This window comes from Pleurodeles waltl, chromosome 4_2, assembly GCF_031143425.1.
Source record: "Pleurodeles waltl isolate 20211129_DDA chromosome 4_2, aPleWal1.hap1.20221129, whole genome shotgun sequence".
NCBI classification, from domain to species: domain Eukaryota; kingdom Metazoa; phylum Chordata; class Amphibia; order Caudata; family Salamandridae; genus Pleurodeles; species Pleurodeles waltl.
The window spans coordinates 929,771,684-930,060,041 of NC_090443.1; the positions used below are offsets into that span (position 1 = coordinate 929,771,684).

General features: G+C 43.7%; 1 protein-coding gene across 1 annotated transcript; it reads right to left on the reverse strand.

The window, feature by feature from the left end:
• Window positions 1-68,504: 68,504 nt before the first annotated feature.
• On the reverse strand, window positions 68,505-207,100 carry LOC138293483 (cytochrome P450 4B1-like). Its single transcript, XM_069232722.1, has 12 exons — window positions 206,863-207,100; window positions 197,034-197,178; window positions 149,302-149,346; window positions 129,337-129,464; window positions 121,979-122,103; window positions 120,714-120,865; window positions 120,518-120,624; window positions 104,144-104,334; window positions 102,778-102,911; window positions 100,147-100,211; window positions 93,810-93,892; window positions 68,505-69,026 (listed from the first exon to the last, which is right to left on the reverse strand). The coding sequence occupies exons 1-12, from the start codon at window positions 207,064-207,066 to the stop codon at window positions 68,861-68,863; spliced, it is 1,545 nt and encodes a 514-aa protein (XP_069088823.1). The 5' UTR covers window positions 207,067-207,100; the 3' UTR covers window positions 68,505-68,860.
• Between the last annotated feature and the right edge of the window lie 81,258 nt (window positions 207,101-288,358).

A 288,358-nucleotide genomic window follows, 5' to 3' on the forward strand; every position in this document is an offset into this window, starting at 1 on the left:
TGGGCAAAATTACAGCAATTGGGGCTGCCATCAAACCTACTGAATGCCATAATTATTCTCTACTGTAACACCTGGGTAAAAATCAAACTTGGGGACGGTTCCTACTTATCCAGGCCCATCAAGACTACAACCAGCCTGAAGTAGGGTAGCTCCACTTCTCTTCAACCTGTAAATAGCAGATCTATCTCCAGTTTTAGATAATCAACCAGACCACCCTCCAACCCTTGGTGGTCGCCAAATATCCAACCTCCTTTATGCAGACGATCTGTTAGGGATCTCTAGATAACTCTAGAGTAGGCTTACAGAAACTCCTGAATAGCTTAGGAGGGTTTGTGCAGGCCAATGACCTGGAAATAAATCAAGGTAAAACTAAAATAGTCACCCTTAATCGTAAACCTACCGTACATCGTGAACGGTATCTGAGCGGGCAGTGTATTGAGGAAGTGGCAACATACACATACCTGGTGGCCGGGATTGACTCAAAAGGTACATTTGCAGGTCATAGGGAAGTGATAAGGGAGAAGGCACAAGCTCTAAATCGTGCGTTTGGAAATCTAGCAAAGTCAATCTTTGGGCACCCTCTTAAGCCAATGACCATGGTAATGAGAGCTAAATTAATCGAGACACTTTCTTATGGTACAGAAATAATGAGGGGGCGGAGAAGGTCTTGTTAGATAAGCTAATGGTTAAATCGTATAAACAAGTTTTTCTGTTACCTAATTCGGCCTCTCCTGCCCAAGTTAGACTAGAATTTTCCTTAGTAAAGCAATCACTGGCAGGCCAGCAGCATTTATCAAGGGTTGTTTCAAAATTACTTCTTGCCACTAAAGGGACTCTAGCCAATATAGTATGGCAGGAAATCAATCTTGAGAGGGGCAACACTAGCTTTAAGGAGCACTTGGAGAAAAACATAGCACAGCTGAAGCTGAGTGACCTATGGGGTAATACATTGCCTGTCCCAGTCTTTAGAAAAGCAGTAAATAAATCAGTTAAACTTCTAAGCTGGTTAGAGATATGGAAGAGTGATCCAAACGGTCACACGGATGGTTACTTTTAAATTCATATAAACTAGGTAAGGAATCACCCATCCTGTCTGCTCCTCTATCCCTGAAAACCAAGCAGAGCCTTTTACGGCTAAGATTGGGAGACATTCCAACCCTTGATTTCCTACCCAAATGGAAAAAGGATGCTGTGACAGAGTCCCAGGAATGCAGGCTATGCCATCAGACTAGGGAGATGCTGACCCATGTGGTCAGTATATGTCCAGTCCTGGCCAGCCAGAGGAGAAGGGAATTACTGAGAAGGGAATTCAGTGCCCTAGGAGTCCAATCCTGTAGGCCAGCTGTCATGACAGCACTTGACCCAAGCAATGAAATGTTAAACATTAGACTAGTCCAGTTTCTGAGAATTTTTGCCTCCTTGGTTGCCCCATCCCGCTCCCTTTAATGAAGGAGAAGGGGTTGTTCGGACAGATAATTTAATCTCAGCTTTAAAGGTAAATGGAATAGGAGATGTGTTCCTGCCCAACAAACCATTTATATGTCAAGGAAAGCAGGGGCCATAGATGTTTTTTAAGATAAAGTTGGGAAACTATCCTATCTAACATCTGTCCCCAGCCCTTTAGGCATCATGAAGTAATTAAGTTATTACTAGGACGTATTTTACATTAGTGCTGCACCGGGGCATCGTCCATTTTTATTATGATTGTGCTTTTATTATAATTGATGATTTAGGGCCTGATTACAACTTTGGAGGAGGTGTTAATCCGTCCCAAAAGTGACGGTAAAGTGACGGATATACCACCAGCCGTTTTACGAGTTCCATAGGATATAATGGACTCGTAATACGGCTGGTGGTATATCCGTCATTTTAACGGCACTTTTGGGACGGTTTAACACCTCCTCCAAAGTTGTAATCAGGCTCTTATTGTCTTAGTATTGGGTGTTTGCTTGACACCTTCGTACTGCACTTTATTAATGTCAGCATAACAGCCTTGTAAGCCAACTGTGAGGATTTAAAGATCGAAATCGGCGGTCTAATGGGCAAGAATACTTATGGTCCTAACAAACAGGTCTGCCTCTTCTCTAATAAAACTAGATAAAATTTGGAAAGTATCCTATTTAACGTTTGTCCATAGCCTATCAGGCATGGTGAAGTAATAATGTGGTGGCCAGGAGGACCTCTACATAAGTATTGTCTCCAGGTACCGGGCATTCTTACCATGATGTGTTTTTTATCATGACTGCATTTTATTGCTTTAGTAAATGGGTGTTTCTTTGACACTTTTGCATTGCCCTTTATCTAGTACAATAGTTTTGCATGTCAATTGCGAGGACTTAAAGATGGTTATGGGGGGGCGAATGGGCAAGAATACTTTTGGTATTGGTAAACAGGTCTGCCCTTTCTCGGAATGATGTACTATGGTCAGATGTTTTATGGTTTTGATTAACTAATAAAATATTTCTTAACCGAACCAGAGTCACAAAATCAATGACCATATTAATTTCCATTTTCCACAGACAAACTTCTAACCATTAAATTGCTTGCATCGAGGGCCAGAAATCATTCTTTCAGCATATGAGTAAATTCCCACTCCCAATTTAGGGGTGTAAAAGTAAAAATACAGGGCCAATTTCTGAAAGATTGTGCTGCAAATGTAACTTGCTCTTGTATTTCTGTCTTACTACTGTGTACCAAGTCAAGAGTACTAATCAATTACTCATTGAGTCCAAGGGTACGTCACAACAACTTCAAAAAACATACCTAGAGCAAATATCTCCTTGTGATTGCCTCCAGCATCTTCATTACAGTTCAACATGAGGGTTTTTCCTGACCACAGCACTCAGTGACTCTACATACAGGCCAATATGCAAATAATACAGCTTAACACATTTATACACTGTCTATCTGGCAGTTGCTACAGCAACTGAAGGCACATATCAAGATGGTATCAAGAGTCATCAAGCTGACATGTTCAAAAAGTTAAATTGACTTGTTTTTGGTGATGAGTTGCTCCCACTTTTCCTAATAATGCAGAGAGAGATATTCTAAATCATGGTGCATAGATCAATAGGCGTGCATAATGTCCAACAGTCGCAGTGAACCGTATACCTCCATGCATGCATTCCAGCTACAGTCTACATATGATGAAGTTATAGTACGAGCAGAGGACAGATTGTGATGTTTATGTCTGCTAGGGTTGAGCAGGTGAACATAGCATGAGTATTTGTAGAAGTGTAGTAAAGGCATATATGGCGGTGGCACTGAGTCAGTACCTACCGAATAAATAAGCAATTATGAGTTGAGCCTGAGTTATGAGAGTAGATGTGTGTCATCTGAATAATTTTTAATGTTCCTTCAAAAGGCATTTGGGGGTATTTTGTGATATAGTGGATAAATGTAAATGAACTAAATGGTAGATTACTGGATACACAATGTATTTGTATATTCTGATTTTAGAAATGATTTGTGTAATGACTTAATAGAGTATGTACGTAAAAATGTTTGTATGTAGGTATACATGTGGGATCTGTACAGTGCATACCTAACCAAAAAGCAGAGGATTGTTGTACTGAGTCAAAGTCAAGCATACAGTCAACAAGTGATAAGAGACATAGCAGGGTTCTGGGAGCAGAAGTGGACTGTTCTGCATTGGGATGTAGAGGCCTTTAAAGAGATGCGTCACCAACTCTTCACTAAATTGGAAGAGCTCCGGAGTCACCCTTATGGAAAGTATACACAAAGGAAATTATATAAATTGCTATTTGTTCACCCATCAGTTCAATTCTGATTAAAATAACAATGAAGAGCCATTCAAAGATGTATTGGAGAGATCAGGTAGTAATGGGATAGAGAGAGGTACTGTGACTATAAATCTGATCATATTGACTGTGGGCCTTGAAGGAGACCTATATGGTGCTAGTCAAAACACAACACTGTCCAGAAGAATATTGTTCTTCTTCTTACTTAAAACAGTGTTGTCGTTTGTTCATGTACTCAATTTCAGCCCTTGCCCTAGCCCTATTTCTGTTTCTTGCAACCTCTCCTAAAGCTTCTGTTGTTTCCTCTTTGTTCTTTACTGATCCTGAATTATTCCAATCTCTTGCTATTAGGGTTTGATTTAGAGTTTGGTGGAAATGTTACTCTGTCACAAACATGACGGATATCCATCAGCCATATTATGATTCCTGTAGGATATAATGGGGTTGTAATACGGCAGACTGGCTATCCGTCACATTTGGAGTAAGCCCATCCGCCAAACTCTAAATCAGGGCCGAAACCTCTATCACTCTGTGCATTAACCCTATGGTTGCCAGGTCTTTTCCCCTCAAGTGGCGGGCCTTTTTTTGGCTATTTGTGGCACTTTGAGCTTAGAGCCTCAACTTTTTGTCCACATAAGCTACCCAGGCCAAATTTGCGTCCTTTTTTTCAACATCCTAGGGATTCTAGAGGCACCCAGAGTTTGTAGGTTCCCTTGAAGGTAGGTTGACCAGACGTCCCGGATTTCCCCGGACAGTCCTGGTTTTTATAGTACTGTCCCGGTGTCCCGACACTTCTCTTAATTTTAAACAAATATCCCGGTTTTTGGGACAAAGGTCAAATTATAACATAAATGTCCTGGTTTTTGGGACAAAGGTCTGATTATCTAGGAAAGCATAAATTCATGTTATGCTCTCCTTTAACAGACGCCTACAGAGTATGCAATAATTAAAGTAATTTATCTGTTACTGTCAGGCAACACAGTCTCCTGTCTGCTCCCAGTGAAGGGCAGAGAGAGGTGGGTGGGGGTGGGTTGGGGATGCAGGGTGGGAGGTCAAGCTATAGCTAATTTTATATGTATAGTCTTGTAAATGTGCATGTGTGTGTGTGTGTGTGTGTATATATATATATATATATACATATATATATATATATATAAATATAAACACACACATGTATATGCACACATTCACAAAGCTACACAAAAAAACGGGACAGGCCAGATATAAAAGGGAGTGAAAAGTCGTTGGTCCTTCTTTTATGTCTGACCTGTCCCGGTTTTTGATCCTCAAAATCTGGTCACCCTACCTGAAGGAGACTAAGAAATTTTCCAAAATACAGTGAAAATATGTTAAAAAAAAAGAAACAATGGGAAAAAAGGACTGCAGAACAAAACTTGTGTTTTTTCCCTGAACATTGCAGCAACAAAGGGTTTGCAGTGCTAAAATCACCATCTTCCCGGTTTTCAGGAACAGGCAGACTTGAATCAGAAAAACACATTTTTCAACACAATTTTGGCATTTTATTGGGACATTCCCCATTTTTACTATTTTTTGTGCTTTTAGCCTCCTTCCAGTTAGTGACAGAAATGGGTGTGAAACCAATGCTGGATCCTGGAAAGTGAAACAGTTCTGAAAAGTAGACAACATTCTGAATTTTGCAAGTGGTCATTTGTGTAGATTCTACAAGGTTTTCCTACAGAAAATAACAGCTGAAATAAAAGAATATTGAAATGGAGGTGAAAAAACACCAATTTTTCTCCACGTTTTATTCTGTAACTTTTTCCTGCAATGTCAATTTTTTTAAAGCAATATACCGTTACATCTGCTGGACTCTTCTGGTTGCGGGGATATGTAGGGCTTGTAGGTTCATCAAGAACCCTAGGTACCCAGAGCCAATAAATGAGCTGCCCCTTGCAATGGGTTTTCATTCTATACCAGGTATATAGCAATTCATTTGCTGAAATATAAAGAGTTAAAAATAGATATCAAGAAAACCTTTGTATTTTCAAAATGGGCACAAGATAAAGTGTTGAGAAGCAGTGGTTATTTGCACATCTCTGAATTCTGGGGTGCCCACACAAGCATGTGAATTACAGGGTATTTCTCAAATAGACGTCCTTTTTCCACACTATCTTACATTTGGAAGAAGAAAATGTAGCGAAAGACAATGGACAATATCACTTGCTCTGCTATTCTGTGTTCCCCCAAGTCTCCCGATAAAAATGGTATCTCACTTGCATGGGCAGTCATAATGCCCGCAACAGGAAACGCAACATGGACACATCACATTTTTACATTGAAAACTGGTGTGTTTTTTTGGAAAGTGCCTACCTGTGGATTTTGATCTCTAGCTCAGCCGGCACCTAGGAAAACCTACCAAATCTGTGGATTTTTGAAAACTAGACACCTAGGGAACTCCAACATGGGGTGACTTGTGGGGCTCTCACCAGGTTATGTTACCCAGAATCCTTTGAAACCTCTAAATTTGGCAAAAATAACACTTTTTCCTCACATTTCGGTGACAGAAAGTTCTGGAATATGCAAGGAGCCACAAACTTCCTTCCACTCAGCATTCCCCCCAGTCTCCCAATAAAAATGGTACCTCACTTGTGTGGGTAGGCCTAGTGCCTGCGAAAGAAAATGCCCCAAAACTCTATGTGGACACATCAAAATGATCAAATACACAACTACCTGTTTTTGAGGGGGGAGTCACCTGTGTTTTTAGTCTTGGGCTCAGCAGCTGTATAGGGAAACCTACCAAACCCAAACATTTCTGAAAACTAGATACCTGAGGGAGTCCAGGGAGGTGTGACTTGTGTGAATCCCCCAGTGTTTTCCTACCCAGAATCCTCAGCAAACCCCAAACTTAGCTAAAAAATCAAATGTTTCCCACTTTCTGTGTGGGATCACCACCCTGGGACAAATTTCCTTCCACCCAACGTTCCCCTCAGTCTCCCAGTAAAAATAATACCTCACTTGTGTAGGTGGGCCAAGTGCCTGTGATAGTGAAGAGCCAAAAACATGTTGATATTGAGAGGGAACCAAAGTGGGTCCAAAAGGGCAGTTTGAAAAAAAACATTTCTAGGCTGACAAGTAGGGCAGAATTTGTATTGGTATAGCTGAAACAATGATGGGTGGTAGGAATTTTGTGGATTCCTGCAGATTCCGGAAGGTTCCATCACAAAAATGTGGGAAAAATTTATGATTTCCAGCAAAGTTGGAGGTTTGCAGGGCATTATGGGCAAGGACAATTGTGCAGGGTGCATGTGAAGCACACCACCCTGGACTCACCCAGATGTTTAGTTTTCAGATGTGTCTAGGAGTTGTGGATATTTCTACATGGCAGCATCCCAAAGTCCAAAAAGTGCAGCCCTCACCATTCCAAGTAGGATAATTTTGAGAGTTAGCCAAGCTCTCATGGTCCAAATGTAAAACCAAAACCCAAAATGATCAAATGTACTCTTGCTTGCCGTGGGATAAGATGTTTTAGTGTGCATGGGTAGAGATGAAAGACTGTTACCCCCTTCAGTTGGTGTGGAGGCATAACCATGCCCATACTGGTTGGTAGCCACCACCCCACTATTTTAATTTTTTTAAATTCCCTGGCATCTAGTAGGTTTTCTGCACCCTCAGGGAGTGAATCAGGGGTAATTGCCCCATCTGGCCACCGGTGGGCAGAAAAACTTTGGCCCCATTTATTCTTTTTAAAAAAAACAAAATTCTTCCCTGGTCTTTGGTGGGCTTTCTGCCCCCCATTGGTGCAGATGGGCCTTCCAAAAGTAGGCTGATCTGCCCAAAAAGGGGGCAGATATGGCCAACAGTAATGTGCCCCCATGGGGAGCGACTCTTGCTCAAGGGGTTGCCCCCCCAAACAAAACACACACATACACACACACCAATCCCTGGTACTAATAGAAATAAGCTGATCTGCCCCCAGGTGAATGACCCTTGCCTAAGGGGTCGCTCCCCTCACGTATAACAAAAAATCCCTGGTGTCTAGTGGTTTCTGCCCCCCTTGGGGGTAGATTGGCCTAATACAAATAGGCCGATCTGCCCCCAAGGGGGGCAGAAATGGCCTAAAGTTAGTTTTGTCCCTAGGGGAGCGACCCTTGCCTATGGGGTCCCTCCCCACATATAAAAAAATAAAAGAAACAAAAGAAAAAAGAATCCCTGGTGTCTAGTGGTTTCCGCCCCCCTAGGGAGCAGCCCTTGCCCAAGGTGCTGCTTCCCTTATGCAATAACAAAAAAAATAGCAAACTCCCTGGTGTCTAGTGGCATTTCTGCTGACAGATCACGCTGCGATTGGGCCTTTCCTCTCCTTTCATGCCTCTCTCACCCCCTCCATGTGATTGGAGGAGAAATACTTTTGCATTTCTCCTCCGATAACAGTGTATTAGCTGAGCTTCCAGTGTGGAGGGGTAGGCCTCTGATGAGGTCAGCGCTCGATCGCGCACTGACGTCATCAGATGCCACAAGGGTGTCAGGAGCAAGGGTGGAAGGGGAAGCGATTCCCCTTCCATCCCTGCCCAGGAGATGTGAGGCCCCTGAGGGGAGCGCTAGCGCTTCCCTCGAGGGCCCCTACCTGGAGTGTAAAGGTTACGTCCTGGGCACCCAAGGGGTTAAAGACGAATGTTGCTGAAAATGTTTTAATGAAACACGACCATTTGAGATAATGACATGAGTTTTAACTTGTAAATACACACAGCAGGCACTTTAGAAGATATATGCAAAATGCACACATTAATTCTAACTCTTGTTTTCAGAACGATTTTACTTTGATGAAATGCAAAAAAGATGTGAGGTGGCACTCTACAGTTGGTACCTGGCACGATGAGTCTTAATTTAGAATAGTGCAGTTACGCTTTGAGAAAAAGCTCTGACTGGCCAGTGCAATAAAGACTAAAATGTACCCAGTGTTACCAATTAGTAATCACACCACTCTAATTTCATTCACAACTGTTCCAAAGAACTCACTATTCTCATACGCCACACAACCATTAATCTGGTAAGTCAAACTACTAGCCAGTTTGCAATCCTATTTGTCTCCAAGATCAGTGCAAACAGAAGTCTCACTGCTTCACTTCTCAGTGCACTTAACCAAAGTGACATTCTTTGCTTCCCATCATGTAGCTGGGGAAGTCATAATGATCAGTGTCCATCACATGCATTGACTATGGCTACTCTGCACACTTACTATGCCTACGAATCAACTAAGACACAGTAGGGGCATATGTGGTCCTGCACATATGCCCTCACATGTAATATAGTGAACGCTACCTTTAGGGCTGTAAAGTCTGCCAAAGGGGTGACAACTGTATTGTATGCAGTGTTTGGGGACAGAGCCCTCTTCGTGAGTGCCAGGTCGAGTTTGAAATTTAGGGTTACACCTTTTCATGCACTTGCAGAAACAGTCTGCATGAGGCTGGTGTGGGGTCTTTCAGATTGGCACAATTGCTACTTCAACTATGTGGGACCCTCTCCAGTACCCATGCCCTAGGTACCCGGGGTACCATCTATTAGGGGCTTACATGGGTGGCTGAAGGGCCAAACATAGTACAATTTGGGGGAAAAAGATTGGAAACTGTTTAGCAGGGACCAAGGACACTTACAGTTCAAAACCAAATAATTTTCCAGGCAAGAAGTGGGGAGCTAACAATGCAAAAAGAGGCCTCTCTCACACTACCCCCACCCCAAAACAAAGAGGATGAAACTACCCTTCCTCTAAGGAGTCTTCATCCTCTAGGTGGAAGAACCTGAAGAAGGCATCTGCATTGGCATGGGCTGTCCCAGGTCTGTGTTCTACTTGAATGTCCATTTCCTGTAGAGATATAGAAAACCTGTTCAGCTTGGGGTTTTCACCTTTCATTTGTTGCAGTCACCTGAGAGGCCTGTGGTCTGTCTGAACTACAAAGTGGGAGCCAAACAAGTAAGACCTCAGCTTCTTCATTCCCTTTTTCTCTCCTTTGGAGTGAGGTTTGGTGACTAAAACTACTGGGGTGGCTCAGGGGCTCTCAGTAGGTTTAATAACAACCAAATCCAGCATCTTTTTGACTTCAGCTTGGATTCTATCTCTGACATGGTCTGACTGCCTATACATTTTGTTTTCGACAGACAAGCAGTCTCTAGTGTCCACATCATGGATACACCAGTTAGTCCTACCTGTGAGGGTGTCTGACAAGACCATTTCATCCACAGAACCATCTTGTGGGTTTCTGGAGAGGAGATCAGGGAGAGGTTCCTATTCTGTAACCATGACCATGGTCACACCAGCTCTGTCAAAATAGGGCTTTGGGCGGTTGACATGTATAATCCTTTTGGGATTTTTGTAACTACCAAGGTCAACCAGGTAGGTGACCTCCCCTTTTCTTACAAGTATGGGGTAGGGCCTAGACCACTTATCTTGGAAAACCCTAGAAGACACAGGCTCCAACACCCAAACCTTCTGCCGTAGTTTGAACTCCATCGTAGCAGCTTTCTGGTCATACCAGTGCTTCTGGAGCTCCTGGCTGGCCTGAAGTTTTTTGCTTGCTTTTTCCATATACTCAGCAAGCCTGGAATGAAGGCTAAGTACATAATCTACAATGTCTTGTTTGTGCTCATTGAGAGGCCTCTCCCAGCCTTCCCTCACACGACTCAGTGGACTCCTAACAGGATGCCCAAGCTAAAGCTCAAAGGGGAAAAACCCTACTCTCAATTTGAAGCATGTCCATGTAAGCAAAAAGCAGACATGGAAGTAAGACATCCCATCTCCTTCTGAGTTTTTCAGGGAGTCCTCCTATCATGCATTTGAATGTCTGGTTAAATCTTTCAACCAGTCCATTGGTCTGTGGGTGGTATGGGGTAGTGAACTTTTAAGTCACTCCACATTCCAGCCACATGTGTTTCAAGTATGCAGACATGAAGTGTGAACCCCTGTCTGATACTACCTCTTTAGGAAAGCCATCCCTAGTAAAAATACCCAGGAGGGCCAGGGGCAGTGATGATCCTCAGAGGAATAGTCTCTGGATATCTAGTGGCATGATCCACTACCACTAGGATATATCTGTTCCTTGAAGCTGTTTGAGGGTCAAGGGGGTAACAATGTCAACCTCTACCCTTTTGAAGGGCACAGCAACCAAAGGTAGTGGGATTAACCCCCTCGGTGCCTTGGACAAGCTGGTCTCGTCCAGGCACACGGTGCTCGTGTGCCCTGGACGAGAACAGCTCGTCCTACACCCGGCCCATGTGGGGAGCACTAGCTCTCCCACCATGGGCCGATAGTCAAGGATGGAAGGGGCATGCCTTCCCCTTCCACCCCGACCCCCCCTCGGAAATCTGATGATGTCAACGCTCTCACAGCGCGCCAACGTCATCAGAAGCTGCTGAGGACGTGCTGGAAGCCATTTGCTTCCAGCGCTAGGGGAGAGAAGACTTAAGAAGGTAAGTCTCTCTCTTTTGGGGGTTTCATGGGGGGGGGGGAACAGACATGGGGCAAAGGAAAGAGTTTTTCCTTTTCCCCTGGGCCTGTTTTCAGTGGATTCCTGATCAGGAATCCCCACTAGGCACCAGGGATTTATTTTCAGGTTTATTTTTGGGAGCGACCCCTTGGGCAAGGGTCGTTCCCATGGGGGGCTATTACTTTTCCTATTTCGGCCCCCCCTGGGGGCAGATCGGCCATTTTTTTGGCTGATCTGCCCTTAGGGGGGTCGAAAACCACTTGACACCAGGGATTGTATTTTTCTTATGTTTTTGGGGAGCGACGCCTTGGGCAAGGGTCGCTCCCCTCGGGGGCCATAACTAATCCTATTTCGGCCCCCTGGGGGGGGTCAAAACCCACTAGGCACCAGGGATTGTGTGGTGTGTTTTGTGTGTTTGGGGGGCACCCCTTGGGCAAGGGTCACACCGGCCAAAGGGGGGGGGGAATTAGAATTGGCCATTTCTGCCCCCCTGGGGGGCAGATGGGCCTATTTTCTTAGGTCCATCTGCCCCCAAGGAGGGCAGAAACCACCAATACGCCAGGATTTATTTTTTGTTCCCCTTTTTTTGTTTTGTGCTGGGGGTGCCCCTTTTTGCCCCCTTTGGCAAGGGTCGCCCTCTAAAGGGGGCACAGAGCTGTTGGCCATTTCTGCCCCCCTTGGGGTCAGATCGGCCAATTTGTTTTACGCCCATCTGCCCTCCAATCCACTTAGGCACCAGGGATGTGTGTTTTGTGTGGGAGGTGGCACCTTTGGCAAGGGTCGCCCCCCCAAAGGGAGCACGTTACTGATGGCCATTTCTGCCCACCTTGGAGGCCTATCAGACTATTTATTTTAGGCCCAACTGCCCGCAAGGCACTAAGATGTCAGAATTTTTTTTTTTTGGGTTCCCTTTGTTTTTTTGTGTGCTGGGGTGCCCCATTTGACAAGGGTTGCCCCCCACCCGAAGGGAGCACAGAGCTGTTGGCCATTTCTGCCTCCTTGGAGGCAGATTCGCCTATTTTTTTTAGGCCTGTCTGCCCTCAAGGGGGGCAGAATCCACTTAGGCACCAGGAATCTTGTGTGTGTGTGTGTTTTGGGTGGGTGGGGGGGAAGCCCCTATGGCAAGCGTCGCTCCCTAAAGGGGGCACATTACTGATGACCATTTCTGCTCCCCTTGGGGGCAGATCGGGCTATTTTTTTAGGCCTATCTGCCCCTAAGGGGGCAGAAGCCACCAAGACATGAGGCGAATTCTTTTTTTATTTGCTCCCCTTCGTTTTTTTGTGCTGGGGGCACCCCAATTCGCCCCCTTTGGCAAGGGTTGCCCCCCCAAACAGGGTACAGAGCTGTTGGCCATTTCTGCCCCCCTTGGGGGCAGATCGGCCTATTTTTTTTAGGCAAGCCACTTAGGCATCAGGGACAATTTCTGAGTTCTTGGTGGCAGGGTGTTTGTCAACTGACAAAGTATTTGTATTTGTGATTATAACAGTTTATTTCTTCTTTTTGTTCTAGTTCAAAGCTTTTGCTTCCTTTGCTGTGGATCCTTGCGGTTTTGGCAGTTGTTGTCCTGTGGTTTGCATAGTTGCATGTTTTAGGTAAGTGAAAGCAATTTACTCCAAAGGAGTATTGTTGACATGCATCAATGACATGTTTGTAGGTGGTGTACTAAATGCAGTATTGTGTGTGAAATTGTCCTTAGATTTGAGCACAATGATATTTGTGTTGTCATATGTCTAATTTGCTTTTTTCTTTTTTCTTTTTAGTGGGATATCATTGGTGATTGCTGTGTCTGTGTTGCTGGTGAGTAACATTTTCAGGCAAGTGAGTGGTATAATTTTTTAGTACATAACTCTTTGTGATAAAGCTACACTTTGTTTATTACTTATTTTGGTGCTGGTTGTTGTTGGCAATCCATTTGCTGTTAGTGAGGATCATGGCTAGCCGCAGAGTGACCGCTCAGCAGGTTGTTGGTATGCTTTTTGAGTCGTCTTCAGACCATGATTACGAGACTGACTCTGCATCTGAGGCAGAGGAGGAAGTGAGAGATTCTGGCAGTGATTTTTTGGTCCGAGAGGATTCTTCTGATGAGGAAGCCACTCTCAGTACAGATGAAGGGCCTGTTTTAAAGGGGGACATTGATGTGCCAAGAGTGCAGCAGCCTGGGGCTGAAGGGTTTCCCATTAGAAGACCTGACACCAGGATTGCCCCAAACATGGAGCAGCCACAGTTACCTGCATTTACTGGTCTCCCAGGGTATGGAGTCAATACGGAAAACCTTTTGCCTGTCAATTTCTTTCACTTGTTTATGGACGATGTATTTTTGGAAGAGATTGTGGAGCAGACTAATGTGTATGCGGAGCAATATTTGAGGGACAACGCTGCCAGACTTAGGCCTCAGTCTAGAGCTACTCAGTGGGTTCCCACATATCTGGAAGAGATGAAAAAGTTTTTAGGTTTGAGTTTTTTGATGGGGTTGATAAGGAAGCAGTCACTGGCTTCTTATTGGTCTACTAATCCCTTAATGGCAACGGCTATATTTCCTGCAACTATGACTCGTAATCGCTATTTGCTTTTTCTTCGTATGCTGCATTTTGTAGACAATGCTTTAGCCTTGCCACGAGATCACCCTGATTGTGACCATCTTTTTAAGATTAGGCCTGTCCTTGATCATTTTGTAGATCGTTTTTCAGAGGTCTATGTTCCAGGCAAAGAGATAAGTGTTGGCGAGTCTTTGGTCCTTTTCAAGGGGCGTTTAGTTTTTAAGCAGTACATTCCTAGTAAGAGGACACGGTATGGGATTAAATTGTATATGCTGTCAGAAAGCAGTACAGGATACGTGTATAATTTCCAGGTCTACACTGGTAGGGATTCCAGTATTGACCCTCCTGGTTGTCCGGCCACTTTTGGAGTTAGCGAAAAAATTGTGTGGGAACTTGGTAGACGACTGTTTAACAAAGGTCACCATTTGTACGTAGATAATTTCTACACTGGAGTGCCGTTGTTCAAGGAATTGTTTAGAGTGGACACTGTTGCTTGTGGCACAATCCATTCTAACTAGAAAGGCTATCCAGCGGAGCTTATCTGTAAAAAACTTGAGAGAGGACAGTGCAGTGCCTTGCGGAATAATGAGCTGCTAGCTCTGAAATTTTTGAGACAGGAGGGATGTGTACATGCTATCTACCACCCATGATGAGAGTACTTCCCCTGTGACTGTTTGGGGTCAGGTTGCCGAAGTGCGCAAACCTGCGTGCATTTTGGACTACAATAGGCACATGGGTGGTGTTGATAGAGTAGATCAGAGGTTGGAACCTTCCACTGCTCTTCGTAAGTCCTACATGTGGTATAAAAAGATGGCCCTACATTTATTTCAATTGGCAACTTTTAATGCTTTTATTGTGTTCAACGATGGTTCACCTGAGTCAAGGATGCCATTTGTTAAATTTCAGGAGTCAGTGATAGAGAGCCTTACTGTGGTGGAACAGGCAAGAGTTCCTAGAGTAGCAGTGGTGGAGGATGTGGCTACATTGAAAGATCGCCACTTTCCAGATCACATTACTCCCACTCCCAAAAAAGACTTACCCACTAAGAAATGTAGAGTATGTGCCCGAAGAGGTATCCGGAGGGAAATCCGGATGTACTGCCCCGATTGCCCTTCAAAGCCTGGGCTGTGTGTGCCCGGCTGTTTCAGAAATTACCACACAGAGAATATTTTTGGGGAAATACCGTGAGCGTAAACTGCCTAATTTATATTTTCATATGTTCAGTTTCACGGTTGGCATTACTGTAATGTATTTAGTTAGAGCTTTTGTGTTTGTAGTTTTGTACTTATTTTATAATTAGTTAGTGGTTTCTTTGTTGTTTATAAACAAAAAAGGTGATGGCGGTGTGCGTGGGGTGGCACTTGGCTGGCGGTGTGTGTGGGGTGGCGCTTGGCTGGCAGTGTGCTTGGGGTGGCGCTTGGCTGGTGGTGTGCGCGGGGTGGCGCTTGGCTAGCGGTGTGCATGGGGTGGTGCTTGGCTGGCGGTGTGCTTGGGGTGGCGCTTGGCTGACGGTGCCAGCCAAACGTCAATCCACACACTCCCATCAGCTAGTGTGACTTCTGTATTAGGTTTGTGGGAGTATGTAAGTGATGGGCTCTTGAGTGGTGCTGTCTGTCGATGCAAGTGTTTTAATGTGCTTGGCCCATGGCTTGCGGCGTGAATGGTCTTGTGCATGTCATGTATGAAAGGTGTGTGAATGGACTGTAAAACGGTTGGTGCCTTGACGCGCCTTTCCAGCTCTCGAGCTGTGAGTCATTGGTTTAGTTTTTTGGCCTTTCAGTTATGAACAGTGCATTTCACTTTTGTGAAATCTCTTGTTAATAAAATTTTATCTACTGAACCATCACTCACCCTCGTGCCAAATCCAACCAGTATGTGCGGTACAAATGTCAAAACCTGCTCCCCTGTAATCAGGCGTCGCAGCACACTTGTGACACGCTAGGTGTCTCAGGTGGGGCCCCGATAATGAAGCATGCCACCAAGTTTTGGTGGGTGAGGGGTCTTTTTCACATAACCTAAGTGCGTTTCTTTTCACAATTTTAGTGTTTGGCACATCACGGATGTACGTGGACACATCAAAATTATATATTGCAAAGCTACCTGTGTTTGGGGGGGTACCTATGTTTTTGGTCGTGGGTGCGGCCTTCAACTAGGGAAACCATACCCAGACATTTATTTAAACTAGACACCCCAAGGAGTCCAGGGAGGTGTGGCTTGCGTGGATCCCCCAACATTTTCTTACTCTGGCTCCTCTGCAAACCTCAAAATTTGCTTAAAAAAGCTTCTTAGTGGGATCACCGCTCCATCACAAAATTCTTACTCCCCAGAATTCCCCTCAGTCTCCCAAATAAAATGACACCTCACTTGTGTGGGTCCCCAAAGCAGAGTCAGCCTAAATATGTATAAAAGAAGAACATGTCCTTATCAACTCGCTATGCTCTCCCCTCTATCTCTACACGTTTTTGGCCTTTTTCTGTTGCAGGCATCTGGCCCACCCACACAAGTGAGGTACCATTTTTATCTGGAGACTTGGGGGAACGCTGGGTGGAAGGAAATTTGTGGCTCCTCTCAGATTCCAGAACTCTCTGTCACTGAAATGTGAGGAAAAAGTGTTTTTTAGCCAAATTTTGAGGTTTACAAAGGATTCTGGGTAACAGAACCTGGTGAGAGCCCCACAAGTCACCCCGTCTTTGATTTCCCTAGGTCTCTAGTTTTAAAAAATGCACAGGTTTGGTAGGTTTTCCTAGGTGCCGGCTGAGCTAGAGGCCAAAAAATCCACAGGTAGGCACTTTGCAAAAAACACCTCTGTTTTCCTTGAGAAAATGTGATGTGTCCACTTTGTGTTTAGGGGCATTTCCTGCCGCGGGCACTAGGCCTACCCACACAAGTGAGGTACCATTTTTATTGGAAGACTTGGGGGAAGGCTGGGTGGAAGGAATTTTTGTGGCTTCTCAGATTCCAGATCTCTCTGTCACCGAAATGTGAGGAAAAAGTGTTTTTTAGCCACATTTTGAGGTTTGCAAAAGATTCAGGGTAACAGAACCTGGTGAGAGTCCCACAAGTCACTCCATCATGGATTCCCCTCGGTCTCTAGTTTTAAAAAATGCACAGGTTTGGTAGGTTTCCCTAGGTGCCGGCTGAGCTAGAGGCCAAAATCCACAGGTAGTCACTTTGCACAATACACCTCTGTTTTCTTTGAGAAAATGTGATGTGTACACTTTGTGTTTTGGGGCATTTCCTGTCACGGGCACTAGGCCTACCCACACAAGTGTGGTACCATTTTTATCGGGAGACTTGGGGTAACGCTGGGTGGAAGGAAATTTGTGGCTCCTCTCAGATTCCAGAGCTCTCTGTCACCAGAATGTGAGGAAAAAGTGTTTTTAGCCAACTTTCGAGGTTTGCAAAGAATTCTGGGTAATAGAACATGGTGAGAGCCCCACAAGTCACCCCGTCTTGGATTCCACTAGGTCTTTAGTTTTTAAAAAATGCACAGGCTTGGTAGGTTTCCCTAGGTGCCGGCTGAGCTACAGGCCAAAATCCACAGGTAGGCACTTTGCAAAAAACACCTCTGTTTTCTTTGAGAAAATGTGATGAGTGCACTTTGTGTTTTGGGGCATTTCCTGTCGCGGGCACTAGGCCCACCTGCACAAGTGAGGTACTACTTTTATCGGGAGACTTGGGAAAACGCTGGATGGAAGGAAATTTGTAGCTCCTCTCAGATTTCAGAACTCTCTGTCACTGGCATGTGAGGAAAAAGTGTTTTTTTAGCCACATTTTGAGGTTTGCAAAGGATTCTGGGTAACAGAACCTGGTGAGAGCCCCACAAGTCACCCCGTCTTGGATTCCCCTAGGTCTCTAGTTTTCAAAAAAGCACAGGTTTGGTAGGTTTCCCTAGGTGCCGGCTGAGCTACAGGCCAAAATCCACAGGTAGGCACTTTGCGAAAAACACCTCTGTTTTCTTTGAGAAAATGTGATGTGTCCACTTTGTGTTTTGGGGCATTTCCTGTCGCGGGCACTAGGCCTACCCACACAAGTGAGGTATCCTTTTTATCAGCAGACTTGGGGGAACGCTGGGTGGAAGGAACTTTGTCGCTCCCCTCATATTCCAGAACTCTCTGTCACCGGAATGTGAGGAAAATGTGTTTTTTTAGCCAAACTTTGAGGTTTGCAAAGAATTCTGGGTAACAGAACCTGGTGAAAGCCCTACAAGTCACCCCGTCTTGGATCCCCATAGGTCTTTAGTTTAAAAGAATGCCCAGGCTTGGTAGGTTTCCCTAGGTGCCGGCTGAGCTAGAGGCCAAAATCCACAGGTAGGCACTTTGCAAAAAACACCTCCGTTTTCTTTGAGAAACGGTGATGTGTCCACTTTGTGTTTTGGGGCATTTCCTGTCGCCGGCACTAGGCCCACCCACACAAGTGAGGTACCACTTTTATCGGGAGACTTGGAGAAACGCTGGATGGAAGGAAATTTGTAGCTCCTCTCAGATTTCAGAACTCTCTGTCACTGTTATGTGAGGAAAAAGTGTTTTTTAAGCCACATTTTTAGGTTTGCAAAGGATTCTGGGTAACAGAACCTGGTGAGAGCCCCACAAGTCACCCCGTCTTGGATTTCCCTAGGTCTCTAGTTTTCAAAAATGCACAGGTTTGGTAGGTTTCTCTAGGTGCCGTCTGAGCTAGAGGCCAAAATACACAGGTAGGCAGATGATGTTGACTCATTTTTGAGGTCCTTGGTTGGTGGCTTCGATGACACTCTTCAAGATCATGCTTACAGCAAATAATTTGATGAATTGACTTGCCATTCCCGATTCCAAATTATGCATTTAAATTAACATTGCTGTGGCACGCTGTGCTTGTCATGGTCGACATTAACATCTCTGTATGTGTTTTAGCAGATTTGTTTTTAATATCTTTTCAACACATTTTAAAGATTTCTTTTAGCTTGTTTTTATGCTTTTAGCTTTTAGTTCAGAGCAATTTTAGCGTTTGGGTTCCTGTACCTTCGTCATACCTGTTACGGCAATGGGGAGGGTGTAGTGAATCCTAGCTTGTTTTAATGGTATAACAGGAGTTAGCTTAGCCTCTGCTTGCAGACTCGTGCCCGTCACCTAGTGACTTTTAACCTACTTAGCTTGCTCTGTCTTAGCCCATTTAATTATTTAATTCTTCTACGATGGCTGCCTTGTTGATAGTTAGGCCACTTGTTGTAAGTTACATTATCAGGGTCACCGCGCCAAGGCGTCAAGATCAAGCAACAAAGACAAACAAACAGTAGGTGTTCACACTTAGGGATTTTCCCTCTCTATACTTTCGAGGGATTGTTTATATTAATTGCCGTCCCAAGCCTGTCTGTTATCTATTGTTTGGGAACACACCTACGTCAGGGGACCTTGTAGATCTGTATAAATATATTGCACTTTAGACAGATAATCAAAGGGATTCCGACCAGAGGGCATCGCCACCATCGCTGATATTGATGCTGCAGTTGTCTTGACGCTGACCCAGTCTTCGTGTCCCTGCGGAGTCTGAGATAGAGACCTCATTCCAAGGTATCAAGGGTTGGGGGCTCCTCTCATGGACATGGCATTGGCAGATTAGGTTTAACAAACCCAGCTCTCCTTTAGGTAGGAGGTTAGGCCTTTCACATTAGGGTATTAGGGCATCTTACATCTCATATTTCTTTCCTATGCATTGCAAGATGGTGGGGGTCTTTGTAATAATGACTCTCATCTTCACAATTCTGTTTCTTGCATTATTCATTATCCTAATCATTGCAGCACATGCAACTTATCGCAAATTGCAGTTATGTTTAAAAAAAACTATTGAAACGTTACTGCATCTCTGTCATTGCCTGTGTTTGTATGAGACATTATATATCTGTGAGAAAGGGTAATCTCCGTTTAACCACGACACTCCCTGAGATGTCTTATTCTCGAGTCCATGCGTAAAGGCTGCCACACATCACCTTTTACTATTGTGTTTCTGGTGAGGTGGTGCTAGTGAGCCGGTAAGGTTGGGACAACAGTTGCGACTTGTTGTAGGAAAGGCATAGTCGCCTACAAACGAAAGTACTGTCATCCTTAAACCAGAAGTCTTGCCCAGAGCAAGAGTCCAAACTACGACACCATTCCCTCTTTCTATAACTCAAACACTCTCACTGTGAGGATCTCTCCAAATTCCCCACTAGCCCTTTCCTTTGCATTAATGAATTTCCCCATGGGTCTTACCTACATCTTTTAGCGTTTCTAACTCATTTCCATTCATTCTTGGAGGTTTCCATTTTCTCTGGGTCCAACCTCTCAAACGTTTGTTAACCTGCTCTTGTGCTCTTTCACGGTGATCTAACATGGCATCTCATGTTAAATGCTTTGATTTTCTAATCGCGCTTGATGGCCCCGACGTTTAACTCTTCTCCAGGCTGGTTTAATACCCACTTGATTTCATTTTCATGCCATTTACTCAAATCCCAGAGACTTCCTATCCATCTTATAAACTCTTTAGAGACTGGACAAAATGTTCCATGACACTGTCACTTGTTTACTGCGCTCCATCTTTTCTGGCATACGTGTACAGGAAGTTAACATCAGTTAAACAGACTATTGCCTGTGTCTTAGCATGACATTAGACTTTCCTTCTCCATATATGTCCCCAACAAATCAGAACCATGTCCCTATCTTGGTTCAATAATCTGCTCTCCTCGCTTAAATGTAACCAGAAATGGGAGGGGCATTGGTAAAGATGTAATAAGGCACCTAGAAAAAAAAAGAATTAAAATTTGACTTGTCCAATTATAAAATATCCATCAAAGGGGCATGTCATCATTATAACTCTACCAGAATTCTGTCTTCTATCTCTAACTAAAAGACAATATTTTACGATTGTTAAAGGTTTCTCAGTGACTGACCGTACTTCCTATCTTAATATTATTTCTCAATCTTTTTAAAAAGAGTTAGCAAACTTTGTTGTCAGTAAAATGTTCACTAATATAGATAGTTTATGCCAAGGAATTACCCTACAGGACATTTCCTACTTCGTACAGTTGCACTCAACCAGCTCTTTATTAGTTAATGTATTAAAACTCTTGTGTGCTGACTGTCAGATCCCTGATTCCTTTAAGATCGCTGATAGTCTCGTGAACATACCTGAACTGGACCCCAACACCACCATTTATGTCTCTTATTGAATCTTACTTGCTGCAGTGAACATGCTGCTGTCCTATGTTGCCAGGAAGCTTTGCTCCTTCCTTAAACAGAATGCAGTTCTGGAAGATGCTCAAACTGGTTTCTGACCAAAGAGAGGTAGTGAAACAGTTACCCTAGTGGATCTTGATGATCTTTTTTGGTGGCCCAAGTATTACTCGATCATTCTACAATATCTGATTCTGTCAACCATTTTACAATGCAGCCCAGTGCATTTTCAGTGCCATTCTATCGCGTTGCTGAGTTCAACACAGTGATGAAGTTTGAGATCCCCTGAAGAAGGGCTATGCCTGAAATGCATTGGGATTAACAAATTGGTACCTAATATTTGCAGCAGAAACACATGTTGGAAATTAATGTTGGAACTCAATGAGATACTGAACATTCAATTACATTTGGAAACTGATTTTTCTTTTTTGAAAATAAAAAATTATGAAGCTCACATGGTAACACTTAATTGTTTGATGAATTATACAGTATATGATTAGTTGTTGGAGATTTGGAGAACTGGAAATAACCCCATGCTGGGGAATCAGTGGTAGTGCACGTAGGGGATGCTATTCCTAGAACAGGTAGGAGCTACTATTCTCTAGATAAGAAATCGCAAATAAGGAATCCTTATTTGCGATTTCTTAAGCACATGTATCAAGCTTTTCCTTAATGCGAGTTGGGCATTAAGGAATCGCAATTACCACCAAGTAAAACTTGGTGGTAACCATGTGCAAATTTTGAAAATGCATTTTTAGAATTGACATGTACCGCACACATTCCCCTTTGGCATGTGTGTGCCTTACATGTCCTGACATTTTTTTTGGGGTGCAGCAGAGGCCCCCAGCACCCTGGGGTTTTGCATTTCCTAAATTGCGAATTCCAGTTAGGAATTCGCAATTTGGGAAATGCAAAACATTTGCAAATATGGGTCCATAGGCCCATAGGTGCGAATGGGCTCAGAATTGCTATTTGCGATTCAGTATTAGCATTTGTGATTTTTAAGAAATCGCTATTACCGAATCGCAAATATGACACATACCATTTTGAGAATCAGAAATAGCAATTTCTTAAAAATCGCTATTAGAGAATCGCAAAGTGGTTTCTTCATACATCTGGCCCTTGGTCTTTATGGAGGACTGCCCTCGCACCCACAACCGCTTGGATGCACTGTCCTCAGAGCACCAATTTCAGCTGTTCCCATTCCACTGATCAGGAGGCAGATGTGCCCCAGTCTGTCTGTCAGGTAGTGGGATAATGTCTCAAGAGTCGTGTCTCGAAATATCAGGTCCTCCAGAATGGCTTGCTGCAATTGTCATGTGGGGACAGTTGAACGTGGTGCTTCACATTTAAGATGTCATTGGTGCGGGTTGTGATCTGAGATTGTTTTCCCTAAGTATTCAGCATTTATGGCTTGTATTTGGGTGGCAGGTGACAGAGTATTCGATCCAGGTGAACATGAAGATCATGTGGGGGTGAATAGAAGGAGTACTCTCCAACATTTGGATTAAGGTTGCGTCTGCTATCAAATAGGAACCAGTGTGTGAGCCATTGGGAGAGGCACACCGTGGCTGCCGCTACAAGAAAGGTTGGCAAAGGAGGATATGAGCAATTTAACTGCACATTTAAGACACAATTAAAAGCTCCCCAATGGTCCAAGGGTTATGTGCCCATCTAGTAAGGATGACAGTGAGGTGTCCCAAAAAGGCTTGCTGTGCTACATTTGGTCCATAAATACAACCTAATAGCAGGGGCATGTCATTTAGCTGTCCCTCTACCAGGACATATCGCCCTTTAGGGTCCATTTCCATGGCTATATATCGAAAGGAAATCACAGGCCTAATCCATATAAGAACTCCCCAGTCTAAGCCTAAATATGTAGTGCTATAGCATTGGCCACACCAGAGTTTTTGCAGGCACATGTCTTCTCCTCTGGCTGTGTGAGTTACTTGCAAGAAGGCTACCTCGCCTTCTGATATATTGCTGTACTGTGTGTTGCTTGCGCGCTGTTCCCAAGCCTCAGACATTCAACGTTAAAATACACAATCTAGTCATAGCACTTTGCATGGGAAAGGAGGGAACTGGGAGGGGGCCATCATGATATTACTCAAGGGTGTCAGCATTCAGGGCAGGCAATACCCTGGGGCCGACAATGCCACACTGTATGACGTTATAAACAAGTAAACAGAACCCCTAACCCAAGGAGGTAAAGGAAACTCCAACTGCCCAAACAAACAACAAACAATCCTATAGGTAGGATTCTCTGGGTTGTGTATTTGTATACAGAACTTCTTCCAAGGAGATTGTCTGGTGGGCAGATAGTATACTGAGGCGAGGTTCAGTTTGACTGAAAAGTGCATAGGCAATGTAAAACTCAAGGGTGGGTTCATCGACCCATTACAACTCAGTGTAATGCAGTAATAGGAGAATTCTGAAGTGGGTCCAACAGAAGATGGGTGCCAGAACCATTCTTGCACAGCCATCCACAAGTTACGGGAAGGGAATGGAAAGGAGGCAGGCAGACACTCACCCCCAATGAATTGCAGGGTCGGTTAGGGCTGGCCCGTGTGTCTTACCTGTAGTCCCCTCACATCAAAGTTTCAGCAGTCTGTGGAGTAATGTCTGGCAGGATTACTGATGTGGCACTGCTCATTGGGTCTTTCAAACCTGTCTCAAAGAGCATGTCCTCAGGAACCTGGGGCAGTGCTCGGCCCACAAGGTGATTGCAGTCAACAGTGCCTGGATTTGTTCTCCTCTGGCCTCTGTTGGGGTTGGAGCGCCATTGACTCTGGGCTCTCCATTTCTATGGTTTCTGCGATTACCCTGCTGCTGAGTTCCATCCATTTGGGATCATGGCATTGACATTGATGGACTCGAGGATTCATAAAGGTGCTATTCCACCCAATCCCAGGCATCTGCCAGTTCAGTGAAAAAAACAGTTGGGCCTGTTTATCATGACCTTCAACTTAGCTGGGAATAACTGCAAGGAGGTCAAGCCTGCTTGTCTCAATCGATTCTTTGCTCCCAGGTAGGAGGTTCTGCACTGTTGCACTGCTCGAGTGTAATCTGTAAATAGGAATATATGTGTGTTTTCATATAGTACTGGCTCTAGCTTCATGTAGGAGGCCCTCCAGGCAACCTGGGTGCTCCCAGAGGTCAGAACAAAGGGCTGAGCCGAGCAGGTCACAACTCCCACCCCTCAGCCGTTCTAGTGAATAGGGCCATCAGGGCGGTGAGCATCATAGGCTGCACACCTCTGACAGCCACCAGCTCTGTCCTTCAGCAAGGAAGTAGCACTTCCCCTGCCCCCAGGCACATTTGCTCATGGTCAGGCTGGAAATTATATACACAGGACTGTGCACACCTCCAGCAGGAGGACCACACCTCTAGTGTGAGTAACCCGGTCTGTGCACTAAATTTTAGATTCTGCCAAAAGTGGCAGAATAGAGGTGTTTCTGGGTAGCTAAAGGTGACGTGTCCCACCAGATATGGTCACCTCAGGGGCTAATTAGCTGTAGAAGCTAGCTGCACATTGGCCACTAATCTTCACTACGCTAAATCCCCTAAATCCAAGATTTAAGGGACACCCCTGACACCAGAACCTCAGATTTGACCAACTTACTTTGAAAAAAGACAAGAAAAAGCTCTGCATCACTGACAACCGGACTCTGCCCAACGCTCCAAAGCAAAAGAAGGAAACTCTGCCCTTGAGGCAACAAACTGGGAACTGTGTGATCGACCTCCGTCCATGGCTTAAACTCGTCACTCCCGACCAGAGGGACAACTGTAGAAGCCAGAAGCACCATCAGTCTCCCTTGGACTAGTGGCACTAGTCCCCTGCAAACTGTAGGTGAAACAACCACTGAATCTGAAGTTGCACCGGGCATCGGGCCCATTGCAGAATAAAAAAAAAAACAGGTGGTCCACTGTCTTCTGGGATTTGTATCCCAGCCTTCCACCAAGTTTCAGGCCGCTACCTCACTCCTTCAGACCCTGGCTACTTCCCAAAGGATTCTGGCACCATTACCATAGTCAAGGCTTGTTGGTCGCCAGCCCAGTGACTAACGCTTTACTCGACACTGCAGGTGAGGGCACTGCGTGCAACCTGCATCTGCAACATCTGATTTTGCATCTCCTTGTCAGCGACATCATTCCAGTGTTAAACCTGTTTTGGTGTGAGCCCCGTTCAGCACCACAGACTGCCAGGACACCTATGCATTTAGACCTCACAGACATGCTTGGCGTGTTAATAGTGTGGCGTAATCCCAGGGCACGCACTACCTTAACCTAGCAAGGCTTCCCTGCAGCTTGACCTACAAGTGGTTGTTTGCTACCAGTGGCATCCCTGCCACTGGCTGTAACGTGAGTCCTATTCAGCACCACAGACAGCCAGAACCACTCTGAAACCAGACTCCACAGGCCAGGTAAAACTGCTCTGACTGTCCTGATCTATTCCCAGGGACTGTACTAAGATAACTCCCACAAGGGTTCCATCCAACTCGTTTATTACGTGTATTTTTGCTATTTATTACATTTTCTCCATTGACTTGAAGGCAACGTTAAATGCCATTTCTGCAGAGATTTTCTATTGCTTCTGAAATTGCTATCTCCTCCCGGACCAATATGTTTGTCTTGGTGTCTAAATTTATTTAAAATAACTTCTATTTTTATAAATTGGTGTCTAATTTCTTTCAAGTCATGTCAATTAATTATTGCCCAAGTTTGTGCTGTGAAATGCTTCACATATGTTCCTCTAAGTAAATCCTGACTGCTCTTTGCCACACTACCAGGACTGAGCTAAGGATTTACTAATGTGAATCCAAAAACCATCCCTGGGGTTTTGTGGGAATATTACGTGGTGAGGACTAACCCCCACACCACATAATACTTAATTTTTCCAGTGCATCTTCCAAGAGGCTCAGCAACTCTGCTCCAAGGCCTCCCAGGCATACAAAAGGTGGGGAGTGTCAGCTCCCATGCAGGTGTCAGGGGTCGGGAAAGCAGCTGCAATCCCTAATAAACTCTCTCAGTGGTTTTCAGGGCTCACCCAGGTATTCCAGACTCCTCACTCACTGTGGGTCAACTAGCATCTAGGCTGCGCAGTCTTGGTCAGTTCAAGGCGTCATGCTGGTTCCTCAGGGGTCTCTCCCACTCGAAGGGCAGCCCTAGAGATTTCACCCCCTCACATCAGGCCTCTCTAATCAAAGCTGAGGAATCTAAGCATTATTATAGAGTGTCGCTCCCTAAGTAGAAGGCTAAGAATGTCAAGGTAGTTGGGTGCAGGAGGCCCCCCCCCAATCTGCATGGAACCACGTGTGCAGTATAGAAGCAATGGCAGCCATGTGGTGTAGACTGCTGTTATGTATCATCGGGGCCCCTACAGGAAAGTAGTTAACAGTTTTGTTGGGGCTCAGTGGCCCAGCCCCAGGGCCTCCAAGGCCTTCAAGGAAGGGAGAGATCCCCGGTACCAATGTCAGAGGGCAGAAGGCGACCACGGTGCAGCAGAAATACATGGAGAAGTCTTCAGGCTCCACCGGGGTTTTGCAGGCTCATCCCGTGCCGCTGGGTGGCTCCGGCCCAAGCCACGTGGTTGCAGTTAGGTCTAAGGTGTAATTCTGAGCAGTCTTCAGGGTCCAACCGGGTCTTGCAGGCTCATCACGTGCCGCTGGGTGGCTCCCGCCCAGGCTGCGTGGTTGCGGTTAGGTCTAAGGTGTAATTCTGAGCTACCAGCATTTTCTCTAGCCTCAGAGGCAGCTTAAAAGATGCTGTTCACTCCCCACACCACGGGCATCACCTGTAAAGCCTATTGGAGTCTGGATTACGTTATATGCTGCCGGTTTGTTGGATCAGTGGCTGGAGTAGTCTCAAAATACAACCACCATCTTCCCGCGGCTAGCAAAGGTCCCCTAACCGTGATTACCCTGTAATTGCCACCAATTTGTGTGGGTGTCCGTTTGCGACCTGCCTCATTTATACTCATAATATAGGTCAGATTGTAACCCACTCCAAATCAGAAATTAGCAAATTTAAATATTAAATTATAGGTTAATTTTATAGTTTATTTACTGGTTGAAAAATTAATGGTTGCAAATTACAACCAGAAATCCTTATTGGCAGGGACGGTTTCTCTATAAGAGAGCTGGGGCCATAGCCCTGCTGTTTTTATTGTCCTATCTAGCCCCTAGACTGCCCCCTTTGGCCCCTTTATTAAGTATAAATAAATAAATATATTTACAAGGTTTTCTGGGGGCTGTGTCATTTTTTACAAGCCAAAGGCAGGGTTGCAGAATCTGAATAACTGAGAGAGCATGAGGGGTAGGGCTTATACTTGATGTCAGAAAGCCATGATTGCAATGCAGGCTCAGGCTTCCCCGGGTCTTCAACACTTACACTCTCAAAGTGCGCATGTCAGTTTGGCTGGCTGCCTTTCTATGACCTGCCTGACATGCGCACCAAAGGCCTTTCACCACTAGCGCAGTTAGTGAGCCACAGCCCTCAGACTCCTACTAAGCACTGGGTTCGCCTGACCAAGCCAATCCTGATGCTGCTCTCATGTTGTTTTGTTAACATATGAAGAGAGCAGCATCTTGATTTGCTCAGGACATGCATTAGGGTTCTAGTCTAGTGGTCTTGCACATAGGGCAGCAAGGGCGTGGGGAGATTCAGGTCCAAGGACCAATGGCCAATTACTGCATTGCTTATTTATGAAGCCATGCAGTGATTGGCCATTTCTGTTTCTTGCTCTTTTCCTCCCTCTTCATGTGCCGTGCCAGTATCGGCATTGCACACCAGGGACAGATAAGTGTACGTTCATATGTCTATTGTTCACTTAGTACATAGGTGCATTTGTACTCGTAGAAGAATCCTCATTAACAGCAGGTCTCAATGAACCATTTCATGCAGGTAGGTTTTCATTCCATATGGAGAAACATGGATGGCTTTGTTATAACAGGCACTCACTCTGTGGTGAATTGATGCCACATGGTTGCTTGCTGGTGGCCGATTATTATCTCCCTCAGAGTTTTTATCTCCTCTCTCGGCATGCAGTGTTTTGGAATTGTCAATATCATGCACCCTTGCACGGATGGAAATCATTGTGCAGCACGTGTCTGGTTCGAGTTATAACCATACCCCAATTTCTGTAGGCCACGTACTGAAAATGTTACGATTCCAAAATGCAGTGTAAAACTCTATGGGCCTGATTCTAACCTTGGCGGACGGCGGAGGCCGTCCGCCAAGGTTCCGCCGCCAAATGACCGCACCGCGGTCACAAGACCGCCGCGGCCATTCTAACATTTCCTCTGGGCCGGCGGGCGCTCTCCAAAAGAGCGCCCGCCGGCCCAGAGGAAATGCCCCTGCAACGAGGACGCCGGCTCAGAATTGAGCCGGCGTAGTTGCAGGGGTGCGACGGGTGCAGTTGCACCCGTCGCGTATTTCAGTGTCTGCATGGCAGACACTGAAATACTTTGCGGGGCCCTCTTATGGGGGCCCCTGCAGTGCCCATGCCATGCCATGGGCATGGGCACTGCAGGGGCCCCCAGGGGCCCCGCAGCACCCCCTACCGCCATCCTGTTCCTGGCGGGAGACCCGCCAGGAACAGGATGGCGGTAGGGGGTGTCCGCAGCCATGGAGGATTCCCCCGAGCAGCGGAAAGTCGGCGGGAGACCGCCGACTTTCCGCTTCTGACCGCGGCGTCAGAATGCTCGTGGGAGCACCGCCAGCCTGTTGGCGGTGCTCCCGTGGTCGGTGGCCCCCTATATGTCCTGCAATGTGTTGTGCCAAGGCACCGCTGTCTTCCTGGATTGAAATGAAGCATTAGTGATTAGCTACACCAGTGGTTCCCAACCTTTTGACTTCTAGGAACCCCCACTTAGTCATTTCTGGAACCCGAGGACCCCCACTGAATCATTGTTGGAATCCAGGGACCCCTAATAGTCATTACTGGAAGCTGGGGACAAGCATTGTTGATGATTTGAACTGTGAAACAATACAAAAAAAGTACAGAAAAAAACATTCAGCAAATACACAAAAGATGACATAATTTGTTTTGTTAAAATCTGCAGATTATTCAGCAGATGATGGATTATATGGAAAGGGCAGCAAATCCACAAGTATGTAAAAATCGCCACAGCTACAGAAGCGCATAATTCCATTGGCCCTGATCATGATGGATGCAAGCAATCATGGTTAGGCTGCTGTTTTGATGCCAAGGAGGCATATTGTCTGTGAGAAAATAATTGCCTTCCTCACAAGACCTCTTTTGGGGTACTGAGACCGTGTTTTCAGCTACAGAGATGAAAGCTCAAGGGTTGTGATAAGGGTTCAGTATTTCAGAAACTTTCTATGGGGAAATGAGTTTGTTATACAAACAGATCATAAACCTTTGATGGATTAACTCATCATAAGTGGGAGCGGTAGTGTTACTGTTCACATGGACAAGGGGCACTATTGATTACAGGGATTTAAATATAATGTTGAATATGAAGCAGGTGTGAGGAATTTTCTGCTTACTGGCTCTCCCAGTTGTTCTTTGAAAGAGATGTTGAGGGTGGTAGAGAAAGTGATGGCACTGAGATTAAATTCAGTGGATTTGGCAATAAATGCAGCATTGCCCAAAGGGTAGTTTGAAGAGGAGTGGAGAACAGAAATGGAGGTTGACAATGACATACAACAAGTCATGAGATTGATATCCAGGTGTTGGTCGAGTTTGAAAGAAGTGTGGGGCATTCTAGTTCCCTATGGGTGTGTGTCCGAGGAGCTATCTATTACTGATGGAGTGTTAAAATGGGGTGTTTTTTGGTTGTTCCGGTAGGGTTTGGGCTAAGGTGTTGAATCTTGTCTTCGACAATCAGATGGGTATAGGGGCCATGATAAAGAAAGTGAGAGACTTCTGGCAGCCTGCTGTGGATAAGGCTGTTGAACATCATGTCAGGAATGATGTGCATGTGCTTTGAGCGATAAGACACAAGTAACCACACCTTTTCAAGTTACCCTATAGAGAAGAAGAGCATACCACTGTGTAAGCTTGTGTTTGGAGTCCTGAGGAGTACTCTTGTTTTAATCAATGACATGTCCAAGTGGGCAGAGGTAAACGTTGTAAGAATGTCAACACAGATGTTGCCAAAGAGCTTTCCCAAGAGGTATTCATAAGGGAAGGGTATCTGGACATGATAGTCAGACATAATGGTACCCAGTTAGTATCATGGGAAATTCTTGAGTGTTTAGATTTGCTGAAATTCATAATGTTAGAATGTAAAAACAGTTTGGTGTAGAGGGTCTATTCTGCACTAAAGCATCAATTGCAGTTGGCATTGGTGAATGCTTTTGAGAAAAGTGACTAAAGATATCCTCTGGGCCATGGGACCTACACCACGTCAGTATGGGTGTTTCGCCTTTTTTTACTTGTTGAGTGGTAGAGTATCTGGTATCATGTTGAACAAGGAATGGATAGCTAGAAAGTTGGTGAACTTGGATATGATGGTATGATTGACAGATATATGAAGGGCGGTGCAAGAAATTTATGGTGTGTCTGGAAAAACATATAGGAAGTTGGCAGACAAATTTGGGGATTGGGTTAGAGTCAAAAGCCATTTCACATGCAAAAAGGAATTTAATTTTTTCTGTATCTGCCCTAGTTAGAGATCAAGAATCACATAGTGATACTTGATAACTTTAAAGTGTAAAATAAAAGCATGGTGTCAATGATGCCTGAATCTAAATCTGAAAATGTGTGAGAAATGGGTTGTTCGTTTACTGGGATGTGAGCCCTAGTCAAGCAACAGCCATAATCCCTTCCAGGGTGAACCACAAAAAATACAGTAATTTAAGCTGTGCTTAACCCTGGGTAGCTTGGCACAAAAAGCAGTCAGGCTAAACTTAGAGGCATTGTGTTAAGTATTTATGCAGTACACAAACAGAAACACAGTGAAAAAACAACAAAATAACAATCCCAAACCAATTTAGAGAAATAGAGAACATTTTAATAAATTATTTGACATCAACACCATGAAAATCCAATTAGTAGAAACAGAGTTCTGATTTATTAAAGTTTAAGGTTCAAAATAGCAAGTCCTTTGTTTTGGAAATTGGCCACTTGGGCACCTTTAGCACCACAACCACGGGTCCAGGAAAGGATGGAGACCTCTTGGGGGTTCAAGACTCACTCCGGCTGGGTCCAGGTACAGATTTAAGATGGTGGAAGCCTGTTATGTCCCTGTGGCTCACAACAGGAGACCAGCTAAACCAGCCCTTCAAGTCACTTCAGAGGTCCTGGGTGCAGGTGGTGATGCATGGCTCTACAGCAGGGCTGGCCTCTGAAGGTTACAAGAAGGCTCCACGCAGCAAAGCAGTCCTTCTAGGTACAGCAGCAGTCTGGCAGAGTGCACAGCAAGTCACAGTGGAGGCAATCCTCTGAGAGTGCTTCCGTAGGTATAGTAGTGAACTGAAGAGTGGGTCTGAGAGCCCTATTTTTATACCCTGGTCCTAGAAGTTGTGAGAACTTTCCAGAAGGGTTCTCTGAAGTTCCAGGAATTTCCTATCTCCCCTGCCCTGACTCCTAGCTGTGCGCTGGCAGAGCCCAGACTACTCAGTTGCAAGTATGGCTGTACTTAGCTCCACCCCCCATCAAGTCTGTTAAAGGCCCATTCAAGCTCTGCTTATCCTTCTACTGTGAAACTGTCTAAGGTGAGTTCACAGAGTCTCAACTGTCAGTTACGAAAGGCAGAAAAATGCCAACTTTTTAAAAATTGCATTTTCAAACTTGTGATGTTAATCTGTTGTTACCATTAAAGAGGGTTCATCATTACAAGTTCATAGGTAGCAAACATGACATATCTACAATCTCTGGTTTAGGAATTGCTTCTTATCGATTTTAATAAGGAATCCCCAATGTTACCTTATGGAAGGGTTAGGCCTCTCAGTTACGATCAAAAGAATTGGGGAGTTTGTCACTACTAGGACTTGTAGGGATGACTTATATGTATTAAAAGGGAAGTTTAAGGCTTGGCAAGGAATTTTAAATGCCAGTGTGACATGGCAGTGGGATGCAATGGTGAGCCTGGGGCAAGTTTTAAGGTACTACTTAAGTGGGTGGCACAATAAGTGCTGGAGGCCCACTGGTAGCAATTAATTTACAGGCCCCGGGTATATGGTATACCATTCTACAAGGGACTTACATGTAAATGAAATATGCAAATCAGGTATATACCAATCAAATCATGTTTTAGGGAGAGAACACAAGCACTTTAGCACTGGTTTGCAGTGTTACAGTGCACAGAGTCTTAAGGCCAACCAGCAGAAATCCACCAAAAAGTAAGAGGAGGATGGCAAAATGTTTGCGGGTGACCTTGTAGAGAATACCATTTCCAACAACATGTATGAAAAAGATATGATGTGAATTGAGGAAAAAACATGAAGCTAAGCACTGAGGTAAGGTGGTCTGCCAGCACAATCTGAAGTGATCAAGTTGTTGCAGTTGTTGAGTAAACAGACAAAGGATTGTGTGATGTAGCTGGTCTCTGCTGTGATGCCATTTCCAGACCAGCAATAATGTCAATCTCAGGGTGGTCTAGTTTGCATAATGTTTCATTTCAGAGGGTGTGTATTCATCGCATAGGGTTACTAGAAATTTTATATGCATGCGCCAAACAACCTGAAGTATTTTGTTATATTCTGTATTCGTTTTTGTTTGATTTTGTTGATGTTATTGAAGGAAAGGGTTGTCTTCAAGTCTTAGGCTTGTAAAATATTGCATCACAAATATGGATCTCAACTGAGCACAGGTTCCATGATGTGGCAGCTGGTGCCTGGACTATGGTTGACTGACAGTGATGGTGTGCTGAATAAAGGGCTTTGAGGATACTTATCTATTCAACTTCCATTCAATTAAGCATGCGCCTTTGTTAGAAATCCTTACAAGAGCACATTGCTGTCATTAGTTACGGAATGTTTTCTTTTCATCCATCCAACCTCATGTAAGCAATTGCACTGGCACATGCAGCATATTTCCTATATCCCAAATGTCACTGGCTACTTTACTGGTTACTCACACATAAATTATTTTTCCTTATGTCCACCTTCCTGCATTGTGGATTTTAGGTTAGGAGCATAATTGTCTTTGAGAAGCAAGCAATGACAAACAAAGTACATTAATTGAAACATCACAATTTAAGTATAGTCACTTCTGCTTTATCAGAATCTGAATGTGAGCTGGGGAAAATGAAAACATTGACAAAGAAGTTAGGTTTCATTGTATATATGTATTTTCCTCTTTTCTTGTGGATGACATGCTTGACTACAACCTAAGTATGATGCATTTATTTCTCAAGCTTTATTTTTACTGGGCAAATGTTATTCTGCACTATTTTGGGATGGTTCCATGAAGTGTACCGAATATAGGGCCTGATTTAGATTGAAACAAACGGGTTACTCTGTCACAACCATGATAGATATACTATCCACCATATTACAAGTACATATCCAATGGCACTTGTTTGTTTTGGATATAAATATATATATATATATATATATATGTGTGGTCAGTTTGTTTGTAGCAACTCGCACTTAGCATAAAAATGTGAAAATAAAAAAAAGCAAATAGCTCCTACCGGCTTGTGCTGTCTCCTGGATCTGCCCGGGTGAATGGATGCAGACATTCTCATGAAAGATGATCATATATATATATATATATATATATATATATATATATATACATTGCACATATAAATATATGTATTAATATATACATAAATATATGTATATAAAAAAACCATAGAAATTCAGTAGTTATACTTAGAGTTATTTGAAGTAACTTTAACTCACGCCCTAAGGAAACTTTAACTTTCCCCCTTGCCATGCACAGTTTTCTCAACAATAATTCTATTTTAAATGTTGCAGTGATAATATCAAAGATGCCATAGAAGATGTCATGAGTGATATATAGGTGGAGTAATTAGCTGTGCAAAGCGAAGGCGCGAGTTATGGTTACTTGAAATAACTCTAACTATAACTGCTGAATTTCTATGTAAGAAGTAGTAGGGAGGAAATATATATATATATATATATATATATATATATATATATTATTTCTTCAACAGATGGACTGATAGCCATCTGACGGCTGCACCGATCCCATCACGTATCTCCCAAGTGTCGAAGTCAATTGAGTCCAAAGCGCTCGTATTTAGTTCATAAATTTATTTAGCTTATACAGGTAATTCAGAGTCCCGAATGAGATGTCTGTCAACGCGTTTCGGCAAAACGCCTTCTACTGGAGGTACACCTAGGGTCTACCTTAGGAGTGCCTTACATGTAAGAAAAGGGAAGGCTTTTTTATTCATAACTTGACTTGTGTATTGTGGATTTTTGTCGTTTTGGTCTTGTTTTGTGTAGATAAATATTTTGTATTTTTCTAAACCTGTGTTGTGTCATTTTGTTGTGTTTTCATTGAATTACAGTGTGTGTTGGTACAAATACTTTACACCTAGCACTCTGAAGTTAAGCCTACTGCTCGTGCCAAGCTACCAAGGGGGTGAGCGGGGGTTAGCTGAGGGTGATTCTCTTTTACCCTGACTAGAGTGAGGGTCCTTGCTTGGACAGGGGATAACCTGACCGCCATCCAAAGACCCCATTTCTAACAGTGGTGATCAGCGGATGGGATTGGACTTGTATTTGTACTTGACATACAGTAATTAAGTGTACACTACTGTTTTGAGTTCAGACCACTACGTGACCCCATACTACTTGTCTTGTGATTTTTGCTTTTCTCTTTGGGACTTCTTTTTGTTCTATTTCTCGCTGATCCCTTGACTGACCTATTTTTGAAACTTCATTGGGAACTTGTTTTTCTGCCTTTGGAACTTTGCACTTGTTTTTGACTCTTCATCATGTCTCAATCTGGAGATGCATCAGCTAGAGCTGCTTTTGACATAGAGACATTGGAGAACTATGCAGTGGCTCAGCTGAAGTAGCTCCGTAAGGATCTGGCTTCCCCATTAAGAGCTCATCCAAGAAGAAGGAGCTGCAGAAGGCGCTCAGGGCCTGGGTGGCAGCCAAAGAAGCTGAGGGGCACACTGAGGAGGAAGAGGAGGGTAAGGAGGAGGAGAAGGTGCAATCAACACATAATGGTGGGCCTGTTACGTCCAAGGGGAGAGTCTCCAGGGCAGGTAGCAGTGTGTCCTCCAAGGGTCTGACTTATGAAGAGTTACAGGACAGACAGGCAGAGAGAGAGTACCAATTGGAGCTGGAGAAGCTCAAGCTCAAGATGGAGAGGGAAAGGGAAAGGGAGGACAAGAGGATGGCCATTGAGGAAAGGAAGATACTACTGGCTCATGAACTTAGCTTAAAGGAGTTAGATCAGAAGAGCCAGTCTAGTAGAGATGCTGGCAGCAGCAGCACAGTGCAGCCTTAAAGAAGAGTACACATCCCAAAAGAGCTATTAAAGGATTATAAGAGGGAGGATGACATATACGTGCGGTTCAAGGGGTATGAGTCTGCTCTCCACATGAATCTGGTCCCTTAAGCTCATTGGTGGGGGTGTCTGTGAAAGCACTTTGAGGTAGAGTGGAGGGATACACTGACAGCCTTAGGGGATGCTCAGAGTCTCACCTGCACTATCATGAAGGATACCCTACTCACAAGCTCTGGTCTTACCCCTGAGCATTATAAAAATAAGTTTAGGTCCTATAATAAGAAGGAATCCCAAACATGGTTGGAATGTGTTGATTCTTATTGCAGGTCACTGGATGGTTGGGTGAAGGGCAGTAAAGTAACTACGTATGAGGGGCTTTACAGTCTGATTACTTGGGAGCACTTGTACAGTTTATGTTTTCCAGAGCTCCGCCAGCACCTGATTGTCAGCAAGCTGACTGATCCCAGGAAGCTTGCGCAGGAAGCGGAACGCTGGGAGAGCACCAGGGTCCAAAAGAGGTATGAAGGAGACCACACCAAGGGTGGGGAGGGTCCCTCTCAGAAGAAAGGGGGGTAAGGGTAAACAGAGGGAGTTCTCTAAAGGGCCCCAAACTGTTTCCCAGGGAAAGGATTCCCAACCCCCCAGTGAGAAGAAGCCATGGTTCTCCAAAGGGAAGCCAGTGGCAGGTGGTCCCCCACTTAAGTGCTATGCATGTGACCTGGTGGGGCATGTGAGGGGGGACCCCAAATGCCCCAAAAGTACACCAGCACCCACTGGTGCGCCGTCCTAGGGTTTGGCCAGTGCAGCGCTCGGGGAGGGGTTGGTTCCAGGTGGGTGGCAGCCAGCTGAGATGACCCTTCTAGGGGACAGTGAGATGGTCCAGAGAACCCTTGTGCCTGAGAACACTAAAAAGTACAGGCAGTGGGTGACCATCTGTCAGGAATAAGGCCAGGTGCGGTCCAGGTGTCGCCCAAAACTCCGCTGCGCAACTCTGCGGTGCTATATGCGCACCACTGGTCATCCCCGCTTGTTCCAAGAATGGGCATCAGTGTTGTCTGCCCTGTGGGAAAGCTCACGTAGCTGCAGGTTCAGGGCATTGGTGGACAAGATGCACTTATCAGTGCTATCCTATGAAAGGATTACATTTCCCATGTTTTTAGAGGCAGCAGCCATCTTGGGGTGTGGCAGGCCTATAAAGCCCAGCCACACCCAAGCACGTTGCTCACTATTTTGAAGACTTCGATGCAGCCAGACCTCGTGGAGGTTTCTCTGGAAGAGTCCAGTTTCTGAATAGCAGAGTATTGTCTAACCAAAGTCCATGGTGCATCCAAAAACGAGTAGGTCATACTCGTAGCGGTAAGGCCTTGCTGAATCCAAGTTTGGAGGAAGTTATTACTTCAAAGAGGTAACGCACTTTGTGCACACGTAATTCAAGGTGTTTCCGTTCACAGATGTAAAGCGCTATTTTGGCTCTGTGATTCAAAGCGTTTCAGTTCACAGAGATAAAACGCTCATTGCACATGTAATTCATGGTGTTTACGTTCACAGATGTAAAGCGCTCTTTTGGCTCTGTGATTCAAATAATTTCACTTCACTGAGATAATGCGCTCATTGCACATGTAATTCATGGTGTTTTCCGTTCACAGATGTAAAGAGCTCTTTTGGCTCTGTGATGCAAAGCGTTTGAGTTCACAGAGATAACGCGCTCAGTGCACATGTAATTCATGGTGTTTCCGTTCACAGATGTAAAGCGCTCTGGGCAGGATAATTCGGGCGCTGCAGTTCCCAGATATAAAGCGCTTCTATTCACAGAAGGAAAAGGTTCTTGGCACAATGACCTAAGTGACTTAGACTACTTGAGTAAAAGTGCTTCCCGGTGTGATTAAGTAAGGCGCTTTAGGTTTTAATGAGTAAAACCTTTTTGACTTTTATTATTATGAATGTGTAAGTATTTTGGAGTTGAACCAATCAGAGTTTTCATTGTTCTTTGAATAGCTTAAGATATGAAAAAACATATTTAGGTCCTTGAGATTTTCTAAGTCATGATCAAAGGTTTATGTTGTGAATACATAAAGGTTACAGGATTTATATTTTGTGTAAAATCATAGTTCAACGTTCTTGCCATCTCTTGAATCTGAGGTTGTGTTTTACAAGGGGCTTCGCCCGCATTTCAGAAGAGGTCTCCACCTGATATCTCGGAGATACATTTAGTCAAGACTCTATAAATGATTTGCGTCTTCTATGAATGAGTAAATGCATATTGTTCTAACCTTTCCTTTTCGGATCTCTCTCCCTGCTGTTCCCTTCCCGAATTCCCTTTTCCCCGACTGGCTTCACCATAACTCTGTGCTATAATAGCTTTCTGAGTTGGTGATGCCAGGAGGTGGACCTTTTGTTCAGCAACGTGCAGATCCAGAGGAAAGTACCCTGTGACACCATCAATGGACAGAGGGTGGAGGCTCTGAGAGACATAGGAGCCAGTGTGACTACAGTGAGGAGTCAACTGGTGTCTGAAGAGCAGATTGATCTCCGGGTACTTCACCAAGTAGCTGCAGTGGACAACTCAGAGCACCTGTGCAGAGTGGCTCAGGTTCCTTTGAATGGGGGGTCCCAGGTTCCTTGAAGGTAGCTGTGAGTCCAACCATGCCTGTTGATTGTTTGCTAGGCAATGACCTGGAGGATTCCCCTTGGAAGGAGGTGGAACACAGGTCTCACATGGAGATGTTGGGGCTAGCTGGGTGGGTATGCGTATCCACCCGGTCAATGGCAGCCCATCAGGGCAGTCAAGAGCCCTTGGAGCCTGAAACAGCGGCCCAGGGGACCACCAGAAGGGAAAGGGCAGGGGGCATGGGAAACCACCCCCAGAAGTTCCCACGGTCCGGGAGGAGGCAGAGCCTGAGGGTGGCGCCCCGGAGCCTACATGGGAACAGGTGGCTGAACTGGGTGAGGTCCCTGAGCTGTTGTAGTGGCAGCAGGAAGGGCATCCTACCAGGGAAGCATTCTGTGCAGCACAGAGAACATGCCCTACTCTGGAGGGTTTGTGGCAGCAGGCTGCAGACCAGGCAGCTGGCAAGGAGCCAGGATCACACCTGATCTATTGGGAGGATGACCTTCTGTAAGACTGGGACAAATTATCTTCGCTCAAACGTGATCTGATTAAAACCATCATGCATGGGACTATTATGACTGAATATTTAAGAGCAAATATTGCACCAAACGGGTTACTAGTTTCCAACATGCCCAGGATTTTCCTGCATGATTTGGCCTTCAGGAAAGACTGGGCCCAGGTGGCATGGAAATGCACCCGTGACTGGTTGGTGTTGATTATCAACACTTCAAAACGACTAGCTGAATCTATTACTATTCAGATTAATTGTGTAGAAAGCTCCATCAAAACCACAGTGACGTTAGCGGCTTTTAAGAGCCGCCTTTCGGAAATTAATGCTGAACTTAGTGATACGAAAGAGTTCCTTACTCAGCAGAAAATTTCCAAACTCCAAAAAGATATAGGCAAGTTTGAACGGGAGAAGGTGTATCCATATATCAAAGATGACTTTGAAACAGATACTCAATCTCGATCATCAGATGAGTCAACAACTTTTAACAAACAGAAACCACGTTACTATAGTAGTAGCTCATCTTCAGACGGATGGAGTACTGATGAAGGTTCGTCTCAACCTTTTTACAACTTTCCTCAGTACCCTCATAACCAACCGATGTTTTGGCAACCTCCGTATCCTTTTTTCCAGCCCCGCCCGATGCCACCATACGGTCCTTTTTTAGGCCGCGGCCCGGGCAGAGGCAGAGGCAGAAGGAGAGGAAGAGGCAGAAGAGTGCATTGGGGACGAGAGGAACCACAGATGATCACGAGAAGCCAGAACAAGACCGCTCCTCCAAAGATTTAGTGGTGAATCTGTCTCATAGGCAATTGTCAGTACACGAAGTAAAAGTCCTGAATAGAGGCTTAGGTTTCGTGCCAACCCCTCAGGAAGATCTCTTCCGTCTAAATTGTGAATTATCTCAATTTTTTAGAAAAGTTCGACTCCACTTTTTCTTTAAAGATCGACCCGAACCTGTGCCCGTCAACGACTCAGGCATAAAAAAACCTTCTACCTTCATGCCCCCAGCACACTCTCTTCCATGTGAAGTTTTGGCTTTCGAAAAAGCTGTCCTTTCTGATCTTGACCAGGTTATGCCTAAACAACCATTTGTGAACTTACCTGGCCCAGAACGTGAAGCTCTTAAAACTCTATCGAGAGACCCATCTATAGTAATTAAGCCAGCTGATAAGGGAGGGGCCATTGTGATTATGGATACAACTGATTATAGACAAGAATGTCTTCGCTTGTTAAGTGATTCCACGTACTACGCACCTCTAAAACGGGACCCTACAGACAATCTACAGTCCCAGATCACACGTATGATTAACGAGGCAAAATCTAACGCTTGGATCACTTCTAAGGAAGCTGATTTTCTGACTACCAGTCACCCCCGGATACCTTACTTCTATTGCTTACCTAAAATCCATAAAGGGATCTTACCCCCGCCTGGTCGCCCCATAGTATCAGGCATTGGCTCACTTCTGGAACCACTCTCCACTTTTTGTGACACATTCTTGCAACCTTTAGTTAAGAGTTCGAGCACCTATCTGAGGGACACCAAAGATGTCCTCAATCTCATAGAGACTATCAATTTATCTACACGGGTCGAGGTTTTGATTACTTTAGACGTTGAATCTCTATACACAAACATCCCCCAGGCAGCAACTCTGCAAGTGGTCGAGTCCGCTCTTCTCCATCAATCCTGGACTTCCCCGACCCCGGTACACTTTATAATGCACTGTGCTGACCTGGCTATGACACAAAACTTCTTCCAATTCGAAGACTTACTCTATCATCAGATAAGAGGTACATCTATGGGTAGCACTTTTGCTCCTAGCCTGGCATGTTTATACATGTTTCAGTTTGAAAAACTCTTCATTTTACCATCTACTAATCCCTTTTATGACAACATCAAGTTATGGCGTCGTTACATAGACGACATTTTGATTATCTGGCAAGGACCCCTACAGGCAGTTGACCCATTTATCAACTGGATCAACACTTTAGATTCTTTTCTAAAGTTCACAGCTCATGTCTCCAGCACACAAGTGTCGTTCCTCGATTTAAGAATTCAAATTGTGGAAGGTAAATTGGTCACCGATACCTTTAACAAAATTACAGATCGGAATAGCCTGTTACTTTATGAGAGCCATCATCCGAGAGCTTTACGTGATAACCTACCTTTTGGCCAGTTTTTGAGACTACGCCGGAATTGCTCTACGATAGAAGCGTTTGAACGACAAGCAGATGAATTAAAAACTAAATTACAGGAACGACACTATCCTATTAAGGTCATTAAGCCGGCCTATAAAAGAGCCCGCAACAACCACCGTGATGCTTTACTGGCACCTGCTACACGGAACGACCTAACACGACTGACCTGTGTATCTACTTATACCCCGCTGTCCAACACCCTTAAAAAACTTATTAATAAACGGTGGACCATTCTACAGAGCGGAGGTGTCCCTCTGGATAAACCATTGTTTTCTTTCAAAAGATCTCGGAATATCAGAGACATGGTGATCCATACACGACCATTTGTATACGATAAACCACATGAGCAGTCCACTCTGTGGAATTTACCTCCTGTCTCCGGACATTATCCATGTGGTTCTTGCAATGTTTGTCCCTTAACTAAAAAGGTAGACATTCTAAATCTGAAACATGTAGGTTCATGGCGATTGACCCAACATACGAATTGTAACACCCGGAACTGCATTTACTTGATAACCTGTCCATGTGATCTACAATACGTAGGTATGACGACTAGACCAGTCAAACTACGTATTAATGAACACCGTAGCAACATTAGATGCTCGAGAATCACTACAAAACTGAGCATACATTTTTTAGAAGCTAATCACGGTCCTAATGACCTTTGGTGGGTTGTTCTACAAGTACCCAGACGTAACGATGGAGATCCCAGATTTCTATTGAGGACTGAACAACGCTGGATTTACAAATTAAAAACAGCTGACACAGGTCTAAATGACGAGATCCCATGGTGCACCCTTTCATCGTAACTGCCTTATGACGGACACTGATGTTCGGTTTAGAAACTCAGTTCTGTACATGTTCTTTCTGAACTGACCTGTTATTTAAGAGACAACTTTAGGAGGTTCTACTAGTGGGATAGTTAAATTTCTGTTTTTGAGAGATCGTTTACCATTTGATATGACGTACAGTTTTGTTCCCATGACCTGTCCGTCTCTCTAGCTCATAACTGTTTGCCAGTGTCTCAGTAATTCAGATCCAAACAATATGGCATCATTTCTAGTAGGGTACAGCTTAATAATAAGTACGAATCATTTTGACAACCCAGAACGAATGTTCAGAATAAAAAAATCTTTTTTTTTTTTTTTTTTTTTTTTTTTTTTAGAACCTTATTTAGTACTGTCAAAATAATCTTTAGATACTCGATTCGGTACTATTTACTAATGGGTCCCGAATAATTATCAGTAAGAGCTAGTTGTTACCTCTAGACCGAATACAACAATTTTATGGTCTGAGCCAGAAATGTTTTTGTGTTTTTTTGAGTCAATAGACTCCACTCTAGATCGCAGCTCGAGACGTCAACTGTGAACATTTTCAAAACCACTCCAATATGGCGGCCGCCATCTTTCATGAGACTTGCTCATATGATTGTATGTCCTTCTTCAGTGTCGGTTGTGAGAGACACTGCCGAGTAAACTAACGAAGCCTTAAAACACACCGGCTTCACGTTACTCCTGTCTTCGAGGACGCGCCCCAGGGTAGGTGCAGTGCTGACCAGCGACCATTCCCAAGTAAGTCAGTGGCGAAGAGGCAGTTGCAGCGGTTTCCGCTTGACTGTTTTCTTTTTTCTTTTTTACTTACCCGCGAATTCGCGAACAAGCGGTCTCGCTAAAAATATAAGGCTAATTCCTTTTTTACTTACACAAACACGCGAGACAGCACATTCCACGATTCGCTTAGCGGTAAAATAAGATTGACATTGCACTCTCACTCCCCGGGCATTGGACATTTGAGATAGACTGGACTTTTCTGTCTATGGCTGGATACTTGCATGTCGACTATCTGTTTTTAAAGACAAGTGTGGGCCATGAGCTCACTTGTAGTTCAAGGTTGGGGTAATGTACCGAATTCCACCTTCATACTACAATTTTTACAAAGTGGTTTTGGACTATGTGACAAGATTAAATGTATGATCAGATCTGTTTAACAATACTTTTGACTTAACTGGTCCCTTGTCTATACTTTGTACCCTTCTTTTACTTACCTTTGATAGAGCGGTTCCGTCTCTGGTCGGGATTTTAGCGTCCTCATGAGGCCCTTTCTCAAAATGGGATGGTAAGCCCCTCTTTTCCATGCTGAATGAATTTGATCACGTTTTTTGAGCGACAATGGATTCATTGAATTTTTATTGTATTGATACTGGGCTTTTTGACTCACCTGTATATATCAATGCATATTTTGCTGTCCTCTATGTCTGTCTGTGTGTCTTTTTTTATTTCAGGGCGACCTAATAGACGACTGACAGCGACTATTTAATGCATACACTGTAAGTGACCTTCCAGCACTTATTGTTATTTGTCTTTAAGGAGAAGTTATCTTTTCTAAGGTCCTGAAGAAACGCCGCTGGATCTTTAACAGACCATTTAGGCGTGAAACATGTCGACCCCTTAATGTTAGGATTGAGCAGTTCTCCTCCTTTCCTCACTTTATGTTAAGGAGTGTGGGGCACATTACTCCCCTTTAGACTCCTTGATTCAATTTTTTAATCTTGGCCTGACTCCTACATATAGTATTAAAGACATTTTGGTGTTCAGAGCCAATTTTAATACACCGTTTACTCTCCTTTCTTATCACCACACATTATCATATTTCACTGACTCTACTTGATCAGTAACATCATTTTCGGTCATAGAGCCTACCACTTTCAACTGGCGGCCCGTCGGATATTGCAGTGACGGTCCGGCGAGGAGTCAACCCGATGATGATGCTCAGCATCGTAATTGATGCTTGAGGGTACTCCTGATGACACTAATTGCCCGTGATGATTAACATAGGCAGACACCCTTGGAACAGTATACTTTTTGTTATATAGGCTTCTGTAAAGTGAGCCTAAGGTTCCTGAGCCTGGGTCAGCCCGCGTGCTGGGGGTACCCCAGTGCTTCAGGGCCTTCCTACTGGGGTTGGCTCATGATGTGCCTTTAGCTGGACATTTGGGGCAGGACAAGACCTTTGAGAGGCTTATCATCCACTTTTACTGGCCGCTAATGCGCAGGCACTCGGATGCACATAGCAGGTTTTGCCAGACTTGTCATTCAAGTGGCAAGAGTGGGGGGAAATGTAAGGCTCTCCTCCAACCTTTACTTGTGGTTAGTACTCCCTTGGAGAGGGTAGAGATTGACACTGTGGGTCCTCTGGATCCCAAGACAGCCATGGGCAACACGTTCATCCTGGTCTTGGTGGACCATGCCACCCGGTACCCAGAAGACATTCCTTTGTGATCAATCACTTCCCCTGTGGTGGGTCGTGCTTTGATGGGTTTTTTATCCGCATGGGGTTCCCCAAGGATGTGGTATCTGATAGGGGTACCACTGCATATCCACGTATATGAAGACTCTGTGGAAAGAGTGTGGGGTAACCTTCAAGTTCACCACCCCTTACCACCCCCAAAGTAATGGTCTGGTTGAGAGATTCAACCGCACCTTGAAAGGCATGATCATGGGCCTGTCAGAGCCCTTGAGGTGGAAGTGGGACGTCCTCTTGCCATGCCTTCTGTTTGCCTACAGGGAGGTGCCTCAAAAGGGACTTGGGTTTAGTCCCTTTGAACTCATCTATAGCCACCTTGTGAGGGGACCTTTAAGTCTGGTCAATGAGGCTTTGGAAAAAGCTCCTACTAAACGCCCCCCAAGGATGTATTCAGTTACATGCTGTCTTTGAGAAACCAGACTGCCCGCTTCAGTAGTCCCGCTCAGGAAAACCTGGAAGCAAGCCAGGAAGACAGGAAACGCTGGTATGACCAGAATGCCACTCTGGTCGAGTTTCAACCTGGACAAAAAGTGTGGGTGATGCCACCAGTGGAGCCTAGGGCGCTCCAGGATAAGTGGATTGGGCCATTTGAGGTTGTGAAGTGCAAGAGTAAAGTCACCTACCTGGTGGACTTGCAAGCTCCAAGGAACCCTTTAAGGGTCCTTTGTTATAAATGGGGTCTTTGTTTGCCAGTCTGGTTACCCCTGTCCAAGCAAGGACCCTAATTCTAGCCAGAGTAAAAGAGAATCACCCTCAGCTAACCCCTGCTTACCCCCCTTGGTAGCTTGGCACGAGCAGTAGGCTTAACTTCAGAGTGCTAGGTGTAAAGTATTTGTACCAACACACACAGTAACTTAATGAAAACACTACAAAATGGCACAACACAGGTTTAGAAAAATAGGAAATATTCGTCTAAACAAAACAAGACCAAAATGACAAAAATCCACAATACACAAGTCAAGTTATCAATCAAAAAACAAAAAGAGTCCTCATGTAAATTTAAACACAATGCTAACGCTTTTAGCGTGAAAATGTACCTTGGAAGTGTCAAAAATAACTCTGCACGGGCGTGTGTGTGTGTCAAAAAGGGCTTGTGATGCGTCGATTTCACTCACGAGCGAGACCTTGCGTCGTTTCTCCTTTAGTCGGGTCGGTGTGCGTTGTTTCTTCTCTCACAGTTACTTTAGGGTGTGAGTTATACTTACTTGAAATAACTGGAACTATAACTGCTGAATTTCTGTGGTTGTGTACAAGTAAATCCAAAACTTAGCTATAACGTCCCTGTAACCTTTGTGTTTTTCAGTGATATATATATATTATCTACTATCTAGGACCATGTTTCCATAGAAAAAGTGTTTTTTGACTTGCCTATATCTTTGGCACTGTTTGATGAATTTTCACAAAATTTCCCATAAGAAGTGGTGCTGGTGATTCTTGTTGCACAATTAAAGTTTCAGGGTGATCCATCAAGTGGGGGCAGAGAAACAAGGGGGCTCCGAAAATATGCCTTTCCCATGTTAATTCCCATAGGAGTTTTGAACATGACCACAGCTCGAACCGCTGGATGGAATTATACCAAATTTGGCAGAAAGGCAGCTTTTGGTATGCTGAATATGCTTTTTGTTATTTGGTGTAAATCTCTTCAAAATTGTTAGAGAAATTTAAGGAAAACCACATTTGTATATCTAGGGCCGCAGATCCTCCCCGACAACTTTGCAAATAATAAGAGCTTGTGCAGAGATCTGCAGAGCTCTGATTGCCTGCCAACACTTCAACCAAGAAGTGTTGGTAACAATCTTGCGACTTGGCTTCAGCTGAGTCCCAAAAAAATTATTGAAGAAAAAGAAAAGGGGCCAGGGTAGGGACACCCTGAGCCCCTGGCTCTGGTGCTGGGGTCCCAGAGGGACCCCATCAGGGCAAAAAATACACTTATTTTCTTTATTGTTTGCAGCAAATTTGTGATGATGTCACAAATTTGTGTCAATTAAAAAAAAAAAAATAAGTGAGGTCTTTCAAGCTTGTTTTAATAAAGGCCCCGGGTGGGCCAGATTCCAGGGGCATATGAAAAATAAAGGTGGGGAGCGCATTGTCCACCCAAAGTGCATTTTATACCCTGGGGACCACCACCACCCGGGGGACTTTAAATATAATTATGTGGGCGTCCTTTTGTGCCCTAGGAACCACTACCTCCCGGGGCAAATTATGAAATTAATGTGGGGAGGCCAGCAGGGCTCTCCTGCAGCCTCAGGGGCTGCCACCTCCTACGAAGCAAAGGATAAAATTAATGAGGGAGGTGCATGCTGACCCCGCCAACAGCCCAGGGGCTTCCACTTCTCTGGGGCAAAGGATGCAATTAACGCAGAGGCCCTCTCAGCCCCCACCACAGCCCCAGAGACTGCAACCTCTGTGGGGCTGAAAAAAGTTAATGAAGGGGATTCGTTGCAGACCCCTGGCCACAGGGACCACACCTCCCTGGGACAACGTTTAATGTTGGATGGGCACCACGCAGCCCCCTCGTGGAGCCACCACCCGCCGGGGCCACGTCCTGCTACGTCCCAGGGTGCCCATCCCTGGGACATAGCTGTTTGCTGTTACTTGGCAAGAGCTTTGACAGCTCCCACTAAGGCAAAGCAATCACTCAGCTCCCAACAAGCAAGAGCTTTCAAACAGCTCTCGCTTGTTGGGAGTGGAGGTTTTGTATGTGACTGCGATGAGTGGGTTCTTTCTTAACCTCTCCTGGCAAAAGCAGAGTCCATGGTTAAATTGCTGCGAGTATGTAAATGTGCAAATCACCTGGAAGCTCCGCCCACTTGGCCCTCCCCTTTCCACCTTAGTAGCATGCAAAGGTCTTCCACCCTTTTGCCAGGATGAAGGACAACTTACCAAAGGGCCCCCCAGAGTGTTTTCTGATGATTTTGGTGGCAGGTTCATGATGCTGAGGAATATGAAGACATCCCCACCAAATAAAGAAGCACTTACGTCAAATAGCGCAGAATTCTAGAGAAAGACGCATGAGAAACAATCACATTGCCAAACGTATACTACGCAGCTGTGGTGTATAAAACATACTGGACATTTACCGAACAAGGTAGCACTTACTAACTAGCCAGTAAAAAAGTAATTCAGTTGGGTAGACATTTTGTGCAAAACAGTGGACTCTTGTTGGATAAACGGGTAGGTGCTGTTCCTTTGTGACTAAGTCACTCACGCAGCTACTGACACACCAACACAGACACTCACACACCCACTCAGAGACGCACTCAGACACTCATGCACCCACTCACATACCCACTCACAGACTCATGTAGTCACTCACAGACCCAGACACTCACACATGCCCTTAGACACTCATACACCCACTCACAGTTCTACTCATTCATGCACCCACTCACAGACCCACTTAGACACTCATGCACCCACTCACAGTTCTACTCAGACACTCACACTGACATGCCCACTCAGACACTCTTGCACCCACTCACAGACCTGCTGAGACACTTATGCACTCACTCACACACTCACTGTCAAAGGTTAGTGGTTACAGTTAGGAAATACAATTTAAAAAACCTTAGAAATTCACTGAAAAGACCAAAGGTTAAAGGGACGTTATAATTAGGCTCACAGTTTACTCGTACAAAACCAGTGAAATTTGGCAGTTAAAGTTACCTGAGCTATAACGTACGCCCCTGCTCTACACTCCTGACGACCTCACATATTGCATCACTCATGACATGGTAAGTGACATCACTGATGAAAAATGAAATGTGTTTGTAGATGTTTCCTGGTGAGTTGGGCACAGGATGGGGTGCCTTTTTCTGGTGTGTTACATAATTAAGTTTACCACCTTTGTTGATCTATCTGTGTGGCTCATTGAATCTTGGATGAGGCTGCCCCCTTATGCATACGTTTAGCAGGGACCTACATATTGTTTAATAAAGTGAACGCTGCAACTTGAAATCACTCTGGCAGCAATATTAATGTTTTGTTCCCCTATTCTGCATTCTCATTTATTTGCCTTGTTTCCCTATTCTACATTCGACTGCCTGGTTTACAAGTAGGCAGTACTGAAAATGCAAGGGCTGGACAATACCTCAAAGCGATGATCATAAAATCAGCAATCAGAGACTGCTTACACCTCCCTCAAATATTAAAGTCCTAAGAACTGCCTTTGGTCATTGTTTATATTTTTAATTTTTCAGCACACTTTTGCAGACTTGAAAGGTCTCTGGGCCATATTTACAAGAAAACTGTGCATCAGCACTGATGCGCCAGTTTTCTTGAGTCACTCTTGGCCCACCTAACCTAACCTAACCATGGGTGCACCGTGTTTACAATACGGCACACCATGGCAGTCATTAGGACAATAACATGAGTATTTTTGATGCTATTGTGGCCCTTTGCTGCACTAGCATCAAAAATGTTGATGCTAGTGCAGCAAAGCGCAAGGAGGCCTATAGGTTACTATGGGTGTGTCATTTTAAGGCCTGTTTTGAGCAGGCATTAAAAATTGTGCCATAATCTGTGCATTGAAATGTTTTAAGTTTCACTGCACCATTTTTGTGGGCCCCTAGTGCCGAAACACCCCCCTTGCATACATCATCCCTGACACAAGCCTAATGGGATGCAAGGGAGTGCAAAGGAATATGCCACTGAACCACTACTACCTAAACAACGCCTACCTAAACAACGACTGCGCAACACCGAAAATACCTAAAAAACTAAAAATTTTACAACGAAGTCTAAACAACGAAAAAAAAGCATAAACTAAATTATTCCTAAACAACGACCACCTATTTAACGAATCCAGGAACCACTAAAGTACAAATATTCCACTGAACCACTACTGCCTAAACAACAACTACCTAAACAACGACTACCTAAACAACGACTCCCCAAATAACTACTACCCAAACAACGACTACCTAAACAACGACTCCCCAAATAACTACAACCCAAACAACGACTACCCAAACAACGACTACCTAAACAACGACTCCCCAAATAACTACTACCAAAACAAACGACTACCCAAACAGTGAATACCCAAATAAATACTACCCAACACCGAAAACGCCTAAACAACTAATCTTTTAATAACGAACTCTAAACAACGAAAAATACGATTAATCTGCATTACACCTAAATATACGATAAAAAGTATTATAAAAATAAAATATAACACTTTACCAAACCAGAAATTTGAAAAAAAAAAAAATATTAAAAACACTGCATAAACATTTTTTACCCAAAAAAAGTTAAAAAATTCATCAGATACTTACCAAAGCAACATCATTAAATAAAATATTAACAATCAACATAAAGACATGAAAACGAAATAAAGGACACTACTAATAAAAAAGAAAAAAATAATTACGAAGGCTGTTACAATGAACCAAATATTTATTCATAAACCAAACAATTGCCTTCCTCAAAAATCCCTAAAAAATATTATCACAAGCAAAAAGACAATTGTTTGCAACTATTAGAAAAGCCGTACAATCATTGTAAACATGAAACACTGCTAAACATTACTTTTCTTTTTTTTTACGATACCACTATCGTACACAAAACTGTATGAAAACAAAAAATTAAACATAAAAAACATTCCAAACATCGAAAATCTTCTACCTACCTTATAACTACCTCCAACAACTATTTCTGTAATAAAAATACCCTAAAACATACTGTAAAAAAAGTATAATCCCACTTACCCGAACGAGGGCTCTGCTTCCGTCCTATCTTGACCGCGACGCTCCTCCGACTGAAAACAGAAGACGTCAAACTACCTAAACATGGAAGAGCACTAAAAATAGAAAACTGACTATTTCACTCATAGACTATAATAGGGAAAAGAAGAAAATACCACAAAAAATAGTTAAATAAATGAAAATAAATTGTAAAAAATTTCAAAAAATCTGTAAATATTAAATAATAAAAACAATTTTTTGGGGGCATTTTTTAAACTTTATCATGTTGAAAATAAAAATTATTAAAAAAAATAAATGGTGTTTTTAATATTTAAAAATAAAATTTGCATAAAAAATGTTATTATTGTGAATGAAAAAAATTCTAACACCTAAAAAATAAAAAATAAAAATATCTATGTATTTTCTAAAAAATGTTTATTAAATAATACATTTAAATAAAATAATATAAATACAATTTAACATATATATAAAAAATTATACATCCAAAAAAGAAATTACAAAAATAAAATCATATTAATTTTATCACACCAGAAAAAAATATTCACACTTTCAAAATAAATTTAAAAAATATTTTATAAAATTTTCAAAATGACAAAAACAAATTTCATTAAATAAAAAATAAAAAATATTTAAAAAAATAAACTTTTACATATTTATAATCAAAATTCTACTCTACCAAATACTATTATGTTAAACATTCAAATATACATTTTTAAACATAACAATTTTCAAACAAAAAAATATATACATCTTTAACAGCAAAAAAAAAAAAAAACAATAAAAAACCTAAAACAAATTAAAAATAAAATAAAATCACCTGTACTAAAAAAAAATACAGTATCAATACATTCCCAAATCATTATCCACCAATAAACAAAATTCCATCCCTAAAAAAAAATTGTACACTAATATAAAAAATACCCAAAGGTATAAAAAAATACCTGATTATAAAAACACTTCCCCACCCTTAGCCCCTACATCCCCTATATCCCACCCCTAATTCTACTCATACTTTTAATAAAAATAAAAAAAAATACCCAAATACATTAAATAATACCTGAGTAGTAATATACTTCCCACCCATAACCCCTAGATCCCAAATATCCCATCCATTATACCACAACTTGTTTTTTTTTTTTATTACAAAATAACCCAAGTCTACAAATTAATACCTAAGTACTAAAACACTTCACCACCCATGGCCCCTCCATTCAATCTATCCCATCCCTTATCCCACAATTTTTTTTTAATAATAATTTTAAAATTACTTAATTGTATAAAAAAATACCCGAGTATTAATATACTTACCACCCATAACACCTACATCCCATATATCCCATCTATTATCCCACAGCTTATTTTTGAAAAAATAAATTAAATATTACCCAAGTGTACCAACTAATACTCAAAGTACTGATACACTTCCCCACCCATAACCCCTACATCCCATATATCCCACCCCTAATCCTACAGCATATAATAAAAAATATATAAAGAATTACTCACCTATATCAATTAATACTTCAGTATTAATAGACTTAACCACCCATAACCCCTGTATCCCACATATCCCACACCTAAGTCCACAGCAAGTTTTCCAAAAAAAAAAAAAATCCAAATTCTACAAATTAATACCTCAGTATTACTAAACTTGCCAAGCCAGAACCCTTACAACCAATTTATCCCATACCTTACCCCATACAATATTTGTAAATATTTAATAAACATTTACCAAATTATTTAAAATAATACCTAACTATTGATAAACTATCCCACCCATCACCCCTCCATCTCATCTATCCAACCCTTATCCCAAAATTAATTTTCCAAAAAACAAATTAAAAATTAACCAACAGCATAAATTAATACCTAAATACTAATACAAGGAGGCGCTAGGGGCGTGTAAATAAGCCTCTCAGTTCGCTGTGTTATTCCGTCTAATGTGTTGTTCCCAATCAGACAGGTTATAAGGGCAGTAAGCCACATCTCAAGAGATCTTGAACTACCTTGCCTCCGGCTCTGAAATACGTGAATATTAATTAACCAGGACATTCATGGTGAAACAGAAGCCAGTTAGACTTAAGATTTTGGCGCTTTCACAGGTTTACATGATTTTGTAAATCTGGGGCAGCATCAGAATCCATGAGTGTTGTGTGGGAAAACCCACTGCAATGGAACTCCTCCCAGGCGCAGAGTAAGACAACGAGGCGACTTGTGCTGTGTTGAATTACTCTATTTGTATGAGGCCATTCAAAGCCAGGCAAAGTGACTTTGCATGGCCTCATTGATATCGGTTAGAGGTTTGCTCTGCCGCTGCATCACAAAAAGTGATGGAATGATGGTGCAAGCCTCTCCTAAATATGCCACTGATTTCTTTGCTCTGGCTGGTTGAAATAAAGATCCTCTCTGAGGATGTGAGACAGTGGTCTGGGGAAAGCCTCACACTTTCTACTGTATGAAGGCCAGGCGGTTTGATTGAAAATCGGCACTGCAATACCTTTTAGTAGTACACTTCAGCACGGCAGAAGCCATCCTGCTAAAATGCCAAACCATTCACAGGTCTACTCATAGTGTCTAAGCCTGATTTGTAGTGTGTCTCCATTTCGCCGAACACAATCAAAATGCATTACAATAAAGCTTTCGAAAACCTCACCAGTAATCTTGTGTATTGCTAATAAAAAAATAAAAAGAACGCCATGAAAATGAAATGTGTTTGGTTAACTTAAGAAATACATATAGAGAAAATGTGCCACTCTTCTTTGCATTATTCAAGAGGAAAAAATGCTCAACCATCTCTGGTACTGAAGAGGACTAAATTTTAAGTGGATTTGCACATGAGCAAGGGCACAATTCCCATTGACATGACTCCTGTCATAGCAAAGACAGGAGTCATGCCCCCTTGCCCAATGGCCATGCCCAGGGGACTTATGTCCCCTGGGCATGGTCATTGGGCATAGTGGCATGTAGGGGGGCCCAAATCAGGCCCCCCTATGCCACTTAAAAAAATTAAAAAGATACTTACCAGAACATACCTTTCCTTCCCTTGGATGGGTTCCTCCATCCTTGGGTGTCCTCCTGGGGTGGGGAAGGGTAGCAGAGGGTGTCCCTGGAGGCATGGGAGGGCACCTCTGGGTTCCTTCCGAGCCCACAGGTCCCTTAACGCCTGCCCTGACCCAGGCGTTAAAAAACAGCGCCCATCAGGCTGGGTGCCATTTTTTAAGGCCCGCCCCCTCCTGTGCGTCAAAATGACGCCAGAGTATAAATAAGGCACACAGGTCTTAATGTCATTTTTTGTAAGGGAACGCCTACCTTGCACATAATTAACGCAAGGTAGGTTCCCCCTTCCAAAAAATGACGCACATGGTGGGATTTTCACGTCCGCGGGGTCGGGCGTCAAAGTATAAATATGGGGCAGGCTTTGCGCCGAATGTGCGTCAAAAATGTTGACGCACATTCGGCGCAAGCAGAGTATAAATATGCCCCAGAGAATCCTAAAACCTTAATGAATATTTTTGAATTTGGAAACTTCAAAAAGTAGGATAAAGAGTTGCAGTGTATGTTTATCAAATTTTGAAAAGCACACTGTGCAATGGAGGTAAAGAAGGAGGTAATACTGAGGCCAATGTAGTATTAAAGAAATGGAGATAGTTAATAGTCCAAAAAAGGTCAAAGTAAGGGGAAGAGTAGGGAGATTTAGTTGTTAATACAGGCCATTAGTGATGATGGAGGTACAAGATGTTCATGCTTATGGGTTATGGTGTCTATCAGTGGGCAGAGTTGTTGTAATTTCTTATTTCCTGCTGATAATTGTTATATATATTTTAGAGGGCCATTAACACATTTTACATACATTCATTAGTAAAACAACCAACTGTAATCCATTCACCACTGTATCCTCTGTTACATTGCAGTATGGGGTGTAACTTCATAAAGCCTTAAATAGTTCCATAGTTCCCATATGGTGCCTTTAGGGTATCATTGACAGAATATCAGAAATAAAAATATTGTGTGGACAGAATTTTGTGTCAAAAATATTGAGGACCAAAATATCGAGAAGATAAGTGCAAATAGGTAAGTATAGATTTACTATTCTTAACTCCACATCTATGTACCTTGAAGATGTGTGTTTGTACGTGTGTGTCTATATATCTCCTCAAGGTACATATATGTGGAGTTATATATAGTAAAGCTTTACTTACCTAGAAATTTACCTTCACAATAATTGTGTCCTTGATACTCTTGACACAATATTTTGTCCCACAATATTTCTGTTTCCGATATTCCGTCCAAACACCCATTCAAGGACTTGTCAGAATTTTTATTATACACAAAGCATTACTCAGCTCTGGTGCATAAATATACTGTATATCATTTTACTATTTATTTATTTGCCAAATAGCAAGAGAGAAGGTTTGTTCCAAAGTGAAGCATTTGGTTCTAGGTATCAAAGGTCTGTGGTTGCTTTTGTCCTCATTGTTTTGACTTTCTAGGTAAACAGAAATCACTATCTATGCCTTGTGGAGGGAACTTGCTAGACGCAACTATTTTTTCCTCTCTGGATCGAGAGTCACCTGGAAACATGAATCATTGTCTTTTAAAGTCTCTGCATGAAAGCTAGCATTTATATTTTACTTTTTTGTTGATGCCTGTTATGCACTTCTAACCATCCTGCGTTGCTCTCAGAGCACTTTTGGGTATGGGTATTGATGTTTCACAGAGAAACAATGAGTTGAAATATAGTACATTTGCAAGGACATAGTTATGGAGACCTAGTCAATTAACCAGAAATGAATGAAAATACCAGTAGGGTCCCGCATTTGATTATGTCCAAAACTTTGAAAAATCCTTAGAGTGAACTCATGTGACACCTGGGTGTAGAAAGTGATGCTATTCTAAGGTATCCAACCAGGTTTTATATGCATCACTTGACTATTTGCAGGAATTACTTAGTGTATTCCCATATCTATGATTGTGCATAGATACTTGACTTCCTCGGACAAACGCTGGATGCTGCAAAAGCTAAAATCTTCCTTGCCTGTTTTTTATAGGGGAAGGCATGACACTTAGCAAAAAAACTCTATTCTGCTACCTGATATTATTCCAAAGCCTGTAGTCAAACATAGTACTGCATGTATTGTTTTCAGCAGACTTTCTATTAACAAAATCATCATGTTTTCAAACCAATGTCTGTGTCTCCTATGCTGTTGCCAGGACGGATAGCTAAGGGTGGTTCCTTTGTGGCTTCAATAATGAGAAATGACAAGAGTTGACAGCAGTATTTATTTCCTGAGCTTGCAGGAAAGGCACAATCTTGGCTCAAAAATGATTTTGCTTCAAGGATGACAAAAAGAGTGGTTACTGCCAGCAATTAATTCAACAGAGCACAAGAAGAACTTACATATGATATTATATGAATCTTATTGAGGAGTTGCCATGTGCTATTTTATAAAAGATACTTTGTCACAAACACTTTCTGATCCTTGTTAAGTATTACCTCTACAAATCTTTTAGGGCTTAACTGTTAAGAAAGGCAGAGTAGTGTCTGTTAGGATGGTGGAAGACATTACCTCCACTGAGGACACTCCACATTACCTCCACTGAGGATACTCGCCCACCAAATTTAGAGATGATCACCTGCCCTGTGGTCCTCTCTTTACACCAGGAGGAACAGCAGTCACAGTGGTTCCCTTCACATAAAGTTTGATGTTTGGCTGCAATCAGTTTGAATGGTTGCAAACCAAATGTTTGACATTTTTTGTGTGTCTAAAACAAACTCTCAAAGTGAAAAGTTGTTTTCAAAAAACAAATGTCCCCACACCAGTGCAGTTTTCTACTAGGGTTTACGAGTCATTATTGTTTTTTTTTCCCTTTCCCTCACTGCCTGGTTTTTCCTAACAGCGATGGACAGGAAAAAAAGGTATTACACCAGTAGAGTGGATGGTGTAATGTCCTTGGCTGTCAGAGAAAGTATTTATTCAGTTGACGGAGCCAACAAGGGTTGCAGTCAACAGAGTACAAAAGGTCTGCTGGTCTCTAAATGAGGCAGGTGGACAGAGACTTGAGTGGCAGGGTACACCATTGTGTTAGTGATGGAGGTACCCTGTCTGTCAAACTCTAAATCAGGCTCTTAGTCTGTTTGTCCAAGTCTTGGTTGATATATTAATGGCATGTTTCAGTAAATATGTTGCTCTGTAACACAAGCGTTTTAGGACCTCTCTGCTTCATTTTGAATGAGCTATAATAGTGTCTGTATTCAACTGATCGAGTAATGATCCATTCTCAATTTTGTAATTAGACATTTAGTGAGACCCTGAAAACCTGCCTTCTTAACTTTTTAAGGAACTCATTGGAGTACCCATCAGAGCTTAGGGCTGTCTCTCATCTCAAGGAGGTTATGACCACATGAATGTCTTGGGGAATCACAGAGCATCTGATTTTTTAGGTCGAGCTTGGCTGCACATAGCGCTGTCTGCAAGACGTGTTGCATAGAATATGGGCTTTAAACCATGCCCATTCTTGCCATTCGTTCTTTGTTGTGATTGTCTTAATCGCTCCCTTTTTATTGGTGCATTTTTCAAAATGCCCCTCCCTTTGTGTGCTCAGTTCCCTCCCAGGCTATTTCAGTAGGAGAACATGTTTGTTGGCCATCACTTTGCTCTGGCTTCCTCAAGTTACAGCGTGTGATGGCTCCTCCTTCATTCCGTCTGGATTCATCTTTCCCTTTAAATTATGCTTCATGAAATTAGTACCCAACAGAGTGTAACATTACCCCTTATGTATTATCTTTTTTATATATAAAATATACATATAGTGAAAAGTGCCCAGTACAATTAGAGCTGTATCATACATTAAGCGGTAATCAGTGTATTGTAAAATGGCTACCACATTTTCATTACTGAAAGAAGCTTTTCCTGCATCTCAACCCTCACTTTCACATCACAGGCGTGTAAATCACGTTTTGTTTCTAGCCACTTGCTGTCTTAGTTATCAGAAACCCTGTGGGAAAAGGGTGGGCTCTTTATCTGAGCATTGGGCACAAAATGTGTGTGGCAGAATTGTGTCAATAAGTGCTAGCTTCTATAAAGAGTGCAGGAAAAGTGGTATAGAGAATACAGGCAATAAAGGCGTGTACAAATCCATTGGACGAATACATAAACATATGATGCAGCACTGTGCAACATCGACTTGTGTGCCTATTAGTAATAGAGTTTTTGTGCACCTCACAAAAACATAGAGTACACTGTTCCAAGAGACAGAACCAGGGAAACCTAAATCTTTAGGAGGAAGAGCCCTCACACTTCCCAACGGATGTCATGCCTACCCATACAAGTGAGGTACCATTTTTATCGGGAGACTTGGGGGAACACAGAATAGCAAAACAAGTGTTATTGCCCCTTGTCTTTCTCTTCATTTTTTCCTTCCAAATTTAAGGCAGTGTGTAAAAAAAGCGTATATTTGAGAAATGCCCTGTAATTCACATGCTAGTATGGGCACCCCGAAATTCAGCGATGTGCAAATAACCACTGCTTCTCAACACCTTATCTTGTGGGCATTTTGGAAATACAAAGGTTTTCTTGATACCTATTTTTCACTTTTTATATTTCAGCAAATGAATTGCTGTATACCCCGTATATAATAAAAACCCATTGCAAGGTGCAGCTCATTTATTGGCTCTGGGTACCTAGAGTTCTTGATGAACCTACAAGCCCTGCAACCCCGCAACCAGACGAGTCCAGCTGACGTAACGGTATATTGCTATGACATCGCAGGAAAAAGTTACAGAGTAAAACGTGGAGAAAAATTGCTGTTTTTTTCACCTCAATTTCAATATTTGTTTATTTCAGCTGTTATTTTCTGTAGGAAACACTTGTATGATGTACACAAATGACCCCTTGCTGAATTCAGAATTGTGTCTACTTTTCAGAAATGTTTAGCTGTCTGGGATCTAGCATTGGTTTCTCACCCATTTTGGTCACTAACTGGAAGGGTGCTGAAAGCACAAAAAATAGTAAAAATGGGGTATGTCCCAGTAAAATGTCAAAATTGTATTGAAAAATTGGGTTTTTCAATTCAAGTCTGCCTGTTCCTGAAAGCTGGGAAGATGGTGATCTTGTCACCGCAAACCCTTTGTTGATGCCATTTTCAGGGGAAAAACCACAAGCTGCCTTCTGCAGCCCTTTTTTCCCATTTTTTTTAGAAAAAAAAATGTTCACTGTATTTTGGCTAATTTATTGGTCTCCTTCAGGGGAACCCACAAAGTCTGGGTACCTCTAGAATCCCTAGGATGTTGGAAAAAAAGGGCGCAAATCTGGCATGGGTAGCTTATGTGAACAAAAAGTTATGAGGGCCTAAGCACAAACTGCCCCAAGTAGCCAAAAAAAGGCTCGGCACAGGAGGGGGAAAAGTCCTGGCAGCGAAGGGGTTAAACCAGAGTCTTCAGGCTGATTATCAGCCGGTTTGTCCTTGAAAAAGAATTGAAAGTTTTTTTTTAAAAAACTGGGAAAGTTCACAGTTAAGTCAGAAACAATCCTCCTCAGGAGTTGGCACAAAGCCTAGGCCTTAGTTGAGAACGTTAGTTTCATCCTCCGTGAGATGCCTGGTGCCCATTTTTCAGAAAGTGACTGAGACATCACTTTCAACTTGTTTTTAACCTTGGCCTACACCTTATACTAGCTGAATACATTGGTGATGTTGTTTGAGGTTTAGAGCCAATTTTAGATGTTCCTTCTCCTGTTGATTTAGTGTCTACAGATAGGCATTGTCCACAGTATATTCGATTACGGCAGTCACTACTAAAGAACTCTGGCAAAGAGCCCTCTTTCGAGGAGCCCATCAGCAATTGCAGTGCAGGTCTGACAAGGAGCATTCCCGATGATGAAGCATGACATCCATTGGGATGTGTGAGGGTTCTTTGCTCCTAAAGATTTAGGTTTCCCTGCTTCTTTCTCTTGGAACAGTGTATTCTATGTTTTTTTGATTAACTTTATTGGGAGATTGTACACTGGACCAATAATCTCCCTGTCCCTTTCTTTGTTGTTTAAGTTTTTGTGCACCTGCCAAGCTTATCTACCTATTTAAGCCTGGTGGCAGTTGAAAAGAGAGTGCCCTGGAGCATTGCCACTGTAAAAATAAATGCATTGGGCAGTCAATCGAAATTCTAGCTGTGTACTTCTGTTTCCTAGCTGTGTTCAAGTAATCACAATTTCTACTCATTTGCTTTGTACTAAATGGCATTTTTTTAAACATAATTTTTTAGCACCATAAATATTCGATGTTACTTTTAGCAAATTAATTGATAATTATTTATCAACTCGACTTGGGAAGGATGAAGGGCTGCATTGATATTTACGCGAATTGAGCTTCTGACGTACAGCTCTCAACTGGTGACAGCAGCCAATTTTTAACTCACTGCAGCAGTGAGCAGGCTGTTGGTTAATAATTCGCCTTGTTTCAGTGTTTCTGAGATATTTCGTCGTGTCAGTGTTCCTACAATTTAGGCTCTGCCTTCAGCCTCATCACTGAACGATTAACACTGACTCCACACGCATCTGCTTACTCATAGTGTGGGCTTATTTGGCTGAGAATGTTAAAGGGAATTGGTTAGGGCCCTGTTTGCTTGCAAATCCAGGGTCTGCAAATTCAACAATTTAATTTATTGTGTTTTATACATCAGTATAAATCAGGCCGGAGGTGCCATGTCGCGTTTTGCCTTGCATTCTTTAGCCATCCTACTGTCTTTCTGACAAGCTGACGGGTAGTTCCATATTTTGTGGAAAAGAAACCCTGCGTAGACTAAATAGTGTGTGAACATTCTTAGTTTTAAACGTAATAATAGCCCAATGTTTATTATAGTCATTTTAGCTGGATATCAGTTGGTCTCACGTTTATACATGTGGGGCAATAGCCTGCATCCCTTCCCAGTGGATATACTCGACAAACATAGGTGCAACTTTAAAGTCTTTCCAATCGGATATGGTGTGTGTTGTACCTGGCTTTTTGACAGGGTCATCCCCAAACTTTTTGCCTCCTTCCTCCTATTTTATCTGACCTGTTGCTGTTGGCTTTTGACCTCAGGGCACTTTACCACTGCTAACCAGTGCTAAAGTGCATATGCTCTCTGTGTAAATTGTACTATTAATTGGTTTATCCATGATTGGCTTTTTAATGTACCTATAAGTCCCTAGTAGAGTGCACTATATGTGCCTAGGGCCTGTAGATTAAATGCTACTAGTGGGCCTGCAGCACTGGTTGTGCCACCCACTTCAGTAGCCCCTTAACCTTGTCTCAGGCCTGCCATTGCAAGGCCTGTGTGTGCAGTTTTACTGCCACTTCGACTTGGCATTTAAAAGTACTTGCCAAGCCTAGAACTCCCCTTTTTCTACATATAAGTCACCCCTAATGTGTGCTATAGGTAACCCCTAGAGCAGGGTGCTGTCTGGGTAAAAGGCAGGACATGTCCCTGTGTAGTTATATGTCCTGGTAGTGTAAAACTCTTAAATTCGTTTTTACACTACTGTGAGGCCTGCTCCCTTCATAGGCTAACATTGGGGCTGCCCTCATACACTGTTGAAGTGGCAGCTGCTGATCTGAAAGGAGCAGGAAGGCCATATTTAGTATGGCCAGAATGGTAATATAAAATCCTGCTGACTGGTGAAGTCGGATTTAATATTACTATTCTAGAAATGCCACTTTTAGAAAGTGAGCATTTCTTTGCACTTAAATCTTTCTGTGTCCTTCAATCCACGTCTGGCTAGGTTTAGTTGACAGCTCCTTGTGCATTCACTCAGACACACCCCAAACACAGGGTAATCAGCCTCACTTGCATACATCTGCATTTTGAATGGGTCTTCCTGGGCTGGGAGGGTGGAGGGCCTGCCGTCACACAAAGGACTGCCACACCCCCTACTGGGACTCTGGCAGACATGATTGAACTGAAAGGGGGCTTGGTGCATTTCTTAGACACTCTTTGAAGTCACCCCCACTTCAAAGGCACAACTTAGTATAAAACAGGGCCTCTGCCCTACCTCATCAGACACTTGCTGGAGAAGAAACTTGAACCAGAAACTACATCCTGCCAAGAAGAACTGCCTGGCTGCTCAAAGGACTCACCTGTCTGCTTTCCTACAAAGGACTGCTGCCTTGCTGTTGGCCTGCTGCCTTGCTGAACTCTTGTCTGGCTGTAAAAGTGCTCTCCAAGGGCTTGGATAGAGCTTGCCTCCTGTTCCCTGAAGTTTCAGGACCAAAAAGGCTTCTCTTTTTCACTTGGACGCTTCGTGCGCCGAAATTTTCGCCGCACAGCTTGTTCCGCGGCGAGAAAAACGCCACACACCGACGCTGATCAACGCGATGCCTTCAGGATGACCGAAACTTTGATGCACGGCCTCGCAAGGACAACTCCGCCCGACTTCCAAGGAGAAATCGACGCAACGCCTGCCGTGAGAGTGAAATTTCAACGCACAGCCCCGCGGAACGACACGCAGCCGGAAAACAAGCAGGAGAATCGACGCACAGACCCGGGACATCTGGTAATCCCTGCGATCCATAGAAAGAGACTGTCCGCGCGCCGGAAAACGACGCACGACTTCCCCGCATGAAAAATAACGACGCAAGTCCGTGTGTGCTGGGGAGAAATCGACGCACACACCATTTTTCCACTTATCTCTTCTTCTGCGGCCCTTTGCGGAGATTTTCCACCAGAAACCAGGTACTTTGTGCTTGAAAGAGACTTTGTTTGCTTTTTAAAGACTTAAGACACTTTATATCACTTTTCAGTGATATCTTTACAAATTCATATTGCATCTTTGATCGTTTTGACCTGCAAATACCCAGATAAATATTATATATTTTTCTAAACACTGTGTGTTGTATTTTTGTGGTGCTATATTATGGTATTGTATGATTTATTGCACAAATGCTTTACACATTGCCTTCTAAGTTAAGCCTGACTGCTCGTGCCAAGCTACCAGAGGGTGGGCACAGGCTAATTTTGGATTGTGTGTGACTTACCCTGACTAGAGTGAGGATTCTTGCTCGGACAGAGGGCAACCTGACTGCCAACCAAAAACCCCATTTCTAACAGTGTGTTGTTTTTGTTTTTTGTAATTTAACAGGATTCAAGCCAGAAATGTCAGATAAACTCCCAGATGATGGCATTAATAACTTGTTTGTGACATGTCTGGAGAATGGAATAGAAAAGTTTGTTTCTAAGGGCTTCTTGGCTCTTTTTCGTCCAGAGGCGAGGAGGCAAACAGGGAGGAATATCCTGCGACCCTAGTGAATTCTATTTTCGCAACATACAATTAAAATCCCTGAAATGGAACATGGAGCAGTTACCAGCTAACAGGGCCTTGGGTACGTGTATGATACTGTGGTAGGCACGGCCGTGTTCACGGGTGCTTTTCACTTGACAACCACCATACTTTCTCAGATACTGGAGTCTTTTAGCAATTTCATTTGTAGACTATTGTATTGTAATGTATTTATATAGCGCTTGCTGCCCCTAACGAGGCGTTAAAGTGCTTTGCACCGGACAGGACGCTGCCCCGCAGCCCAAAATTATTGGTTAGCCCAGTGTTACTGGCTATTGGGAGTATTTGACTAGATTACTGTAGCTATTTACCCTAGATACGTAAACTCCTATTTTTCCCCACTGAGTGAAGGATTGTGGCCAGTGCCTAATTTGTGGTTGTTTCCGGTGCAGAGCACCAGCACTTATTTTTGAGGTCCGGCACTTATTTTTCTGCCTCAAGCATTTACTGCGAGCAAAGACACATATGGGAAAGAGGGAGGAAGAGAACAATGAAAAATGTTTCACAAAGGGAGAAAGCAGAAAGCTTCAAAAGTGAGCTGAAGGGGCAGGGAGTGGCTTTAAATGGATTGAAGAGGCCCGAGATGGCTTCAGGACTACGCTGTCTCAGTATTCCGTGTTTGCACATTTAATTGCAGCAGCCGCATATTTAAGAGGAGGGCTTTGGGCACCGGAAAATTTGTATTTACAAATTAATCATTGGTTGAGGCATATGGGCACGAGAAACTGGTACTATATCTCTGGTACCTGATACTTTTTAAGGACAATTTGCAGTGACTTTATGTCGTATTAGGGAAAAAGCTCCAAAAGTTAAAAATCGCAGTTTATAAAAGAGTATGAAAAACAAAAACATTGAAAACAATTCTTTGAAGAGTTTGAGCAGGCAGTTTAATTTCTTTTCTTCAGGTCCTAGTTCTTAACCCTCTACAGCCTCTGTCCATGGCACCTGGTTGTGGGACTGAACAGAACGTTTATAGCTGTCTGTATGCACAGCTTTATATGCTGAAACCTTCAATCAATCAGTCAACTTGTAGGGCATGACTTGTCACCCTTGTGGGTATCCAAGCGCTGGCAGGGTCCAGGGTCTCAGTCGAAGAACCAGGCTTTTACTCCTATAGAGTAGGGGGATTCCTGAAGTGCAGGGGAGACCGTTCCAGGTTTTCGCTGTAAGGTAAAAGAAGTGTCCTCCTGCCCTTCAGCGTTGTATGTGGGGGTGTGGCCAGCCTGAGGGAAGTGGAGCAGAGGCGTCTGGAGTGTTTGTGTAATCTCAAATAATAACCCCTCCCACTGCTCACTGTCTTTTTAAGCATTCTCATAGCTGGAACTTTTGTTTTACAGCTGAGAGTAGTTTGTGTTTTAAGGGAGTTGTTTGTAATATCATTATAGTAGGCCTGCTGGCCTTGAAAATGTGTGCTGCACCATGCCCTCTAGGGGCTAAATATAAGGCTCCACTACATTATTTTATGCCATTCTGTTTTTATGTGTTTATACCCTCTAAGGGCTAACTATATGGTTACATGACCATGTTTCTTAGAAATGCTATTTTATTGTGGTGTCCACCAGGGGCTGTTTTGAGCATTACAGCCAACATACTACAATATTTGTGGTACTCGGAAACTCACCCCATAATGCTTTGCAGGGCATTCCTTTGACAAAACATGTTTGCTTATAAGTCAGCCTATCGTGGTCCTAGGACAATGGGACCACCTTCAAAACATGTTCACCACAACATCCTCTTTATGTCTAGATCATCCCTGGGTCCTTACACTAGGCTAGTGGGGACCCCAGAATAATAACCCATCCAACCATTCAGTGAATTTGTAAGTTTTTTTTTTATGGTTGGAACATTTGTTTTTCTCCTGGGAGTAGTTTGTGTTTTAAGGGCCTTGTTTGAAACAATATTCCAGTGGGTCTATTAACCCTTTAGTGATATACAGGGCCACTGGAATTATGTGGCAGAAATGACCAAAATATTCAGCAAGGTTGATCAATTAATGTAGCACTTATAAATGAACAATGCCAATAGCTCCAACGCAAGTAAATGAGAGACCTGTTGTATTGCAAATGCTTGTTTCTGATAGTTACTATATAATATTTAAATTAGTTTCAACACCATTATGTCAAGATATTTTAGTGCTCCTTTTGAAAGTATTTCACCAATGCCTCATCAATTCCTTTGAGTTCGGTCTTTAACATTTTTGTTTAATCTTATATGTAATGTACAAGTCTACTTTTCTCCAGTTGCTAAGTCCTATAAGCAAGCTGATAATTAACTCCTTTTCCAATCGCCTTGTTTGAGCTGGATGTGTGTGAACTTTCAGCTGTGTTGCATGAGTAATTACCATTAGCCATGTCTGTGGTAATTGTGCAAAACTCAGAGCAAGTGCAATTTATGCTAGATCCGTATGAGATCAAGACATACAATTGGTGCAAGTGCTATTTGCACCCATGTTTTTACTTATTCATGTGTTAAAGTGGCCAGGTAAGGCAGCAGGCAAATTGATACTAAATAAGTTCTGATTAAACCATCACAGCTAATATTGAACTTAGAAAGGAGAAATTGATGAAGTACATCCAAGTAGACAAATACGACAGAAAGAACCAATTACTTTAACTGCTTATGTGCTGGGGGCATAATGGTTACGTCCTGCGGCACAGTGCTCCTGTAGCAAGGACGTAACCATTACGTCTTGGCACCGGAGCTCAGAGGGAGTGCTAGCACTCCCACCGTGGGCTTCCCTCTATCCCCCCATGGCAGGGCTGGAAGGGGAATCACTTACCCTTCCGCCCCAACCCCCCATGACCCCTGTGACGTCTGATGACGTCAGCACGCAATCTCATGCTGACCTCATCGGGGGTCACCTCCCATCGCGCTGGAAGCATGCTTCCAGTGCGATGTGGAAGAGAAATGCTCAGCATTTCTATTCCACTCGGGAGTAGGGGGCAGGCAGAGGCATGAAAGGAAAGGAAAGGAAAGGCCTCATGTCTCTGCAAGCATTTCTGCTGCCCGATCGTGATGCGATCGGGCAGCAGAAATGCCCATTAGACACCAGGGAAATTTGTTTTTCCAGACTTACTCATAAGGGGAGCGGCCCCTTGGGCAAGTGGGCCAAATTATTTTTAGGCCATTTCTGACCCCCATGGGGGCAGATCAGCCTAATATAATTAGGCCTATCTGCCCCCAGGGGGGGCAGAAACCCCCTAGACACCAGGGATAATTTATTTTTTTATATGTGGGGAGCGACCCCTTAGGCAAGGGTCGCTCCGAGGAGCCAAATTATTTTTAGGCCTTTTCTGCCCCCCTTGGGGGCAGATCAGCCTAATATAATTAGGCCTATCAAACCACTACACAGCAGGGAATTTATTTTTTATACTTATGCATAAGGGGAGCGGCCCCTTGGTCATGGGCCACTCCTCAGGGGGGCTAAATATTTTTAGGCCTTTTCCGCTACCCCTGGGGGAAGATCAGCCTATTATAATTAGGCCGATCTGCCCCCCGGGGGGGAAGAAACCCGTAGACACCAGGGATATATATTTTTTTATTTAGTTTATGTTTTTATGTATGGGGAGCGACCCCTTAGGCAAGGGTCGCACCCCTGGGGGGCAAATTGTATTTAGGTCATTTCTCCCCCCCTTGGGGGCAGATTGACCTATTTTGGTTAGGCCAATCTGCCCCCAAGGGGGCTGGAACCATGAGACACCAGGGAGTTTTATTTTGTGTGTGGCAATTTCACGCAAGGGGAGCGACCCCTTAGGCAAGGGTTGTTCCCCTGGGAGCCAAATTTCTTTTAGACCATTTCTGCCCACCATGGGCACAAGGGATTGGCAATTTCCCCCGATCCACACCCCGGGGGGCAGAAAGTGTACTAGATGCCAGGGAATAAAAAAAAAAATAGTGGGGTGGTGGCTAAAAACCAGTATGGGTCTGGTTATGCCCCCACCCCAACTGAAGGGGGTAACAATATTTCAGCTCTCCCCACACTAAAACATCTTTTCCCACGGCAAGCAAGAGGACATTGTATTATTTTGGATTTTGGTTTTACATTTGGGCCATGAGAGCTTGGCTAACTCTCAAAATCGTCCTACTTGGAATGGTGAGGGCTGCACGTTTGGGACTTTGGAACGCTTCCATGTAGAAAAATCCACAAGACCTAGACACATCTGAAAACGAAACATCTGGTTGATTCCAGGGTGGTGTGCTTCACATGCACCCCTCACCATTTTCTTTCCCACAATGCCCTGCAAACCTCCAACTTTGCTGGAAATCACACATTTTTCGCATATTTTTGTGATGGAACCTTCCAGAATCTGCAGGAATCCACAAAATTCCTACCACCCAGCATTGTCTCATCTATACAGATTAAAATTTGTCAGCCTAAAAATGTTTTTTTTCAAACTACCCTTTTGGACCTGCTTTGGTTTCCCCCTCAATTCCGACATGTTTTTGGCTCTTCCCTGTCACAGGCACTTGGCCCATCTACACAAGTGAGGTATTATTTTTACCGGGTGGCTGGGGGGAACATTGGGTGGTAGGAAATTTGTCCCGGTGCGGTGATCCCACACAGAAATGTGTGGAAAATGTGATTTTTTTAGCCAAATTTGAGGTTTGCTGAGGATTCTGGGTAGGAAAACATTAGGGGATCTATGCAAGTTACACCTCCCTGGACTCCCTCAGGTGTCTAGTTTTCAGAAATGTCTGGGTTTGGTAGGTTTCACTAGATGTCTGCTGAGCCCAGGACCAAAAACGCAGGTGCCCCCCTCGCAAAAACAGGAAGTTTTGTATTTGATCATTTTGATGTGTCCAGATAGTGTTTTGGGGCATTTCCTTTCGTGGGCACTAGGCCTACCCACACAAGTAAGATACCATTTTTATTGGGAGACATGGAGGAACACTGGGTGGAAGGAAATTTGTGGCTCCTCTCAGATTCCAAAACTTTCTGTCACCGAAATGTGAGGAAAAGTGTTTTTTTGCCACATTTTGGGGTTTGCAAAGGATTCTGGGTAACAGAACCTGGTGAAAGCCCCACAAGTCACCCCATGTTGAATTCCCCTAGGTGTCTAGTTAAAAAAAATGCACAGGTTTGGTAGGTTTCCCTAGATTCAGGCTGAGCTAGAGGCCAAAATCGACAGCTAGGCACTTTGCAAAAAACATGTGAGATTTCAATGGAAAAATGTGATGTGTCCATGTTGCGTTTCCTGTTGCGAACATTAGCCCTCCCCACAAAAGTGAGGTACCATTTTTATTGGGGGACTTGGGGGAACACAGAATAGCAAATTAAGTGTTATTGCCCCTTGTCTTTCCCTACATTTCTCCTTCCAAATGTAAGACAGTGTGTAAAAAAGACATCTATTTGAGAAATGCCCTGTAATTCACATGCTAGTATGGGCACCCCGGAATTCAAAGATGTGCCACTGATTCTCAACACCTTATCTTGTGCCTAATTTGGAAATACAAAGGTTTTCTTGATACCTATTTTTCACTCTTTATATTTCTGCAAATGAATTGCTGTGTACCCGGTATAGAATGAAAACTCATTGCAAGGTGCAGCTCCTTTATTAGCTCTGGGTACCTAGGGTTCTAGATGAACCTACAAGTCCTATATATCCCTGCAATCAGAAGAGTCCAGCAGACATAACAGTATATTGCTTTCAAAAATCTGACATCACAGGAAAAAGTTACAGAGTAAAATGTGGAGTAAAATGGCAGTTTTTTCCACCTCAATTTCAAATTTTTTTTTTATTTCAGCTGTTATTTTCTGTAGGAAAACATTGTAGAACCTACACAAATGACCCCTTGCTGAATTCAGAATTTGGTTTATTTTACAAAAATGTTTAGCTTTCCGGGATCCAGCATTGGTTTCATACCCATTTCTGTCACTAACTGGAAGGAGGCTAAAAGCACAAACAAATAGTAAAAATGGGGTATGTCCCAGTAAAGTTCCAAAATTGTGTTAAAAATATGGTTTTCTGATTCAGGTCTGCCTGTACCTGAAAGCAAAAAAAGATGGTGATTTTAGCACCGCAAACCCTGTGTTGATGCCATTTTCATGGGAAAAAACACAAGCCTTCTTCTGCAGCCTTTTTCCCATTTAAAAAAAAAAAAAAGAAATGGTTGCTGAATTTTGGCTAATTTCTTGGTCTCCTCTAAGGAAACCCACAAACTCTGGGTACCCATGGAATCCCTAGGATTTTGGAAAAAAAGGATGCAAATTTGGCTTGGATAGCTTATGTGGACAAAAATTTATGAGGGCCGTAGCGCGAACGGCCCCAAATAGCCAATAAATGCTCAGCACAGGAGGGGAAAAGGTCTGGCAGCGAAGGGGTTAATCATATAATTACACATCTAGGAAAACCTGCTGGTTTGTAGAATTGTAAGACTCATTCCATACAACCTCAGATATTGATACACATCTGGAAGGATACATGCAGCAGGTCACTTGCCCGTAGTGGTAGTCAAAGTATGAAGGAAGTTGTGTAGGAATGCTGCACTGTAACCTGGATGTTACATCAAATATCAACACCAACAACTTAAATTACTACTGGAATTTGAATTCAACTCGAAGACCCCACCTTGATCCATTTATTTAGATGTTTCTATATAGATAAAGAGTTCTAATGCCAAGTAATGTCATAAATATTCAAGGGACATTTACATTGATAATCGTGGTCAATTCGAAATATGCACAGTTTCAATATCTTAACATATAGTATTACACTACAGTATTGGTTGTTCTGCTGTTTTATCAATACTTTGCAAATTCAGTTGGTTGGAACATTAAATAAAAGCATTGAAAACCAAAAAGTAGTGTTTATGAACTCTGCTTCTGCCTAAGGTCGTGCAGAAAGTCCATATTGATCAGTTTTTACGTCTCACTTTTCCTATTTACACAACATCTGACAATCATAGTTTCTCCAGCTTCAGGTGAATCCCGTTCTTGGACCGTAGGACGATTTGAGGCACCTTGATGGGATGTTTACTTTCATCTGGAGAAAGCTTGAAGCGGAGCAGAGTCAGCGCCACAGCCACTTTCATCTCATTCATGGCGAAGTTCTGTCCGATGCAGTTCCTGAGGAAAGATGTTGGATTGATCAATGCGGTAAATGCCTCTTGTCTGTTATAACATCTTTGAAACCATTTTGAATACAACAACTCTAACAATACTAACACTTTAACACTACTAGTTAAATTGATGTCATGCTACTAATATAAACGATAATACAATAGCTACCAATAATACGATTAATTATTATTATGATGAAGATGATGATGATGAGAAGGATGATGGTTCTTGCTGTAATGTTGCTGTTATTGTTATTTTCACATAGCCAAAGAAGTGAACATTATTGCCTATGTTGGGATTTGTCCACAGTCAGATATGCTAGTTTTTTGTTTGTTTTTTTATCTTTAGACTATTCTCACTGTCACAGGGGAGGAGATGTGGCCCTTACAACTGGGAAACCAGGTTCAAGTTCTGCGGTGGCTCAGTATTTTGTGATTCTGGGCAAAGCACTTAATCTCCAGTGGCGGCCGGCAGCTTTAGGAGGGAGGGGGGCGGGTGGGAAGCACAGACACACACACACTCATTCTTTCACACACAGACACGCACGCACATCCATCAACAACACTCATACAATTCAAACATGAACGCACGCACCAAACATTCATTTTAAAACATCACACACACTCATTCTTTCGCACACGCACAGCCATTAACACTCATAACATTCAAACATGCATACATGCACCAAACATTAATTTTAAAAGATCACACACACACATTCTTTCACACACATACACACGCACTTCCCTTAACAACACTCATAACACTCAAACATGCACGCGCGCACCAAACATTCAATTTAAAACATCACAAACACACACACTTACCTTCAGCCTCCACGTCCCAGGAGGGTTGGGACTGCTGCCTTCCCTCAGGTCAGCCAATGAGGGAAGGCAGCAGTCCCAGCCTTGTCACAGAGTGGGATGGGGTCACTGAGACTGCTGACCCCACCCCACTCTGTGACAAAGTGTCAATGATTGACACTCACCCTGGGCGCTTCAGGGCTTAAACCTGAAGCGCCCAAACGAGTGTCAATGGGTGACGCTTTCCTCGTCACCCAGGGGAGGGCCTCGAGGCACCTTTGCTGAGACGAGGAGGTCACGCCCATAGGAGCTGTGACCTCCTCAGCCCAGCAAAGTTCAGCTCAGGCAGCCAGGAGTCTGCGCAAATCTCACATGGCTCACTGCTGGCTGTCTGAGCTGAAATGAAGAATGTCTGTCAGGCTGGCCTTTGTTCAGCCTGACAGACACTCTTCAGGAGGGGCAAAGGGTGGGGGGGCATGGCCCCTCCGCCCTAAAGGACGGGCCGCCACTGTTAATCTCCCTGTCCCTAAAATAAAATGAATCTGACCATGTGTAAGGTAATCTCGTGCTCTTGTATAGTGATTTAAATGTCCACATGCAAAGTTCGCGCAATATAAAACTACAAACAAAAAAAAAATAAGTTCACCGACTTTCTTATTTTCTTTTTACAGGTATTAAGATCTTCTGAAACCTGGTTCAGAATATTGTTTTGGAAACGCTCTGTAAAGTCATACGCACAGGGATAGTTCTACGGCAAGACTGATACTAATTCCGACGGTAATGTATCCGAATTTTGGACCAATCGAAGACCAATTAGTTTTGCAGGGTCAAGTTCAGATTAGAGTCAGTGTAGTGGCTGTCCCTTTAAAAGCTCCTACAGCAAGAAGACAATGCGGCAACTACAAAATAGTAGTAGTTTGAAAAAAATGCTCTCTGATATTGACCATCCTAAAAAAGTTTGTAGTTCATGGGCATCATGTAGGAACACTAGTTACTGCCATGTTGCTGCTTGAATATGCAAGGTTTAATTTTGACACTGATATGCCAATTCGTGCTGGAGTGGTAAATCCTGCTTCACAGGTCTGAGGTCTGCTGGCTTTAGAGATAGCACACAGGAGTGCACTTAACAGGAAAGGAACGGGATGCCAAGACAATTCTTATGTATTCACTGTGAGTTGCTGCTTCAAAATGTATTTGGATGTTAGATGTGAGAGGACACTAGAACTACCATGATGTACTCTGCACATACCCCACCACTTCAGAGCCCAGGTTTAGTTTTTCCGAGGTCTTTCACCATCATAAAAATACCCAAAGGGGATAGGGTTGACCCATGGAAATTTTCCCCTATTGGTTAGGGCAAGGGAGTAGCCAGAAAATATAAATGCTGCCAATTTAGAAGCAAAGCTCTTATGGCACCATGCAAGAGCAGCAAGTCATCATGACTCTTTCCAGAAGAGTTTGTTTGTATCTTCCATCCAATCAGCTATCCACTCATCTTTCATCCTTCCATCCTCCCACTGATAATTCACCAGTTGCCCATTATATTCTTTCATCCATTCAGTCTTTTGTCCAATGTTCAGTCTGTCACCATTCTATTAATCCGTCTGCATGCCACATCCAAACCTGTCTATCTATCCTCAAACCTATCATCAAGCATATCTGTCCTTTCACTCACTCATCAATCCTTTCACTTCTCCATCCCCCTTCGACTTATCCATCTATCCATTTACCCTTTCACTTATCATCCATCCTTTCGCTCACTCATCCAGTCATCCACTTTTCACTTATCCACCCTGTCATCCATCCGTTCTTTCAGTTATCAGCCCATTCACCCTTTCATCCAACCTTTCACTCATCCATTCATTCTTTACCTCCATACAGCAGTCCATCCTCCCTTTTACTCATCCATCTATCCACCCTTTCACTCAGCCATCCATCCTTTCACTCATCCATCCCCCCTTTGACTTATCCATCCATCTGTTTACCCTTTCACTTATTTTCCATCCTTTGACTCACTCATCCATTTATCTACCCAATCACTTATTTGTCCATCCATACTCTCTTTCACTCATCCATCGATATTTATCCATCCATCTACCCTCCCTTTCACTCATCTATCTATTTTTTCTCATCTATCCTAACATACATCCTTTCACTCATCCATCATCTACCCTTTCACTCAGTCCATTCATCCACTCATCGATCCATTCAGCTACCCTCTATTTCACTCATTCATCCATTCTTTCACTCATCTGACCTTACATCCATCCTTTCACTCAACCATCCATCCATCCACCCATCCATCCGTCCACCCTTTCAACCGGTTCATCCATCCAGCATTTTACTCCATCCATCCATCAATCCATCCATCCATCCATCCTTTCACTTATTATTCAACCTTTCACTCATTCATCCATCCATCCTTTCTCTCATCTTCCATCCATCTACCCCTTCACACATCCATTCATTAATCAATCCTTCCTCCCTTTCACTCATCCATCTTTCCATCCATTCATCCATGCATCTATCCATCCACTTCTTCCCTCATCCACTCATCCACCATTTAACTCACACATCCATCCCTACATCCACCCATAGATTCACCTTTCTATCCTTCCATCCACTCACCCTCCCATCCTTTTGCATTAAATATGAGTCTTTGTCGATTTGCAGACAGAAGATGCCCATCAAAAAACCCGCTACTGTAGCTGCTAAAGCGGGGGTGGATGATGCCCCTGAGTTAGGACGTGCCTAGGAGTCATTCCCACCCACTAGCTCATGCCAAGCATAAATGTGGCCTCTCCAGGCACCGACTGCATAATACTGCCAGATCTGAATTAAAGAGGATGGAGCACTTCTATACCTGGGAAAGAGCACAGGAGGACAGAACACTTTCTGTACCAGTGAAAGATCAGAAGAAGAATGGACCTGCTATCCGTGACCTGAGAAAGTCCTAAAGGATTGGACCTGCTCCCTTCTGTACAAGATAAAGATGTGAACTCCAAGGATTATAAGGCTGACCTCCTTTGAAGTTACAGGGAAAAAACAAGCTGCAAGAGGCCTTACCTGCAACTGCCCAGTTGACCACTGGTGACTGGACATGGACTGGACCCTGCAGTTGGCCTCTTCTTGAAACTCTGTAAGTATCAAAATGCCTTTCCTGAAGTCTTTGGGTGCTTTAGTTTTGTACCCCTGTGGTTGATTGGGTCTTAAAAGAATAAGGGCCTTATTTAGAGTTTGATGGGGGGGTTTATCAATCACAACAGTGACAGATATACCATCCGCCGAAATATAAATCCCATTTTATCCTATGAGATTTATATTTCGGCAAATGGGATATCCGTCACTGTTGTGACGGAGTAACCCCTTCGCCAAATTCTAAATCAGGCCCTAAATCAGATGACAAAATCTTTGACCAGGACAAACCTAGTTTTTTTGACCCGCCCTCCATTCCAGTCAGCCTCAAATTGTGACTAGTTTCTGCTTTACTGCAACCATTGACTTTCATTGCCGCTTTGTGCCAATATTTCTACTTATGACTTTAAAAAATCATGTCTCTGATTTCCTGTGTTGGACTTTGTCATTTTGGTGACTTTTTTTTTTTTTTAATTTTATTCTAGATTTTTAATCTTATTTGGGCATTTGTACTTCATTACCTGACAAGGGTTGTGATTATTCTTTGAGGCGGGTAGTTACTCATCTCAAATATTAGTCCAATGTCTTACAAATGTTGATCAACCAGTGTAGAGTTATAGAATTTCAAGATCGAAAAATGTCCATATAACCCCTCTCCATTTGTAGGAAGGCACAGATATTACAGTATCCATCTTAAACAGCTCCTCTTCTCCTAGGATCAGTTGCATGTCTATTGTTTTTGACTTTGATTCTTCCCCACTTAAAACTCATAAGAAGAATTCTGATAAGATGTAACACTGGGTTAGTCGGAATCTCATACACCCACAAAGATAAACATATACATACTGTGGCATCAAACACAACAGAGGCCAAGGAATGGAGCAAAGGTGACTAAGTGATAACTAATGGTTCTGTGTTAGTGTAAAAGCAAGTATGGAAAGGAACAATAAACAATTATGTTTACTGAATGCAATTGTTGTATCTTTTGACAGGGCCAGGAGCAATAAGTGTCTCTGAAAGCATTTGGGAAAAACTGGAAATAGAAATATTAGAAAGTTAAAATATGGAAGAGATGCTCTTCAAAGAGCTTTAAAAAAATGCATATTGTCAGACAGTGAATAGTAATAGCCCAAATAACAGCAGTTGACCTTGGACTTATTTTAATGTTACTGAGTTAATAGTGGTAATGGTGGTGTAGATCACACTTGTGAGGGAATGGATGTGTGGCCTGGAAGGAGGATGGACAACAGTAAGGGGTTTGGGCACCCCCAGGGGATGGGCACAGGTGTGTTGGGCATATGTTTAACTTTAAATATGATTTATAAAAATACAGAAATCCATTGAAAGAAAACAAATGTTAAAGTGACCTAATTGTTAGGCATAGTTACACAAATTAGCTTATCCTAAAAAACACATATATTCATTGAAATACCAAGGGATAAAGTGGCATTATAGATAGGTGTTGAAATGTGATAAGGATTAACATTTAAAAACCAGAAAAAACATTGAAATTCACCTGTACCTATAACTTGTATCCTGCTGTGCATTGTTTATGACCTCACATGTTATATCACTCATGGCATGTTAAATGACATCATTGATTACATCACTTATGACACTGCAAAACAACATCACAGATGACATCATTGATGGCCTCACCCAGGGGATATGGCAGTTTGCTATAACCTTTCCATACTGGAAGGTATTCAGCCAGGTACATGCAGACTCAGTTTCCCATAACCTCTGACATACTAGTGGAGTTAACTCTTCGCAATAACAGAGAAAGTAGAGTATGAAGATTTACATAAGAAATGTCATGCCACTGTAGACATTAATGAGACCAGAAACATGCTAACCCCTGAATACCATTCAAAAACAGTGTTTTTTCATTATTTACCCTGATGAGATATGTCATTATGTTGTATGTTTAATGCATAAAAGTACCCTCCACATATTTCTGAAATGAGCTGAATGGCGTACACTATTTTAACAATGCTTACCATCATCTGACTTGATCAGTCTGTGAGCCACCCATGGGTTATACGTTCTACAACAATGTATAATGTCTCAGAATTGTCATTAAACTTATGGAAATAAATATCTGAACTTTACAAATCTACATATACATTTTGTTCATAGCACTACATCGTTAGTATGTGAACAGAAATCCACAGATAAATAATACATTGTAAGGAGAACCGTTCATTTTTTGCACGTTTTGCAACAAGCCTTTAAACTAATCCATAACTTATTCGTACTCAGTTCCATATTTTTGAGCTTTTGACACAGGACAGAGCAGCAAGTCACCTTGCTGCGCTGACCTGTGACAAAGGGGAAGGGCAGGATTGCACAATTTTTATGCAAAACGGTGCATTCCTGTCCTTTCCACCTGCATTGGCACTGTTATGGCTGCCTAGTGGCAGCACAGTCACCCTTGCACCATGGTGCAAGGGTGTCTGCATTGTAGGCAGCATTGTTTTAGTGCAGGAAGGGCACCTTCGTGCACGAAAACTATTTTGTGAGGCTTTTCTCTCTTTCCATGGGTGCTGCAGAGGGAAAAATGAGGAGAAATAAAGACATTACTCCTCGTGTGCCTCCCCTGAAGAGGCATAAGGTCGTGGTGCATCTCCAGGTTTTCAAACTCTTGTAAATCTGGTGATGTAAATCTGGGGATGCATCAAAATCAATGGATGTTGTGTGGGAACATCCCCGGCAACACCCATGGAATGCCTTACTTGCGCTGAGTAAGGTGACACAGCAATTTTCGCAGCTTTGCCTTACTCCATATCCACGGTGCTATTCAAATGCCAGGCAAAGTGGCTTTGCGTGGCCTCATAGATATGAGACCAAGGTTTGTGCCATCATTTGTCACAAAAAGTGACCCCCTTAGTGTCTACCAGGTTTAAATGAAGTACTGCTTGCCCTTAAGTATTCTCTGATAGCAAAACTTTGCACCACCTAACTTTTACCATACTGAATCAGACATGTTTCCAGTACTACATTGTTTCTACTTGAAACATATACAAAAACTCAATCTATATTTTATACATTCATGGGCCAGTTATTACCTACTTTGTTTCTGTAAAATGATCAAGCAGTTTATAGATCAATTTGAGGACCAATATGTTGGATGATGTCATCAATGATGTCATCAATTATGTTATTTGAGATATCAGTGATATCCTAAATGATGGCATGAGTGATGTATTATGTGAAGTCATAAGCGGTGAATGGCAGGGGCACAAATTATAGTTTGCTCAGTAGACTATAAATGATGAATTTGCAATGGCTTTTTGATTTTTTAAATGTTAGTGTTTATATTATTTCAAGTATAATTTCAGTTTAACCTTAGTTTTTTAGCAAATGACTATTTGTTTTTAAGGTAAGCTAAAATCTTATTACCTTACCTTATATAATGTCACTTTAACCTTTTATTGTTCATTTCTGAGGTTTTTGTTTTGTGTACGGTACGATCTTAGAAGCATATCTAACTATAATGTCACCTTAACCTTTGTTTTTTTTTCAGTGGAAAAAATATATATAAAAATTATAGGAAATTGAGTTGTTTGTTGAGAGGGTGGAAGCCCCACCCAAATAATAAACACAATCCTTGTAAGGGTGACCCACAAAAGTCACTAAATAAACCTGTTCTTAACCTTCTGGTAGCTTGGCACAATAGCAGTCATGCTTAATTTACTTAATTTAGAGGTAATGTGTAAAGCATTTATACAGTACATGAACGGTGATAAAGTAAGAGCAGAACCCAAGAAAAATGCCTAACCAATTTATAAAAATAGAGTAATATTTAATAAATAACATGCCATAAAACAAAAATCCAGTCAATCAAACCAAAGTTAAGAATTCTTAAAATTGTAGGTTAAACTCATGCCAAAAACCACTAAGCGCCACTCGCAAGTATGTGGTCTCTATGGACCGGGTCAAAGTCACAGGTGCAGGCTGACTGTGATGGAGCATATTTCAAATACAATACAGGCACCAGGTTTCTCCTGGTGATGAGTTTACCTTCTCACAGTCCAAGTCCACACGGGGAGCCTCAGGTGGAGTTTCATGCTGGGGAATGCTGCGAAGAGTCGATTGTCGAAGCGAGTAGCAGGTTCACGTTGGCCGTTGCTGTTTGGAATGAAGAGCAGCTCATCACTGGAGCTTTCCATTGACAGGAGACGGGGTGGTCATTGCTGATGCAAATGGTAGTAGCTGATGCGAAGAGCAGGTCATCACTAGAGGTCTGCATTGGTGGGCATCGCAGACAGTCACTTCTTGGCTTGATGAGTCTGCTTGCAGGCTCATAGAGCCCAAGCTTCTGGATTTTTATCTGGAGTTCTGTTTTGAGGAAGTAGTAGTACACTCTGGTGCCAGCCAGGCAACTCTTGGGGATTATGGCTCACTACAGCAGAGGCCAGCAGCAGGACTTAGGCCGGTCGAGGTAGTGCTGGTCAGCTGTGCAGTTTCAGAGGGGCCTCTGTAAGCTTGTTACATTCCTGTAGCTTACATTCCTGTAGCTCAAACAACAGGGCAGTCAACTCACCCTTTGAGTCACTTCAAGGGATCCTTAGTTCAAGGCAAGAAGAACCAGTCTTCTATCTTCAGAAAGAAGGGCAGTCCATCTTCTGAATCTTCCACAGGTCCAGGAGAGTTTTCTTGAGAGCTTCTGGATGTGTTATTCTTATATCCAGTGACCGCCTGTGGATGGGCGATGACACCTATGTCTGGCTTTCCCTCTTTCCTGGCTTTGGTTTGAATTTTTCTAGGGTACCAAAGGGTAGGCAGGCCTAGGTGTGTCCTGCATTTGTCAGTGACAGAGTCAGCACCATCTGAAGACAGGAGGTGAATGGGCACAGTTCTCGCATCAATTCTTTACATTTCAGGAAGGCTGAGTACAACTGCCCCAGAACATCCTGTTCAGGTGAGAAACAGTCTGCACCACACACAAGTCCCTTTTGTCCTCATGTCTGGAAGGAATATGAAACACACCACAGGAGAGCCATTCACAGTCATGTGACCCTGCACACTGACAGAAAGTTACATTTGGTTTAGGCAAAAAACGCCAGTTTTCTATAAGGGGTATTTTAAGAATATTAACTTAAAATCCAACTTTTCAATTAAAGAGGTCTTTAAATTACAATTCAAATTAGTGGAAGAAGCATTTCTCTATCTACCCCCAAACTGAAATGATCATTTCTTAGTGTAATAAGGTAACCCACTGTTAGTCTATGGGAGAGATAACCTTCCTACAGTGAAAAGAGACTTTGTGAGTTTTTCACTGTCAGGAATTGTAAAACGTAAACACACATGCCCTACTTTTTAAGAACCATGCACCCTGCCCTTGAAGCCTAGGGTCTACTTAAGGGACGACGTATAAGAATTGAAAATGTGGTTTTAAGCCTAGCAAAACTTTTATTTTTCCAGGTCAACATGGCAGTTTGAAACTGCATCACAAAGAGCGATCACCCAGGAAACCCAGCCAACTACAGTCTAATTGCCTTGATAGAAATATAGTCATAATTATTTGCCTCGCTTTTATCAAAGCAACCACAGTCATGGGTGGAGCAATTCAATCTTATACATAAAATCAGACGGGCGTCCAAAAACAGAAGTGGTTTAAGTCCAAATTTGTCTGTACTAGCCAACCTGAAGTAAGTTTTGTCTTCCTCTCTACACCTGTTTTGTAGAGTTAAAATCTGCCTTTGTTGAGGTCTCAAGACACAGACTGTGGGAGAAGCTTAAATGGTGAAACATCTCAACAACACTTCTCTGGACAATGGAAATGCTATACACAGATGGGTCATTGTTAAGATGGATGATGAACATAAACTAACTGAAAAGATTCCGATCAGTGGTTGTCTTAAAAGGGATGCATGTTGACTCCAATTTTATGTATTCCATACATTACTGACTCTAATTACTCACTTGCAGAACCCATCTTCTGTCCTCCTCAACTAAACGTTCATCCAATTTCAAGTCCTCAATATGTAAATGATATTGTTCTGTTAAGCAAAACCTCATTTACTCTTAAGAAAATGCTAATTGCTTTTGCAGCGTTTACCAAAACAAATAAAATGGAGATTAGCATCAAAAAGACCAAAGTTTTGACTTTTGGAAGTTGTTTTAAAAAGTCTTAAACTTCTTATTTAGAAGAGATGTTGGAAACTGTCATGAAATATACTTATTTAGGTATTGCATTTGATAATCTGGGTTCCTTTCACATGCAAGCAATCAGCTAAAGTCCAGATCCTTGTTCTCTGCATTTGCATCTTTGCAAAAAACGTAAACTGCCTAGCAAAGGAGGAGGCTGCTGTTTGTGAGTGGGACCAGGACTATTGTGCCTAGGATGGGACTTCATCCCCCAGCCTGTACTGCTTCAGATGCCCTGACGCTGTAAAAGCACACCCGCTTTACTGCAGCGTGGGACGTGCTTGCAAAGGACGAGACTCCAGTTTGTTAGTGGGACTAGTATTCATGTGGCTGGGGTGGGACTTTGTCCTCCGGCCTGCACTTCTCCAGAAGCCCAGATGCCCTAACACACTGATGCTGTAAAAGCGTTTTTGCTTTACTGCAGCGCGGGATGCATTTGCAATGGAGGAGACTGCTGTTTGTGAGTTGGACCAAGACTCTTGCGATTGGGGAGCGACTTCGTACCCCATCCTGTATTGTTCCAAAAGCCCTGAAGCCCTGATGTGCTGACACTGTAAAAGCACGGCCACTTTACCGCAGTCCAGGATGTGCCTGAACGAAGACAGGGCGAAGACGGTCCCGTCTTAGCCCTTCATAACCCGGAAGAGCCCCTGCCGGGCCCCTCCACTTTGCAGAGGGTTCGGAAAATCTTGTTTAATTTTCATGCTGAAAGGAAGGTATTTATTGGCCTATTCTTTACAAATGTGACGAAGTGCGGCTCGATTTCATACCTTTGGGACAGATCGAGATCCATTATAGGGCAGTTGTTGAAAGTTGCCAGCCCTTGACTTGTTATAGACTTTATTCTTTCCATTTAAATCATTAGCATATTCTGATAAATGGGTAGATGAAAACAAATCGTAGGGGGGGTGGCTGGGGGCAGTGGGTGGAGTGGACCACCACACTAAACAACCCCCCTCAACTATTGACAATTTCTTGGTAAGGGCGGTGGACTTGGTGATGAATGAAATTAAACTGGCAGAGCACCACCAACAAAGGGAGCCCCCTCCCTCTGGCTCACCCTTGCATATTATTTCCCCTACGGTGCCGAAGCTATCATGTTTGGATGAAGTAGTAGATTTGTCATGGGCTACAACTTCTTTACATTAATCTCAGGGACCTAGCTTTGAGAGAGGCGGTTTACTTATCCATCCCCAGCATGAAGCCAGTTCTGTTCAAGAAGGCAGTAATTCTATGATTGACCTGCATGTTGCTCATATTGTTAGCCCATGTGAGAAGGGGAAACCAGCTAAACAAAGGAAAAGAGTTTTAAATACAAGGGCAGTATTGGAACAAGCTGGACTAAATGTTTCAACTCAAACTTCATCTACAATAGATGATTCCTGGGACCAGATAAGATTGGTCATTTGTGATTTGCTGGAAAGGAAATTGGCCCCTATTTTGGAATGCCTGGTAGCTACAGATGCCAGTTTAACATAGCTATCTTCATTTAAAAATCCATAGGAAAATGGCGGAACTCATGGAGACGAGCTTACACTGCCAAAGACTGCCTCATTGTCTGCAATTGAATCATCTGGATCTGCTCTTTGTTCTGTCTCAGTGCCAATAGCATTAGTTGCATCTCACCTACCAGAACGAGTGGCCATCCAACCCTGGTTACATAATGAGATGGTTTGAAATGGATCAGTCTGTAATGTTGCAAGTAATAGCACGTCTGGAGTGGTCTTGTCTACTAACTTGTGCCCTATAAGTTCAGGAAGTGCTCCACCTCCCTTACCCCCTTCTCAGAGAAGTAGACTATTGATACCTGTAGCTAATGATCTAAATCAGAGAGAGGCCCCTAATAGAAAAAAAGCTCTTTAGCCGCCATCGATCTCCCACAGCATCAGCCCCCCTTGTGATAGTAATGGCAAATGTGCCTCATTTAGCTGAAAGCATCTATGAAACCATAACTTTTCTTAAGAATAGAGTTATGTGCTGGTTCAAGAATAATATAATACATGAATGGGACATAGAACAGGAAATAATTATGGTGAGGAGGGTGGCAGAAATAGGTCACTTGGGTAAAAAGTATGAAGAGGGGACACTTCCAAAATCCCATGATACCAGGATATATCCTATCACAAGTACAGGCCAGTATAATCAACTGCAGACCCTTGAAGTTATTGCCTTTGGGCTTCTTTTATAGGTACTTATATCCGGTTGCACTGAGGGAGAAGGGCGGAAGGTACAACCAAAATGCACCATCATCGCCCTTTCTACTCCCATTGGAAAACCGCTTTTTTGCACTGTCGGGCCCAGACTCAATTGGGGACTTTTTTTTAGATGACTATGAAGATTCTGCTCCTTTCCTGGTGCAAAACTAACTCAGTGGGGGGGGTCAAAGCAATTCCTTCTCATGACTCTCCTGAAGTATTAATAACCCAAAAGGTCTCACAAGTGTTGTCATTGCTTTCCTGGAATGTGGTGCGTCTTCGAAATAAGCTACAAAACATGGATTGGTTGTCCTTCATTGAGACATAGGATGTAATCTGTTGCCAAGAGAACCTTGAATTTCGATACAGTTGTTATAAATGGATATAAGTCATATTTTATCATTGCAAACCCTTCTGCAGCTGGAGGAGGGAAGGGAGGTTTAGCTACCTTTGGCACTAACCACATTGGGAATCTTGAAGTTAGGACAGTAGACTCAAGGCCTTGTTATGAAATCTTAAACTTGTGTGCCCTCAGACAGTTTAATATCCTTCTGATTAATTTTTATTTTAATTTTTTGATGTCGCTTCCTATTGGAGTTATAGAAGAGTGGGCTGGGCAACCGGGGAATAGGTGACAAAACGAATATCCCAAGTGCTATCATCTGGGCTCGGCTTTTTAATATCTGTAAATGCCCACATGGGGATGTTATATGTGGATTTGAGGATGAACAAGCTTTGAATATTGGGCATTTTATACATACCCCATATGGCAAAGCTTTGCATGGATTTGTGTTGTCACTGAATCCTAATCTTTCCATTGCAATAAAAGTAGAGAGAATCAAAATTTACCCACATTTACATTTACTGGTCTGGGACAGAGTTCTATCATTGATTTTATTTTGATCTCGAGTGATATGGCCGAGCGATCAGATGACTACAGAATTCAGTCCCTTCCATTTAGTGATCACAATCCCATTTAAGAATCAACTATCTTAATATTGCTGACCATTCCCAACATTAGATTCCCGGGCTATTACAATTGCAAAAAAAGGGTGTGTCTTTGGTGGGAAGCTATTGACCCAAAATAATTTTCAGGAAGCCTGTTCATAAATAAGTACAGGGAACTTTTGGTTTGCCTTTCAGTGTCGCCTAACCCTGCAAACATTTTATTTAATTTTAAAGTTCTATGTTGACCTCAAATAAACCCCCTAAGATCCATCAGAGTCATTCTTGGTTCTCCAAAGAATGTACAGCTGCACTGCAAGTGCTAAAACTAGCCACTAATGCAATGCCACTTGAAGGTTTAAAAATTAGGCTGGCAAGATCTAATTATAGACAGGGCCTCTATCAGAAGAAGCAAGAACTTAGAACAGGAGCATGGGAGGTTTGTCAGAAGGCTTCACGGTTGAAAGATTCCTCCCTCTTTTGGAGCATAGTAAATTGCCCTTTTTTAGGGGAAAGTTCACCTGATGAGATTATATGCAACATCAGAGAAGAAAAATGGGTCAATCATTTAACCAAGGTATTCAAACCAGAACAAAAAGTGAGCTCGAAAGAGCCTGAAAAGGGTTTTTCCTTTGATGAAGACTGGGTTGCAGACTTAGAGCTTACAGCAGTAGCAAATGCTATCAACAGTGCTTCTAGCAGCAAAGCCCCAGGGACGGATGGGGTGCCAGCTGATTTGTCTAAATTTTATTTGGATTTTGGGGCCCCTTTGATTAAGAATGTGTAATGGTCTGCGATACAGGGGGGCTTGGTCCCCTCCTGGAAAGAGTCAGTAATTGTCCCAAATTTTAAAAAGGGAGATAGGTTTTCACCTGCCTGTTACCACCCAATCTCGTTGATTGATTTAACTGTAAAAATTCTGGGCCGAGTTATTTTTGGGAAGCTAGAGTCGTGGGAGGAAAAAAATAAACTTTTGAACCCCATGCAATATGGATTTTGTCCCGGTCTGAGGACATCTGAAAAGGCACTCAAACTTATGTTCATGCTTGATAAATATGTGACGGCCAGGAGAGGGGCCTCACATATGGCTTTCATGGACTTCTCCTGTGCCTTTGACAGAGGAGTTAGGGACCGTTTGTGGGGCCTGATAGAACAGGCAGGTATAGATACTCAATTGATGGCTTTTATTAGACAACTACATCAGGGCACATTCACAAGAGTGCACTTTTCTGTGAAAGGGGACTGTTCGGCTCCAATCAGGGTGGTTAAAGGAGTACGCCAATGTTGTATTGTGGCACCTTTTCTTTTTTTTAAATAAACTCCTTATATTCCACTTTAATAAAGTACAGTGAAGATGTCCCAAAGATTGGCACCCTTTTGGTGCCAGTCCTTTTATATGCGGATGACGCAGGCGTGGACAGCAACGGCTTCCAGAAACTCCTACATGGCTTCAATGAGTTTATGCTGGGTCTCAAGCTATAAGTTAAACAGCAGAAGTTGTTATGTCTTGTGGCCTTAAAAGTATTAAGTCGAGATCCTTTTATCTAGGAGGTATGTTGATTGAAAAAACTCCACTTTTATTTATTCAGGGTTTTTATTTAATAAAATAGGAAATGCAATAGGCTTACAACTGTCAGAGCACAAAAAATGGTGGCGGTAGTGGCAGCAGTCTTTAAGTTTTCCTCTAAATTGGGGCATGAGCCAGTACAGTAACTCATCCAGACTTATAATAGTAAATGCATAGCCTTAAGTAGTTATGGTGCAGGAGTTTGGGGTTATCCTCCATCAGAGAAGCTGTGGAAAACACAATTCTGTACAGGAATAAAAAAACTTAAGCGGCCCCTCTCTGTGCTCATCTTTAGCATAATGAATTGCAAACTTCTTTCCAGGTTGAAATACAGATCACAAATCTGTAGAGGGAAGGATGTAACATTATTACACTATATATAGAAGTCTCCACTTACAAGCAACTGTTTGGTCTGCCTAAGAACAATATGCAAGCTCAAGTATGCCTGGAGTTCAGCCTCGCGTCCCTATAGTATGGGAAGCCTTTCATGTCAAAATTACAGCTCTCCATATTGGATACCTCCTGAAATGCATAGAGTGCTGCAAAATTAATATGACACACACTAGAATGAATGTACTGTGTGTCAAAATAATTATGATACCTGGCAGATTGAATCTGAATTGAACCAAAACAAATATGAAACCTGGCAGAATGAATATGCTACTTAGTGATTAATATGAATAACACACACACCAAATTGAATAAGAAATATATATAAATCATACTGAAATTAATATGGCCCTCACTGTAAACAATAAAGCAATCACTGAAACGGGTAAAATATTCACCAAAAAGAATGGGGCATTTTTTGAAATGATTGACTTATGCCAAAAGAAATATGACATACATTGAAATTAATATAGCAGATTGAAAATAATATAAAGTATTGAAATGAATATATTATATTCTGAAAAGAAAACAATGGACATTGAAACTAATACAATGTACATTGAAATGAACATTAAACATGTTGCAATGAATCTGAGTTGTGTTGAAATGAATATTACCGAGATGGCAATTACTATGAGACACACAGAAATGAACAGGAGATGATTGAAAATTAATATGGCTTGTGTTAATGCAACCCCATTGAATTGAAGTTGACATGTCTTCAAATGAGTATGACCACAGATGAAATTCACATGAGATTTGTTAAAATGAATATGGCACGCCTTGAAATTAATATGATACATATTCAAACTAATATGATACATATTCAAATTAATATGATATATTTTAAAATTGATAAGTTGCATCTTAAAATTAATATGACAAGTGTTAATATGAATATGACATCCATTGAAATAAACTTAACATTGATTGAAAAGAATATAACACATGTTAAAATGAATATGACCTACGTTGAAATGAATTTGACATGTTTTAAAATTAATACGAGTATCGTTAAAATGATCATGACATTTATCACAATGAATATGGCTTGCATTGAAAGTGATATCATATAAATTGACATGATTACAATATATGTTGCAATGGATATGATTCATGTTAAAATTAAGATGTGTTAATATGAATGAAGCATCCATTGAAAGATATATGACACATGCTAAGATGAATATGACATGCATTGAAACAAATATGAGCTCCACCAAAATGAATTCAACATGTCTTAAACTGAATATGACCAATGCTGAAATTAAAATGAAACTTGTCAAAATGAATATGTTGTGCTTTGAAATTGATATGATATTGATATGATACACAGCAAAATAAATATTACATATATTGAAATTAATATGACCTATGTTAAAAAGTATATGACCCTTGTTAAAATTATTATGACATGTGTTAAGGTGAATATGACATCCATTGAAATGAATGACATTCATAGAAAGGAATATGACACATGTTAAGATGAATATGAGCCACTTTGAAAATTAATATGACACCTGATGAAATTAATATGGCCCGCATCAAAAGTTGTATGACATTCAGTAACATGAATATCACACTTTCTGAATTGAAAATGAAACTGTGAGATAAATGTAACATGCTTTGAAATGAATTAGGTAAATATTTAAATGAACACAAGCCATGTTTAAATGAATATGACTGCTGTTTAAATGAATATGGCTTGCTCTGAACTTATGTGGATTTGCTTTAAAATTAATATTACATATTGAAATTAATGTTACATATTCTCAAAGAGTCGCATTACAAGTTTGACGGTTTGTGCACCACCATGGCGGCGGTGTGACCGCCATCTGCTTGGCAGTCAGACCACAGTATTACGATGCTGGCAGTCCCATAGGGAAAGACTGCCGCAGTCCCGCCAGCACCACCAGGCAGTGCAGACCACCGCAGTGGCGAGGCAGGCCAAAAAGGGCGACGGAGCCGGTGTTTCGGATGGAAACATTATGATGTTGCCTACCGCCAGCGTGACCGTGGCAGTCCAACCACCACATCCCAGCAGGTGGAAACGGAAAGCATAAAGGAAGCAACTCACCTGCAGGCCGTGTTACATGACCTGTGCCGCCATGGAGCCCATCACAAGCACGTCCTGCCACAGGTGCTGCTCATCGATGGACCCACACAGCACCCACATTGCAACACAATGGAAGGTCAATGGGATGCACAATAGGTTGTAAAACGAATATCCAAAGCTCACAATGCAAATAATACCTGCATAATAGTGATGGCGACATCAGGAGCATTCATGGACACATTTCACTTTGCACATGCCCCTAAAACAGCATTTGCATAGTCACAATATTTGAGCCAAGTGATATGCCTAGCTGCCAAATGTGTAAGTGCAAGTCAAGAAAGCACATACAACGGCAACAGCATGGTTCAGACATCTAGATGATGTAGCTGTAAGGTACACTCATCAAAGTGGACACGTGGTCAGTCAAATCCAAAGGAAGCTACCACAATTTAACACCCTCCATGTGTGGACAAACAAAACTCTAGCTCCGGCACATGAGATGAAAGTACAATCTAGATCAGGGGACAAATCTACACCATACATGCTGCCATTGGCCAACACAAGATAAAATACTTACCCTAGCAAGTGGGTGACCTTCCCACAAATGCAGATATTAAAAAACAACAGCAAATGTGGTTGATGTGTCTGTGGGTGTTGTGGTGGTGTCTGGGGGTATGGTGACTGAGGTGTGTGGGGCTGTGGGTTGTGAGCTGTTGTAGGAGGCTGGCCTGGCTTGTAGTGGGTACCTTAGGTACTTACACCTTATACCAGGTCCAGTTATCCCTTACTAGTGCAATGTAGTAGTGTTCTAGCAGCTTAGGCTGATAGAAGTAGCTGTAGCAGAGCAGCTTAGGCTGAACTAGGAGACATGCAAAGTTCCTGCAATACCACTTATAGTTACACAGTACGTATACACAATAAAAGACAATACTCAGTGTTACCAAAAATAAAGGTACTTTATTTTAGTGACACAAGACCAAAATTATCTTAGAGGCAATACTCCTTCTGGAGATAAGTATTATACACAATGTATACACTAGACACCAAAATCAGGTAAGTAAATAGTCATAGGATAGTGCAAACAATAGAAAATACCATAGAATGCAATAGGAAGTAAATGGCCTTGGGGCAACACAAACCATATACTAAGAAAGTGGAATGCGAATCACAAATTCCCCCCTAGGCAAGTGTAGTGTGTAGAGGGGCACTGGGAGTGTAAGAAAACCACAAAGGTTGGTAAAATACCCCACCCCAGAGCCCAGGAAAGTAGGAGTAAAGTACTGCAAGTTTCCTTAGGACACACTAAAAGTCGTGAATAGAGTTATTGCAAGAACCACGCAAGACTGCAAGCAACAAATGGTGGATTCCTGGACCTGAAGACCTGTAAAAAGAGGAGACCAAGTCCAGAAGTTGCAGAAGATTCCAGGAAGGACAGGAGCCCCTGCCAGCCTATAAGATGGTGCAAAAGCGGATTCTCCGGTTGGAAGAAGTCTGCAGAAGAGCACCAAAGAAGATGGCTGTGGGTTCCTGCATGATGCAAAGGATGTCCTACATGGAGATGTTGGATGCAAGCGAGTTGTAGCACTGGATTAGTCCAACAAGCCTTGGTTCAAGCAATGTCGCAGATTGTGTCAAAATGGCGCTGCCTGGGCCCAGGAGGGACCTGGGGGCCTCAACTCATAATGAGGAGGCAGAAGGGGCTCCCAACACTGGAGGGAACCCATAGATGACCAGGCCGCACCCACAGAGGTCCCAGGACACAGGGACAAAGAAGGTGCAAATTCTGGTTGCTGCAGCACTACAAAAGAAGGTCCCACTCCGCCGGAGAACAACTCAGCGAGTTGAGTGTCACAGGATAGAGTGCTGGGGACGTGGTCCAGGTTGTGCAGGAACGATTCTTGCACATAGTGCACAGAGGCCTCAGGAGGTGAAGATGACGTGGTGCACAGGGATACTGTCACAAATGGGAAAGGCAAGCTCTTACCTCCTCCAAATTTGGACAGCTGGAACTTAGGACAGTCTGTGTCAACGGGGTCTACCACCTGTGTTCCAAGGAGCACGCTCGTCATCAGGAGAAGAGTCCCAGAGAACCTGTTGTCGTCTTAGAAGGTGCCTGCTGGAGCAGGGAAGTGACTTTGTCACTCCACGGGAGATTTCTTTGGTCCTTCTGTTGCAGGGTGAAGATAGGGAGTCCCCAGAGTGTGCACACCATGGAAACTGTTGCAGTTGCCGGCTGGGACTGAAGTTGTGGAGTCGCAGTAGCCTTTCTGGATACTTTGTTGCAGTTACAGCGGTTCCTGGAGCAGTCTGCATTTGATCCGAGGTCAGAGGATGAAGCAGGAGTTGCAGTGGATTCCTGGTGGAAACTTGCAAGCCAAATCTGAAGAGCAACCCACAGGAGAGACCCTAAGTAGCCCTGAGAGGGGTATTGGCTACCTACCCAGGTATGCACCTATCAGGAGGGGTCTCTGAGATCACCTGTTGTCACTGACCACTCAGAGATCTCCAGAGTGTCCCCACACCTTGGAAAACAAGATGGCTAATGCAAGGGACACAATGCAGGAGCTCTGGGCACCACACCTGGAGTGGTGATTGACAGGGGAGTGGTCACTCCCCTTCCCATTGCCCAGTTTCGCGCCAGAGCAGGGACATGGGGTCCCTAAACCGGTGTAGACTGGCTCATGCAAGGAGGGCACCATCTGTGCCCTGTAAAGCATTTCCAGAGGCTCTGGAAGGCTACCCCTCCCAAGCCTGTAACACCTATTTCCAAAGGAAGAGGGCGTAACACTCTCCTCTCAAAGGAAATGCTCTGTTCTGCCTTCCTGGGACTGGGCTTTTCAGACCCCAGGAGGGCAGAACCCTGTCTGTGAGATGGCAGCAGGTGTAGCTGCAGTGCAAGCCCCAGACAGCTGGTTTGGCAGTACTAGGGTCCATGGTGGAGCCCACAGGATGCATGGGATTGGCCCCCCAAAACCAGATTTGGGATGGGGGAACTATTCTATGATCCTAGACACCTTACATGGCCATATTCGGAGTTACCGTTGTGAAGCTACATATAGGTATTGACCTATATGTCGTGCATGTGTGTAATGGTGGCCCCGCACTCACGAAGTCTGGGGATTTGGCTCTGGACTGGGTGGGGGCACCTTTGGTAGTGCAAGTGAAAATTGCTGTGAAATAGTGTTTGCACTGTTTCACGCAGGCTGCAATCGCAGGCATGTGCAAGGGTTTCTCTGAGCTCCCTATGGGTGGCAAAAGAAATGCTGCAGCCCATATGTATCTCCGGGAACCCCAATGCACTGGGTACCTAGGTACCATATACTAGGGACTTATAAGGGGGGTCCAGTGTGCCAATTGAAACTGGTAAATGAAGTCACTAGCCTACAGTGACAAAGTTAAAAGCAGAGAGAGCATAAGCACTGAGGTTCTGATTAGCAGAGCCTCAGTGACACAGTCAAGCACTATACAGACACACACATTAGGCCATAAACTATGAGCACTGTGGTCCTGACCAGCAGGATCCCAGTGAGACAGGCAAAAACATACAGACATACAGGTACAAATGGGGGTAACATGCCAAGGAAGATGGTACTTTCCTACAGCAGAATTTCATTATCAGGACATGTAAAATACCCCAGTATATGTCCTACCTTTATAATACACAGCACCCTGCCCAGGGGGCTGCCTTGGGCCTATCTTAGGGGTACCTTAAAGGGAAGGTTCGGGCCTAGCAAGTGGGTGCACTTGCCAGGTTGAAATGGCAGTTTAAAACTGCACACACAGACACTGCAGTAGCAGGTCTGAAACATGTTTACAGGGCTACTCATGTGGGTGGCACAATCAGTGCTGCAGGCCCAATAGTAGCATTTCATTTACAGGTCCTGGGAACACATGTTGCACTATACTAGGGACTTACAGGTAAAACAACTATGCCAATCATGGATAAACCAATCATCAGGTCAATTTAGACAGAGAGCACTTGAACTTTAGCACTGGTCAGCAGTGGTAAAGTGCTCAGAGTCCAAAAGCCGGCAAAAACTAAATGTAGCACATAGACGAAAACATATATTTATTTTAGTTAATTAATTTGTGTTCATATGATATCCTTTCAGAATATCTAATATTAATTTCAATATGTATTGTTAATTTTAAAGCAAATCAACATCGATTCAAGGCAAGCCATATTTAAACAGTGAGCATTTTAATTTACACATGGCTTGTGTTCATTTTGATATGTGCTTTATTCATTTCAAAGCATGCTATATTTATCTCATATAGTTGCATATCCATTTCAATAAGTGTCATATTAATTTAAATGAATGTCATATTAATTTTGATATGGGTCATATAAACTTCATCAGATATCATATTCATTTGAAAAAGGTTCATATAAATCTTAACATGTGTCATATTGCTTTAAATGAATGACATATTCGTGTCAGTGGATGTCATATTCATCTTAACACCTGACATTATAATTTTAATATGGGTCATATCCAGTTCAACATAGGTCAAATTCATTTCAATATATGCAATATTCATGTTGCTGTGTATCATATTGATTTCAAAGCATAACATTCATTTTGACAAGTTTTATTTTAATGTCAGCATGGGTCATATTCAGTTTAAGGCATGTTCAATTAATTTGAAAAGGGCTCATATTAATTTCATGTCATATTCATCTTAGCATGTGTCATATTCCTTTCAATAGATGTCTCATTCATATTAACGCATGATATTGATTTTAACATGACTCATACCAATTGCAACACATATTATAATTATGTCAACGTGTATCATATTAATTTCAATGCAAATCATATTAATTTTTTTATAAAAGTAATGTTCATTGCACATTTATATCCTTTCAGAATAATTCATTTTTATTTCAGTACCTTATATTCATTTCAAGCTGTCATATTCATTCCAATGTGTGTCATATTCCTCTTGGCATATGTCAGCCATTTCAAGAAATGTCTCATTCTTTTTGACAAATATTGTATGTGTTTCAGTGATTGCTTTATTATTGACAGTGAGGGCCATATTTATTTCAGTATGATTGATATATATTTCAGTATATCTCTTATTCAATTCTGAGTGTGCGTTATTCATAATAATCACTAAGTGGCATATTCACTTTGCCTGGTTTCATATTTGTTTAGGTTCAAGTCAGATTCACTCTGCCAGGTATCATATTTATTTTGACACATAGTACATTCATTCTTGTGTATGTCATATTCATTTTGCAACACGCTATGCATTCCATGAGGTGTCCTATATAGGGAGCTGTAATTTTGACATGGACGGCTTCCCATACCAATAGCTAGCTCGGGAATATGTTGAATTACCATTTATGGCAAACAATTTGCACTTTAGATCTAATAATTTGTGGCAGAAATACCTACAATCTTCACTAAGTCAACTGGTCATTAATGATTTGTGAACTTCAACAATTTTTACTGTGTTTGTTTGATGCAACGTTAACAAAAGTATACAAATAATTTTGCAGCTGAGCTACAAGGAAACCAGTGTCTAAATATCACATGATTGAATTGTTTTAAATTCGTATGTTTTTTTTCAGTGCCAACAATATCTTAAAAGTAACTCTTCTCTTTATGTGAAGCTGACGTTCCTTTTAGACAGAATAGGCAACTTTACTACGAAAATCGGAAAACAACATAGATTGATGTAATTTGCAGACTTTGTGGTTTTATAGCAGAGATTATGTTGCGCATTATGTTTCAAATTTACAAGAACTGACGCATCGCTGCGCTAAGGCAGCAATGCATCAGAAAAACTTGTACTTCGTTATGACACTTCCAAACACCTTGGATGCATTGTATTTATGAGACAACGTACCATGACATAAGGGCCCAATGTGCGTCAGAAATTTGGATGCATCTGTGGGAAGGATGCTGCAACACATCTGCCCCAAAAAGTACCACAGTGCTGAAGTTGGATTTACGACAAGCGCAAATTCAGCAATGCTTCACAAAACAGAGCCAATGCTTCGGTGCTGACTGATGCAACTGGCCAAATGTTTGGAGACTAATGTAAAATGATGGAAAACTCACCTTGGACACTATTCCATTGATCCTGTATATAAAGCATACAAGTATGAAGTATGGCTATGTGTCACATTACAGTGGACATAGGCTACATATGTGTACAAAGATACCCAAGTATGCGTGACATATTGAGTGAAACTTTAAAGTGAATGGATACAAGTAATTAATGTAACGTAAAATGACAATTCCTGTGTCACCTACATTATGTGTGTACTTAGCTTTTGTGGTTTAGAGTTGGCTTGGCTGGACTTGGGGACCTATTCCTATATGTAGCAATCCTGGCCTGTCTCTTACATGGAGTACACAGCGTTGCACTGCATTGCTGCAGTGGAAGATAATAAAATGTGAGACATGGTCCCAGGTTGCGCAAGGGGTCTGCAACATGATTTATACAGGTGTAGGTCCACTACTAGTTGAGGGGATTTGATTTACTTACTTATTACAGTTTTTTAAGTAACTTCAGTTGGTCAGATTTCTATGCCACATCCACTGCGTCATTTCCTATGCCTGGGATATCGAGGCGTAGGAATTTTGAAGCATTACAGGCATAGCACAATGCATTTAAAAGATGAGTCACTGCATCAGTTGTACGTCAGATTTTATGAAGGAACGCCTGCCCTACCTGCATTAAAATCTGCGTGGCACAGCCGCTTCTAATGCAGGCAGCGCATGACGGGGGCACAAGTTGTAGTTAGCGCTGCTAACTATAATTAGTGAATGTGTTTTTTTAGTTCAAAATGTTAATGTTGTCAATAACAAATTCACAGAATAGAATCTTATGTTAACCTTAGGTTTTGTCAGTGAATATATATGTATGTATATATATATATATTTTTTTTCTTCTAAAAGCAAAGCGCAGCACTCCAAAAGACTTCGTATAATTCCTTAATGTATTCCAAACAACCCATCATCACCACCAACCCGTTTCGACTATTCGACCAGCTGTGGAGCGCTGTGATAGGACTGTTTTGTTTATATATATATATATATACATCTATGTATGTATATATATATATATATCTACTTATGTATATATAGCATAGTTATAGCTTTCTTTTTAAGGTTTTATTCTCTTACTCTCTTTCTAACTGTGCTGCAGAAGGCAGCACACTTAGTAAGAGGAAACTGCTAGGAGAAATAAAGATATTTCTCTGTTGTGCCTCTCCCGGGAATGCTCAGCATTTTGATACATTCCCAGGTTTACTAGTCTTAGCAAATCTGGAAAAGCACCAACATACATTGGTGGATACGTGGGAGCACCCATTCTCCACATATGTAATCCCTTCCTGCCTCAGATGGCAATGCGTGGCATAGTAAATCTCACTTAAGGGCTTGTATTGCCCTTCTGTTAACTTGTGTGACACAAGGGCAATGCAAGCACTTCCTAAATCTGGCCCCAACTCTCAGTGACTGAGATCCGCTGTTACATACAACTTTATTTGTATCAGATATAGAATAAAGTCTTAAATGTACATACCTTGCTCCTGCTGCAAATGGTACGAAGGCATGTGAGTGCCTTTTGGCCGAATTCTCTTTTGAAAATCTTAATGGATCATACCGCTGAAACATGAAAATTCAATTAATTAATTAGGACACTGGAAAATGCAGTCACTCTACAGTATATCACCAGTGATCTAGTGAATTATGAAATACATTTGTTATAATATGTGTGTGCTTATGAACCGGTTTGTCAAGGGTAACTCACTGATATATAAATAAGCTCTGAGGATCTATCTGAGGAAATTCAATATGAAGTCCCAAAAGATCATGCATAAATTCATAAGTGCAGCACTTATCGGCAGTGTGAGTGAATGAAATGTTCGTAAGGGTAAATTTTCAACAATGATTTCTATCTGAGTGAATGTTATTCACTCAAGAGTGAAGTGTCTGCTATTTTGTAATGCTGCTCAGTTGGTGAATTGGTGGACATTCCCAATGTGTGAGTTTTCACAAATTAATGCAGCTTTTAAAGAGTTTATCCATGTCTGCCACTTGTTCAGCATGTGGAAAATGTATTATAATTCCCCAACATTTGCCAAAATTCTCCATTTAATATTTTGTCCAACTCATCATGAAATTTTACAAAATTATTCAATTGTATATTTTTATCAACTGTTCTAGTCCCAAATGTTCACAAAATAGACAATGTTAACTCACTCATGAAATAAACTGTTCATAAACTACTTCCAAACAAATGTATTTAGGAGAAGTTTAAGCACCAACCACTTTAGGTCTTTACCTCCTCTCTATTCCTGCAGTGCTTCCGTCTAATGGTTACATTTCTTGTGAATCTGATGGGATTTATAAAGTTTTTGTCACAGAGTGAGAATAGCATCAACCTGCTAATGTAGAGTATAGCAAGGACTATAATTTCATAGTTAAGTGTAGTTTGGTATACATGTCCCTACATTCCCCAGTAATGGCAAGGGTCATTCTGATTACGACCTAGGCAGAAGTATATGTTGCATCATTTCGACCAAGGGACTCATGAACCTTTTGGTCTGTGATGTGACCGAGGGCCACATTGATGTCAACATGGTGGTTTTGGAGGTTTAAGAGGTACTAGCTGTGAAGTAGGGAAGCAAAGCATAGAGCTCGGGCACATTTTTGATAGTCTTGAGCTGCTGCAGCGTTACTTTGCCTGATGCTCCGGTGGCACAAACCTCACAACCATATCCAGGAGGCCACACAAAGCCACTTTAAATGGCCTCTTAGATATGAAGTAAGGCAAAGCAGCACAAGGTGCTTTGTTGCCTTATTCTGTACCAGGAAGGGGTTCCATGGGCACTGCAGTGGGTGTTCCCATGCAACATGTGTGGATCTTTATACATTCCCAGATTTACATGAACTTGTAAACATAAGAACTTGTAAATCTGGGGATGCACCACAACCTTACGCTTCCCCAGAGCAGGCGTAACAATGAGAAATATTTTTATTTTTCCTCTTTCCATTCATGATGCATTATGCAGCACACATGGAAAGAGGAAAACTTCTCTTGGGATTGCTTTTGTGCAGGAAGGTGCCCCTTTCTACACAAAAACAATCCTGCATGCAACACAGACACCCTTGCACCATGGTGCATGAGTGCCTGTGTTGGCGCTAGGCAGCCCATTGTGGGTCAGCACAGGGGGAAAGGACAGGAATGAATCATATTTTATAAATACAGTACATTCCTGACCTTTTACATTAGCATAGGCCAGTGCAAAAATAAAACTTGTGGCACTGCCCTACGCCAAATCCCCACAAATAAGCCCCCTAGTGTCTTGGATGTGAGTTGTATTTAATCAGGACCAGGGTATTCTTAACAAAGGTGCTGCCTCAGCTTCCTGCATAAATCCATCATGCAAATGGGAATATCTACAGACTCTGTTCACATTGTTCTTAATTGCACCTTCTCATGGAACATTCTGACAATCAGTATAAAAGACCGATAAGCTGAGAAATAAATAACCTATTTTTAGGCTACAATGATCACAGAATTCACAGTCAGCCAAGATTAGTCCACATTTTAATACACAGTGGGAGAGGTCAATGATCTCCATGACTTCTCTCATAGTAAGGACTTTTTATTTCTATTTCCTCCCCTTAGAAAACAAAGTATAGTATTTTCCACTTCCTTACGAAATATCAGAACGTTTTAAGGATGGCTAGCTTGAGGTATCTGAGGCTGGGCAGTTCATTTGTAAGTCACTTTGCGTATGGTCTTATCCACCTCCTCCCCCACATCCACTACCTGCTTCTGTTAATTCTTTTGATCAGTATTCCAAGAACATTGGTGGAGCAGACCCCATTCAGAGCCTGTGGTGAGGGTGCAGCACAATGGCCACCTCTTCGTAGAGAACCTCAACACTTGGGAAACCTGTGGTGCTCTAGAGAGACTCCACAGACCACACAAATCCTTATGCCTTGGTCTCACATCCAACACCACTCACCTGTGGTCAATTGGCGGTACTAACCGTTATCACAGGGAATATTTAGGTAATGCTAGGGGTGCACCGGAAGGCAGGTGAACCCCTGGGGGGCAATGGCATCACAAAGTATTATGGCACTTGCTCAGAGCACATAACCTCACCAGCAGTTTATTCTGTTCTCTCTTCATTTCTAAAAGGCAGAATACTATTAAGCCTCAAAAATAAATTAACACTACTAGATGATTTCAAAACTACTGTGCATGAACCACAACTTCTCACTACAGCATGATGCGTCTTTGAACATTAAGCACTACTAATATCAGAATGCTATGGAAGGCTATACACACAGACTCACACAGAGTCCTAGGCCAACTCGTAACGAGGGCTTAGGACTCCGTGTCATTTGCAAGCCCCTTCTTACTTGTCTGCACTAGGCTGGTGGGTTGATTCCCACAGTCTACGGTGTCCCTTAGGTCTTCCTGACCTTTCTGTCTTTCCTTAACTCAGACTTTTCAACCATGAAAAAGTCTGAACCAAAGTGTGTCTTGATTTAGGGTCTGATTTAGATGTTGACAAATGGGTTACTCTGTCACAATGGTGACAGATAGCCCGTCTGCCGAAATATAAATCCCACTATATCGTCTGCCTTATGTTACAGTGAGGACTTTCTATGTCTATTCCCTTCCCTTAGAAAACAAAATATAGTACTTTCCATTTCCATACAAAATATCAGAATGTTTTGAGGATGGCTTGTTTGAGGTATCTGAGTCTGGGATCCTCTCTGTCGAAATCTAAATCCCATCGGAAATAATGATATTTAGATTTGGGCGGGCGGGATATCCGTCACCATTGCAACAGAGTAATCCGTCTGCCAACATGAAAATCAGGGCCTTAGTCCTATCCCAAGAAAATGAACTTTAATACAATCTAAAAATGACACTTTACCTACTCAAGTGTTCATACATCCCAGCACTTTACCAAATTAGGGATTAGGGTCACTATTTTAAGGATTGTCTCACAAACTCTGTAATGTAAACACCCTCTGGGTCCTCCATCTTTTGTTCCTGTCTAGTATTAAAGTGAAACTGATAAAATGAACAGCACATTTGGAACCCACACCTTGAGTATTCTTCTCCACTAAATGCCAAAATACATGAAATATACATGCAATTTTTGCCAGTGCTTGCTAAACAGAATTTGGCTGTAAAATTAGTTAGTTAAAACTACTACAGGATATGTTAGAAATGGGGTCTTTGGTTGGCAGCCAGGTTACCCCCTTTCCAAGCAAGGACCCTCAATCTAGTCAGGGTAAAGGAGAATCACTCTTGGTTAACCCCCGCTCACCCCCTTGGTAGCTTGGCACGAGCAGTCAGGCTTTACTTCAGAGACCAGGTGTAAAGTATTTGTACAAACACACACAGTAATATAGTAAAACACCTCAAAATGTCTCAACACAGGTTTAGAAACATGGCCAATATCTATCTAAACAAAACAAGACCAAAACGACAAACATCTGACATCCACAAGTCAAGTTATGAATTTTTAAAGATAAAACTCAAACATAGCATTTAGAAAAACAAAATGCTTCAATCAGGTGATAACACAGCGTTGTGGCGGAGTCGTTCTCAAAAATCCGACGCCAAAGGCGCCAGGCACGGAGTTGCGCAGATCCCCAGGTACAGTACCTTAGTAAAGTGTGTAAACAAGCTTGTGTGCAAAGTCGTGGATCGCAGTGTCTCTGGATCCGAGGCAGTGTCGGTTCCGGTGCTGCAGGGCAAAGGAGCTGAGGCATCACGAAGAGGCATCGGGTCATTGCTGCGGATTGGTGGAGGTGAGGCGGCATCGGTGTGAAGCACTGAATCCGCGCACTTAGGGCGGTGTCGGTCACGACGTGGTGCGGCAACTTCCACAGAGTCACGGACTTCGGCTGGGCTGCAGCGGTGTCGGGCCTGCAAGGGTCATCGCACTCCAGCGAGGACCACGGAGTTGTTTGCAGGCAGCGTCATGGGATTCAGCAGCGGCGTCGGTCCAGAGTCGTCCGAAGTTGGTTTTCCTGGATTTTCACCAGCTTCTCCTTTCAAGGGCCCAGGGACTGGATAGGGCGCCACTTGTCAGGGCAGGAGTCTCAATAGAGAATCCAGGTGCTGGTAGGAGAAGTCTTTGATGGCCCTGAGACTTCAGAGCAGGGGACAAGCTCAGACCAAGCCCTTGGAGATTCTTCTCAAGCAGGAATGCACAACAAAGTCCAGTATTTGTCCCCTTTCACAGGCAGAAGCAGCAACTGCAGGATAGCTCCACAAAGCACAGTCAGAGGCAGGGCAGACCTCGTCCTCAGCTATTCAGCTCTTCTCCTTGGCAGAAGTTCCTCGTGATTCCAGAAGTGATCTAATTTTCAGGAGTTTTGGGGGCTCTTCTTATACCCCTTTCTGCCTTTGAAGTAGGCCTACTTCAAAGGAAAGTCTCTCTTGTTTGTGAAATCCTGCCTTGTCCAGGGCAGGTCTCAGACACACACCAGTGGGTGGGAGACTGCATTGCATGAGGGCAGGTACAACCCTTTCAGGTGTGAGTGACCACTCCTCCCCTCCCTCCTAGCACAGATAGCTCATCAGGAAATGCAGGCTACGCCCCAGCTCCCTTTGTGTCACTGTCTAGAGAGAGGTGCAAACAACCCAACTGTCAAACTGAAACAGACAGGGGGTCCACAAACAGGCAGATTCACAGAATGGTTTAAGCAAAAAGGCATACTTTCTAAAAGTGGCATTTTCAAACACACAATCTAAAAACCAACTTCAATAAAAGATGTATTTTTAAATTTTGAGCTCAGATACCCTAACTCCATATTTCTTTCTTCTCCCTAAGGGAATCTACAGTTTAATAATATTTAAAGGCAGTCCCAATGTTAACCTATGAGAGAGATAGGCCTTGCAATAGTTTAAAACAAATTTGGCAGTATTTCACTGTTAGGACATGTAAAACACAGAAGTACATGTCTCACCTTTAACATACATTGCACCATGCCCATGGGGCTACCAGGGCCTACCTTAGGGGTGCTTTACATGTATGAAAAGGGAAGATTTAGGCCTGGCAAGCGGGTACTCAAGTCTAATTGGCAGTTTAAAACTGCACACACAGACACTGCAGTGGCAGGTCTGAGCCATGTTTACAGGGCTACTCATGTAGGTGGCACAACTAGTGCTGCAGGCCCACTAGTAGCATTTGATTTACAGGCCCTGGGCACCTCTAGTGCTCTTTAAAAGGGACTTACTAGTAAATCAGATATGCCAATCATGGAAAGTCAAAAACACATATATTTTACATATGAGCACTTGCACTTTAGCACTGGATAGCAGTGGTAAAGTGCCCAGAGTAACAAAAACTGTAAAAACAGAGTCCAGCACACATCAAAGACCTGGTGAACAGAGCCAAAACGTTAGGGGAGACCACGCCAAGGATGGCAAGTCTAACAGGATACAACACCTTAGGAGCACCGAACTCAATTTTTACCTTGAAAACTACAAGTTCTCGAATTCCTTAGAAGGTGAGAAACCCTGCTTGATAAAAGATACATGCAAATATGTTAGCATGTGCGTCCACATTGTTTAAGGCTTTTGTCGCTAAATGTCCAGTCTTCCAATCCCTACAAAATTGTGGTTAGTTGATGCTGTTTCAGTCGGTGTCACAGCCATCACAACGGGCTTTCCCACAGTAATGTGGTAATTTTCCACCAGAGGGTTCCAAGTGAAATAACAGACAAATCAACCTTTGTTCTCTTGTCTTTGATGCCCTGGGAACCCCTGGCTGTGGTGAGTGCATGAAGAACTTGGGTTGAAGTGCAATCTGCATAAACTGTCTTTTGCCAGCATCCCTTGTAGTTTATCCCAAGAAGTAAATGCAAAAGTATACCTCTGGATCTTCCCATATACTCGGGTTCCTGTGAATTCCATAAATATTGAATGCAACAATAGAACCTGAAAAAAGAAAAAAAAGGAGATTATGTTACAAGGACAAGCCAACCACCCTATAAAATGTGTTTGTTGTTTACTTCAGAATTTTAGGACCACAGAAGCTGTTGACAGGTAAAGACTATGCCAAATACACAAAGGGGCAGATTTAAGAAAGGTGGTGCTGCACACAGGGCAGCACCACTTTTCTTGCCCCCCTTAGCGCCCCCCTACTGCCACCAAGTGTGCGCTGTATTTAAAATATGGCACACCAGGGCGCAGGGTAGGGGGCATTACCATCAAAGTTTTTTACTATATTGATGTACTGTTCAGGGTTAGCGGCAAGATGTTGCCACTAACCCTGAACAGTACATAGGGGCCCATTGTCACCAATGGTGTGCCCCACTTTAATGCTGCTCTGAGCGGGTATTAAATATGCTTATGAGTAGAGACAGGAGGCCATGTGACAGCATGATCATTAGGGGAGTTTCTCTCAGCATCCCACTTCTGAGTTTTATGAAAAGAGCCTGCCTACTTCAAAATGCATTCAAGTGGATGGACCACTGTTGCTTGTTTTTGTGTGACAAACATAAGGCTTGTAAGTTCATCCTATTCAACTTATTTTGTTTAACTGTTAACACTCACTCACATTTAGACATACACAGATCTCTATTTTGGCAATTGATTTTCTAGACAGGGTGCACTCTCCTTGAATGAAGATAAAAAGAGCTCCTTCATGCTAAAGTTAAACCTTTCATACCTGTACAAGGCCCACCTCCTCTTCTCAATCAACTAAATCTATTTGTTAATATAAAAGGCATGCTAATATAGTCTCAGCGAATTCACATATCACTTGATTTACCACAATTTTCCAAACACGTAAGTCTCTGTGAATGTTTAAATCATCCTCTTAATCAATCATCTTGAATCTGTATATTTCCCTGAGCAAAAGACCTGCTAAATTTACAAATCCTTATAATAATATATGTTGTTTTCAATGTATACATCTCACTGAACTCAGAGATTTATTTGAACACAGCCACTTATTTGCTTCTGTCATACTTTTTAATTAAAGTAGGTCCTGATGTAATAAAAAATGTCCTCATAGCTCTGAAGAACAGGACATTCAGTAACATTGGGTCCCTTCGCTCCTGTAAATAACTACACTATTTACTCAACCATACCCATTTCCCATTCCATCATCTCAAAATGTGTCACTTTACTTGCTAGCTAGCTTGGAAAATCTTCTCAGGGGAACACTAGGGGCTGTGATACTCTTCCCTGTAAAATACCAGCCATTACAAAGGCAAAAAACTTAAGCAATCCAAGGTGTGGAATGACATGACATTGGTCATTAGAACTACCACATCCTGTTAATTGTCTGTCACTATAGCACCATCTGTAAAGGAAGTAGCTGAGTTCAGGGAACATGTAAGTAATGGGTTGCTTGCTTTTCCTGTTAGGGAACTAGCCAAGTTCAGCACAAGTGTAGGTAACAGAGGTTACTTGCTCTCAACAAGGACAAGGGAATTCAGGAGAAGAGGTTTAACATATACAACTATAACACATAAGATAACAAATGAAACAATAGACAACCTATCTTACAAAATCGTTTGTATGCTAGTAGAATAGTGATATCTCGGTGGGGGAGGGGAGCATATAAAAAGCTCTTACAAGAGGGAAAGGAACAGATTGTTCTCACAGTGTTCAGGAACACACAGAGAAAAATAAAAAAAAGTGCAGGGTGGGTCTCTGTGTCAGAAGCTCAAGTCTCAGAGTCTAACTGGCACCCTTGGTAGCAATGATAATCAAGATTATAGCACAAACGCAACATACAAGGAACAGAGAAGAAAAACACATACACAAGAAATTAGCTCATTGTAAAACAGGACTGAAACCAAGATCAGGAAGAGGGCTAGATTCAAGATAGGGAACAGGACTGGAATACTCTAAATTCTAAATAAATGAAACAACTGGAAATCTGCACACTAGATTGGACAAGACAGTGCTATGCAGCTACGACAGGAACACAGTACACAAGGCAAGGAATCTGCATTTTCAGGAATAGTGTGGTCAGTCAGAACTAAGAACGAGGCCATTCATGTACAAAGGGATAGGATGAAAAAGAAAAATGACACATTAGCCAAATACAAATAACTAGCAAGACAGAAAAATGGGATCACATAACAATGGAAACAGAAATCAAAGAGCAAGCATGGAAATATACTGACAGAATTGTGACTGAGCACAAGGAGACTCAGCAGCAAGCTAATTTGTGAGCCCCCACACACTGAGCTCATGGAGTTGAAATAGTTTGAAGCTCAGGAGTGAAGCACGGGTGCAGAGAGACACCCAGGTGCAAGGAGTAAACCAGGTTCATGGAATCAAAGAACCGCCAATGAAGGGAAGGCTGAACTGAGACTTGGAAAGGGGTTCACCAAGAAAACCAGGAGGCACTAAACTCTTTGTACCTACTTAGACTGTATATCTACCTGATGATATGAACTGTAGGATCTGAAAAAATCAAATCATATGGCTGAATATCTGGGAAGCTGAGATAAGTTAGTTTAAATTTTAGGAGCATAAAAATGACCTTCTGGTAAAGTCCGTCCATCAACAAATGTGATTGGCTTGCTGAGCTGCCGACCCACTCTAGGTACCGGTGGGTACAGGCGAAGGCTTTCCTTAATACACATTGTTGTGTATGTCATCTGACCAAGGTCATCCCTGTAAGAAACAAAGTGTAGATGTTATAAATATGCGGCTAGTGCAGATGTAGACATTTAATTATTGATTGTCATCCTTTGTCCATATCGGAATGATGAACATGGCACCCTGCAATAAATCAGTGTATATTACTGGCGTGGTCAGCAGTGCCCTGCAATATTTTGAAGTGATAACAGTAATATCAAAAGGTTTTCACCTTGCCTGCTGTATGGGGAAGCAGTGACACAGTTTTCACGCCACCTGTTGGGGTAGGCTCATAAGGGAAAAGCAGTCTTGCTCCTAAGTAAATCTCCTGTACCAACTTTTGTATGGTAGCAGGACAGACAGCTAACTGTTAAGACATTTGTATTGTGTGCAAACTAATATTAAACAAGTGAAAATCCAATTCAAATTGTAATTAAAAGAGTAAATACATATTAATTTCAACGAAATAAAATAAGTAATGTAAAGAGAATATACCATGGAGGGATACAATAGATTTTAGGTTTGTCTGTAGTGACACTTGGCGGCATTGGAAATTCAAATTTGTGTAAGGTTATTTTATTAAGCAAGCATAGACTTGTGGAATTGCCAGTTTTCTCTCAATGGTGTCAGATGACAAATTGTAAGCATTTTGTATGCATTTTGCATATTTAGGACTTTTATTTGTAAGTGAGTGGACTGTTGACACTCATAGAATAATGTTACAGGGGGCCATTATATCCAAGTACTGATGCCGAAATTGGAGCCTACACAATAAAAAAAACTTTGTGATACTCCACATGAAAGGTCGCCTTTGATGAACCATTGAACCTAGCATATTGTCTATAGTGTGCACAAGAAATAAATGTAAGTTTTAAGGAAACAAATTGCCATTTTGAAAACCCTTGGAAATTCATCAGCTGCAAATATTCTCCACTGAATTTGTTTGCCTATCATATTGGACAATATAGGGCAACACTGCTACCAGTTCCAAGAAGCACCTGAAATAAATTCTAATTGTATTTTTACCATTTAAGTAGATGTCCAGCAGCAGCCAGATGCAACAGGAACCACTTGCAACAGGAATTTCAGCAGGACAACCTATTATGGTGGTATTCCAAATCCTGTGCAATAAAATGTCCACACTAACAGTTGTAGTACAGACCTGTCATTTGCCCTGTCTTGCTCAAGCCTTGCCATCAGCATCAATGCTTAGCACGATAAATCTGAAATTCTCTATTAGAAAAAGTCCAATAGCTTTAAGTTCTCACCATTCAATTGTGTCTCGGTCACCCATGATCCCTTTAAGCTCTTCTCTGCATTTCTCTTGGTGTTCTGGGTACTTGGCCATGCAGTATAAAATCCAGGAGATACCACTGGATGTTGTATCGTGGCCTTCAAACATGAAAGTATCCACCTCTGCACGTAGATCCTCGTCTGGTAACGATTCCCCATTTTCATCCTGGGAATGTGAAAATGTCATCAAATGTTGGCCATGCAACAATAGTAACATATATACTTGTCCAATCATATATAAGTTAAACATAATTGTTCACTCAAAAGAGCTCCAATCGGCATAAAGGCTTCCTGGTGCTAGATAAATAATGTACACAAAAGCCTGTGGGCATTCCACCACAACACCCATTGCTTTTGACGCTGCCTCAGACTTACGAGTTGTCATAAACCTGAGGCAGCTCCAAAACCTAATGCTGCATTCCACCACAACACCCATTGCTTTTGACGCTGCCTCTGATTTCTGAGTTGTCACAAACCTGAGACAGCTCCAAAAACTAATGCCACACCAGGGATGGCGTTAGTACTGAAAAATGAGGAGGAATGCTTTTACTCCTCCTCGTTTTTTGCTTTTTCCATGTGTGCTGCAGATACATAGAGGAAGCAAAATGCCATGGATGGTGCCAAGGTGTCCCTTCCTGCACCTAAACAATCTTATCGAAATGATGTTTTGGTACTTTTATGTGTGCTGCATTTTGCAACCCACAAAGAAGTGCCAAATCATTGATTGCTTATGTGCAGGAAGGGTCTATCCTATCAAAGCAGACAACCTTGCACTATGGTGCAAGGATGCCTGTGTTGCCGCAGGCAGCTTAAATTAGCGTCGGTGCAGGGGGAAATGGAGGGCAACTCCGTATTACTGTGAATCTGCCATATCCCTACATTTGAGGCGCAGCACCACTCTGCTCCATTTTGGCTTAAATCAGGACCTGCACTCATTCTTCCACAGTTTCTAGCGCCCCACAAGAGTGATTTGACTCCAGTGTGTTGAAGTAGTTCTGCTTTTGCCTTTTAGATAGCTATATTGAATGTCATAAATCATAGGTGTTGAGCATGGATCCAGGACTGCCACATTTTTATGATACCAATCTAAGATAAAACTGCACACAATGTGACCTATTCACAAACTGCACTTTGTAGTATGTAAAGTAGTATTGCAGTAGTGCTACTCATGTACTACAAAAATCGATTAACACATCTATTTATTTAACCTATTTAAAAAAAAACATGAAATTACTATTATTAAACAGTAAAAATAAATTAACAGTACCTACAATTGTTAATTTATTTTTATTTATTTTATTTTAAGAGTTTTCTATAGCGCTAGCAAGACCGAGAGGGTAACAGAGCGCTTTACAGCATGACAGGAAGTAAACATAAGAATAAACATGATAAACATAAGAATAAACATAAGAAACACAACAAGACAAGAGTCATTTTGTACAATGGGGGTACAAGTGGGTTCTCACGGATAGAAGGGTGGCAGTTCGGGGAAGGGGGGGTGGAGAGGGAGGGATCCTTATTACTGAGAGGGGTGGTTTAGGAGGAATTCTTTCAGTAGTTTCTTAAAGGACAGGTGGGAGGTGTTAGATCTGATGTGGATGGGTAAGGAGTTCCATATTCTCGGAGCGTTGTTAGAGAATGAGCATGATCGAGTTTTTTGCTTGTTGGGTTACATTGAATGTATTTAATAATATTAGATATATTATAATATATTAATATTAGAAATACATATAATAATAGGGGGTACTTTTGATCTGATTTTGTAAAACAATTAATATTTAGAAAATACATTTATATAGTATAATAATATAATTATTTAATAAACATTTACCTTGAAGATTTAATGTGCTCTAACATTTTATTTCGTTAGTTTTAGGGTAACAAAATGTATTTTAATTAATTTTGTATTCTTATTTTTTCATAATATTCATGAACTTTATTTATTGCTCAGTAGTTTCCCATAGGGATATCCCCGTCATGGTGGTAAAGATCTTCACCTACATGTGAAAATTTACTAGTAATAACTTTATACTTATAATTCAGTCTTAGATGTCTTTCCACATGAACTGAGGGTGTCTGGACATGCACATCTACAGCCAGAATTGGTGTACAGGGAAAAGTTGTAGGCTTGCACCTTAGGTGCGGAAGAATATTTAAACACAAGTGCATCTACATCTGTAAACATATCTTTGTGAATAGAACCCAATGAATTTGAATGAAACCTATGTGCATAGCATTTGGTAATCCTGAAAATCTGGTTTGGACCAGCCATCCTTACTATACTGGATACACCTGTCCTATATCTTCTCTAATCTACTGAGTGCTATGTAAAATTTCTTGCCTGCCTCACCTTAAACATACAACATTGTGAGCCAGTAATACATCATAGCACATTACAGACATACATTTTAGATTGTATCTGAATGCTAAAAATGGAGATGATGCTAAAATATTGATTACTGGATTTGGGGGTATCAAGTGCATTTTGAAGTATTCAATATCAAGATATTCTGCATACTCAGCAGCCATAGTTTTCTCACTTTTGCACACAGAATTTAAACATGTTCATTTCTAGTGATATGCAGAATAGGTAGACACGATGTTACTCATCTTACTGACACTATTACACCTTCCCATTATTCTAATATTTTGTGCTTCAAACTAAAATAAACATGTTTATCATTTCTTCAAAGACGTGCACAACTTTGTTCTGACTTTCACATTACTGTCACATTTCCTAGAACTCAATGCAATTTCTCTGGAATGACCCTATCTTCCTTTTGTCTCCTAACGGTAGATATATATATATGTGCATATAGTTTGTAATACAAGTACTGAGCAATACTAATATATCAAAAGTGTTCAGCGATTACATGATTTGAAGCACCAGTCTAAAGTTAAACTCAATGCTGAGTCTAAAGACAGAAATGTTTGAATATTTTCACACAATTAATTGATAGTTCTGACTGATCCCTTACCATTGAACTGATTTGGCTTGACCAGTGGTTTACAATTTATTATTTCTGCTTAATTGACACTGCTTCCATCACATAAACATCTTCACTAGCGCCCTCGCCATGCACAGTTTTTTCGTCAAAACTTTTACAGCAAATATTACACTGACATTTTCAAAGACGTTATCAGAGATGTCATGAGTGCTGTAATTTGTGGAGTAATTAACAGTGCATAGTGAGGGAGTGAATCATAGTTACTTAGGGCACGTGTTATAGTTACTTGGGATAACTCTAACTATAACAAGTGAATTTCTGGTTGAATGGTTTTGTACATTTAAAATGTGAGTCTAACTATAACATACCTGTAACATTTGTTTTTTTAAGTGAATTTTTATGTTTAAAAAAAATTCTATTTCCTAACTATAAAATCCCTGAAACCTTTGGTTTTATCAGTGACTTTCTACATTTTTTTAATGCAAAGTAATTTTAATTACTATATGTTAATTCAACCTCGGCTGCGCACGGCCTTCAGCTGTACATGGCAGGGGTTGGCTGCCATCTGGCCAACCCCTTATAACCACCCAATCCCACATCATAAACGGGCAGGTTTGGTCTCAGCAGAAGTTGACAAGAAAGAATCCTTTCATCTCATTCACTACATGAGATATTGCGCTTGAAAAAGGCAATGGTGCAAACACCTAAATCAAGGATTACAGAGAATGCAGAGAAAACACACTTGCTTTGCCTTGGTTATGCGGACTAAGTTAGGATGATTAGTGCTTTAAAGAAGTGAAACTTCAAAGTGGACACCTGCTTTGTTTATATCTGTAAGTGCTTCCCGTTGAGGTTTAATCTCCGTGAGATGAGAATAGTGCAAGAATGTATCCTGCCATGCATAATTTGTGTAAAATGTCTACCCAACTGGAATACTTTCTACTGTCTAGTAAGTGCTACCTTGTTGGGTAAATGTATAGTGCATCTCCTAAACTACAGCTGCATAAAGGACATCAATCAAGTATCTCCAGTACCTTGTGTATCTGTTACTTTGCCTATGTGATTGTTCCTCGAGCACCTTCATCAGATAATTTTCAAGGTGGACCCTGCAGTCCCAGCCAGCTCCCTTCTCCTGCAGGAGCTGGCATTGATCCTGCAAGCAGGGAGCTGATTTAAAAAGCAGGTCCCTATTTGCAGGAGCAGTGTTTTCATCTCTTTCCCTGCTTTCACATTTGCGTGCAGGGAAAGGGATGAAAACTCTGCTTTCAGCAAGCGGGAGCTTTTGGACAACTCCTGCTAGCTGAAAGCATAGTTATGTTTGCTTTTGCTTGGTGAGAGCTGTCGGAGGTTACAGGAGCCAACATTTATATTAGCCCCAGGGAGGTGGTGGTCCCCGGGGCGCAGGTAGGCTGAGTGGGCTTGTCCACTTAGATACCTTGCAGTGCCCTGGGGAGAAGGCGGTACCCAGGGCGGCAGGGGGGTAAGGCAGGCCCACTTCATTCATTTAAGAACTTTCGCCCTAGGGAGGTGGCGGTCCCCGCATTTGGGGGTCCACAACAAACCCCCATCATTTTTTTATTAGAGCCCTGGTGGTGGCGGTTCCTAGGGTGCAGGGGCACGTGGCCCCCCATACATGATACTGATTGCCCCGGAGATTTGGTAGTTCCCAAAGCCCGGAGGGCCATGCAGGCCCCTTCGTACATACCACTTTATTGCCCCCGGGAGGTGGTGGTTTCTGGGGCCAGGGGTCTGTATTGGACCCCCTACATTATTTTGTTTGAGCCCTAGGGAGGTGGTGGCCTTGAGGCTGCAGGGGCTGGGCTACAAGGGACCCCCATATTCAATTGATAACTTTTTACCCAGGCAGGTGGCAGTCCTGGGGCGCAGGTGGGCTGAGCGTGCCTGCCTGCATACATAATTTGCAGGGCCCCTGGGAGGTGGTGGTCCCCAGGGCTGCAGGGGGCCACGCAGGCCCCCATGCATTCATCTAAGAACTTTTTCCCTGGGGAGGTGGTGGTCCCCAATGTGTGGGCAGGCCGAGCTGGCCCGCCGACATACATAATTACGAGTGCCCCAGGGAGGTGGTGGATCCTGGGGCGTGGGCAGACCGAGTGGGCCCGCTCACATACATAATTACTAGTGCCACATGGGGGCAGCGGTCCCTGGGGCTTTATGATAAGCCCTAGGATGGGGGCCCTGCGCCTCCTCCTATATTTCGGCAATATCCCCGGGACCTTGCCTACCGGGGGCAAAACGAAAAGCAAGCGAGGGAGACAGTACTTGTCTTATTTTTTTTAAATCACTGCGAAATTCACGAATAGACGTGAATTTTGCTGGGATATTTTCTTTAAAGAAAAAAATGCTTCTTAGCCATCAGGGATCCGTGAGGGACCCCTGGACCAAGGCTATGGGGTAAGGTAAAGGTACCCTGCCCCCTTTTCGTTTTTTTTAACATTTAGGGGGTTATTCTAACTTTGGAGGAGGTGTTAATCCGTCCCAAAAGTGACGGAAAAGTGACGGATTTACCACCAGCCGTATTACGAGTCCATTATATCCTATGGAACTCGTAATACGGCTGGTGGTATATCCGTCACTTTACCGTCACTTTTGGGACGGATTAACACTCCTCCAAAGTTAGAATAACCCCCTTAGTTTTGAGAATCGGCTGAAGCCTGATTCCTGGTTGAAGTGTTGGCAGCCAATCAGATCTCTGCATGAGATCGGGAGTATTTTCAAATTCAACGCGACCCTATATATACGAATTTAGATTTCCTTTAGTTTCTAATAAACTGATCTACACCAAAAAAAAGGGCACATCTGCTGACTAAAAGCTACCTTTCTGTCAGATTTGGTGTAATTCCCTTCAGCAGTTCGGGTTGCAGGTGCGTCTAAAGAGTCTATGAGAATTAACATGGAAAAAACATGTTTTTCAACCCCCCTTGACAAACATCCCGAAACTTTCCATGCACAACACGATTCTAGAGGGCAGTTTTTGCAAAAGTTTGTGAAGAATTATCAAATGGTGCCAAAGATATAGGCAAGTCAAAAATGCTTTTTCTAAGGAAACTAGGTCCTAACTTGTGACTGCCAGTAGGCAATGTGGAATATCTTAAAAAGTGGGGACCTGTGGATGGTCACACCTTAGATATTGAAACTCTTCATAATCCAAGATGCCCCTTTCTCTCCTGTCCTCTAAAAGCACGTGGAACATTTTAATGCTGTAGAGATAATCCTTCCTACTGATGGGTTCATAACAACTTCTGTCTCCCAATTGTCATATGACTTCACCCTCACTCACAGTATTCTCTGGTTAATAGGATAATATTTCTCGCTCCTATCTGATGGTTTGATGACCACATAGAGTCGTTCTTCAATGTTACACCCCTAGGTTTTCGTCCACTTCTCAATTTGTTTAGTTCTTTGCTCACCATTTCATGAAAGGTATTCACCGAATCATGCAGGGTTTTAGGGACAAAGTGTGATTTGACCTTAAATTTGCTAGACCCACTGCTTTGGTGGATTCCTGACTCCTCCAGCATACCACAGATATTTCCTGCCTCTCTCCTCTCACCCATATGACGTTCAAAAAGGGGGCATTAAATAGGAATACTGAGTTTGATTAAGATTGACAGTAACTATGGTTTAATTCAAGAAAATGTGGATTGCAATATAGGAATATATGTGGGGGGCATTGAACACTATAATCCTATGTATTTAATGAACAGTTCTCAAATTCCCCAAATCGGTGTTTTGAACCCTTTCTCTCTTTTTTCGCCCGTTTTCTGCATTTATTTCCCAATTTCTTGGTTGCAATCTTTTTGATTTAAGAAATGTAGTATATAACGACAGAGATATTTCCAGGGGAATATGAAATATTTTCTTGGCTTGCAATTCTAGCACATTTTGTAGAAAGTGAGGCAGTAACTGTCCCGAGTAAATGAATGAGTTGGCAAAACACATATGGAGGGAATGGATTAATGTATTTAGTGATTAAAATATGTATTTGAAGACAGTTTAAAGTGGCCACCACCTAATAATGATATCAAGTCCTCATTTTATGTTTGCAATTGTTAGAGTCATGGGGGTTTCTTAAGTGATGATGCTTGTGTGTAATTTCATTGACATCGAAAAAGGGCAGGTGCCAAAACAACGTCTGTCATAACTAATAAATATGAATTTAATGTCCCGTAAGTGGCCATTTTTGTTTCTTGATGGAGAAAGTGGATTTGTATCTATATATATATATATATATATATATATATATATATTACCCAGTAGCTGGGGGAAAAAAGGGGGTCCCAAAACATGTTTTCCCCATTCATTTTTCCATGGGGATTTTGAACAGCACTAGCGCTGAAACTACTGGACTGAATTACACCAAATTTGGCACAAAGGTAGGTCCTGGGCCAGAAAGTGACCTTTTTTTGTTTAAGTGAAATTCCGTTCAGTAGTTTTATTGAAATTAAAGAACATACAAATTTGTATATATAGGGACCCAAGGGATTTGCATGTCCTCCTGATCTCATGCTGAGATCTGATTGGCTGATAACACTTCGAAAACAGAAGCTGTTGAAGTATTGTCAGTCATCTTGAAAAATATTAACGTAAAAACAAGTTAGAAAACAAAGAAAGTCACCAGGGTACGAACAGCCTGACTCCCTAGCTCTGGTGATGGGGGCCGAAAAGAGACCCCCCTAAGGGCTAAACATATATTTTATATTTTTTTATTTTACAAATGGAGTTGTGGTGGATCCACAGAGCCACCGTAAAATACATTTTAAAAAAAGGAAGCGTGGGCTCCCGCGCTTCGTTATTATAAAGCCCCCAGTGGGTCAAGTCCCAGGGGCATATGACCGCCTCCTACTGCCTCCGGAACCACCACCTCCCTGGGGCTTATGGTTGGGTCCCACGCTGCCCTGTGGACCACAACATTCCCAGGACTTTGATTAAATATGGGGGTCGGGCTGCGTGCTCCCCTGCTGCCCTGGCGACCACCACCTCCCCACGGCATTATTATAATAATATGTGGGGGCTGGGTGGCCCCCGCTGCCTGCTCCTGCTATGTCCCAGGATGCCCACCCCGGGACACTGCTGTTTGCTGTGGCTTGGCTGTAGCGCTGAAGCTGCAGCCAGCCCACATCGAACACTTCAGTTTGTCAAACAGGTCCCGCTGTCAAAAACTAAAGGTTTCATCTCTGTCCCCTGCACACTTTCATGGGACAGAGATGACATGATTCAGCAAGCACAGAGCTGCTGTCAAAGCAGCTCCGTGCTTGCTGAAGTAATGGGACTGCAGGGTGCCAGATAACCCATGGGGGAATTTTTGTAAAATAAAAAAATAAATAAATACATATGGAGGGACCATAAAGGGCTGAAAAAATAAAAACCAATAGCTCAATGTGAAGGTCACAGACCTTCACACTGAGCACTCAGGGTTCGAGTCTAGCCAGGCATGTTTCCTTTTATTTTATTTTTTTAAGTTACAAATTATTGTAATTTATAAAAATGAAAGATACATTTTTTCACACACGCACTCAGATCCTTACACTCCGACTCACAGACCCATTCAGGCACTCACGCACCCACTCACAGACCCATTCCGTTCTTTATTCGCACACACACATCCCCAGTCAGACCCTCGCACACCCACTTACAGACCCACTCAGACTATCACACACCCACTCACAGAGCAACTGAAAGCCTCATGCACCCACTCACAGACCCATGCACACACTGACAGACTCACTAAAACACTAACTAACACACATGTACACACTCACACACCCAGACAGACACAATCACCCCAAAAGAGGCCGCAGCCAACTTCCGCTGCTGACGGCTAAAGGGTTGTGCACAGCCTGGGATTGGGTTATTAGGGGTGTTGGCCAAAGGGTCTGGCTGCATGCCAGGTATTACAGACAACCTCGGCTGTGCAAAGGCGAAGGTCATGCATGGTGCAAGGTTGGGTACTCATAGGGGTCCCGTGCACAGCAGTGGTTTGGATAAACATGTAGTAATTAAATTTACTATACGTTAAAAAACCATAGGAAATTTGCTGGAAAAAACAACGGTTACAGGGTCGCTATAGTTAGGAAATAGAATTTTTTTTAAAACATGGAAATTCACTTAAAACACCAAGAGTTACAGGGACGTTATAGTTAGGCTCACATTTTAAACGTACAAAACCACAGAAATTCACCAGTTATAGTTACAGTTACCTCAAGTAACTATAACTCGTGCCCTAATGTAACTGTAACTCGCGCCCTCGCCATGCACTGATAATTACCCACAAATTACAGCACTTATGACATATTTGATAATATCATTGATAATATCAATGTATTATATGCTGTAAAAATATTTACAAAAAACTGTGCATGGCGGGGGTGTTGAGTTATAGTTTCCGTAGGGGATGAATTATAGTTACATGGTATTTTGGTAAACAACTTTTTTGACACAATATTCATGTGACACAATATTTGTGTTTACAATATCTTGCCATACAACAGGCAATGGGTCAGATCCTGTGGTGATGTCAGTTCTGGATGACTGTGGTGTTGGGGATGCTGATATTGTTAGACCTGTCAGCTGGCCACTATTAATTTCCAGATTCTTCTGAATTGTCTTCATGAAATTTATTTAAGGGGAGGAGCGGAGCACTAGATTACATCCTTTCCATTGGAGAGCAATAAAGCAGTTGAAATACAGACTTCACCTCCTTACCTAGACCTCGGTAGTAGGGAGTACCACAGACTCCATTTTATATCACCTGTTCTTCAGCTCCATGTGTGACCTCTTGTTCATTTGCTGCAAGACTTAGGGCCTGATTTATATTTTGGCAGATGAATGACTCCATCACAATGGAGACAGATATCCCGTCCGCCGAAATCTAAATCTCATAGTATATAATGGAACTTGTATTTCGGAGGATGGGATAGTCGTCACAGTTGTGATGAAGTTACTCGTCCACTGAAATATTAATCTGGCGTCTTAGGCTTCTTCATGCGTGCAGATGACAGCCAAATACATTTGAACCTGGGAAGGTGAAATTGTACATTTTAAATGGGCCCCACATCTGCTCCGGACCCTGTGTGCAGTTGGATAAAGAAAAATTGCTCTCTTATTTCCCAATGCTTTGTAAAACGCCATTTAAACAAAAATTCTACCCACCAAAGTTCCTTTGGAAGGATAACTTCAAGTCTTTGGCCTGCATCTAAATGACAATCTCCTTTTCACTCAGAATTATTACAATGTGGGGATACTGGTGGAATAAAAAGTTTCTTTGACTTTCCAAATTGCAGCAGTGCCCCTAGCCTGCTTTTGTTGTCTTTGAGTGTTGAGATGAGGATCAGAGTTTTTGAATATTTAAAAATATATGAAAAGGAGGAGGTGAGGGTTATTCAATGAGGCATGTACCACCAATTAGCAGGCATTATATGCAAAAGTAGGCCTTGTCGCACTCAACAAAAGGATCAGGTGCCCTATCATATATCTCAACCTAGTCTATCTACCACAGAGACCAAGACATATCAATAACCATGATGGTCAGTCAAACTATTGAAATCGACTCACAAACCACCATCATCCATACCTTGGTGTAAGCCGGTTGTCTGTCTGGATTGTATCTTGATTCACTAAGTTATCGGGAGAGTTTGCATGTCAGAATTTCAAGACCAAAAATATTGTTGGGCAAAATTACTGAGGTCTAAATACAGAGGATCAAAATATTGTGACGGAAAGTGCATATTGGTAAGTATATATTTACTATAATTAAGTCCACAGCTACGTACATAATAAATAGGTAACCCATACTTGTATATATATACTTGCTTTCAAGATATTCTGGCCCTCAATATTGAGGCCTCAACATTTGATCCCCATGATATTTTGTCGTCACAATTCTGCTGGACTACCTTTTGGGGTACATTTTCTTTTTAAGTTATGCTGAATAGATGAGATTGCTTGTGAGGTGCTTTCCATGGTTTTAGTGAGAAGAATAGTTGTAAACATGGGAAACTCTCTATGATACCTAGGATACTCTAAACACATGAAATGGCCCTTGGCTTCCTTGTTAAACGCAGCAAGACATTCTTTATTATAAAACTTTTAATCTTTCCTAAAACTTCATGGTGATGAATGCCTTCATTCATTCCGGTCTTGACTTTTGTTATTCAGTCAATTCAGGACTCCATTCAGTCAAATGACTAGGGTATATGCAGAAATATTTTGTTAGACTTCCTTTTGGGATGATTCATCACGTTTCTAGCTACTTTACATCACAAACACATACAGAGACAATGAGTCATACGTGTGTAAATCAGTGTATAGATAAAGTCATATAAGACGAAGGGGACAAGAAGGTGTAGGAGTCCCATGTCACCCATACTGGTAGGCATTTTTTAAGAGTGCTTGATCTAGGAATGCATAAACTCAGGATTCAGAACCTAACACAGTGGTTAGGGTTGACCTTACTATTAACAATTCATTTTTACTCAAACAAACCCTGTTTAGCAAAATTAGGATAATCAAAAACTGGGAAAAACATAACTTTCTAACCTGTGGCATGCAGTTTGCATGCAGCAGTTTGATGGCATTCATAGCTCACTGTGCTAGATTATGATTATAACTTATGAACTGCACAGTAAAAAAATTATCTCTATGACAAAAGTAGTACCCCACTGAGGTATGCACATAAAATACTGTTCAGTAATCTGCATTGTACATATTCTTTGCAGCAGGCATATCAGCCCTCTGCACTGCCTTAGATGAGTCAAAAATGCCACTAAACAAAACTCTGATCTCTCTCCAGTAGGTACATTAATCACCAGAGTTATCTTGGTCTTTTATTGTTGCCAAAAAACTGTTGGATACATAAGGAACTCTGTAGTGCTTTTAAAACTGCTGCACCTCTACAAAAACGCCCCCAGTAACCAAAGCCGCCCCTCCACCTTTCCAGCCTCCCAGGGAGACGCTAAATGCCCGGTACAGCCAGTTCAGCCCTGAAAATGGGTCTGGCCACTCCCGCGTTGACTAACTTAACTCTGAGTGATGGTATACTACTCTTTCACAAGAGCACATGCACACACAAAGTATTTGCCTTCAGTGCTAGGTACTACTATTGGAATGGGTTATTTCTGAGACCACAAACATGCTTTGGGTTTCAGCCTTTTTAAAAAAATATTGGCTAGGACCCAGAAGGTCCTCGAACAATAACGTTTTTAAAAAAACAATCCAAAACAAAATATGTTTTGACAAAGCCATAAGGTTGTAGGCCAACTCTGGACCTACTGTCTTTGGCAATGCTTGTTTTTGTTAGTTAATAAGTTCAAAAAGTATATTCTAAGTAGAGGTGGGCAAAATTGCATATGTACACTGTTTCAAAAACGTACAAGAAACTATGCATATTACAAGAAAAACACTTGGCTGGAATCTTGCATGAACAATGATGTGTATGAAGGTATTCAAGATACTGCCAGGACACTTTTTGAATATAAAATGTTTTGCAGCTGCAACACATATCTATTTTACAGTTCATGCAAAACATCTTCTAATTGAATCATTATGCAGAAAAGCATAACCAATAAATAATCCTGCAAAATACACAAAATAATAAACAGAGAATTGACAAGATTACACAATCAGAATACCACACTCACATCACACTACATCTGAAGGTGCTCCACTGGCTACCCATACAGAAACAAGAAAAATGCAAACACTTGACCCTCGCTTTCAAGGCAACACATAATACTGGCCAAGCATAACTCAAAAATCACATCTACTTTCACAAATCTTGAAGACACCACCATTCGTCAGGACTCCTAATTGCACACATTCCACACATAAGGAAAACCAGATCCAGTGGTCAAGCCCTTTCCTTCATCATTCCTAAAGTATGGAACAACCTGCCACTACATAAACAAGCCTCCTCCTCTTTCCTTGAATTATGTGGGACGTGGCTTTTTGAGTAGTAGGTTTGGCTAGACTCACACCTGTCCAGCACCAGGATACCCACCCAGAAGAAAGTGCACTCCACAAATCTGCATAATATAACATGATATAACATAACACTTGCAAAATAAAAAAACTGCCCAAGCATAATTCTGAGACTACAGGTACACTCTTCCTCACACAAACTTTTTCAGATTCCCTCCTTTACAATATCCAGATTGAGGAACAGATCTTACAATTAGTAAGACAGTGTGGAAGCCTCTTCCATGTGAATTTTGTCTCGTTTTAGTTTTCAGAAAAAAGCACTGGAAATATTTTTACTCTAGTTGTTATGTTTCACTCTTACATTCACTTTCACTGCCAAGAGAAGCTTACCTATTGCCACATACCCTCTGGTAAAGGTGTAGATAAGTGATCTGTAAATATCCATATAGTAGAACAGCTAGACCTGCCAGACCTAGGGTGGTCTTCCCCCAAACCTTTTGCCGTTGTTCTCCACTTTTTGCTAAAAATTGTTATTGTTGGTGTTAGGACTCTGTGCACTTTACCACTGGTAACCAGTACTAAAGTGTGTGTGTCCTCACCACTAAACATGGTAAAATTGGCTTACCCATGTTTGGCATACTTAAATAGCTTATATATCCATTATAGAGTGGTATACCATATATCCAGGACCGATAAATTAAATGCTACTAGTCTGCATACAGTACTGATTATGCCACCCACTTAAGTAGCCCCTTAAATAATGGCCAGGTCCGTCATTGTAGCCTGAATACAGTTTCAAACTGACAGTTCGACTTGGCAATATAACCCCCTTGCTAAACCCTAAACTCTCCTTCTATTTTATATGTCACCCCCAAGGTAGGCTCAAGGTAGCCCATAGGGCCGGATACAATCAAAAAGTTGGACATATACTTTTAGGTTTTACAAGTTCTGGCACTGAAAAACTCCTGAATTTGTTTATCACTACTGTGAGGCATACCATTTTCCCAAAGAATAACATTGGGTTGCCTTATTACATTTGATAAGTGCTAATGTTTGATTGGGAGCACGTCAGCATTTTGTATTTGGTGTGTGAGAAATTGTAATATAAAGCCTTCTGTAATGGTAAAGTCAGATTTTAAGTTGCAATTTTGAAAATGCCAGTTTTACAAAGTTGGCATTTTCCTGCCCTAACCATTTGGTGCCTGCAGCCTGTCCCTGGGTCACATGATTGGTTGTAGTTGTCAGTTGGACTTTGTTTATTCCTCGCATACAGCCATTCAATAGAGGGATTAAGGCCTCTGAAAGGGGCATCAACTGGCAGGATAGGGGTCAGGGATGGAGCTGGGCACAGCAACACTTAGAACTAAACAGGCTGTGCTCTGCCTTCAAACAAAGGACTTGCACCCTGCATTGTTCATGCAAGCAGCTATGAGCCAGGGCAGGGAATCGGGAAACTTCAACCTCTTCAAGGGGAATTCTCTAGAAACTTCTCTTACTTCAAAGAAGGAATCAGGTATAAAAACAGTACCTTCAGACCCACTCTTCAGTTCACTTTCGAGATCTGCTGAAAGACTCTCAGAAGACTGCCTTCTGCTGTGGTCTGATGTGTACACCATAAGGCTGCTTTGCTGCACCTGGAAGGACTGCTTTACTACCTGGAGCCAGCCTAGAACCCTCAAAGGCCAACCCTGCTGTTTGAGCCCTGTTTCATTACCCAGAGTGTCTCCATGGGTTAGTTGACTGGCTCTCTGATCAGAGCCTCAGGACAGAAAAGGCTCCAACCATCTTGAACCGGCAGATGGACCCAGCCTGAGCGAGTCTTAACCCCTCAAATGGTACCCATCCAGTCCTGGGCCACTTGGTGGTGGTGCTAAAGGTGCCCAAATTGCCTAAAGCCAAAACCTGGGAATGTATGGCTAGAAACAAGAGAAAATCGGGAACAGCCTGCTTGTCTACCTCCCAAAGGTGCATGACCAGTCAGCCTGAGTTCACAACATCTTCTACTACTTTCTTATCAGGAACAGCAAATCCTGGTCAATGGACCTTCGCTAAAGGCGTATCTGGCCTTGTGGAACTCTCGTCGGCTCCAGCCTCCAGCCTTGTCCCACTGGAGATATTCAACTTCCAAAATACAGACTAAGTTTGAACATAAAATTCTTCACAGCAACTACGGCCAGCGGCTTCCTGGAGATGACACCTACTCTTTTGACACCGCCAGCAGCCTTGCCCAGCTGAACTTTACCTTCTCAGAACATTTTCTTCAGAATTTCTCGTAAGCCGAAGGTAAGCTACGACCAGGCCCAATACACTCTCAGATATTCACTGCAACATGGTCAGACATATTTTTCAAATTTGGCTCAGTCATGTGTGTCCAGATGTTCAAAGTTGGCGCTTTGATCCTTTATCTCCTATTTTTTTACCTTAAACTTAAAAAAATCAAAACTTCTTGGACACCGCCAGTAGCCTTGCCCCACTGAACTTTACCTTCTCAGAATATTTTTTTCACAATTTCTTCTAAGCCGAAGGTAAGCCCCGACCAGGCCCAATCCACTCTCAGACATTCCCTGCAACCTGATCAGCCATATGTCCCGAATTTGGCTCAGTCATGCGTGACTAGATGTTCCAAATTTGCACTTTGATCTGTTAAATGCTATTTTGTTACCTTAAACTTTAAAAAGTAAAACTTCCATTCTACTGATTAGATTCTGGTGTTAAATAATGTATTAATATGTACTCTATTTTTCTAAATTGGTGTTGGATTTTTATTGTGTTTTGTATTCACTTTATTACTGTTTGTATGCTGCATAACTACTTTACACATTGACTCTAAATTAAGCCCGACTGCTTTTGTGCCAAGCTACCAGTGGGTTAAGCACAGGTTAATTTAGTGATGTTTGTGCTTCACCATGACAGGGATTGTGGTTGTTACTTGATTAGGGTTAACAACCGCAGTCAACCAACAACCCGATTTCTCACAAGAACCCCAACCAAATGTAAACGTGGAAGGCACCAACTGAGGGAATTGGTGATTGAAATACAGAATTTTAGAACATTATTCCACTGTCAAGAAACCAATCACTCTACATCCCACTTGGAAACAAAAGGCTAACCAGTTGCGTGTGGTGGAATTCTTGCAAAGCATTTGCAGATCAGAGGAAAGTCTGTGAACAAAAACATTGAATGGATACACTAGATAACAGAACTGGCAGAAATTAACCAGACTATAGCAATTACAAAAAAGTCAGTGAAGAGATCTCTGGTTATGTTGGAAGGCTGCCTTGCACCTGTAAACCTGGTTCATGAGTTTTTGAATGGTGTGCAGGTTGATTGATTGATTTGTACAACTACAAATGGATTTATTGGTAGGTCGGTGGATACGGGTACAGATAGATTCTGAATTAAACAGGACGATATGAATGGATCAAAGCATTTGCAGGAGACAAAGAGAAGGACAGAAAGACTTACTTTGGCACTCAGCAGAATATCAAGAAAGTCTAAATGTCTTTTTTGTTGGATTTTCTCAAGCTCCTTTTCATCTTTATATGATGCTTTTCGCTGCTTGATCACTGTATCTATAATAGGAATAGACCAGTTTAGCACCCACTTCCAAGTTAATCAGTAAAGATACAGCTAGTGAAAAGACATGGGAGTTTGTTATTACCTGTGTGGTTGTGTGCTACCTTGCAGGCTTTTCGAAAGCAAGCACCATGAGAACTGAGGTAGTAGACCAGATCATTGTGATATTTGACGGTTCGGATTCGAAGATCGACCTGGTAGGAGAGGTCGAAGATGGCTTGGATATAAGGGCTCTTGCTGCAACATAAATAGACAAAAGGAAGAGAAGCTGCAGAGTCTGCTTCTTGATTTAAGTACATACTAATGAAGCTATACAGCAGCCCCCTGAGTTAAAAGCACGTCCTGTATTGATGAAACTGATGTATGAGGCAGACTGAGGGCCATGGTGAAGGAGTGAACAGGGAATTGTGATAACAACAATGCCTTTGGACCTCTGAGATATGTTTTCTGACTGACCCCAGAATAGATTCTTAGTTTATCTTTCTGCTAAGATTATTACTTTAGCTCTTGTTTTTGTGATGAATGTTTATTGAAGAAATTAATTAGCATAGAATGATGATACACTGTTGTATTCCAATCTATTATAGGGCATTGGTGGAATTCTGATTGAGCTAGGGTAAGGCTTGTTAAAGATAGTACATAAGAGGTGGGATGGAGAGGCCAATGGTGATAGGAGTGTTAGATTGTCCTCCTTAATAAGGATAGTATAATCAGCAATAAACATGGCTGGACGAAATCACATAATTTTTTTCTTGTGAAATTCCAAACAATTTGTGAAATGTGTGAAATTAAGCTTTTGTCATAAAATGTTGCAAAGTTTGTACTTTCAAGAAAATACACAATGTTCATGCTAGCTTTCAGTCTGGCGACAGGGAGGGTGCAATTAAAAACATTTTGCACACCCACCCACCCATTACAAAATTTTAGAATTTAAAACCTTTGGTGTCCAGCATAAACAGGACAGAACCACTCATAATGCTTCTTATCTAGGAACAATTCAAAAAGAGCCTAACAGAGGTCATTCTTGGAACTACGTCCCATCTTCCCTTTGTGCAGTTTGAAATAGGATTATAGGTTCAGTGCTGTGCATAACCAGGACTTGTTAAAATCCTTGAGGTTGGTATCATGAGAGACACAATTTGAATAAAGAAATGAGCTGAGAGCTTCAAGATAAAATAATAGATAGAGATAAATTCTATTTAACAATCCTTGCTCTCAAAATCACCTTGAGGTCTATTTGCCACCAAGCTATACTTCTGCTTCAAAACCAGGAGTATGAAATAGCCCGGGTACCCAAAATGTTAGTGGGGTGAAACATAATATCAAAATAAAATGTTATAAAATACTCACCTCTCTGTCTGACAGTTACTATGGTAACTGAAGGCACATTTCAAAATGGTGTCCAATGTCATCAGACTGATGTGTTCGAAAAGTTCTATTGAGTTGTTTCTCAAGATAAGCTTCTCCCACTTACCCTATTGAAAAATAAACATACTGGTGTAACGGTAGCAGAAAGTTCCCTTTGGTGTTGTAGGATGAAGTCTGTACATGTTAGGCAACATATACATCTCCATTCTGCTTTGTAACATTAGGGAGAGGATGGATCAACTGTATTAGATAGAATACCTTAATTTTACAAAAGTTTATTTTTGCTTTATTAATTGTTTATTTTTGGAGTAGAAAAACTACACAAACTAATTATTACAGTCATAAACAACATTCATAAATATTAAGTACAATTTCGCTTTGCATCATTAGAATTCTATAGCCTGATCCTGCCTAATGGCAGCAGAGTGAATGGTTGCAAAAAAAGGGCTTGTTAAAAGAGGATCTCCACTTGTCCCATCCTTATGCATTCAGGAATAATGATGTTGGCATGAGGGCTAATCTTCACCCAGTTCTGTTTGCATTAGTATGTTTTTGATCTGATATCCACCTGGGCACCAGTATCTGTCGACCTTGCTAAGGGCAACAACTTATGCTGTGCATTCTCGATAGTCGAGGCCTCCAGGTATGTACAAATGAAATCCAGACCTTCTATCTTGGTGTAATGGGCTCATTTAAATGTTAGCTTTACTCATGATCCTGCTACTAAGGCCAGTACAAGAATAAGAACTTGCCCTGATCTGAGCGCATGGAGCTATAGGGAAACTAGTGTAATACAAAGGGGATCCATGGATGTCTCCAAAGTCCAGGCAGTGCTTTTAATGGACACAACAACTTGAGAGCATAAGGTAAACAAACAGAACTGGAAGATCTGAAAGCATACTCAGTATAATGAGCACAACTTAGTTCTGGTTGGAAGTTCTTAGGAAGGCAAGATTCTCCCAGAAATAAGGTCTGTGCCTTTCCCTTAGTTACAGGATACACAAATTGATTACATTTTACAATAAGAAAGTACAATCCAAAACATCACGTTTAATATGAAAAAGCCATGGCAGGATTTGCCCAACATGCAACTCCAAGAGGAGTGAAAAGGAATGAATAGCTAATATGGAATGAAGTCCTCACTCATAAACATGTAATATCAAATAAATACCTCACAATTTATTTCAACAATCTTTTAGCAAGGATTTCTGAGGTCCTCGGAAATCAGTATTTACTGAAATGAATGGGCTCCAACATGCAAATACATGATTTTGTTTCATTTTCTGAGGGCATTGTACTGGCCCTTTGGGTAGGAAGTAGGTCTTATTTTCAGACTCATTGTATCAATATTTAGATATCTGCTACCGCCATCAAAGTTACTGACATCTCCAAGAGCCTGCGGAAGTCCTGCCCATAATACATAAGCTCTCAATAGAATATGGTTATGGACTCAGGAGAAGCCACGGCTAATGCCAATACCACCCAGAGGAATCAGAATGCTTCAAGTCTCACCTGGAGTTGTTGCAACCTCTTCCTTATCTTGGCTCATCTTTCTCTTCTCATAAACCTTTGCTTATGCTTCTGGTAGGTCATCAGATTACAGGTAAATAATAAGTGGGATGACCACTTCTTGTGAAGTGTGGCAAACATCAATGCCAGAAAGCACTAGTCTTACAAAATCCAAGATGGGGAAATTTGCCTCCCATGTCAAGTACAGTGCTGCCATGAAGATCAGCACTCAACAGAGGCAACTGACAGCTGTCAGAATCCAGAACCACACCATAAGCTCTTCACTGTCATGTGGATGACCTGCGTTAGGGGCAATTGTTGGTTCCTAGATCCTCTCTTGCTGTTTAGAGTGGGAGGCCACTACATCTGGTGAAAGACACCCTGTCTTCCACTCTCCCTTCTGTCAGCGCAGGGACAACACCCTCTTGCTGAACAGCTGCCTGACTGTTCAGTACGTCTTTATGGTCAGGTGAAGCCTTACCAGTGCCATTGTTGGGTTTCTCCCTTACTAGGACAGAAGACCCTTGGCTCACTGGAACTCTCTTTAAGAGCGACTTACATGTCCTCTTCTTTTTCCCTTTCTTTTGGACCCCCAGTCTCCTAACTGTAGGTACTGGCTCCCATGATCTTTGAGTGGGGGTGGGAGCCCTGGGTGTCTGCCCCATCTGGGATCAGACCAACCTCTGGAAGGTCATTGCCTGGAATACAATCTAAGGGGAGGTCAAACATGACTATTACCTTATACCACCTAAGGGTACCCTCCTTCTCCAGAGGCACTATGGCTACAGGTTTTGTTGTGACCTCACCTGGGACTACCCTTACCCACTTTGTTTTCCCTGGCACATACTGGTCTGATGACACCAGCATGTCACTCACCATGGTGTGACTGGTAGGTGTTTCTCAGGCCAGTGGTAGGGAACCCATTCACCTAAATGGAATGGAAGTGCCCATCCTTAGGGATTACCAGCTTACCATCTGGACCTGTCTTCCAGGACAATGCTATGAGGGCCTCCTCATTTGAGGAGTTCTATTCTATGGCTACACTGGACACCCCAGTGCTAGCCACCTTCTTTGGACAGGTGGGGGTCACCCCTGAAATGACCTAACGGCTGACAATCAAAATACACCCTGTTGTTCAAGCACTTTTTAAGCTATGGGTCCCCTTGCCTGCTTCTCCTTATCAGAACTGTGGTGAGATCCACTTTCCTGCTTTTTGGGGTTGTGGGGAACCGAGGGAGTCTGTGTGGTAGGCCTACTACCTCCCTCATTAGGTATTTGTGGACCTAACCTCCCTTCTTGGAGTGTCACCTCTGGTGCTGATTGAAAACCCACGTTCTCACCCACTCATCAGCTGTCTCCCCCAGTTCACAGGGACCAGACAACTTTGACTCCACTAGATACTTGTGTAACTTCTCTGGTACACAATGATGTCAGGATGAGCTCTTAAAAAATTAAACTATACAGCCCCTCATAAGTACTCATTTGATGACCTTTAATCCAGCCCTCTTGTGCCTTCACTAATACATCTACAAAGTCCACCCAGGACTATGTGTTTACCTACTGGGTATCCCTGAACTTTACCCTGTACTGTTCTGAGGTGAGACCAATTTGTCTTACTGGTCATTTTCTCCCGTGTTGGTAGTATTTTGCCTCATCCCTCTCTAGGATCAAGAGCCTATGTCTCCCAGACACTGTAATCAACTCCCACAGCAGTCAACCCCACTATTTACAGGTGACATTGACAAATGGCTGATTGCATTTGAAAGGGCCCTGAGGATGAGGATGAGAATGGTCCACTCTAGGTTGACTCCAGTGGGAGTTGATTCCAGTACACTTTCACATGCAGTCAGCCATTTGTCAATGCAACCCCCTCTACATACGTGTGAACTATTTCCTTGGGAAGCCTGTGATCAAATTCACTACCCCTGGGTATCTCAGCATCTTCGTCATTGCTCCTGCCACCCTTCCCTCACTCTTCCTCCCTCGCCCATATCTTTTTGGCTAGTTCCAGGTTCTCTTTCTCCATAGCTAGGGCTACTAACTGGACCTAAAGCTGTATCTCCTCATAGGACATTTCTGGTTCCTCTATATGGGAGCCTCCCTCCCCTAACTGGAAGTATGAACTTGGTACTAGAATTAATGGACAGGTTGTCATCCCAATCCTGTTAGAGGTTGTTGGAGGGGGGTTTATCCTGCCCCTCCCCTGCCCTCTCTGGAGCCGTCTGCACCTAGCCCTTACGGGACCTGATCAATTATGCCTTCCTAATCTTATTAGCAGAAGGTAGCCCTGTGGCTGTACACTGTACCCTAAGTTCAGCCACTGTGAGTTTCGACAGGTCAGCCAGATTCAGCTCCAGCTCTATGGTGTCCCGAGTTTTGGGTCACTACAAAAATGTTGGCACTATTTGAAAACAAGAAAAATCGGAAAAATTTGGTAATTAAAAAATTTGTCTAAATAAAAAATAAAAAAATAAATTGTTCTACATCAATTTAGAGTATTTTTAAAGATCTTAATTACTAGATGGTGTAGTTTAAACCCACATGTATATTGTCGCAGCTGAACAACAAATGTTCAAAAGTGGTTTATTAGTAAGGGTTGGTAGGTGCCACCACTAGTAATAAGGCCACAATCACAATCTAAGATCCGGTCAAGGTCTCAATAAATGAATCCCTTGCTCAACCCTTGGTAGCTGGCAGCAAGCAGGCAGGCTTAACTTAGGATGCAGGTTCTGAAACATTTAAAAACATCAATATATTAGATAAGTAAGACACAACTGTCAACATCAGGACAGTGAGCGCTCTACGGGTGACTAAAATGCAAAAACCCAGTCTTTATGCAAAGGCATAATTCATGCATTATGTTTATATGCAATTTGTTAACCTTTTGCATTGCAGATTTTAACCTTGAAAACCACTATTAATGATGTTTGTAATAACTGTTCATTTGCAACGTATTGCTGCAGGCTTACCGAGTGTGTCAGGGTGTGGTCTCTTTCTAGGACCTTCTAGAAGCTTTCCCTGCCCCATGACTGGGTGTGGTCTGTGAGCTGGGCTTGACTCTATATAAGGGAGTCAGCCCAGCTCCACGTGCTCACTATTCAGAGGTCCCCGGTGCAGAGCAGCTGCAACTTCCTGAGCTCTGGTCCCGGAGGCCTAAAATGATAGTTCCAGGCCTGCCCTCATTATATTGACGATCCTTTAGCAGGGCAGTAAGGCGGAGGTCGGGCTCGGCACCCGACCCCCGTTTTCAAAGACATTCGAGTTTTTGGGCCTAGTTGTGAAACTCCTTGTGTGCGTGATTGTGTTTTCATGACTTTTACATATTCTTGTTCGAATCGGCAAGGTGCGCGATTCATTTCCTGGCATTTAACTTTGACATTCAGATCGGCAACAGTGTGCGCAATCATTTTGTGATATTTGCATTGTGTATTACGACTCGGCAAGGTGCGCAATTCATTTCCTGGCATTTAACTTAGCATTCAGATCGGCAACAGTGTGCGCAATCATTTCGTGATATTTGCATTGTGTATTTCGAATCAGCAAGGTGCGCGATTCATTTCCTGACCTAAAAACTCTTGACATTCAGATCGGCAGTGTGAGCGATCATTTCATGACATTAGTATTGTGAAACTTCTTTTCTGGCAGTAAGCTCTTGATTTTCAGATCGGCTGTGCGCGCGATCTTTTCATGGTATTGAATACTTTGGTGTGCAGTGTTTGCTGAGGTGCACACATTTATCCTGAGTTTTTGGTTTTCTAAAAACTCTTAATTCAAAGTGCGGCATTCTATGTGCTAATTAAGCTCCTAGTACATTTTCTGTTGTTTTTTCATGGAATGTTCAGATAGCCTTTGTCCTCCTGTAAAAATGCAATGTTTATCCTGAAACTATTTTGAAGAAGGTTCTTGTATCCTAGACAGTGTGTGATATTTCCTGTAAAGCTCAAATGAAACATTGAATTAACCCATTCTTTATTTTTTTCAGGTACCTAGATTTCATTAGGGCCTAGTTATAGTCTTGTCCAAGGTTATCATGATTACAGTATAAGAATTCTTAGAACCATAGTCTATTAAAAATCAATGTGTTTATATTTTGACGTTGTGTTGTCTAACCTCTTGCTTCCTACAGGTCTCCTTCCCAGCTGTTCCCTCCCTAATCCTCTTTTCCCCCACTTGGACTCTCTTAGACTCTGTGGTATATATATATTGGAGTCTTGGAGCTGTCTAGTGATGGACATGTTGGGAACATGCGCAGGCCCCGAGGATCTGGTCTCCCTGACAACAACACACAATAAAAATCCAACACCAATTTCTAAAAAGAAGAAATATTTTTATGAACAAATGGACACCAAAACAAAAAAATCCAATGTGGGAAACCAGAGATATGCGTCCTCTTGGGGTGCAGAGCAGGGGTTCAAGCAGGGTAGTCATTCTTCTCTTGATTTTTACAGGCAGGGCTCTGAGTTGCTGGACCACTCTACCATATTATTTCAGTATCCCTGGGATGGCGAGTAGGGGTACAGGGTGCCACCTTCTGAGGTGATCACTACTTGTGAAGAATTGCAACTATCAATCCCAGAAATCACTATTCCTCCAAAATCCAAAATGGGGAAATCTTCTCCTGAATGGTTAGATCAGGCTAAGTCATCCCACTGGTGTGGCTGTTTCTGTAACACTTCCCTTCCAATCCCCTCACTAATCTAATTATTGGGGCTCCTGTTTGGATGGGGGTGCAGGATGTGGGGGTGAGACTGTGTCCTGTCCAAAATGGCATTCCCTCTTTGAAGACCAGTTTGGCACCTCCACCACCTTCCTGCATCTTGCTCTGCACCTTGCAGTTCTCTTCCCACAGGAAATCCTTTGTCTCATTGCAGCCACTTCACACCTCATTAGGAAAGCTTGGCGCTGCCTGGCAGAGGCTGGTCAATCAGAGAAGGGCTTCTGGAAGGCTGGATTTTGGCTCCCAGAAGACAAAGTTCCATAACTTATTTTCTGTAATAGTTATAACAAATTCAACAATGACAAGTTGTTGGATTTAGTCAAATTAACACTTTGAGTCAAAGAAGGACATTTTCAGCTCTTTTCTAGCAATATCTGTACTTTAATAAAATATTCCCATATAAGCATATGGAGCTAATGTACTACAAAGGGGAAAATGAAATTGGCAGTCTTTCCCACACCAGGGCATATAAAACATATTTTATAATGCCCTGCTTATAATTACAAGGCACCCTAGTCCTGGGGCACGTAGGGAAGTTCTTAGGGGTGCTTATATGTAAAAGTAATGTAGTTTGAGATTTTGGAAGTACCTTCAATTCCAAAGTTGAATTTGCATATGCATTTAATTTAAAAGCAGCCTGCAAGACAGGGATGGCTTTTAAAATGATAGCAGGCACCACAGCATTGGCCACATTAGTGCATTTAATATGCTGGGCCTCTGATCCTACATGCCCTACCATATACTATGGACTTACAGGTAGGTTGTTAAGCCAATTATAATTAGACCTAATTTGCATATACTTTTAATCAGAGCACAGGCCATTGGTCTGGTTAGTATTGCCCAGGGCACCCTCAGAGTCAGAAAGCCAGCATCTAGAAGTCAAAAATGTGTGTGTGTGTGTGGGGGGAGGGGGGGAGGGGGGGGCGGCGTGCCGGCTGAAAAAAGGCATGGTTTTTTATGTTGCCTTTTCCTTGTTCAGGGATTTCATTATTCTTGTTGCTTAGGTGACCCTGATCATCATCCTGAGCAAGCTGATCTAATGGACACCCTAGTACATTGTACTGAATTTCTACTTTGTAACAAGAGTATATACGTTTAAGTAAATCTTAATTACCAGCATCACTTTGGTACATTCTGAAGTTAACTTCACATAGGGCTTCAGAACATCGTAATGAAATCCTGGGGTCAACAAGCGTCGATGTTGGAACCATTTTGGTCCAGAGAGAAGCAATAGTCCTTTCCCTGGGGAGCATAGAGAAAGTACAACTGATCAAAAGGAAATCGTAAGTAATCTCTGCATTTACCATTTTCTAGCAAAGATTCATACTACCGAACTTTAAAGGTGAATATTTTTCAAAACTCACCGTAGGCAGCTTTAACTGTTTACAAGATCAATAGTAGGTGCCTTCACCCACTGCTTAAACATAGTCTAATTGATATTTTCGGTCAGGCCAGAAGAGTATTTCTCTCTCATCCTTAGCTGTTGGGATTTGAGTGTGTTAGATCACCTGTTCGAAGAGTGTTTCCCAGTGTAGTGCATGAATGGTGAAGGGAAAAGTCCTTGTGCTGCAATAGGGGTACATTTGTGATCTTACATGTATTTTTGCATTTCGATTCATGTTACTACAATGTAGATTTGGTATCTAGGTGCAATTTTGCACCTAAATGTGATTTGCTCTCCTCAAAGTTCTGTTGAGGTACAACCAAATGATTTTGTACAATAATGCTATTTGCACTTTTATAGATGTTGTGTTTTCCTGCTTATTCTAAATCAAGGTTGCTTTACAACTAGATGTGATTTAGCACCTTAATTTGATGTTGCACATGAACGTGATTTTCTTCTAATTTGATACCACGATAATGCTTACTTTGCACCAATAGTGGTTTTGCACCTAAGCACGTGATCCTACAAGTAAATAATATTTGTGCTCCTAAATGTTTCTGTAACAAATTCATTTTGCACCAAGAATGATTTAAATTACTTTTTCATTTGAATTTTATTTTTGATCCTGAAGTGTTTTCCGACCTGATGATGATGCACCAAGGGTGATTATGGATCTAAATGTGTTTTGATGCAAAATGTGATTTGTGACTTGGAAGTGCTATATATACTGTTGACGTTGGATCAAGAGTGATATTGCCACAAATGTGATTTTTCACATAAACATAACTTTGCAACTAAATTTGATTTACACATGATTATAATAATATTAGCTTCTAAACTTGTTTCCACGCTTCTTCTGATGTGAAAAGATGTCTAATTTTGCAGCTAAATGCAATTAAAACATAAATATGATTTGGACGTATGAATGCGTCTCATATTTGTGCTAAGGTTGCCCAAGGTTGACTGTCCACGTTAATGTGATTTGCATGTAAAGGTGATTTTGCTCTTGAAGGTGAAACTAAAATATTGCTTACTGTGCATGAAGAACCATTTTGCATGTGAAAGTAATTTTCCTTCAAAAAGTGATCTGTGTTCCATTTTATTCCACAGTCATGATGTTTGCACCTCCATGACACTCCTTCCAAGAGGCCCATAATTCCAAAAGGACCTGTATCAGGAGGGATGAACTCCATCAAGAATCCCAAGTGGTAAGGTGCAACTGGACCACGGGCATGTTTTACTGGGGGCATACTTAAAGAACTTTTCACAAGGAAGTTTCAATAAAATTATGTGCAGATTGGTGCTGTAGCACTGATTTCCGCACGCGATTCCCTTTTGTATGTGTGGTGTATAGGCAATCAACTTGTGGTTCCCTAGTAATACTAAAACCCATTAACACAAATTCTCTTGGTGTTGATAACAGTAAGTACTGTATTGCTGTCTTTTTTCCTGGGCCTCTACTAATGACGGCCGTTGTACTATCAGCCAAATGTTATGTTGTAATGATGCACACCTTTTACATCTAATTTGGGATCAGACTATCAGTTTTTCTCTCTCTGTACCAAGTGATTTTGCATCTGCATTTGATACCAGAATCCTAATTTGCACAGGGTGGGTTGGCATATGTGAGTAGTCCGGAATATTCCCATGCCCTACCTTCTCCCACCGTACCCACTATTACTTTTAGTAATACTTCATGATTTTTTCCTCCTCATAAATGGGTTTGTATTGTGCTGAGTGTCAGGTCTTCCTATTAGCTATCTTTTCTCATTCTCTAAAGCGCTGTCTGAGATATCCAGTTGTTGAAAAGATCCACTTCCATACAGGCGTTTGTATTTTTAATATCCTTTTATTGAGTCCATAGTATTTACAGACTGGTCCGCACTGTAGTCATACTAGGTTTCAATAGGCATTTTTATTCATACTAAGTTTGAACAGCCAGCACATGTTTTGTCCCTTACAGTGCCTATGCGGCTGGGGCGTTCTCAAAGGTGAAAATCCAAAATAAAACAAGTTTTTAACAAATAAGTCCCTCAACTATACATCTCACCTCTCGTGTACCGTTTGTGCTCACACTTTTTTAAACAGAGGGTCCTGATGGTGCTCTGGAAATATTAAACCAAAGAAACAATTATGTTGGAAGTGTGGTTTATTAACGTGTGTAACCATAATTTGAATAGACTCCAAAGTTCTATATAGGATGAATCCTCAATAACCAGATTTTAGCAAATGAAGAAAGTAAGATGGTGAGGAAGTAAAATCATAAAATTGCTCATGCACCTTATCAGGTGCTGATTAGTATCCACTGATTTAATGCGAGGACTGTTACCTTTAATGTACACAACTGCCGAAAATAATGTCTTGCGATATCCTAATATGAGTGGTTAGGGTCTCCTGGGTAAATCCCAGAAGTTTAATTAACTGTAGAGAGATCAGAAAAATGGAAGATCCATCTATAGTAATTGAAAATCATACAAAAAGTGTGACAGTATTTTTACCCAAGTAAGACGTGGGGTAACGTTCCCACATTCAAAAGTCCTTCTGTTGGGGGGGACTAGGAGAAACAGTCGGAAGTGGATTCATTAACTAAAAAAAATGAAGAAACCAGTTGGGGTGAAACTACTTTAAAGAACTATGAAATATTGAATAAAGTCATTTATGAATACGAGGAAGCTATAATTAAAGGAACTAATAGGAAATTCTGGAGGGATCAAGTTGATTACCAACTGAGATGAGTATATATGTTTGCCAAAGAATACAATAACATGAAGCTCAACAGGTACTCTGCCAGGTCCTACTAATGCCTCAGACACTTCCTTTACATCAGATGTAGAATCATTAGGATGAGATACAACACCAACTGTAGAAAAAACAAGTGTACATTTTTATGAGGAAGCAGAAGACACAGGGGGTGATTCTAACCGCTAGGGCCGGGGTTGGAGGATGCACCGCCAACAGGCTGGCGGTGCATCAAGGGCAATTCTGACCGCGGCGGTAAAGCCGCGGTCAGAAAAGGGAAACCGGCGGGACCCCTGCCCCTGTGAGTCCTCCACGGCGGCGCTGCAAGCAGCGCCGCCATGGGGATTCCGACCCCCTTCCCGGCAGCCTGGTTCTGGCGGTTTTCACTGCCAGAACCAGGCTGGCGGGAACGGGTGTCGTGGGGCCCCTGGGGGGCCCTGCAGTGCCCATGCCAATGGCATGGGCACTGCAGGGTCCCCCTAACAGGGCCCCACATTGATTTTCAGTGTCTGCCTAGCAGACACTGAAAATCGCGATGGGTGCAACTGCACCCGTCGCACACCAGCAACTCCGCCGGCTCCATTCGGAGCCAGCTTCCTCGTTGCTGGTGCTTTCCCGCTGGGCGGGCGGGCGGCCTTTTGGCGGTCACCAGCCCAGCGGGAAAGTCAGAATGACCGCCGCGGTCTTTTGACCGCGGTACGGTCTTCTGGCGGTTCCCGCTTGGCGGGCGGCGACCGCCGCCCGCCAAAGTAGGAATCATGCCCACAGTCTGGTGAACATAAACGCCCAATTTACAAGAACCCACCCACCAAATACAAGAACAGATTCCCCTTCAACATCAAGGGTAAAAACCAGAGCACAGAAGAGGGTACTAACCAAAAACAAGGATATCCCAACCAACTAGTACACAACTTATCCCATCAGTACCTCACAGACACCCAGATGGTTTTACTCGAGAAGGGTCTGTCCTACTGCCCAACAGCTCACTGGGACAGAAAGACAGCTACAATTGATCTTTTCATATTCATCAGGTGACTCAAACTTAAGGTGTTTCTCTGACAAACAAGGTACAAGACAAACTCACCAAACACAGTCTATCATAAGTGACCTCATGGCACAGGATCTGGAGGACATCCATCTTCTAATAAACCTATCAGATATAAACATCACTAGGCTTACTATGGATTTGTCAGTACTTGTTGTTGAACTGGATATTGATACATCATATACAAAGTAAAATAATATATTTTTCCCAAAATCTACATTCACGCCCATCCTACCTCCAGGCAACACAATAGACCTCTTCTACTCAACAGTTCTTGGGAAACTAGAGAAGGAATACAAGAAATATAAAAAAGTAATAAATACTTACCATCCAACATGAAAGAAGCACAAAAACAGGCTCCTAAAGACCTCAAAGAAAAGCAGGCTTAATTATCAAAGAGACTGTCAAAGGAGACTATATTGTCATCCTAGACAAAGACGACTACCTCAAAATCCGTAGGCAACTCAGGGACCCAATATGTTATTAAAAAAACCTGCACAAAATCCTACCCAAGAAGTACATAAAAAATCTGGTGAAACTTCAGGCACTGTAGAGGGCGAAACACATGTTGGCTGTTCAAACTTAGTATGAATAAAATCGGCTATTCAAACCTAGTATGAATAAAATGTGGACCAGCCTGCAAATACTATGAACTCAATAAAAGGATATTAAAGCATCAAACACCCGTGTGGAAGTGGATCTTTTCAACAACTGGGTTGCTATACATTTCTGTGCACCTAAATATGAATTTATTATTTTGATGTTTTTCCCCTTATTATGTAATAGCACCTAAAAAAAATTCACACTCCTGCTAATGGTGTTCCAAGGTGGATTTTACACCAAAAAAGTGAATTATGCTCCTAAAATGGTTCAATTTGTGTGAGATTAATTTTAATTTTTGTTTGTTGCTAAATGTGATTTGTAATTTAAAAAAAAGTTTCACACCCCTTTTGATGTTGCACCAAGGGTAATTTTGCACCTAAATCTAATTGTGCTCCTAAATGTGATACCACAGCCCCGCTTAGCTTTCTCTAAGAGTGAATGTTTGCCTGAATTTAAATAAAAATGTAAATGTGATTTGTGATCGTAAAAGGTTTCTACAGTAATGATGATTTTGCACAGAGAATTCATTTGCACCATAATAGGCCCTTTTCACAAAGGGTTTCAATGAAGGGTTGGAGATTCATGTGACTGAATTTACAACTGTGAAAGTGATATTAGTAACTTCCCGAGTGTTTCTGCAATAGGTGCTGATATCTCTGTATAGAATGTAATAAAGAAAATTGATAAATATATTTTAAAAATTACACAGTAAAATATACTACTTTAATTAAACAAGTGGATAAAAACATCCTTCGGTACCTACTTCTCACCTAGGGCTGTGACAGGGCACAACATAATAACTCAGTATCTTAACATCCTATTTAATTATATTGTACATTTATGTTTTGTATTTGAATGTTTTTTTAATCAATTTATATTAATTACAGTGTTCATTTTCCCCTCCTTTGGTGTATTGGTTGTAGTGTTTATATTACAAGGTTGGTTGCAAGTCATGGGATTGGCTGTCAAGCAACCCAGAAATAGTGCTGTTACAAACTACAGTTGCCTGTAAAAGGTCAATGACAGACAAAGGAAGTTGGGCTGATTTTACGATGATCTGAAAGTAGCTGAAGGTGGACATCTTATGTATACAATACAATAAATTTATAAAGCCTACGGCTGCCTCTGAGGAAGCGTCCCTGCGCTAGCAGTCATAACTTGTAATTAGGCTACAATGCCACCCAGACGCCTAGTTATCAAACAGACAGCAACCTGGAGAAATGAAAGCAAGGAGTTCATAAGTTTAGCGGTCAAATAGGAGAAGGACCAACCATCTCTTCTGGTCCTACAGATCCTGGGCACTAAGAGAAGTCTTTGTCCGCTGGACCGGAGTGATCTAGCCTGGCAAAAAAGTAGCAGCCATTTCCTTAAAAAAAAACAGGGCCTCTCTTCTCAAAGGCTCTTTACACAAACATGAGGGCCTTTAAATTTAATGCGACTGATGATCAATAACCAGTCAGACTCCATAAAGAGGGTGCTGCCTTAACATGGGCGTGGATCCTCAGGATCAATCAGGCTGCTGCATTTTGAATAATCTGTAGTAGATGGAGGAGATATCGCGGTGAGTCCAAATAGAGGCTGTTAGCATAATCAAATTTTGATGTCATTAATGCATGAATTACAGATTTTCGGCTGTCCGCGGGGATCAGGTGCATCAATTTCCTAATAATTTTCAGCATGAAGAAGCAACTCACAGAAACTGCTTTAATCAGGGGCACAAATGAAAGAGAAAGAGAAGAATCAAATTTACCTCTAGCTGTCTTACCACTGAAGCTGGGAAAGAAGGAGTCCCCAATTCAGATGGCCATCAGTTAATGGCATCTGGATAATAATCTATGGACCTGAAAAAAAACACCTTGGTCTTATCTGAATTCAATCTGAGGCAGTTCACACTCATCCAATCACCAACTGTCCTCAGGCAGTCTTCAAACGTAGCCAAAGTGCCCCCCTCCTTTGCCTTGGAAGCACGCATCAGATTCATATCATCAGCATAGGATACAGTGCTTAGGCCCGATACCTCCACTAATTTGGCCAAGTGGGAAAGATAAATATTGAAAAGGTAGGGCTCAAAGCCGAGCCCTGAGGAACCAAACAAACAAGAGGGTTGGCTGAGGAAGTTAAGGGAGGAACAAAGACCCTTTGAGAGCGGTCCCACAAAAAGGACTTGAGCCATGCCCAAGGAGAACCTTGGATGCCCACTTCCCTGTGTCACTGAAGGAGGATGGGGTAGTAGACCATATAAAAGGCTGCTGGCAGATCAAGAAGGACAACCATGGCCCCCGAGCCTTGGTCCAGGTGACTCTTATGAAGTTAGCTACCTCAAAAAGTGTAGAATCCCTGCTATAGCCCACCCAGAAGCCTCACTAATCTCATGGAGTAGAATATTACTTTCCAAGAAGGTGGAAATTTGGCCATTAACAGTTTAATGGCCACAGGGAGAAGGTAAATCAGGCAAAAATTGCTGAGCACCTGGGGGACAGCAGTGGTTTTCTTCAAACCTTGAAGCAACATTGTCTCCTTCCAAATCTGAGACACTGTAGCTGCCTCGATCAAAGCATTCAGCAGTTTAAGCCGAGCTGGACCAGCTAGAGGTGCTGCTCGCTTCACAATATTAGGCAGACAGAGATCAGTTGGGGACCCTGATTTGCATCTATCCAAAGAAGTGGACACATCAGAGAGCGTAGGAGGAGCAAATCTATCCAATATGGGGCCAGAAGGATGTTCCTTGTCAGTCATCTGACCAGACATCTCATGGGCAGAAAATATATAATAAATTAATAGATTTTTGTTAAGGAAGAACTCTGAAAGTTCTTCACACAATATTTCAGAGGAAGTTATAACATTTTGTAGGGCGCTAGGCGTGACAAAAGTATTCACCACCTTGAAATGTTCATGAGGTTTATCGGTTGCTGTGGTGATAGAATCTGCTATAAATCCTTTTCATGCTTTATGAACTGCACTGCACGGGTTATTAAGATCTGTTTTGTACACAGCTTTTGCCTCTGCATCATAGGATTTCCTCCATCTGCATTTGAGTTTTACTACAGTTAGCTCTTTACAAGCGGCAGAAGGCGTGGCTCTCCTCTGGGACACTTCTCACATAGAGGTAATGCAGTCCAGATCATCAGATAGCCAACTGTCAACCCTAGGCAAGTCAGTGCATACTGTTCTAGTGAGTTCAAGCGGGGTCAAGCGGGGTGCTTCGTAGTGCCTCTAGTAACTGAGAATCCAACAGACGCTTCCAAGCTCTAACACTTTTCTGGATCGAGGGTCGCAAGTTCTTACAACATGCCGCAGCAAGCCTGAAAAGAACTAGAAAATGGTCTGATCATGTAACTTTGATGGTAGGCATCAGCTGGATATTCAATGAGTGAGAAAAGATGAAGTCCACAGTGAGTGAGACCCGCCACATGTTGGAAGATTAAAACCCTCAAGAATTCCAGGAATTGTTTATCCATACCGCAGCTAGATCATCAATATGAAGACTGAAGTCTCCCAACAAGAGGGAATTCGAGTGCAGAATAGATTGCTGACCAATAAGATCCACCAACTGATGGAGAACACCAGACTTACTAATAGGAGGTCTGTAGACTAAAAGCCCTGATACTGAAAAAGAAGGATTGAGGGAAATTGTGGAAGAAAGGCCCTCAATAGCCTCCTAACTAGGAGGTATGAAGCATCCTTCTCACTTTTGTTTACACTGAGACCATCAAAGACTTCATATCTGTCTGCTAGCAGCCTAGGGACCGAAAGCAGATAAGTCGAATGCTCCTTCAGCCATTATGCATGACTATGGGCCTCATTACAACCCTGGCGGTCAAAGATCGCCAGGGCTCTTTTGGCAATTGCACCGCCAACAGGCTGGCGGTGCAATCTTGCCTATTACGACCGCAGCGGTCGCACCACCGGGACCAGCAGTTTACCGCCATGGTTGTCCCGGCGGTTTTAATCCTCCAGGGCAGCGCTGCTCGCAGCGTTGCCCAGGGGATTATGAGTCCCCTTCCCGCGAGCCTGTCCATGGCGGTAGAGACTGCCCTGGAAAGGCTGGTGAACAGGGGAGTCGCAGGGCCCCTAGGGGCCCCTGCACTGCCCATGCACTTGGCATGGGCAGTGCAGGGGCCCCCGGCACAGCTCCACACTGCTTTTCACTGTCTGCACAGCAGACAGTGAAAAGCACGACGGCCGCAACACCGCTGACTCCATTAGGAGCCGGCTCCCATATTGCGGCCGACATCCCCGCTGGGCCGGCGGGGATGTCAAAATGGGGCCGGCGGAAGTGCGGCTGCATTGGCTGCCGAACGGCGGTTAAACCTTGGTGAGCTGCCAGGTTGTAATTGTCTGACTGCCTCCATGTGCTTTTGCTCAGGTTGTTCCCCATTGCTACACTTTGACTCTCTGCTTTTCTGCCTGTTGTTTTGCCTCTGTTCCTTCTGGTTCTGCCTTTGTACCTTCTGGTTGTGACTTTTTGACTTATTGTTTGCCTTTTAGCATTTCTGTTTTGCCTTTATGCCTTCTTGTTTTCCCTCTCTTTTTCCCTTCCACATGCTCCCCTGCAGCAGCTCCCATTATCCTTTTCCACCTCCTGCTAGCCCTACCCATTGCTACCCATTACCCCTCCCACCTGCCAGGACCTACTCAATAGAGACTGCAGCCCCAAAGGGAAGTTTGTCTGCACCCAGCCATGCCTGGAGCGCACCCACTGCCAGGAACCCTGGTCCCCAACCCACCAGCACGTGCAGCAGAAGACCCCGCGAACACTGCTGCCATGCAGCACCACATTCTACAGTAGGATCATTCTCCTGTGCCAGATGTACCTTCAACTGCACCAGCATGACCACCGTCACGCCTCAAAGTACCAAGCTGACCTCTGACAACCTCACACCAGAAGCAGCCCACCGACTCCACTGTCTACTCCTCAACATGCGCTCTTTGTGCAAGCACTCTGAGTTATGGGACCTCATCACCTACCACACAGCGCACTACCACCACCGAAAATAGCACTATCCTGATGGAACACCTCAACATCAAGCTCCACACCGACAACAAGACAACCATAAGAGGCACCCTAGCAAACTAATCCCTGGGTCTGCACTCTAGCTTCTGCAACACTATCCCAGACTTCATTGCACCCCTAACCCTGCACTTTAAGGAGTACATATTTCTCTGTGACCTCAGCTTCCAAACTTCCACATCAAAATCCCCAACAGCAACAACACCGTACACCTCCTCGACAGTACGAGCTGCCTTGGACCAACCCAGATCATTCACAACCCCTCACACACCATAGGATACAGGACACACGCTGGACCCCCATCTTTACCTCCAGCAACTACATAAAAAACAACCACATCACAGAACTCACAGATCACTCCATCATCCACCTCAGCATCTCCAGCCAATGCAATGCCCCCACCAAGATGACCAGCGCACTCCACCGTAGCTGGGGCACATTTTCTGAGAACAGCTGGATGGACACCCTAAACACCTCCTACGCAGCTGCCACCACAGACCTAGAATAGGGAATTAAGAACTTCAACTCCTGTATCACCAACTGCAACAACAGTGTTGCCTCCATCAAGATCAACAATCAGAGAACATCCTTCAAAATTGATAGCTGGCACACCCAGCATATAGCTGGAAAGGAGATGGTGCACCAGAAAGGACACGTCCGACAGGGCAGCCTTCAAGACCTCCCTTAACTTCTACCGCTGCCTGCTGAGGATAACAAAGAAGATAACCCTAGCCATATGCATCAAAACCAGGGCCAACAACAGCAAGGAACTTTACAACATCATTAAGGAATTTTCCAACCTGGCTGTCAACGAAAACCACATCACACCATCACCAGAGCTGCACTACAACCTCGCCGATTTTTTTCCATGACAAGATCGCAACCATATTCAGAAACTTCAAGCCCCAACCTACACCCACAGAATTCCTCGACAGGTATGTCTCAACTGCAACCGACACGAACAGACTACTTGGAAACTCCTCTCCACCCAATAACCACCTCTGTCATGAAATCCATCCACTCGGAAGCTTCCACAGACTCATGCCCATACCACTTCTTCAACCTCAGATACCAAAGGATTGGCCAGGAACTCACCACCCTGCTCAACACCTCAACCACCACCACAACATTTCTTGATGCTTGGGAACACTCTGAAGTCAGACCACTTCTCAAAAAAAACCTCCGCCGGCCCCAGCAATCTTAAAAATTACTGACCTTTCTACCTGTTCCCATTCTCAGCCAAGCTACTGGAAAAGATTATCAACAAGCAACTCACAGCACACATGGAGCAGAACCATCTACTCGACCCCTCCCAATCCAGCATCTGCAGCAATCACAGCACCAAGACAGCCTTGACCACAGCCACTGACAACATCTGCACCCTTCTTGACCCAGGAGAAATAATAGCCCTGCTCCTCCGCAACCTCTCAGCAGCCTTTGACATCCTATCACACCACATGCTGATAGGAAGACTCCACTACATTGACATCCAATGAGGCACACTCAGATAGATTGTCTCCTTCTTCACCGGAAAAACACAGAGGATCTCCTTACCACCTTTTATCTCCGAACCTAAGGACATCTTCTGCAGTGACCCCCAGGGCTCATCCCTCCGCCCCACTCTCTTCAACTTATACATGACCCTGCTTGCCAACATTTGCAAAGCTCATGGTCTCAACATTATATCCTAAGCAGGTGACACAATTCATCCTCTCACTCACCAGTGACCCTACCACCGCCAGGACCAACTTTCATAGACGCTTGACAAGTGTCACAGACTGGATGAAGAACAATTGCGTGAAGCTGAACACGGACAAGACAGAATTACTGATCTTCGGCAACAATAACCACCCATGCAAGACTTCTGGTGGCCATGGCCCTGGAACCCACACCCACATCCTACTACCATGCCAGAAACCCCAGAATCATCATTGACAACAAACTCACCATGAAATCACAGATGAACACCATCTCCTCTGCTTGCTTCTTAACTCTGCGCATGCTACATGAGATTTTCAAATGTCTTCCTCAACACATGAGCTGCACTGTGACACAGGTCCATGTTACCAGTCAACTCGACTACAGCAATGCTCTCTACATAGGAACCGACACACGCATCCTACAGAGATTCCAAGCCATACAGATCGCTGCAGTCACATCCATCTTTGACCTCCCTCAACAAACTTACAATGCACACCATCTCAGGCAACTTCATTGGCTCCTTGTTGAGAAGAGATGCCAATTGAAGCTAGTGACCAATGCACACAAGGCCCTAGACAACCAAGGACCTGGCTACTTCAACCACCACCTGAACTTCCATCAACCTTCAAGGAGACTATGCTCCGCCTCCCTGTCACTAAGCCACATTCCCTGCATCTACCAAAGCAGAGGTGGAGGATGCTTTTTCTCCTACATCTCAGCAAGGACCTGGAATGACCTCCCCTCACAGCTACACACCATCACCTCAATTCTGGAATTCCAAAGTGCTCTCAAGGCTTGGCTGTTCGAATGAGCGCATGGCAAGCGCCTAGATACCTTATTGGGTGATTAGCTGCGCTATATAACTCCTGATTGATTGATTGAGGTTTTATGTTAGTATTATTTTACATTAATTTAATTTAAGTGACCAGGTAAATTAAAATAATTTATTACAAATGTGTACACTTTATATTATAATAAACAACTTTATTTATGAAATATTCTAACACTGAACACTTATTTTAAAATACATTTAATTTAAAATGTAATTTATTTTAAGGTATTTTTCAGTTTTTTTCCATATGTTGTTAGTGTTATTAACTTCTTCCACTAATTTCCATGACCGTATGTTGCAATAACAGTAGCTCAGTTACTGTGGTGCTCATCTTACTCAAAGGGTGGTCGGCTGGAGTACATTTAAGCCTGTTTTTTTTCAATAATACTATTGCAGTATTTTTTTATTGCATTTTGGAGTCCATAAAGTAATACTACCATTCACACACTATAAAGACTTTTTTGAATAGGGACCAATATGTTGCAAGCAAATGTGTGCTTGCAATGATTATTTTTCTTATTCATATTCAGGAAATGTAGTTCTGTTGCTATCCAGCACTGAAACCTTGTGCAATGAAAAATGGGGCACACATATAGGGGACACATAAAGAGATGGTTGCAGACGAGACAAATCACAAACTGTCCTGCATGTGAATGTTTGCGTATGTTAATACAATGAGGCCAGATCTATTGGCTTTACTAAAGGCTGTGTTTTTTTTTTATTCAGCAGGTCATAAATAGTTCAGTTATTGTAAATTACAGGGCTTCATTAACATAGGTGAGGCATGGCTGACTGTGAGAAGATGGCGGACGCAAATTAGGGCAGCACCAGCCCTGACCCATGATCTGTTGTCATCTGCTTGCCTTCTGACCTACAGCCACCCGCACAATACAGTCGGCGAAGTGTGTCTTCCTCAGAGACCCCAGGGATGCCCTCGCAGCCCCAAGGACCCACAGAGAACCGGAGCTTCCTGCCGTTGTTACCTCAGGTGCGGAGGCCTATTTGAGGGTGCCAGGGTGGGGCCTCGCCTGACGATTGGGGGCTTGCTCAGGGCTTGCTGGGCCCGCGGATCCCCCCTGCAGCCCTATGGCTAAGCTGCTTCAGAGGCCGGACAACTGACTGGGCTGTGTGACGGGGGCACAGTTCCAGAGTGGTGCGAGGAGTGGGCCTCTGGTAGCTGGCCCCTACCCGGCAGGCATGATGCTTAATGGAGCTGGGGGCCTTTAGGCCTGTGTCGAGGGGGCCCTCTTACCGACACCTGATCTTTGAGGGGTGGTGGCAGTGAGTACCCCTGGCATACCGACAGTGATGGAATGAGCCCTGGTGTGAGCCAGTTTGCCTGATTCCTTCCCTTGACCCTGATTAACTTCCTCACGAAATGACAACACTGCCTCACAGACCTGGATCACTTGCTGAGCTGTCTGAGTTGGGGAGAGTGCCCGAACTGCTCGTGCCTCTCTGCAGTTTTGATCTTGCTTGACATGGGGGAAGTGAGGCGGGTCCGAAGCCGGCGAGCTGCCCCCACTCTGGTTGCACTTTATAGCAGGGACGACCAAAAGTGACTGGCAGAGTTCCCTACCAGGATGGTAGTCTCTGGAAGCCTCAACATGTGCTAGCTAGGATTAGGGACTGCACGTGCCCCTCTCCACCTCTGCTATTTTTCTGAGGTCATGAGAGATGAGGCGGGTCCCACATGTTGAAGAGCGCTGGCATGCATCATCCTACAGAATCTACAAGGCACTGATCGAATGCAGAGATTAGCGGCAAGCCACCTCTTGTGGCCTACTAATTAACACTTGGACTAGGCATTGCAGAAGTACTCTGAGCTTGGGCAGAGACTCCATGTAGTGCTGGTACTCTGTGCTTCTGTGGTCATCGTTCTGGTGATTGGTGTTGATCCTTGTTTTCGGGATATAGGGAGGACTCCTCCTACCCCCCTGGTTTTTCTCCTTCACTTTCACATGGCCTGTGACAGCATATTGGTGGGTGTGGGTGGAACATGGGTAATCAAAGGGACAAAGGGGACAGATGACACATCTCTTGGGTTAACTGGAGGTGCGAATCGCAGGGCAGAAAATACAGGGGTGTGGAGACTTCCCCACTAGATAAATTGGATAAAATATTATAGGCCATTACAAACAATAGTCAGGACCTGCGTACCAGGGTAGATGATGTGGCGATTGAGGTGGGCCTGCTGCACGAGGACCAAAAAAAGGTGTTGAGAAGTCACCCAGACAGAGTACCCTCCAAGAGCTGCAGCCTTCTGTCACTGACCTAGAAAGCCAAGTGCATACTTTAGTGACCAGGAGTTGGAAGATGTTCTTCCTGAAGGGGCAGAAGGCTGAGACCCGGTTTCTTTCTCCGAGGCATGGCTTGCCCAGGTATTAGCCCCAGTGTCTTTAACTACACACTACCAAGCGGAACAGGCACACAGAGTGCCAGAGAATAGACCGCCTTTGGAATCGCCTCCCCGGCCCGTTGTGATTTGTCTATTAAACTTTAGGAACAAGGAAACCTTCCTCAGAGCTGGTCACACTGCTGACCCTATTCAATATGATAATGCATGCATTTTTCTCCTCCCGCAATTTTGGTGGGCCTCTTTCCTAGGAGTAAAAAAAAATGCAGAGACAAGTAGGACTCACCTACTCCTTGCTGTACCCACTGAAGTTAAAAGTTATAGACAACCCGTTTGGCTACTTTTTCACAGAGCCCACCGATGCCTGGGACTGAGTGGAGTAGTACTGTTATGAATCCTCCTCCCCAAGCATTCCATCACAGTGACCCACCACGGAGAAGAGATTAAGTGGGGGGGCAGCGAAACTGATAGGATGCAGCACTGCATGCGTAAGGGGCTCCCTCCCTGGTACAGAGGCAAGACCAACAACAGTGCATATTGACAAATGTGTTGCACTTAACTACGGAACAACACTTTCCCCCATCGATGCAGCTTACTGAGGACTCGCAATCAGAGACAGGCTCCACTGTCTCGCACAGCAGCCGTTCTTCACTAGTTCTGCTGAATGTTTCCTCACAAACCTCAGATTTTTTGGTTTAATTCTTATCACTGTAACATTGAATCATGCATGGTTGTGTCAAACCCACTGCTGCCGCCCACCTATCGGGGCCTACTATTCACTCATGGTCTTTGGCACACATTCCATACTTCTTTCCACACTGAAAATAGCTGGAGAAGCACGCCTGCCTGTCCTGTCCTACTTGCTTGAGAGGCTGAGTATCGGTTCTAGATATCAGTCTCCCTTTCTTATCTAGTTAGCTGGAAATCTTAATGAGGCTCCACTAATAGAATTCCCATATTATGGGTCTGTTAGTTTACAGTATGAGTACTGGTTGCTTCGCGCGTACCCCAGGTTGGGGATGAAGTTAACCTTGTGCTTTTTCTGTTTGCAGGTCATGCATTACACATTCTCAAGGCAACACGTTGTGTCTGCACCTCACCCCAATAATGAGCCATGACTAAGTTACAAGTACTTACCAGGAATGTACGGGAAATGGGGACAGCACATAAGTGACACTTAGTCCAGCAATACATACTGCAGTGGTGCACCCATATCTCATTTCTTCAGGAGAAGCACATACGGGCGTAAGATGATGCCAGACTACAAAAGCGATGGCGTGGGAAGTGTTATTGCACTACATACTCTAGTTTTGCACGTGAGACCTTAAAATGCATCCTGATGCCCCTTTTAAATGCATTGCTACAGAAATAGAACAAATCTCCATGGAGCCGTCCCTTGGGGTACTAGAAGTGGACTCATGTGCCACCCCATTGGGTTACCACACACTTGCAGATGCCAGGAAACAACAAGCTCAACTAGTTGCTCAACTGAGTTTCTTTGATTTCCGGGCCTATTGGGCAAAAATGCATGCTGAGGGAGACAAGTCTGGCCGACTGCTGGCCTGGCTACTCTGCAGTGCGAGCCCATTTATGCCAATCACACTAATTCTTCGATTCCTGACTTGCATCATCACTAGCCAATCAGACAGCCATAGCACATTTACCTCATTTTATACTGCACTCTATGACCTGCCGGCAGTTGCCCAAGCTGATAGCACACAGGCTTACCTGGAGCCCCTGGAATTGCTTGCTGTGCATAAGGTGGCCCGAGAAGAACTACAACTGATTCTTCCAGATCAGGAACTCCGGGCGTCTATTAGAGGGTCAGCTACTGGGAAAACTCCTGGCCTGGATGGCCTCCCGATAGAGTTTTATGAGGCGTATGAGGATATACCAGTGCCCAAGTTATTAGAGATATATCAGATAACATTGGAGGAAGAGAGATTACCTACATCACTCTGTGAATCCCTTATAGTCTCGCTACTAAAGCCTGACAAGGACCCACTTGAGCTGATATCCTACCGTCCCTTGTCCATGTTAGGCGCAGACTTTATTCCCATCTGCTCCACAACCCTAAATATCTGTAAACTGTACAGAGGGCTGGAATTGGCCCCAACACAATGCTCATACGCTGCTTGTTTTGTGATCGATCTAGAGCATGCATTTGATACGGTAGACTGGGCTTACATGTTCGCAGTGCTTCTAAGGTTTAGCATGCCGGCACACTTGCTGCATCTTTTTAGCTTGTTTTACACAGTGCCCACACCACGAGTTAAGGTTGGCCAACACATCTCAGGTCTGATAGCGCTAAGCTGGGAAATGCAAAAGGGATGCCCACTGTCACCGCTTTTATTTGTGCTAGCAGTTGAGCCATTGGCCCGGCGCTTCCAACACAATGGGGAGAATTGGACTATCCAATTGGGGGATGAGCTCCACACAGTTTCCTTCTACATGGACAATGTCCCCATCTACAAGTGAAATATCAGACAAGGGCTTGGGGTAATCAAGACGGCCCTGAACACATTTTGAGATGCCTCAGGATAGGCCGTGAATTGGGCAAGGATGTGCCTGTTTCCTGTGAACCTTATCTGCCCGCCACACCAATTTTTAGTAGGACCCCACATGGTAAGATTGGAGCCCTGCACATTTCACTTTCTTGGGATCCACATATACCACTCCCCTGGTGACCTGATAGATGGCAATCTCACCCAAGCCATTGCCTCCCTGCGACCACAACTGACATTCTGGAGCACACTCCCACTAACTGTGCATGGTTGAGTCTCCCTGATATAAATGGCTATACTTTCCTGACTACTCTAATATTTCTACAATTAGCTGCTCCACATTCCAGCCTCCACATTCGGTAGGCTTCATCGGAACCTTTATATGGAGCAGAGGGTGAAGGCGTGTAGCACTTTGGAAACTTCAACTGCCGGTTGACTGGGGCGGTCAAGGAGCTCCTAACTTTGAGGACTATTATTTGGTGGTGCCACTGCAATGGCCATCTTGTTGGTTGTCAGGAGGGAACTTACAAGAACTGGGACTTCCCACGCCAGATAAAAGACGCTGACTAATTCATGAGGTATTATTGCTATCACGGAAACTTCCTCCCCATCTAACAAACTCCTAACCAGTGCATATGCCAGCTATACTAGAAGTCTCTGACTCCCCCCAAAACAGAGACTGTACTCTCCTGCAATACAACTTAGGGCCAGATGTAGAAAGCTGTTTGCATGGTGCAAACTGCGAAAATCGCAGTTTGCGCCATGCAAAAAGCCTTTTGCGATGCACATTCACAATTTGCGAGTCGGTACCGACTCGCAAATTGTGAATGCGACTCACAAATAGGAAGGGGTGTTCCCTTCCTATTTGCGACTCGCATCGTAATGCAGAATTGCTTTGTGACCGCGAATGTGGTCGCAAAGCAATTCGCAGTTACCACCAGTGTCACACTGGTGGTAACCCATTCGCAAAACGGAAGGGGTCCCCATGGGACCCCTTCCCCTTTGTGAATGTTGCAAAAAGGGTTTTTCAGAGCAGGCAGTGGTCCAATGGACCACTGGCTACTCTGAAAAAACGAAAACAAAAGGTTTTGTTATTTGTTTAATTTTGCAACTCTTTTTCCTTTAAGGAAAACGGGCTGCAAAATAAAAAAAAAGCTGCTTTATTTAAAAAGCAGTCACAGACATGGAGGTCTGCTGACTTCAGCAGGCCACCATCCCTGTGAGTGCAGGGACTCGCTTTGGGGTTGCAAAATGCGACCCACATCATTAATATTAATGAGGTGGGTCTTTGCGACCCCATAGCGAGTCGAAGACGGTGTCTGTGACACCGTTCTGCATCAGGATTTGCGAATCGCAAATTCTGACATTGCTACATCTGGCCCTTAGTTCCTTAAGTCTCCTTAGGGAAATCCTTGGGAGCGAAGGGATAGAGCTCTGGGAGAGAGAATGAGTAGATACACGAATGGCACTGTTTTGTGTGATATTCTGGTGCCCTTTGACCAACTCAGTGTGGACTATAATCTACCGATGGGCCACTTCCTACCCTATAAGACTTTGCTGGTGGAAATGGACACAGAACCTGACACACACCCTTTGGTTCATACAATACAGGTAATGTGTAGTGAGCATTGCTTGATCACGTGGTTCACATGGGCGTTAGCCCAAATGTCACTTGATAGATTACATTCCCTTGGACAACAATGAGAATATGATATTGGCCACAACCTAATGCAGAAATAATGGGATAGGGTCTTTCTGTACCCAAGTAAAGTGTCACGCAACACAAAATTCCAGTACATTCAATACAAAATATTACATTGGGCATATTTAACACCTGCTCGCTTGCACCAAATACTGTATATGGCAGTACATCAAATTTCCTCAAATGCAGCTCCCAGAATGCTGATATGGCACATATGTTCTGTCCAGAAGCAAAAGCACTATGGCAGGCAATCACAGATGCTCTGGAAACCGTTACGGGGAGGGAGAGCCTGTGCGCCATTGAGATAGGCCTGCTGGGATATTCAAAAGGCCTAAGGCAAGTATTGCAGTTAACACATTTATAGACCTGGCTTTACTTATAACCCGGAGGGTCATTGCTATGAAGTGGAAAAAACTCACCTCCCTATCCTATCTCACTGGTTGGCAGCCACCTTGAAATGCGCCGAAGCAAAGTTTGTGATTCTTCGCAGGGAGGAAGTGCAAGGCCTGTGCAAAATTCCCATTGTCCTGGAATGGGATACAATGCTGCACGAATTGCAGGTGCTTTCAGAAGAGCACTGAGATGACATGTTGAAAGGGTGATCCATGACTGATAGATATATTATATGTCAGACTGGGAATATAGGATAAGGATCCTTCTACCTCCCAGCCAGGATTCCTCCTATCCCCACCCCCGATAAAGTATGTGTTGATTCTGCATTTTGGAGTCTTGGCTGATACATCCCATTAGCTGCTTCCATCCTCCTTTCGGGAAAGAGATTAAGCATATGCATACATAGTAGAAGCTGGACTGATCACTTGTCCCCTCACAACTGATGTTGAAACGATTTTTTCCCTTTCACAGCTTATGTGAGAACATTTTGTCGCCTTGTATATGTAGTGACCTGCCAAATTCACACGTTTGAATTAATGTGTGTTGTTACTGAAAAAACTGAATCGATGTCTCCTGTCCAGAAACCAGGATACTGTCTAACACATGTAGACCCACAGAACTGTAAACATTGATGTCAAAGACACGAAACTGCTCACGTGACTGTAATGTGGTTGTATTATTCATGAATAAAAATAATTTAAAAATTGGTTAAAAAAAATACAATAACATATGTGCCTAAAATAAACCTAATAAAAAATATTTTTTAATTTCACAGTGAAACAGTTTGATTATCATAATATAATACATACCAATCCATGGCACTGCAAATTCCATTGTAAAGGCAACCTTTGGATCTATAATAGAGAAAATTGTATTTCACAATTTGAATACAACATATTGATTTGGAGACCTGTTATACACATTTTCCAAGCAACCTAAAATCTCAATTCTCTTACGTTTCTCTCTGTATGTGTTTTCAACTACAGCAACATATTAACAATTTATTAAATCAAAAAGAATTGTCTTTGACTACTGGTTTGTCTCACTTTACAAGAAAATGCAAGACTTATAGTGTTCATTGCTCTGATATGCCCTGCATGTTCTATCCATTCTGCAATGAGGATAGCATTCATTTGAGTCAATCTGACATGGAAAGTCATCACTATGTATCAAACTCTTAAGTAGTCAACATATTGATCTATCAATATGTTCTGTGCTCCAGTCACAAGAGGAAGAGGAAATTGTTACATCTTGTAGAAGCAAATGCTTGAAGGACTTGTAGTGAGGGTCTTTCAGTTCTTTGCATGTAATATGTGTCTCTAAGATAACCAACACATCACAGTTGTGAGTGACCAATACGTTTTTCAGCAGCACGTTGTATCAGACAAAAATGACAGAGATTATTGGGGTCATTGTGCCTGTCAGCCATGTCAAGAAAGCGTAGGTTGTGTTCGACTTTGAGGCTTTGGATATTATCTGCGTGTTTGATGGTGAAGCTTCTTTGAGAATGACACCCCTGTTGCTGTAAAATGCTGGTTACATTTTTGAGATGTGAGTGGGAGCAAGATGCTAGTCAGGCTAACATTGAGCTGATGGTGATTTGGCTAGGGATCTCTGTTGTGAAACTGCCAACAAGACTTCGAATGGAGGTTACATATTTGTGGCACGATCATTTGAATCAGCTCTTGAAGGTTGTCTTGCGGAGTAGCTGTGGGATGTGGATCCTCCTATGGCACAATCACCTGGACCCCAATGCAAATAGATGCAATTGTACATGCAACAAATAGGGCCTAGGTACATTTTGATCTGCTGGGAGGGGTTTGAGAGAGGGGAACTGGGCTAGGATGGATGTACAAAAGATGGGACACTGGTTGTCGGTGGTCAGGGGCACATTCAGTCGTGCAATTGAAGGAGTTTATGGCCAGATGTACTAAAATGCAATTTTGCGTTTCCTACATAGCGACTTCATAGAAATCACTATTTAGGAAATGCGAAATTCTATATATAGTGATACTGGTTTCCTAATAGCGATTCCTACGAAGTAGGAATCGCTATTAGGAAATTGCAAATATGCTGGTTTTGCATTTCCCAAAGAAGTGTAAAACCAAGGATGGCAATGGACAAAAGGCCTTCCCTTAGTGCACCCCAAAAATAGGGGTTCACATGTAGAGCACACATATGCCCAATCACATACTGCAGTTAAAAAAAAAAACATTTTGGGGGTGCTTTTTTTTTATTGGACATGGTTACCATCGACTTCAAGTCGATGGTCATTGCATTTCCTAAATGCCCATTTCGCATTTAGGAAATGCCATGTACATCAGAATAGGAATTGCAAATAGGTAATACCAATTGGCTGTTTCCTATCCTCAAGATTTCCTAAAGGCCTTTGTACATCAAAAAAGGCCATTTTGCATTTCATAACGGCCCAAAATACCCATTCGGATAATTAAGAAATTAAGAAATGCAAAATGGCTTTGTACACCTGGCCCAGAATGAATAATGTTTACTTCAAGGCCTACCAGTTTAACTATATTAGATCTTACCATTACCTTTTTATTGTTCCAGCAATTAATCTTGATAAAGGAAGGGACAAGGACACCAATCAGTCCAGAAGTGACACATCTGGTAAACACAGGTGCTCTCAGGAGTATCAGAAGGGAAAAGTTGAAGCTCCAATCAGGAAGGTGATTAGCAAAGATGAGAATATCCATTTTTTGTTGTGTTTCTTTTAACAATCCTTAGTAAGATTGGCTGGTATTAAACCCTTCTAAAATATGAAGAATTTGATCAAGTGTTACATTTGATTCTCTACAAAACTGCTTTGAATTTGGACCCAGGCATATGCAAATGAGTCTTTATCCTACTGCCGTTGGGAAAAGTCCAGCCTGAATTACCAGGCCAGGTCCTTCCTGGACTGGAAACAAGCAAAAAGAACACCACACCACCCCATTCTTGTTTCCGGCCCAGGGAGCACCTGGCCTGGCATTTCGGGATGGAATGTTCTCATGGAAAGCAGGGTCAAGACTGATTTGCATATGGCTGGGTCCAAACTGGAATGGCATTGTGAGGAAAGAAATGATGGATTAAACCCTGATCTGTGACTGGAGGTGAATGTTTGATTTCTTCAGAATTCCGTCCCTCATCTGTTTTTATTTTTTGTTTTGGTATTTGTCGCCCTAAGTGGGAGGGGTATGCCCAGACGTAGGTCCCATGCTTGCTCTGCCACCAGATTCAATAATACCTGGCTGATGATGGGTGATACCTATAAATTGGTCCCAAGATGTTTGTTTCTGGTCCAGGGAGGACCTGGCCTGGCAATTCGGACTGGACTGTTCCCTTGGGAAGCATTGTTAAGACTGATTTGCATATGGCTGGGTCCAAACTGTAATGGCATGGCAAAGAAAAAAACTATGGAATAAACCCATATCTGTAAGTGAGGGTGAATGTTTAATTTGTTCAGCATTCCGTTCATCATGTTTTTTTTGCTATTTGAGCTGAGGCAACTGTGCCTGGCCCTTCCATGTTTCACACCTTTAGGTAAGCTCTCCGCACAACTGCCATCATTAGCATAAGGATGAATTCACGTAACTTCATAAATCTGACACCTCCCAGAGTTTCAATGATCGATCTTCATTTTATGCAGAAATCTGCAACTCACATTGCTTACATTTCTAGCATTTATAGGATGAATGTCATTGCATGCTGGTTGTGGGTTGCATTATGGTGAAATATATTTGTAATATCAAGAAGACCAGTGCCTTTGCTCTTAAAGGACAGATTTTTCTTTACGTCTTGTAGTCAACTGCCCTTGTGAGGGTATGGACTTCCTTTCTCGGGCAACACCCTGGGCACTTAAATAGGAGTGGGGGATCATCTATCGCCTATTATTTCTTCCTTGGCAACCGGCCTGTTGCACTCACATTAATATAGTTATCAATTTGTTGCTGAAATAGGGAGTCTTAAGAATACAATGGAACATTTTACTGACATGGTGAAAAGACTGATAGCAGTAGTTGCTCAGGTCAAAAAGATTGGAATATATAGCTGTGGGAAGGGATCCCAGAGGAAACCCTTAAAAGTCAACACCTCTTTAATCCATCCTACAGGGCAAAAAGAATGGATTAGAAGATTAGAAAACAGGTCAGCCCATGGTATCTTGAACTACAAAATCAGGAGAGACTCGTGGAAATCGGTCCGACCAAGACTCCACTTCGCCACAGGTCTAGCTTTGGCCCTTTTAACTTTAAGGGCAGGTTAGTACAAGATAGTATCTATCCTCTGCCAGGTAAAGAAAATCAATATTGAGGCAGACATCCTAGGAGTCTTGAAAACACATAGCCACCAGTGTTAAATCACATGTCAAAAGTTAGAGGGCATATTGCCCCATATGCACACAAAAGGTCCCTACTCTCATTAGGACAGATCTACATGGTATATGTCCCTAAGGTTTAATTTGCATCTAGATATGAGGATGAGGACTCTCTAATAAATATAGTTGCCCACTGGATATGCTATGTAAGAGGATGCAGCTCAGTGACAAGTGAAGACATCTACTGCGCTAGAAGACACCTTGTTAATGGCTCTGATTTTGATTGCATGAAATTGATTTTTGCTGGCAGGAAAGTAGCAAAGAGTGTGGTGGCCTATGATGATATGGCCGGTCCTCCAAATGGCTCTTCTATCCAATTTAAATATTTCTGGGAAGAGGCACATATGATTAATACTAACTAACAATCATGACTCTGTCCTGGGGGGTCTAGATTGACTGCCCTGTGTGCAATACTCATCTTTTATGACCGGATATCTTCTACTTGACAAACAGTGTAAAAGATTTATGACTAATACCCTAAGAATCAGCATCACTCTGGAGCTGACTAGGGACCTGATTTCGATCTGGGTGGAGGGGAATACTCTTTCCAAACATAATGGATATCCCATCCGCCGTATTATGATCCCATTGTATCCTATGGGTATTGTTATATGGCAGACGGGATATCCGTCACTTTTATGACAGATTATTCCATCTGCCAACATCTAAATCAGGCCCTAATTTACCCCTGATTCCACCTATTAGGGGAGTACACCACAGCCTACAATTATCAAGCCACAAACTGCCCAGACATTAAGGGGCATATTTATACTCTGTTTGCGCCGAATGTGCATCAAACTTTTTGACGCACAATCGGCGCAAACCCTGCCCCATATTTATACTTTGACGTCCGACCCCGCGGGCGTCAAAATTCCACCATGTGCGTCATTTTTTGGAAGGGGGAACCAGCCTTGCGGTAATTATATGCAAGGCAAGCGTTCCGTTCCAAAAAATGACTTTAAGGCCTGTGCCCCATATTTATACTCTGACGTCATTTTGACGCACAGGAGGGGGCAGGCCTTAAAAAACGGCGCACAGCCTGATGGGCGCCGTTTTTTAACGCCTGGGTCAGGGCAGGCGTTAAGGGACCTGTGAGCTCAGAAGGAGCCCAGAGGTGCCCTCCCATGCCCCCAGGGACACCCCCTGCCACCCTTGCCCACCCCAGGAGGACACCCAAGGATGGAGGGACCCATCCCAGGGAAGTTGAGATAAGTTGGGGTAAGTATTTTTTTCGTTTTTTTTTTGTGGCATAGGGGGGCCTGATTTGGGCCCCCCTACATGCCAATATGCTCAATGACCATGCCCAGGGGACATAAGTCCCCTGGGCATGGTCATTGGGCAAGGGGGCATGACTCCTGTCTTTGCTAAGACAGGAGTCATATCAATGGAGGTTGGGCGTCAAAAAAAATGGCGCAAATCCGGTTTGAGGCCTGAATTTTGCCTCAGACCTGACTTGCCCCATTTTTTTACGCACAACCCCCATTTTCCCATACGCCGGCGCTGCCTGGTGTGAAGTCATTTTTTTTGATGCACACCAGCCCGCAGCGCCGGCTAACGTCATTCCATAAATAAGGCGCCCGCATGGCGCGTTGGAATGGCGTTAGCTGACGGTAACATTTTTGACGCACAACTGCGTTGGCGCAGTTGTGCGTCAAAAAGTATAAATATGGGCCTAAATGCTTCCACTAATTATTTGGTATTACTCACAGAAACCACTAAGTCAACAAACACGCTAAAAAATAACACAACTGATTCGCTAGCAGTGGTTTCCTGGAACGTGGCAGTTCGAAATTCCAAAATACAATTTCCAGGCTAGAATGATTACACTGAAAAATTTGACATATGCATAGTCCAGGAATCCTGAAGCACAGAATCTGCATTCAGGGCTGGGTATTCCAGTCATTGGATCCTGGCCAAAGCCAACCATTGAAGCCGGCCTTTTGGAGGCCTGTTGATATGGTCTAGAACTTCATTAAACTCAACAAAACATAAGCAGGAAATGAATTCCCTAGATATCAAGGGAATTCCACTTAAGTTAAATAGGGCCTTAGAGTAGTTATTGGTAACATCTACGCTAGAAACATAAAGGGCGATAAAACGTCTGAAACACTCCACATACTAGAGAGGCACTGCGAGAAGATGAAAAACTCACATTATGTCATACAGGCCGTTGATTTCAACACCACGTTTGAACCCCTGAATCGCAGCTTTCTTCCGAAGAAGATGAGCACTGAGCTATAACTTAGCTTGACTTACCACCCCTATAAAAAAGTGGACTCATGCAACATTGCAACTGAAGGCTTTGTCGTTAGAATGTGGATTTAGGGCAACTAATGGCATAACAAAATCAGACAACAGAGGGGCTTTTTCGTGTAACAAACCTAACCATGAGAGCTACATTGACTGCATACTCATTAACATTAGACTCTGGCATCAACTGGGGGATATGGCAGTCAAGGACTGAAAGTGACCATAACCCCCTCTGTCATACCTTGGTGAAAACTGGTTATGGTTCCAACTTCGCAAACTTCAACCAGGGATATTCAGCTAATCAACAACAAGAGCACACTCAACTAGCATCACGTAGCAGTTCGGCCTGACATTCTGGCTATCATTGCCTCAGATCTGACAAGTGCAACCTCAAATCTTGAAGCATTACTGACCAAAAATGTATTCATAAAAGAAGCCACATGTATCCATTCACGCTTTTTTGATTGTTCACCACTCTATTTCACAACCTCCACCTCCCAAGCCCCGGGCAAACTGTGCAATACCAACAATAGCAAAGCAACAATTGGTATAAGAAGTAATGCAGACAGGCCACAAGGCAATTAACGCTGGCTATTAGAGCAAAACACCCAGGGCAGATAAAAAACACAAGAAGAGCATAAACGCAAATGCAACAGAAACCAAAGAGGTAATGGGATGCAAAGAGGTGGCATGATGTGCTTAAATTGTGCATTGACAAAGATCCCTGCAAATGTTGGGCCCTAGTGTAATCGGGGGCAGAGGAGCCATGGAGCAACCAGCAAATCACATCCCTTCACTTGCCTGCTATAATCGACCTAAAGGCACTCTGATGACTTCCAAGATCCCAATAGGCTCACCTTAAGAAAATGTGATGCCCCACTGAACGAATTGGTTTTGATTTAAGTGACATCAGAATTGCCCTAGATGCCATCTCACATGGTGAAGCACCTGGACCCGACAGCATCTCAAGAGATATTTATATCAGTGACAAGGCAATTTGGTCCAAATACATATTAGCACTATCCAATGCAGTCGCAAGGGGAGGCACCCATCCTGAACACTTAAAAAGGAGCTTATGTTGGGCCAATTTACAAAAAAGGAGGCAGAAGCCTGTCAATAAATTATGGACCTATAAGTCTAAGACATAGCACGTAAAAGGTATTTTGCCGGGTGGTATTGGTAAAAACACACAACTGGATTGACTATAACAACACACTCTCCAACTTGCAAGCTGGATTTAGGAAAAAAAGAGGACCCTCGACCAGGCCTTTTGTTTCCTGGCACTGTACTGGAAGACAGGTTTAATCAGCAAGGGTCATTTATATGTGACTGTTAGAAATGGGGTCTTTGGTTGACAGTCAGGTTACCCCCTGTTCAAGCAAGGACCCTCACTCTAGTCAGGGTAAAAGAGAATCACCCTCAGCTAACCCCTGCTTACCCCCTTGGTAGCTTGGCAGAGCAGTAGGCTTAACCTCAGAGTGCTAGGTGTAAAGTATTTGTACCAACACACACAGTAACTTAATGAAAACACTACAAAATGGCACAACACAGGTTTAGAAAAATAGGAAATATATATCTAAACAAAACAAGACCAAAACGACAAAAATCCAACATACACAAGTCAAGAGATTAAACTCAAAAATAGCGCTTAGAAACAAAAATGCTTCGAGGAGATGTTAACACAGCGTTGTGACGGAGTCGTTCCCAACAAGCCGACACCAGCGGCGCCGGACACGGAGTCGTGTAGACCCCCAAGTACAGTACCTGTGGTGAAGAGTGAAAACAAGCCGATGCGCGAAGTCGGGAATCGCGGCGTCTGTGCGAAACGTTGAATCCGTGCACTTCGAGCGGTGTCGGTCACGACGTGGTGCGGCGACTTCCACGGAGTCGCGGGGCTACTGCGGCGTCGGGCCTGCGAAGAGCGTCGTGTTCCAGCGAAGGTCACGGCGTCAGGTGCAGGCGGCGTTACCGGATTCAGCAGCGGCGTCGGTCCGAAGTCGTCCGAAGTCGATTTCCCTGGATTCCACCAGCTTTCCTTTCAAGGGCCCAGGGACTGGATAGGGCACCACTTGTCGGGGCAGGAGTCTCTCCAGAGACTCCAGGTGCTGGCAGAGAGAAGTCTTTGCTGTCCCTGAGACTTCAAACAACAGGAGGCAAGCTCTAACTCAAGCCCTTGGAGATTTCTTCACAAGATGGAAGGCACACAAAGTCCAGTCTTTGCCCTCTTACTCTGGCAGAAGCAGCACTGCAGGAAAGCTCCACAAAGCACAGTCACAGGCAGGGCAGCACTTCTTCCTCAGCTATCAGCTCTTCTTCAGGCAGAGGTTCCTCTTGGTTCCAGAAGTGTTTCTAAAGTCTGTAGATTTGGGTGCCCTTCTTATACCCATTTTAGTCTTTGAAGTCACCTTTCTTCAAAGGGGACTCACACCTACTTGTGAAATCCTGCCTTGCCCAGGCAAGTCATCAGACACACAGCAGGGGGTTGGAGCCGGCATTGTCAGAGGCAGGCACAGTCCTTTCAGATGAGAGTGACCACTCCACCCCTCCCTCCTAGCAGAGATGGCTAATCAGGAAATGCAGGTTACACCCCAGCCCCCTTTGTGTCACTGTCTGGTGTGAGGTGAAAAACAACCCAACTGTCAAACTGACCCAGACAGGGAATCCACAAACACGGCAGAGTCACAGAATGGTTTAAGCATGAAAATGCTCACTTTCTAAAAGTGGCATTTTCAAACGCACAATCTTAAAATCAACTTTACTAAAAGATGTATTTTTAAATTGTGAGTTCAGGGACCCCAAACTCCACATGTCCATCTACTCTCTAGGGGAATCTACACTTTAATCATAGTTAAAGGTAGCCCTCATATTATCCTATGAGAGAGACAGTCCTTGCAACAGTGAAAAACTAATTTAACAATATTTCACTGTCAGGACATATAAACCACATTAATATATGTCCTACCTTTACCATACACTGCACCCTGCCCTTGGGGCTACCTAGGGCCTACCTTAGGGGTGCCTTACATGTAAGAAAAGGGAAGGTTTAGGCCTGGCAAGTGGGTACACTTGCCAAGTCGAATTTATAGAGTAAAAATACACACACAGACACTGCAGTGGCAGGTGTGAGACATGATTACAGGGTTACTTGTGTGGGTGGCACAACCAGTGCTGCAGGCCCACTAGTAACATTTGATTTACAGGCCCTGGGCACCTCTAGTGCACTTTACTAGGGACTTAACAGTAAAACAAATATGCCAATCATGGAGAACCAATTACGTACACATTTTAAACAGGAGCACTTGCACTTTAGCACTGGTTAGCAGTGGTAAAGTGCCCAGAGTAACAAAAACAATAAAATCAGAGTCCAGCACCCATCAACAACCTGGGGAACAGAGGCAAAAAGTTAAGGGAGACCACGCCAAGAATCAAATGTCTAACAGTGACCTTTGTCGATTTGAAATCTTCTTTTGATCTGGTGCCCGATAAAAAGCTATGGCAGCTGCAAAGGGATATTCTTTCCATTCATGTCCATGTACACATGGGCAATTATGGCAGAGTAAAGTGAGGTGATCAGGGACAGCTAACAGACCCATTCTAATCAGCCAGTGTGTTCAACAGGATTGCCTGCTGGCTCCTACCTTGTTCTCCCTATACCTGAAAGAGGCAGTTCATTTTTTGTCTGCATGTCTTAACAACACTCCATTTATGGCCAGAATGAGGATACTAAACTACCCTTTGCTGATGACATTCAATTAGTATCTCAACTCAAACACCCCGTGGACTACAGTGCCTGCTAAACCGATTAAAAGAATTCTGTTCCTTACGAGGGTAGATAGTAAAGACTACTAAAACCAAGAACATGACCTTCAACCAACATAAGTCATTTAAAAGGAGGATAGTACTGGTGGGGAAGAAAATTTGAGAAAGTAGATGCCTTTGACTGCCTAGGAATTAGGCTGTCTTCCAAAATGTTGTGTAAAACAAATATCAAAAAAATGTCCCTTAAACATAAACACATTGTGAGCATCATATTAAAGGAACATTGTGCATCTTTTAGCAAGCCCATTGCTCCATCTCTACAGTTTTATGATGCAAAGGAAATGGGAGATGCCCTTTATTGGGCAGAGCTCTGTGGTTTCCACAATGTGGTAGATATGACCAAAACTGAGAACAAGGTACAGATAAAATCTGTTTATGCTCCACACTAGCTCTCCCAGTATACCCGCTCAAACTAGACATGGGGAGGAGATCGATCATAGATAAAGCAAGAACTAGACCTATCTTGTTTTAGAGGAGGCTGAGAGCTACTCCTGAACTTTCCCCATATGCTGATGCTCTGCAAGAGATAACATAGTTGGAGAGGTTCCACAAAATATAGTGGCTCAATAATATTAAGAAATTGCTGAGTTCTTCAGGCATACATGATCTGTGGGACGTTTCCTCGACTGTCCACTTCCCTTCTAAGGAAAAAAAATAAAAGAATTATATTGGTCTTGGATTTCCCAGAACAATGCCAATAACATAAATAGGGGCACGCTGTCCAACAAATTTGACACATTTAAGACTCATCGTGCATTCAAACCCTATTTGGACTTCATTACTCACCTTATAGATACAACTCTATACATCGAGTTTAGGCTAGGAAAATTGCCTCAACACATTTATGGCTAAAAGGTCTACCTCTGCCTTTCCAGTACTATTCTGCTCAGCCTGCAATTCATTGAATGAAACTGTAGCTAATGTTTTGTTTGCTTGCTCTGCTTCTACCTGCCCCAGACTGTCCTGGATTAAACCATCCTGTTCTTAGGTAAGCACCCAGAGATTTACTGAGGCTCTAAGAATCTTAAGATCGGACTCTAGTCCATTGTATTCTTCTGTTGTAGCTACATTTCTGGAAAAGGCATGGTTCATAAGACAGAAAACTGTGGCAACACAGTCCTATCATCTACAGATTAAGTTTTTGCCAATGTCCTGTAATGAAGGAAATGTTATTATCTAAGCGCATCTACACACGGACTCACATCCGGGTAGATATCATTCATAGGATACATAGTAGACCCGTTAGGGTGTTTTTGTAGAATGAGTGGTAACCCTGAATCCGGATAGACCTCTATCCACCTCACCTTTTGCCCCTGGTCTTAGAACAATTTGATAACAAAGCACCTATAATTTTATTGCCTTTTTCTCTCTGCTTAAGCCTTTAGTAAGTTGAGTATGTTTCACACAATACAGAACGTTATAAGAAGATAAGTGTGTTTGATTCCTGGCCCCATGCGTCCTTGAACTGGAGTGCACAGGTCACTTTTGATTTTATGTATAATGCACACTATATGCCTCATTTACTAGGAAATGTCGGAGTACGGCTCTGCGCCAAATTTGACAGCACTGCATTCCAACATTTCCAAAACATAGGGATGCACTCTATTTAAAAGAATACAGCACAACCCTGTGTTTCCCTCTATGCCGGCGCTAAATTAGTTGCCTAGAGCCAAAGCAGCCACCTTTGTGCCATGAATGTGGGACAGCGTCAAAAGCAATGGGTATTACGGTGGAACAGCCACAGCAACAAGCATTCCACACCCCTCTGCCCCAGAAAACTGCATCGGAGGGGCCCAGGGTGGCTTAGCACCAGCCTGTAAAAATGGAAAGTCGCACAGCACCACGGAGCATCGCAAAAAGTGACCCTCCGGTGGAGCTAGGGGCTCTTAAATGAGCCCCTATGTTTATCATCTTGCATTGACTGCCCTCGCTAAAGACGTGTCCTATGATAATTGTTTGTTTATGAATTCATATATTCCTTTTCCATCCGCTAACTCTTTCAGTTATATGCACGCAACGTTCTTTGTTATCCCACATTTTATTCTGTCTTACAGCATCGTATATATTTGAAAGACTGCCTGTGTTTGTTTGAAATTGTATTCTTGACACAAATTTTTTAAATTGTCTTATCGAGGATCAGAAACTACGTAGGTAATTTTTAATGCATTGTTTTCTCGATGATAATATTTGTAAAATGTTTTCTTGCTCTGTCAGACCTTCAGATTAACACACTTTGTTTCGATAGTGTTCGTACAGCAGTTTTTCTTAATAAGTTTTTTTCTTTTGGATATAAATTTGAAAATATGACTGAGCTTTAAAGGTGAGCTGAGTGCAGTCAGGAACACAGCTTGGGGTTTGTAAGGCTGGAAAGGTGTGATTTCCCAGCTTTTGATTCAGGACTATTCTAACTATCCTACTAAGACCCTCATTATGAGTCAGTCGGCGCTGAATTACCTTATGAAATTCCACGCATCCTGATTGCAAGTGGGCCGGTTTCTCCATTACTAGTTTTTCTCAGTCTAGGAGTACAATCCCCACATCACCCATGTGGTAATACCACAGAGTAAAAGTCGATTGCATGAGGCTTTTAGGGCAACAGCAGCCAAGCCTCACTCCATGTTTTTTCCATACAGGGGTGGGCGTAAGTATTAAAACACTGGAATATTGGGAGTTCCATTGCAGATAATGGAGTGCTCCGGGCTTTTACTGTTTGGTAAAAGCCTGGAGCGTCAACATTTCAATGTTCTTTGTTCACAGCAACAGCTGAGAACAAAGGCCTCACGTAGCCTGAGGGGACTTTTATCCCCGCAGGCTCCGCAAAGACTGTTTTATTTGTTTGAACATTCTGCTCTGTAGTGGCAGAATGTTCTAATAGCCTTATAGCCCTTTGTAGCTGGGCTATACCGGCAACTAAAGGCCTGCAAACTTGTTAAAGGCCCGAGCCTTTGGCTCGGGCCTTTAACATTGGAGCAGGCTTTTAATGGCCGGTAGAACCCACCATGGCGGGCTCTAAGGCTATATTGTGCACCTCGCAATCAAGGCTCTTACCTAACAAATGCAGCTGATTCTTTGAAATGATCAGCGGGATTTAATAGTAAAGACAATTGACTTAAATTGACTTAAATTTGGTTCTACCCGTTAGTCGTAAAAGACACACAAAAAAAAGTGATTTTTAACAAAACTTGGAAAAGTAAAATAAATAATCATAAGATGCGGTGATATAGGTCATGCATTTGAAGATATCTCTTAGCAGCCGGAACAGAACAGTCTAACAGCGTTGAATTGACTTGTAATAAACTAACACTTCCAAACCTCTTTCAGTTCCAGCAGTTCCAAATTGGCATGCCAATGGCCTATGGTATGGTGGACAGGGGACACTCTGCACAGTACTCCCCTCGGTTCTCCACCCAGAGAATCAAAATCCCTTCCTCACTCGGGTTGTTGGATTGGAATAGAGGAGCTACATCGAGCGCATCTTTTCGGGCCGATCCCTTTTTTCACCAGTACTGCATATATGAACATTCTGGTGAGTGAATCAAAGGCCTTCTTTATGCTCAATCATACACAGTTGCTATCAGCATCAGCAGTAGTCTACCTAAAAGGACCCTACCCTTTTTCATATAATTCAGGTTTAAGAATGAAAGGGGTCTATGCAAAGTCTTTCCCAGGTTATCCTTTCCTGGTTTGGGAATTACTTCTGTTAAAGTCTCTTTGGTGGTGCTGGATGGTCTCTAGTTCCATTCTTTTATCATACATCTTCAGTAAGTTTAGGGCACAAACATTATGCAAATGTGTCAGAAAGTCTGAGGACAAATCATAGAAACCTGGAGATTTATTCCTGCCCATCTCATTGATTAATATAGTTAGAACTACTCTTTCAGCATAATAGAAAGGCCTCTAGTATCTAGGTAATCTGTTACCAGAGTAGGAGAGATCATGAATCACTGGACATTAATCCCAGCTTGAGAATGGGCAGTGCCACCATTTGCTGGGATGTTAGTGCAGGTTTGCCCCAGCGAGAATGAAGGCTAGTAATATATGAGCCTTTTCACCTTACAGTGCAATTTGTTAATGTAGACCATGTTATACAAAGCATGTTATTCATTCTAACAAAAACATATTGTTGAGCTTCATTCAATTGATTCTCTAACAAATGGTCGGAGGAACTATCTATTTCCAAATGTTTCCCCTTCAACTTTAGCCATGTATTTCAGGAAGGGGTCCCTAACCTGCTTAGATGTCTTCAGGCATTCACCTCTGATTGCCAACCTAAAGGGGTTTCCACAACGTAGTAGATATGACCAAAAGTGAAAACAAGTTCCTGATAAAATCTAGTTATGCTCCCCACTATCTCTCCCGGTCCAGCTCAAACTAGACAGATTTGTTGTAATTCTGTCCAGTGGCTCGGGCTGTAGTTGTTTCTAAAATCCCAATAGGGAACTGCATGGGAAAAAACACTTTTTGGGACCCCCTCTTTTTCTCACCCCCTGCTTAACGAGTCACTCCAAAACTTTCCCCACAGTATGTAAAAAGACCAGTACACTACTTTTGAAAATTTTGTGACGATTCATGAAATGGCGCCACAGCTATTAGCAAAACAAAAAAACACATTGTCTATGGGAATTAGGTCCTACCTATAACTACCCACTAAACATATATATATATATATATAAATATTACCTACTACAGTCACTAGTGCACCAGCAGGTAGTTATACTTAGGACCTAGTTTCTAAGGAAAAACACTTTCCGTTTTGCTAATAACTTTGATACCATTTGACAAATCTTCACAACATTTTCAAAACTAGTTTGTCACTCATTTCAGCTGCTCTCTGGAAAGTTTCAGGGTGATTCGTCAAGCAGAGCACGGGAGAAAAAAGGGGGCTCCAAAACGCTTTTTCACCATGCATATACCCACAGAGATTTTAGACACACCTACAGCCCAAACCAATGGACGGAATTACACCAAATTTAGCAGGAAGCTAGACCTCAGTGCAAAAAGATCTCTTTTTTGTAATTTGATGTAAATCTGTTCAGTAGTTGTAGAGTTATTAAAGAAAAAAGATTCATGTATTTCTAAGGGATCCCCTCACCAACAACAATGGTGTGATTGGCTGGCCGCCACCTGAGACAAAAGTTGCGACTGCCATTTTGTGAATCAGGACATGATTCCATATATATATATATATATATCACCGCTAGGGTAGGCCCTAAACACCCTTCACTACGTGGTGCATTGTTTTCAAAAAGTTGGACATGTACTTTTAGGTTTTAAATGTCCTGGTAGTGAAAAACTTCTGCATTTGTTTAGGAATTCAGTAGACAAAACAAACTGAGCCACAGACACAATACAAAGATTGATTCCATGCATTACCGATATGAAAAATAACAATATTTGTAATGATATTAATGTATCTTCGTGGAAAAGTGCCTATTCATTGACAAAGGCTATCATTACGACTTTGGCGGTCTTCAGGCAAGACCACCACAGTGGCAGCCGCAAAAAGACCACCATGTATGCGGTATTCCGACTGCCTTATTAAGAGTCACACACTGAAGACTGGCAAAGAACAGCCACAATTCAGAGACCGCCAGGACACTTGAGGACTGGAAAGAGAGCGTTCCACCACCATCACTGCCAGCTCAACAACTTTCCACCCAACAGATTACGACCTACAAATCACAATACCAGTTCCTCCATGGCAGAAAACTATTGGTGGTCCGTACAGCTGCACACAGCATCCCACCTCAGACAGAACACATCACCACCTTGGACAGTTTGAATACCCCACACCTTACACACATCCACACACCAGACACGCCTACTCACTGCACTGTATAATAGCCCCACACAGCTCACAATCCTTTTCAACAAAAATCACAGACAGAGACCCACAAACAAATTACTTAGCACTTTTACACCATAGGTACAAATACAATTCACCCTCAGCACACACCACACAACTGCACGATCAGCACTATACACACATAACTACTGCACACAAACACTACAACCAAGCAGCACACACAACCAAACACCCTCACCCCACCAAGCAACCTACGCTGCACCCTTGCACACACAACACCCACCGCCACCCACAACACAACCACCATGTCCGGTTAAAAGCACCTACTCTTCACAGACAATAAGTTGAGGGTCATGGTCGATTAAATCGTCACAGTCGAACCACAACTGTTTGGAGCACAGGTCCAGCAAACCTCCATAGGAAAAAGGAGTTATGGCAGAGAATTGTCGACAGGGTCAACTCAGTGGGCAACCATCCACGCACAAGGGAGGACATCAGGAAGAGGTGGAGCGACCTACGGGGAAGGTTCGTTCCCTGGCATCACAACACCAAATTGCTGTGCTAAAGACTGGCAATAGGCCTCCACCTCCTCCCCGAGTTTGCATTGTGGGAGGAGAAGGTCTTGGATATTCTGCATCCAGAGGGCCTGACTGGAATAGCCAGAGGACTGGACTCTGGTAAGTAATTACCACTCCCTTGGCACAAATTTGATCTGGTCCAGCATGCTTTCCCACCACCCAATCACTCCCCAATTCACCCTACTTTCCACTACACCTCCCATCTAATCACCTAAAGCCCATCTCCTGCATGCCACAGAACTACCCAGCCCCATTGCCCACCCAGTCCCTGCCAAGTGCACGGATAGCAGTGCCAACCACAATCACTACAATTCCCACAATGCATCTGCCCATCTCCATCAAAACCTGCAATGTGTACATCACACCACATCTCTTACATGTATGACTATTGCACCAGCTACACCAACTGGATGTTTCGACTGAGGACCATTACATGGCAATGACAGCAATGTTCTGGCACAACAAAATGCCAAACAATGCCCAACACAGACACAGCACTGTCACCAAACCTAAGGGCCACTTATCCAGATCAACAATCCTGAAATGGATTGACATTGGCTTGAAACTAAGAAGGTATACTCCATGCACAACATGCACACACAGGACAACCAATCTTGCATACACACTTACACACTTACTCTACTCACACTTGGACACCATGCTGCAATGTACAGTCATACCCACTCACATCAAGCAAGCCTGATTTGCCACCTGCTAACAGGGTACACCTGTCATGTCAACCATCACACAGGAACTGAACCAAACCACTGAGCTAAAGTTACCAAGCCTGATCGACAACACCCTCTATGGAGCATGCAACATATGTCACAATCCACTATCTACAAACTGTGTAAGCAGTGCTGCTCCTGTCATTGCCATTGCTGGGAATCACGTCAAGCCACTGTATGCATCAGACAAAGAGACAACCATTCACACCTTTATCAGTTAACCCTCTCTCACTCAACCCACAGGTACCCCTACCACTGCCACCATGGAGAGAATACCAGAGACTGCCAGCCCTCCTCAGGATTAAGGCCGCAGTGAGGACAACGCCGCTAGATGTCAGGACAGTGATGACCTACCTGGCCCACCCGGGACCCCTGGTAAGTCTACCACTCCCTGCCTCATCCTGCCCACATCAACCCCCCCCCCACCCTGTAGCACCAACATCATAGCCAACCCTTCGTCCCCAAACCTGTGTCCCAAGCACTGTCCTGTTAGACTTGGCCTCCTTGGTGTGGTCTCCCCTAACTTTTTGCCTCTGCTTCCCAGGATGTTTCTGTGTGCTATTTTGTTTGCTCCTGACACTTTACCACTGCTGCCCAGTGCTAAAGTGTAAGCGTTCCCTGTATAAACTACGGCCCTCATTAAAACCCTGGCGGTAAATCCCGCTTACTGCAGTGCTGACGTGTACCGTGGCCGCTACAGGTATTATGACCCACATCTCATAATCCGCCACAATACAGACACCCACACAAGTCTGCCACACCAAAGGTCAGTGATAAACTGGCTATAACAAAACCCACACCGTCACGCCAACAGGAATATGCCCACACTATCACGACCCACAAATCAACGCAGCAGTCATTCAACCACGGTAAACCATTGGTGGTACACACCGCCGCGCTCAAAATACACACACATTTACAATGTACAACCACATTGGACAATTCAAAATACACACACCTGACACACATACACACACCACACCCACACACCCAATCCAATATAAAACACACACCCACATTACTCACAAGCCCATACAACAACATTTTTGGAAGAAGCACAGAGAGAGAGAATAGCAAGCACAACACCAGCATCCACAGGCACACAACACCATCACTCATACAACATCCACGCACCTCAAAGAACACACACCAACACAACAAATCACACAGCACAACAAACATCACCTCACACATCACCCACACCACATTATGGCACCTCAAAGACACCCCGGGTTTATGAGGAGGAGCTCAAGGTCATGGTGGAGGAAATCATCTGGGTAGAGCCACAGCATTCGGACCACAGGTGCAGCAGACCTCCATTGCCAGGAAGATGGAGCTATGGCGGAGAATTGTCAACAGGGTCAATGCAGTGGGACAGCACCCCAGAACACGGGATGACATCAGGAAGAGGTGGAACAATCTACGGGGAAGGTGCGTTCCGTGGTATCCAGACACCAGGTAGCTGTACAGAGGACTGGCGGTGGACCACCACCTCCTCCCCCACAACTAACAACATGGGAGGAGCAAGTCTTGGCAATCATGCATCCTGAGGGCCTTGCAGGCGTAGTAGGAGGACTGGACTCTGGTAAGTCATATCTTTACTATTATATCCCCACACCCTACCTGCATGCCATCACAAATTCCTACCCCTTCCCTCACACCCATCACCCCAACACCCCACAGATACCCCACTATCACAACCCACACATCCCAATAACAAGCCCTGACATCTTGGGGTAACCAGAGTCACCTGCAAATATCGAGGGACATCTGTTAGACATACACCAACCCTTAGGGACTTTCCCATACCCAGACACATATTCAAACTGTGTTGGGACCTTAGGCTCACCTATTAGCCACACACAGTGCCTCTGGAGTTGCCCCATCACATGAGGGATGCTGATATTCCTCAAAATGTAAGTGTCATGCACTGAGCCAGGATACTTGGCATTCACATGGGAGATGTACTGGTCTGCTAAACACACAATCTGCACATTCATGGAATGGCAGCTTTTGCGGTTTCTGTACACCTGTTCATTCCTGCGGGGTGGGACAAATTCCACATGTGTACCATCAATGGCACCAATGATATTGGGGATATGTCCCAGGGCATAGAAGTACCTTTCACTGTGGGAAAATCTTCCACCTGAGGGAAAACGATGTAGCTGCGCATGTGTTTCAGCAGGGCAGACAACACTCTGGACAACACGTTAGAGAACATTTGCTGTGACATCCCTGATGCCATGGCCCCTGTTGTTTGAAAGGACCCACTGGCCAGGAAATGGAGTACTGACAGGACCTGCACTAGAGGAGGGATTCCTGTGGGATGGTGGATAGCTGACATCAGGTCTGGCTCCAACTGTGCACACAGTTCCTGGATTGTGGCACGATCAAGTCTGTAGGTGATAATGATGTGTCTGTCTTTCATTGTTGACAGGTCTACCAGGGGTCTGTATACGGGAGGATGACGCCATCTCATCATCTGCCCCAGCGGATGTGCCCTATTGAGGAGAAGGGTGAGCAGAGGGTCATACACCACATAGCTTGCACAAGGGTGTATTGAAAAATTGTGATGTAATCGGTGTGTGGCGCTGTCTGTCCGTATTCCTGCCCAAAAGTGCTGTGACGCAGTTAGGTGCCCTGCCATGTGGCCCCCTGAAATGGCGGTTGCCTGCCCTATAAGGAGGGACAAGGCGAAATGAGGTAACTGTGCTGGTTTTGTGCAGCGTCGCGGTAGGCGGACGAAGACTGCGGCGCAATTCCGCATTGGTTATCATTGGGCCCTATGGGTTCCAGGAGCCAATGACGATGTATGCCAGCGGTAACAGTACGCACCATCGTGGACGTAACCACCATTTTCTATCTGTTCACTCACTTACCTGACCTTCAACAGGGGAGGACCTACACTGCAAGTGCTGCTGTGACCTGAGTCTGGAAGCGACAATGGCTACAGTGTCTCGGGAAAGGGCCCCTGCCTTCACCGCAGAGGTGTTGGACAACCTGGTGGCTGGGGTCCTCTCCCAGTACACGCTACTCTACTGTCCTCCAGACAAACAGGTGAGTACACCGTGAGCATGATGGATGGGACATGAATGTATGGCGTGGGATGGATGGAAGATACAGGGGGGTGGGCTGAGGCCAGCGTGTGAGGATGGTCAGTGTATGTGTTTCTGAGCCAGGGTGTGAAGTTGTGCCTAATGAGTAAGAAGAACCGGGCGGGGAGTAAATTCCATTCTAACTTCACTTTTTCTGTAGGCCAGCACCCACCAGATGAAGGGTATTTGGCGTGCCATCGCCAAGGAAGTGCGGACCCTGGGGGTCTACCATAGATGGAGCACCCACTGTCGCAAAAGATGGGAGGACCTGCGCCGCTGGACCAAGAAGATGGCGGAGGCCCAGCTGGGGATGGCCTCCCAACGTGGAAGGGGTGCCCATCGCACCATGACCCCCCGATGTACCGGACCCTGGCGGTGGCATACCCTGAGTTGGATGGGTGCTTGATGGCATCACAGCAGCCACAAGGGGGTGAGTGCAGTCACATTCAGCTGACTCTGCACGCTGTATGAGGTGTCTGGGTGGGGGAAGTGGGCTGTGGGCTCCCCTAGGCCAGGGCAAACGTGCAAGGGTAGGTCCATTGTTAGACAGGTTCTGTGGCACTCCAACCCCAAAAGTGGTAGTGGCCATCTACACCTAGTCATGCTCCTGTGGGTTCCGGGTGTGCATCAAATGGGCTTAGGCACAGTCCCCAATGGGGAGGTGATTTTCCCAAGTACAGTTAGTGCATGGCCTAGTGCATAGGGCTTCTCCCTGTGTGTTGGTTCCTCCAACGGTGCTGTTGTTGCTGGCATTGACCATGTGTCTCCTCTGTCTTTCCCCCCTTTTTGTTTTGTCACCCTGTCCTTGTGTGCATTAACATCATCTGGCGGAGGAGCATTGGCACCGGAGCAGGAGGGAGCTGCAACCCACATGGGCCAGGAGGGTGAATGTATGGAGTCTGAAGGTGCCAGTGGGACGGAAGGCGAGGGAAGCTCCATGACAGGGACAGGAGGTGACACCAGCGACAGAGACTCCTCCTCTGATGGGAGCTCCCTTGCGGTGGTGGGTACCTCTGTGCCCACCGCATCAACAGGTACAGCCGCCACGCCCCACCAGCACCGGCCTCCCAGCAGCCACTCAGTGCGTTTCCCGTGCCCGCTCACCCAGGAGGGTAGGCATCTCCTTCGCCCCAGGCACCTCAGGCTCTGCCCCAGTCGGCCCTGCTGCCCTCAGTGAGGAGGCTATTTACCTCCTGAGATCCCTGTTGGGCAGTCAACCATTCTGAATGCCATCCAGGGTGTCGAGAGGCATATGCAGCAAACAAATGCATACCTGGAGGGCATTCGTTCTGGCGTGGCAGCCCAACAGAGAGCATTTCAGGCTCTGGCCTCAGCACTGATGGCAGCCATTGTCCCTGTATCCAGGCTCCCCTCTTCAACTTCCACTATCCAGACCCAATCCCCTCTACCTCAGCCCATCCCACAGGCACTCACACAAGCACCATACCCATGCAGACACACAAACATCCACAGCCTCCACTGTGTCCCCCTCCTCCACGTCCTCCACCTCCCTCCCAGTCTCGTCTCCACTCACAACTGCATGCACTACATCCTCAGCCACTACCTCCATCACCAGCATGCCCATCACCACACACCGCTCACGTGCAATCACCACCCCCACTACCATGCACACGTCCCCTGTGTCCTCTGCCAGTGTGTCTGTGAGCACTCCTCCCAAAGTACACAAATGCAGGACACACCCACTCAACAGTCATCCACCTCACAACAGCCTCCAGCCCATGCACCTTCACCCAAACTCAGCAGATGTACACCTCCTACAACCACTACCTCTTCCTCCACTCCCAAACACCCGTCCTAGTGTGTCAAAGAAACATTTCCTGGCTAACATTGACCTCTTCCCTACACCTCCCCCCCTGTCCTTCCCTAGGGCCAGTATGTCCCGATCCCAGCCCAGCACCTCAGCCACAAAATCCTCGAGCACTGTGGTCCCTGCAAGTCCAGCAACATCGCATGCGGCACCCATCCGGGCTGCCAGTGTGCCACCTAGTGAGGCCAAGGATCACCCTATCCCACCACTTGCCAAGGTGAAGAAGGGGCCCACATGCAATAGGGAAATGCCGCACCAACCACCCAGCAAGGCCTCCTCCAAGACAAAAGAGGACAGTGCCAAGGTCCCAGCAGCGACTTCCAAGGTGGGGAAGGGACACAAGGCCAAAGGGAAGTCAGCTCAGGGCACGGAGCCTCCGGGTGAGGGACTGGTGTCACCAGTTCTGCAAGACAGAACAGCAACCTGAATGGCGGTGGCCACCGCCACCTGCACCGCCACCTTCACGTCTGTTGCCTCTGCTCTAGTCCCCAGCATCATCCCCAGTGGGCAGCCATCCGAGGCTGCAGGAGACGTCCTGCTGTCTCCCTCCACAGGTGCTGAGACCAGCACCACCGGCAGCCTCTCTGCCGCAGACACCGCCACAGACACTGCCATAGACATCGCCGCAGACGCCGCCACCTGCCCCGCGACGTACCCAGCCAGTGTCACCACAGCCGACATCAGCATCATCCCCAGTGGACAGTCGTCCGAGGCTGCAGGAGATGTCCTGGACCCTGCACACACTACATGAGGCACCACAACCAGCACTGGCAGTACCAGTAGTTGGCAGGCTAAGTCGCCGCAGGGAGGAGTGTGTCTCTGCCGCCATAGAGTATCATGCTACCTGTTCACAGAATTTCGTGGCTCAGACACCCAGGTGAGGGAATGGGAACTGCCACACCCCACGTGCAGCACTCTGGGGCACTATGCCCCCTGCCGAACAAGTGGAGAACAGCATCCACTACCCCAGTCCTTGGCAGGATGAAGCACTCTGGGCACCAGGCCCCCTCCAGAACCAGTGGAGAACAGCATCCATTACCACATTCCTTGGCAGGATGAAGCACTCTGGGCACCATGCCCCCTCCGGAACCAGTGGAGAACAGCATCCACTACCCCAGTCCTAGGCAGGAAGAAGCACTCTGGGCACCAGGCCCCCTCCAGAACCAGTGGAGAACAGCATCCACTACCCCAGTCCTTGGCAGGAAGAAGCACTCTGGCACCAGGCCCCCTCCAGAACCAGTGGAGAACAGCATCCACTTGAGAGACTGTGGCTTTGCACTCCCCAGGATAAAGCAGTGGGCAAACCACCCACTTGAGAGACTTGAGAGACTGTGGCTTTGCACTCCCGAGGACCAAGCAGTGGGCATGGAGCCCCCCTCATGGAGCAGTGGCGTCGTCCCATCTTCCGGCTGAGGTGCCTCCCTCCCATTCCCCCTGAGGTCCCTGTGTTTTTTTCGACCTGATGCCCCAGCAGTGTTCTCTCCGTTTTGTGGCAGGTGTCATGTGTGGGCTTTGCCCATGCTTTTTGGGACCACTGGTCCATGGACATGTCATGAAACAGTATCCGGACTTGTGTACATACTGTGAATATTTGTATATACTGATCGTTTAAATTTATGTTAGCCTATCTGAATTATCGATTATTACACTTGTTACAATCATTTCATTTGGTCCTTGCGTTCTTCCAGGGGGTTACGGGGTGTCAATGTAATGTTGCTGCATGTGTTTATGTGTGTGTTGTTGGGGGTGGGGGTGTTGCGTGTGTGTGTCACTCTCTTTTTCCTCCCCTCTCCCCTGTGTGCTAGGTGCAGTACTCACAAATAAGGTATCTCCTTATGTCGCCGCCGTCTTTGATGTTCCTGGTAAAAGAGGAGGTAAACCAACATTGGTAACACCTGTAACTCGGGCTCCATGGCGTCCTGATTCCTCGTTGGGTGTCGAGAGGTGAGTGGTTTCCATTCCAAGTACTTTTTCCGCCGTGCTTTTGATGGAGTTGGTACCCCCCGGAAGAGCTGGCGGATTGGAGTGTCATAATAGAGTGGGCGGTACATTGTCTTCCGCCTGTCTGTTGGCGGTTACCGCCGCGGTGTTTGTTTCTACCTCCGTGGCAGTCGGAGTGTTAAACTGTCTGTCTGTGTTGGTGGTTTCTGCCATGGTCGTGATTCAATTTTTTTTACCGTTAGCCTGTTGGCGGTATTACCGCCGCTTTATCACCAACCGCTAGGGTTCTAATGAGGGCCTATAATTGTAAATTATCTTACCCATCATTGGCATATTTGATTTACCGGTAAGTCCCTAGTAAAGTGCACTAGAGGTGTCCAGGGCCTGTAAATCAAATGCTACTAGTGGGCCTGAGGCACTGGTTGTGCACCCACACTAGTAGCACTGTAAACATGGCCCAGACGTGCCACTGCAGTGTCTGTGTGTGCAGTTTTCAACTGCCAAATCGACTAGGTAAGTGTACCCACTTGCCAGGCTGAAACCTTTCCTTTTTATATATGTGAGGCACCCCTAAGGTGGGCACTAGGTAGCCCCATGGGCAGGGTGCAGGGTATCTGAAAGGTGGGACATGTACTGCTATTTGCTACATGTCCCAACAGTGAAAAACTGCTAAATTCAGTCTTCACTGTTGCAAGGCCTATCTCTCTCATAGGTTAACATGAGGGCTGCCTTTAAATATTATTAAAGTGCAGATTCCCTTTGGGAGCAAACAGAAATGTGGCGTTTAGGGTCTCTGAACTCACAATTTAAAAATACATATTTTAGTGAAGTTGGTTTTTAGATTGTTAGTTTGAAAATGTGACTTTTAGAAAGTAGGCATTTTCTTGCTTAAACCATCCTGTGACCCCGCCTGTTTGTGGATTGCCTGTGTGGGTCAGTTTGACATTTGGGCTATTTGTGAATCCTCTCCAGACAGTGAGACAAAGGGAGCTGGGTTGTAGCCTGCAAATCCTGATGAGCCATCTTTGCTAGAGTGGAGGGAGTAGTGGTCACTTACAACTGACTGGGCTGTGCCTGACCTCTCACAATTCAGTCTCCAACCCCCTGGTGTGTGTCTGGGGCCTGGCCTGGGCAAGGCAGGATCTTGTGAACAACAGAGACTTTCCTTTGAAGTAGGCCTACTTCAAGGGCAGAAAGGAGTATAAGTAGTGGACCCAAAACCCCTTAAAATTAGATTACTTCTGGAACCAAGAGAAACCTCTGCCATGGAGAAGAGCTGAAAAGCTGGAGGAGGAGTACTGCCCCTTTGCTTGTGCCTGTGCTTTGCTGGGTTGGCCTGTAGTAGCTGCCTCTGCCTGGGAGAGGACATAGACTGACTTTTGTGTGACTTCCCACTGGTGAAGAATCTTAAAGGGCTTGAACTGAGCTTACCCCCCTGTTGTTGAAGTCTCAGGGGCATCAACGACTTCTCTCTGCCAGCAGTTGGACTCTGGTGAGACTCCTGCCTGGCCAAGCCGTGTCCTAACCTGTCTCTGGGCCCTTGACAGGTGAAGCTGGTGGAAAAGGACAGAAATCCACATACAGACCACTGTGCGGAGAAACTTTCGATGCACCATCCGCAACATGGCTGATAAACGACACGCCACCCACCTCGCGGCTAAAATCGATGCTCCACCTGCATTGCAGCTGGGAGATCAACGCATCGCAGCTGCTGATAATGACGCAAGCCCCACGCAGCATGGTTTCCTGACACTGTGCAACCGGATTTCGAACCCAACATCGCTGGGCGTGAATGAAAAATCAATGCAAAGCCTGCCTGGCCCGAGGTGCCCGTCGGGAAATTGACGCATTGCTCTCTTGCGGGAGAGAAGAAACAACGCATGCTGACCTGACTGGAGAAGGAACGACACACGGTCTCACTTACGAGTAAGAAATCTTTGCATCGCTGGCCATTTTTTCAACGCATTCTCGCTGTGTGGCTTTATTTTTTATGCTAACCAGGTTTTTTGTGTAACAACAGCATTCTCACAGATTTCTAAGGATTAAGACTCTTATTCTTCTTAAAATTCATATCTTGACTTGTGTATGTTGGATTTTTGTCGTTCTGGTCTTGTTTGATTTAGATAAATATTACCTATGTTTCTAAACTGGTGTGGTGTCCATTTTGTAGTGCTTCACCGTATTACTGTGTGTGTTGGTACAATACTTTATACATTGCTTCTGAAGTTAAGCCTGCCTGCTCGTGCCAAGCTACCAAGGGGGTGAGCAGGGTTAACTGAGGGTGATTCTACTTTACCCTGACTAGAGTGAGGGTCCTTGCTTGGACAGGGGGTAACCTGACTGCCAACCAAAGATCCCATTTCTAACATGCCCCACAGTACAGATGCCAAAGTCGACCCCTCACACCCAAGACAATGATAGTCCTGGTGACACTGGAAGTAGGCACACTGTGCCAGGGGCACAGGCCAAGTCCTGGGAGCATACCAACAATCCCCAGACATGATGGGCCAGATCATTCACATGGGGGAAAATCAAAGGCTGCAAAGGGAATACCACCAGGAGATGTGGCATGTCTGACAAAGCCCTAGCAATTCCTATGCTGCAATGACGAGTAACTGGATATTTAGGTGTACATCTGATGCCCTGTGACTATTACAGCTTGACTTGGTAGTGGCAGTATAGGAGTGGTTTGGCTTTTGCATGACACATGGCATGTTGATATGAATCCATTTTTGGAAACAGTCTCCTCAGGCAGCCTTATGTGCTAGTGGGATGTGCAAATGGTATACAGCCATTGGTGTTTGTCCATATGTGCCTAATGAATGAAAATAGTTTCCCTCTGAGATGTGTGTTGTCTGTGGTCTGTAACGGGTTTTGCCATTTGTGGAATGGTGTGTGTGAGGCTGAAGTTGTCATGGAGCGTAGTCCAACTGGTGTACCTGCATGTGTGGTAGCATTGCAAGTGGTCCATGATGTGATATGTGTGTTCCAGTGCTGCAAGTGTTGTGACACTGCATTCAGAGGATCTGTTTGGATGTGTTATATGTGGTACATGGTTCAATGTCGATGGACTTAGCAGTATGCTGAATAGAGATATATGTGCTCAGCTGCTCAGGCTTTGTAAAAGGGTCTGACTGGTCACATGGCTATACCATAGATTCACATAGTACACATCAGATGTGAACTCTTTGGGTGTCTGACTTGTACTGGCTACATATGAGTTGTCCTCCATAATGACATCAGTGCACTGAGTGGCCAGCCATGTGATGTGACAGGTAGGTGCTGTGTGGTCTATGAGTGGAGCTGTCTTCACTGTAATTGACATGTTACAGTGGACATGGACTAATCAGGTGTTGTTACTGTAGAGGCCTGAAGTGTTGTGTTTAGTCAACTGCACATCCAATGGGTGAAAGGGGTATGGAGAGGTGAGATGTGTATTCAAGAATACTCTTGATGCGGCATCCATGGCATGCTGTGCCAGCTCGAAGGGCTTAGCTTGGCATTATTGGGGTGGTTCTAGAAGTGCTGTCCTACTAAGGTATTGTTGTAGGTGTGAAGGTTGGCATACAGGTGTGGGTAGTAGAGACATGTAATGACATGATGTGGATAATGTGTATTGGCACATGCAATTACCTAGCAATGAAATGTATTGTCACAGATTGACATGTTTAGCTGTGTCTATTGGAGATATATGTTGACCCTATCCCCCATCTGTCTCTTTCTCTCCCTCCCTCTCTTTCTCTTTGTGTGCATCAGCATCATCTAGCGGAGGAGAAGGGGCACAGTCGAGTGGGGAAGCAGCAGCCCACGGGACCCAGGAATCTGCCACCAGAGAGAGCGAGGGACCCAGTGGGGGAGAGGGGAGTGCCTTGGAGGAGACTGGATCTGCCATCTCTTCTTCAGATTCCTCCACCAGTGGATACTTCCTGGGGGTGGCGGACCCATCTGAGACCACCCCAGCACCATCTTTGTCCACCACCCCGTTACTAGCACCGCCCTCCCTCTAACTCCCCGCCCAGTTGCATGTGCCCACTCACCCAGGAGGGTGGGAGTCTCCTTCGTCTCAGGCATCTCTGCCCCTGCCCCAGTCAGCCCTGCTGCCCTCAGTGAGGAGGCTATTGACCTCCTGAGGACCATCTCTGTGGGTCAGTCGACCATCGTGAATGCCATACCAGGACTGGCAGCTCAAGACCAACAGAGCAATGCATTCCTGGAGGGCATTCACAGTGCAATGGCTGGCCCACAAAGATTCATTCAGGCTCTCGCCTCCACTCTGATAGCAGCCAGTCTCCCTTTGTCTCCCCTCCACCTACCTCTTCCCAATCCCAAACCTCTCTCCCGTACCCATCCAAAACACACTTACAAACCGGTATGCATCCACCTCAACAGACAAGGGTAGTTCAGACAAACACAAACACCACAAATCTCATCACGGAATGCATAAAAGCAACACCCACCTGCAGATACACCAACATCCACTCCCTGCACTGACTCGCTCTCCACACCCTCCTGTACAGACAGTACACCAGACACAGATGCAGCCACCACACCATCAATCATGGATCCATCCACCAGTGCCATCTTACCCACAGTCGATAGCAGACCCACAGACATCCATCCCAGTCACCAGATCCGCAGCCACCACAACCACTGACACCCCCACATGCATCACATCTACGTACCTGCAGACACCATCTCAACAGACAGTCACCATTTCACCACAGCATCTCCCAGCACCTCCTCCCCTCCTCCTCCCAAGACACCTAAACGCCCGCACTCACCCACCCAACAGACACCCAGCACTCACAAGCATTCCACACACGCACTTGCGCCCATGATATCCACCAAGACAAATCCCACAACCACTCTCTCTCCCTCCACTCCCACACCTCTCAGAGGTTTCCCTGTTCCCTACCCCTCTCCCACCCCATGATACCCCCAAACGCTCTCTGTCCCTCCCAAAGTCCAGCCCTTCCACCTCCAAGTCTTCCCTTGCCCCCTGGTTGTGCCCAGGCCCCTCCCCCTGCCAAGAAATCTACCCATCCCAAGCCGAGGCCAAGGAACCACCCTCCCAAGCCCAAGCTCGAGGACCCCCTCACAAACCCAAAGCCAAACCTAAGGACCCCCCTACCAAGCCCAAACCCAGGCCTATCGACCACCCTCCCAAGCCCAAACACCTCTCTAACTACCCCCTCATCCCTGAGGTGCCTGTCTGCTCCCTTGATGCCTCTGGAGGTCAATTTGCAGTCAGGAGTCAAGTAGGGGCACAGTGAAGTGAAATTTGTGCCATTGGGACTTTGAACATTGGACTGGTCAATGGCCATAACATGTATATAGTTTTATTATTTGGCATTTCGGCCTTTTAATACATCTGAACCACCATGGTGTTAAATTCAATGGTAACATACTTGTCCTGCCTTTCTTTCTTCATGGCTGTTTGATGTTTGTGGGCTTTGGTTTGTGTGTTCGACATGTGAGTGTGTGAGGGTTGTGCTAGCAGTTGTGCCTAGCCTACATGTGTGTGTGTGGCTCTGTCATTTGTCCTGCTGTCATTGCTGTGTTTTGTGTGTGGGATGTGTTTGTTACATGCATTTATGTATATGAATGGTGTATTGTTTGTGTTGCCATGTGTGACAGTGGTGTTGTGTGGCCTTGTGTGGTTGTTGTGTCAGTGTGTGTGATGGTGGGTATGTCATATGTGTGTGGCATTAGTGTGACCTTTGCTTCATTGTATGGCAGTGTGTTTGTGTAGATTGGTTGTGTGGTGTTGTTACATGTTGTTGTAAGTATGTGTTGTCATGTGGAGGTGTGTAGTGACATAGTTTGACCTAGCGTTTGTGTAGTTGCGGTTGTGATGTCCTGTGTGACTCCGTGGTGTTGTGTATGATTCTATTAGACAGTACCAGTGCTGTGTTTGTGCGGGTTGGGGTGTGTCTTGCATGTGTGTGTTGGCCACGGTGTGTGTAGTGGGGTTATGCATGTGTGTAGTATGTGTTTATGTTCGTGGGTGAGTGATTACGTGTGTGTGTAGCCATCGTAAGCAGTCTGGGCTGTGTATGTTGTGTGTGCTTGGGTACTAATGCCTTTCCCTCCAGTGTCCGGTAGGTGTATGTACTTACGATTGTTGTCTTTGTCACTGGTTCTGGAGTCATTGTGCAAGCAGTGGGAGGACTTCTAGTTCAGGTTCCATGGCAGCTCCAGGAAGGTATGTGACCCTGAAGGTGAGTGTTTCATTTTATAGAGTTGGCTTCTGCCAGGGTTTTGGTGGCGGTGCGACTGCGGCGGAAACCTTGGTGGTGTGCAGCCTCGTAATGTGTCCGGCAGAAACATGGTCCCCTCCGGTCTGAAGGTGCCTACCGCCATCCACGGTGGCTTGGTCTCACTGGCGGTAGTTTTGCTGTGTTCTTTTGGGAAGACTGCCATGGTCATAATTTGGTGGTCTTCACCGTCGGGCCATCAGTGGCATGACCGCCCCCGCCAACATGGCGCTCCTAGGACCGCCAAATTTGTAATGACCACCATAGTCTTGGATGAAAACCAGTGGCGGCTCCTAAACTTTGTTTATGATCATTTTCTGGAAAAGGGGGTGTGGCCACCGGGGTGACGTGCACTGAGGGGGAGTGCTCAGCACTCCCCCTCAGAGCGCATGTGTGTTTGGCCGGCCGTCTCGGGCCGGCCCAACACACATGCTCACAGAGCTCTCTCCAGCCCAGCAACTGTAGCCTGCACAGGCTCCCAGTCTGTGTGGGAGTACCCAGGCTGGACACTTCCAGCCAATCCTGATGCCGCTCTGAGCAGCGTCAGGATTGGCGCTGGGCAGGCTGGGAGCCTGTGCCTTAAGCATCCAGCGACGGAAAGGAGCTGCACAGCTGTGAGGAAAGGTAAGTGTTTTATTGTTTTATTAAATTAAATAAATGTTTATTCCCTCCCTCCCCCTCGTGCGCTGCCCCGCCCTTTGAGCGCCCCGCGAGCTGCTACTGATGCAAATTGCAAACTCAATGGCGACTGCATCAATAACTAACATCCAAGCAGAAAGGTGTACTCCTGAAATGATGATAAGCACGAGCTAAAGTTATTTCCTTTTTGTGTAGCTAATTCCACACAAAATGAGTTTTAAGGTTATATGTCATGAGGAGGGGCAAAAATAAAGACGAAAAACATGGAAACTGTAACTTATGTATATATTTTTATCAATTCCTATAGCACTAACTCCAAACCATTTTCACCTAAAACGCTTTGTATGAGATGTTTAAATTGTTTTGGAACAGCTGACAAAGTAAACAAAGACCGAGGGCCTGATTTACAAACACAACTTACATTTTTGAGCACGTTTACTACTGTTCGCTACTCACAAACTCCAAGTGTAGTTACTACTAAAAAAAAAAAAAGTAGCAAGTCCGTTACTGCACGTGGCCAACCGCTGGTACTACATCACACTCACAAAGAAACTATTGGTATTTGCAGTATCACTGGTTGGCCAAGTGTAGTGCTGGACTTTCTATTAAAGTGTAAGATACCACAAAAGTACAGTTTGTGATTACCGAAAAGTTGTAAACTTACTTAAAAATACAGTTTGTGAATCAGGCCCCATAAGCGAAAATATAAGAATCAGAAGTCATCAAGCCAGATAGGAGAGAGACAGGGTGTAAATATGGTAAACATTATATAGAAAATAATGAAACACTACTTACAATATATGATATAAAAGCTCAGATTGAGTCTCAAACAGTAACTTCAGAACAGAGAGAGAAGATAAGGAAGGTAGATGAAAACTTTCCAAATTCAACAAATGCAGTACTTGAGGACAAGGACACCCACAGACAAACTCTAATTCCCAGGTCAAAAGTCAGGTCAGGCCACAACGCTCAACAACTGCGTGAGCCACCTGCCCCCACCCCTAAAGCAGCAAGCTTAAATAAGAGAGAGGAAACATTACACTATTGGCGATAAGGTTGTGGGAGCAGTCTTCCAGCCAGTGGCTAGGTGACAGCGGGCACTTGAGATCCAATGTAGGTTACCATCATTGACCACAAAAACACGTAAAGCTCCTGCTATCATACAAGCAAGCAAGTCAACACAAGAGCAAGTATTACCAAGTTTGAGCCCCCTAAGCGGAGGTTGTGCTTATGAGGTTACACCTATCATCGTTCACGTCCTTTCTGAAAGGGCGACGCAGATGGTTGGGCTTTCATCCAGTAACTCATTACATCTACCAGTTATCTACAGAGTTCCTCATGGCTTCTCTCTCTCTTCTATGTTATTTATGCCCCTTTCCCCAATGATCAGACCCTTGGATTGTCTTTCAATTTCTTACAATGGAGATACATAGCTAACGGTGTGCTTCATGCATCACTCCCCTCCGCCCACAGTCTACCTGACCACCTCTCTTTCTGATATCTAGTGCTGGATGGCATTTAACCTTCATACATTCTATGCCAGTGGTTTCCAACCTTTTGACTTCTGTGGACCCCCACTTTATCATTCCTGGATCCCTGGGACCCCCAATGAATCATTATTGAAATCCAGGGACCTCCCACTGAGTCATTACTATAAAACTTGGGACCTAATGTGTTAATATTATTTAATTTTCTAAACAATCATGGACCCCCCTGAGGAGGCTTTGCGGACCCCAGGGGACCCTGGACCACAGGTTTAGAACCACTGTTCTATGCCAATGCAGACATCTTTCTAGGTGGTACCACTATCACAGTATCGCAAAACAGCCTTTGACCCATTTCTATAGGAAAAGACACTTCTTGAGAAGCTAAAGTTAAATTGTTAAGCAAAATGCTGTACTCAAACCTCTGTTTTCAAGTTCAGAATAATGCTATGTCACCTACATACTTTGTCTGCCTGAGACTCATAAGGTAAAACCTGCTATTTGTGCCTCATTATTTCCATGCCCATGTGGTATCAGATTGTGTTTTGTCCAGGACCAACTATTGCATCATTCTGAAACATGGCATGTCTGGTTCTTCTCCGAGCTTGCTCCAAAAGGTCTATAAATAGCTGTTCGGCTGGTATGCATCTTGCGAAAATTCAGTGATGCCACCCAGACAAGAATAAATCTTCATTGACTTCTGGTAAAACCAAAAAGTTTCTTCCATATTGCCTTATGCATAGAGTTTTGTATGGTGCAGAACAAACATCCCACTGCCAGCACTTGACCAAACACAACTCCTATGGAAATTTGAGCTCTAATTGACGACATCCACTTTTTTTTCTTCTGTCAAATGCTGTGTGTCGATGGCTGTGCCCTAATAGGCCTGCAGCTCTGCAAGGGGAAACGTCTCCAATTGCATATCAAGTTTTCCATATTATGTGCTTTTCAGACAGGCTATAGAACAATATCTGTTTTGCTGAGCTTGCCCTTCCCCTCTCTGTTTGTATTGTTCTGTTTAATTGTTCCTTGTACCAAGATGCCTCCATGGTGAATGAGCACTCAATTGGCTGTCGTGGTCAATGATGATCTCTGGCACACAGAAAGTGTGCGCAAACATTGGCAAAGCTAATAGGTTTCAGCGATGGGCGACCTTTGCCTTTGGCAATGGGGTGGGGCTGGTGCATGGGAGAGCGGTTGGGGTGGTGAACGAGAGGGTGGGTGTGAGTGTGATAACCTGGCTGCTGCAGTGCTGAGGTTGGAAGAAATTGATATCCTCTTCTATAGAATGAGGTCTATAATAAGGCATTTTTAACAGAAACTCAGTACGTTGTATCACGGTGGTGCCAAAGTGGTACCATAGGTTGCGGAGGACCATGACTAGGGGGAAGTAAGGGCCTGGCTACCAAATGTGTATTACCTCATACTATTGGCTGGCTGATGCAGTCATTTGCCTCCTAAGTAGTGCTTGCACTGCATTGTATGAGTAACCAATATTCATCTAAAAGTCCTCTAACCGATCACCCTTAATTACAGTGTCATACTTGCATTTTATACAGAAAGCAAACTTTTTTTTTACTCCAGCAGGAATATTTTAAAAGCGTGTTTTGTTTATTACATGAGAGGGCCCTGGTGAGATCAAGCAATCATGTTAGGATAAACAAAAAAGAATTTGGAGGTATGTGCATAAGCTGACATTTTTTAAATAAATGGGCACTGAGTCATAACCATTAAGACTACTCTACCACTAGTACCACATCATCACCATTACCATCAAAGCTACCACCAATGTTACCACCGATATCTCTGCCACCAACACAACCACCTGTAACACCTAGCCAACCGGCACCAATACCACCATCAGAATACCATCACAATACCACCAGCACCATAAACAATATCAAACTAAACTGTAACCATCAATATCACATCCAGCAATGCCACTACCACCAATAATATCAATGCCAATAGTACCAATGCCTCAAAAATACAAAAATGTCCCTGGTACAGAGATGGTTCCTGCAAATGGAATCCCAGTTATCAAATAAAAAGATATCTCAAACCTAGAGAAGTCCAATTACATTAAAATATATCCAATGAAAATAGTCAAAATTAAATGTAGTTAATAATGTATATATTCATAAATCCAATGATAATCTAGGAACAATCTATAATCTCTGCATAAGTAAATCATAGGAACACAATCAGCCCCTCTGCTTTGAAGTAAGGAGTATCATTATCTCAGGTTGGTTTCTTAATAGAGAGATATCTTACATAGAGAATGATCTTGGGATCTACGTCTGCAGGACTTCCTATTTTAGACACTCCGCATATTAGGGCAATATATAACCTTAAGCTAGTTTGGATCACCCTTTGGATGACCTAATCTTCTAAAAAAAACTATAAGGAACATGTCAAGAAAAGATATTAGACAAGGAGCCATGTATGATCGGGGATATGTATTTACACTCCTTAGAGAGTGCTGTAGGATACACTTTTTCCCTTTGTTTCGTCCTTGTCACAAAAAAACGTTTTTTAACAAAATCATTTTTTTATGAGTGCATTTGTATGATTGTAGTTATTGTTTTTGGGTTCATATACATTTCCAAGGGTATAGAGAACAATTCCTACCAAGATATTGTGTTCTTAGATTATCATTGGATTTATGAATATATACATTATTTAATACATTTAATTTTGACTATTTTCATTGGATATATTTTAAAGTAATTAGACTTCTCTAGGTTTGAGCCATCTTTTTCTTTGATAATTGGGATTCCATTTGCAGGAACCATCTCTGTACTAGGGGCATTTTTGTATTTTTGATGTGTTTTCCCCAGTCCCAGTTCATAGTTGGGGTGCCCTTATTGTTATTTGAATAGAACCAATACCATCATAATACCACCAACGTTAATAAAAGTACCACCAAATAAACACCAGCACCACATCACTAAGAGCATCAATACCAATATCACCACCAGTACCATTAATAGCACTTCAAGTGCCATCTATTCCAATACCACCAATATCACCACAAAATCAGTAACACCACCACCATCCTCATCATGACTTCTATGTTGGGAGCCAGGTAACAATGCTGCTGCTGGAAGAAGTGAGAGAAATCAAGAAACTACATTGGAGAATGAGCATGACTTTAAAGTCATGCTCATTCTCCAATGTAGTTCCTTGATTTCTCTCACTTCTTCCAGCAGCAGCATTATTACCTGGTTGACACAAAAAAAAGTAGCTCAGGCAAGTTCACCTCAGCTACGGACAAAATATTTCCCCAGAGAATGTCTACGGGACAGAGCAAGAGGACCTTTCTTCGCTCCGGGTCCCAATAATACCTACCAGGGCTTTCAAAAAAGGTTGCATCTTGGATAGTGCCACCTATCCCTTTTGCATAGCCTTGCTAAATGTGCAAAACTAGCAGCCAATCAAAAGACTACATTCTAGAGACTGGTGCTTGTGCCTGTTTGAAATGTACTACACAGCACTAGACACCATCGGGCAATTTATGTTCATCTTTTCTGCCTCTCTTGTAAAATAATGTTAGATAATTTTCAACTTTCTTATAAAGTCGTTCTTTTCATCCAATACATCGAATCTGCATTGAAGAGAATTTGGTACATCAGGATAGTGCAGTCACATGGAAGGGAAACATGGATGTGCAGACACGGCAGTAAATATGCGCAGTAACTGCATTAATATTCCTTTAATAGTTGTTAAGGACTCCTGTTGGCACTTTTTAAAACCACCCATAAGGAAGGGAACGCATAAAGCTTAGCGGCGCACTGCAGGGCATGGCAGTAAAGAATATACGGCATTTATAAAGCATGCGCCTCTTTACGAGTCTCCAGCTATAATTTCATCATAGCACATTCATCGAAAAGTCTGCATAATTTTGGAAGGATGTGTGTTTTAGTTAAGAGGCCAGTATTATTGCTAACTGAACGCCAAGCTTACATTGTAAATGAGAGCAAAATGCAGCTCTTAATTGCAACGTTTTTTCAAGCAAGCACTTTGGGGGTCATTCCGACCCTGGCGGTCATGGAACGCCAGGGCCGGGGACCGCGGATGCACCGCCAACAGACCCCCTTTATGTCTTGACATTATTTTTGGCTACCAGGTTACCCAAATAATGCTTGCCCTGAAAGGTCCATAAATCTTTGCTCTGGTTGTAAGTGGTAAAACGTTGCAGGATAAGTAAGGGTCGGTGTTTCTAAGATGAATGCGCGTCTTGGCAAGGGGTTCTCTTTGGCGTAATCAGGACGGAGAGATATGCTGGTCTGGAGCGCACTGGTGCACAGATGGGCGGTGTAACCCCATATCCTGCAGCCTAACATCAGTAAGCAGAATGATTTTTACCTGGCAGAAACCTCGCAGCAGCGTTCTGATCTGCAACTAAATCCTCTGTTTTCCTTTAATGACCCAGCTCGTGGTTTTTATAAAGTTGTTAATTTTCAACACCTATAAGCCTTCAGGTTATTGTGGTTTTATTGTACTCCAATAAGGATATTAGTCTCTCGCTGCACCCCAGAAGCAGCTGTTTCTGCAGCAGATGAGAACATAAGAGCTCCTGTGGGAATGTAGGTAGCTCTATCTCAGTTGCGAGTGTGTAAAGTCTCCCATAAGTACCACAATCTCAGCACAGTTACAGGTGGGCTCCTCCGCTAGGGGGTGAGCGTCGCCCCCCGCCAGCAGCTGTAAACCTTTTATTAAAAAACAATAATAAACTATGTTATTAGGGGTGGGCCATGGGCTGTGACGAGCACTGAGGGGGAGAAATTGAGCATGTATGTTTGGCTGGCCATCTCGGGCCGGCCAAACACACAAGCGTAGTAGGCTCTCTCCAGTCCGGCACTATGTTGCGGGGCTGGAAAGAGCAGGCACAGGCTCCCAGTCTGCCCTGGCTCCATGCTCCCAGCCAATCCTACCGCTGCTATGAGCTGCATCAGGATTGGCCACAGGGCAGGCTGGGAGCCTGCGCCTGCAGCCTGGCTGCAGCAGAGGAGCAGTGCGATGGTGACGGCAGCAGCGATGATACAGGTACGTTTTCTTTTTTAATTAATTCCCACACCCCTATCCTGCGTACTGCCCCACCCCTGTAAAGCACCACAAGCCGCTCCTGCACAGTTAGCTGTTTGCTTCTATGCTGCAGTAACAGGGCTTAACTAGCAACTAACAAAACAAGTCTGAGATAGAGGAGCGTTCTTTCAACAAACCCTACCCGGAATACGAACTGTCTGCTCTGTGATATTGGACCCCGAGGAGGGAGGCCTACAGTAGGACCTGCCTGCTGGAGACCCGGACATCTCCTTCGACATAGATGGAAATGTAAACAAAGCGCTCTGCAGAGGGCATGGAGTTCAGGGTGCTTCAGCACAGCAGGCAGACTGCGAGGGAAGTGACCCTCTCCGTGAAGCTTTGGAGAGCGGGACCACGCAACACAGAGAGCAAAAACCCAGCACAGCAGTCGGCCTGAGGAAGAACTATAAATAAAATATAAATGAGTCAATGGTGAAGAATAAGAAATCCTACGGTGGGTGGTGGAAGGGCAACATGAAAAGCTACAAGGCAGGTTCAGGATGGGAAGAAAGGGCGTGGCGTTACTGCCAGAGCTGCGGACTATGGAGCTGGAAAACCAGGTTTGAGTCTCAGCGTCGGCACAACATCCTGTGATCTTGGGCAAATCACTTAATTCCCTTGTTCTTGAAAAACAAATGTGTCCTTGTGTAAAGCAACTGGCACTTACATTAAGCACTCTAATAATACAGTCTGGTGGTGTTCGCACTATATAAAACTGTATTAAAAAAAAGACAAAGAACGAGTGACATGAAAACATAAGCGCTGTAAGGAGTGCTTCAAGACAAAGGAAAAAAGTAGTTCCCAAAATAGGTTCTGTGGATGTTTACATGTTCCTGGTGCATGGTCTGGGGGGAGGGTCAAGCACAGGAGAGGCATGACATATTAATGCTATGGACAAATGGAGACAAGGGACTTGAGAGCGAAGATGGAGCAACAAATCGAAAGTCTGTGGGCAGGCTGAAGCCCACAGACTGAACACTACAAATTTATTTGAGACAACTAGCCAAGACCTAAAAAGCAATGCAATAATGCAATGAAAACAAAACTGTGGAGACACTATCAAGCTGCATTGTTGTCCATCTTATTCTCTCTGCCTGCATCTTTGCATATTCAAACAGACACAGATTTGAGGAAGCTGCCTTCATATTCATTGTTTGAAAGCAGCGGTGTAATGAGACACTGCCCCGCCCTCCCCCAGCAAGGCATGATGAGAGCCCTCCCCGCATTCACCATACTGTCTTGTCACCACACCCCACACTCACACACATACACTTCCTGCCTTCAGAGGGGCTTCCAGACCCGGGCTATCCCACATGTTACACAGAGTACATGCTCTGGTTTTAGACTACCACAGATATACTCAGGTGAATAAGAATTTATAAACTCAGAACTCACATCAACCTTAAGGAAGAGTTACTGACTCTTTGGTCTCTTTTGTCTTCTGTGTTCTAAACCACGGTCATCCAGAACTGTTTGAATATCCACCTAAGAAATCTTAAATATCTGATGGATGGAGTTATGTCCACTAGCAAGGGCAGAACAATAGAGTTGAAATGCAGTATTTCTCCGTCTGTGTCCATCCTTGGCTGTAGCGTGCATTGGGCACACATCAACACTCCAATATAGTAGTGGACTGAGAGCTAAAAGCATCCCCGGAAAATGTATTCATAGACACCATTTTGTACTAAGTAAGTGTAGTGAGTGCACATCTTCCTAAGGATTGTTTGTCAGCCTGGATAACAGATGATCCCTTTGTCAACCCATCCTTAAATGTAACACTATAGCTTGCCAAGAATGACCACTATTAAGTGAGGGTAGCATTACACCAGGGATTGGGACCAGCATGCCATGGAACTCCACAGTATACCAAGACTTATTGCCAGTATGAGAGCCAATACTTTCCCATAGAGAACCACCATTCCAAGGATGCCCACATATGACATAAATTATCATTATTATGCAAGATCCAACATTTTACCCCAGGTTGGCAGTGAGTTCAAGATGACTCATGAGGTTTATGCTCAACTTGGACATTCATAGTGATCTCTGAAGATTACAATTTCAAATCTTGGGAAGGTAGACTCGGCTTTGCGATCTTCTGAAGTCAGGAAATTGAGTAAAAGAAAACTTAGCAATAAGAACGTGTTATTTGTACTGCTTAGAACAGTGTATGGGTGTGTTTGTGTACTCAACATTGCACCATCAACATGCATTAATAAGCACTACCTAGCTTGGCAGTTTGGGCTGGGCTGTTCTGATTGGAGCAGGATTGAGGCTGATTTATATATGGCTGTGTCTAATCTGAGGTGACATTGTGAGTAAAATAACAATGGACTGAATAATTACCAGTAGCCAAATCTTCTGGAATTTAATGCAGGGAAAATGCGCAGTAATTACCAGACATAGGGAGATAAACATCAAAATCCACGTTATTCTGCATTAGTGATGAAAATCAGAACTTTGGGTTGTCAGATTAAAATTGGGTGCGATAAAGTCTAGCACCCAGGTCACTTGTACTCAGCACCTAAGTATGATAATAGTGCAGGGCCTTCCACCAGGCTCTGCACTGTTAATCACACTGTGTGACTTACAGTCTGATAGAGGCTTTTGTACGCTGACGTATGCTGGAGTTCTATTAGCTGCAATTTAAAGACTCCTCTGTCTAACTGAATGCAATGCCTTCACATCCTGAACAACACAAACTGGGCAACTCTGAAGGGCTGACGATGGACAGACATCTGTCAGTAGTTTATTTCTGTAACCTCTCTTAGGAGGGGGGTGCTAGACAGCCTGAAGCAAGATGGCCCACAGTAGTGCAACTCTGTGGATCATAGCCAGTTATCCAGCATTAATCCATCTGCATTGTGATGCCTTGAGAGAAATGCATACATCCAAACAACAGCAGGATAAATTGGGGCTGCATGATACCCTAATCTGAGATGGGAGTCCTAGCAGCTGGACAAAATGGTGGTGGTGGCCGAGAGTATGCTCGGGGAGTGATGAGCAGGGGTGGCACCTCTACGAGTGAGAGGCTGTTGGAATACCACCCAGTGGCTGCGGGTCTGTGAGCGGCCGCCAAGCATAATATGTGAGCAGAGAAGAGCTACCTGGAGCCGCAGGAGTCATGGAGCCTGTGAGTGGAGCCGATTGGTGTGCAGACAGGCCCAGTGGCGGCCTGCCAGTGTGGCAAGCAGCAACAGTGGAGTAACCTGAGGGATGTTGCTGGCCTTGGATCACACATCTGGAGAGGGTAAGCAAGAGCTGCATGATCTCTAGGGCCCCAGGATGATGACAAGGTAGACAACACTGGAGGTAACTGCACTCCCCTTGATGTAGTGCTGCAGCTGTCTCCCTCCCCATAATGGCCTACATCCTCTTGGGCCTTAGGTTTTAAGTTCCCTTTGCCCTTGGCAAGTCAACCTTGCGGTGAATTGGGGCATGGAGCAGTGGACCCAATGACTGAGCTGGGTAAACTAGGAGGCCCTTTACTGATTTTGCCTCATATGCCTGAGACGCTGGGTACAAGAGGAGCTGACAAGGCACTTCTGATTGCTGCAATGGGCTCCCATTAACGTTTTGCTTCATTTTGAGAACAGCTGGAAGTGGAGATAGGAGGTGGTCAAATAGTCCACACAGGTGGGATGGGACATAACCGCTAGGGCGGCTGTGATCTGCATATTTGTTGTCTTGCCCGATACACGCAGCAGTGAGTTGGGACCTGATAATAGTAGCAGCCATTAATTGGTAATACAGCTTGCTAACTTTGGCTGGACCTTCTCTGCCACACCATGGGGAAGACTGACAAACTGCAATCGCACCTAACATTTGAAGCAAAACGCACTAGTAAGCCTCTGTGAGATGAGTCTCAAGGCACTGAGCATGAAGAGCAAACTAGAGGAGGCGTATCATTGGAAAATACACTGTTAGCTATGCAGCAAAGTTTGCAGTCAATTTACTGAAAAATGGACTCCCTAATCTTGGCATGGATCAAATGCCAACTAAACTAGACCATCACGGAATGTGCATAACAGAGTTTATCTGTGACAGAAGATATTCTGCAGAGCACACAGGAAACTTGTCTCAATATGGAGTAAGTGATTACCCTTATTCAAGAAAGACGGAAGGCATTGAGGCAAGGTCCCGCAGAAATAACATCTGAATCCCAGAGACTAACAATACCGGGGAAATGGAACTTTATGTTGAGCAGCTACTTAGAGGTGTAGTTTAGCAATGAACATTTATCCAATATGTTGATCACCGAGTGTGCTCACAGATCACTGGGGTAAGGCCTTCTCCTGAAGCACCGCCCAGACCCATAATTGCCAGGCTTCTCAACTATTGGGACTGGGATGTGGTGCTCCGGCTTTCTAGTGAAAGCAAGACAATTCAGCATCAGAGAAATTAAATCAACTTCTTCACAGATTTTACCATGGTGGTCCAAGCGGCGAGACATGAGTTTGCACCTGCGAAGAAACTGCAGCAGGCTGGGTTGGGCTACGCCATGCTATACCCGGCTAGCCTTCGAGTGGACCAGCCACAGGGTCTGAAAATCTTTGCCACGCCACAACCCATCCGGGAGTATATAAGGAAATCAGGGGTGGGGCGCAAGTCCTCCTCAGACAAAGCCATCTGACTGATGTTGTGATTTAGTCTGATATGATTAGTGGGAGACTTAGAGGTTGGGCTTGACCCTAAAGGGCCTGAGGGTTATTTGTATTTTCTATAACTGTTACAGCTTTTCTAGCTCTCATACATGCTCTCAGGGTATGACAATTGCAATGATGGCTCAGTCATCTCTGGACACCTGACCCCCAACTCTCTTCCTGCCCCCTGGGGGGAATGTCCTTCATGCCCTTGGTAGCACTTGCAGTGTGGGAGAGTTATGAGCATTGGAGTTATGTGTGGTTACCACTGATGTTGTTGAGCTTGGGTGGGAATGTGCCTTTAGCAGGTTGGGTTTGCTGAAGTGGGAAATGGGTGTGATGTTTGTAGCGATCTGTTTTGTTCATAAAAATTGTTTATTTGGTACCTTGCCTGGTATATATGATAACTACATGTACCTGGTAATGTTCTGCTGGTATGCGCCTTGCTGACAGTCCCAAAGTGACCTCTCTCAGCTTCATGTCCTCGAAAGTACAGGGGTTAAATAACTTGAAAAAGATGAGACTAGTATTGGCATACTTGGATCGACATCATGTGCATGTTGCTTATCTGCACAAAACACATCTGTCAAGGCATGCCGCGGACATGGTAGGTGTGGAACGGGTGAGTATTTGTTTGGCCTCCCCATACTTCACCTACCTTCGTGAGGTAATTCTCTTATTTTAGAAAGGAGTGCAATTTGATCTGGTGCATTTGGAGATAGATGAGCAAGGTCAATATGTTATAGCTCAAGGCAAATTATGTGGCACCGTGGTCACCTTGGTTTTCTCCTACGATCCGAATGTGGATGACCCAGAATTTTTGTTGCTGTTTGCATGCTTTGCTCTCTCTAACTTTTTCAGCATATGCCTGGACCCGCGATTGGATAGGTTTGCTTCTTCAAGTGGGCAGAATAAGTGTGCCACCAAAGTAATGCGAGAATCCATTTGGGGCGACAGACGTGTGGTGGATACGACACCCAGAGTCAGGGTGGGTATGTATATTTCTTCAGTGCACAGCTCATGGTCATGCCTTGATTATTGGTTGACACTGTGGGAGGCCCAGAGTTGGCTGGGGCAGGCATGCCAATTCAGCTCTGCTCGACCAGATGTTTTGCAGAACGCTCAGAACGGTCCGTGGGTCCTTTGTGGAGTACTTTCTTCTAAATAAAGACGCAATGGAGAGTTCAGGCATCCTCTGGGAGGCATTTAGGGACACTATTAAAGAGATTTGCTTTGGGAATAGGGAAGATATTTGGTCCTGATTGCAAACTATTAAAGACACCCTATCGAGTTTGGAGTGGGACTGTGCCTCCAGCCCTTCACCTGCCATACTGGTGAGTATTCGGGATCAAGTGACCAAGTGACTGACTACAACGAGACTGCAAAACATGAGGTGCGGCATTGTTGAGGAGAAATGTTGCACATGCATCTGGCAAGGTGGGGTGTAGGCCTGAGTGTAACCTGGCTAACACACTTAAAAACTCTAGGGCCCTGGCACACATAGTGAGTATGGTCAACTTGGACAGTGGGAAGAGCTATGACACAAGGTCCATACTAGAATAGTTTTTGCATTCTACACTGCACTGCACGGACATGGAGAAAAAGCTAAAACTGCTGATATAGGGGGCTCCCTGGATGACATAGCATTAGCATGGCTATCATCAGGATCAGGACAAAGAGAATATCTCAGCCAGCCATTCATCATTGATTAAAGAAACCATAAAAAGCTTACCTAATGCCAAGGCTCCAGGATTGGACAGTATACCAGGGGAGTTCTTTAAAGAGTATGGAGATCTACTGGCTCCACACCTCCTGTGAATGTTCTAGGAGGCATACGCAGCACAGCGTCTTCCACCCTCCCTTAGAGAGACGCTCACTGTCACGCTCCTAAAACCTAACAAGCATGTGCACTGTCAATCATATCGCCCATTACCCCTTATCAATATTGATACTAAAATCTTAGCCAAACTGATAGCTACACGTTTGCTGCCGTGGATCGGGCTGGGGTCATCCCCTCCTGATGCACCACTCAAAATCTCCATACTCTATTCGCACTGTTACACCACTTAGATCCATCTCTGAAAGCAGCAACAATCCTCCTTGACGACGCCAAGGCTTTTGACTCTATCGCCTACATGTTCACCATCCTACAGAGGTTTATCAATTGGATATGGATTTTGTACACAGAATTGGTTGCCAGATACGTGTAAACTGAGTCACTTGAAAAGGGTGTACCCTGTCACACTTCTATTTGCCCTGTGTCATTCAGCAGTACTATACCGCAAAGTCCCTTAGATTCCAATTATACCTGTTGGCAATATCACTGTTTGCCGACGATATGGTGCTCTACATGAAGGACCCAGAGCCAAACTCAGCTGTTCTCCTTCGAGAATATGTTCGGACTGTGTATCAACTGGGAGAAGTTAACACTGTGATGTTCTCTACAGAGTTTCCATTGCACTGGTGCACTGATCCAGTGAAGTATTTGAGTGTCTGGGTGCAGAGGGATCTGGAACTAGTGAACCACTATAACTACGTTAGAGCAATCTCTAAATTGGAGGAACGCATACAGTGACGGTCCTGTTTGCCACTGTCCCTGTCTGACCGAGTAGGGTAATGAAAATGATCATCTTACCTCAGTTTTTCTACCTGTTTGCTAACGTTCAGATCCTCCTTAATCAAGCTTTTTTAATACACTGTAGTCCTTGATGATAACACTGGCCTGGGTGGTAAAGCAACCACATACCGTGTGTAGGCAACTCACACACTTCCATTTGAGCGGGGCTACAGACTTCTACCTTTACTACCTGTGTGCACAGGTGCAGTAGGCAAACAGTTGGGTACATACGAACGCTGCACACCACACCTGGCAGTACAGCAGGACGCTGCAGATCCTATATCATTGTCCTCATTACTTTTACATAGACAGGTGGACGTGATTTGTGCAGAATTAGTACTCTTAACTGCATGTTGAGTAGCTGGGAGGCTATTGGCACTCAAATGGGTAGGCGTCCTCTGTACAATCCGGCCCTACCAATAGCATATCATCCTAGTCTGTCATCACACAAGAGCCAAAGGTGCTGACTCTCCTTAAAGATGCAGGTTTTAGGTTGATAGGGACTTATTTCCAGAGGATCGCTTTATCCAATTCTCTACACTGCCACAACAGAATTGTGGCTCACCCCTCATGCATTTTACATATTTATGACTTCAGGCATTTTTGAGAGACCATTATTTGACCCTTCCTCAACCCCCCACCTCCAGAGCTTTTCAACTAGTGCTCACTATCACACAGATCGTATCACTAGCTTATATGATGCTGTGCAGGCTGAGAGGTGCAATTCTGATAATACACCACTGGGCAAGTGGAATGAGACACTTGAGGCCCAGCTCACTGGGTCAGAGTGGTCTTTCTGCTGTGCACTGTCAGGCATACTTACTGCAAATGGGAGCTTACAAATCATTAATTACAGTTCCTGCCACAGATGTAGTACAGGCCAATGCAATGAACCCAGTTTGACCTCCAGCAGGAGGATAGCTGTGACAGATCTGGTGGAGAGGGACGGATTCTTACACCTTGCATGGGGATCTGCTAGGATTTACAAGCACTGGGAATTGGTTACAAGGACACTCACTAAGGTCTTTGATTAATTAGTACAGTCTGAAATCGCAACCCTGCTCATGTCTTCTGGGGTATGTTAAACCTTCACAACCAGCTCACAGCAAGTTGACAGCAGTAGCCCTGTTATTGGCAAAGAGGAAAGTTGCCATCCAGTTGTAGGAGGAAAGCATATCTGACACTGCACAATGGTATTGAGTCATTGCATACTGTAGGGATCAGCTGGAGGCATATGCCAGGGACCCCCCCCAAGACATCTTGCCCTAAGTATTACTGGGCATCTATGTCAGCATACCTAATGACACTATCTGCTGAGGGGTAACTGATCTGTAGTTTTAGGAAAAGTCGACATTTGGCTCGGATGTCACTGCTGTTTTAGGGTACCAGGCCAGATTAATTTTGTAAATGGATAAAATGTAAACACATATGCACCAATATCTGCACTATGGGCATAGGTTTGCATGTTGTCTTACGTGAATGTTCCATTGAAAATGCTTAGTGAAAAAAAACTTCTCTGAGGACTCTCAGAGTGACTCAAGGGCATTGCTGGTGCCTGAAATGCCTTAAGGTCTAAGCTGCCATTGCCTACAGTCCATCATCCCTCTGGCTTTCTTCCTCTCCGTCTAAGTCTCCTCTTCCTTGACAACTTGGTCTTGTGTCTCTCCTAAGTGCCATCCCACACATCAGCTCTGTCCAGTCTCTCTTCTCTGCTCAATTTCTGATTTAATGCCTACCTTTGTCTCTCTTCCTCTCTCGTGCTTCTCTCTCCATCTGCCTCCTACCTCTGATAGTCTTCTGTTTCTTTGTTTTCGATTTTATGTGCCTCCCAATCATTGCTTGTGTTTCATTTCTCTGTCTCTTCAACACCTGTCTCCTCCCCTCTTCAAGCTGCCTCCATTACACCTCACTCTCCACCTTAGCAGTCTCTCTCTAGTGTCCTCTTAACTCTCTTTTGCTGGTTAACTTTCCCCGCTTGCTTTTGTGTCACTGTCTCACTTCTGCTATGTTTCTGTCTTCGTTTTCACTATGTCCACATATACTTATATCTCTGTTTCATACACACATTGTTCCATCTGCGGTGGCCGGTCATTCTCGTCTGCCCTTTTTGTGCCAGACATCTTTCTCTTTATTTTGCTGATCTTTTTCTCACCTCTCTGCTTGTAATATCTCTTTTTCTTACTTTTACTTACCGGGCTCTCTATAGCAGGGCTCGCCAACCTTTTCTGTAAAAAGAGCTACTTATATTCATCTAAACTTATTCTGAGCTACTACGATTAGTAGTGTTGAAATAGTGACCACATCCGTCAATAATACAATAATGGCCAGGCTAAGCAAGAGTGCCAGCAGTGCTCATCTTAGTGCATCAGGCAGAGTATCAGCAGTAATGTAATAAAAAGGTTTCGCCAATTTATAGATAATACATTATAGCCATAGCTGCATTTGTACAGTAATAATACTAATAATTAGTCTCTGCAACGCCACATGATTTATTATTAAATTATTAGGTTTACAAATATTTTGGCATTCAAGCATTTTTCTCCAAATATCATATTTTATGGGTTTTGATGACAAGCACAATTTTTGTATTGAAGACACACTTTTCAGTTTTGGTATAAATCTATTCAGCCAAGTAAAAGCATCTTATTTAGTAGGCTGGGCGGCACACAAGAAGGCTACTCGCAAGTAGCTGGAGAGCTACCAGTAGCACACGAGCCATTCGTTGGAGAAGCCGGCTCTATAAATGTGTCTCTATCTCTCTCTCCCTCTCCAGCTCTCTCTCTATTCCCTCTGATTTTTGTTTCTTTTCTCTCCTCTCTCATATTCAGTTCTTTTCCTCACCTTTCTCTTTCTTACTTACTGAGCTCTTTATAGCTTTCTTCCCTCTGTCTCTCTTTCATTCTGTCTCTCTTGACCTTTCTCTTATGACCTCACTCTCATTCTTTCTCCCTCTTTCTCCTCTCTCTCTCACTCTCTCTGTGATGTTTCACACTAACCCTTCTCTTTATAACTTGTGTTCCACACTCTCCTCCTCGCTCTCTTCATTATCCTCTCTGTCTTTCTCTGGTGGTACTTCTCTAATTCACTATGCATGTATTACAAATTTGTAGCATTCTCCTTTCCACCTAGCAAACATCCCACAGATCAGGCCTTACGGAGAAAGCTGCTGGTCCATCTTTTGACAGGTTTCACTCAAGTGGTGACTGGTTGAGGGGCCCCTTCAGTGTATGTGTCCCTCCCAACAGCGATTGTGGGGGGCCAGCATTATGTCCCTTTTTGAGAGAAGCATTCAATCTGTATTTCATAGATATGTGTTATGCAAAGACCAGCATGTTAAATATTTTTACAGTGTTGGGAAAATCTTCTAAAATGTTATGAATGTATACAACTACATACCTCCTCTGCCGAATACAGCCTTGGCATAGTCTGGGTGGCTCAGAAATAGAAAAGGTGTGAAGTTTCCGAACCAAACAGGGAAGGCATATGGATACTGCTTTGTCCAAGAAGCAAGTTTGTCCAACTCTTTTCCGTCATGCCGAAACTGAAAATAAATATGATGAAAGTCATTCCAAGAAAACCCATAATCAAGAAAATGCAAGGCGATCTCCAGCAATGAGATTGATATTTAAATACTGCAGAACTGTACCAATTCCTGAATTGCTCTAAATATTTACTTACTAAGCTTCATTGTTATGTAGCAACATCTTTTCAACTTTCTTACTCCTTAGGGCGCTTTAATACAACACAACATAAGGAATAGATGTAAAGAGAAGAGCACAAAAATGGGACGTGGCACATCAGCCTAGCAGGTCTTCCACTCCTCTGACGGAGGACCATCACCATGATTAGAGAGCTCTGTTTGGCTTGTGCTTGTGCGGTTCAATAAACCTTCAGATCACCATAGTGCAAGGATGTTTGCATTGTAGGAATGATTTTTTTGTGCAGGAAGGAACACGTTCCTGCACAAAAACAATCACTGAAGGCAATTTCCTCTTACTATGTGCGCTGCAAGATAGAGGAAAAAGCAAGGAGAAATAAGGATACATCTCGTTGCGCCTCCCCTGGGGAGGTATAGGCTTCTGGCGCATGCCCACGTTTACAAAATCTTGTAAATCTGGGAATGCATCAAAATCCGTTGGAGTTGTGTGGGAACACCCACCACAACACCCATGGAATGCCTCTTTGACGCAAAGTAAGGCAACGCAGCGACTTGTGCTGCATTGCCCTACTTTATATCTTCACGGCCCTGAAAAGCCACGCAAAGTGGCTTTGGTTGCACTGTAGATTTGGTCTTGCAGTCCGCGCCACCTGTGCTTCACAAGAAGTGGCGCACTGGCGGCACAAGCCTCTTGTAAATAAGATCCTCAGGTCATGAGGTTGAATGATATCCCTGCATCTATTATATTAAACACAGAGCGCTTCCTCAGTGCTGGAAGGTATCACAGTTTGCTGCACCATCAGCTGCCCCTGTGAATAATGTCCTAGCTGAAATGGTGTGTATGTTGCAGCAAACTTCAGTGAAGGCTTGGGAGAAGACTTGCAACACTTTGCCAAGTGTGGCTTTATTGTAAAAAAACACCTGAAGCTAGCAATTTCGAAATTGCTCAAGTAGCACCCTGGTCGAATTTGGAAGGAACACAGTGACGTACAAAATTTCAGTTCACAAAAAGTAGTCTGGAATTGCACGTCAACGTTTTGCGAATTAAAAATTATTTTGTGAACCAACCTATTTATTAATTGGCCGGGTTACAAAAGTCCAAATCATACTAAGTTGCAATCCAATCTACTCCATCAATATTCATAAACGAGGTCACAATTTGTGACTCACGATGACTGAGTGCTATCATATGAATGGTGGCTTGCTGGAGTCAGCACACCGTCATGTCTGTGATTGCATTTCAATAAAGTTTTTCTTTTTTTTAATGCAGCCCATATTCCTTAAAAGAAACAGGGCTGCATTTAAAAATAAATGTTTCTAATTTGTTTGCATGTTGGCAGTGGTCAAGCAGTAGCCAAGTTCACTATGTCCCTTTCTTCCTCTTCTAATGTTAAAGGTTGCATTTCAGTGGGTAGATACTGGCATCAGTAGTACTCTGTACTACTTAAATGTTGTTGCAAATGGTTCTTATCAGCAAACATGGACTAAGACACCTGGCACCATGAATCTATTCCTCTAAGATCTGTCATCTACAGATCTTTAGTTGTAGCTCAGATCAATGTCTTTGGTATGGTTTCCTTTGGTATGGAGGTCACCTCTGACTAATAAGTGCAGTACACAAGCAATGTTATTCAGGGCCTATAACACATCAGCCGGGTGAAATACCATCAAGGCTCTAGTTTTTACCCTTAGACCAATAGACTTTGGAGCTCAATGATTTCCTAAAAACAATGATTGACTGAAAGATGTGGAATGCAAGATGGCAGTGTGAAAAATATATTCTCTACTTCCTCTTTGCCATTGTAAGGTACCACAGTGACAGTGAAATGCCAGCCACAACTGATTGAAGATGAGCAGAAACAAAATCATGGCCACCCTGGTGAAGGGATATAAATGGATCTATATTTTGACACTGGTTAAGTACAGTGCTGCTTCTCTCTTGTACTCAAAGGGCCTAATAATGTTAATTAATCATGGATCCAGGCATTTTTAGGACTGCGCAGTCTTGCAATAACTATAGGCGCTTGAACAAAACTAATAATGGTGCTACATATCCCTATGTACATATCTGATTGATTAAATCATACAGATCAAGGGAGCCATAGCATAAATTCTAAGACCAAACAACGTAAACAACTGATTATACAAAATTCATGATAGTTAAAAAATTCTAAAATCTAAAACATACATGTAGAGTGTCAAGACTGTAAATCAGAACAATAGCAGCAGACACAGTAAATCAAGGAACAGTAAACATAGCTTTAAATTGTCTTTCTGCATCTTCTGAAGTGGGACACCCAAATATTAGATGTATATGGGGTCCTGGACCCTTGGAAGTGGGCCTGAAGGTGATCTCCTAGCTCAACTGTGATCCCAGCAGAACAGACACATCACAACGCCTCCCTGAAGCTCCCCATCTGAGCCACTGCAAAATTCATCACCTCACTAAACTCAGCATCGGGACCTCTGCATGTCGCATCCCTGGTGCAGGTCTTTGCATCACCACCCACAGCCTTCCAGAATAGCCACTGCATGACGCATTGTTCAAGCTGACCTTCACATTACAAGCCCCTCATTGATGGCACCCTCGATGATGATGCAGGACCCTGTAATGCAGCTTTATAGCTCCTAGGAATCACTGCTGCATCCTTGTTGAAAGACTGCATCACTTCACAACTAGGATTTATGGTACTCTCGTTGGGCATGTTCGTTGGGCTCGATAGCTAGATCGCAATCCATCATGTTTGGCCTGAATTTAGGACTTTGCCCAGATAACCACAGCTGGTGCTTTGTGTTTATTGGTACTATTTTCCCCTAATTCTTTAAAATTGCACATCTCTGGTTCTACTAATTGGATTTTTGTTGTTGTGGTCTTGTTTTATTTATTAAGTTTTACTCTAGTTTGCTAAATTGGGGTAGGAATTTTCTTGTGTTGTGTTTTCACTTTATTACTTTTTGAAGTGCTGCACAAATACTGAATTAAGCCTGATTATTTTTGTTCCTAACTACCATACAGTTAAGCATGAGTTAATGTTGGATTTGCTTGTGCTTCACCTTCACAGAGATTGTGGTTGCTGTCTGGATAGGGTTTTGCCCCTTCAAGAAGTACCCCATTTTCTTACAAGAACAAATGTAATATTGCCATACTAAAGCAAACTTCCCCAGTCCCTTTTCTAGTGTTGGCTGACATGAGATGCCAAAGAATTACTTTTCCTTGTGGTGTTCCGTTCACTGAAATGATGTCTCTGATCAAACTAAAACTTAATATTTGTGTTGTTATTAGGCCTAAGTGTGGCTACCCATTGACTAGCCCTGGTCCTGTTATCCTGCATATGTTGTATTCAGAAATGTTGTCACACCCTTTCCTGACTTGTGTAGGAGAAAGAACAGAGACATTTCAGGGATTGCACAATTTTTCACCATCCTGTTACCAAGCTATCGAAAGAGCCTATCTAGACATAATATTTGCCAAGTTGTCAAAGTATTAGAGCAGGGGGCTAATTCAACTGCTAATGTTCTTGAGCTAATAACTAACCAATTAGTGTCACAGGACCCCTGATTTTACAGACTACATTGGGTATGGATTTTAATCTTAGCTGCCAAGGGTAGCTTTTATGCCACAGTTAACGTGAAGTATTTTATACATATGCCTGACCTTTCTCTAGTGATCCATGAACAGATGTAGAATATATGTGAAAGTGTTAAGAGCTCACATCCATGGATGATATACTGCTGCAGCCTCTGGTCCTGTCTGAAAATCATCCTTAGTCATATGGGATTGTAAACACTTACGGTTATTTTGATTATTGTTGTTCTCCTGCTCACTACAACATTCATGTAGAAGTCGGCAACAAATCAATAGGAAGTCTCACTAAAGGCAAATATACTTCCCCAGTGTATCACTTAACAGCATGAGACGTTGATGACAAGAATTATGATAACTTTCAGGATGGTAACTTTGGAAGTGGACAGGATGATGATGGCAATAATTTTTTGGGATAATGAACATTGAACTTGATAATGTGCTTAGTTGTTCAATGAAAATATCAGAAGGGCTTGTGAAAAAGGTTTAAAGTCATGACTCTGAGTTATTGTAACTTTAACCTGTTGCACCCATGTTTTCTTGCCCCTGCTAACTTAGCGACTGCTTGTACTGGTCCATGACCCATAGATCTATTCTACTCTGGCACCCAAGTTGTGAAAACTTACCAACTTTCTTGCTTAGCAGAAGGTATTTTAATTTTCCTTATTTGGGAAGATCATCTGCTAATTATTCTGACCCAGCTAGACTCATACTTGTTCTGTTGATGAGAATGTATTCATGCCACCAATGTGAAGGTCAGTGTATAATAGGGCACATATTTTGATATTGCTTTCCCCCTCTAGCTCCATTGCTGATGTATAGGAGATCCCTTTGTGATAAGACTTTCTCCTGAATTCATAGATAGTGGTGTCAGTCTCCTAAAATGTAGATCTATGGTGTCCCAGGTGGCTATGAGTCTGCAGCTCTTTACTCATGAGTGGTCTTCGTTGTTGATGAAGGGCATAGATCACTAAGTAGCAGTTGGAGACAGAAAATAGCAAAAGGGGAAGTGTGCATGCATCACTCACCACCACCCCCCTTAAATGTGGAGCCATCACTCAGATCACCTACTCTTTAAAGTAGATGTCTCACCACCCACTGCCAACCATTTCCCTGGTGAGGGGTTGAGATGGCTGTTTTTGATTATTTTCACTCTGATTGCTGAGCAGCAGCAAACCAGCCCAGTAGGCTTTAAGAAGGTGGGCATTTAAGCTTGTTCCTAAAAAAGAGCACATGGGCAGTACTCAGCTCCATTTCATGGAAGCACCATCAGCAGCAAGGTTCATGCAGGTATGGGTCAAGTAGGTGTTCAGTCTAAAGAGAACATCTAGCATATGTCTAGCTTCAGGCAATTGGGCAGTAACACATTACAAAAGAGTGCATACTCCAAAGTCAAAATGTTGTGCAAATCAAGGTTAACAGGGTTTCTTATATTTGTTAAGGTTCTGTGAAAGTCTTGTTCCTAGAAATCACTTCAGTTATCATTGTTAATTGAGAGAGCAAATGTATGTTATGTAGATTAGTGGTTCCCAAACTGTGGGTCGCACCAATGTTTGGTGGGTCATGAAAGTACAAGGAAAAAATAAAGAGCCTTTAGTTTCTGTATTTATCTTGTCACGTTTGCTGAGTTTCAAAAAGAGAGGTAAAATATCAGTCTATGGTCCTGATTTAGATCTTGACAGAGGGGGATACTCCATCACAAATGTGACGGATATCCTGTCTGCCATATTACGATCCCGTTAAATGGTAGGGAGACTGTAATACGGTAGACAGGACATCCGTCACATTTGTGACAGAGTATTCCATCCGACAAGATCTAAATCAGGCCCTATGCCGTCTGACAAGTTGCTGCGCAGGTTTTTAACATGGGGATGGTGTTTAGAAACTCATCTTACTTTGCCGTCATAGAAATAAAAGTAAAGTGAATTGTGTGACAATCTTACTATGGTGCAGGGGGTGTGAAACGAAAGGTTGTAGGGTGTCATGTTCTTGTAGCACACAACAAAAGGTACAGACCTGTAAATGAACTGTACACTTAGGAAAGAAAAAAATACGCACATGTTTTTTGTAATTCTGAAGTGTGATGAAAACAAATGTTTTAATAGGGTCAAAACACTTTACTTGTTGATGCTTTAGTGATAAATATTCACTGAAACCCAAGTTACACACATTACCATTTGTGTGCGGTAAGGTGTTTAGTAAAACTGTATGTCTGTGGAAATGTAGTGGTCATTTCAATTTAAAATCTGCTGTCTGTAAATGATAGTGTGTTACCACACAATGCTTTTGTTACATTAAAAACATCACCTGCCTCATATCCATTAAAGCTAGGGGGGGTCACAAATTTTTGTCGTTCCAAAATTTATATTGTAGTTCTAAAAGGTTTGGGAAGCATTCCTCTGGATCGCTCTCAGACCAGTGGACTGCAAAGAAAGAAGGGGTAAGAAGGGGTAGGAGGAGAGTTGATCCCTTTGAGCAGCATCTTTCCTCCATATTGCAACTGTCATTCTTCCAAAGCTTTGGGTACCCCTAGAGGCAGATACATTTCTAGTGTTTGCAAAACATTTAAGGTTGGGAGAGCAGTGAACATCTCTCATTTCAGGGCACAGCAAAAGGGGTCTTTGAAGAGCACTGATTACTTTTTCTGTTAGCACTACACGGGTGTACTTAGGGTTTATTGTTCTCTCCCCTCCATGCTGCTTTCCTCTTTTTCCCTCTAAAACCCTCACTGCCCGTGTTGATTCCCCAAGCCCCTAGCTCATCCGCTCACCCTCAATTTTGCTTCCCCTAGGTTGCCCTGTCCCAATTCATCTGTTGCTTCACACTCCTCTCCCCATCATGCTTGGAACACTTTTGATTCTCCTCCCTCATCTTCCTATTCCTCTGTTGCTTCCCATCCTTCAACGCTTGGGAACACCATCATCAGTTATTTAGATTTTTTTATCAACTAATGCACGCCAGTCGTGCTATGGTGGGTTTCCATCTTAATTTTTTTTTTGCCCATTGGGGAATGTATGTGGGGCATGTAGGAATTGATTTGTATTATTTCAACAAACCCATTCATAGGTTACAGGGCCCAGAAAGAAGCTCGGGGTCTCGTTTGAAGAAGCACTGGCAACCAAAGAGTCAATCACATGTGTAGTGATCATGGTCTCATATACACTGGAATAAGAAACCCAATCATCGATGTAACTCTTCTGTTTTGCAGCTGGATAATTGTAAACATTGTAAAAAAACAGCAGTTTGCAGGTAACCAATGAGTAAATCATTTTAAATATTGTGGTGTTGTGCCATGTGTTTTTTGTTTTGTTATATGATGTTGTCAGTCGGCCTTTAGGTACCAATTGATGAATTAATTAATAGATTAAATCATTGTGAAATATTGGTTAAGCCATAGTACTTGCTTCATTATAAAAGATGAAATAATTGCAATGTTCTATAGAGAGATCTTCTAGTCATTTTAGGAAATCCTGCAGAAATAATTAAAATATAATTCAATGATTCCCTCGGGGCAGTGTTGTTGCTGTCAATAAGGGCGACATGAAGCACAGAGGAAAAAGTGATATAAATACAGATACTGGTAGCAAAAAAGTGGTTGCAAATGCTGTCCCAGTTTGCTGTGATGTAGGTGGTCCCAGAATGACCTGCCTGATAATTTGAAGTTGAATCTAGTGATTTCTGCAGAACATATTGATATTTATTACACCCATTCCCAGCCTAATAATCGGACCTGTATTTAAAGGCAAAGAAAGTTAAGTGATGAGGGAAGGTGGCGAGGGGCCTCATTATTATCATGGCGACTGCACACCTTCTTCATCATCTAAATATTTATGTCTTCACTCCCAAATTGTCTCTGATTGGCTATGTGCAACACCCCACCCTCCCCATCCTTTTACATGTCTTCCCCTCCTCAGATAAAGCAATTACTATATCACCTGTAACATCTGCCACATGGCTCTGTTTACTTTGTGTTCCTCCTACATTTTCCTCTAGGAGAGTTGGAGGCGCAGCTCTGTCAAATTTTCGCAGCCAATGCTGAGTTTTGTTACACATCCTCTGATGCCCTGCAGTCTCCACAGAGCAGTCAGCAGAGGAACTGGACATGATGTTATGCACAGCATTCACCTCACCTCTTCTTCCCTTGGGTCCATGCAGATCAGAGAATGAACACAAAGGTGGGCAAGGTGAAGCAGCGTCACTCTTTCCACCAGATCCTTTTGGCCTGCATACACCTGGGGAATACAACGCAACTTGGCAAAGGGTGGTACCGCAGCACCTGCCATTGCCTCTCTCCAGTCAGATTCTTGGAGACATTTGAAAAAGGCTAGATTGTGATGACCACAACAGCAGGGGTGAGGGGCATCAATAGAGCTGAAAACAGTTTTGAAGGAAAAGGTTCTGGCCACTGAAAGACACCCATTGTGCAAAACTGAAATGCTACTTAATTAGCACACTTAATGAGGGATTAGTGGAAGGTGGCAAGTAGTATGAGGTGTAATTGTGCATATTGGAGCACTGTTTAACAAATACATGGCTAAAATGTGGAGTCTAGGTTACTGTTCGAAGTTTGTGCTTGGATTAGGAGTCCAACTTGTGTGAAAGTATCACACGTTTTTTCCAGCACAGATGTTCCCAGGTCAAACCTGGCAGAACGTGTTTGTTGAAATACTGCAACTGTAAGAGTTTTGCAGACATAACTTTAAAAAAGCGTTATTGGCATTTTATCTCCCATTCTTTTTGGTGCCTGGGTAGCTAATACCACCAATCAATCAATCAATCAAATACTTTCTTAAGCACACTACTCACCCGGTAGGGTCTTAAGGCGCTGGGAGGCAGGGGGAAGTGCTTTCTGAAGGTTAAGAGGTTCTGGGTCTTGCGTAGGTTGGTGGGGAGGGAGTTCCAGGTCTTGGCAGCAAGGCGGGAGAAGGATCTGCCGCCGGAGGTGGTGCGTTGGATGCGGGGGACTGTAGCGAAGGCGAGGTTGGCGGAGCGGAGCTGGCGAGTTGGTATGTGGCAGTTTACTTGTTCATTGAGGTAGGCCGGTCCAGTGTCGTGGAGGGCTTTGTGAGCGTGGACGAGGACTTTGAAAAATATCCTTTTGTTGATGACGCCTGGTAAATACTACAAGGCAACCCACAACCAGTCAGGGAGTGTCATAATGAGCCCCAATGTGTTTCAATGTTGCTATTATGTTTTTCAAAAACTTGAAAATTAAAGACTGTAAACCACGCAGAATTTTTTAAGTCTATGTGTGCTATAAAACACTGGCATAGTGCAACCTTCTCCTTTCACACTTTCCTGTACCCCAGCAAGTGAGCCACTAGTTTGATATTACAGACTAGCTTTAATTTCGAGTCAAAGAAAGCAAAGTAAACTTTGTGTTAATAGAGCAATCCGCACCTGTTCGGAATAAAGCCATTTGACAGTCTACTTTGAAAAAAAAAACATTGAATAATGCAAGACATGCAGGCAAAGGACTTTTTTATTCTTCATTTCCAGAGTGAATGCCTTCAAGGTTATCCGGGAGTGGTGCAGCACCTCCCACATCCCATAGTTCGAGAACCACGGGTGGTGATGGACATACATTGCAGAACAACAAATCGCTTGTCAACAGCGCAATGATACAAAAGTGCAACAGTTGCCACAAAACTTTATCGGGCATAACTACTTCCTGTGGATGTCATACGCTACACAGAACTTCAAGTCGAGAGAGATAAAAGTAGCAACAACAAATGCCCTACTGCATTCTTAGTAGGAAAAGCAAGTTACGTCTTTTTTTTTGCTTTGCACGTGACTCCACCTTCACTGTTGAACTAAGCACTCCATAAGATGTTATTATGATTTAAATGAGTTTCCATTGGATATTACTGAAGCGATATGCAAAGTTCAGTCCGCACTGCTGCCACGTGGACATCAGCGATTGCTGACAGTTTTCAAAAACTAAGTATTGCCGCCCCCCACCCCCCCATCTTTCCCCGACATACCTCATGAGCGTTTCCATACAGCCAGTGGACGGGAGGCCCAGGGAAACTTTCAAACGCTTTGACCAATTCCTTTCTTTTAAGAAAAAGTTTAACCACTTTCATCAAAACTCCGACCAGGCATATGGAGAAAGTCAGCTGTAAAATCCAAAAGAAATCAAGTTTAAACCCAGTACTTGTTAGCAGCGTCTCTATTGCACTGGCCATGTTGATGTTCTGCAAAGTCTGACATAGCGACAGAGAGCTGTAGCTTATACAAATAAGTGATCTCGCTGGAGGAGAACACGCCTCCCTCACAAACATTAACCAGATAATGGCGTAAACCTTTGTTACCGAAAAACGGAATCCTGTCAGCAGTATTTCACAGAGATAAGAAGGTCAAAGCTTGAGATGTATTAGGTTGGAACATTTCTTGCGAAAATGTTGGCGCAAAAGCCCAAGAATTCATTGGGCCTGAGTCACAAAGCTGTGTAAACTCTTTGTTACTATTCACAAACTACGAGTCAATCGCAAAGTTAGGGCTGCGGAGTTCGGGCGGAGATCTTCGCACCCAAAAAGAGAGACTAGGCCTATATGTTTATGTGCTCAGTTCTCTGCCCCACTGCAGGTTCTCCGCATTGATAAACTGACTAATAACTCCTAGTTTGTGAAGAGCAATTGTGAATAGCAAACAGGTAGTAAACTTATCCATAATGTAAGTTTGCGTTTGTGACTCAGGCCCCTTGTGTTGGACTCCACTGAGAGCAGCTTGAAGTGAGTGGGCCTTTCAAAGCAACAGAGTCGGAAGCCTTGAGTGTGACATTTGATGGCTGTTTTAACTCCTACTGTCACAATGCAACTCTGGGACAATGTGTTTCAAGAACTCCTGGAATAGGCAGTGGTTTCAGAACCCTTGCAACAGCGTTTCAAGCTTTTCTCTAGTAATTGTACCTTTCTAGGCCTGGCTTAAGAGCTGAGTTAGAATATCTACTTTTACTAAAACTTTAACATAAACATAAATTAGGCTTTGCCTTTACACAGAGGAATAGTCCCTCTCACCTCATTCTATTGGTTGTTTCGTGTGGCATTTTGCCGCCTCTGTAGTGTTTGCTTTGTAATGCATGAATTGTGATTGTTTAATCTTAGGGATATAATCTTTTTTATTTTTTTTCACCGCAGCAGCTTTTATAATGTACAAATCAGTCCCAAAACAAGCCAAACCTACTGACTTGTTAACTTGTGGATCTGGCCAGAAAAAGTATTAAACTTAATTGAAGAAACATATCTCCAATTCTGCTGTTTTCAACTTAACTAGATTTTTCAAGGCACCAGTTATCTAGATACATCCCTTTTTATGACACAATATTGGGCGACAGTTTCACAAATTGCTCCAGTAAAGTTTTTAAACAATTGTAATCAATTAACTTTGATTATTTTCAGAGTACAGAACTGTTCACCATTCACTTGATTTTTTAAATATATTGCAATGTCGTCACTACGTCTTTCAACAAGAAAGGAGTTCTGCCGTCTATGAACAAAGGACACAGGCGGTCAAAAGACCGCGGCGGCCATTCTGGCTTTCCCGCTGGGCCGGCGGGCGACCGCCAAAAGGCCGCCCGCCGGCCCAGCGGGAAAGACCTTGCAACAAGGAAGCCGGCTCCGAATGGGTGCGACGGGTGCAGTGGCAAAGCAGACACTGAAAATCTTTATGGGGCCCTGTTAGGGGGCCCCACGACACCCGTTCCTGCCATCCTGTTCCTGGCGGTAAAAACCGCCAGGAACAGGATGGCAGGAAGGGGGTCGGAATCCTCATGGCGGCGCTGCAAGCCAGGGGTAAACCGGCGGGAAACCGCTGGTTCCCCTTTTCTGACCGTGGCTTTACCGCCACGGTCAGAATGGCCCTGGAAGCACCGCCAGCCTGTTGGCGGTGCTTCCCTGGTCCCTGGCCCTGGCGGTCATGGACCGCCAGGGTCGGAATGACCCCCACAATGTTGTCATGACACACATCGCCCACTAGATGGGAGTCTCAAATCATCACTTTAAATGTAGGATTGACTACCGCGTTCCTATTCCTGTTATGCTGTCTATCTGTATCCAAGACTGATGCTCCTGTTTTTAGGTTTTGCTGCTTGCAAAATCTTTTGTCAAGAAAAAAAACTTAAAAGGGGCTTAGAACCCACCCCCTACTCACCTGAATTCAACATTGGCTTAGTCCAACGTTGCCTTAATTTATGTGCTTCTAATTGGCCAGAACGTTGTCTGTTTTGCATCCTGCTCAAGGCTTTGCCGTGTATGCCGTTGTGTGCAGTCGGGACCAAGTACTCCTTCTGGTCACTGGCAATTGCCTACTGGCCAGTGTCACTTAACAAACTTCACAGACTTCTGCAGGTATTATTTCATTTTTAATTACATTTCCCTCTTCATTTCCACCTCCTCCCTCAACATTATCATCCTACCTGCCTCAAATGTCAGTTTTCTGCCCACCCTCCTCCTATATAATATTACATGTCTTCTTAAGGCCAGAGCATGTTTATTAGCACCCCACACCACTCCTCCCTTCTCAACACTCGACTTTTCCCTCCTCTTGCCATTTGTTGCTAAAATCGACTGCCATGCCCTGAGTTCAATGAGCATTTCAACTGTGTTTAATTTGTCCTGACCTTTGCAAAATGGCAGCCTCTAAAGTGCGAGCTCCTAAGACCGGCTGCCTGGAGGTGGGCAGCAGGGGCACCTTGTATTCGGTCATCTCTGCACACTGAGGTCACTGAAGCCCCGAAGCCCCCTCTGAGCTCATTATATCCTACAGTGGGTGGACATCAATGAGCTATGGTCACTCGCCTGCAATGTCCTCTTGTTAAAACCTAGTTCTAGTTATGCTTAAATGATGAAAATACAGTAATAGTATAATTTGCTGGGAAAAACTATTAAGTCTATGCCAGCATACCATCCAGCCTCGGAGTTGGCGGTTAGAAAGGTTCCATAGTGCCGTCATTTTCCCAAAACTCCTTACAAGCCATGACCTAAAAACGTGCTTGGCTAGAATGGAAGGCGTTTTCTCATTAGCTTTTGGAGCTCGAACGGTGACAGTATTGTGCTCCTCAGGTAAGCTAAACATTTGGTTAGACTAATACAATGGCACAAAGTTCATGAATTTGCAAAATTCTAGTTACTGATTTAATAATTCTCATTGTAATCCAATATTTAAGGACCCCCAATGATGAAGGCATCCGGAGTAGGCTTTTCATTTCAGCTTGGGGCTAATGCTGTCAAGCAGTGTCTTCACTAAAGTGAATTCTCTGGAGTCTAACTTCTGTGTATTAGAAATTTCAGTATTTTGTTCCATCAGACAGCCATAATATTTAGAAGTGAAGCCAATGATAACATTAATTGACCTCTGCATCGTGGTAAAGAAATAAAGTGTAATGCTGAATACTCAAACAGTCAATTAATTTTTTTGCTAAGTGTTAACAAGCATTGGCAAAGCCAATTGGTTTCGTCTATTGACTGTGTCATGGCCCTTTTTTTTTTAATTTAAGTTATATTTCACAGCAGCTCAACTGCTTTGCGATATGTAAAAACAACATTGATAAAGTCAATAGAATTTGCATAGGCAAAACCTATTGGCTTCGCCAGTGCTTGTTAATTTTGCACATAGGATCTTCTTCATTCTCCTATTATGTTCAATCCAGTGCTCATGTTTCTTTTTTAGTTTGGTAGTTTATTAATCACTTTCCACTTGGATTGTGTATTATGCAGGTTTCAACCTTTCTGTACCCTTGAACACTGTTGCCTTTCTGTGTTACCTAATTCACCATTGTTTGTGCATTGCTCAGTACTTCACTATGATTCTTCTGTGTTGAGAATTGGGTTATTGGTTGAGGTGGGTGACAACCTACTCAAGCAGCAACCACATTGTCTGTCAGAGTGAAACATAAGCAAACCCCAAATTTATCTGTGCTTAATCCTCTGGTAGCTTGGCCCAGAGCAGTAAGGCTTAACTTAGAGCTAAATTGTAAATTATTTATGTAACACTTCTAACAGTAATAAAATGAAAACACTACACAAGAAAAATCCCATACCTATTTGGAAAAATGGAGTAAAATATAATACATTATTTGAAATCTAAACAACAAAAATCCAGTCAGTAAAACCGAAGATAAGCTATTTTACAGATTTAAGTGAGAAGAGTGTCCAGGAGCACAAAGCACCAACTGTGGCTATCTGGACACACCAGACCAGGACAAAGTCACATATTCAGGCTGACCACAATAGAGTGCAGGCCGAATACACAGACTGGTTTGTGGAGCATTGCAAAAAGAAATGGGTCGGAAGGTACAATATTTATACTTCTTCCCTACCTTGAAGTAGGAGAAGGTTGGATGTTTCCACTCCCGAGGGAGTTTGGAATGTCCTGCCTCCCTTCCCTGGTCTCAGCTTGTCTTGGGGCACAAAAGACTAGTGTCAAACCTTTTGTGAGTGTGGTTATGCAGAAGCTTTGTTATGTGCAATTCTGATAGGTGACAATTCCTCCCCCACAACAATTCAGATATGGTCCATCCTGCCAACATGTATTACTCCTTTGTCTCACTGTCTGGGAGTAACACACAAAGACCAATTGCCAGCTACTCCTAGTCATGTGACCCAGGATCCAGGCAGCAGGCATCACATTTTTGGGATAAGAGAATGGCAACTTTCTAAAAGTGGCATTTTCAGACTTGTGGTTTACAATCCAACTTTACCATTAAAGAGGGTTTTAAAATGCAATTTTTACACACTGAATTTGACATACCTATTTGCTCCCAATTTAAATTGATGACGAATCGCATATAATAAGGTAACCCAATGTTATGCAATGGGAGGTGTAATCTTTGTAGTAATAAAAAACTAATTTAAGAATTTTTCACTATCAAGACATGTAAAAGTTAAAAGTACATGTCCATGTTTTTAAAGACACTGCACTGTGCCTTATGGGCTATTTAGGGCCTACCCTAGGGGTGATTAATATGTATTAAAAAGGAAAGTTTAGGCCTGGCAAAAAATGTCTTTCACCACGTCGAAATGGCAGTTTAAAACTCCATACAAAGGTTACCAAAGTGGGTAAGTCAATGAGTGATGCAGGCCCACTAGGAGTTTTGAATTTAAAGGGCTTGGGTACAACAAACTGAAGCTACACAAACTTAACAGAATATGCAAATCATCAATCAAAAAAAGCTTAAAAAAAAGGTACTACGCAGACAGAATTCAAAATGCTAAATCTACAACCAAGGAATTTTATAAAATTCTCAATGAATTTCGAAAACCTACATGCATGGAAGGAAGTCATCCCACTACTCAAGATTTCACAAACAAATTGGCAACTCACTACACAACCAAGGCAGACACATTGGACTCCTATTTAAAACAGAAGAAAACCATCAGCACCAACCCCTTTCCTAAAATACCCTCTAAGAATAAACCAACCCAGCCTCTATAGTCCTTCCAACAAATATCCCAAGGTGAATGTATGGATTTGGTCAAAGCAAGCAGGCCTTCCGGTTGCCCTTCTGACCCTTGCCCACCACAAATCTTCAAGAATATTCTTCTATCTACGTCTGCTGCCACACCTGTAAGAAGAATCATCAACAACTCTTTAACTACAGGAACTTTGCCTGTAGACCTGAAAAAGGCATACATATGACCGTTATTAAAGAAAACAAACCTAGACCCACAAGACCCCAACAACTACAGACCAATCACAAATGGACCTTTCATGGACAAATTGATAGAAAGAGCAGCATTCGCCCAGATTTCACAATTCATTGAAGACAATTTTATACTTTCAGACTTCCAAACTGGATTACGCCTAGGAAGAGGCACTCATAGCAATCTGGGATGATCTTAAAAACACAGTCGACCGCAATGGAGTTGCTGCACTACTTCTCTTGGACCTCTTGGCTGCCTTTTATATGGTTGACCATGACACCCTAATTTAAACACTGCACAAAGCTGGCATACAAGGGACTGCTCTCAACTGGATTACTTCCTATCTTCAAAAAAGATCTAATATCATCTACTCGCCCCCCTTCTCGTCCAAACCCTACCTCACAAAACCAGGGGTCCCCCAAGGATCAATCATCTCACCTTTGCTTTTCAACATCTACATGATATCATTACCAGAACTGATCAATGATTTCCATCTTACATGCTACAACTATGCAGATGACACACAAGTACTACTTAAATAGAATGCCCCAAAAACATTGAAAACTCAGAAATCTTCAGTTACCTCAGAGCCGTTGATCAGGGAATGACCTGGAGCCATCTCAAACTCAATACCTCCAAAACAGAAATACTCATATGTGGTGTCTGGAAACGTAATGACTCTCTGTGCGTCTGGCCTGATGATCTCGGACCACCTCCTCAGTTATCCAAGGAAGTTAAAAACCTTGGAATCACCATGGATTCCAAGTTAACTATGAATGCCCAAGTGGACAAATTAGCACGAACAAGCTTCATCACCCTGGAGAGTCTACGACACATCTTCCTCCACCTCAGATTTCCCCACAAGGTGCAAGCTACTATCTCACATGTACTATCCAAACTGGATTACGCCAATGGCCTCTACCATTGATCATCTCTCTCTATTATGAAAAAACTACAGCGTATTCAGAACTCCGCAGCCAGGCTACTATTACATGTAAAACCGCAAGCCCACATCTCCCCTGCCTTGAGAGCACCACACTGGTTACTCGTTGCCAGAAGATGCACTTTCAAGCTGCTTTGTATCACCCACAAAGCTATACATGGAACAGGACCGCTTTTTATCAGAAACAAAATAACCAAATACATCCAACAAAGAAACCTCCGCTCAAGATTAACACCCCGCCTTAGAACACCACCATACAAGAACAAGGCTATAGGTAGTACATCCTTCTCCATTCAAGCAGCCAAACTATGGAATTCATTACCCCCGACTATAAGAGACACAGATAACTTTCTTGTCTTCAGAAAACTACTCAAGAGTTGGCTCTTTCCTTCATAACCACCATATTCAAACAGCTATGGACTGCATATGTCTATGTTGATAAATATTTTTTCTGATTATGTGTCTATTTCTAGTTATGTATAGTTCTTTAGAAAATATGTATTGCTACTATGTCATAACAATAAAATACACACACACTCTTTAAACCTGTTTGACTAAGTATATTTACCCATGGTTTTAATTATGTATTGTATGCACATATATGTGTGCATATGTGTATGTCTGTGTGTGTGTGTGTGTGTGTGTGTATGTATATATACATATGTATGTATGTGTGTAAGTTGTCCTGTGCTTGGCATGTTCGTGGGTCATTGCATGGCTCCTGGGTGGGTTGTTATATACTAGATATCTATGAATCCCTGCTCTCATTTTATGACACTTATCTACCCATCATCATATGTCATGCCTCTATCAATCTATCCTCCATTCCCACTCTGACTCACCCAAATCCATTCTACTACTTTCATCTTCTAAATAACTCTGCCTAAGCTTTTCCCTCCGCTTCCACATCTAACTCACCAAACCTCACTCTACTACCATGACCTCCCAAACAACCCTACTAAATTCTCCCTCATTTATCTCACCCTACTACTATGATCTCCCTAACCCTTCCACAGACTCTTTCCTTCTCCATCCCCCTTTACTCATCCCAAGCCTTTGGGATGAGTAAATGAGAAATATACTCCCAATTAACACTTCTGGATTTCTTTCCTCCTCCACCCCTCCATTACTCCAGTCAATCTAACTGACAAACTCTCATATCCGTGGTTCAAATTAACTCATAATAATACTAAAACTGTACTCATATTTCCCGATACTAATCCATCACTAATTCTTGATGGTTTCCAGAGTAGCATGCTACTCTCCGAAAAGCGCTTCAACTCCTCGTCAGGGGTAGTAAGCGCTATATAAATACTATTACAATACAATACAATACAATGTAGTAGCACTTTACTATGGACATACAAGTAAATTAAATTTGCTAATTTGGTGCAGGTCAATATTTCCATGTTTTAGGGAGTGTACACACAACTTTAGCACTGATTAGCAGTGGTACTATGCACAGAGTCCTAAGACAAACAAAAACGAGATCTACAAAATTGGACGGGGAAGGCAAATTGTTTGGGGGAAGATCACCCTAAGGATGGCAGGTTTAAGATTCTGCCAGTTACACTTTTTCACCATGTCCCTGCTTTCCTTCCTAAATGTGCATTCCTCTGGTCGGTTCTGTTTCTAGCTTAGCAGCTTTCTATGCATTAATGATATTTCAATCTTGTCACTTATGTACTTTCCCTATGTAAAATACTCAGTGCCACTCTTTATTTTCTATGTATGGATGTAATTACATTATCATTAACAATTAAAAAAAACTGTAAAATAAAATATACAACAGACTCCATGCTGATCTCATAAATTAGTTTACATTTTTCAGGTATTCTTTAAAATGTTGTGTAGCATCCAATACCATGAGAAAGTCCTAAATGTAATTGTTGGATTCTGATATTTTGTGTGGCTAGTTACTGAGTCACAATGTCCCATGCCCCCCCAATACAGGTCTGCATAATATGGTGTAAAGAGTGATATTTAGACTGCTCTCTGGACCTGCGGGTTGCATTTTGCAATCAATATTAATTAGCCAGTGGACTCCATCATGCCCTTATGTATACATCTACATGCATGTGTGATTCAAATAGTTAACTGACCAAGTGTAAAATAAATAATCACACATTGCCTAATCATTTCCATATGTATATGAAGCACATAGTCCCGTTATACCTATGATCATAAGGGGCTGCTGGGATTTTCTTGGGATCTCAAAGAGGCAGTACAAGATATCTTTTGTAACTTTGATATAACTTGACAGTTTCACCATGAAACCTCTAATTGTTGAATGTTGAGAGTTTTCAGATGTGACAGAAAGGACCTCCCTCCCGCATAAGTATTAGATATTGAAAATTATGCCAAACTGAACATTTTAATCTTCAATAGACTCTTATGAGGATATCTGGTTAGCAACAGCAATATCAACTTCTTTGCACAAAATCCCTATTTACAATAGTATTTATAATGTTATTGTTAGTTTTTTAACTTCTAAAAAAACTCTTTTAAGTATATAGTTTATAATATGAATAAAATATATGTTATTCCTCTGAGAAACATAAATGCACAATAGTGAACATTTCATTCACCAGAGTCAGTGTTTTCAAAGGTATTCTTCCTGACACCCTCTGCAGGGCAATCAAATCAGACATTTCTAAATAAAATGAAACAAATCAGACAGTCCTGAAAACCGTTGTCCAATATCTACTTCATCAGGGATTTCTCACACTGAAATAATATAGTAACATGCACAAGTAGGTTAAAACATTTACAAAAAGGTATCATATGTACAAACCTCAGAATGTACTATTAAACTAATTTCATATATTGGCATGTCTCTTAGATCCACCAAGCCCAAAGGTTAAACAACAAATTTAAAATATTACACCCCTGATTCAATCAATCGATCGATCAATCAACCTTTATTCGGCATTGTAGCAACCATAAAAGCATTAGATGATACACATGAATGCAATTCATAGCATGCACAGATTAAATATAAACCTAAAACCCAATTAAAAAATGATAAGAAACTAATTATTTCAAACAATACACATCAGACCATAATGGTTTTATCTAAATGCCACTCAACCAGGTATTGTTACCAGGGGAGGTTGTATCCCATGTTTTTTTTAAATCTAGGAGAAATTGAATACATTAATTAAAATAAGCTTTTTTCCTTGGTCTGTAGTTATACAGAACCAAATATATATATATATATAAATATATATATATATATATATATATATATATATATATATATATATATATATATATATCATTCATAATAAGCATAAGTCCTCATCACCTACTTCTTGGAATAAAAGTCAAGTTTCATTAGGTTCAAATGAGGTCCATAATTGGCCTTCTTTGTTTAATGAGGACTATCTATTTTTTAACACACAAATCAATGTTTAAGGGCTTGATCTATCACCCTCTCCATGATTTTAACTATATTTCATTATTCACAGTAGTACCTATGTCATAATTTAATGGATCTACTTAAATTAGTGAATCTTATTCTTGGTATATTAAAATGCTCTTCTCTCCAAATGGACGCTGTAGTTTACACAGCAGAATAGTTGTGTTTTATGAAATGTAAAAAGAAATACATTTTCCAGCTATCTTCCCTTGATGAGTCTATAAAAATTTGATATCACACTGATTCATTTGGGCTCCTTCATGCCTAAAATCTCACGTTTATAAAAAAATGTTTCAAATATCCATATTTGTGAAGAAGAATCATTGAAGGGATCCTGGACTAAAAAAATGGTGCACTTTATCCCCATTTAATACAACGCTCCACTCTGAATGGCAATAAATCCATGAATATAGCTTCTTTCATGTGTAGGAATAACGACATATAGGTATCCGCAATTTAGTAGTATTACTATTGCAATAGTATTAAGAAGCCAAACTTTTAAAAAACACATATGTTCAATATTCCAGAACTAGCTACCAACAACAGCCACTTTGAAGCACATTAAAAATACAAAGCCAAATGACTTTCATGATGACAAACTATTTCTGAAAATGATTTCCTTCATCTCACTAATGATAAAACAAAAATACCAGATTCCTAAAATAGGACACATCCCATATGTATCAGCCCTTGTCCAAAGCCAAATAAATCATTAATCTCTTACAACCTTAGCTTTTGCTCTAACAATAATATGAATCTTGCCAATACACAACAGGGCCCATGTATATACCAACTAACAACAGTTTCATCAATCTATATGCCAGTCGTAGACCTCCTAAGTTAAGAACCTCAATGGTGTGTGCTCTGCTTCTGGAGCTAGCCTACTGTTAGTTCCAGAAGGCAAAGTACTGTTAGCTGAAGCCTTGACTACCAGAAAGTTCAACATCTCAGTCAGAGGTCAGGGTGGATAGTTTAAGGTAGGGAGACTTGAAGCTGAAAATAACTCATGTCAGCATTACAAGTGGCTAGCTGGCGAGGACTGAGAAACAGTCTCATGCCGGGACCACTCCTAAGAAGCTTGGAGGACTTGGTGAGGGAAAGTGGTATGATACATTTGGCAATGAAATGCTGATGAGACTGGTTTATATTCAGTAGCTTGCCCACCAGTGAGTGAATGATTAGCAGTGCTGGACAGGGTCCATCACATTTCAGGGACAGATTTAGTAGGAAGTCTGGGCTGGGCCAGAATCAGTCATATGTCATTCTTGCAGGAAAAGAGATGAGATTCAGTCTCATCCCAAGGACCCTCACACATCTCACTCATTCCACCTCAACAACGCTACTTATTATGATACATATTATGAAAGAAATAGTTTTTCAGAAAAATCACCTAAAATACATATATTACTCTTACTTTAGGAAAACAAGATTGTGCAGAGACCTTGTTAGTGAAAAAGCTGCATTGTTAATTGACGTGTGTCTAGTTTAATTTTTTTTTGTTAAGCCATTTGTATGGATATTTCATAGCACATGAACGACTTGTGTTATTGGAAACCATCTCATCAAATATCTATCCATCTCGATATCTACCTGTGCTTGTGTAAACCCTTCTAACTGAACACTTAAGACTGATTGAAACACATCTCTTACATTAACTTTGAATTCCTTATAGCAACTGTGCTCATTTAGTAGTTTCATGATTTCACCTTACTAGAACTGTCTATCTAACAACTATGGGCCTGATTAAGAATTAGGCAGGGGGGTTACTCTATATCGCCGCTGCCTTATAACAAGTAGCATAGGCTAATGCACTACTAATGAGGCAGTTAGGATATTGTGATGAAATGAACCATCTGCCAACCTCTAGATCAGACACTAAGGTTCATATTTATACTCTGTTTGTGCCAAATGTGCGTCAAAAAGTTTGACGCACATTCAGCACAAAGCTTGCCCCATATTTAAACTATGACGCCCGACCCCGCAGACTTCAAAAAACCTCCGTGTGCGTCATTTTTTGGATGCGGGAAACTGCCTTGCGTTAATGACATGCAAGGTAGGCGTTCCCGCCCATAAAATGACTTTAAGGCTTGTGCGCCTTATTTATACTCCTGCATCATTTTGACGCACAGGAGGGGGCAGGCCTTAAAAAAGGCGCACAGCCTGATGTGCGCCGGTTTTTAACGCCTGGGTGAGGGCAGGCGTTAAGGGACCTGAGGGCTCACTTCAATGGTCTCAGACCATGGAAGCAGTCCAGAGGTGCCCTTCCCTGCCCCCAGGGACACCCCCTGCCACCCTCGCCCACCCCAGGAGGACAGCCATGGATGGGGGGATCCATCCCAGGTAAGTACAGGTAAGTTGAGGTAAGTGTTATTTTTTTATTTTTTAAAGTGGCATGGTGGGCCTAATTTGGGACCCCCTACATGCCAATGTGCCCAATGGTCATACCCAGGGGACAGAAGTCCCCTGGGCATGGCCATTGGGCAAGGGGGCATGACTCCTGTCTTTGCTAAGACAGGAGTCATTTCAATGGGGGTTGAGCGTAAAAAAATAGCGCAAGTCTGGTTTGAGCCATGATTTTTTACTCAAACCTGACTTGCACCATTTTTTGACACACAGCCCCCATTTTCCCCTACACCGGCGCTGCCTGGTGTGAGTCTTTTTTTTTACTCTGACCAGCCTGCAGCGCCGGCTAATGTCAATCCTTAAATAAGGTGCCCGCATGGCCTGTAGGAATGCCGTTAGCCGGCCTTAAATGTTTTGACGCAAACCAGCACCCGTGCTGGTTTGTGTCAAAAAGTATAAATATGGCCCTAAGATCCTATAGTTTTGCAGCTTTGTGCCGGCTGTCTAACAAAGCTACAGTCCTCAGGCATTGATTTCATTTGTATCTATTCATCCCATATTAAGTATGAACACATTTTCCTATACTATATGCAAATGTATCATACTTTTGTACATTAACATGTATTTATTTTGGGTATAACTGTGTTTTAAACTTAATTCACTTTCATGTGAAATGTTCGGAAACATCAAAGCTCCCTAACCACACAAACATTGATTTGGCCACTTCCTACTTTCTGGCATAACTTCTATTCAATATACTCCTTAGATCCAGGACTGGTTGATCAGTTACCAGCTTTTATCAGAGTTCAGGTTTCTACCCATTGTGCTGCTTTTCGTTTAAGTCTGATAAACGAATCGTATCATTTTACATATGGGAACATTTTCAATACCTTCCTGTTCCTACTGGGCCAAATATTAATTACTTCTATCTCCAATAACTAAGTTTTAGCTCAGGGCGCTATGTAACTTTGGTGTTCATACACTTTATACGTTTTATGAATATACTAGTATGTGGTAGAAACAAACATTATAGAAACCTGGTGAAAACATGGACATTCCAGTGGATCTTATTCAAGGATCCGTGGAGATGTGAAAAATTAATATTTAAAAGATTATATTGAAAAATATATATAAAAAAATATATATTCGTTGTAATGTTACTGGCATCAAAACTGCTATCGTTCTGTAACAAAAAACAAAATATTAATGTAGCCTCAGGGCTGAACTGGGAACTAAAATCATAAGTAGAAAAATGTTTTATACATGACCCACTGAGATGCACTGATCATTAGGACGGCCCTCCTCCGTCACAATTCTAGAGAAATGGGTGAAAAACCATGAGTTTTATAGGCAACTGCAAAGGGCAACTAATGAACTATTAGAGTACTTCAGATTCTGCCACAGTACCAGGCACACTATTGTCTCACATCAGTGAATGAACCATAAGCCAGTGAGAAGATTGCATTCACATTTCAGTACACAGAGTGCACACCAAGCACATATATCTTTGCCTCAGAAGATACAGTGACTGGCTGATGCACAGTGCCCCACTGCAAACAAAGGCATTCAAAATGTACATGTCAGGAGAATTAACATCAGGGTTTTGCAGCTCCAACAATGCTAAAGCTGGCTTTCAGGGTGCTATGACAGATGTAGGTTAATCATTACCCTAGGTTACTCCTTTTACCAACAGACTGACAGTATTTTAAAGCCTCCATGACAGTTACCACATTGCTCTTATGCTAAGTCAGCAATACCTTCATTCCTGTTCCTCACATTTCAGGTCACTTAATTAACGCAGGGTCAGTCATCAGCATCAAAGTAAATAGATCAGACACCACAAGTTCACACATCATATTTACTTACGCCTTCCACAGTAGAGCTTCAAGTTACTTAGATCTGACAGTGGTACGCATCTGATAGCCAAAAAATCCCTTAGGTTTCCCAGATCTTATAGGACTAGGCACCTATCAAGAGAGCTATCTCACAAACTAAAGAGGCGTTACCTGATAATCAAGGATTGCCAAAGCCAGTACCTTTGCCTTTGTAATGTGAATGCTAATATTTTGACTTTGCCAATGCTTGTTGGTAAAGCAATGTTTAAAAAAAAAGTTAAAAGGAAAAACTAAAATACGGGAGAAAAAGATAACACCTACCTTAAGGTAAATCAAAAATGCACACTGAACAATATTTTCAATCTTATCAGTCACGGATTTTTTTTTTTAATTTTACGCAAGAAAATATAAACAGAATGTAAGACTTGCACACAATTCAGTTTAAAAATTGCATTTAATATAGCTGATTAGCTGCAGGTACTTAAAAGAACATAGCCACTGTCAGAGGAAGTGTCAGAATGTAAAGGAAAATGTAATGTTCACATAACTCCTTACCAGAACAGATTCTTGGCTATTTGGTACAATACTCCCCCAGCACTGCAATCGCGGCCTTTCTGTGCCAACGCTTGAGCTGTCATGCAGCATGTGAAATGCAGGAGAAAAAGGTACAACTAGCTGATGAAGTCTGCTTTTTACACACATCTGGCAAAAATATACCTGCTGCTGTGCTTTGGTAGAGCTGGGAGAGCTGAAAAACAATACAAAGAGCGCAAGGCGGGATTTGGAGCGGGGAAGGATCACATTGGGGCGAGAGCAAGTAAAGAAATGCACTCCTATTGGGCGCTGAAAGAGAAAGAACATGCATTTGCAATGCAATGGGTCTCGCGCTTGCTCGGGTTAGAGCTTTAAGTGTTGTAAATTCCTAACTGGACTTTTCTTGCCACATAAATTCACACAGTTGGCATAAGCGAGCTGATTCAAAGTGCACGGCCGCCATGAGCATGAGTGCAAAGGAGAGACACAAAAGGAAAAAGAGGTTTGCTCGGAGTCAAAGGTATTGGCAAAAGTTAAATTATCCATGTAACAGGATCGATAGCGAAGGCGGTAACAAAACTGCCCCAAGGAGGGACAAACTCAAGCTTTTACCAATGATAACAAAAGATTTTTGAAAGGCAAGCCAATGAATGAGTGATAGTGATGGGTGTGCAGTGGACATGGTTAAAAGCTCACAGATAGATTACAACAGGCCAGAGCGCTTGCACACTCTGCCAAAAAAGTAAAATGATGTGAGTTTTAGAAGAATGCATGTCATCCAATCAAAAGATGGTAAATGAGCTATGCTCCAGGGAAGGGAAAAAACAGGAAGTGAAGGAAAGACATTGAACAAGAAGCAAGCAAAAGAAATTGACAAGATAAACAACCGAAGCCCACTCATCGTATTGTTATTTTACACAATAAGGGGCATATTTATACTTTTTTAGTGCCGCATTTGGACCGCTTTTTGACGCAAAAACGGTGCAAACTTACAAAATATAATTGTATTTTGCAAGTTTGCGCCGTTTTTGCATCAAAAAATGACGCAAATGCAGTGCTAAAAAAGTATAAATATGGGCCTAAGTTTCTGGTGACAGGCTGTTTAGAGCTATGACAGCCCTTCTTTCAAATCCTGTGCAACTGAACAGAGGCACTACATAAATATGTTCTTTACATACTAAATACCATCTACACTACATCTACACTCAAAATGTTCTAGTATGGTAACATTTTGTAGCATACATTGATACAGAACTTTCATCCACTTGCACGGTATGCAAGCCTCCATCCCAGCCAAAACCCAATAGTCTCATACTAATTTCTTGAAAATCAGTATTGTAACCCTGCAGCACAGCCTAGCAGTAAAAATTCATTGTGGATAAATACACCTTTAATACAGCAGGATATAAGCATTTCTTGCAGCCTGCCAGGTCTCCTCTTTCTAGAGGACCTATATTTGAAAATGGGCTGGTGGCTACATGGGTCTTTAAAGGTGTGCAGAACAAGTGCTTACTTTGATCATCCTGTGGGCTGCAGGCTGTCTCAATTGGGAACTGGCCTGCAGTGCCTCAATTTGCAAGCTAGCAATGCCCATTACAGCCACACACTCACTTTGAGCACAGGTTAGACTAGAAGAATTGTTCAGAGGGAATGGCTGTGATGATGCACTCAGCCTTACTCTTTTGCATGACTAATTGAACAGATTTAGTAATTCAGAAATCGAATAATATAGTCAACATCAATAAACCGGAGTGCAAATCTCAGTTAAAGTACGGTGTCAATCAAATAACTTAGTAGAGTTCAGGTCACCAAATCACAAGTATAAAATAGGAAAGCAATCCATCATGGATTGATCTCTTAAGGAGAGTATGATAGGGGACTCCACTCATATCTAAAAAGAGCTCATTTTTAGAGGGTTCTGAACAATGGATTTCATACATTATTACAGTAGTATGTGGTTTCCACAAAATAGACCAATCAGAACTTATTGTGAAAGAGCTGCAATAAATAATTTTAGAAAGTCTCCATAATTATAACATGGAACTTCTGATGAACAGTGGCTGCTCCTCCACTATGGTGGCAGAGTGTTGCCCCCGCCAGCATCAGTAGCTGCAAAGCTTTAACCCCTACGGTGCCTGGGGCGAGGTGGCCTCGTCCTGGCACACGGTTCCCGTGTGCTGGGGAGCAGACCAGCTCATCCTGCACAGGGCCATTTGCTTCCAACGCGTCCATCGGAGAGGACCCTTGTCAGGTGAGTCCTTCTCCTGGGGGGATTTTAGGGGGAAAACCAGACACAGGGAGAAAGCAAAGAGTTTTTCCTTTCCCCCTGTGCCTGTTTTGAGTGGATTCCTGCTCGACCCGCGATCGTGGAGCAAGAATCTATCCACTAGACACCAGGGATTGCTTTTTGTTTATTTTGGGGAGTGACCCCTTGGGCAAGGGTCACTCTCCTGGGGCATAAATATATATATATGCGTGTTTCAGCCCCCCCTGGGGGCAGATCGGCCGTTTCTTTGGACAATCTGCCCCCAGGGGGAGTCAAAACCCACTAGACACCAGGAACTATGTTTGATATAATGTTTTAGGGCAGCGACGCCTTAGGCAAGGGTCGCTGCCCTGGGGGCAATATTTTTTTATATGTTTCGCCCCCCCCCTTGGGACTAGATCGGCCATGTTTTCGGCCAACCTTGCCCCCGGGGGCTCGAAATCTACTAGGCCCCAGGGATTTTGTTGTGTGTGTGTGTTTTTGTGTCTTGTGGGCACCCCTTGGGCAAGGGTCGCCCCCTCCCAAAGGGAGACATTAGTGTTGGCCATTTCTGCCCCCCTTGTGGGCAGATCGGCCTATTTTTTTTAGGCCCATCTGCTAATTCCCAAGACGCCAGGGAACTTTTTTGTGTGCTGGGGGCACCCCCTTTGGCAAGGGTCGCCTCTCAAAGGGGGCACAGAGATCGGCCTATTTTTCAGGCCCATCTGCCCCTAAGGGGGGCAGAATCCACTAAGGCACCAGGGATCTTGTGTGTGTGTTTCGTGGGGGGGTGGCCCATTTGGCAAGGGTCTCCTCCCAAAGGGGGCACATTACTGATGGCCATTTCTGCCCTCCTTGGGGGCAGGTCAGCCTATTTTTTTAGGCTCATCTGCCACACACGGGAAGAAAAGTCACCAAGACACCAGGGAATTTTTTGGGAGGTTTTTGGTTCCACTTTGTTTTTTTTGTGCTGGGGGCACAGAACTGTTGGCCATTTCGGCCTATTTTCTTAGGCCCATCTGTCCCCAAGGGGGGCAGAATCCACTTAGGTACCAGGGATCTTGTGTGTGTGTTTTGTGAGGGGGGCTGCCCCTTTGGCAAGGGTCGCCCCCCCAAAGGGGGCACATTACTGATAGCCATTTCTGCCCCCCTTGGGGGCAGATCAGCCTATTTTTTGCAGAGTCCACTTAGGCACCAGGGAAAATTTGTAAATGCTTGGTGGCAGGGGTGTTTGTCAACTGGTGAAGTATTTGTATTTGTGATTATAACAGTTTATTTCTCCTTTTTGTTCTAGTTCAAAGCTTTTGCTTCCTTTGCTGTGGATCCTTGCGATTTTGGCAGCAGTTGACCTGCGGTTTGCGTAGTTGCATGTTTCAGGTAAGCAATTTACTCCAAAGGAGTATTGTTGACATGCATGATTGACATGTTTGTAGGTGGTGTACTAAATGCAGGAGTGTGTGTGAAATTGTCCTTAGATATGTCCACAATGATATTTGTGTTGTCTTATGTCTAATTTGCTTTTCTTTTTTCTTTTTAGTGGGATATCATTGGTGATTGCTGTGTCTATGCAGAGTAGTTGATGGTAAGTAGCCCTTTCAGGCAAGTGATTGGTATAGTTGTTTAGTACATAACTCTTTATGATAAAGCCACATGTTGTTTATTACTTATTTTAGACAGTGCAGGTTGTTGTTGGCATCCATTTGTTGTTAGAAAGGATCATGGCTAGCCGCAGAGTGACCGCTCAGCAGGTTGTTGGCATGCTTTTTGAGTCATCTTCTGACCATAATTATGAGACTGAATCTGAGGCAGAGGTGGAAGTAAGAGATTATGGCAGTGAGTTTTCTGTCCGAGAGGAATCTTCTGATGAGGAGGCCACTCTGAGTGGAGATGAAGGGCCTGTTTTAGAGGAGGACACTGATGTGCCAATAGTGCAGCAGCCTGGGGCTGAAAGGTTTCCCATTGGAAGACCTGACCCCTGGGTGGCCCCAAACATGGAGTAGCCACAGTTGCCTGCCTTTACTGGTCTCCCAGGGTGTAGAATAAATACGGAAAGCTTTTGCCAGTCAATTTCTTTGAGTTGTTTATGAACAATTTATTTTTAGAAGAGATTGTTGAGCAGTCTAATTTGTATGCATAGCATTATTTGAGGGACAACGCTGCCAGACGTAGGCCTCAGTCTAGAGCTACCCAATGGGTTCCCACAAATCTGGAAGAGATGAAAAAGTTCTTGGGTTTGACTTTTTTGTTGGGGTTGATAAGGAAGTTATCACTGGCTTCTTATTGGTCTACTAGTCCCTTAATGGCAACGGCTATATTTCCTGCAACCATGACTCGTGATTGGTATTTCCTTCTTCTTCAGATGCTGCATTCTGTTGACAATGCTTTAGCCTTGCCACGAGATCACCATGATTGTAACCATCTTTTTAAGATTAGGCCTGTCCTTGACCATTTTGTACATCGGTTTTCAGAGGTGTATGTTCCAGTCAAAGAAATAAGTGTGGATGAGTCTTTGGTCTTGTTCAAGGGGCGTTTGGTTTTTAAGCAGTACATTCCTAGAAAGTAGTGCAGGATATGTGTATAATTTCCCGGTCTATACTGGTAGGGATTCCAGTATTGACCCCCCTGGTTGTCCGCCAGCCTTTGGAGTTAGTGAGAAAATTGTGTGGGAACTTGGTAGACGACTGTTTAACAAAGGTCACCATTTGTACGTAAATAACTTCTACACTGGAGTGCAGTTGTTCAAGGAATTGGTCAGAGTGAACAATGTTGCTTGTGGCACAGTCCGTTCTAACCAGAAAGGCTATCCAAGTGAGCTCGTCTGTAAAAAACTTGAGAGGGGACAGTGCAGTGCCCTGCGGAATTATGAGCTACTAGCTCTGAAATGTTCAGACAGGAGGGATGTGTACATGCTAACTACCATCCATGATGAGAGCACTTCCCCTGTGACTGTTTGGGGTCAGGTTGCCGAAGTATGCAAACGTGCGTGCATTTTGGACTACAATAAGCACATGGGTGGAGTAGATCAGGAGTTGGAACCTTACACTGCTCTTCGTAAGTCTTACGTGTGGTATAAAAAGTTGGCCATCCATTTGTTTCATTTGGAAACTTTTAATGTTTTTATTGTGTTCAAGGATTGTTCCCCCGAGTCAAGGATGAAATTTGTTAAATTTCAGGAGTCAGTGATAGAGAGCCTTATTGTGGTGGAACAGGCAAGAGTTCCTGGCAGTGGTGGAGGATGTGGCTAGATTGAAAGATCACCACTTTCCTGATTACATTCCTCACACTTACAAAAAAGACTTGCCTACTAAGAAATGTAGAGTCTGTACCCGAAGAGTAATCCAGAGGGAATGCCGTATGCACTGCCCCAATTGCCCTTCAAAGTCTGGGCTGTGTGTGGCCGGCTGTTTCAGGAGTTACCACCCCAAAACAAATTCTAGGAAATACAGTGAGCGTAAACTGCCTGTTTTATATTTTCATATTTTCAGTTTCACAGTTGGCATTTCTGTCATGTATTCAGTTAGAGCTCTTGTGTTTGTAGTTTTTATTTATAATTAGTTAGTGGTTTCTTTGTTGTTTAAAAACAAAACAAAAGTGATGGCGGTGTGCATGGAGTGGTGCTTGGCTGGTGGTGTGCGTGGATTGGCACTTGCCTGGCGGTGCCAGCCAAGTGACAATCCACACACTCCCATCAGCTGGTGTGATTGCTGTATCAGGCATGTAGGCGTATGTAAGTGATAGGCCCTTGAGTGGCGCTGTCTGTCGATGTGAGTTTTGTAATGTGCTGGGCTCATGGCTGGCGGCGTGAATGGTCTTGTGCATGTCATGTATGAAAGGTGTGTGAATGGACTGTAAAGTGGTTGGTGCCTTGTCGTGGCTTTACAGCTCACAAATTGTGAGTCATTGGTTCCATTTTTTGGCCTTTCAGTTATTAACAATGCATTTCATTTTTGTGAATTCTCTTGTTAATAAAATTTGATCTACCGAACCATCACTCACCCTCGTGCCAAATCCAACCAGTATGTGTGGTAAAAATGACAGAACCTGCTCCGCTGTACTCAGGCGTCGCAGTACACCCGTGATACGCTAGGTGTCTCGGGTGGGGCCCCCGATGTTGAAGCATGCCACCAACTTGGTTGGTGGGTGAGGGGTCTTTTTAACATAACCTAAGTGCGTTTCTTTTCACAATTTTAGTTTTTGGAACATCACAGAAGTACGTGGACACATCAAAATGATCTATTGTAAAACTATCTTTGTTTGGGGGGACCTATGCTTTTGGTCTTGGGTGCGGCCTTCATCTAGGGAAACCTACCAAACCCATTTTTTAAAACTAGACACCCCAAGGAGTCCAGGTGTGGCTTGCATGGATCTTCCAACATTTTCTTACCTAGACTTCTCTGCAAACCTCAAGATTTGCTTTAAAAAGCATATTTTCCTCACTTTTCTTTGTAGGATCACCGCTCTGGCACAAATTTCCTACCGTACAGATTTCCCATCAGTCTCCCAAGTAAAATGATACCTCACTTGTGTGGGTCCCCAAAGCAGAGTCAGCCTAAAAATGTATAAAATTAAATTATGTGAAAATTATGTGCTTATCAACTCGCTCTGCTATCCCCTCAATCTCTACAGGTTTTTGGCTTTTTTCTGTTACAGGCACCTGGGCCACCTACACAAGTGAGTTATCCTTTTTATCTGGAGACTTGGGGGAATGCTGGGTGGAAGGAAATTTGTGGCTCCTCTCAGGTTCCAGAACTTTCTGTCACCGAAATGTGAGGAAAAAGTGTTTTTTGGCCTAATTTTGAGGTTTGTTGAGGATTCTGAGTAAGAAAACACTAGGAGATCCACGCAAGTCACACCTCCCTGGACTCACGGGGGTGTCTAGTTTTCAGAAATGTTTGGGTTTGCTAGGTTTCCCTATATGGCTGCTGAGGCCAGGACCAAAAACGCAGGCCCCACCCGCAAAAACAAGTCGTTTTGTATTTGATAATTTTGATGTGTCCACATATTGTTTTGGGGCATTTCCATTCGCAGGCACTAAGCTTACCCCCCCAAGTGAGGTACCATTTTTATCATGAGACATGGGGGAACGATGGGTGGAAGGAAACTTGTGGCTCCTCTCAGATTCCAGAACTTTCTGTCACCGAAATGTGAGGAAAAATTAATTTATTTGCAAAGGATTCTGGGTAATAGAACCTGGTGAGAGCTCCACAAGTCACCCCATCTTGGATTTCCCTAGTGTTAAAAAATGCACAGGTTTGGTAGTTTTTCCTAGGTGCCAGCTGAGCTAGAGATCAAAATTCACAGCTAGGCACCTTCCCAAAAACATGTCAGTTTTCAATGTAAAAATGTGATGTTCCATGTGGCGTTTCCTGTTGAAGGCATTAGGCCCACCCACGCAAGTCAGGTACCATTTTCATCGGGAGACTTGGGGGAACACAGAATAGCAGAACAAGTGTTATTGTCCCATTTTTTCCTTCCAAATGTAAGACAGTGTGTAAAAAAGACGTCTATTTGAGAAATGCCCTGTAATTCACATGCTAGAATGGGGAACCTGGAATTCAGAGATGTGTAAATAACTACTGCTTCGCAACACCTTATCTTGTGCCCATTTTGGAAATACAAGGTTTCCTGGATACCTATTTTTCAGTCTTTATATTTCATCAAATGAATTGCTGTATACCCGGTATACCATGAAAACCCATTGCAAGGAGCAGCTCATTTACTGACTCTGGGTACCTAGGGTTCTTGATAAACCTACAAGACATATATATCCCCGCAACCAGAAGAGTCCAGCAGATGTAACGGTATATTGCTTTAAAAAATCTGACATTGCAGGAAAAAGTTACAGAGTAAAACGTGGAGATTTGTTTTTGTTTTTTTACTAACCCGTTAGGGTCTTAAGGCGCTTGTGGGGGGAGTGTAGCATGTACAGGCGAGGTAGATTAAAAAAGCCATGTCTCCAGTTCCTTCGTGAAGCTGGGGAGGGAGGTGGTTTGTCTGGTGTGGATGGGTAGGGCGTTCCAGGCGGTGACTGTGCCATCCCGTTCTGGTTTTCCTTATGCAGGGTACTTCTGCGAGGGAGAGCAGGGCTGAGCATAGGGCCCTGTAGGGTACGTGGAAGTTGAGTGGGTGGTTCAGGTAGGCTTGCCCGGTGTTGTGGAGGGCTTTGTGTGCATGGGTGAGGATCTTGAAAGTGATTTTTCTCTCTATGGGGAGCCAGTGCAGTGTACGTAGGTGTTGCAATATGTGACAAGGTCGGGGTAGGTCAAAGATCAGTCTGGGGGCGGCGTTCTGGATGTTTTGCAACTTGCAGGTGAGTTTTTGTTGATTCCGGCATAGAGTGCGTTGCCGTAGTCCAGTCTGCTGGTGATGAGGGCGTGTGTGACGGTCTTTCTATGCTCGAGGGGGATCCATTTGAAAGTCTTGCGTAGGAGGTGGAGGGTGCAGAAGCAGGTGGAGGTGACTTAGTTGATTTGATGGTTCGTGCTGAGGTCGGGGTCAAGGATGATTCCGAGGTTGCGGGCTTGACTGGCGGTGGTGGGTGGGTTTACGAGGGTGGGTGGCCACCAGGAGTCGCTCCATGCATTGGGTTGAGGGCCCATGATGAGTACTTCTGTCTTGTTTGTGTTGAGTTGAAGGCAGCTGTCTCTTATCCAGTTGGCGACTGCTTTCATTCCGTCCCGGAAGTTGTGTCAGGTTCGTTGGAGAGGGAGAGGATGAGTTGGGTGTCATCGGCGTAGGAGATGATGTTTATTCTGTAGCTTCTGACGAGGGTGGCAAGCGGGGCCATGTAAACATTGAACAGCGTGGGGCTGACGTACAATCCCTGGGGCACTCCACAGGTGGTCGGTGTGGGACCTGCGAGGAAGGGGGCGAGTCTAACTTGTTGGGTTCTGCCGGAGAGGAAGGAATGGAACCAGTTGAGGGCCTTGTCTCTGATACTGGCTTCCTGGAGTCTTGTTATCAGGGTGTGATGGGAGACTGTGTCAAAAGCTGCTGAGAGGTCAAGTAGGATGAGTGCCGCCATCTCTCCCTTGTCCATTAGGGAGCGGATGCCGTCTGTTGCGGCCAGGAGGGCTGTTTCAGTGCTGTGGTTTGACCTGAATCCGGATTGGGAGATGTTGAGGATGTTGTGGTCTTCTACAAATGTGGTGAGTTGGCTGTTGACTACTTTTTCAATGACTTTCGCAGAAAATGAAAGTAGAGAGATGAGCCTGAAGTTTTTGAGGTTGGTGGGGTCTGCCAAGGGTTTCTTGAGGAGGGGATTGATCTCGGCATGTTTCCAGTCATCAGGGAAGGTGGCGGCAGCTAGTGAGCAGTTGATGGTGAGGCAGAGCTTGGGGGCGATGGTGTCTGCAGCTCTGTTGAAGATGTGATGGGGGCATGGGTCCGTGGGGGCCACGGACTGTATGGACTTCATTGTTTTTACCGTCTCTTCAGTGGAGAGGGGTGTCCAGGTGAGATTGTAGGTCTGTTGGTTTCAGGGTATTGAAGGGGAGGTTCAGCGTGAGGATTGTCCTCGTCAAAACTTTCGTAGATGGTCTTAATTTTGCAGTGGAAGTAGGGGTTGAGTCTGTCACATAGGTCCTGTGAGGGTGGGATGTCCTTTGTTTCAATGTTGGGTTGGGCGAACTCCTTAATGATGCTGATGAGTTCCTTGCTGTTGTGTGCTTGTAAGGAGATCCTGTCTTGGATAGCCTTCTTTCTGGTGTTTCTGATGAGTTGGTGGTGTGCGGTGGTGGCATCTTTGGAGTCTTCGGAGTGTGTGTTCAGGCGGAGGTTAGATCTGTGGACGATGAAGATCCCCCCCATCCAGGGCAGCTGTGGCGGTCTTTCGGAGATTTTTGGGGATGTCCTGGCCTGAGGTGTTGTTGGTCCAGGTCTTGGTGAGGAATGCAACATCCGGGGTGGTGCTTCCGAGGAGGTCCCAGATTGCGGTGGCATGATTATGGAGGGAGCGGAAGTTGAGAAGGATGCACTTCAGGGGTTTCGGGTTCAGAAAGTTGTTGCGGGTGGGTTGTGCTGGGTCCCGGGTCTTGGTGGTGGTGCAGGTTTGATGGCAGCGGAGTCAGCTGGAGGGACCGTGTGTGTTGCCTGGAGATGCATGCTTGCAGTTATTGTTGCGTCCTGGGTTGAGCGCGATGGGTTTTGCTGCTGTATAGAGGCTGCGGGTGGCAGGACCAGGGGTCCTGGCCCTGGTTGCGTTTGGGTCGCCGATGGGCGCATACGGGTTGTCTTAGAAATGCCTTCAGTGTGCCAAAATCAAATCAAATCATTAACATTTATAAAGCGCGCTACTCACCTGTGCGGGTCTCAAGGCGCTAGGGGGAAGGGAGTTACTGCTGCTCGAAGAGCCAGGTCTTGAGGAGTCTCTGGAATACGGAGTGGTCCTGGGTGGTCCTGAGGCTGGTAGGGAGGGTGTTCCAAGTCTTGGCCGCCAGGAAGGAGAAAGACCTCCCACCCGCCGTGATGCGAGGGACGGCGGCGGGAGCGAGGCCGGTGGAACGGAGGAGACGGGTGGGGACGTAGAAGCTGAGGCGTCGGTTGAGGTATTCTGGTCCCTTGTCGTGGAGGGCTTTGTGTGCGTGGGTGAGGAGTCGGAAGGTGATCCTTTTGCTGACTGGGAGCCAGTGCAGGTGTCTCAGGTGGGCGGAGATGTGGCTGTTTTGGGGTACATCGAGGATGAGGCGGGTGGAGGCGTTTTGAATACATTGCAGACGTTTTTGGAGTTTAGCGGTGGTCCCAGCATACAGGGTGTTGCCGTAATCCAGGCGGCTAGTGACGAGGGCGTGGGTCACAGTCCTTTTGGTATCAGCGGGGATCCAGCGGAAGATCTTGCGAAGCATGCGGAGGGTGAGGAAGCAGGCGGAGGACACGGCGTTGACCTGTTTGGTCATGGTGAGAAGAGGGTCCAAGATGAAGCCGAGGTTGCGGGCGTGGTCAGAGGGGGTCGGTGCCAAGGGCCGTGGGCCACCAGGAGTCGTCCCATGCTGTCGGGGTGTTGCCGAGGATGAGGACTTACATTTTGTCTGAGTTCAGTTTTAGACGGCTGAGTCTCATCCAATCTGCGACGTCCTTCATTCCATCTTGCAGGTTGGTCTTTGCGCTGGCGGGGTCCTTGGTGAGGGAGAGTATAAGTTGGGTGTCGTCGGCATAGGAGGTGATGATGATGTTGTGCTTGCGTACGATGTCAGCGAGGGGGCTCATGTAGACATTGAAGAGTGTCGGGCTGAGCGAGGAGCCTTGCGGGACGCCGCAGATGATCTCGGAGGGGTCTGAGCGAAAAGGTGGGAGGTAGACACTTTGAGAGCGGTTGGAGAGGCGATCCAGTCCAGGGCCTGGCCTTGGATCCCGGTGGAGCGGAGGCGGGTTAGTAGGGTGCGGTGACAGACGGTGTCGAAGGCAGCCGAGAGGTCGAGGAGGATGAGGGCGACTGTTTCACCGTTGTCCATCAGGGTTCTGATGTCGTCTGTGACTGAGATGAGGGCGGTTTCGGTGCTGTGGTTGGCTCGGAATCCGGATTGTGAGGGGTCGAGAAGGTTGTTGACTTCCAGGAAGTTGGTAAGCTGTTTGTTGACGGTCTTCTCTATTACTTTGGCAGGGAACGGGAGGAGAGAGATGGGGCGGAAGTTCTTCAGGTGGCTTGGGTCAGCCGTAGGTTTCTTTAGTAGGGCGTTGACTTCGGCGTGTTTCCAGCTTTCGGGGAAGGTAGCCGATGAAAAGGAGGAGTTGATGATGGTCTGGAGGTGCGGGGCGATGATGTTGTCGGCTTTATTAAAGATGAAGTGTGGGCAGGGGTCCGAAGGGGCGCCGGAGTGGATTGAGTTCATGGTGGTTTTGGTGTCTTCAGTGTTGATGTGGGTCCAGGCGTTGAGGGTGATGGCTGGGGGTGTGAGTTCCATGTTGTTCCGCTGGGTCTGGTGTCCGAAGCTGTTGTGGAGGTCGGTGATCTTGCGATGGAAGAAGGTGGCGAGGGAGTTGCACAGGTCTTGAGAGGGCGTGATGGCGTTGGGGTTGGGGGTGCCAGCGGCACGTCTGCTATTAAGTAGGGAGGGGGGAGGAGAGGACATCTGGGAGGCAGGAAACGGTGTGAAAAAAGGGGGCGGCCCGCTGGGGCAGCAGCAGCGGGGATAGAGCAGGAGAGAGATGAGGGGACGGGCCACAGAGACAGCAGCGGCGAGGGGAGAGAGAGGGGAGAGCAAAAGTGAAGGGAGAGAGCGGAGTGAGGGGAGAAAAACGAGGAAGAGAGAATAAACGCAGAAAGCGAAAGACACAAGCGGAATAAGGCAAAATAGGAAAAAAGAGAAAAGAGGCAGAGGGCAGCCTAGCAGAAGAGCAGAGCTCTCCCCGCAGGCAGAAGCCTGCAGATGGAGGAGGGCCTCGAACTCCTGACAGAGGTCAGAGTTCAGAGGAAAGAAGGGCTTCACTTGCCGGTAGAGCTACGAGGTGGCAGAGCAGTTCACTGACTAGGTGATGGTGATTTTAGCACCACAAACTCTTTGATGATGCCATTTTCAAGGAAACAACCACAAGCCTTCTTCTGCAGCCCTTTTTTCCCATTTATTTTTTAAAACCCAAACTTTTTGCTGTATTTTGGTTAATTTCTTGGTCTCCTTCTGGGAATCCCTCAAACTCTGGGAACCTCTAGAATCCCTAGGATGTTGAAAAAAAGGATGCAAATTTGGCATGAGTAGCTCATGTGGACAAAAAGTTATGAGGGCCTAAGCGTGAACTGCCCCAAATAGCTAAAAAAAAAGGCCTGGCACCTGACGGGGAAAAGGCCTTGCAGAGAAGGGGTTAAAAATAAAACAATAATAAACAGTGTTTCTTATCATTATATTTTTAAAGGAGCTGGGTCATGGAGGGTGACATGGATTGAGGGGGAGTGCACAGCAATCCCCTCAGTGTGCATGTATGTTTGGCAGGCAGTCTCGGGCCGGCCACACACCTGCGCACTGTGCTCTCTCCAACCCGGCACTGTGTTGCTGGGTTGGAGAGAGCAGGCAGAGGCTCCCAGGCTGCCTCGGAATACCAAGCCAGGATGCTCCGTCCAATCCTAACACTGCTTTCATGCTGCCAGCAGCATGAAAGCAGCATTAGGATTGACCCCGGGGCAGGCTGGGAGCCTGTTCCGGCATTGACAGAGGAAAAAGAAGCGGCACTACAACGAGGCAGGTAAGTTTATATATTTTTTTTAATTTAATGTTTAGTTTGTTTCCCCCACCACATGCCGTTCCGCCCCTTCACCGTACAGCGAGCCACGACTGCTCATGAACACTTCTTATACTAGAACCAATATTATGAGCGATTCAGACAACAACCTTGAACAGAAGCAGTTATACTGAAGCAACATATAATATTCGCATGAACATTGTTGTCTTGTCTCAAAAAAGTTCATTCAACATTCCAGAGAGAGATGAAAATACACGTTTATCTACATGGTACAAAACATTGGCAGTAACCGTCACAAACAAGATGAAGTATGAGGTCTACAGTTTCCATGTTAGCCAGAGTTTGAGTTTCATTAGTGCAAAGCATGAAGTGCACAACTCTTTCATCTACACAGTTGCAGAAGCATAGCTAGAATATGTTGCTGTCTGTCGGTAAACAATGTTTTTCAGAGTGGTGCAACCAGTGTGTGTAACCCTGCTAAGCACACACTGACTCAAGGGCACTGAAATGTATGGACAAGGCGGTGGCAGGTGTAACAGGCCAAGCCTCTCTCCACCCCTCTGTCGTTCACCAGATCAAATGTCTGATCTGTCAAATGGTGTTTACTGCTAAACTGCAGCAGCATATAAAATTGAGGTAATTTGCAGCAGTAGCGCAAAAACATCAAGTAAATGTAATTGCGAAATGTATTAAATGTAGAGTGCCATTTACAAATAAATATAGACAATAGTAGAACAAAGGGATGGGAGAGGAAGGATATACAGGACCCTCCAACTTTCTTTCTCTTTCCTAATCAAGCACGATTCTAAAGTGAACAATCACTGGCAAAGCAAATACGTCTCACCCATGACACGGAGAGCCAAGGCCTTTTGGCTGGCTTTTTTGCCAATGCTTTTTTTTGTTTGAAAGCTTTTAATTAAAGCAAAGGAGAAAACATTGCAAGTAGGCCAACTTGCATGCATATGTATGATGGCCACCTTTAAATGCTTTTTCATTTGCCTAAAAAGCTTTCCAAAATGGCCACACTTCATGCCGTCTTGCATTGCGTTTTCATAAGCCAAACGAAAAGCATTCCAAGAGGGCTACCATGCACAAGCATGCATGTCAGGGCTATTTTATTTTTACTTTAATAAACAAAAATACATTTCCCAAACATGTGCACCATAAGTGGCACCTGCTCTGCATAGTTCAGTTTCTTTAGAGGGGCCTGCATAATATGTTGTGATTGCTTTCAACTGAAAGCTAATAATTTAGGGCCTCATCACGAGTTTGGAGATCATGAGACTGCCAAACATGTGGTGGTAGTTAGACAGCCGTGGCTTTGGTGGTCCAACTACCAAATTACAGCTTTGGCAGTCAGACTACCAAGGGACCGCTGTCCCCACCTGGGCTACAGTCGGGCTTGCAACAAGGCAGGCAGCACTGGACTCAGTGCCTCCAGGCTGATTACAACCCCTCTTTCCACCAGCCTTTCATGGCAGGAATCCCTCCATGAAAGGCTGGTGCAAAGGAAGTGCTGGGGGCCAGATGGAGCCCCTGCATTGCCCACGACAATTCCAAGGGTGCTGGAGTATTAGGACATTGGCCTCGGCTCCCGCCAGTCAGCCCGGTGTGAACACGTATTACAATGTTGCCTCCGGTCAGCCTGGCGGGAACATTGTAATACACACAGTGGGGACATCACTGCCATAGCAGCTGTGTCCTCCCTGTGAGTTTCGGGACCGCCAAACTCATATTTATCCTACTAGACTCAGGGATGAAAAGAAACAGATTGAATAAGATGTGCTGTTCTATCACTTTCACCCACGAACGCCTTCATTCTGAAAACATTTTTTAAGGTAGTTCTTGTTTTAAAAGCGCCTACTCCAGAATTTTTCTTGTGAAAAGATGGCAGCAGTCCCAGTGTTCAGATATGCCCAAACTATAAGAACCACTCCTTTCCTTAACAATGTTAGGTGAAAGGTAAACTGTATTCCTTTGGATTTTAGGTACAATATGAGTATTAAATTAGATGTCTGTTGATGACTACTCTTTTCAACAGACATGTGCCCCCTCACAATAACCCTCAACAACTAAAGCACTGGTTACTATATGTACACTACTGACACCGACATTCCCTTGAAATGTAAGGACCCAGAAAATCATAAAGACGTATTTGGCTACCTTAAAAAGTTAAAATATAGATAATGAACAGTTGGTTGTGACTTAATGACACAAACACAGATCCTGTTTCTGGGTCCAAAGAGACCAGCGACTCTGACCTCTGTCTGGTTGCCAAACCTTCACTATCCCCCGATCCTTTGTAAATCTGCCAGAAACTTGGAAGACGTTGTCTTATACAATGACCTCTCCTTTTCAACTCTCAGCCTTTCCATGAATCTCCCCTTACTGCAAATTCAAGAGTGAATTTCTCTCACTATTGCTGTTGCCCTCTCTTCTCTTTTGCAATATGACCTTCAGACCAAAACCTTCATCATATTTCAAAGAGCCGAAAAGAGCCCAAAAGCTGATGACCTCATCCACAAGAGTTATGATCACCTCGGCTTTGAAGTTCTTCCTCTCTGCCCATTAGATAAATAATTTGATTTTAAACGCTTTGCTGTTTCTAGAATCCCTGCAAGTCTACCTTGCTAAACGTTTTCCTCAGTGCCTACTGACCAGAAGCATAAGTTTGGAATTTCATCATTGTCTTTCAAAACTGAGGCTGTTGTACAAAGGTGTCTGATCCCTCAAGGTCTCTGCCAAGATATCACTTTCTTGATGTTGAGTAAAATCCTGAAAATCAACCTTTTCTTATAAGTGTATAAAACCTAGGGTCTCATTACGAGTTTGGCGGCCCTGTGACCGCCATGTTCGCAGTGGCAGTCAGACCACCAACAGGTGGTTGAAGCAGCCCACCAAATTATGACTTCGGCGGTGATGTAAACGGGCTTCATCCAAAACACCACCAGCACTGCCAATGCAGATGATTGAAGCCACCAACAGTCTGGCGCAGACCATTTTTCCATCAGACTCATTAGGAGGTTAAACACCGCTAAAGGTTCCGCTGCGGGCAGGCCACCACGGAAACGCAGGAGGAAACAACTGTATAAAAGGAGAGACTCACCTCCAGAAAGCCATACTCGTCTGGAGCTGGCATGGAACCACAACTAGACGTGATCCTGTTGCCCCTGCTCTCCTAAAGACAATGGAATAATCGCTGACGAGTATGACAACAACCGTAAGTACACACACCCACCTGTTTCATTTGTATACCGGCAAATTTTGTTTAGTCATATAACATACCATAGTGAGGGGGGGGGAGAGCTAGACACCCACACATACACCGCACAAACTCTGCAGCCAGCACACACACCACACTTCAAGAGCACACAGTGATGCACAGCAACATAGAACAGGACCAGCCTCACACAATCCCATAAAGCATACCAACATGTCACAACAACACCACAACTTCACCTTCATAAACACATTGGCAAGCACTCACAACTGACACTGGCCAGGAACTCATCACACATACAATACAATGCACAACCAACAAGGAGCGCATACACACAATTACACCATTATGCAACTTAGCAATCAACACACAGCACATCGTACTTATCATACCATGCACAATACACGCACACTCACACAGTCAAAGCACACAAAGCCATACACCACAACAACAAAAACATGTCAACAGAAACACGACATAATACCACAACAACATGTCTGCAATGTACACATGCCCAACACACAACACACACCCTATCCCTGATGGGACAAAAGCACTGCACACACCCTCACATACTGCTCAAACTATACAGGAAGCACAAGCAGAACACACAAACAAATACTGACACACAACCAATGTCAGCCAGGAACAATTCAAACCAAGGAAAGAAAATGCAGGACAAAGATGTAACCAGAAAACCAACACTTGGTTGGTTATAGTATATTTAGATAATAAATAAGATTAAAGTCCAAGGCCATTGGCCAGTCCAGAAAAACAATCTTGTGTTGCACGTAAGGAAGAAAATGGTGCCCCAACTTGACTCTTGACTGTCATGTAACCTCCGCAGGTAAGGGCATCAAGGGGACAGGAAGGCACCTCAGGGAGTCTTGGGGGTATTTGGGCTTAGGCTGGGGGGTTGGGCTTAGACTTGGGAGGGGGGTTTGGCTTGAGGGAGAGTTGGGTCTTCTTGGGAGGGGTCGACTTCTTGGTGGGAGGAGGAGCATGTGTACTGGCAGGCAGTGTAGGGGAGGCTTTGGAGGTAAAAGGGATGTCCTTGCGGAGGGAATCATATCTTTTAGGGGTACACGGGGGGAAGATTAGGGAAAAGTTCAAACTCCAAGAGGAAAGCTTTGTTGCACACACAGGGACAGTCAAAACAAAAGGGCTTGGGTGTGGAAGGATAGGGAGTGGTTGTAAGAGGTGTTGGTGAGGATGTCTTGAGTGCATGCTTGTTGGAGGTATGCTTGTGGGTGGTGGGTGTCTGTTGGTTGGATGAGTGAGGGCGTTTATGTGTCTTAGGTTGTGGGTGTGGAGGTGCAGGGGGAGCTGTGGTGGATGACTGTCTGTTGGGGTGGTGACTGCAGGTATGGTGGATGTGCTGCATGTAGGCGTGTCAGTGGTTGTGGTGTCTGCGGGTGTGGTGACTGGGGTGGATGTCTGAGGGTCTGCTGGGGTGGTGTTTGCAGATAGGATAGGTGTGGTGGCAGAGTTGGTGCTGGGGTGGTTCGTGATGTGTCCGCCACCACCAGGGAGTGTCCACTGGAGGAGGATTCTGATGATGATGGACTGGATACAGTTTCCCTTGTAGCAGTTCCCTTGCCCTCCGGGCCACTGGGTCCCTCAGTGTCAGTGTTCTCGTGACTGGAGGTCACATAGCAACAAGCTTCCCCACTCGGCTGTGCCCCATCTCCTTTGCCTGCCAATGCTGATGTTGCAAAACAGTAAAATCATCACATTCTTTTTATACCACTTCCATCACACTTTACACATCAGTAACATTACATGCCGTTGGCCAAAACCCCCAAGTAGTACCAGTTAAGTGCCAACATCATGCCACAACAAGATACAATGTTTGTGCCTCAATAGAAACATTGTCACACACCAGCTAAGATACATATTTCACACCTACAATACCATGATTTCAGTAGACCGATCACACAAACCCTTCCATGACAAGGTGACTTGGCCACATGATACAGGATTCCTATCCACAGCAACATAGTCAAGCAACAATCAAGTTATAGTTTAGAAATGTGACATTGATTTCCACAATTAAAATATACAAATTCAACACATATTAACAATTAAGCCTGATTTCATGTACCAGGCAATGAAACATATTGTATGGTAAACTCAAGACAGCCTGGTGTACACAAGCCATACCCATTTCATGTCACATAGTTCACAAGATGTGCAATGGATATATGCAATCATGCAACTCCTTTAATTGGCATACTTACATTTTTGGAGATGAAAGAGTCTGAGTCACGTCACATACACATGTACGAATATTGATGTGTGAAAGGATTGCAAATACTTTGTGGACCAAGGCATCCAAGGCATTGTCCTCCTGAAAACAAATGTTTATCAGTCATATAAGGGCCCAATAAGCTCAGAGCATTTAGTCACGCACAACAACAGTTAATATATCTACTGTTTTTAGTCAATGGACACCTATCATGTGCATGAAGGTGACAATCAGAATTAACTAATCATTCAATTATTCCATCAATAGCCCAATGACTGGGTGGCAACACCTCTATCCACACATCAGACATGACTAGACTTACATCTGTCTGTGAAAAAATCAGAGAGACAGACCACATCAGAGGCTACCATGACAGGTACACCCACCATGATGCAAGCCAAACGCATGAACGCACATTCCATTCAACTCACATGTGTATGTAAACGACCACACTTGCACCACATTGGTGTCATTGCAAACAATAGGTTTCCATACACCCAGGACTCAGTAAACATTTCCAAAATAGCAACAAAAAGTATGTTAATGACTCTTTACAATGTGGAATCATGACAGAACCTTTCAATTTACACATGACGTTGACAAAAAACTGATAAGATTGTAACTGTGACAAAGATATATTTTCCTATGTATCATGCCTACAACAGTATGGCTAAGGAAAAAATTGTGTAGCCACTTACCACCTAGAGAACATGAATATGGTACCAACACTCATAGCTGTGACACCAATGTATGTGATCCAATAGGAGTCTAGCAAAATCTCCATTGTTACCAACATGTAGGTTGTCCACTCAGATTACACTTTATAAAGGTCTATGTCCATCCCTCACTTACGAAGGGGGATCAACTTGTAACAGGTCTAAATAGGTTTAGCAGGTATGACATGTGCATTGTCAGATGGACATCACAGTCTCATATGATGCTGTCACTCATCAGAAACCCTTTGAAAAGTATGAATGACTTCAAATTGTCGGACTCTGTGTTTCACAGAGACATGGATCAAGAGACATTGTAATGGACAGAGAGCAAGAACCTGGACTACTTATCATCCTGATATGGTAAGTATTCACCTGTAGGTGGGAATGAACAACCACCAGGGTATGAAAAGCCGTATAGTGGTACATATATGACACATGTGCATCATCATATGCTTTTGTACATAGGTAAGTAATATGTCTCTATGCACATTAGAATGTGCACACGTGTACAATTGTTGGAGGCTGTATATCAATGTGTTGCATGGATATCTTTAACCCTTTGCACCTACCACATTGTCAGAGCTAACAATCTGTCACATCAGACACTAACCTGGTAAAAGTTTGAAATTGTGTTATGTATGTACTTACCCCCTTGTGGCTGCTGGGCTGCCCTCAAACACCCATCCAACTCAGGGTAGGCCACCACCAATATGTGGGACATTAACGGGTCAAGGTCCAACGGGCACCCCATCCTTGTTGGGAGGACATCCCCAGCTGGGCCTCTGTGGTCTTCTGGGCCCAGAGTCTCAGGTCCTCCTACCTCTTCCTACAGTGGGTGCTCTGCCTGGCTGTAGACCCCAAGGGTCCGCACTTTCTTGGTGATGGCATACTAAATCCCCTCCTTCTGATGGGCATTGACCTGCATAGATGACACAGACAAGAAAGAGAATGTCACGTCCACATACACCATACCAAAACAAGCAGGGTGAAAAACAAGTTAGTGCAACTAGCCATACACAGACTGTCTTCAACATCCCCTTCAATAAGAGATTATCATATGCAGTCAGGCAACATGTGATGTTGAAACCGGCATGCAACATGCATATCCAGCACCAGGTGTCAGCTTGCTACATATGACCAGACCACAAGCATATCTGTAAACATGGTATTCCTGGCGATATTCGTCATAACACCTTCAGTGATCATGTTTTACAGTCAGGAGTAGGGTCAGGGAACATACATCACGCAATCTCTACAATATCTCAGGACTCAAAATCTATCAAAACACATATGCACATGCCCATCTACCACAACCATTCATTTTCTACATTTCCTGGGTATCATCATACACTCTAGCAATGAACCATTGCTTGTCAAAACAAAGGATAGGTGAGCAACTTTACATATGTGCACAAAGTGCACTTAACTGTTCCTCTGGTGCACCATAGAGTTTTTCATATAGGGGTAGGACCTCCTCCACCAGCTCATGAAGCTCCTCCAGGGATAAGGCAAGGGCTCTATCACCTGTAGGACGTGGCATGATGGCTCCCAGAGGCAGTATACAGCAGCTCAGATCATGGAAGTCTTGGTGGCAGCAGTGTCAGGAGTCAAGTGAGAGAAGAAGTATGAGATGGCAGTCAGGTCTGCCACTATTTGGTTAGGTATGTTCTGTGTACATTGTTTCTACATTTTCATGTGGGTCGTTCAAGCGTTATGTCTGACATATGTATATTAATACTTACAATGGACAGAATGAGTGATACAGATACATCCTGGTTTCATCTCACATAGTTACCCTGCCATAAGAAGAATGAGAGAACCTCCAGTGTGCTGTCAACTAGCAGACCTGCAGACCATGGAGAATCGACATATCATCCAAATCTACCCATTGTCTAAGTCATGTCATTGCTGCACTTCCTGGCCACAGGCTTCTTTCAAAATACAGTGGCCCTAACTGCAGGGATGTCTCAGCCTATGTTCAGTCTAGTTTTGAAGGCTGTACTGTCTGCATTGTTGAAACACCTGGGGGGCTACATCAGGTTTCCACAATATGAAGATTTGGCCCATGTGAAGGCTGTTTTTCATGCTTTTGAACACATCCCACATGTGGTGGGAGCCACTGATGGCATCAATGTAGCCTTGGTTCACCCAAATGCCAATGAATAGGTGTATAGGAACTGGAAAAACTTCCACTCCATTAATGTCCAAGTAGTCTGTTTGGCAGACCTCTATATTTCACAAGTTTGTGCAAGGTGCCTTGGGTCTGTGCATGATGCCTTCATCATGCGGAACAGCAATATACCGCTGCTGATTACTCAACTATATACATAAAGGGCCTGGCTAGTTGTTAAGTCATATATGTCATGTGTGTCTGTCACGGGTATCTGCTACCAAATGTGTGGATGGCCAAGATTTATGTTTGCCTCTTTGTAACTATTTCTTACAGGGAACTCTGGCTACCCAAACCATCCTTGGTTGTTGACACCAGTGAGGTACACAACCACGATAGTTTCAATGAAGCCCACGGAAAGACAAGGTGAGTCATGGAGTGGACTATTGGGCTCCTGAAGGCAAGATTCCGTAGCATAGATAAGTCAGGTGGAGTCCTCCTCTCCTCACCCACCAAAGTATGTCAAATTATTGCGGCCTGCTGCATGCTCCACAACCTCGCCTTGAGACGTCAAATTCTATTTATACCAGGTGAGGGGGAGCCAGCAGTTCCAGAGGGTGAGAATGCATATTTGCCTGGTGAGGATGAGTGTGATGAGGATGAAGCTGTAGATCTCATCAATCAGTACTTCACCTGACTGTAGGTATGTGATGTCTTGTAATTTAATTAACTCAGTGGAGAAGTGTGGCACAATGGTTAGAGCGGCAGACCCTGATACAGAGATCTAGCCTCGGATTAAGGTTCAAGTCCCGCCTCAGCAGGTCTTGGGCTCAATTCCCTTGGACCAGATAATTCTCGCCTTGGTGCCTCATCTAATTAATGGGTCCCACTCTGTAACTCTGGGCAATAGCTTGCTTAATCTCCACAATGACCCCAACAGCGCTTGGATGCCTGGCTTCACCCTGGGGGTGCCCAGGAGTGGGCACCTCACAGGGATAAAGCCAGGAGGGGTTCCATAGCAGTATGCGTACAGTGCCTTGAGACCCTAACGGGTGAGTAATGCGCTATACAAGTGCAAAGTTTACTGGGGGGTTAGGGATGCATGATAAAGATCTTTGTATGACCATCAGACAGGTCATGAGTAGCTTCAAAGCACATAACTCAGAAATGCATGCATAATCCTGCAAGGAGTAGTGTGCAGCTTTTTGATCACCATAGTCTAATTTTGTCACAATGCACAATCAGAGTTACCATTGTATATAGGACATAGCTGTATTATGTTTTATAATCAATCCTGCCTATACCTTGGGTAGGACACTTTTATATTGCAGATTACTTTACAAGGTCTTCCTCATTTGGCAATATCAGACAGTGTCAAAGGCAGGTGGGATTTGCAGACTGACAAGTGAAGTGAACATGGTTTGAACCAGGTACTCTCAGTCATGAGATTTGTGGTGGGTAAGTTCTTTGCCCAGGCTGTCAGGACAATGGGATGGGATGGTAGTGTCCTGTTCCACATTATAGACTCGCTTGCCATGGGAGGTGGGCCCAATGGTGCCATGTGTGTGGCCTTGGTTCCTTACACATGTCATCCTGTGCAATCTATAACCTCAACCTTCTGAATGGTTTGTTTTGGTAGTACCTTATTTGTATGTAGCTGTCAGTGTGTTTCCTCATTTCAGGCCACTGTGCATGGGTATCAAGGCTGACATAGGTGAGCAGCATGCCTACATTCTGACCCTGGCCGAAACACCGTGGTAATACCGCCGACACCGCCACGCCGGAGACGGCCTCCACCCTGGCAGTCCCAGCGGTTGTAATCCGCCAGGGCAGCACTGTCCACCAGATTACGAGTTCCATTCTGCCAGCCTTTTCATGGTGGTTCACACCACCATGGAAAAGCTGGCAGAAAGGGGGTGCCAGGGCCCCCTGGGGGACCCAGCGTTGCCCATGTACTTGGCATGGGCAGTGCAGGGGCCCCCATGCACAGCTCCGTTTGCAGTGAAGTCAGAATACGGCCTGCGGTGTCCAGATGGCACCAGCGGCCTGGTGGTGGGTTGAGTTTGGCAGGCGGTCTCCGTCGCCCTCCAAACTCAGAATGAGCACCTCAGTGCTACAAAGTGGAAGACACCAACAGTGGATTCCTGGACCTGAGGACCTGTGGAAGAAGGGGACCAAGTCCAAGAAACACAGAAGAGTCCAGGGAGAACAGGAGCCCCTGCTTATGTTATGTTATGTTATGTTATCATTACTTATATAGCGCATAAAACTGCCCAGAGGCCTCGTAGCGCTTTAGCTGCAAACGGTTAGTGTCACCCTCTGAATTTGTGTAGAGATTAAGCTTTAAATAGCCAGGTTTTCAAGGCCTGCCTGAAAGGAATCTCTTGTGATGTCGTTCTGATATTAAAAGGAAGGCTATTCCAGAGAATGGCCCCTTGATAGGATAAGGACCTTCCTCCCCATCTTGCCTTTTTTACTGACGGAACTGTGGCCAACATAGCAGAAGAGGATCTCAATGATCTGGTCGGGCTGTAGACAGATGCCAAGGCTTTGAGTATTTCAGGTCCCTGGTTAAATATGGCTCTATGAAAGTGACGCAAAGCCTTGAATTGGATTATTTTATCCACTGGAAGCCAGTGTAGGGATGAAATGGCGGCCCGTATGGAGTGATGTTTGGGGGTATTTAAGAATAGACGTGCTGATGCATTTTGCACCCTCTTCAGCCTCTGGATCACATATCTTGGTGCTCCCACAAACAATGCGTTGCCATAATCAAGACGGGAGCCTATCAGTGCCTGGATAACCAATCTCCTGGCAAGTGGAAGAAGTATTATCAAAACCTTCCTCAGAGTTCTAAGCAAAGCAAAGGAGGTTCCAGCTATTCTGTTGGCGTGTTGTGCCATTAAGAGATGCGGATCTAGCCACACCTCAAGGCTTTTTATGAGACATTTAGGGGGCGGGAGAGTGAGAGTTCCAATTGATGTACTTGGATTGGTTGAGGAAGCTTTTGGTAGCCCGAAAAACATGACTTCTGTCGTATCATCATTGAGTTTCAATTTACTTCCTGATATCCATGTCGCAACTGCTTTCAGGCAGGGACCCAATGCTGTCCCCATGTCTGGATGAGCATTAGAAAAAGAGACAATCAGTTGAGTGTCATCTGCGTAGGACACCAACTTCAGTCCAAAAAATTTGATGATTTCTGCTAGGGGTCGCATATAGACATTAAAAAGTAATGGACTCAAGGCAGACCCCTGTGGAACTCCACAGTTGCTGAGGATACGTCTGGAAGTACATGATCTATTTAGGACCTGGAAGAATCTTCCATGAATAAACGATCAAATCCACTCCAGTGTGACTCCCAAAATGCCACATCCTTGTAGTCTATCTTTAAGAGTAATCAGATCAACAGTGTTGAACGCCACACTCAGATCTAGTAAGATGATGGCAGTTTCCATTCCTTTATCCATTCTCTTTTTTGCTTCTTCTGTGATCGCAACCAAGGCGGTTTCCGTCCCATGTCGTGGTCTAAAACCCATCTGAGTGGGATGTAGGAGCTTTTTTTCTTCCAGAAAAGTGGATAGCTGAATGTGTATATACCTTTCTGTTATTTTGGCCATTATAGGTAACAGGGAAATGGGTCTATAGTTGGACAAGATTTTAGAGTCCAAATTAGTTTTCTTCAGGAGAGGCTTGACAATAGCCACTTTCCAAGAATCGGATACAATGCCCGAGGCTAACGAGGTATTAATAAGATTAGTAACTACCGGGCCTAACACTGGAATTCCTAAACAGAGAATCTGTGGGGGAGCAGGATCAAGTGGGGAGCCAGATTTAGTTAAACCCAATAATCTAGTCACTGTGTCCAGGCCAATTGGGATAAAACTTGTTAAAGCGATTTCCTTCCTGACCTCCAGGTTGGCCTCCACCTGATCTCCAATCTGGGTATCAGGAAAGGAAACATATATGTCCTGAATTTTATTTATGAAAAAACTTGCGAGATCCTCCACATGTTGCTGTGGGGATTCTATAATATCTGGCTCCTCCTTAGGATGAATAAGGTCTTTTAAGGCGTTACAAATTTCCTTAGGGGAGTTAGCTGCGGCTTCGATTTTACTAGAGTAGTAGATTGCCTGAACGTTTTTAATTTCTAAATGATATGCTCGGATCATATTCTTATATTCTTTTTTCAAAGAGTCATTTAGGGTGTGCCTCCATTTTCTTTCTTGCTTCCTGCATTCTCTTTTCATCTCAAGTAAACTTGTGGTATCCAAGGAGCTGATTTCTTTTTCGGCAATTTATTTGTGGTAGAGAGAGGTATGATTTCCTCCAAGCTATCCTCTATCCACTTATTTAGAGAGCTTACCCAGATGAAGGTGCAAAAGAAGAACCACTGGTGAAGAAAAACAGTCAGTACTGCACCCTTGAAGACGGAGTCAGGTTTCTGGTTGGTGCAAGTGATGTCCCACGCCAGATGGAGGATTGCAGTCTGGTTTGCGTCACTGGAGTACACCATCAAGCCTTGGCACAAACAAAGCTTGCGGTTAGTGGAAAATGGTGCTGCCCGGGACCAGGAAGGACCAGGTGGACTCTACCCAGGAGGGGGAACCAAATGGGGCTCTCAGCAACTCAGAGAGCCCACAGAAGACCAGGCAGCATTCACAGAGTTCAACAGCACAGGGATAAAGAAGGTGCAAAAGATGTCCATGCAGCACAACAACAAAGGCGCCCACGCTAAGGAAGAACCACTCAGAAAGCTGTGTGTTGCAGGATAGAGTGTTGGGGCTGGAGCTGCAAGATGCATGAAGAACTTCATGGAGGGATGCCAACAAGCCTTGGCAACTGCAAAACATGCGGTGCACGGGGGTACTGCCGTGCATGGGGAGGCAAGCTCTTACCTCCACCAAAGTTAGACAGTAGGGCGTCAGTACCATCAGAACCACTTCAGTCCACCACCCATGGTGCAGGATCCAAGCAGCTCAGCAGGAGGGGGGATCCACACAGTGGGTCATCATTGCAGTAAGTGCCTGCTGAAGCAGGGGAGTGACTCCTTCACCCCAAGGGAAATTCCTTCTTCTGGTGCAGGCTGAAGACGGGCTGTCCTCAGGGGATGCACGACCTGGAAACAGTTGCAGTTGCTGGCAGGAGCTGAAGATACAATGTTGCAGAGGGTGTTTTGCTTCTTTGTTGCAGTTTGTAGAGTTCCTTGAGGGTCCAGATGCAGTTTCTTTGGTGAGAAGTTGAAGTAGAGGATGCAGAGGATTCCTGCTGGAGTCTTGAAAACCGAATCTGAAGAACCATCCAAAGGAGAGACCCTAAATAGCCCTGAAAGGGGGATTGGTCACATAATCAGGTAAACACCTATCAGGGGAGGGCTCTGACGTCACCTGCTGGCACTGGCCACTCGGATGCTCCCAGAGTTCCCTGCTAACTGGGATTCCAAGATAGAAAACCCTGGGGTAGTGATGGACAGGGGAGTGGTCAGTCTCCTTTCCTTTGTCCAGTTTCACGCCAGAAAAGGGACTAGGGATCCCTGAAATGGTGTAGACTGGATTATGCAAGGAGGGCACTAAATGTGCCCTTCAAAGCATTTCCAGTGGCTGGGGAGGCTACCCCTTTCCCAAAGGAAATCCTTTGCTCTGCCTTCCTTGGCTTGAGCTTTTCAAGCAACAGGAGGGCAGGGACCTGCCTGTGAGGTGGCAGCAGCTGGGGCTGCTTGGAAAACCTCAGAAGGCTGAAAAGGCAGTACTGGGGGTCCTCTAAGGAGCCCCCAGAGTGCATAGGATCATACAACCAATGCTTGCAAAAGCATGAGGGTATGATTCCTACATGTTTGATACCAAACATGCCTATGTTCGGAGTTACCATAATGTAGCTGGACATTGGTAGTGACCTATGTCCAGTACACGCATAAAATGGCATCCCCGCACTCACGAAGTCTGGAAAAATGGTCCTGGAGGTCGTAGGGGCACCTCCGCTAGTGCAGGGAGGCCCTCACACACAGGTACTTTGCACCCTGCTCTCAGGGCTGGAGGGCTTGCTATGGGGTGACTTGTAAGTTACCTTGTGCAGTGTAAATGTCAGAGAAAGGGTGCATGCACCTTTTCACGCAGGCTGCAATGGCAGTCCTGCAAAAGCCTTTGCATGGGTCCCCTATAGGTGGCAAAAGATATGCTGCAGCTCAAAGGGATCTCCTGGAACCCCAATGCCCTGGGTACCTAAGTACCATGTACTAGGAACTTTTAAAGGGGGCACCAGTATGCCAATTGTGGGTGAAATACGGGGTTACCAGTATGCAACAACCAAATTTAGAGGAGAGAGAGCATAGGGCCAGATGTACGAAAAAAGCAATTTGCGACTTGCAAATTGCGAGTCCCTGCGACTCGCAATTTGCAACTCGCAAATTGCTATGCAGTACGGTGTCTCAGACACCGACTGCAACTCGCAATGGGGTCGCAATGACCCACCTCATGAATATTCATGAGGTGGGTCGCAAATTGCGGCCCCATTGCGAGTATAGGCACTTGCTAACATGGAGGCCTGCTGACGTCAGCAGGCCTCCATGTTAGCGACCTGCTTGTCAATAAAGCAGGTTTTTTTTTTTTAAAGTGTAGCCCGTTTTCCCTAAGGGAAAACGAGCTGCACTTTAAAAAAATCCGAAACCTTTAGTTTCGGTTTTTCAGGGCAGGGAGTGGTCCCTTGGACCACTCCCTGCCCTGAAAAATTAATATCTGGTCCAGTCACAAAGGGGAAGGGGTCCCATGGGGACCCCTTCCCGTTTGCGACTGGGTTACCATCCACTTCAAGTGGATGGTAACTGCGAGTCCATTTGCGGCCGCTTTCGCGGCCGCAAATGGAATTGCATACCAGTGCGAGTCGCTAATAGGAAGGGAACACCCCTTCCTATTAGCGAGTCTGAAATGCATTTTGCGAGTCTGATCCGACTCACAAAATGCATTTCTGCATAGCAAACCCACGTTTGCGAGTCGCAAACGGCGATTTTCGCCGTTTGCGACTCGCAAACGGGTTGCTACATCTGGCCCATAATCACTGGGGTCCTAGTTAGCATGATCCCAGTGAACACAGTCAAACACACTGACATCAGACAGAAAATTGGGGTAACCATGGCAAAAAGAGGGTACTTTCCTGAGAGAGCGTAGCTTATACAATCTATATTAACACGAAATGCTTATGATGTATAGTAATACCGCATAGAAACTGTATCAATAAGTTTTGCTAAAACATGCGCTTGAAATGTGCCCAAGGGGAGTGGCCGTCAATATATACGGGGACTAATAAAATTGACTAATGTTGATGAATTCTTATATTAGAAGATAGTTTTGTACTAATTGTTAATGATTATGTCATTAAAGTTTTGCTAATAAATCTTTTAGGCCTTAGTTAGCATGAGTCGAGGCCTAGCTGCCTGGCTCTCATATTAAATGTGTTTTTCTAAAACTTGCAGTGTGCTGACTTGCTAAAGGACATGAACTCTTGTTTTCTTCAAACTAGAAGCTGAATGTAACTATAGTAGATCCGTTCTCATGAAGTTCACCGCGCTTGTAGAAATGTATTAACTGAAAGCAACAGTGTAGACTAATGTTAAACACAAGGTCGCCCAAACCGGTACAGACAATGGAGCTACTGACCGAAGATGCGCAAAGAATTACAAAAGGATGAAATCATACCGGACATTCTACCTCTAGAGACGTCAATCATATGGACCAATAAAATGCCTGAGAACTGATGTGGGGTGAAAGATTCAATGACATAATGTAAATTTAATTGGTTAAAGATAGTGGGGTGCAACCCCTTGTCCAATTAGATTTTAGGGGAATGTACAACGAAAGAGGGATAAAAACCTATGACACGGGGATTTACTGAGATTGGTTAGGGAAATGCTGATGATATGATCCAGAAACGTTGTCACACTGTTTGGTGACTTGCTGATTTTACTTAGAATAATTCTTGTCCTTAGATTGCCCTTTACACTTTACCTCTTTATGAGGGAAGTGCCCCTTTGCCCTTCCTGCCTGAGCTGAGTTCCTGACTGATGGCGAATCAACTGATGTCCTGAAGACAAAGACTGAACCTGAGTGCTGACCCAAACCTTGAAGGGTAACTTTATGACAATGAAATTGTGATTGTCTGTTTGCTTTTCCTTTCTAGGTACCAACTGCTTTTCTTTTGACAGAGAACTTAGCTAGATGGTTTCCAAATTGGTGTTACTAAATTGTTTCGCATGAAGCCCAGCATTCCAATGCTAATTAGAGGTTAGTTGAGAGGGGTTCACCAAACTGACGCAAATAGACAAATGACCGAATGAATGCTTTGTTAACGATATTCTGCTAAGGATAGCTTATGTTCACATTTTGCTATGTTCTGATGTTTGTGATTCTCGCTTTGATGAAATCTTATCAGAGTTGCCATATTGTGACTATGTTATTATGCTTATTGGTTTTGAGGTTAACAAACTTGCTAGTAGTATTGTAACAAATAGGGAATAAATATCACTAAAATTATACTAAACTGGTGTGGTTATTCATGACTGAAAGGTCATGGTGGTGTCCTGAGTCTAACTAAATGTCATTAACTAAAGTGAAATGCATTGTTGTGATAAGTACTGATGATATTATTGACGTATTGATTGACATGTTGATTAGTTATCTCGTCCTAAGGTGTCTCTCAACAGGGTCAAAAGATTCATTGGCCTAAAACGAGTCCTAATGTGTAATGATTTATCATAAAGGGACGCGTTAGCATTCCTACATAGCTGTTACAACATTTGGAGTCTCAAGTCCAGTGTCTCTGTACCATTGGAAATTGGAGATTGGTTGCAGAACAGCCAACAGGGTTGATCAGTGACATACAAGGGGAACCAATCAGTTGAGGCTCACTTCTTGACAGAGGTTGAAGTCTTGGCATCTGCTCCTCCTGGATGTTTAGGAGGATGCCACATTTGTTGGGGGTTCGTCAGCTACAGAGGCAAGAGTGTCTAAGGCATGTCCTTCCCCTGTCAGGGCCTCCATTCCACTGGCTGCCACAGATGTAGAAGGGGCAGATTTCACATTGCTAGTGGAAAGGGCTAGCTGCTGTGGACATACCTTACTCAAGGTGGTATTCATGGCTTTCAGCACCCCTGCAGTGGCAGCCAAATGGGCATTTTGGGCCTCCCACTGCTGCATGACGTTCTGGTGGTTGTCCCACTGCAGCTGCTTCATCTCCCCCATCATGGTAAGTACCTGGCCCATCACGCCTTGAGTTTGTTAGTAAGCTCCCAAGACTTGGGAGATGGCGTCCTGGCCAGTCCTGGCCTAGGAGCCTCCAACCTCTGGCCCACACCATCTCTGCCACACACCCACCCCCATGTGGCTGTGCCCCTGGCACAGTTTGCCCACTCTCACTGGAGCCAGGTCCTTCATTGTCTGGGTTTATGACAGGTGACTAAAGGTACCTGTACTGGGGGTCACATGATGGTTGACACTGTCTTTGCAACACAGGTTTGGGGGCGAATGGATGCCTGAAATGTTGAAGCAACAGGGCTGGGAGGAGTCGATGTAGGTAGGGTGAGGCTGACAGTTGTTGACTGACCAGGTGTGCCAGATGGGCCAGAGTTGTCTTCAATGTCCACACATCCAGGGGTGTTTTCCTCACTGAGGGCTTCATCCAGAGGGTAAGTGGCTGTCTCCGGTTTCATTTCCATTGTCACAATAGCTAGGTTACCTGTAGGAGAAGTGGAACACACAGTTACTGAAAGTAATGCAACAAGTGATATGAAACTTTGACCGGTAGATATGCTATGTGACATGCACACAAAGCCTTTACTTGGTCCCCTGATATGACACTGACACCTGCTTCCAAATCTGGCTTAGAGCTATATAGGAAGCAGAGATCTCCAATATCATACCCCTTGCTACAAGATGTTGGCGTATCTTGGTGGTTAGATATCTGTTCATAGACTCCTATCTTGTCTGCTAAATGACTTTAAATTTTAAAGTTATCTCCAAGTTAGGTGTATTGCATCATTGAGTCAACTAACATCTGCAAAATGTACTATGGAAACAGAGCTGGCCAACAGAATTGGAGTAATCATTATACCTGGGCCTCTGTATGGGTGTACTCCAAGTACATCCAGCTTCCTATATGTACGTGCCCACCAGATGAGTACATTACATTGTTTGAAAGGCGTTTTTAAGGCCAATTTAGAAGGGGACACATCAGTAGCTGGGTGTTGGGTGGTATTGTACTGACAGATGCTCATAGCATTGCTGTCATTGCACAATTGTACAATTGTGGAGAATTCAGGTGGGTTGAATCATTTTAGTTTAACATGCAAGGCAACTTTAATTGTAGTACACTGTTCTGGTTTTCTCAATGGTGGAAGAGTGCCTGCTGGGAGTTGTAGTGCTGCCAGTCCCTGTATTACCCATGCCATACACAGACACTTTGCCCCCAGCTGAATTGAATTGACATGTTGGATGCCAGAGAGGGGGTACTTGGACAGTTGAACAGAGGGGTGGTGAATGAAATGACTGTTAATATGTCAAAAAGTGATTAGTGAGCATGCAAACATTTGAGTGACATTATTGTTGTTGTGACATACCCAACTCCACTTCCCCATGTATTCCTGTCAAGCCCTCAGGATTGAGCATGTCCAAGATCTTGTCCACCATGATGTGAAAGTTGGGGAAGGGGAGGGGCCACCCAGCAGTTATGAAGACCACCAGCTAGTCCCCGGTGTCCATGGAATGTACCTTCCCCCTGGGGTTCGTCCACCTCTTCCTGATGTCCTCCCTTGGGTGTGAATAAGTGCCTACAGCATTCACCTTGTCAACTGTTCTTTGCCACAGCTCCATTTTCCTGGTGATAGATGTTTGCTGGAATTGTGTTCCAAATAGGTGTCGCTCTACTTTGATGATTTCATCCACCATGACCCCCAATTCATCATCTGTGAAACAGGGATGATTTTGTGGGGATATGGTAGTGGTGGAGGAGATGATGAGGAAGAAAAAAAAGGAAAATAAATTGGTGATGAAGTGTGGGTGCTGTGATATGAGTCGATGGCTGGTGGAGTCTAATGTGTGGGATACTAATTTAAGTGTTGGTTGTGTTGTGCAGGTGTATGATGTGTGCTATGTGAAGTGTGTAGGGTTGCCTATTTTATGGTTCCTAATTTCTATGTGCAGCCTCTAACTAGCTATGTGTGGTGTTTTAGATGCAAAGGAATGTGGGGTGTGAAGTGGGGTGCTTTATATTGCAGTGTGTAGGTGTGTCAGGTGTGTGGATGTGTTTCAAGTGTGGGGTTTTCAAACTAACCAGTGTGGTGTATTACTGTGGGACCGCCAACCACCGCAGTTCGTACGGCCATTGGTCTTCAGTCATGGAAGAACTGCTATCGTGATTTGTGGGTCGTAATAGGTTTGGAGGCTTTTTGGCAGGCTGGTGGTGGGACAGCCTCTTTTCCACCCTTCAGTGTCCTGTTGGTTTCTGAATTTTGGCTGGATTTTGGCAGACTTCGCTGTTCAGTGTCCTGTTGGTTTCTGAATTTTGGCTGGATTTTAACAGACTTCGCTGTGTGAGTCGTAATATGGTGTTTGTATTACCACCAACATGATGGTCTTTTGGCAACCGCCACCACAGATGTCTTGCCAAAAGACTGCCAAACTCGTAATGAGGACTCTAAAGTCTTCATTAACTGTGTATTCAAAGCTGCATTCCCATAGCTCTGCAGCGATCTAGTTTCTACTGGTCACGTGAGCACGTTAGAAAAAAATCAATAAAATAAATAAATACATAAATACATTCAATAATTCAGGTAGGACAGATGGATGAGTAAGTGAAAGCCTCTGAGCTGATTTTGCGTATGCTGTATCATCTATTTTAAAAGCTAAGAGCCTTCATGACAATTGAATTCTGAGCCCTATGATTGATTTATTGAGACTAACCATATTTTTGACTTCTGTATTCCACTGTTTAATTAAACTGCCTGGTTTTCCAATTTACTGATCTTGAACCCTGGAACCCTTTTAGAAGTAGAGTCTTTGGTTGGCAGTCAGGCTACCCCCTGTCCAAGCAAGGACCCTCACTCTAGTCAAGGTAAAAGAGAATCACCCTACGCTAACCCCCGCTCACCACCTTGGTAGCTTGGCACGAGCAGGCAGGCTTAACTTCAGAGTGCTCGTTGAAAAGTATTTGTATCAACATACACAGTAACTTAACAAAAACACTACAAAGTGGCACAACACAGTTTTAGAAAAATAGAAAATATTTCTCTAAACAAAACAAGACCAAAACGACAAAAATCCACCATACACAAGTCAAGTTGTTAATTAAAATGCAAAAAGAGTCTTCATGTTCTTTTAAACACAAGGCTAACGCTGTTAGCATGAAAACGTCCCTGGGTTGTGTCAAAATAACCCGCACGGGCGAGTATGCGTTGAAAAAGGCAAGCAGTGCGTCGATTTCTCACCCGCAAGCGAAGTAGTGCGTTGTTTCTCCTTCTCCAGTCCGATCGGCGTGCGCTGTTTCTTTTTCTGCAGGAGAGAAATGCGTCGATCCGGATGAAAGACCTCGGGTCCGGACAGGCTTGCGTTGTTTTTCCGTGCCCAGCGATGTTGCGTCGTTGCAGCCTCCGTCAGCAATGCAGAGCGTCATTTATCCAGCCATGTGCATTGATTTCACAGCCGCGCTGCAAGCCCTGAGTCGATTTCAGACGTGGAGCCGGCAGCGCTTCGTTTCTATAGCCACTCTAGGTTGCGTTGGAAATTTACCCGCACGACGATCTGTGCATGGATTTCCAGCCTTGGTCCACTAGCTTCACCTGTCAAGGCCCCAGGAACTGCATAGGGCACCACTTGGCAGGGCTGGAGTCTCAGCAGAGGCTCCAGGTGCTGGCAGAGAGAAGTCCTTGCTGTCCCTGATACTTCAACAACAGGAGGCAAGCTCAGTTTCAAACCCTTAGAGAGTTCTTCACAAGCAGGAAGGCACACAAATTCCAGTCTTTGTCCTCTTGCACAGGCAGAAGCAGCAACTGCAGGATAGCTCCACAAAGCACAGTCACAGACAGGGCAACTGTTCTTCCTCAGCTCGTCAGCTCTTCTCCAGGCAGAGGTTCCTCTTGGTTTCCAGGAGTGATCTAAAGTCTGTGGTTTTGGGTGCCCTTCTTTTACCCATTTTGCCCTTTGGAGTAGGCTTACTTCAAAGAAAAGTATCTCTTGTTTGATACAAAGGAGTGGTGCAGTTTGGCTCTCTCCATGCATTGGTGCACTTTCAGCATTTGTGTTCCAACACAGACACCCTTGTGCTATAGAACACTGGTGTCATTGTTGTAGTCAGCATTGTGCTTGTGCTGAACATGCAAAGAGGGAAAAACAAGGACCAATACAAATATTATACCTAGTTTCACCAGCCTCAGGGAGGTTTAGGATTTTGGTGCAAATCTATGACTTCAATTCTTTGTATGTATGGATTTGCATAAAAATCCATGGGTGGATGCACAGAAAGCCGTTGCACCACCCATGGAATGTCGGTAAAGAAAAGTAACTGAAGGATGCACATCCTATGTGAGTTCCTAAGTAATTACTGGGATGCAAGTCAATTGAAGTAAGCCAATCTGGCCTGTTGGAAGTCTCAGGGATATCAAATACTTCAGCTTCATTTGCCATAGCACTGGTGTAAGGAAATGCCTCCTTGGCATGGTTGCCCCCTGACTTTTTGCCTTTGCTGATGCTATGTTTACAATTGAAAGTGTGCTGAGGCCTGCTAACCAGGCCCCAGCACCAGTGTTCTTTCCCTAACCTGTACTTTTGTATCCACAATTGGCAGACCCTGGCATCCAGATAAGTCCCTTGTAACTGGTACTTCTAGTACCAAGGGCCCTGATGCCAAGGAAGGTCTCTAAGGGCTGCAGCATGTCTTATGCCACCCTGGAGACCTCTCACTCAGCACAGACACCCTGCTTGCCAGCTTGTGTGTGCTAGTGAAGACAAAACGAGTAAGTCGACATGGCACTCCCCTCAGGGTGCCATGCCAGCCTCTCACTGCCTATGCAGTATAGGTAAGACACCCCTCTAGCAGGCCTTACAGCCCTAAGGCAGGGTGCACTATACCATAGGTGAGGGTACCAGTGCATGAGCATGGTACCCCTACAGTGTCTAAACAAAACCTTAGACATTGTAAGTGCAGGGTAGCCATAAGAGTATATGGTCTGGGAGTTTGTCAAACACGAACTCCACAGCACCATAATGGCTACACTGAAAACTGGGAAGTTTGGTATCAAACTTCTCAGCACAATAAATGCACACTGATGCCAGTGTACATTTTATTGTAAAATACACCCCAGAGGGCCCCTTAGAGGTGCCCCCTGAAACTTAACCGACTATCTGTGTAGGCTGACTAGTTTTAGCAGCCTGCCACAAACCGAGACATGTTGCTGGCCCCATGGGGAGAGTGCCTTTGTCACTCTGAGGCCAGTAACAAAGCCTGCACTGGGTGGAGATGCTAACACCTCCCCCAGGCAGGAATTGTCACACCTGGCGGTGAGCCTCAAAGGCTCACCTCCTTTGTGCCAACCCAGCAGGACACTCCAGCTAGTGGAGTTGCCCGCCCCCTCCGGCCAGGCCCCACTTTTGGCGGCAAGGCCGGAGAAAATAATGAGAAAAACAAGGAGGAGTCACTGGCCAGTCAGGACAGCCCCTAAGGTGTCCTGAGCTGAAGTGACTCTAACTTTTAGAAATCCTCCATCTTGCAGATGGAGGATTCCCCCAATAGGGTTAGGATTGTGACCCCCTCCCCTTGGGAGGAGGCACAAAGAGGGTGTACCCACCCTCAGGGCTAGTAGCCATTGGCTACTAACCCCCCAGACCTAAACACGCCCTTAAATTTAGTATTTAAGGGCTACCCTGAACCCTAGAAAATTAGATTCCTGCAACTACAAGAAGAAGGACTGCCTAGCTGAAAACCCCTGCAGAGGAAGACCAGAAGACGACAACTGCCTTGGCTCCAGAAACTCACCGGCCTGTCTCCTGCCTTCCAAAGATCCTGCTCCAGCGACGCCTTCCAAAGGGACCAGCGACCTCGACATCCTCTGAGGACTGCCCCTGCTTCGAAAAGACAAGAAACTCCCGAGGACAGCGGACCTGCTCCAAGAAAAGCTGCAACTTTGTTTCCAGCAGCTTTAAAGAACCCTGCAAGCTCCCCGCAAGAAGCGTGAGACTTGCAACACTGCACCCGGCGACCCCGACTCGGCTGGTGGTGATCCAACACCTCAGGAGGGACCCCAGGACTACTCTGATACTGTGAGTACCAAAACCTGTCCCCCCTGAGCCCCCACAGCGCCGCCTGCAGAGGGAATCCCGAGGCTTCCCCTGACCGCGACTCTTTGAACCTAAAGTCCCGACGCCTGGGAGAGACCCTGCACCCGCAGCCCCCAGGACCTGAAGGACCGGACTTTCACTGGAGAAGTGACCCCCAGGAGTCCCTCTCCCTTACCCAAGTGGAGGTTTCCCCGAGGAATCCCCCCCTTGCCTGCCTGCAGCGCTGAAGAGATCCCGAGATCTCTCATAGACTAACATTGCGAACCCGACGCCTGTTCCTACACTGCACCCGGCCGCCCCCGCGCTGCTGAGGGTGAAATTTCTGTGTGGACTTGTGTCCCCCCCGGTGCCCTACAAAACCCCCCTGGTCTGCCCTCCGAAGACGCGGGTACTTACCTGCAAGCAGACCGGAACCGGGGCACCCCCTTCTCTCCATTCTAGCCTATGTGTTTTGGGCACCACTTTGAACTCTGCACCTGACCGGCCCTGAGCTGCTGGTGTGGTGACTTTGGGGTTGCTCTGAACCCCCAACGGTGGGCTACCTTGGACCAAGAACTAAGCCCTGTAAGTGTCTTACTTACCTGGTTAACCTAACAAATACTTACCTCCCCTAGGAACTGTGAAAATTGCACTGTGTCCACTTTTAAAACAGCTATTTGTGAATAACTTGAAAAGTATACATGCAATTTTGATGATTTGAAGTTCCTAAAGTACTTACCTGCAATACCTTTCGAATGAGATATTACATGTAGAATTTGAACCTGTGGTTCTTAAAATAAACTAAGAAAAGATATTTTTCTATATAAAAACCTATTGGCTGGATTTGTCTCTGAGTGTGTGTACCTCATTTATTGTCTATGTGTATGTACAACAAATGCTTAACACTACTCCTTGGATAAGCCTACTGCTCGACCACACTACCACAAAATAGAGCATTAGTATTATCTCTTTTTGCCACTATCTTACCTCTAAGGGGAACCCTTGGACTCTGTGCATGCTATTCCTTACTTTGAAATAGCACATACAGAGCCAACTTCCTACATTGGTGGATCAGCGGTGGGGTACAAGACTTTGCATTTGCTGGACTACTCAGCCAATACCTGATCACACGACAAATTCCAAAATTGTCATTAGAAATTCATTTTTGCAATTTGAAATTTTTCTAAATTCTTAAAAGTCCTGCTAGGGCCTTGTGTGTTAAGTCCCTGTTTAGCATTGTCTTTTAGAGTTTAAAAGTTTGTTAAAAGTTTGAAATTAGATTCTAGAAACAGTTTTAGATTCTTTAAAAAGTATTCCAACTCTTAGCAGAATAATGTCTGATACAGAGATGCAGGTGGTGGAACTCGACACCACACCTTACCTCCATCTTAAGATGAGGGAGCTAAGGTCTCTCTGTAATATCAAAAAAATAACCATTGGCTCCAGATCTACCAAAATTCAGCTCCAGGAGCTGTTGGCAGAGTTTGAAAAAGCCAACCCCTCTGATGATGACATCACAGAGGAAGAAATTAGTGACTTGGAGGCCAATGTCCCTCCTCCAGTCCTAAATAGGGAGAACAGGACCCCTCAAGTCCTGTCTCCAACTGTGTTAGTCAGAAATAGTGAGTCCCTCACAGGAGGGTCCCACATTTCTGAAATCACTGAGGATGCTCTCAGTGAAGATGACCTCCTGTTAGCCAGGATGGCCAAAAAATTGGCTTTAGAGAGACAGCTCCTAGCCATAGAAAGGGAAAGACAAGAGATGGGCCTAGGACCCATCAATGGTGGCAGCAATATAAATAGGGTCAGAGATTCTCCTGACATGTTAAAAATCCCCAAAGGGATTGTGACAAAATTTGAAGATGGTGATGACATCACCAAGTGGTTCACAGCTTTTGAGAGGGCTTGTGTAACCAGAAAAGTGAACAGATCTCACTGGGGTGCTCTCCTTTGGGAAATGTTCACTGGAAAGTGTAGGGATAGACTCCTCACACTCTCTGGAAAAGATGCAGAATCTTATGACCTCATGAAGGGTACCCTGATTGAGGGCTTTGGATTCTCCACTGAGGAGTACAGGATTAGGTTCAGGGGGGCTCAAAAATCCTCGAGCCAGACCTGGGTTGACTTTGTTGACTACTCAGTGAAAACACTAGATGGTTGGATTCAAGGCAGTGGTGTAAGTAATTATGATGGGCTGTACAATTTATTTGTGAAAGAACACCTGTTAAGTAATTGTTTCAATGATAAACTGCATCAGCATCTGGTAGACCTAGGACCAATTTCTCCCCAAGAATTGGGAAAGAAGGCGGACCATTGGGTCAAGACAAGGGTGTCCAAGACTTCAACAGGGGGTGACCAAAAGAAAGGGGTCACAAAGACTCCCCAGGGGAAGGGTGATGAGACAGCCAAAACTAAAAATAGTAAAGAGTCTTCTACAGGCCCCCAAAAACCTGCACAGGAGGGTGGGCCCAGAGCCTCTTCACAAAACAATGGGTACAAGGGTAAAAACTTTTATCCCAAAAAGGCCTGGTGTCATAGCTGTAAACAGCATGGACACCAAACTGGAGACAAGGCCTGTCCCAAGAAAGGTTCCACTCCAAACTCCCATCCAGGTAACACTGGTATGGCTAGTCTCCAAGTGGGATCAACAGTGTGCCCAGAGCAAATCAGGGTCCACACTGAAGCTATTCTAGTTTCTGAGGGTGGGGTGGATTTAGCCACACTAGCTGTCTGGCCGCCTAACATGCAAAAATACAGACAGCAACTCTTAATTAATGGGACTAGAATAGAGGGCCTGAGGGATACAGGTGCCAGTGTCACCATGGTGACAGAGAAACTGGTTTCCCCTGGCCAATACCTGACTGGAAAAACTTACACAGTCACCAACGCTGACAATCAGAGAAAAGTACATCCCATGGCAATGGTTACTTTAGAATGGGGAGGGGTCAAAGCCTGAAACAGGTGGTGGTCTCCTCAAATATCCCAGTGGACTGTCTGCTTGGAAATGACCTGGAGTCCTCAGCATGGGCTGAGGTAGAGCTAAAAACCCATGCAGCAATGCTGGGTATCCCTGAACTGGTGTGTGTGAAAACAAGAGCACAATGCAAGGCACAGGGTGAACAAGTAGAGCTGGAGTCTGGAAGAATGGCCCAGCCTACCAAGAGAACAGGAAAGTCAGTTGGGAAACCAACTACAACACAGCAAAAGAAAGGGAACCTCTCTTCTCAGGAAGAAGTTCTGCCCTCTGAGGGAACTGAGCCTTTGGAGCTTGAACCTTATCAGGTTGAGCTCTTAGGCCCAGGGGGACCCTCAAGGGAGGAGCTGTGTAAGGGACAAGAAACCTGTCCCTCTCTTGAAGGCCTTAGGCAGCAAGCTGCTGAAGAGTCCAAAGGCAAGAAAAATGGAACGCATAGGGTCTATTGGGAAGATGGACTCCTGTACACTGAGGCCAGAGACCCCAAACCTGGTGCCACTAGGAGAGTGGTAGTGCCTCAGCTGTTCAGGAAGTTCATCCTAACATTGGCCCATGACATTCCCCTTGCTGGACATTTGCGACAAACCAAGACGTGGGAGAGGTTAGTCAACCACTTCTACTGGCCCAATATGTCCAACATGGTTAAGGAGTTTTGCCTCTCCTGCCCCACCTGTCAAGCCAGTGGTAAGACAGGTGGGCATCCAAAGGCCCCCCTCATTCCACTTCCAGTGGTGGGGGTTCCCTTTGAAAGAGTGGGTGTGGACATAGTTGGTCCACTAGAACCTCCCACAGCCTCAGGAAATATGTATATCCTGGTAGTAGTGGATCATGCTACCAGGTATCCTGAAGCTATTCCCCTTAGGTCGACTACTGCCCCTGCAGTAGCCAAGGCCCTCATTGGTATCTTTACCAGAGTGGGTTTCCCTAAGAAAAGATATTTTTCTATATAAAAACCTATTGGCTGGATTTGTCTCTGAGTGTGTGTACCTCATTTATTGTCTATGTGTATGTACAACAAATGCTTAACACTACTCCTTGGATAAGCCTACTGCTCGACCACACTACCACAAAATAGAGCATTAGTATTATCTCTTTTTGCCACTATCTTACCTCTAAGGGGAACCCTTGGACTCTGTGCATGCTATTCCTTACTTTGAAATAGCACATACAGAGCCAACTTCCTACAACTGGGAACTGTGTGTTTTGTTCTGCAACAGAAGAAAAACCACTGTGAAGCCGTCAACAACACCGCTGCCTGCATTGTGACCTTCACAACACCACACGGAGCTGTGCTCCACGTCGCGCTGCAACCTTGGTCTCACCAACGCTGCCACCTGACTCCGTCATCAAGCCGCTGTTTTCACGTGACCAGTGGGAACGCACTATGCATCGCTTTGTTCACACTGCAGCCTTGGCATTCTTGATGGTGACGCTCCACGCTTACACTGGTGCCGCTGCCTGCACCATGGCCTGAAGACACTGCTCATGAGGTACATGACGCACCAGCCCGTCTTGCACCGCAGCCCCGGTCTACAGATGCCCCTGTCTGCACCACGACCTATGGGCGCCACACGGAACCCGGTCTGCACCGCACTGCCACCTTGGTCCTACCGATGAAAGCACTTCAGCAACGACAACACCGCTGCCTGCACTGTGACCTGGAGACACCGCACATTGCACTGCCCTGTGTCACACCACATCCCTGGTTTCACTGATGTTGCAGGATGCCGTCACCGAGCCGCTGCCTGACCTGTGTGGGCACTGCACGTCTCATCATCCTGCTTCGCACCGCAACCCCGACACTATCCACCCCAGCGCTTCTGACTTCATCATCAACCAGGAGTTCGATCTGCAATGCAGGTAGCATCAAGGGCCCGATGACCCCCGCACCAACCTCCAGAACGGTGCCTGCAATGCCACACACTGGATATCATCGCAAAGATCACAATGCCCTACATTTCTAAGGTACTTTTTGCGGGTCTTCCCAACAGCGTAGCTGGCCTGTGACGCCATGGATGGCTTGAACTGCCGGATTTGTTGATCATGACGCTGTGATAGCCCTAGAGTGAGCTATCAACTGTATTTTTAAGTTAATTCTTGCAAAATTCATATCTGTATTACTGTATGTTTGAGTTTTCTTGTTTTGCACAGATAAAAATTGGCTATATTTCTAAAACTGGTGTGAAATGCTTTTGTAGTGTTTTCACTGTATTACTGTGTGTTATTTGTAAATGCTTTACATATTGCTCTTGAGATAAGCCTGAATGCTCGGGCCAAGATACAAGAGGGTGAGCAGGGGTTATCTGAACTGGGTATCTCCCTTATCCTGACTAGATTGAGGGTCTCTACTTGAACAGGATGCAAACTGACTGCCAACTAGAGACCCCACTTCTAACAGCTACCATTGTGTTTAAGTCACAGTTGTCAGATGTAGGTAACAGTTTGCCAGTCGCAAACAGCGATTTTCGCTGTTTGCGACATGCAAACTGCACTCTGCACCTGGTTACCGAATCACAAAACGGGTTTGCGAGTCGCAATTAGGAAGGGGAGTCCCCTTCCTAATTGCGAGTCATAGTGTAATGCCAGATTGCTTTGTGACCGCGGTCGCAAACCAATCGCAGTTAGCACCCATTTCAATTCGGTGCTGACCCATTTGCAAAAGGGAAGAGGTCCCCATGGGACCACTTCCCCTTTGTGAATCTCATTAAAAAATGTTTTTACAGAGCACCCAGACACCCCCTCTAAACACTAACCCTCCCATTCACGCACACACCACACAACACCCCCCCAACACCCTCCCCTGTCGGACGATCACCTTACCTGCTTCGGTGGTCCTCTGGGAGGGAACGGGATCCATGGGGGCTGCTCCGCCGCCAGCAGCCTGTCACTAGAACACTGCCATGCCGAATACTGGAACATAATTCAGTGGGCGGTGTTCTGATGACGTGGTGGTGACGGAGGAGCAGCCAGTATGGCTGCTGGCGGCTCTCCATCCAAAAAATGGCAGAGGGTCGCCACTGGTCATAATATGGTTGGCGGAAGACCGCCATCACTGGCGGTCTTCGGCCAGGCGGGACCTTGGCGGTATTTTTTAAAGACCGCCAAAGTCGGAATGAGGGCCTTAATAAGTGATTGAACAGTGCTCAGCAAATCTTGCCTCTCTTTCCTCAACCCATTCATTGGTCATAAAAAAACACAAATGGTGTTTTCACATAATGAGTGACTTTAAGCCAACACACCCACTTGGTGTCAAGTGAACTAATACTTTCAACACTTTTAAAGCTTAAATATCCTCATTGTGGTTGTCTGTGCTCTGCAGTTATGGGTCAAGTGTTTGCGGAGGCATGTCAAACGTTGAAGGGTAAACACAAAACCCCTGTTCTTGGTTGTGCCTATGTGCCTGTTCCTTTTGCTCCTTGAGCTCATGCGGTTTTATTTAGCAGAAGACATTAAGCACGTCACAGTGCGGTGCGCACACAGTCGGTCCCAGGCAGAATTTTACCAGGCCTGTTATTTCAGCAGCCCTTCACTGAGGGAGCAGAGTTGAGGCTAACGGGCATTCACGCTCAAACAATAGGGGCCTGATTTATGAAAAGTTAGCGCCGCCTTTACAACATTTTTTGACGCAAAAGCGGCGCAAACTTAGAAAATATATTTTGTAAGTTTGCGCCGCTTTTGCGTAAAAAAATTACACAAAAGCGGCACTAACCTTTCATAAGTCAGGTCCTAATTGTTTTTAATCTGCTGCTATCTCCAACACACTTGGGGCCAGAATTAAAGAAAATGTTGCAGCACGGTGCTGCGCCAAAATTGGCAGCGCCACGCTGTGTCACTTTAGAAACGCAGGGATGCGCCGTATTTAAGGGAATACAGCACACCCCTGCGTTTCCCCCTGCTCTGGGCTAAATTTAGCTGCCATCGCAGGCATCCTTGCACCATTGTGCAAGGATGTCTGTGTTGAGGGTTGTGATTGTTGATGTGCGGGAAGGTGTACCTTCTTGCACATAAACAATCACTAATGACTCTGTTAGACCTGACAGCCTTAGGGTGGTCACCCCTAACTTTTTGCCTGCCTCCCACTTTTTAGACACTGTTTTTCCTGGTTTTAAGACTCTGCACACCTTACCACTGCACAATGCAGCACACACTGAAGAGCCAAAGAGTCATTTTCAAATGATTGTTTATGTGCAGGAAGGGATACCTTCCCGCACATAAACAATCATTTCTGTCATTTTGCTTCTTATATGCATGCAGCAGATTTTTGCGCTGCCTCAGGTTTACATGATTTCATAAATCTGAAGCAGCGTCAAAATGCAATGGGTGTTGCTGTGGCACGCCCACAGCAACACCCATTGAACGCCCCTTCCACGCAGTGCTGTGTGGGAAGGGGCTGTATTTACAGGGTGGCGTTAAGCCACAAAAAGTGGCTTAACGCCACCTTGTAAATACGGCGCTGTGCTCAGCGCCACAGGAGCAAAACAAAAAGTGACGCTCCTGTGGCCCTAGGGTCGTATAAATATGGACCTTATTTTTATAACACCTTTCCTCCAGTAAAGCCACCTCCCATGCCTGCCCCTATTTGTGTATTCTTTGACATGTATCTTTGCAGCACACAGCAACCCCCTGAACCCTCTTACAAATGTATGCATATTTTATTTATTTCCCACCAGACAGCAGAAAACAGTTGATGTATAATTCTAAGTATGTGTAGTCTGGACATGTAAAAAAAAAAAACTTTACAGTTTGCTGTCTAGCCTGTTTTTTCTTTCCTTTTCTCTATGGGATGGCACCCACGCACAATACCACTTCTGTAGTTTCTGCTGCTAAAGTAATAACGTTATCTCTTTAACATGCAGGCTGCTTCCTAGATTCTTATATGCGGGCATCCTTTTGTCTCACTTAAATGTGTTTTATTGTCCAATAATGCTATCCGTAGGTTCTGGAAGCATGGTAATAAATCACTAGCCTATGGGAGATAGGACTGTAACATTATTGGTTTATCTGGCATAGAGTTTACAATTTGTTTTGTAACCAAAGACAAAAATCGGCATGAAAGCCAAGTATCTTATTTCTTTAAAAAAAACTGAAAAAATAATGTGTGTTTATCAGATAAAGATGGTAAAGATGTTGCTTAGTTAGTATGGGAGGACATAAAAGCTCTTTTGCCATAAGATGTACTACATTGTAAACAGATAATTTAGCCAAACAAACTGTGTAAGTCTTGTTGGATCATAGCTCCCAAGTGACCATTGTCATGTGTAACAAATTTTGCAAGTCTAGTCTTTTAGCCACCATTTAATGGTTTTCAAGGCTATCGAGCATGTCCATGTGTGAGTATTTCACTCACTCCAGGTTTGGGCTTTGTGCATTCCCTCTAAAGACACATAATGGAAGCTTTGGTGTAACATTTGCATCCTGATGGACCATCACCAGGCAGATGGATCTTCCTGTGTTACATGGGAGGGAAGTGTTGACACACCTGAATAGGGCTGCGTCTCTCCTCACACAAAGGGCTGCATAACCCCTTGTAGAGTGTTTGGTGCCAGTGAAGAAAGGAGAGGGACCTTGTGAACTTCAAAGGCCTCTTTTTGAAGTCTACCCCACTTCAAAGGTGCAACTGAGTATGAGTACTGGACCCCAAATCCCGCCAAATCAGAACTCTACTGGAAACAAGGGCATTCTACCAGGAAGAAGGACTGCTGTGCTGACAGGTGGGACTGCCACTCTGCAAGTGTACTGCTGCTGGCCTAATGCTTGATGTGTGCTGTACTGTATGAGTGATTGCAATTGTGCTACTTGCTTTGCTGTTTTGGCCTGCTGCCTCTTCCCTGGAGTGTGAAGGACTGGACCTGTTCTTTACATCCTTTAACCTAAGCTTCTCCAAGGGCTTGTTGGCTTTCCTCCTCGTTTCCCGCAGCCTCAGGGTCATTTAAGACTGGCTGCAACTCTCCTAGTGATGTTGGACTTTGCCATATGTGAGCCCTACCCTTGCCTGATGCATCCCCTGCAGTCATGGGCCTCAGAAGAGTGATCTGCAGCTGTTTTCTGCAAAACCCAGCGCATCAACCCAATTGCGTGAGAAAACTGGGTACATTGCTCATCTACGCCGACGCAGCACCAATCCTTCAACACCGTCTGTGAAGCTCATCGATGATGTAGCACTGAACCTTCAACACTGCCTCCAGGGCTGGACATTGACTGAGTGCCGATCCTTTGACATTACCTTCAAAGCTTGCCTCTGACCCATCAACCCGACTGTGTTGGAGGTATCGGCACACTGTATTCTCAAGCTTTGCTCCATACAAGGTACACTTTCAGTGGACCCTGTGTGGGTTCTGTGGCCGATCTACCCTCCATCCGGTCAGCCTGAAATTTGGAGCTTCCCCAGTCCCATGCAACCTCAAGTAACCTCTTTACCCCTAGTGAATTCTAAACATTGTTTTGGGATTTAATCTTTACAAATTCATATCACAACGTCTACTTATTGGATTTTTGTTGTTTTGGTCTTGCCTTACTAGATAAATATTTTCTATTTTTCTGAACTGGCATGGAGTCTTTTTGTGGTGTCTTTCACTCTTTTACTGTAATTTAAGTGTTGCACAAATACTTTAAACACTGCCTCTTAAGTAAAGCCTGACTGCTGTGTGCCAAACTACAAGAGGTGGGTCACATGTTAATTTAGGTTATGTATTTGACTTACCCTGACTTGGTTTGTGGTTCTTACTTGGACAGGGTGCATACCTCTGAGATGCAGAGACCCAATTTATAACAATAGCCGTTTATATCTCCCCTACAAAAAAGTACAGAATAGTGGCTAAATTATAATCAAAGATTTTGGGTTTGAAACAAGAAAAACGCTGATCCTCACTTCCTGATAACAGGAAATTTTAATTCCTACCTTCTTGTTTCTCACAATGAAGATGAGCAAATCGCATTGCAGGGTCAACTGGGGAATATTCCATCTCAGGAGACTAAAAAAAACTAAGCTGCATGATAAACTTGGTGAATCAGTTTTAAGTCTACTGAACGCAGCTGGCTTTAGGTTCATTACCAGTAGGTTTCCTATTAACCAACCTTCAGCCAGCACCTTTATTTCTACAAAGTCAAGCTCCAATTTTGATTACCCTACAGCAAGTCTATTTCTGTTCAAGTATATTATTGACTATAAAATCGACCAGAAAGCGATCATTCTCCACAAGTTAGGTACCTTTCCAGTAAGATTAAAAAGTACATTCGGAAAATCAAGAACGACTAAAGTAGTCTAGCCCTAAGACAAAAATATAAAATGTACTGTGGTTAGTCAAAATGCCTGCTGAATCGTTTGTGGGCTAATCTCCTTCACACAGGCACAGACAAGAACTCTAAGAAATTTTGGAGGGTGGTCTGGATACCCTCTCAGGTCACTAGAGTGCTATAAAAATCAATGTAACATAACGTAAAATAGCAGCTCCTGTTGTCATTGCCATTTAGCACCCAAAACTATTATTCACATCATTTGTATTTGTTCTTGTCTATTAGTTGAACTGAGATCCTTGCTAAGGAAATTGTTTAATGAACAGAGCATTCACTTCTGTAGACAAGCAATCCTTGCCTGCCTGGATCCCGATACCCCAATATATGCACCTAAATATCAACTTTACAAAGTTTTTGATGTTGGTGGAGAACAGATTAGCGGAAATCAGACAGTAGCATACCTTAATCTGGCCACATAATCAACTATATAAATGATTGTGACTGTGACAAGTTTATTTCTTTTTTAGCCTAATCTTTCATAATGTTTTTTTCAAGATATTATAGTTTTAATGTATAAACTAGTTTCAAATCTTTAAGTGATTGTTTTTTCATACATGGCAAAATGCTTTGGTAAGTTATTGTCTACTGTTGCTGCTATGTTAATTGATTATTTGGGTTTTATATTTTTAATTGCAACAGTTTGTAACCATTTTAATAACCATATAGAATAAAGGTATTCATTCATTTAATAACTATGTGAAATACAGAGAAAAACATGGAGAATTAAAATAAAGCTTACTTATTAATGTGAATATGTTCAGGCAAATGTGCAAACACCTTCTTGAAGATTCTTGATTACACGTTGGTGAAAACTACTTCATCTTCTCAGTTTAAGCATTAATACATTATTACTATTTATTGTTAGGGATCTGCCTATGTTGTTCTACCAGTGGTATTTCCTTGTAGTCCTTTTTACTTTTTGTTTTCCTTATGTCATTGTTGAGGTGTCTTTTTCATATAAAGCAATCATTTTTGTAGTCAAATTTTACAGTTGGTTGATAGTATGTACTGTAAATTTGACTGCCTTGACTACACAATACTTATGATGGTCAACAATTCAGACACCAGTCATATTTTCTGATCAGAGACATTACATCCAGGATCAGATGGGTGAGCATTTCCTGTATTCCACCCTAGCATCACCTCTTTTTCACTGCCAGTGGGAGGGAAGGGTTAAATATTTTTGCCCAGTTGTGATGCAGGCAAAGAACATAAATTATATTGTTGTGCATGGTTGCTGTCTTTCTTGTTAGTATTTGTCAGGATTATCCTCTGTGCACACAGAGGCCCAGGTAAATAGGCACTTCAAAAGGGAAAATGGAAAATGTCCCTAGCAACCACTGTTTAACATAACCTATCTGCAGCACAAAGTTAGCAGCACTAAGCCCCATTGACTTGCTGGACAGATGTGATCAAAAAGCCAACTCCAAGTTTAAGAGAGGTGGTGCAAATGAGTTTAAGTACAGTACAACAATACTATCATAGTTGCAAAAAAAATGAGAAGTTGTAACACAGCACCGTAATAATATCTTGAAATAGGCATACACATGTTTACAATGAATAAAGAAATGAATCAATATCACAATAAAAACCAGGGACTCTTACAATAACCTATGTGACAGGTTTGTGAAGCTCTAAGGTTTGTAAAGCTTATAACACAGTTCTGTTTGTGCACATAGGAAAATACTATTTCTTGCAGTGCAATAGAGCCAATAGCAGAAATGGGCTAACCGATTGCTCCATGCAGCATGCTGTCAGAGGGAGAAGCCAAATGACAATGACGCTTTAAAAGACAGCAGACACCCCCAAAGATCCTCTCTGTAGATACATTTGTGTATGCAGAATTTTGTGTTATTTTTTTAAAGGGTCAGGCAGACACTACCACACTTATGAAGGTCTAACACTGGTTACCACAGTACTAATCTTCTACCCCAAAGGGTTAAACTGAGGGGGTACCCAACACCCAAACCCCTGTTTACTGAACTAATTTGTAAGAATCTAAGTAACAAAACACAGGTCTGTATTCTTCAACACAGTGTGTGATAGCAATCACTCCTTTAAGGTCCATTAGCATTAATAAATATGTTTCACAGTAAGTAAGTCTGACTTACCACCACTGTAAAACCTTTCATAGTAAATAAATTAGACCTATTGCATCTGACATGTCTTTCCCCAGTGAACCAAACAAGCCTATAGCATTTATCCTTGGATTATCACCATAACAAACTGAGGCCTTCTGTACTGCACATAAACCAGCGACTGCCATGAACACTACTGAAACTACAAAAATATGCCCAATTACATTGGACAAAGAAATGCCTACTCTCATTATAAGGGCCTTATGATTATCCTAGTCTTGAAATCCAAGTGTTTTTAGAGCGTTCACCTGTACCAAAAGACTTGCCTACTATGGTAATCTATGAGATTCCATGTATCACAATATCTATCAACAGCCTATACTACAGTCTAATGAAAATCGACTCATAAAGATCTATTGGCATTAACAAACACTTCTGACAATATATTAATTAGGCTCACTGGTTTTGTCATAAATTTTTATAACAAACAGATCAGAGCTATGGGCCTCAACATACGTTTTTACATATAAACTAACCAAGTTAAGGCTACTGAATTTTGAATAAGCTTTCCCACAAGCTAACCCTCAGACATACAGATAGGAAATCATATATCAATATCCACATAAATTACAGTTTGCAAGACAGTATTCAAGCCTTCCTAAAAAAGTTAACAAGAATTATCAGTGCAAATTCTATTCCCAAATGGTTTCTTTGGGAGGAAAACTAGAAGGAGAAACCAACACCAAAACCCTTGCCTACTACACGGATCTGTGAGACTCCATTTAACAATATTTGTCTGCAGGTTTTAACACAGTGTAATAACAATTCACACTTAAAGCCCTTTTGCCTTAAGCATATTATTTTCACAAAAAATAAATCAGGCCTATTGTGTTTGCTAGAATGATTCATAATAATAAGTTTGACCTATAGCCTTTGACGCAACTTTTTCTAATGGAACAATAGGGCCTATATTCTTTACTTCACATGCTAGTATGGGTACCCCCAAATTCAGAGATGTGCAAATAACCACTGCTTCTAAACTCCATATCTTCTGCCCATTTCGGAAATGTATAGGTTCCTTGACATCTATTTTTCACTCTTTATATTTTACCAAATGAATTGCTGTATACCCGGTATAAAATGAAAACCCATGGTAAGTTGCTCTGGGTATCTTGGGCTCTTAATGAACCTACAAGCCCTATATATCCCCGCAACCAGAAGGGTACAGCAGACGTAACACTATATTGCTTTCAAAAATCTGCCATAGTTGGAAAAAGTTGCAGAAGAAAACATAGACAGAAATTGCTATGTTTTCAACTCAATTTCAATATTTTCTATTTCAACTGTTGCTTTCTATAGAAAAACCTTGAAGGTTCTAGACAAATGACCCCTTGCTGATCTCAGAATTTTGTCTACAGAAATGTTTAGCTGTCCGGGATCCATCACTGGTTTCTCACCCATTTCTGTCACCAACTGGAAAAAGGCTGAAAGCACAAAAAAAAGTAAAAATGGGGTCTGTCCTGGTAAAATGCCAAAACTGTTTTGAATAATTTGGTTTTCTGACTCAAGTCCACCTGTTCCTGAAAGCTGAGAAGATGGTGATTTTAACACCTCAAACCCTTCGTTGTTCCCATTTGCAGGGAAAAAAGACAGATGCTTTCTTCTGTAGCACTTTTTTCCCATTTTTCCCCCCCAAAAAATGCTTTGCTGTATTTTGGCTAAGTTCTCGGTCTCCTCCAGAGGAACCCACAAACTATGAGTACCTTTAGAATCACCAGGATGTTGGAAAAAAAGGACACAAATTTGGGTTGGATAGCTTAGGTAGACAAAAGGTTATGAGGGCCTAAGCTCAAACGAACCCCAAAAGCCAAAAAGGGTGCAGCACTGGGGAGGGTTGGGGGTGGGGGGGGTAAGGCCCATCAGCTAAGGGGATAAAGAGGGTTTATCTTTACACATTTATAGATACCACATATGACATAGCTACAATCTCTGGTTTAGGATTTATAAATTATTAAGTTTAATAAGGTATCCCCAATTGTACCCCATGGGAGGGGTAGGTCTCTCAGTAGTGAGGAAACCAATTTGGGAGTTTTTCACTAATAGGACATGCACAGCGGAAAAGTACATGCCATACCTTTTAATTACACAGCACCCTGCCCTTTGGGCTACCTGGGGCCTACCTCAGGGGATGACTTATATGTAATAAAAAGGGAGTTTAAGGCTTTGCAAAGTGTTGTAAATGTCAAGTTGACATGGCAGTGGATACTGCTTTTCAGGCTGTAATGCTACTTAACTGGGTGACACAATACGTGCTGCAGGTCTGCTGGTAGCATTTAATTTACAGGCCCTGGGTATTTGGTATACCACTCTACAAGGGATTTACATGTAATTAAATAAATATTACAATCAGGTATATGCCTAGCAAACCATGTTTAGGGGAGTTAGCACAAACACTTTAGCACTGGTTATCAGTCCTAGGGTCAGCAAGCCAAAAATCCAGCAAAATGTAGGAGGAGGAAGGCAAAATGTTTGGGGGTGACCCTGTAGAAAGGGTCATTTCCAACATGAATGTTTTGTGCAAAACTGATAAGGTGATATGAAGTAGTTTCCTATCAGTGTGATTCTTCGTTCATGTACTTTCTGAAACAGAATCAACAGTTGTTAAAATGGCATTTTCATGGTTAATATGCGCTTAATGGAAGGTGAGGAGTAATTGTTTGGAGATCCTGCTGGTAGCAGGGTGCATTATGCCACAATATGAAATCAAGATGTTGTTTGGGTAAAAATACTATTGAGGGAGCACACGAGCAACGAGAAAGACAAAATAAGAGTAGCTGTTTTTCTAATCGTGTGGGACTTTGTGCTTTTTTGCACAAACAGTGTCCATCTAAAATTGACACGAAGGCACATTTTGTATTAAAAATAGTATAAAATTCTGGGTTGGTTTTGTGTAATTATGGGTAATTGTTTTGCAATTGTGTATACTTTTTGTTAAGAAAGTTAATTTCACACAGATATAATAAAAGGTTCCATTGAAATAAACACGTCACGGGTTGGTGGCCTGCATGTTGAGATAACAGTGAGCATAAGTAAAAAGATGTATGACTGCAAGTTCATTTGCACTAGTAGTTCGAGCTATTGGCACGAGAAAATCAGACATACAAACTAAATTTCTGTGTGATTCAGGTTCTATGGCTTTCAATGAAGTGTTTTTGAAGTTGTTGTTTATACTTGTAACGTTGGTTAGGACCTATAATTGCAGGAGTATCAGTAGAAGAATTATGTGACTGGGAGGGCTAAAGTATGCAGCAAGGCAGAGTAAATAATGCAGCAAGAGAAGGCAAATTATGAGGCGTATTGTGGCACATTTTGGGATAGCATTACATTATTATTTTATGATTTTTAAACTAAACAATGTGTGGGCATTAGTTGCCCCTCATTAGTACCAGTTTAACACCCAGATGTACCAATATAGCAGAAAGGTGACCAGTCAACCTTTGCAAAGGGCCTTCTCCTGCACAGCAACATTTGTCGCTCCGTTTTTATCAACTCTTGATCCGTTTAACCCCTTAGCTGCTGGGCCTTCCCCAACCCCCAAGTGCTGAGCCCTTTTTTGGCTATTTGGGGTAGTTCGCGCCTAGGCTTTCATAACTTTTTGTCCACATAAGCTATCCACGCCAAATTTGCATCCTTATTTGCCAACATCCTAGGGATTCTAAAGGTACCCAGAGTGTGTGGATTCCCCTTGAGGAGACCAAGAAATTAGCCAAAATACAGCTACATTTTAGTTTTTTTCAGAAAAATGGGGAGAAAGGGCTGCAGAAAAAAGCATGTGGTTTTTTCCCTGACAATGGCATCAACAAAGGGTTTGTGGTGCTAAAATCACTATTGTCCCAGCTTTCAGAACAGTTAGACTTGAATCAGAAAACCACATTTTTCAACACAATTTTGGCATCTTACTGGGACATACCCCTTTTTTAGTATTTTTTGTGCTTTCAGCCTCTTTCCAGTTAGTGACAGAAATGGGTGTGAAACCAATGCTGGATCTCAGACAGCTAAACATTTCTGAAAAGTAGGTAAAATTCTGAATGTCAGCAAGGGGTCATTTGTGTAGATCCTACAAGGTTTTCATACAGAAAATAACAGCTGAAATAAAAAAAACATTGAAATTGAGGTGAAAAAAACAGCCATTTTTCTCCATGTTTAACTCTGTAACTTATTCCTGTGGTGTCATATTTTCAAAATTAATATACTGTTACGTTTGCTGGACTCTTCTGGTTGGGGGGATATATAGGGCTTGTAGGTTCATCAAGAACCGTAGGTACTCAGAGCCAATAAAGGAGCTGCACCTTGCAATGGGTTTTTATTGTATACTGGGTGTACAGCAATTCATTTGGTGAAATATAAAGAGTAAAAAATGGGTATTAAGGAAACGTTTGTATTTTCAAAATGGACTCAGGATAAGGTGTTGAGAAGCAGGGGTTATTGGCACATCTCTGAATTCCGGGGTGTCCATACTAGCATGTGAATTACAGGGCATTTCTCAAATAGACTTATTTTTTACACACTGTCTCACATTTGGAAGGAAAAAATTTAGAGAAAGACAAGGGGTAATACCACTTCTTCTGCTATTCTGTGTTCCCCCAAGTCTTCCGATAAAAATGGTACCTCACTTGCGTGGGTAGGCCTAATGCCCACAACAGGCACTCAAGTGTGGTATCGTTTTTATCAGGACAGGTGGAGGAACACTGGGTGGTAGGAATTTTGTGGATCCCAGCATATTCCTGTAGTTTGTGTGACAGACATGCAAGAAAAAATTGAGTTTTATTCAACATTTCACATTTACAGGGAATTCTGGGTACGAAAACATTGGGGAATCCACACAAGTCACACCTCTGTGGACTTCCCCGGATGTCTAGTTTCCAGAAATGTCTGGGTTTGGTAGGGCCGCCGAGCCCAGGACCAAAAATGCAGATGCCTACCTTACAAAACCAGGTTGTTTTGTGAGAGATAATTTTGGTGTCTCCCCAATACGATTTGGGCGGTGGAATTTGGGGCTGAACTAAATTGGGGAGCACCCAAGAGAGCACTCACTCTGTGCTTGCCGCCGCATGCACCTGCTCTCCCAACCCTGGGTTGGGCTAACCCGCTATTGTCCCCCTGCACAGACTGTCCTTGCGAAGGGACAGCAGGACTGTCCTCATCATCTCCCTCATAATCAATGGAAGAGGTGTTATTGAACGTGTCTCCTCTGAGTGAAAAATCACTCCCAGAGTCTGCGTCATTGTCCTATGCTGTCTCAGTATCTGGTGTCTCAGTCTCTGAACCTACGTCAGAGCTGTCCTCTATAACCCAAGTGAGGGCTTGAGCAGCAGTCATCCAACGAGATGCCATCTCTGCTACTGGCTAAACTGTTGCTCTAAAACACTGGCTTTCGTAGACAGTTACAAAATTGCTGGTGTGTGTGTGTGTGATACGTGCAACAGTAGAGGTCACCTTACCTTCGCTTCTTCCCTCAATCATCATATTCTTTCAAGACACTCAAAAAAAGACCCACTACAATCGTCACAGTCTTTAGCGACTCTAGCGCCTAGTCCAACAGTCATTATTGGTGCTCCCACTCCCATGACCTCCTTCTCGGATTCCCTCACTACCACCAGCAAAAGTGCCTTTCATCTCTCCATAGTCCCCCCCGCACATACCTTTCATTTGTATTATAGCGCAGGTAATGGATGACTTTACTAATCTACTTAGCTATTTACATAAAATACAGATTTGATCTTTGCAGTAGGCATATAAACCTTCTGTGCTACTTTCTGGCATCAAAACTGCTGCTAGACAAAAGTATATACGATAATGTATGTACATTTATATATATATGTATGTATATACAGACATATAAATATATAATAATCTTCAACAGATGGAACGATAACCATCTGACGGCTGCACCGATCCTGTTAGTCAGATCCCAATTATTGAAGCAACATCGTATGGAGCAAGAGCCAATTCAGTTCATTGAATTTATTTCTTATAAGGGTAACACAGAGTCCTGAAGTAAGATGTCAATGCGTTTTGGCAGAACGCCTTCTACTGGACAAATCCGGCTGTCAAGCCGGCACCATATAAATACAAGTTAAGATCCTTCATTTATTTTCATGACATAGTCATTTGATCCAATGCAGCGGCCATCTTAAAACATGAAAAAACCTACAATTTAAGATTTAAAATCTACAATTAGTACATGAATCGCTTACAATAATTTAAATAGTTTAAATAATTTAAACATACATATATCATGTATAATACATAGATATCCCAAATATATAGTACATATCATTAATTCATTTTCATGAAAATCATAGGTTGACTATTCTATGCATAACCTTGCATGTTAATGCATCATTAGAACCATTATCATCAGTTATTCTAGTCAACCTGCATGAATCGAATACATCAAATATTTTTAGAGTATGTTTTTTGCGATATATGGCTGTGAGATATATCTATCTCTGTAGGTATACCAACATTTGTAATTATTTCAATTGTTAAGATTAATCAATTTCTCACAAATATTGTAAATAATGCACAGTACTGTAAAGTCTTATAAATGGTTTGTTGTACAAAATTCCTCAATATCTAAAAACAATCGACAAGATAATAATCAATTAAGTTATAATTTAAATATGTAGAATCAAGTTCATCATTGAATTCAGAATAAAAACCAATTATATATTATCAATTCGATCTCCTATCGATTAAAAAATTACAGTATCTAAGTTAACTTCAGTGAAATATGATCTTTTGTTTCAATTTCCCACTTTACTATCAACCTACACTTTGTTTTCTATGTCTAATCAATAAATATCTAGAACCAAAATTGTATCTAATTGTGTCATAGTACATGAATACATATCTAAGAAGCGAACCATGTATTGTGTAGATAAATCTTCTCTGTCCTGATCTATATTATAGGTTGCTCCATAAATGCATGTATTCAGTATGGACTTAGGAAAAGGCCTCAGCCTAAAGTGCAAGGTGCTATGTGATCTAAACTATATCTATGTTCAAAAGGTGTATACACCACATGCAAATTAGTGTTAAAAAGTTGTTATTATATGGTGAAAAAATTCCTATAAATATATTGATTCAATCTTCTATGTTTGTTAAGTTCTAAGGAAGAAACAATGCTAAAAAGATTCTAGAAGGGTTTATATAAAAGTGAAAATAAACACTTATCTAACAAGTTCATAAAGCATCAATCGGAAATAAATGTAAACTCCTTAATATCTGCCCCTTTAATGGCAGTAATAAAATGGTATTATATCCACAGTTATATAGGAACAGAATGGCGCAACATTCAAGATCTCTTATCTGAGATGAACATATAACTCAGCATCAAGATTATGCCCCCAAGGAGATTCAGAGCCTAGTAATAGAATCATCTTCGATTCCATTTGTCTAAGCTCTAATATTCTATCCCCAGCTCTGGGATTACTTTTGATGGATTTGATGCCATAAAATGATAATGTGCTGGAATCTCCTTTATGTATGTCCCAAAAATGTTTGGCCAGGGGATATGTTCTATCCTGATTTTTTATAGCTCTAAAGTGTTGTAAAAATCTAACTTTCAACTTGTGGATAGTGCTGCCAATATTTTTTTTGTGACATCCACATTCAATAACATAGATCACAAATTCCGTGTCGCATGTGATACGATCTTTAATCTCACAATAGCGACCATCAAAAGTTTGATATTTTTGCATACTTTGTGCATACTTGCAAGCCTTGCAATGGCCACATTTCCAAAATCCCAAACTTTTTTGGCTCAACCAGGATGTGTTGGTTTTCATAGAAAAATAGCTGCTAGTTAAGTGATCCCCCAGTGAGCGGGCTTTACGAAAAGTTATTGATGGATGCGGACCAATGCTGTCCCTAATAGTGGGATCATTCTGTAGAATGTGCCAATTCTTCTGAAGTATGGTTCTCAACGTATCATGTTGTTGGTTATACTGCAAAAATATTCTTGGCGATGATTGTTTCAGCTCACTGTTGGTTGCTGTGTTGTTAAAAAGTAACTCCTCTCTACTCTTGTTTTTGACTCTGTTCTGTGCATCTATTAGAATTTTTAGAGGATAACCTCTATTTAAGAATCTTTCCATCATTGTCCTGGCTTCAGAATCATATCTACTCTCGTCTGAACATATTCTGCGAGCCCGCAGAAACTGGCTATATGGTATACTCCATTTTAATGCCATGGGATGCCCACTATTAGCATGTAATAGGGAGTTACAAGCCGTGGGTTTCCGATATACTGTATGGTGGTCTCTAGATAATCATTTTTCACTTTTAATAGGACCTCTAAAAATTCAATTGTTTCTCTACTAAAAGTGGCTTCCAAATAGATGTTGAGTTTGTTATTATTTAGTATGGTTCTATATTCCAACAATGATTGTTCTGTACCATCCCAAATAATAAACAGATCATCAATATAGCGCACACACAATACGACTCTATCCATGTAGATGTTATTGTTCTCAGACCATGCCACCTCCTTCTCCCACCAGCCCATATATAGGTTAGCGTATGTGGGAGCAAAGGACGCCCCCATAGCCGTCCCTTGTTTTTGTAAAAAACAATCATTGTCAAAGAGGAACAGATTGTGGGTTAAACAAAATTGTAGCATAAATAAGAGCATGTTGGTGTGCTCAAATAATTCAATAGGTCGTGTTTGTATATATATATGTATCTAGATCTTTATATATATTGAGCTATATATTTTTTTAATAGCTGTATGGTTTCCTTGGGGGACATAGTGGCCCCCACGGAAACCATACAACTATTAACAAAATATGATTGCCCCCACAGGGGGTCGCCCTGCTCATAGGCGACCCCCTGTCAATTTTTTTTTTTTTTTTTTTTTTTTTAAACCCCTGGGGGGCGCGATCGGGCATGATCATGCCACCCCCCAGGTTAAACCTACATTTTTGAAAAAAAAAATATGCCCCCGGGGGAGCCCCAAAAATTTTCCAGCAAAAATACGATGCTCACTTCAGCGTCTGGAAAGTTTTGGGGTCCTAAAATGCTTTTTCCTCATTACATTTTCAGTAGGGATTTTGAACAACAATAGCACCCGACCCACTGGACAGAATTACACCATATTTGGCAGAAAGGTAGCTCTTGGTTCAGAGAGTGATCTTTTTATTATTTGGTGTAAATGTGTTCAATAGTTTTTGAGAAATTAAAGAAAATCCAAATTTGTATAGATAAGGATGCAAAGGCTTTGCGAACTGTCCCAATTTTGTGCATAGATCAAATTGGCTGACAACACTTAAACAAGGAAGTGTTGGCATCATGTTGGGACTCAACTTCTGCAGAGTCCCCGGAAAAAAGTAAAATAAAGAAAAAAGGTGCCACGGTAGACTCACCCTGACCCCTTAGCTCTGGTGCCACGGACGTCACATTACACACAAAAAAAAGCGAAGGCTCCAGTGCTTGTTTTTTAATGAGCCCCAGGTGGGCCAGGTCCCAGGGGCATTGTTATTTTAATGTGGGGGCCACCTGGGCCACCCACTGCCCGATGGACTGCCACCTCCCTGACACTACAAATTAATTAAATGCAGGGGGCCACCACCTCCCTGGGGCAGTAAACAAATATGATGGGGGGGTGAACATGGCCCTCCAGCTGCCCTGTGGACCACCACCTCCCCGGGGTGTAATAAAAAATTTATGGGGGGCTGTTTGGGACCCATGCGGCCCTGGGAACCACCACCTCCCTGGGCTATACTCTTGAGGAGCCACTTATGGCCCTGGGGACTGCCACTCCCCTTGGCCATCTTCTGCTATGTCCCAGGGTGCCCAATCCTGGCACATAGCTCCCTGATTTTGCTTGGTGGGAGCTGACTGCTCCCACCAAGCAAAAGCAAACAAAGTCTGATTTCTGTAAGAGAGAGCTGTCAAGCAGTTCTCCCTTGCAGAAAGAAGAGTTTTCATCTGTCTTCCCTGCATGCAAATATGCGTGCAAGGAACACAGATTAAAACATTGCTCCCACAAGCAGGGACCTGCTGTTAAAAGCAGCTCCCTGCTTGTGGGAGCTATGCCACCTGGCATTGCAGCTCACTCTCTCTCTATCTCTCTCTTCTATCCCATAAGGAGTGGTGGCAGCTGTATAGGACAGCGACACCCGGAGGAGCTGGAGAGTAGAACTCCTGCAAAGGATCCAGGCTGTAGCCGTGAGACATTAATGAGGTGGACTATATTAGAAACCTCATATAATCAGAGGATACAGTTAAATCTCAAGAGGAAAGCCAGGTAAAATTACAGCACCAAGTAAGTCAACTTGAAACAAGGGCTGAAGATGCAGAGGGTCGGTTCACACTGAACAATCTACAAGTGGTGGGAAATCCTGAAGGCGCAGAAGGCAATACTCTTACCAGATTTATGTGGGACTGGTTGCTGAGCTGGGTCCATATAGACCAGGGGTCTTCAAACTGGGAAGTAGACCACCCCGGGGGGGGGCCTCAAGTGATCCCTGGGGGGGCACCAGGCTCTGCCCAAAAGAAGCATTTCACAGAGAACAGTGTTTTGTTTTAAGCAGAAACATGTTATTGAATTTTTAAAATGGCGCAGTACTTAACTGCAATGTATAAATACATCTAGACATAGTTAAACATTGCCAATTTTATAAAATATTTGTGAAACATTCTGAGGGGGGCCCAATGATTTTTATTTTTCAACTGGGGGGCGCAGCATAAAAAGGTTTGGAGACCACTGCTATAGACGATGTATCATCATGAAATGTGCTCACAGGGCACTGACCACCGTTGGGCACCCCGCCAAGACTGTTTATAGTATGTTTGCTCAACTATACAGATCGGGATGGAATCCTCAAGGCAGCAAGACAAGCATAGCCCCTGACGTTCCAATCCACTCCGGTAATGATATTCCCAGACTACAATTCAAAAGTACAATAGCAAAGATGTTCATTTCTGGAGGGCAAAACCAAGTTGAGAGTGATGGTGCTCAAATATATTCTACTGTGCTTGGCACGCCTAACAGTTGTCTACCAGGACAAATCCCTTTTCTTCGACACAAAATAGGCAGTTTGGAGCTGGATTAAAGAACGACAACTGAGAATGTTGTCCTCCCAAACATCTACCCAAGGCGATGGTATTAAAGTGTCAGGAAGGGACTGACACATGGTGCTGCATCAGCGAACGTGAAAGAGGGGGAGATGAGCTTGTTCACTGGAGTACAGTACAGAGCAGTTTGGGAACGGAAAGACATGGCCACTTCACCGGCGAGTCTGGGGAACTCCGTGGATGACATGGAACTGGCGTGGGTGGCCACTGCTGGACGCACAGCGGGAAGACTGAACATTCAATTAATGGTTTCCTGAGCTAAGTCTGAGGGGGAATTCCAGGGGGTGGGAAATCCAGGGTGAAACATGAGTTCTTTGTTGGGTTGGGGTTCACTGATGTTGGGGAGGAGGGATGTGGTGTGGGGAGTGATACTTGACATAGTTTAGCCTGGTTGGCTAGGTCCCTAAACACAACACAACAGATACTTCTAGTTTGGGAAGTATGGGGTGGGAGTTTGGGAGGGGAAGTGGATGGGTTTAGGGGATGCCTGTTTGAATTCAGTAGGTTAGTAGATAGATTACATCAGGGGATGGTGGACAAAGTGTTTGGGCACATACTTTGATGATGGCTACTATTATAATGGAGAGTAGCAAATTGAACCTCACTACACTGGGCACACTCAAAGTGTTATCATGGAATGTGAATAGGATTCTGGATACATTTAAACGAGTAGCAGTCCTTAGATCAGCACTGAGAACGGAGGCAGATATTGTGCTTGCTTCTTCAAGAAACACACTCAATAGGTAATAACTGCCCCTATTTGGCACGTAGAGGGTTCTCCCAGGTTTCTCATGCAGGATTTCACAGGTGGTCCAGGGGCATAGCCATCCTAATTATAAAACGCACCCCACTGGCAGTTACACAAACTTTGGACAATGATATGGGATGCTATGTGGCCATTAGCAGGGTCCTTCAGTGCCAGCCCATTTCAATAATCAGTGTTTATGACCCACTCCCCTTCACAATGTTTTTTTTAGCTAAATTTGATGGGCTGCTTAGAGACCTGCTGAAGGCCTCATGGATACAGGGGGGAGATCTAAATGGCGTTTGCGATGTCCACATGGATCGCTCCTCAGACGCTAAGGGAGTCGTTGGACTCACACATTTGGCCACTTTTGTCCGCAACTTGAACTTAGCTGATATATGAAGTGCCCACCACCCAAGTGAGAGCGGACACAACTTTTACTCCGGGGCACCCAAGTCCTTTTCTAGACTTGATTATTTTCTCATGCCAGCAGAGGAATGCCAAAGAGGTAAGGGAGGTGAGACAGTTGGTGCAGAACTGTCCGATCATTTGCCACTGGAATTGATTTTGTCCTGGGTAGAGAGAGGTGTAATAGTTGGGTGGAGACTAGACGGGTGGTACTTCCAACAAGACGATTTCAGGGAGGTGTGCCGACAGTGCAGTGAGAAATTCTTTCTAGAGAATCAGGGCTCTATGACCTCACAGGAAACAATGTGGAAGATTCAGAAAGGTTCCATGAGGGGTCAGATTTTAGCTTTGTGAAAGGTCACAAAGAAAGGAGCAAACAGAAGATCCAAGACATAGAGGGGGTCATTCTGACCCTGGCGGTCATGGACCGCCAGGGCCAACGACCGCGGGAGCACCGCCAACAGGCTGGCGGTGCTCCCATGGGCATTCTGACCGCGGCGGTACAGCCGCGGTCAGAAACGGAAAACCGGCGGTTTCCCGCCGTTTTCCCGCTGCCCTGGGGAATCCTCCATGGCGGCGCTGCGGGCAGGGCCGCCATGGGAATTCCGACCCCCTTACCGCCAACCTGGCTCTGGCGGTTTTGACCGCCAGAACCTGGCTGGCGGTAACGGGTGTCGCGGGCCCCCTAACAGGGCCCCTGCAGTGCCCATGCCATGGCATGGGCACTGCAGGGGCCCCCTAACAGGGCCCCACCAAGATTTTCAGTGTCTGCCAAGCAGACACTGAAAATCGCGACGGGTGCCACTGCACCCGTCGCACCCCTTCCACTCCGCCGGCTCCATTCGGAGCCGGCATCCTCATGGAAGGGGGTTTCCCGCTGGGCTGGCGGGCGGCCTTCTGGCGGTCGCCCGCCAGCCCAGCGGGAAACTCAGAATTACCGCGGCGGTCTTTTGACCGCGCAGCGGTATTCTGCTGGCGGGACTTTGGCGGGCGGCCTCCGCCGCCCGTCAAAGTCAGAATGACCCCCAAAGAGGGTTATCTTAGAACTAGAAAGCTGTCTCACCACAGCGGGTCAGAAAGGTCTCCTGCGTGATTTAATGCACACACAAACCCTGTTACGGCATGAATTGACACAAGGACACAGCACGGGCAACCTGGAAGGCCACACGTAGTAGGATTTACCATTGGGGTGACAAGGCAAGTAAAGCATTGCACTGGTTGTGCACACCTAGAGCGGGGCCAGCTGCTGTGCCAGACCTACAACTAAATTATGGTACGCAGACATTGGATCATTGGCAGATGGCCCAGGCCTTAGCCGACTACTACTATGACATCTATCAGGAGGATTAGGTAAGTCCGAGCGAAGTTCTGCACCAGTTTGTGTGAGTTCTACAGGGCACCTAAAGTGCCATCCAATGACAGAGAATCCTTAGAGGCAGACATTACCATAGAGGAATTAAGGGTGACCTTGTCTCATTTACAGCTAAGGAAGGCACTCGGACCAAATAGGTTCCACCTAAAGATTGGCAACTGATGTGGCAGAAGGCAGGTCAACCTATGCTAGAGATGTTTTTAGAGGTGCTGTAGAGCGGCAGACTGCCCACAGACCTTCGGACACCAGACATTGTGGTGCTGCCTAAGCCTGGAATGGCTGAAGCGCATTGTGAGGCCTTTCAAACTATCTTGCTACTAAACACTGAAGTAAAGGTGTGGGCTATGGCACTGGCACTCAACTGGGAGCAGTCATCGCTCATCTGGTTCACCCAGACCAATCTGGGTTTATGCCGAAATGAGCTACAAGACACAATCTACAGCGGGTAGACAATGCTATTGCTATAAGTGAATCAGCGGGGAGCACAGGGCTTTACTATCAATCGACTTTCAGAAAGCCTTCAATTCGGTCGACTGGGCATATATGTTTGCCTTACTAGCATGAATCGGATGCAGAACTAAGATTCTCGGATACGTATGACTTCTTTATATTGAACTTAGAGCTAGGGTACGCAATGAGGGGGGGTGGTATCTACGTGTCTCCCAGTGGGGAGGGGCAACTGGCAATCTCCATTAATGTTTGCGATAGTGATTGAGCCGCTGGCAGACTGGGTGTATAAGGACGACTTGTTTCAGGGCTTCCAATGGGAAGATGCGGTGAGTGACAAAATATCATTGTACGCAAATGATGTCCTTTTATACTTGGGGAACCTTAACTGTCCGGACCATAAGCATAAAAAATTCTAGAGGAGTTTGACACATACTCTGAGCTTCGTCCTAATCCCTGGAAGTCTATAATTTACCCTACAGTGTCATGCCCCACTGATATGACATGGGCGTCGGGCTTGTCGGCCCAGTGTGAAGGGTTTAAATTCTTGGGGGTATTTGTCACCAGGAATGCATGCCACTCTTTTAAGAGGAAACACAACTAGAAAGACTGTCAAAAAATATTGCGATCTGGAAGGCTGTCCTTACTAGGGCGCTCTGCCATATTTAAAATGGTGACACTGCCATGTTTCCTTTATCACCTATAGAATCACCCGTTTCCAGTTGCTAAATCCTTCTTCCAAAAGGTGAATGCTCATTTGCACACATTTCTGGGGGGGGGTCCGCACATTTCCCTGAATAAGTGTTGTCGATCAGTGTTCGAAGGGGACATAGCTACATCGGACATTCGCCTGTATTATTGGTCAGGCCACCTGTTACAAATGGGGTCTTTGGTTGGCAGTCAGGTTACCCCCTGTCCAAGCAAGGACTCTCACTTTAGTCAGGGTAATAGAGAATAACCCTCTGCTAACCCCTGTTTACCCCCTTGGTAGCTTGGCACAAGCAGCAGGCTTAACTTCAGAGTGCTATGTGTAAAGTATTTGTACCAACACACACAGTAATTTCATGAAAACACTTCAAAACGACACAACACAGGTTTACAAAAGTAGACAATATATTCATCTAAACACAACAAGACCAAAACGACAAAAATACACAATACCCAAGTCAAGTTATCAATTAAAAGTCAAAAAGAGTCTTCATGTAGTTTTAAATACACACTAACACTGTCAGCATGAAAATTTACCTTAGGTGCGTCAAAAATAACCCAGCACGGGCAGGTGTGCATCAAAAAGGGCTTGCAATGCGTCGATTTCACTCACGAGCGAGATCTTGCGTCGTTTCACCTTTCATCAAGTCGGGCGCATTGTTTCTTCTCTCCGCAGGAGAGCGATGCATCGATCCAATCCGCACTCTCGGGTCCGGGCAGGCCTTGCGTAGTTTTTACACAACCAGCGGTGTTTACGTCTGAAATCCAGCCGCGCGATGATCCAAAAACCACGCAGCGCGGGTTGTAATCTCACCAGCCTCCGTCAGCGATGCTGCATCGTTTCTCCAGCTCTGTGCGTCAATGTTTGGGTCGCGTTACAGGTCGCAAAGCCGGCAGCGCGTTGATTTTTAAACCGCAGATCGGAGTTGCGTCGATCTTTTCCCCGCACAGGATCTTGTGAACAACAGAGACTTTCCTTTGAAGTATGCCTACTTCAAAAGCAGAAAGGGGTATAAGTAGTGGACCCAAAACCTCAGACTTTAAGAATCTTTCTGGATCAAGAGGAACCTCTGCCAAGGAGAACTGAGGAGCTGGAGGAGGAGTACAACGCCTTTGCTGTGGTGCTTTGCTGAGTTGGCCTGCAGTTGCTGCTTCTGCCTTAAAAGAGAGAACTTTGGTGTGTGTCCTGCTTGAGAGTGTTCTCCAAGGGCTTGGAGTAGAGCTTGCCTTCTGTTGGAAGTCTCAGGGATACCAAAGATTTCAGTTTCATTTGCCTACAGCACTGAGAACTGTGTGCTTTGAGCTGTTCAGGGAGACAAACCACGCAAAGCCACCAACGATGCTGCTGGCCTGCACCATGACCTGCTGACAATGCATGGAGCCGCACCGCCCCGCATCATCTGATGCCGCCACCAAGCTGCTGCCTGCACTGTGACCTGTGGGCCTCGCACTCTGACATCACCTTGCTCACAACACAGCCTGGGCATCCCCGGCGCTGAAGCTCCTGCAGACACCGGCACCCCTGCCTGCACCGTGCCCTGTGGATACCGCTCGTGAGGTGCACGAAGCACCGTCCCGCCCTGCACTGCAGCCCGGTCCACCGTCGCCAGCACCATTGACCTCAGTGTTGTCATCAGGCATCCCTGTCAGCACCGTGACAAATGGATGCTACTTGGAGCCCTTCCCATGCTGCACCGCCGACTTGGGCCTACCAATGATAGCGCTTCAGCAACGACAACGACACTGCCTGCACCATGACCTGGTGACACCGCACGTTGCACCACCCCACTTCACACTGCAGTCCCGTTCTCATCGACACCACTGGACGCCGTCACCGAGCTGCTGCCTGTACCTATGGGCACCGCATGTCAAATTGTTCCGCTTCGCACCGTAGCCAGAACGCCATCCATGCCACCACTCCTGACTTCTCCAGACCTGTGTTCAATCTGCAACCTGGGTGACTTCAAGGGACCTACGATCCCTGCACCCACCTCCAGAACCGACACCGTGACACCAGCGACGCCGCTCTCCAGACTTCATCACGAAGATCACCACGCCCTGCATTTCCAAGGTACTGTTTGCGGGTCTTCCCGACACCGTAGCTGGCTCGCGACACCGCGACTGACCTGAACTGTTGTTGTTCATGATGCTGTAATAGCCCCAGATGGAGCTATCAACTTCAAGGCACTGTATTTTTTTAGTTAATTCTTGCAAAATTAATTTCTTTATTATTGAATGTTAGATTTTTATCGTATTTGGTCTTGTTTTATATAGATAAATATTGGGTATTTTTCTAAAACCGGTGTGGTTTCCTTTTGTAGTGTTTTCACTTGTTACTATGTGTTATTTCCAAATGCTTCACACATTACTTCTGAGGTAAGCCTGGCTGCTCATGCCAAGCTACCAAGGGGGGTCAGCAGGGGTAATCGGAGCGGGTATCTCCCTTATCCTGAATAGAGTGAGGGTCCCTACTTGGACAGGGTGCAAACTGACTGCCAACTCGAAACCCCATTTCTAAAAGGAACACCGTACAACACCATGCAAACTCTGAATATATATATATATAGCAGCATATATATGTTGGCAGCACAGAT

Excerpts from the sequence above, each read along its gene's own strand:
- LOC138293483 (XM_069232722.1), bottom strand. The coding sequence starts at position 207,066 with ATGGCCAGTGCAATAGAGACGCTGCTAACAAGTACTGGGTTTAAACTT. Across the intron at positions 122,104-129,336 it reads AATGTACCAAAGTGATGCTG|GGTAAGTGGGAGAAGCTTAT; the intron begins GTAATTAAGATT and ends ATTTTTCAATAG. Across the intron at positions 120,625-120,713 it reads GGTAGCACACAACCACACAG|ATACAGTGATCAAGCAGCGA; the intron begins GTAATAACAAAC and ends TTCCTATTATAG.